Source organism: Solanum lycopersicum, chromosome 3, assembly GCF_036512215.1.
Source record: "Solanum lycopersicum chromosome 3, SLM_r2.1".
In the NCBI taxonomy this organism is placed as follows: Eukaryota; Viridiplantae; Streptophyta; class Magnoliopsida; order Solanales; family Solanaceae; genus Solanum; species Solanum lycopersicum.
Window position 1 is genome coordinate 36,508,019 of NC_090802.1, and position 288,358 is coordinate 36,796,376.

At 36.1% G+C, this 288,358-nt stretch overlaps 1 protein-coding gene across 1 annotated transcript; it reads right to left on the reverse strand.

Moving 5' to 3' along the window:
• Positions 1 to 243,506: 243,506 nt before the first annotated feature.
• On the reverse strand, positions 243,507 to 247,906 carry LOC138347555 (uncharacterized). The gene is made up of 2 exons (XM_069295851.1): positions 247,480 to 247,906; positions 243,507 to 243,631 (listed from the first exon to the last, which is right to left on the reverse strand). The coding sequence occupies exons 1-2, from the start codon at positions 247,904 to 247,906 to the stop codon at positions 243,507 to 243,509; spliced, it is 552 nt and encodes a 183-aa protein (XP_069151952.1).
• Positions 247,907 to 288,358: the final 40,452 nt, after the last annotated feature.

A 288,358-nucleotide genomic window follows, 5' to 3' on the forward strand; every position in this document is an offset into this window, starting at 1 on the left:
CAATCGGTATCTGCTATATCCTCCAAAGAAAATATTAAGAAGTACCATGACCTAAAAATTGAAAAACGAGAGTTTATTGTTGGATATTTTGTACTTTTATACAATTCTAGGTTGCGCTTGTTTCCAGGCAAGCTTAAGTCCAAATGGACTGGCCCTTACATGGTTACCCAACTATTCCCTCATGGAGCAGTTGAGTTGGAAAACAAGGAGGGTGTACGTTTAAGAAGAATGGACAACGAATAAAAATTGATTTTGGGTAGGTTGAATCAGCGAATGAAGTGATCGAGGCATACCATCTTGATGAAGTCTGACTAATCAAGTGTCTTTAGTCGTGCCGCGACGTTAAATCAAGCGCTGGTCGGGAGGCAACCCAATAGTTATAGTTTTGTTTCTAGTAATGGTAGCATTTTCTACTAATGTGTTTTAAATTTGCACGCACATCACCAGGAAATTGTGCAGAAAATCACTCTACAACAGTCACTGATGGATACATCGACGGACCATCACGCATGCGATAGACCGTCGCATGAATCCGTCGTGACAGGTATATCTATCATTTACTTTCAAAATTAGGGCACACGCGACGGAACTCATGATGGACCGTCGCATCAACGACGGACTGTTGTCGGGGACTCGTTGTGTTATTAATAAGCATACCCGACCCGACGCGGCTGGGGTATTTTAAAAATTGTCAACATTTAAATACCCCCACCCCTTCATTTCAACCATTTCCTTCCCTCTGTCTCTCATTTCCCTCCTTTTAAAACTTCAACCTTCCTACCTATCTTCTCTACTAACTGATCACTTCCCCAAATCCCCAATTCCGGAAATCTCCTTTCTACTGGTCGGAGTCTGCTGCTGTGGTTCTGCTCTTGATAACTAAGTGCCTTATTTGCTTGTTTTTCTCCTCTTCTCAGGTATGTGTCTTTGATCTCTACCCATTTACATAGAATTTTTGTTTTTTTATTAGTATTAGCCTATTTATATTTGGTGGGTCTTCATTCTTTGATCCAATTTTGTCTGACCTAGGTTGAGAATCCTCGAATTGCCTTGTTAAAACTCGAGAAATAGGTGCTTTAGCATTGCTAGTATACTAGGTATTTGGGATAGAAACATGTAGGTTAACACTAAGTATTCCATTTGAGTCACAGGAGATGATTGTGGCATCCTCAATCTGTCACTAAATGATAGAATGAGACCCCAATGATGGAACGCCGTACCCACGACGGACCGTCATAGGGTCTGTTCCAACACCCCACTATTCGTTATCTCTAAGTGTCCACCAATGGACACATGCGGTGGACCGTCTTTCCCACGACGGTCCGCCCTGCACAACCGTTCTGTTTGTTAGAGACCCTATTCCTAAAGGGTCTCCAACTTTTTCTAAGTGTTCTCTGACGGACATCTAAGACGGACCTTCATACCCACGACGGTCTGTCCTGCACTATCGTCATGACGGTCAGAGACCCCTCTTGTAAGGGTCTCTCCAACTGTTTCTAAGTTTCCTCTGATGGACATCTAAGACGGACCGTCATTAACACGAGGTCTATCCTGCACAACTGTCATAACTCTCAGATACTTTCCTTCAGGGGTCTCCACATAACCATAGTTGAAGTAAGACATGACGGACCCCATGACGGTTTGTCATACTCAGAATGAGCCATCACCTGGTCCATCATGTTACATTGTTACTACAGAGATGTCATTACAACTTTGCTCTTATATTTATTTTGTGTCGTTTTTGCTTGTCTTGTTTGCTCTTTCTAGTACTAATATTGATTCTTTACAGGTTCTATCTCTAATGGCACCAAAACAAGATTGAGTTTAAGAACGTGGGCGTTAGTCTATCGCCCCGTCTTCCCGACTGGTTATAGGTCTGATGATGAGCATGATCCCGAGTATGTGCCCCCAGGCACTGCCAATATCACGAGCTCCACGTGCAACCAAAACTACGCTAAAAAAGGTGTCATCCGGCGTAGTCACTGCCTCCCAGTCTGATGAGGTGAGAACACTGACCGTCACACCTTCTGGGTCAGCTACACATGAAGAAGGAGCATCTTGTTCCCTAGGAGTTTCGTAGTCGGAGGAAGCCTCCGGGTCTGTAAAAGTCCTTGCACCCGCCACAACTGCACAGTCTGCCTCGTCTGATGAGGCTGACAGCCCTGATTCTACTCCAGGCTCATCGACTGGTGCTCTCACCCTGGTTGCCAACCAGCCTAACCGGTGGTGTGTCGATGGGCAATACCAAGTGTATTCAGACGCCAAGTTTCTAAATCATAAAGGAGTCATGATACGGACCCTTACACTGGAGAGGCGGGTCTTTACAGGAAGTCTCCCACTATGCTAGAGATCCATAATGTCTTCACCAAACACCGGTAGAGTGGACAACTCGTTATTTAGGCCGCTATAGTGAGGAGTTGGTCCGAGAGTTTTACGCCTCTTACGTGGCTACTCTCCGATCACAGATAGATATGCGGGCTGCCCTCGCCAAACAGGTCCCACTTGAGCACATCCGAGTACGCAGCCTTCAGGTCGACATCTCGTTGCCCGCCATCCGCCGGTATCTGTACGGCGATGTTGATGCCAACAGGACCCCTCTCACCACCGAGTTCGAACACCAGTGGAAAATTAAAAAGATGGCCAATTCTTGTGTGAGCCATCGCTGAGAGAGACCACCAAGAGGTGGATGGCCCTGCACTTGTCTATTGATGGAGAGGGTGCCGCCTTGGTAACGGAGTTGAAAGGATCCATCAAGAAGGCTAACTTGACCTTCACGACTAAGTTCTTATGGTTGATTGTCCGCTACTGCATTTCCCCCACGTCTGCTAATAATATAGTCACATGGGATCGCAGTTCTGAGGGCGGCGATGATAGCCGGGTTTTAAGGTGGACTTCACTTGGCTTCTACAGGTGGTCATGCACGAGATAGCTTTCAAGGTCACAACTATTTACCCTTTTCCTTGCATGATATTTTCCTTATGCAGGTATGCAGGTGTGCCCATCTGGCACATTGATCAGCTCAAGACTTTGCTGGGCATTGTTGATATTGGCCTCATTAGGGATGAGGCCAATGAGTTGGCTCTACGCAGAGGGCCACGTCCAGAGTTGCCTCCACTAGGTGAAAATCTGGCTGATACGGTAGCACATGCTCGAACGGCTAGGCAGGCTGCTTCCGAAACCACTGACACTATCCCAGTCGAGTCTATCCCAGATAGTAGCACTGCCCCTATCTCCTCTCGCTCAGACCCTTTACCAACTCTAGTCCCGCTTGCTAGGGTCCAGAAACTAGAGGCTAAGATGGCCACACTTCTGCATCATATCCAGCCTTGGCTGCAGAGGTCTATTGCTGAGGCAGAAGAGCGCTTGGAGTGTAAAATGGTCCAGCACACAGAGCGGAAGATTGCTGAGGTTTATGAGCGCTGGGACGTTTTTGAGTTGCGGGTGATAACCCGGCCAGCCCCTCAGGTGGATGTGTCGACCCTTCAGGCTGCGATTGAGAGTCTGTGAGCGGATATTGATATGATCCTATAGGCTAAGGTGCCTGAGTCTGAGGATCCTTCTGCAGATCTTGCTGAGGACACAGTGATGGCTGCCTTATTAGCCACATCTAGGATTCCACCACCTCCCCCTCGAGAGCATGCCAAGAGGCGCAAGTGTCGAGAAGAGGATGAGGCTAGAGCACAGAATAAGGAGCGTCGTGAGATGGAGGCTATGAGAAGAGCCTCACTTGCTGATGAGAAGGTACATCGGATCAGTGCTATAGAGTCAGCTGCTGGGGCATCTAGTTATAGAGATGTGGATACCGCTGGAGGCACTACTGATAGTGCTGTTGCTAATGAGGACACTACTGAGGGTGTCCAGACTACATAGGTAGTGGGTTCTAGGGAATCGGACCCACCAGCTTGCCTATCCTCGGTGCTTTGCGCCCCAGGTTTGCTTCAGCTACCACTCTCGTACTTCAGTTTTTTAAGCATTGGGGACAATTGCATATCTTTTTGTTGGGGTTAGGTAAATGGAAAGTGAGTGCTAGGGTGAAGTCTAAGTAGCCTAATTCACGATCCTGTTTTGGGGTTTTCTTGCCTGTGTTGTTTTTTCCCCAAGAGACTGATTATTTTTATTGTTGAACCGGCATGTCTATATCTTGCGTACATAGTATAACTCTGAAGCATGATGGCTAAAATAAAAATGATATCCTGATGTAATGAAAGTGACGCATGGCTAGGCACAGTAATTGATAAATGTGTGGCTCTAAGCATGACATAGAGATACACTATTGCATGACCCTAAGTCTAAGACTCGAACTAGGTGTCTGATAATCTGGTAGAGTAATTAGATGTAAAGTGAGTATGAAGAAAATTTGAATAGTCTACTATTTGTACTCAGCTAGAACTTGCCTGGTTAGTCCTGCTAGAAGTAAGCTGTAATAGACAATTAGGAAAGGATCATAGGCCCTTGTTCAATATAGCCAATTTTTAGCCTAAAAAAACCCAAATGAAATTAATCCTTCTTTGATCCAAATTATTTGAGCTTAAGATAGACCTTTCTTTTTCACCCTAACTGATCTTTTCTGGGAATAATGTGTTGGCCCTGGTCCATCCTTGGATATGTGCACCTCAGCTTATGCCAAAAGCATTAGTTGAGGGTGGCTAATACAGTAAACAACCTTTTCGTGGCCCTGACCCAATTTTTGATATTGTGTACTTTGACTCATGGCAAATCCATGAGTCGATGGTGGCTATTATGAGAAATTCTTTGGAAAGTGGGGTTGAAAGAACAAAGAGAGAGAAAGAACAAAAGTAAAGTGACTCAAGCACTAGTCGAAAGAAAAGTGAAATATAAAAAAAATACATATATAATAAATACAAACAAGAAAAGAAAAAGAGTCACTTACACAAATGAAGAAAGAAGGGAAAATAGCAAGGTGAAAGAATATGACAAATTGGGCGAAATAAAATCATAAAAAGTGGTATGTTTAGCCGATATGTCAAGGAGGGAAAGAAGTCACTAAAGTTTACCTAAATATACCCTACATGAACCTGAGCCTATATTACAAGCTAAGAAAGTCCAGTCGTGATCTTAAGAAATGTATGGCGAACATAAAGCAGTGAAATAAGGCCAAGCTTATGGCAATATGTATGAATGAGTTGTGAATTTGTTCTGAGAGTGAGCGTTGAAAAGTAATCCTTATACTCAAACTGAAATCATTGTGTGAAAAATGAGGAAGTTGTTTTGAAGTGAGGACACTAGTTGCAATACTAGAAATATTAGCACCTCGGTGAGAAATTGAAGAGGATAGGTGTCAGTGCGTGGTGAGTCTGTGTCATGGTCTGATTCCACATAATTTAAGCCTAATAGTGATCACATGCATAATCATGATGAGATTGATCGGGATGAATAGCCAAATTATTGCCAAAGCTAAAATATGGATACTATTGTACAAAGATTTTGTAGTGAGTCATAGTACGTCGCTTGAGGACAAACAACGAATTTAATTGTAGGGTGTTGATATACCGTGGTTTCACGGTATTTTTAATGCTTTTTCCTTAAGTTTAGTGTGTGTCCAAAAGCCTTTTTGTATTGATTTTTTTTGTAAGTTTCTCCTTATTTGCAGGAAATATGTCCAAAGATGAACACGGAAGTTTTTGAGCGAAGAAATGCAGAAGAGACCACCTACGGAGCTTATGACGGTCTGTCGACGGTCTGTCGAGCCTGTGATGGTCTGTAGGTGGTATCATTGTGTAGTTACTGAAGGAAGATGGGGAACTCTTACTTAGTGTGGGATTACGAAAGTCCATGACGGACCATCATATCCACGATGGTCCGTCATGCTGGTTTGTCGCAATGATCAGAGAGTAGTCCCAGTACCCAAATTCCAAGAAGTTTAAGTATTATAAAACGGAGACCCTCGACGGACTGACGTGCTTGGAACGGTCTGCCATACCTGCCGTTGAGGGTAATGAAGAGAGCAGTAGAAGAATTTGAGAAGTATGGGATGACGGAGGCCATGACGACCCATCGTGACCATGACGGTCCGTCACGAGGTTCGTCGACCCACCACGTTTCGATAGATTTTCAGTAATTAAAATTCTTCTTTTATTAGGTTTTGTTTTTATTATAAATAGTTCTAAAAACCTAGTTTTTGGGGTTAGAATACCACATGATTAGAATAGGCATTAACCGACATAGACCATACTATCTAGGTATGGAATGTGTTGTTTGTTACGACCCATAACGAGTCGTGAGTGGCACTCACATTTAACCCCATAGGTGGGAGAACCAACTAATTTAACCCAACCTTACAAACTACAATCATAATGCGGAAGCTCAATAACTTACTAGATATCTCTTCCCAAAACCTGAAAGTCATCACAACAAGGACACTAATATCCAATTACTAAGTCTAAGAGTATCAAAAACACCAAAATAAATGAAATAAAGTAATTCGTGTCAGAAAACTAAGGACATCAGGTTATGACTGAGAGAATCTAACCCAAGCTCGAATGAATAACTCACCCTTCAACCTGATATGTCGAGACTTGATAGAGCTGAGGGTGATTCGAATTCGTCGGTACACTTGCTACACTCCATATAAGGAAAACAAAGAAAAAACAAGTAGGACTCAGTACGAGGTGATACGCTCAAAATTACTTTTCAAATTAGAAATAAAGCGGTCATATCAAGTAAAGAATCCAACTGATAAGGTTGGGATTGTTCCCACGAGGAAAATAATTCAGACTTAACTTTAATATATTATTACTATTATTTAGTCAATTATTTCCTTAGAAAACAAAAGACAATAAAAGAGGGGTTTTTATTTCTAAATTAATTAAAATAACTAACTAAATTAAAGTAAACAACTAACAGATTCAAATCTTGGAGTTTAATCAATTATAAAAGTAACTAGGGTTTAAGTGTTCCCCACAGGTTCCTAATTTGATAATTCTAATTATAACAATTCTTTCCTAGTATCTTGCATGCAAAGTGATAAGTTATGTATTTCTAAATCCTTGGTCCGACATCTGGAAAACTTCAGTCCGCACCTTGGTCTGGATACGTGTGTTGCTATACTAACCCTTACCTTTACCTCATATTAAGCATTGTATTCGATATTTGACTAAGTTATTACCTCGTACCAATCGACACTAGCCTATTAGATAGTATACACTAAATCTATATTGATAATTCTTTTCCTATTATCTACCTCCTTGGTTCGGCAAGTAGCATTAAGGCGAGTTCTAACATTTGCCATCCGTTAAAAAGACTTCTAAACGAAAGAATTATCAATACATGCAAGACACTATTCTGGAATTGTTATTTTAGTTAGATTTTACCTCATTATTCACCCATGGAGTTTAGTTAATCATAGTCATAATCACAATATTCATATATTTAATATAATAATTCATACACTTACTTTAACGAGAAAGAATAAAATCCACAAATTCACTTGATTAATCAACAAAATCACCAACAATCAATACCAGAAAAAGTGTAACGATTGCTGAAATTAATCCTTCAATACTTGAACAAGAGAACTAAAGATTATCCAAAAGTCTAACGATCAAAAAGTCACAACTAAAAGTCTAACATAAAGCTATAATTATTGATATTTTCTATAACGTGTGGGTAGTGGAATGGGATGCTAACAACACATGGCATGGGTAGGCTTTGAAGATACTAAAGTGAGTTCCCTAGGTGTTCTAAGACCATTATGTGTAGTCCCGTAATTCTATGATTGACTTTTAAATGACTTATGTAATGTATGTTCTCCTATTGATAGTATTTTTAAGTATAAAAGTTCTTATCTAGGGTATCTTTGAGAAACAGTTAGGTTTGCTTGAAGAGGGTGCATTGGGGGGGGGGGGTCTGTTCATTTCTTACTTAGGTGGGTCTTAGAGTAGCCTTAGGTAGAGAGTCTAAATGATGAAGGTTATTTGATGAATATGGCTATGTCTTGTGTTATATGTTGATGTTACTTGAAATGGCTTTGTATGTGAATATGGACATGTTATATGTCTCTTAAACTCTTATAATGAAGGTTCTTATCAAAATGTCATGAAAGCATGAATCTATACTAAATGTCCCTTTTTGCATGGTTCTTGCATGACTTCCATACTTTCACAACCCGAAACCATACCCTAGAAGTTAGGGTACAATCTCAGATTGTAATCGGCGTACTCGAACTCTCAGAGATATTATACAAGCCCTTTCATATCATTCATTGCACAAATATAGTGAAAAGTAGTGCAAAAATTAAAACATTTCACAAAACATAATATAGTTTTCAAAATCTCTTTCATATAAAAGTAATAAGAAATAGTAAGTCTCAATATCATCATCTTAAGACACAAGAATACTTGGGACACGACCCATACTTCAAAATACGAATATAGAAATACTTAGTCTATTACAATGCTTTGAATGAAAACATAAAAGACATAAATGCCCTCAAGTCAAGTGAGAACATACTTCAACTTCTCTTGAATGATCTTCTAAGTCCAAGTCTTCACTTCTCAAAGATCCTCATCTACCAAAAGAACTATATAAATGGATAAAAGCATGAAATTAGTACAACCACATGTACTAAGTATGAATTTATGCATAAAAATCATGAAAAATGGTTATTTATAGAAAATAAGCATCTTTTCATTTAAAACTCATATTATAATCATAAGAACAATATTTAGCAACTTGGAAACATATAAGATAACATTAAAACCAAAATTTATATTTTTTGACTCACTTAACAGTGAGGTGTATTCACTATAGAGTGACTAAATTCACTATTATAGTGAATTGCTTAAACCTCACTTTAGACACCCTTTAGCGTGTAATCTTCTCACTCAAAGCTATACCAAGATTCACTTAAGTCACACAAAGAGAGACCGCCCATGTACCCTCTCTGGATGTGCCTAAACGACCCTTAGGATTACCTATAATGAGTCACACACACTTAAAAAGTATCATGAACATCAAGGTAAGATTCTTCTACCAAAGGTGAACTCTAAGTCTCACTTGAGTGAGTTGTGAAGCGACCGCCTATACAATCCCTTACACACACACTTAAGAGATCTTATAGACTCCTTAAAATAAAATTATGCTCACGTAATACATCAACACATAGGTGGTATGACATTCTCCTTCCAAAGACTATCAAAATACCTACTTAAGTAAATCAAGAAGATAACGTCCATAGTGACCTCTTCGAGATTACCTAAATAGTCCTTAAGACTATCCAAGTCTTAGATCATGTCCACAAAATCAACAAACTTCCCTAACTAGAGTCATCCTCAAGATTTCCAAAGATATGACATGAAGAGATCATCCTTTATGCCCTCTTCACACTTAAGCTAAGATATTATTAAGTCAATTTAGATTAGGTACTCATTTATTTACATACTCCTTAACATAAGTCATTAGTTCATTAAGACTCATACATCACATAAAGGACATTCAAGTAATGGTCTTAAACAAGACCTAGGAACTCCACATAACACCTTCAAAGCCTATTGTACAATTTCTACATAGCGTCCCACACTACCATCTAAACTCCATAAACTCCTCTAATTCTAATAGGTATTCCATATGATGAGAGTAGGCAATAACCGACATAGACCATGATAGCTAGAAAAGGAATCCGGAGTTCTATCCTACTCTAATGAGGTTGTTCTACTTGCCAATGGTAGAACTTAGACACATCCCATGTAGACACATGGTTAAGGAATATGAAGGGCATACTTTGTAATCTTGTCTCATATTTAACTGGAACTACTTTCCCGCACCATACTCACTTGGTTCTATCCTTCTTTCTCATAGAGTAATTCATACATTAGGTTCACATAAAAGGGTTACATAACAAGTTCATAACCCAATCACATTTACCATACCAAGGAAGGTCCACTAAGGATACTTCACAATGGCGACAAGAAGCTCATGATGAATTTCCTAATAATTAATATGATGCCATTCCATCCAACTAACCTTAAGTCCATCATTCCTTTACTTTGAAGGATACCATTACGGCTTACACTTCAACAATCTTAGCCTTACCCTTAAGTCACATAATAGACTCTCATATCATCATTTAAAGGAACATGTCATTCATATATTCAATACTAAGATTTCTAAAATCATAAATCAAGACATCACATATTCATAATCATATATACATCATGCAAGGGACACAAGTCAACCAAGACAAGATACCACACACTTCACTTTTAACTCATAATGCAAGTCATTCTAGAAACACCTAGAAACAATCTAATATCTTCAATTTGATCCTATATATCTTCATAACATCATTAATGTACTTCAAATATTCTCACATAGACAAGTAGGAACAACCAAGACTTAACCCTAAACTATACTCATAATGTCAAAGTCATTGTCTAACATGATCACTTAAGGAAATATAAGTACAAGAACACACATAGGACTTCACATGTAGATGGATAATGTCATGCTTCACATAATCAACTACACAAATAGCCACATTACTTCAAGTAGTTGCCAATAAGGCCATGCTCATCATATTGCATAAAGTAATGCCAACAAGGCCACGCCAATTGCAAGTAAAATACATAACAGGCCACCATAAGTGGACCATACAAATCACAATAGAATTGAAGTATAATTAATATAAAATTTAAGAAAATGTGGTAGAATACCTTCATCCCCTCATCCAAACTTCAATTAAATGCCAAATCAACCAATTCAATATCACAAGGCCATTACCCATGGCCATGAACAATAATTCAAAGCAATAACCATAAAACTCAATGAATCTACATCAATTCAATCTAGGTTTAAAAATATAATATCAATTATATATGAATTGAATACAATTCTTATATCATTAGAAAGCCCGTAAGAAACTACATAACAATTTAACAATATTAGCTTAATATCAAGTAACCCAATAAGTAGTCAAAATTAGGGTTTATCAATTTACATGGGTTCATAAGAAAATTAGATTGAAATAATCAATATAATATCAATTAAATCATAATTCAATGTTTATAAATTATTTATGCAAGAACCCATGGTAGAATCTTGAAATTGAACAATTCACTTTAAGAAACTTTGAAAAACATCACGAGAGTTAGGCTCCATGATGAAACAAGTTTCAAGGATAAAAATACATACCTAAAGGATGATAATTATTCACTTTGAAGAAGAATTTCCACTCAAAACCCCCACACCAAGCTGCTTCATCAATTTGGACTTCAATGGAGTCTTTGGGATTTTTCTAAGAGTTTTGGGTTTTCAATTTGGAAGAATGAAGTCTTCAAGGTGTTTAGACTTTATATACTTAATTAATATACCCAAAATACCATTAATAAACCTCCAATGACTTAATTTATATGTGGGTGAATTTACCAGTTCACCCCTAACTTGGCAGCAGCTTGTGCAGGAAGACAGGTCGCTCGACGCCTGCCCTTGACGGAGCGTCACCACCACGATGGGCAGTCACTGGCCACTGTCGGTGGTTACACTAGCCTTCCAAGGCTTCCCTATTCACCCATGTCCAAGTTCCCTACGATGGAACCCTTTGACGGGGCGTTAAAAGGCCTACGAGCCGTCGACTGCTCTGTCGTTTGGGGCCTGCCTGGGATTGTTTTGGCAACAATTTTGGGTTGTTCCTCAAGGACCCTTAGATGGTCCTTGGGGATAATTTCCCAGACTTTTCAAACCCAATTACAATTTTATATAGTTTTAACGCCTCTCACATTAATTTCATACGAAACAAACACATATAACTCAACGAAACACACCTAGACGTACAAGGTCACTTCAAGGCATATATTTCAAACGTCATGGACGTTCTTAGTCGTTTGACCTCCAAACTTTACGAAACTTTAAATACTTACTATACATGATGTATTAACTCAATTAAGAACCTTAAAACATCATGAAACAAATATAATCACATAGAACCATATAAGAGCCATTTAGGTGACTTAGTTGTCGAACGTCTTAGTCGTCCCTTGACGTTTGACTTCCAACACACCTAATACTTTAGCTACTGCCTCTATACCATATATTGGACATATTTAGGACCTTAGACCTTCAAGTCAAACATTTTAGGCTTTAGTTAACCTAGGTCATCTTCGGGGTCTTACACATACTTAGTGCTTAAATATGCTAACTCCTTCTTTTTCCTTTTTGACTAAAGTGTAGGGATTGGAAGTTTGGTATGTTATGAACGATGTCATGTTTCTAAGGGTTAAAATATGAATTTTTGGTGAGTCCTGATAGATTCTGGGACAAGAAGCACATGTTCCTTTATGTCTTTTTAGTATTTATTTCAAGTCTTATATGGGCTTAGTCCCAAATGTTGTACTCTAAAGTATTAGGTACTTTATGAGACACACATGTTGTAAAGTTATAGGTTTTAAAAGTGTTTCTCTTGCATATATGAAAGTATTCTTCATGTGTGAATAAATTTATAAATTCTTACTTATTTTTGAGTATCCTATGCAATAAAAGATCCATGTGGCTTGTATGAGAGCTCCGAGAGGTCGAATATGCTGATTATGACTAAGGGTTACTCCTGGGTCGTTATAAATACAATCAATTGGAAATCAAAATATCTACCATACAAAACCTAAAAAGTGGTGTTATCTCAATATTCAAATGATAACTGTTATTGTATGCAACCTCTGGTAAAGGTGAAAACTGATCTCTATGACCACTAAAGTTGATTCCACACTCCCGCAATATGTCTTCAAGAACCTGAATAGTCCATTTACACTAGCCATTAGTTTGAGGATGAAAGAATGTACTAAGTTTCACTCAAGTACCCAACCTCTTCTTCATAGACCACCAAAAATGAGATGTAAACTCTAAACTATTGAAATGGGCACCTCATATAAGAAAATTATTCCCAAATATAGATCTTGGCTAAATTCTCTTAATTATAAGTAGTTTGAACAAGTATGAAATGTGCAAGCATGATCAATCGATCCACGGTGAGCCATATAGCATAAAACCTACTCAAGGTATGCGGTAACTCTATCATAAGGTCTACAACAATCATTTTCCACTTCCATTCTAGAATGGGTTCCTTTGAGTAACCCCTGAAGGTTTTTGATGTTTATACTTCATTTGTTAATAAATCATACATCTTATTAGACCTCAGATATATTGAATACCTCAACTATATTCCTCCTCCATGATCATTGTAGAAAATCCACCTATTCAAAGAACATAAATATTATATTTCATCTTCAAAAAACCCTTACCATCAGTAATATCCTCCTTGGATTCTCTTATTTACATCTTGTCTCATATCTTAGATAAATTTCTATCATCAAACTGTCGAACCCGAACCTTCTCCAATGAGGATTACCTCACCTCCATATCAGCGAAAAATCTACAAGATTTCAAAGTGTGAAGTCTCACAAAGCTATTTAATAAGAGATGAACATCCATAGCCAATATGTGATCTCCAATATGTAACAAAGATAGAAAATCTATACTCACCACCCTTCAACCTAAGTCTTCTACTATCATATCCGTGTTACCCAAATGATAAACGATAGTCATTGCCTTGTCCTCAAGCAACTCTAACCATCTCTTTTTTCTCAAATTTAGATTCCTTTTATTGAATAATATTAAAAACCTTACTACCATAAATATTGACTCCAAAACATTAATGCAAAAACCAAAACTCCCATGTCCAAGTCATAAAAATAATAGGTTTGCCTCGAAGCATAATCTATCACCTTTCTCTTTTATATCAATACACAACTAAGACCGATCCAAGGAGCATCATAATGTATATTCAAATCATCTGCATCCATGGGTAAAGTAAAACTCCTAGTATTAAATAAAGTCTTAAGCTTTAGGAAGCTCACCTCACAAAGACAATTAAAAAGCCACATAATTCTAGGTCAATCTAGTCAATGCAGATAAAGACAACCCTTTGAGTTTATTCAACTTACTATTATTAACAAATTTGAATTTTAACTCATGCTCCATTAATTAATTGAGATAATAAGGCCTATTGAAAGGCACTAAGCGCAAATTCCAAGCAAGTACGGGTAATAAAACAATAGAGAAGTGTAAGACCAACCCAGTTAGTCCCATTAAGGACCGCAAAAATTACATACTAATAGAACATACCCCAAACTAGAATTAGTATTGTCCCCAATACTTTTACACTCAGTAATAGAGGTGAATAAACTCTACTCATATTCCTCCGTGCATGGTTGAACCTATTCCAAATTCCAGAAATCGATACTCACTTTGCTCTACTTCAATACCACTTTGATATATGGTTCATATTCCATTAGTTTCCCCCCCTTCTTTTGTTACCAAAGTCTGCAAGGTAGTGACTTTGTCCTGTGGGACCTCAACTCTAGTGCTTAATTATTGTTATACCTCGAAAATCTAATGACCTAGACTAGAGACTCATGTATTAAATAATGTTTAAAATGATGTTTACAGACCTAGAATAGTTTAACTAACTTGATTTAAAAGTATTAGATCCTAAACATCAAGTGACGACCACAACATTCAAAAACTAGTGAAATTGAACTAGTAGATGTCCTTAGGTCTTGTTAAGGTTTGGAAGTGCAGTATTAAGTCTAAAACCTTGTAAAAATAGTTTAAATTAGGTAATATAATGTTTATAGGGTCAAAAGTTCCTTGTATGACCCCCCAACGATCACCCTAGGGGTCCTTGAGGAGGACCAAACTATTGGCCAACAAGCTGCCCAAGGTAGCAGGCGATTACACAAGCATGAAACCAGTACACGTTGCGTATTTGGTTCACCAAGGACCAAAAATTTTGGTCCACATTGCAGAAACATCACAGACTATAGTGTTTAAATAATTAATTTTAGAAATCTTGTGGGAACAGCTCCGCAATGCGACTTATTCTCCGACAATAAATCTGAAATTTAAAGTCAAGTTTGATTTCAAAAAAAGGTCTTATTAGGTGAGAGGTCTTTTGTATATTTTAAGGGAGGGGTATATATTGATTTTACATCAGTTTATACCATATTTACCAACCCAAATTTAATTCTTGAATTGAAATCTAAATCACTCGCACTTCTCTCTGAAATTCTCTCTCTATCCAACCTCATTGAAGACCATTGGATCTTGAATAAGAAGAACAATACCCTAAATTCCATAAATCTTGGATCTTATTTGGTGAATTGCTTGAAGATGGTGAATTTATACATTGATATATTGGTGTTAATTGCATTGTTACTTCATTGAATGCCTTGTATCATGTTTTGATTAGGCTTTGATCTAGTCTTTATGATCACTAGATTTGATGTAATTGGGCATGTTATTGTATAATTGAGTATCCTATGATGATGATAATTGATTTGATGGATATATATCATTAGTTTGGGATAAAGTCTTGAATGGGTTTCATGGAAGCCATTGGTAAGATCTTCAAATCATGATAATGTTGTTGTGACATTGTTGGTCTATCTTTGGTAATATTGGTTAATTGAAGTTCGAATGATGAAATTATGAATGTATGAACATGCTATGAGTATGATGGTTGCGAGATGATGATAGGTTTATTATGATGAGGGATTGAAGGTTATTCCTATATCTATCTTATAATTATGCTATGATGTAATGTCGTCACATGATATTGAGTTTATGATGAAAGGACTTTCTCATCCTAAACCTATGAGCTATGAATATGATATATGCGGGGTTAAACTCCTAAGACCTGTGTTATGAATTGATGATTATGAAAGACATAGTGATACTTCAAAAAGGGAATTTATCTTAGCACTAAATGAACTTTACAATAAGAGAGGTTTCTTCACGAGGAATCTTCCCCCGATGTTCTCAGGAGGTTGAAACTACAATGCGAATTAGCATAAAAAAGGTTTCTAGTAATAACCTCCTAGTTTCTTAACTATGTGCCCCCATAGAAAACCCAGCTAGGGGATCCACCTAGATTCTATTATGATGTTGATGTCCTACCTTGGCAAGTAGGATGCCCTCCTTTCCATGTGAATGGTTGACACCGGATTCCATGTTTATCTCACATGATCTAATGTCAGTTATGGTGAAGTTTCCTGAAATTAAAATGAATGAATGAAAGTAAGAAGATGAACACTAACTAGTACTACTTAATAGGTATGACTTATTGTGGGTAAGAGTATGGAACTTTACCTATACATTGAACAAGTGGACTTTGAGGGGAGTTCTAGGGTGGGTTCTTTATGTATGAATGATATATATGATGTTGGTCTTATTTGATGTTGGTTTCACTTGATATTTATGAGGTTGGTCTAAATTGTTATGTATGACGTTGATCACACTGGTTATGATGTTATATGATGTAAAGGTAATGCTTATGGTCTCTTTGCTAGTTTACTTGGTTTATGTGGGGTTATGATTCACATACGCATGCACTAGTGGACTTGGATTGGGGTCATGAGTAAGTTCTTGTGATGTATTGATGAAATAGACTCTAAAACATGAAATATTGATTATGGATATGTTATGATGTCACTCTTGAACATGAATTTGAATATGTCTTATTGTTGTTGTGGTATAGACTTGTATATGTTTTTGGATTGTGCATAAAGGCTTTTAAAGTGAACTTAGCATGTTTGAAATAAAATTTGCCTTTGTGCATGTCTTAAAATGTTTTACTTGCATATATCCATACTTAGTACATGTGGTTTTCAGTAATACATCTCTTCTATTTCTACAAAAATGTAGGTTCGGGCCATTGAGGTGCTTCAAGGTCATTCTCAAAGAAGCTTGGATTGTTCCCAAGTTGGTGAGTCCTCAAGTCCGAGGACGAAGACTATTAACCTAGCTTTTGTTTATTTTGCTATTAAAGACATTGTTCTATATCCTATTCAAGGACTTTAATGTATTATCTTATAAGGCATATTTTAATGTTGTAAGGGCTAAGTCCCATTTCTCTTACTCGTATGTTTTAGATGGTCATGTGAGACAATTATGGATTCTGTTTTGATACATGTGAAGTGAAGTTGAACTTCAAAGAAAAGTTTTTATTTTTTCCATATTTATTCTATAAATGATGTGATGATGTATGCTAAGGTCTTGTCTAAAGCCTCTAAGAGAAAGAAGACGCCGGTTACGACTAGGGGGTGCACCCCTGTTGTGACAATTATCTAGTTTAGAAATAATTTTCCTCATGCATATTTTTCTGTGTAATCCGATATCTTCTTTTCCTTTTGTTCATATATTTCTCTATTATCCATCATGGTGATGAAAGGTATAGATCTAGTACATTCATATATCCCTCCCATGAATGTGCAGTCAGGTTCACAATAGAGATATTTAATAATTGTGGGATAAGGTAAAGTCCCTTTAGAATTTAAAGCAACTTGCTTGATTTACTCACCATGATCCGGTGTTCAAAGATATCCTATCCTGGCATAATTTGAGATACATAGGTAGAAATTTCCATTGAGATGTGAATAACATCCCCTTAAGGCATTAGATTCTTTTGCGTGAAGTCAAACCACACGTGTGCTTGATGGAGTAGGTCTTCGCGGTGAATTTGGCCTCTAGTCTACGCCAATTTTTGGGATTTCGTTGCAATGACATCAACCACCAACTCATGATTATTGTCTCTATATATTGTATGGTTAGCATAGTTGGTTTCTAGGAAAAGTACTCCCCGACGCCAGAAATGAAAGAATGTCACATGTGTGACAACAACTTACTTTCCTCTTACTATAACTGATATTACACTTTTATGAGAGGTGAGCTTATCTTGGTATGCGTGTTCATAATTTATTATTCGATATGAGGTTTAAAATTCCTACAATATTTTAGGAAAATATGAATTGAGAAGGTTGAAAACATTGATTGTAGAGTACTTCCCTTCTAAGCAAATATATTGGGGAATCCTTCTCAAATGATTTATTATCTAAAAACAACTTCATTTTTGTTCTTATGCTTGTTCAAAAGTGATGATAATGAGTTTGCATGCTTGGTATCCCATAGCGCAACTAATTTGTAGGTTGTCGACTTATAGATCGAGCCTTCTACTAGCTGTTTATGTTGCAAGACAAATCTCAACCAATCATTGAAACTATGTCTCTTTGATAATTTAATAATGAAAAAGAAAAGTAAAACATCAAGAAGTTACGAAAGAAAAGTAGAAGAGTGTAAAAGGAATTCAACAATTAGTGCTCACAGTGAGACAACCATTTGGCTGGTGTCACACAGATGGGAGTTTGTAAGCTACCAGCTCAAGCAAATTCTTCAACCAAAAAATTTGTGACCATTTAGGTAGACTGATATTACACTGCATATCTCCAATGGGCACGTGTGACTCAAAAATGAAATGCAGGTTGAAGGTTAAAGAACAGTAAAGTCCCTTAGCTAAAAAACACTGCACCCAAGATACACAAGGCAATAGTTGTAAACTGCAATTGTTTCACTGTCAGCACCATGACCAAATTTTTTCCAAATTCATCTCAAAAACTCATATATCGATTCCAATGGGTACTCAAACTTGCCCAAAAGAATTCACAAGTCAATTTCATAAAAATATTGACAATTTTCCTTAATATGGACATCAACTCGTCTATCATTGTGAATTATCAAGCATAAATAAACCAATTTAGGAAATTTAACAACTCTCGTTTGCAATTTCATCCTCACCACTGACTAAACTCTTTTTAGAGCTTGGTTGAACAACTATTCAATTTGAGAAAAAGTCAAATCACTCAACCTTCCTTGGTTTTGGGGATCATTAGATATTTTGGAGAGGCACATACAAATTTGAACTCCGATTGTTGTATCTATAATCTCCTCTAGCTCTAGATTTCTCCACACCATTATAATTGTCGATCTCTCAATTGACTATCCAGATCTATCCAACCTTTATTCTCTTCCCTAGTACCCAAAGAACCATGGTTGATTACTTGGTATAACAGGAGAAAACCCAACCCTTGGTTTGCCAAGTTCTAAAAATCTTCATCGAATGAGGTGTACACCATCTACTCTTCAAGAAAGGATGTGTAATATGCCCCAATTGTATTTACGCTCTTTGTTCCAATGCCCAACATTTACACTCGTCATTATCTTAGACAGTTGTTTGTATCGCTCCTTGATGAGTCCTCAAATTGGACTCTTCTAGGGCCTTATTTCAATGCAAATAGTATCCTCAATTGTGTATTTATCTCGATATTGGCAAAAAATTCTAATATTCTACTATTTGAGGATTTGGTAGGAGTGTGGGCACTCAGGCTCAAAACGGTAGCAAGATGGAAGAAAAGGGCTAAAGATACAAAGTGCGCTTGGCGATGCGCTGTATAGCAGAATTCTATCTTCTGTTACAACAAGTGAGCCCTGAAGGAAGTAGATCAAAAGGCTACGAATAAAGGAGTCAACGCTTCATCGAATAGATACACGAAGTAGAGTTATTTCACCCAATAATGAATCATGAATGGATGTAAAAGCAAGGCACAAACGATGACAAATTAGAGAAAGAACGGATTGCCGAATCGCTCGACGATTCACGACTAAAAACACCAAATGGATCCACTAGCACTAAATCTGAAGCCTATAAATACTGAACTAATTTATTATTCAGAGGATTTTTTGGAGATAAATTTTAGAGTGTGAAACATTAGACTCATAAAATTTTATATTTAGAAACTTTGTTCTTATATTTTCTCTCATGTTTGAAGAGGGGCTTGAGGAAGCTTGAAGAAAGAAGTTTTTCTTCAAACCTTGTAAGTGGGTCTTCTCTATTTACCTTCCTTTGCCATTTTAAGTTTTAATATCTTATACCCATTTAATTCCTTTATAATTTTAATTATATTTTATTTTTGTTTGTTCTGTGGCTAAAAAGTTTCATTCTTGGGGTGTGATTTAGCAAATACTTATTGATATTATTGTTGGGTCTTGCTTGCTGATAGTATTAGATGCATTTTCATGGTGATTTCACCTAGTAATTTTTGTTTAATTAAATGGGTTTGTAGTTGAAAATACAAAACCACTCATGTGTTTTTGTCTTGCCTGAGAGGGAGGTTGCGAAACTAAGACCACTAGACTCATTGTCTAAGCAGTGGGTCGACATAAGGTTCAACCTGAGAGGGTGAGCCTAATCCCATATCTTAGCACGCTTTATCTAAAGGTAAGGGTGTGGGTAATGCGTAGGCTGGTTAGTTAAGATGAGTGGGTGTCCAAGAGGAACTATTTAATATGGGGTAAGTTGCCCGAGAGGGAACTTACTTTCACCTAATGCTTAGCATAGTCAACATTGTCTTGCGAATTTTCTTATAAAAATCATGTACCCATTAGTTTGTGTCAACATATATTGCGGTCACACCCCAAAAGCTCTCTCCTATACCTTTTTTCTCTTTTATCTTTGCTATTTTACTACTTGTGACAAAACCCTTTCTTGATATTTGACACTTTGGTGTCACAAATTGAATTTTAGTTTTGTTTAAATACTCAAAAATGTATTGAACTATCAATATTTAGAATGGAATTGTAAGTAGATACTACTTTAACTTCCACGTCCTTGGGACACAATCCCAACCCTTAGTTGGGTTACTTTACCATCTTCGATTCATAGACACTCAAACTGTAGGTTAGTGTCATTGATCACGAAATTAAAATATACACACAATGAAGCATCAAAATGGCCAAGCTGTCAGGGAGTGGTGTCATGTGAAAATGTAGTTACTTATAATTTTTATTTCTTTGTAGTATAGTTTCTACTAATTTTACTTCTAGTTTTGTCTTTTCTTTTGTGTTTTGTATTTGTGTTTGCAGATCTTTTAAGAATGAAAAAGGGAGTGGGTGTCAAGCCAGTTGAGGCATATCAAGAAGTCGAGAGTAACTTCATAATAGCTGCACTGGTATCTCAACTGAAAGACTTGACCACCAAAATATCTGAGGTGGAAAACCATTGCGATTGCAAAGGGAAGTATATACCTCGCACGCGAGGAAAAGGTCTAGAGAAAATGAGAATAGTCTTGTTGAGGACACACTTCAAATCATTCTCCAAAATATCATCGATCAAGATTGAGTGTTGGATGAAATGACAGAGAGTATTGAAGCTCTAAATCAACTAATTGGGTCTCACTATAGATTAATTCAGCACATCAGATCACTCTTGATGTTTTCCATGCCTCAACTCCATCCAAAATAAAAATTGGTGTTTTCTAGTGATGGTAGGACTGCCTTCAACATCATAGAGTGAGACAGGATCTACGTCGAGACAAGACGTTAAATAAGACACTTCTTGGGAGGCAACCCAAGATTATAACATAGGATTTTACTTTTAAAAATAATGGTGTGTTATTGTTGCAGGTCAAAATGAGGAAATTGTAGAAAATTTCAATTTAGCGAGCAGAAGGTCTATTTCTTGAGACGCCAAACAAGTAGGTGAGCCCAATTGAATTCTGCCATTTGGCACAATGCAAGAGTATTGTAGAGCCCATAAAACTTGGCGAACTAGAAGAGAAGATTGGCGCATCGCCAACATTTTAGGTGATTTCAAAAAAAACCACCGATCTTGCCCCAGAAAATTGAAGATTTTGAAGAAAGGGCGAGATAGAAGACCGCTCAACACATCACCGACTGGTTAGGCGAAGAGAAATTAACTTCGCCAAATGGACTAGAACTAAATGATTATATAAAGGACAAAGGTAAAATATTTAAATCTCCCAGCTTCCCTCATTTCAAACACTCCAAAATCACACCAAAGGTATTACTCTCTTAGGTTTCTGTCGGTAGTTAGTATTTTAGTTTGATAATAGTGCTTGGGATTGGATTACTTTGCTGCCTAGCATTACAAAAATCATTTGATCGGCACCAAAGGTTAGTCTCTAAAACCCAATTTACCTTTGATGATTTTGTACATGTTTGCAAGTATAGTATTGGGATGATGTGTGTTGAGCCCTTCTGATAGAAATAAACTGCTTAGATGCTAATTTTAAATTGTGAAAATCCTGATATGCCTTCTAGAATCGAAAGCTTGCGTTTGCTTAACTTGAGTATAAACATTTTTGATTTGGGTGTTGCATGTTCGCTGCCAAATTGGTTGGGTGAAGTCTAAGTAACCAAAAGTTGTACTAATCAACAAATATTTCTCTAGGATGGAATGGGTGAAAACTTTCTTGAGGGTAATTGTAGTTGAATGCCCACAATTTGTCAAGACCGGGAGAAGTCTGAGTATTTCGGAGTGATGGGAAGTGCGGGTTTTGCACAAATTTCATATTTGCATGCCTAATTTGTAGTTGTAATAATTGTAAGGGTTAATTTTAGGATCAAATTAAGATGCAGACTCATTTGGTTATTCAGTTGAGTGGGTCGAGTTCCCTGAATGACTCAGCGGTTCACCTAATGGTCATAAATAAGCTCATACCATGTTTCTTTTCACACCCTCACAGTATTGGAAAATATCGCCTTCGAAAAAATATGTCTGTGATACGCTGAATGGAACTTTCACTGCAAAGTTGACTAGATTGTATCTTAGACTCCTCTGGAAGCTGACCTATATCTCCAAGAGGGAGCAATGATTTGTCCAGTAAAAAGGTGAACATTTATATAGTAATTCTTCTTGCATGTAAAATTAACTGCTATGATGACTAATAGGAGTTTATTGCAAATATGGTACGCACCAACAAAAAGACACAACTATCAAGGAGAACAACATCAGGTATACAAATCAATGAAGGAGGAATGGATCCTCCAAAAAGAGAGGAGAGGAGATTGAAAGAGGTAAGGGAAAGAGAAAAAAATAATTAGCAATAAGACGACCAGAGTAACTGGAGTTGAGAAAAATGAGTTGGAAGATGTCCAATCACCAATTCAAAGGTAGACTAGGCTAAGAAGTACGCCTCAGACTTCAACTAGCAGGGATTTGCCAGATGTTGCCACCCAAATCAGAGTGGCCTCAACCACAATGCTTACTGAGCCTACTTCAAACCCTTCACAGACTCTTCTATTGGCCCCCGTGCATGTTCTAAGCCATCTACTGCGGGTATTGAATAGATTAAAGGGTGACCCAGAGTGAACCATTATTGAGGAGAAGCTTACGTCTATGGAGATACTAGAAGAAAAACACCCTGATGTCTTGCAAACACTACACTTCCATGGGTTCGAGCAATTCACAAGGACGCGAGGCTCATTTATTTCCTCCTGGATTAAGGAATTTTACACAGCCTACGGAGCATTGGTGACTAAAAATAAAAAGTAGGCAAGTGAGTTCAGACTAGTAAGATATGTCACTCTTAGAGGCATAGTGGTAGAATGCCACAATGAACATATAGACGCTGTAATGGGAAGGGCACTACATTCTGAACATTCTATGAGGGATTGTCCCAGGACTCATCAGTAGAAGACTTGAAGGAGTGGTTGAATATTCTGATTTATGAAAATACTGAGAGATGGATGAGGGATGGATCTCTTATCAAAAAGAGGGACCTAAACATTGCTACTAGATTTTTTGTTTTGGCTTTATTAGCAGTACTATCATGCCATCCCAAAAAGAGTCTGTCCTGCTCATTCCAAAAGTAGCTTGCCTAAGATCTATCATTCATATGAGGACTATTGATCTTGGATTATTGACATCACAGGAAATGTCCATGAGATCCAAACAAAAGCAGACCTCCCTACCGTTTCTGATATTGATTATTGAATTATGAAGACATGCTGAAGTACCTATGGACACTATAAGGGACTTCAAAGTCATACCATCTTTTTCCACTGACATTCGGTGGATTTAGGCTGAGTAGACTTGTGAGGAAGCTGTTGGGAGAGGAGCAGCCCCAACTAAGACCACTCATGAGATTGATATCGACCTTATCTGTAGATGCAACTGCACCTATTCCGAACTATAGGCCCACAAATACCTCTACTCCATCTTCCTCGTCACAGGATTCAGGTGCTCCCACACCAAGCGAGTAAATACGAATTACTTAAGGGATGATATTGAAAATGGGGCGTCTAGACAAATTAGCTGACATAAGGGCAACTAAGCTGGAGAAGTCAGTCCGAGAGATGTTTTAGAGAGCGATAGCTACTGCACTTACTCCAGTTCAAGACTCAGTCAATGCTTTAGCCTGACGGTTACATCATGCGAGACCAGATAGAAGAGGCCATGTGATATCTCAACTTTACAAGACTATGTTGCAAATCTACGGACAAATGTAGATTATCTGAAGTTAGTTGAATTCAATGACTTGATGAGAACGAAGTTCATGAGGATGCACCTGAAGAGGAGAAAACTACAGATACAAATGCTAAGACTTATGAAGAAATGGTAACAGTATGGAGGATTTACAACATCACAAGAAGAGCATCACATATTTATGAACCTATCAGATCTAGGAGATACAATGGTACAACTAGTGAATCATACATCACATACTGAATCATCTGCAATAACTGCTACTGAACTTGACAATACCACCACTAATGTAAGCATTATTGGCATTGATGCCCAACCATAGGTTGTCACTCAGAGTTTTGATGCCCCAAAAGGAGTAGAGACCATATAGACAGGATTTCCCTTTACCTTCCTCCTTGTTTTGCTTTAATTTTATTTTTGATACTAATACTCGCATTCAAGAACAAACGCTTGTCTATTGTGGGGTGAGACGACCTAACCTTGTTTTGTCGTGTTGAATATTTTGTGTGTTTTGATATATGTTTGAGTTGAATGTTCAATATATGTTTTTAAAATTGCGTTCACAAATGTTTCAGCTTATGGCTCCCTTTTGGGTCCTAATTTCATAATAATTTTTACCCTTTTCAAAAATTTTTTGCTGGTGAAAACTTCACCACCTCTTGTGCTAAAAGTGGTTGTTCTTGTACAAATTTGAGTCTCGGTTTTGATGAATACAAATGACTTGAAAAGTGCTCTCAATAGAACAAACATGAATGTGCATCTACAACGAGAAGAAATAAAGTTACATAGGCAATATGTGAACTCTTTGCGTCTCGTTGTGATTAGCTAATTGTCGAATTGATTCCTATGTAATGACCATCTCAAACTAGGGAAAGTGTAATTTTTTTGCTTGACTTAAGTATCATTGCCTTGTGTGATAAGCTTACCCTGAACCTTGCATGAATAAACCTAGAATTTTCCCGGTTAGTCTAATTAATTTAGAAATGTATCCTCTTGACACGATCTTAGGCAATTCTTAAGAGTGTGACCAACTTGTGGCCTACCTGTGAGTGTGTGAAACTCTTTTGAACACACTTTGAGCGTTACCTCTTTCTTGGGAAAACCTTGATGAAACCTTAACCTTGTATTATCCACTACTTATAACCCTTTTTGATATGTGATATAAGTAAATAGACAACATAGGGCAAAAGCTAAAGTTGCGGCTTGTGGTGAGAAGAAAAAAAGAAGTCAAAAAGTGCAAAAGAAATCTCGCTAACCCATGTTATTGTAGAGAAACGGACCCTCCATAAAAAAAGAGAGAAGAGTAAAAAGAAAAAGAAAAGACAAAAAATAGAATAATAAAAGAAAAGTCATGAAATAAAAGCTTGAAATGTAAAGAAATCGGGTTTTAAAGAAATCCATGAAGAGAAATAAATGATGACCTAGAACACTTGACTAAGGATTCAAAAAGGAACATAGGGGTTAGCTTCAGGAAACCATATCTCATTGGAGAAAAGTCACTAATCCCAAATGACCATACCTTTACACTCAACCCCATTACAAGCTTTAGAAAGACCTTTTGGAGCTTGATTGAACTGAACCGAAAGTCAATTTGAAAATAAGGGAAAACCTATGCGTAAAAACATGTATTCTATTCCTCTTTGTGAGTGTGAGTGTGAGTGTGAGAATTGCATCAGAATCCTGATCCTAAGTTGATAAATCTATGTGTGTGAAAATGGAATAATTTTTTGTGTGAGGGCATGTTGATACTTTTGAGCTTGAACTTGAATTAGTAGCAAGTATTGTGACATCAAAAATCTTTGGTAATGGTGTGTCACAACTTGAATCTTTGAGTATACAATTGAGCTATGCATGAGTAGTTTGAGTCTTGTTGTATACATACATGATTGAGGCTGTTGTAGATGTATTTGTGACATCCTATTTGAACTACTGAACTTGAGGACGAACAAAAGTTTAAGTTAGGGGTGTCGATGATTCCCCAAGTTGGACTCATCTAGGGATTTATTTTTATGCAAATAGTGTCCTCAATTATGTACATTATCTCTATATTTGATAAAAACTTCTAAGTTTCAGGTATTTGAGGATTCGGTAAAAGCATGGACACTTATGTGCAAAACGAAAGCAAAACGGAAGAAAAGAGCTAAAGATGCAAATCGTGCATCAACAAGCACACTTGGCGATGCAACATATAGTAGAATTCTGCCTTCTGTTACAGCAAGTGAGCCATGAAGGAAGTGGATCAAAAGGCGATGAAAAGAAGGAGTCGGTGCTTCGCTGAATAGTTATGCCAAGCAGAGTTATTCGGCCCAACATTATAGCATGCATGGTATAAAGGCAAGGAACAAACGACGATGAATCAGAGAAAGGAGGGATCGCCAAATTACTTGGTGATTCACGACTAAAGACGCCAAATGGATCCACCAACAATAAATGTTATGATCGGGAAGTACCCCCTAGAAGTAACACGGCGTACTTGACCTCTTGTAGGTATTGTACAATCCTCTTAGAATTCATTCATCACACAAATATGAAAAGTAGAGCGGAATTAAAACTTCTTACAATAAATTCTATAAGGAAAATCTTTTATAAAATGTAAGAAAGAAACTAAGTCCCATCATTAGCCATCTCAGACAACAAGTCAATATCATAAGGTCACAACTATTTCATTAATTTTAAAAGAAACTTATAGTCTAATACAAATTCAATAATAAAAGAAAACTAGATCTAAGATCCATGTCCTCGATCATACGAGGACATACCAATCTTGAAGAAATCTACTTCCCAAGATTCAACTTCTAGGTATCCTCACTTGCCACCACGTATAGTTGTAGACATAGAGAAACGTATGAAATTAGTACAATTTATGTAATAAGTATGGTGAACATGCAAGAAAACCATGCAAAAAGGGACATTCACTTAAAGATATGCTTTTCATGCTAATTTGATAAGAAGCTTTCATCATTAGAGTTTAAGAGACATAATATAAGTCAACAATAATATATAAGACATATTAAACTAGCATCACCATGTAGGTTTCAATTTCATATCAACAAGTAAGACCTTTCATCATTTAGACTCCCTACCTAAGGTTACTCTAAGACCTACCTAAGTAAGAAATGAAGAGAAAACCCATACACCCTCTTTAATCACACCTAAGTGATCCCTCATAGAGTAAGTTCATTCACGTAAGAGTATTTGAAAAGCTACTATCTTTAAGCCCTACCAACTAATGATACCACATCCAATAAGGGATCCAAAAGGGTCTACCTATCAAGGTTCATTAGGATAGCTCATTCATAAAATGGGTACCATGCTAGGCCTATCCGATTCACTTTATTACAAACCTTCTTTTCATATTCATGGTTTCATATTAGTATTTCATATAAGGGTTTCTACTTTAGGTCTACCGATCCTAGACTTTCATTCATAAACTCATTCAATGCAATTCAAGTAACAAACATGAAAAACTATGTCTACGAACACAAGATACAACATCATTCTATAAGGACTCTTCTTAGCCCTTGATCATCATATATCAACAATTAGAGAAGAAGAGTTTTTCAATCATATCCTTATAGTTTCTATACAAGATTATATAGACATCACATAATAACCTTTACTTTATACATTCATATATGCCATAACTTGATAGCACCATAATTCACGTAATAATGCCGACAAGGCATTGAACGTAGTATTTACAACAATTAATCCGCCACCATAAGTGGATCATACCAATCAATAACAATTAGATATCAATTCTACATTAAATAAAGAAATTAGGTCAACTCACTACCTTCCAATAGCAACAATCACAATTCCTTAGCCTTTCCAATAATTTCACACAACAAGAGACCTTACTAATGAAAATGTCCATAAGACTAGGCAACAATTTATCCATATCAATGATTAAACAATAACCAATATTGATATCAGTACTACAAGGCAAATTATGAACAATTCCAACAATGTTCAACATATAATTCAATAGCCCATAACAATCTAAACACGAATTCAATCCAATTTGATCATAACCAATACACTCACTTTAGATCCAAAATTAGGATACCAAGGCATGCATGTGTTCTAGTATTTTTTTATCATAAAACCATCAATTAAAATTGATTACTTCATAAATCATCAATTTAAACTTTTTTATGCAAGTTTCCATGCTTAGTATTCGAAATAGGGTTTTTAGGTTTTTGAGATTTTATGAAAAACCTTTGGAATTGGCTCCTTGAATGAGAAAAGAGTGAAGGATGAAATCACCATACCTTGTTAGTAGAAATTCCATGAAAATTGATGAAGAACACACTTTAAATCTTCAATCCTGGCTTCAAGCTCCATGGAGTTTTGAGAGAACTTTATTTGGAAGAGAGGTTTTGATTTTTGTAAAGTGAAATCTAATTCTAGGTCTAGGTATTTAAACTTACTTAAAATACATTAAAACACCTAAAATAACCATATATAATATAATATGAACCTGAAGTGAATTTATAAACTCACCCTTAGGTTGGCTGAGACCCTGCAAAATATTGCAGGTGCCATGCGACGACTACCATTGACGGGGAGTCAACTAAACGAAGGCTCATCCTGTTTCTCTATCATTTTGGTCAAAGGCTCACAAAAGTGGGGACTAAGCTCCCACAACTAAGTGTGTATCCATAACCCATTTTAACGTGGTGTCGATTAGTCTAAGTGGCATCGTTTGGGTTGTCAATGGGGCTTTCTTTGGAAACTTCTTGGTAAACGTTTGTATCAACACTATGGAATACCCCCTAGACATAACTGGAGTTTTCATCTTTGAAGAGGCCTTAGACAATCCCTTAGCATACATAATCACATTTCATAGGTGACACATCCAGGGATCACCCCTAGATGTAAACGACGTCTTCTTCTTCTTTGAGGACTAAGACTACCCTTTAGATTATATCATCACATATCGTAGGTTAAATTCTGGAAAATTTAAATTTTTTTTGTTAACTTCTACGTTGAGGTTTACATAGACCTCTATATACATATAATATATTCATGTCGAGTATGCATAGACCCTTCATATTGGAAGATTAGAGTCTTCTACTTTTATTGCACACACACACACACACACACACACACACACACACATAAATACGAAGTCTAGAATATTTCTCATATAAAACCATCTAAGTTGAATAAAACATCTTGGGTTCAACGCATACTTCATTAAAATAAAGCCCTTATATAAGCATATAAAAAGTCAACAAAGAAATATAATAAACCAAATTGTATTTAAGACTAAACAATATCAAATAGCAAGACAGTGACATCATACTTAGAAGGTGAGGTCTTACTGTACACTTGGGGAATATCCAAATACTCTTTAATGTCCTTCAACTAAGCTCAATGGCCGGATACCACAATTTATAGTAAACATAAACATGGGGTTAGTACACACTTGTACTCAGTATGAGTATATGCATATAAAACAATTGAAGTCATGCTAAAGGGGATATTTTTTCGAAACCATGCTAAAGTACTTAGAAATACCTTATGCACAATCAAGAACTCATATAAGCCAATACTCACATAAGCCATAAGTCAAACCTATGTACAACACAAGACCAACATCAACATGTTATATTCAAGTCAACATATACAAGAGTTCATAACATCATAATATGGGCAAGTCCTTTACTCATAACCCACCATTTAGCCTACAAGTGCAATGACCAAGCAAAACCCCATAACCTTACTCAATCAAGTAAACCAAAAAAAGGATTACAAATAATGCCAAAATCAACATAACATAGAATCAATAATAACCATCATCATATTTAGAAATATAAACCAATAACATGTTCATAATGAACCTAACATCATATAGGATCATCAACATGTAAAGTCAACATAAGCATAACATTTATTTTATAAGATCATTATATCATAAGAACATTCTTCTAGGACTTCCTTCAAAGCCAACTAGTGAAATGCCTAGGTAGAGTCCCATACCCCTACCTAGTCTAAGCCAACCTCTCAAGGCACCATATATAGAGTTCACATAATTACTTGATTTACTTTTTGAAATATTTTCCTTAAATGACATAGACCATAAGATCCAAGTGTGGAATTCATTGTTGTAAAACCTTACGTTGATGGAAGGTTGTTTACCGGCCAAAGTAGAACCAAACATAAAGATAACTTTCTAGGTGGATCCACTAGCTAGTGTTACTATGGTGGAAACATAGTTCTACAACTAGGAGATATGTATGAACCCTCTACATTCCTATAGTATTGGATCCTCATCTCATGGGAATCTATTGGGTGAGTATCCCTCATAGGGTAGTCATCACCTCATATGGAACTATAGGGTAAATCTTCCTCTTTGGGAAGTCAACACCCTACATTGTCAAGTTCACTCGGTGCTAAGCTAAGTCCCTTTTGAAATATCTTTCTTTATTAATCATCACTTAGTTTAGGTCATAGGGTCTAATCCCTTGTATAGTCATTGTCATTAGCTCATTAGTAATTGCATGAGAATACCCTTTCATGGAAACCCTCATATGTGAGTTTAGCACATCATCATCATTATTTCATAACAAGGCACAAAGACAAGTCAACACCAACCTTATATCTTCGTCTTAAGAAAAATCTCATAATCACATAATCAAGACATTTAAATTCAACATCATACCAACAACTATGTAGGCTATTCAAAATGTATACTTCAATTGAACTAAATCACCAATCAAAAGCCATCATACTTGAAGTAAAGGTTAGGATCATGAGGACTTAATGGTCTTACCATCAACCAACCAATTACATCCAATAATAGGTGTAGTAATATCAATCAATGGTAATTAACATAAGAACTAGGTCAACTGCATTATCACTATCGCAACTACATCAATTTATAACCTAGGTTAGGGAAAATAGGGTTCATCATGAATTCATCAAGAATTAGATCTAATCCAAACCATACATTACACTAGTCAATTCTTACATGAATTATAATAGATAAAACAAGTCTAATAATCAATTCATTCTTCAATTCCTATCAATTCATGACTAAGATTCAAGATTTGGGAAATTGGGGAAGGGAACATGGTGAACATAAAAATGCATCAATTAACATTGATTAATCAATAATCTATACTCAATTATTAATAGGAAATCACAGTTCATCATCAATTTGAAGTTTAGAACAAAACCCATTAGAATTGGAAAACCCCATGGAATTGGGTAATTTAGAAATCAACTTTGAGAGGACCTCTTGGGAAAGGAATCCAAAGAGTAAAGAATGCATAACTTAATAAATATTAATCTAAGAAATTGAAGTGAAACCTAGATAAATTGACCTTCTTCTTCAAGCTTTGTTTCTTCTTCAATGGAGGAATTTGGGGAGAGAGAAAGTAGAGAGAGGTGAGAGCTTTTGCGTTTTGTTTTGGGAATTGGGTTTGGGTGAGTGAAAATTGACTTTAGAATGAACCTAAGGCTATATATAATCACCCCCTAAATTACCCAAAATACCCCTCACTTAAATTTGTCATTTTGTGAAGTCTAAATGTTAAAAATACAATTTTATTGAATCTGGGAAGTGCTCCGTCTCAAGGGGTCAACACACATTTTATTTCCCAAAAATAAATTTTGGGACAGTGAGGTCCATGTGGTCTGCGTGTCTTGAAGCAGCCCACTGATTCTTGACTTTTGCAAGCTGCTTCGACAGCCTGCCCACCTATGTTGGAGTCCTCCTCCATGATCCTTCGGGTGGTCCTTAGGGCGTCGTTATTGGACATAGACTCTCTATACTACACTCCACTTAACCAAAGTATTTTTACAAGTTTTAGAATTCATTTGACCCTCCGAAACCATCCCCAAATATAGCTATGTCAACTAGTTCAAATAGGCTAGTTTCCGGACGTCATGGACATCGTTTGACGTCTCCGCTCTAAAAGTTCTGGAATGACTTTTTAGGTGATAAAAAGGTATCTAAACCTTTAGACACTCACGTTAGTTTCTAGATTAGGTCTTTACTTTTTGGAGTGTTATAATAGGTAAATAAAATATGAACGAATTAAAACTTTTCATTTGAGGTTCACATAGATTTCTCATATATAAAAAATAGTCTACAATTGTCTCACACAATCACCTAACATAAGAGTACAAGAATTGGGACATAGCCCTTATAACATTACAATATGTCTAATATAGAAATTAAAAAAGTCTTTAGAATAGAGAATATGAAAACTAGAATTAAGCTTCTTCATCCTCGGACTTGAGGATTCACCAACTTAGGTTATCAATTTAAGTTCTTCAATAAGGAATGAAATATCGTCAAAGGCCCGAACCTACACTTGGTGTAGAAAATAGAAGAGAATATCATTTAGTACAAAACACATGTACTAAAAATAGAAACATATGCAGGTAAACCATTTGAAAATATGCACAAAGGGACATTTTGTTTATAAGCATGCTAAGCTACTTTAAAAGCTTTCATGCACATTCCAAGAATATAGCCATGTCCTTAACATAGTCAAATAAGACATTTTCATATTACATGTTCACTAAAAACATCATAATAAAGCCATAAGCAATATTTCATCAATACCATACAAGATCTTACCCTTAATCCAATTTCAAGTCAACTAGTGCAATGTCTATGGGAAGCACCAAAACCCCACATCAACTATGTAAGCTAACAAATAGACTATAAATATTGCCTTTACATCATATAGCATCATAATAAGTGTATTCAACCTCATACATAACATTCTAGACCAACAACATATATATATCAAGTAAACCCACTTCATATGAGACCAACATTATGCATTTCATTCATAACATATGTATATAAAGAAATCACCCAAGGAATTATCCCCTCAAGGTCCACGTATGAAATGTATAGGTAAAGTTTCTCATTCCCGTACCTACACAAGTACACCTCTCAAGTCATCTTAGTTATTATGTATCTTTTTACTTCCATTCATTCATTTTAATTTCAGGAAACTTTGCCATAACCGACATGAGACCATGTGAGCTAAATAAGGAATCCAGTGTAAACTCCTTATATCGAAAGGAGGGCATCCTACTTGCTAAGGTAGGAAATATACATGATAATAGCGTCTACATTGATCCACTAGCTACTTATCCTATGGGGGCACATAGTTAACGAACAAGGAGATTGTTACTAAAAACTCTATTTATGCTAATACGAATTATATTTTCAACATAATGAGACCTTCGGTGAACCTACCTTCCTCATTGTAAGGGACACCTCTCATTTTCTAGTTCGCTCGATGCTAAGCTAAATTCCTTTTTTGAAGTGTCTTTAAGTCATCCTTAACATTAATATATAACATAGGTATTAGGAGACTAACCCCTTGTATAACATGATCATAGCTCATAGGTTCTAGGAAGAGAAAATCCGTTCATCACAACCCAACATTAAGTGAGAACATTACATTATAATAATAGCAATAAGATGCACAAGAGAATCACTTCTAATCCCTCATAATCATACACCTATCATCATCTTATATACATAATGTTCATAGCCTAATCATATATTAAAAACATCATCATTTATACTTCAATTGAACAACATTATCAAGAATAGACCAACATTAATACAATACAACATTTATGATCTTGAAAATCATACCAATGTCTTCCAAGAATCTAATCAAAGATCTCACCACCAATTCCGTGATATTCACCCAAAAATTCCATCATTATCTTCGTATAATGGAATATTATGCAAGAAAACATTCAATGTCATCTCCCTTAATCATAATTAATCCAATTCACAATTTAGGATTAGGAGAAGAAGAGTGTTCATGTGTCTTTATAGAGATTTAGGGCAAAGCTGTAAGGGATACATCAATCCACACATAAAAATACATAGATCATGACTAATAATAAAATTAATACTACACAATTCTATTTAGAAAGTATAACCTTCTTTTTAGAAAGTAGACCCACGAAATTGGATGAAAATTAGACTTTTCAAAAACATTGAAAACCAAACTTTGAAGAACCTCTTGGGGAAAGGAGTCCCAAGAGTGAATAGCTTCCATACCTTAATAATACTTGAATATAGATGAAGTAAATAATTAATCTTGATGAAGTACAGAAGCTTGACCTTTATTTACAATGGGGTCTTTGGAGTAGTGAGAGAAACTAGAGAGAAATCGGAGCTATTTGGGTTTTATGAGGTGTTAGGTTAGTTTAATGTCTTATGGTATTTAAATAGTCCTAACCTAACTAATTAGAAACTACACTAATTATTAATTAATTAATTTATTAGTTAATTACCTAACCACCCCTACTTAAGCCGTGTGGAGACAGTGAGACAATGGTCTATCGATGAGACCCCGTCGACACACCTTCGTCCCATCCACGGACCGTACTGGTCAAGCGTAGTTTCAAACAGAGGCTGGAATTTTGAGGCCATGAGGGAGGAGTATAATTATAGACTCACGAGCACCATTGACAGGGTGTGAACCCATCGACGGCTCGTCGATCTCCTTGTGGTTGCACTAAGGTGTACCCTTTAGGGTCAATTGTTTTGGTCCTCCTCGAGGGACCTTAGGGTGGCCCTTAGGGAGTCCTAACTGGAAGTTTTTACCCTAAACATGCACTAAGGTGTACCCTAGGTCTTTTTACAAGGTTTAACCCTCATACGACTCTTCAAACACCGTACGAACCTAAAGGCACACTAAGTCACTTTCACTAGTCTCCGGACATCGTGGTTGTTCATTGACAGTTAGCTTTAAAACTGCCTAATTAATGTAATTACCTTTATTTAGGCCTGGAAACACTGAATCATTAGACACTAGGTGAGACTCTAGACTGGGTCCTTGGACTTCCGAGGTATAACAATATCCCCCCTTAGGAATATTCGTCATCGAATGTCACTTTAACCATCATTTTGGATCTATGACTTAAGACCAGCAACCCCACCAACCTATGAGGCATAAGAATAATTTAATAACAAAGAAGGAAACATTTATTAGGTATTTGCTCTGATTTTCTTACCTTATTAAAAGTTTATTTTTTCCTAAAAGAAAAGACAAAACATTACCATAAATGTTTTTACTTTTCCTGAAGGAAAATATGATATTCTTCCATATGTGGTTAATTCTTTTCTTAGAAAAAAAGTTAGAATTCTCTTCTAATATCAATAACTGTAACATCCACTATGTAGTCTCTTAGAGACTTTTGTTTATGGGGAGATTTATTCTCTCTACAATTTTATTGTCTTTTCTCTATATTAGTTTTGGTATAATAGTATTTTTATTTTTAGTATTAGTTTTTGTCTTCTAATTTATCAACAATATGATTTTTAATTTGTAAGCTTTCGGATGATGCCGGAATCACCTCCTTCATATCCCCAACAAGTGTTATCAGAGCATATGTTTTAACGATCCTATGACCCATCAAGTGGTATAAGAGCGCATGGTGCGAAGATCCGATGGTTGAATGATGTAATGCTTGAAGGAGGTTGAAGAGACTCATGTGTTTCAAACCAATTTGCAACAAATTTGATGATAATGAAGATTCTGTCAAGCTACATGTAGAGAAGAAGTTTCAACCATATTTTAAACATTCATGTTGTTGCAATTTTTAAAAACAAAAATAAAATATTTAAAAACCATTTTCAATCATATATTTTAAACCTTATTTTTAACAAATGGAAAGCAACAAGAATGAAGATTTTGTGATGAACAAGATTTATCAAACATAGAAGAAGGTGGATCAAAAGTTGTCAAGAAAATCCAGCTAAAAGGGGAGATTTGTTAGGGTTTTGCCCTGATTTTCTTACCTTATTAGAATTTTATTTTTTCCTCAACGAAAACACAAAACATTACTATAAATGTTTTTACTTTTCCTAAAGGAAAATATAATATTTTTGCATATTTGATTTAGTCTTTCCTTAGAGAAAAAGTTAGGAGATATATAAATTGAAGACTCATCTTCTCATATCAATTACAATAACATCCACAATGTAGTCGCTTAGAGACTTTTGTTTATGGGGAGATTTATTCTCTCTACAATTTCAATGTTTTTTCTTTATATTAGTTTTGATATAATAGTATTTTGATTTTTCGTATTAGTTTTGTCATCTAATTTATCAATAATATGATTTACAATTTGTAAGCTTCTGGATGACACCATAATCACCTCCTTCATATACCCAACAACATTCACTCCTTTCTCAACACAAAAAGCACCATTTATAAGATAGAAATCATGACAACTACCATTTTGTTTTTGTAATTTCACAATTTCACATTATACAAGTTTGAATGTCCTTCTTTCCATATGACTCCACATATTCAACAAGAAGCACTACATGATTTCATAACTTCACATTTGAGAAATTTCACAAGGAGTATCACATAAATAAATATACCAAACATATAATCAAGTGTTATCAAGTATGAAGACACATAGTTCAAGACATATATGAAACATGAATTTTTTTCACAAGATCATGCATAATGAAGGGAAAATCATAGAAGTTTCAAAACCACGTAAGACCCTTCAAAACTAAAAATTTGGAGAAGTTACTAACCTCAACCTTGACTAGAAGAGGAGGTAAAAAGATGAGATATTGGGATTTCATGTCGGTCTCGACATCCCAAGTAACATTCTCCACTAATTGGTTCTTCCATAGAACCTTCACAGAAGCTACTTCTTTATTTCTCAACCTCTTTATTTACCGGTCTAAGATCTCAACCGGGATTTCTTCATAGGAAAGGTTATCATCGACTTCTAAACCTTCTAGACGAAGGATAGACACCTGATCACCTATGCACTTATTGAGCATTGACACATGGAATACTGGATGCACCAAATCCAACTCAATAGGTAATTTCAACTCATAGTAAACTTTTCTAATGCGTTTCACAACCTTATATGCCCCATATACCGGGTACTAAGCTTCCCTCCCTTTTTAGAATGGCTCCAGTGGCTACATTTATGTTAAGTATGGTTGGTCGGGCCGTGTCTTAAATTTCCCCTTTCTTTCTTAGTAACGCGCATCTTTTTACCAAATCTCATCACCCCTCTAAAGGGTGATATATTCAAATAGAACAACTCATCTACCATAAACTCAAGGTCCATTTTTCTCTTGTCGGCATAAGATTTTTGTCGACTATGGGCCACCTTGAAACAATCCCTTATAAGTCAAACTTTCTCCAAAACCCCATAGATTGATTTGGGACATATTAGAGAAAACTCACCTACCTGAAACCACCCAATTGGAGATCTAAGATCTCCTTCCATAAAGGGCATCAAAGGGTGCAATGGAGATACTTGAATGATAACAACTATTGTAGGCAAATTCAACAAATGGGAGATGATCATCCCAATTACCCTTGAAGTCAATAACACATGCCCTCAACATGTCCTCCGAGTTTTGGATGGTTCATTCCGCCAAACCATCTGTGGATGAAATGCGGTACTAAATTTCAACTTGGTACCTATCCCACTTTAGAATGCCTTCCAAAATCTAGAAGCGAATTATGGACCCCTATCGGAGATGATAGACAAGGGAACCCCATGCAAACTCACTATCTCATTATGGTACGACCTAGCATAGTCTTCCACTGAATAAGTAGCTTTAACGGGTATAAAATGGGTAGATTTTGTTAATCTATCAACAACAACCCATATCGAATCCTTTTGCCTTTGCATACAAGGCAAACCTTCAATGAAATCCATGTAAAAATCTTCCCATTTCCAAGTAGGGATAGCTATATCTTGAGTTAATCCTCTTGGTCATTGATGCTCAACCTTCACTTGTTGACAATAAGGACATTTGGACACAAACTCCGCTATATCCTTCTTCAAACCGTTCAACTAATAGACCTTTTGTAGGTCATGATAAATTTTGGTGCCACCCGAATGAATGGAATATCGGGAACCATGAGCTTCTTCCATAATTTTTCTCCTTAGGTCATCCACATCCGGTACACACAACCTTCCTTTGTACCTAAGTACACCATTCCCCCTCCGAAGAATGACTCATCAAACTTAATAAGAACCAATTCCTTCAACTTTATCAATAAAGGATCAAGATGTTGCTTAGACTTCACCTCAACCACTAAAGGAGACTCAGAGTTATGATGAACCATGAAATCCTTTATATGAGAATCTTCTCACCAAACACCCAACTGGGAAAATCTATGCACATCTTTCACTAATTCCTTCTTACCATTGGGAACATGTTCCAAACTACCCATTGGCATTTGACTTAGAGAACCTGCAGCACCATTGGCTTTGTCGAGATTGTAAATGACACTCTTATCATAGTTCTTTAAGAGTTCTAACCATATTCTTTGTCGGAGATTTAACTCGTTTTGAATGAATACATATTGGAGACTCTTATGGTCGGTAAACACATCCACATGAACCCCATATAGATAGTGTCTTCAAAGCAAACACTACGCTCGCTAATTGAAGATCATGAGTTGGATAGTTCTTCTCATGCACCTTGAGTTGTGTAGAGTCATATGCTATCACCTTAATATGTTGCATGAGGACACAACTCATACGTACTCTAGAAGTGTCACAATACACAACAAAGTCTTCGGTACCCTCTGATAAAGTTAAAATTAGAGTGGAGGTAAGCTTATATTCAACATTTAGAAACCACTCTCATAAGCTTCCGACCAATAAAACATAACTTTCTTTTGGGTTAAGGGTGTCAAAAGAAAAGCAGTAGTTGTAAACCCATCAACAAATATCTTATAATACTTGGCTAACCCAAGAATCTTTGAATATCTATGGGAGTCAAAGGTTTAGACCAATTCTTAATCACCTCCGTTTTCTTTTGATCAACCTCTATACCCTCACTTCAAACAATGTGACCAAGAAAAGCAACTAATCTTACAAAAATTCACACTTACTATATAGCAAAGAGTTGATATTCCTTGAGGATTTGCAATACTAACCTCAAATAACTTATATGCTCATCCTCACTTTCAGATTATGCCAAAATATCATCAATAGAGACAATTACAAATGAATCAACATAATTCTGGAACACCCTACTCATAAGGTTCATAAAAGCTCATCGGTGCATTAGTCAGACCAAAAGACATGAGTAGGACCTCATAACAAATGTACCTAGTTTGAAAAGCCGTTTTAGGTATGTCAACTCCTCTAACTCTTAGTCAGTGATAACCTGACGTCAAATCAATTTTTGGAAAGTAACTCTCACCTTGGAGTTGATCAAACAAATAATCAATCCTAGGAAGAGGATACTTATTCTTTATAGTAACCATGTTCAATTGTCGGTAGTCAATACACATTCTAAGAGACCCATCTTTCCTTTTCACAAATAATGCCGGAGTGCCCCATGGAGAAATGATTGGCTGTATAAAACCGTTATCTAGAAAATTCTTGAGTTGAATATTCAATTCTTTTAAATAGGCCAGAGCCATCTGGTAAGGATGAATTGAAATGGGTTTAGTATCTGGTATCAAATCTATGCCGAAATCTATTTCCTATTCAGGAGGAATTCCGGGAACATAATCTTGGAAGACACCCGGAAGGCCCTTCACTACATGGATCGACTCTTAAGGATGAGTCTCGTATTGAAGGTCCTTGACCCTGATAATATGATAGAGAAATCCCTTAGAAATCATATTACAAGCTTTTAGACACGAAAATGATTTGACCTCTAGGGATTGAGTTTCCCCCATTCCATTCTAAAATGGGTTCATTAGGAAATTGGAATTAACTACCGTTATTCTACAATAAATTGAAGAAAAATAAGCATGTAACAAATCCATACCCAATATGACATCAACGTCCAACATATCAGTTCTACCAAATCAACCAATGTAACCCTATTTGACAATAATATGGGACAACCCCTATAGACTCTTTTTGCAACAACGAAGTCACCCACCGGGAAAGCAAAAAAATGTTCCACTAAGACATCAGGAAACATATCAAACTTCATATCCACTAAAGGAGTTACAAAAGACAAAGTCACCAGGATCTAGAAATGCATAAACATTAATTGAAAATACTTGCAACATAACCGTAACAACATTGGAGAAACCTCTTGATCACCCCTAGACTTGAGAGCATAGAAACGGTTCTTGTAGGATAATTGGAAATAACACCACCTTCTTCTGTTTGATTACTCTCCCCTCCTCGCTTCTTGGTCATAAGACAATCCCTAACCATATTCTCACTCTTTCCACAACTAAAGCAATTATCCATTCCAATTAAACATTTAACCACATGCTTTTTACCACATATGGCACATTGTGGGGCCTCACTTGGTGAACTACCACATTTCCCTTTTTGGGACCTAGGAGTAGGAACCCTATCCTTACGGTCCTTTGGAAAATTAGAAGGGACTTGATTGGAGAATCTCTACTTGAACTTTGGTTTGTCTTGTATCTAAAACTTACCTTTAGAAGTACGTCCATCATGGGGCCTTGCCCTCTTGAACTTCCTACTCTTCCTCTTGAGCCTACTTTCCTCAACTTGTTGAGCATGCACCATCAAAAAAGAAATGTCCATGTTGTCATGAGGCATTGCTACACGAAACTCTACCACTAGATCATTGGACACACTCATCATAGAATGACTCATTTCATCTATAGGATTGGACACCAAAGAAGAGGAAGATTTGGAAAACTTAGTGAATTTCAAAGAGTATTCTTGAACACTGATACTTCCTTTATGAAGGTTTATGAACTCTTCAACTTTTGCATTGCTTTTCTACCTTGGGAAGAACCTATCTGAAATGATTTCCTAAAGACTACCCAACTTATGGGACACGATCTCAGAGCCCTATTGTCTTTCAATTGACTGTACCAAGTTTGGGTCATATCCTTGAGTTGATAGGCGGCTAGCTCGGACTTCTCATTTGAACTCACCATTATAGCATACAAAATATTATAAACCTCATCAAGAAAGACTCGGGGATTTTGATTCATCTTTGACCCAAAGAACATGGAAGTGTTAATCCTTGAGAATATAGAAGCCATGGTACTAGCATTTTGATTCACACGGGGTGCAACTTCCCGATTTGATTGAACCGCCATATATTGAGCTTGTGCAGCTACAAATTGAACTTGGTAGTCATGGTTTGAGCAAAGTTGATGAAAGATGTCCTTATATCTCCATCTGTCATAGCCGGAGGATTGACCAGAGCTTGGTCATAGAGGATCTTTTTACTATGAAGAGGAACTTGGTTACCTAGGTGAGCTTGTTCTTGAGGAGGAGCTTGGTTACCTAGGAAAGAAACTCCCACATTCACAATCTCCTCTTCAACTCTTCTTGTGGCTTCCCTTCTAGTAGTCATAGACTATAATTATAAGAAAAGGATTAGAAGAAAATGACACAAAGAGTTAAGATTCTTGAGGCATGACTTAAGAATACCAAAGAAGTGAGAATTTCCTAAGCATCACATAGCCTCTTATTCATAAGTGTGGTGCACTTCACAATTATGAGCAAGAATCACGTAGACGTGGTTTTGTGAGACATTCTATGATTATTTAACCTCATACTGTGATACCAAGTTTGTCATGAACGGGGAGCACCCCCTAGACATAACTGGCATCTTCATCCTCGAAGAGGCCTTAGACAATCCCTTACCATACATCATCACATTTCATAGGTAAACAAAAATACGAAAGAATTAAAACTTTACATTTGAATTTCACACAGACTTCTCATATATCTACAATAGTCTACAATCGTCTCACATAACTATATAACATAAGATAATATGATTTGGGACATATACCTTACAACATTACAATATGTCTCATATAGAAATAAAATGAAGTCTTTAAAATACAAAACATGAAAATTAGAGTTAAGATTCTTCATCCTTCGGACTTGAGGACTCACCAACTTGGGGTTATCAATCCAAGTTCTTAAATAAGGAGTGAAATACCTTCAATAGCCCGAACATATACTTGGTGAAGAAAAGTGAAGAGAATATGGGTTACAAACCACATGTACTAAGTACGAAAACAAATGCAAGTAAATCTTTTGAAAATATAAACAAATGGACATTTTGCTTATAAGAATGCTAAGTTAATTTAAAAGATTTCATGCACATTCAAAGAATATAGTCAAGTACTTAACATAGTCAAGTTAGACATTTTCATATTACATGTTCACTAACAACATCATAATAAATCCATAAGCAACATTTCATCAATACCTTACATGAACTTACCCATAATCCAAATTCGAGTCAGCTAGTGTATTGTCTATGTGAAGCCCCATAACCCCACATAAAATTAGTATTCTAGCAAAGAGACCATAAGAATTTCCCTTAAATTATATAATATCATAATAAGTGTATTCAACCTCATACAACATTGTAGACAAAAAACATACATATCACGTGAAATCAACTTTATATGAGACCAACATTATAGAGAATCAACATTATGAATTTCATTCATAACATATGTATATAAAGAAATAACCATAGGAATTATTCCCTCAAGGTCTACATGAGAAATATATTGGTAAAGTCTCATTCCCTTACCTACACTAGTACACCACTAAAGTCATCCTAGTTATTAGGCATCTACTTACCTTCATTCATTCATATTACTTTTGGGAAACTTTGACATAACCGACATCAGACAATGTGAGCTAAAAATGGAATCCGGTTTCAACCCCTCACACTGAATGAAGGGCATCCAACTTGTCAAGGTAGGCTATATACATCATAATAACGTCTACATGGATCTACTAGCTAGTTTTCCGATGGGGGCACATAGTCGAGGAACTAGGATATTGTTACTAGAAACTCTATTTATGGTAATCCCCATTGTAGTTTCCACCTCATGAGACCTTTGGTGAACCTACATTCCTCATGGAAAGGGACACCTCTCATTGGCTAGTTCGCTTGGTGCTAAGATAAATTTGTTTTTTGAAGTGTCTTTTTAAGTCATCCTTAACATTAGTGTATAACGTAGTTATTAGGAGACTAAGCCCTTGTGTAACATGATCATATATCCTAGGTTCTAGATTGAGAAAATCCTATCATAACAACCCAAAATTTAGTGAAACATTACATCATAATCATAGTAATAAGTTGCACTAGAGAATAACTTCCAATCCTCATAATCATTCAACTATCATCAACTCATATCCATCATGTTCATATCTCATCATACATTCACAAATTCATCATTTGTACTTCAATTGAACAACATTATCAAGAATATACCAACATTAATACAATAGAGTATTCATGATCTTGAGTCTTACCAATGGCTTCAAAAAATCTCATCAAAGATCTCACCCCCAATTCAATGATATTCACCAAAATATTCCATCATTATCATCATATAATGATAAATTATGCAAGAACACATTCATAAAAATCTCCGTTAACCATAATCAATCCAATTAACAAGTTAGGGTTAGGAGAAGAAGAGAATTCATGGGTTTTTATAGAGATTTAGGAAAAAGATTTAAGGGATACATCAATCCACACATAAATATACATAAATCATCACAATAATTTAATTCATACTACACAATTCAATGTACAAAATAGACCCACAAAATTGGATGAAAAATAGATTTTTCAAGAAAATTGAAAACCAAACTTTGAAGAACCTCTTGGGGAAAGAAGTCCCAAGAGTGAATAACTTCTATACCTTTAGAATCCTTGAATATTGGTGAATTAAAGACTTGATATTTAATCCCTATAGAAGATTGACCTTGAACTTCAATGTGGGTCTTTGGAGTAGTGAGAGAAACTAGAGAGAAGTGGGAGCTATTTCTATTTTGGGATTTATGAGGTGTTAAGTTATTTTAATGACTTAGGGTGCTTAAATAGTCATAAACTAACTAATTATTACTGAACATTATAATTTATTACTTAATTACCTAACAACCTACGCATAAGGCATGTAGAGGCAGTGAGATAGGGGTCCATCGACGAGACTCCGTCGACGCCCTCTTATCCCAACCACAAACCGTACTTGTCAAACGTGGTTTGGGACAGACGATGCATTTTGTAGGCCGTGAGAAAGGATTAAGTATATACTAATGAGCACCATATATGGGGCGTGAATCCATCGACGGCTCGTCGATCCCCTCATGGTTGCACATTATTTTTTGACAACTTTTAGGGTCAATTGTTTGGGTCCTCTTCAAGGGTCCTTAAGGTGGTCCTTGGGTAGTAGTCCCTAACCATTTTTACCCTAAAAATGCATTAAGTTTTACCTAGGTCTTTTTACAAAGTTTGACCCTCATACGACTCTTCAAACCCCGTACAAACCTAAAGGCACACTAAGTCACTTTCACTAGTCTCCAGACGTCGTGGCCGTTCTTTGAATTTTAGGCCTTAACACTTCCTAATAAAGTTAATCAATTTTATTAAGTCTTGAAACATTGTTTTAAAGCATTTGATACTTGGTGAGACTCTACCCTAGGTCCTTGAATATTCGAGATATAACAGTTTGGGTCCTCTTCAAGGACCCTGGAGGTGGTCCTTGGGGAGTCGTACACAGAAGTTTTGACTTTAAACATGAACATATACATGCTAAGGGTATCTCTAACTCATTTTAGGACTCCAAAAGGCACATCAAAATGCATGAAACATGGAAAGGCCCACTAGCACACACAAGACTAGTTTCCAGACGTCTTGGTCGTCCTTTGATGTTTGACTTCTAATCTCTTCAAACCAACTAGTACAAGCTTCGTTCACACCTTATATTAAATATATTAACTCTTAAAACACGTTTGAGGCTCTAGTTTATCCTAGTTTGTTTTGAGGGGTGCAACATTAAATCTGAAGCTTATAAATACTAACCTCTTTTTATTATTTAGAGGATTTTTGAAGATAAATTTTAAAATGTGAAATGCTAAACACTTATTATTTTATTTTAGATACTTTGTTCTTAAGTTTTGTCTCAAGTTTGGAGAGGGTGTTGAGTAAGCTTGAAGAAAGAAGTTTATCTTCCAATCTTGGAAGTGTGTCTTCTCCATTTACCTTTCTTCGCCATTTTAAGGTTTGATCTCTTATACCTATTTGACTCCTTTATCATTTGAAGTATATTTTCTTATTGATTTATTTGTAGCTAAAACCCCCATTCTTGGGATGTGATTTAGAAAATATGCGTTAATATTATTTTTGGGTCTTTCTTGTTGATACGATAAGATGCATTTCAATATTGATTTCACCTACTAGTTGTGGTTTAATTTAATGGTCTTGTAGTTGAAAATACAAAACCGCCCATGTGTTTTTGGCTTGCCAGAGAGAGATCAAGAAACCAAGACCACTAGACTCATGCCTAAGGAGTGGGTGGACAAGAGGTTTAACCCGAGAGAGTGAGCCGTAGTCCCATATCCAATCATTCTCTATCAAAAGGTCAGGGTGTGGATAAGACATAGGCTGGTTAATCTAGACGAGTGTGTGTCCGAGAGGAACCCATTTGATATGGGGTAAGTTGCCTAAGAGGGAACTTACTTTTACCTAAAGCTTAGTCTAGACACCACTGTCTTGCTAATTTTCTTATCAAAATGACGTACCCATTAGTTTGTGTCAACATATATTGTGGTCATAGCTTAAAACACTCTCCTATACTTGTTTTTTCCTTTATTTTTGCTATTTTACTACTTGACAAAACTCTGTATTAATATATGACACTTTGGTGTCACAAATTTACTTTAAATTTGTTTTAATACTCGAAATGTCTTGAGTTATCACTATTTTGAACAAAATTCTAATTACCTACTACTTTCACTACGACTTCATTGAGACACGACCCAACCTTTGGTTGGGTTAATTTAATAGATTCGATTTGTAGACACTCAATCTGTAGGATAGTTTTGTTGATTACAAAATCTAAAACATACACATATTGAAACATCACTCCTCTTGTTTCGTTCTCGTCTTATTTTTCATTGTTGATGCATGTCAAATAACTTAGACATAACATGGCGTATTGAACCCCAAAAAGCCCTACAAAAGCCACTTAACATACATCATACAAGATAATAATGAGAAAGTTTACAAAGTTAGAGTTTTAGTTATTCCAAACACCATAATTCTCAAGAAACACCTTAAAAACTTATTACAAAAGCGAGAACATCCATCACTAGTAATTGACCTTGGTGTACAAAATCTAGAGAAGATATTCTTTTACATGAATACAGTGATAGTATCTCCTCCATTGTTTGAAAGAGCAACAATATCCGTCAATTAAAACGCATAGTAAACAACTACAAGGATGTACTTCATTTTATTTGTAATGTCAGGACATGAGCCTATACCCTGAACATGACCGACACCCGAGAACCATTCCTGGCCCTCAAGCAAACCTTCATCCTGAATGACTAAAAGCGTAAGAATAACTCAAGCATATATAATCATCAAATTAAAAGAAGTGTTTAAAAATAATTTACTGAATCACAAAACTAAGCTAGATATAATGACTATGAAACATAAGTTTTAAATAAACTAAAGACTCTCCAAAACAATTTATATATGTAACCTCTACTATATATAGACGAGTGTCGGGATGAAAAACACGAAGACTCAAAATGCTACTAAGACCAACAACTCATAAAATTGAAGTCCTCCAGAAGCAAGGAGATCTCACTTAAATGCTGACGAGCGGATAGAGTGATCTCAACAAACTTTAAAGAGTTAAATATTTAAAGCTTTCCAAAATACTTTCTCATCTTTGAACTCATCATAATAAGTTATATATAATAGTAAACTTCAACTCTATTGGAAAATTCTCTAATAAAAAACAATCACTATGAGCTAAATGATGATGCAACGTCTCACTCACACTAACCAGAATTGTCCTATATTTTGCCAGGATGTTGGACACCTTGACTAAGTGTCTCCTCTAAGCAATAAGGATTCATTTAAAAAGTATGACCCCTTAACCATTTTAGATACATGGTTTATCAGGACTTTGATTTGTCTGAACTCGTCTCCATATCGATGCTGAATACTACTCCCAATACTCTATACTAATGCTCATATGTTTGTAAACATAAATCTTCCTATTGTTTGAGATAATTGCTCAAACTGCCCTCTTAAAAGAATGAATACTCTTAAAATATCTTTTGAAATCATAAATTATTTAGGAATTTTTATCAATGTAAAAATTAATACCTAGGAATATCTAGACCACTTTACTCTTACTCAGCTCATACTTGAAAATTCATTCTCAAAAACATATCAAAATCATATTTTAATACGATCATTGATGACTCAGAAATTCATACTGCATAAACATTGATGGTATATCTAGATACCGTACTACTTATACATTGATTGCATACTCGAACATCATACTTATCATCATTCTTTTCTCAAAACTCATCTTCACTTTCTCAAAACTTAGTTTAAAACTAAAGTGTTGGCTTTAAAAACTTCTCAAGATTTATAACTCAATTCATAGGGTTTATGTAGAATTATGGACATGAACAACTCAACTCAGGGATCTTAATAGCAATATGGAAACTCAGTATTCAAAACTCAACAATGCTACTAATCTAAAAAATACTCAATCCATAGGGTTCATGCTGAAATATAGACATGAATGAATCAATTCAAGAATCTTATTGCATAACACATGTCAGTTCAATAATTAACTTTATAATTTGAAAAAGAAACATGAACTCAAGAACTCAAATCAACTTATCTCAATAATACTCAAATCTAGGAGTAGAATCCTACATTTCTCTTTTAATTATTTTGGAAGTAGGTGTAGGGTGTGAGGAACAACTATTCCAACACTACAAGAAAAAAATTCTCTAAGGAAGGGAAATCTAGTCTCTAAAAGTTTAATTCTGGTCTCAATTGAGCAATTGAGACCAGAAGAAATTGGTCGCTGCTCGTCCTAGATACTTCCGTCGCTAGTGGTCAATAAGGACGAGGTAAGAGATTTGGTCCCTTAAATATTTTAGGACGGGATAAACTCAAGTCGTGAACTCATTTTAGTTACTGCAAATCTTGTCTCAAATAGAGCACTTATATCTTGGTATTCCACTCGTTAAACCTCTTTTGGTGACCTTCCGCAACCACGTCTTAGAAAATTTGCAGAGACAGTGTACCAACTGGTCCTAGAATACAATTAGGTCTTTAGAGACCATTAGGAAACTGGTCCTAGAGTAGTTTTAAAGACGAACAACAACTTGGTCGTAAAATAGTTTTACCGGTTAGCATGATTAATAGTCGTAGCTTATAAATTAGAGACGAGCATTAATTCTACTCCTACATTGATTAGAGACAATCAATAAGTGTGGTCTCTAACGGAGCACCATAGATCCTAGAGCCATTAACAATTCAAAGACTCTATATTTATCCACAAATGTCACATTAGAGAGGGGTCAAGAATGGAGATAAGATTATGATTGTTACAATAAATTAGTTAACATCCCATTATGTTCAATATTTGCGAAACTAAAAAACATAGATAACATCCACAGTATTGAAAAACATTCATAGAAAACTAACAATGAGTTAGTGTATATTTTAAACTTCTAATTCACTAAAGAAAGATCAAAAGTCTGGCAGAAAACTTAAAACTTCAATCTTTGTCAAGTGATATCCAAAACATCAACAAAGCCTACAAGAAATAAGAAAAATCCATTAGAGAACTTAGATACATTAACAAAAAAATGTAACATATTTTTTGAAGAAGCACAACTATTAACATTTGGTAGAAAATGGAAATAAATGGACGGAATGAATAACATAAAAGAGAAGCTGAATTAATGACGCAGTTGAGAACAAACAGTAAAACAAAGTAGTTAGAAGCAAACTGTAAAAGATACAAAAGCTACTGATTGCAGTGTTGCAGCAGTGAGGATTTTTAAAACAAAAATTTATGCAATGCAACTTTGCAGAAAATAATTAAAAAAAGAGGCATTATAAAAAAAATAAACAGTTGCGAAAATTTCTACAGTCGCCTCACCTCAGCTTGTCTCCTCGCCTAACCTACTTCGTTTAACCAAATTGAGAGTTCAGATTGAGAGAACTTTAAGATAAATTAAAATAGAATTCAACATGTTTTATGATGATTCACAACTAAATAACATATGTTAGAAAACAGAAATAAATGGACTGAATTAATAACATAAGAGACAAGTTTGATTAGCAACGCAACTGCAACAAATAGTAAAAAAGAGTAGCTGGAAGCAAACTATAAAACAACGGAGCTGCTGGTTGCAGTGTTACAAAAGTGAGGAATTTTAAAATCAAAATTTATAGGGATAATGCACAAGTACACCCTCAACCTATGCCCGAAATCCCAGAGACACACTTATACTATACTAAGGTCTTATTACCCCCCTGAACTTATTTTATAAGTAATTTTCTACCCCTTTTTAGCCTACGTGGCACTAGTTTGAAAAAAAAGTCAACCATCGTTGGACCCACAAGATAGTGCCACGTAGGTCGAAAATGGGTAAAAAATTATTAATAAAATAAGTTCAGGGAGGTAATAGGACCTTAGTATAGTATAAGTGTATCTCTGAGATTTCGGGCATAGATTGAGGGGGTACTTGGGCATTATCCCAAATTTATACCATTATGCAACTTTGCATAAAATAAAAAGAAGATCTTGCATAAAAAAATTGAACAGTTGTGAAAAAGATATAAAGTTGCCTCCTGTTAGCTCGTTTCCTAGCCTAATCTTCTTCGTTTTTCAAATTTAGATAATTTTGAGATACATTAACCAAGAATAAAACATCTTTTATGATGAATCATAACTAAATAATATTTGGTAGAAAATTTTAATAGGAGTTCACTTCAACTTAAAAATGAATTTAAATGATAAATGCAGGCGGTAGGCACTCAAAAAATTTATAAAGACTTAAGAATATCCAAAGGAAATGAGTTTAAAGACTCAAAAATATTAAAGAGGACTTGGGTTGAAAAAATTGAGAACTCAAGTACGCACTAATAAGAAATTATAAAGATTTACCATAAAGATTATTTAGGGAGGGTTGTGATCACACAAATGTCTACTTGAGTTGTGTACATCATAGCCTTAGCTTCTCTACAAAGCTGACTAGAGCTTGATATCAGTTCTGATGGTAGTTTTATTCTTTGCTAATTATGTTTTACCGAAGCTTACAAAAGCCTCGAAGCATGATGTGTTTCCTATTTTCTATGTTCAAAGCTATACAAATGGTATGGCGGCAGAATTGGTTTTTATCTTTTTTTGGATCACAAATGATTGGAGAAAACATCTTGATCGTTTTATACAACCTATGTAGAGTATTGAGCGAGAAGAATGATTGTAGTGATTAGAAATGTAGGACACCTGATGGGTGAGTATAATTGTATCTTATGCTCACAAGAACCTACAAGGTTGAGATGTGTACAAATTCCAACAGAAATACTCTAAACGTAGAACGTAACATATTGTAGCCAACACTCATCAAGTGGGGTTTGTATTCATTTACCTATTAGCTATTCTAATGCAATAAAATAAAATAAAATAGAGGAAGTATTGTTACATGTTGTACATTGAAGTGTGTGAAAATCGAGCAATAACAAGATGTGCGAAAATGAAAATAATTCTAAAAAAATTATGAATCCTCTGTAAAAATATGATGTTTTTAAGATTGGATGTCCGAGAAACAACAACATTATGCCTGGCAGTTATGTCGAGAAATGTGAATATAAAGAAAGAAGATATTGTGAAGCAGTGTAAAGAAGTTAAGTTAGCTAATGGTTCCTCCATTAAGCAACTGCTGCTTGTAAAATTACAAGTGAATGAATAAATAAACATTTCCCATATTTGTGTAGAGACATGTGTCGAAAACAGAACAAGATGAAGATGTGGAATAGCGACTATACTAGGTAAAAAACGAGGAAATTTGAAAGTGACTACAAAATCAACATATTAATTAAACATGTCTAATAAATTCATAACTATTCTCTTTAGAAAAAGAAAACAAATTAAAGGCAGAAAACTAAAAATTATGAAGTGAAAGAATAGTTACCAACAATGGTGCTTGAAATGGAAAGCACAAAAGAAGGGTAAGAAAGTAAAATTGAGACATAGACAATTGATTCTTTCTACTACATTTTCAACTCTAAATGACTTATTACAATAGAGACAAGAAACATAGTTTTTTGTAGTGCATGTTGATATATAATTTCTCAGATAGGCTATAGCTACCAATATGATAAGGAATTGCCAACTTTATTTGATATGTTTATTTTCTTTCTCTTCTTGCGTATATTCTTAGACCGTAAGATTTAAATGATAATTAAATGCATATTCTCTACGAAATTAGGGTTCAATAAACTGAAATAACATCCAAACTCTAGATACTCTTAGACATAAAGAAATTCTCCAGCGTTGTAATGTAATGTTCTAATGACCATCAAAGCATGACTTGTGAGTATCCTTTTAAAGGACAAGCTTCAAATACACATGGAAACTAGCCTCTATCGATTTGAGAATATCCTTGGGAAAACAAGGCTTAATTGTCCCCTTCCTAACATAAGGAGAAATAAGGAGATTCTAAGGGAGAGGTTGCAAAATATTTGAAGTTCTTGCAATAAAAATCATGTTCTTAAAGAAAAAGGTTGAAGTGCAATTTTGTAAATTAAAAGTTTCATATTATTACTCGAAATTCCTGAAAACTTTTGGGACAAAAATATACCTTATCTTACCACTTCATTTCTTCCTTCTTGTCAACACTCCCAAAGTTATTCTACAATAGTGAAAATATTTGTAAAGTTAATAACCATAACATTAACAATGATTAACTCTTATTTTGTAACAAAGACGATGAAAAATGAAAGTGATTTTAGAAGCTATTTAATGTGATGTTGTAGAAATTAGAAGGCAGTTAAGAACCAAGACAAAAGGTCTAAATGCCTAGTCATAAAATAGGCTGCATTGTTAACTCGAATAATTTCTTATATGTGATCCAATTTTTGCTGATTAACATGACTTAACAAATACATTTTAAATGAACACATATCATGGTCAGGAATTATTTACTCCAAATGTCTCATTAACAGATTATTACATATTCCAATAGTCTGATTATTGTAAAAATTTACTTTTAGGAGCAGATGCCTGAATATCTGAGCTTTGTAAAAGACATTATAGAATAACATTCTCTTAACAAATCCATAACATGTTGTTGCAGAACTATATCCTTAATGTTATTTTCAAGAAATTTGTGAAGAATTATGCTGGACTATTCCTTGAAATTGCAGTGAACAAACAGGATTATAAAAAGTTTTATGATATTTTCTCTAAGAACATCAAGATATTGTTAGACCTTAACAACTCTCAAAAAAGTAAGTAGAGAAAGAAGAATTAGATTGGTTCTCATAGGAAGAATTTGTTCAAATGGTAGTGAAAATATCTTATGATGAAGATGACATATGAAAAAGTTGTGTTCTTATTACTAGTTACTGCTCTCTTCACTTAGGCATTAGGTAACTCTATGCATCATTGTCAATCTACAATACAATAAGAAAATTTCATGCCACAAACTTGCATATACATCAAAAACAAGATTATGAACTAGGAATCCCAACACTTCTCTAGTTATACACCTATAGAAAACCACCAGTTGGTGAAGAAATATATTAAGAGTAACTCAAAAAAAACTAACGCTAAGAGAATTAACAAAAAAAATCAACGCTTAAAAGAACACATACCTCTGAATGAATTTGATGAAAATCAACTCATAGACGAAGTTCTCTTGATGAGCTGCAACCCGTGCTTTATTTTGGGAAAGAGCGGATGAAATCAAGGAGTATTAGCACAGCTTTCCCAGAGAGATGCGATTTGCACAGCTGCTGCAGATATTTTTGATGAAATCAATTTAGGGCTTTTGTGTTCTGTAAAATATGAAGTGACTTAATTGTCTTGTACTTATAAAATAGAGAGTTTTCATGAATTATATTTCATGATGTAATCTCTTAGCGCCTGATGAGTTTCTATTAAGATTTAAAAAATTCTTTTTTCCCGCTTCTCACAACCATATTTAGAACTTGAGACCAGATTGTAATTTCTTTAAGGACTAGATATTTTATCTTCACAATAGCATATAGAATTAGGGACGAAAATATAATCTCTTCCCAATACATGTATCTTTTCAGACGATATTATTAACTCGTCCCTAAATGTTGGTCTTAAATAACGGTTTTTCTTGTAGTGAGTACAATAGCCATACATACCTGGAAACAAGGTTTTTGAAGAATTCTGAAGAATATTTAAAAAGAACTTTGTTAGAAGCCTTGAAACCTTAGCTTGAAGGAGAAACCTTTCTTGGGATTCTTGAATTAATTTCTTTGAAATCTCTATAGCTTAGAATTATGAATTTCATTAGTGATTAATAATTTTGTGGAGGAATTTGAGTTGGAAAGATTGAAAAATTTAGATAAGGACTTACCTTGAAGAAGAATATTGGAAAAGATTAAAAGAATATTGAATGTAGTCTTCTACTTTTATTTTTTTCTTAGGGTTTTGCCCTAGGGCTTGAAAGAGAAGAGAATGATGGATTAAATGATGAAAATTGAATTGTTTCGAGCCTTGGCTTAGTCAAGAAATTCTTTTAGGGTTTCTTAGAGAAAAAAAGACAAAAATGACCTTTTTAAATATTTTCTCGTAGGCTAATTTGTAACAACACTCTATCGGGTTATTAAAATGGTCATAAATTTTTACTCAAAACTTTTATTGTTAATAAATAGGTGGCGTTTGAAAGAAGAATAAAATACCTTTAATCTGATATGGTATGGGCAACATAACTCTTTATATTCTAAGAGATATGGTCATTTGATGTTGACTTAAGTAAATATCTTACATCAAAACTTAATCAATAAGGAAACTTTCAAATCTACTTTATGCTTAGAGTTTCTAGTTACCTTAATTGATATCCTAAATCATCCCATACTAAAGAATTTAACCATACACATATGGGCAATTTAAGAATTACCCGATATAACCCTACAAGTAATTGATGAATGATTCAAGTCTTAACGTAGAAATTTATGGGGTGTTACATCAAACTAATAAACTTACCCATAATATCAAGATCTCACATATGGGAGTTATTGTTTGCTTCAAATACCTCATTCTCTTTGACAACGATCATATAATTTTGAAAAAATCTTGACCATCTTCATGAATTGTAGGCCAATAATACCTAGACTGCAAGATCTTGTGAGCACTCTAGATACCACTATGATGACCATCAACAAGAGATGAATGATAAGATTCTAATATAGTCATAATCTCTATCTCCGAAAGACAACAACGAATAATTCCATCAGCGCAGAAATGAAATAAATATGGATCTTCAAAAAAAGACTTTTTAAAATCAAGACAAAAAATTCTCCTTTGGTGAAATGACAAATATGAAGGTATCAAATCGCTCACCAAACAATTATCTAAATTCAGGAACCAAGGGATAATAACATATGAGATACACAAAACATGTTCGTCTGGATAAATACCATCTATTTCAACTGTATCATCCAACTTCAACATTGCTTCTTTTTCTAATCTGGGAAAGTGACCAACAACTTGGTTTTATGTCTCTTTTAAAATTTCCACCTCAAAATTGAACTGTTGCATCAATAACACCAAACAAATCAGCCTTGGTTTTGCATCCCTTTATTCCATAAGATACCTCAAAGATGCATGGTTAGTGAGCATAATGAATTTAGTATCAAGAAAATAGGATAAAAATTTCTAGTGAAGAAAGATTACAACAAACGATTTTTTTTTCAGTAACAATATAATTCTTTTGAGCAACATTCAAGTCTTTGCTCGCAGAGTATATGGGATAGAGCACTTTCTCACATCTTTTCACTTATACTATGCTAAGAGCCACCCCACTCGCATCAGAAATCACTTCCAACAATTGTCCACAATCTGGTGAAGTAATGATTAGAGTAGAAATCAATTTTTCTTTCAATCTGTCAAATGATTTCTAACAATAATCATTAAACTCGAACTTTGTCTACATTTTAAGTAACTTGCATAATGGGTGCACTATCTGAGACAAATCTTGAAGAATATCCGATAAAAACTATAATGTCTTAGAAAGCTAGTCACACCCTTTACAGAGATAGGTGGGGGTGACTTTTCCATCACCTCGATTCCAACTTTATTAACCTCAATGTCTTTTTGGGAGATCCAATGAACCAAAACTATGCCCTTTTTCACTAATAAGTGAAACTTCGCCTAATCTAGCTCAAGATTACATAGAAAAATATCCATAAATACCTAGATATTATCTTTCACCATGTTTGAGAAGATGAACATCACGCAATGCTAAAATGTCATTGGTGCATTACACAACTTAAATGTCAACCTCTTGAACCTAAAAGTTCCATATGGGCAAGTTAAATTAGTCTTCTCTTGGTCTTTTGGTGCTATAAATATCTGATTATAACCCGAATATCTATAAAAAAAAGTAGTACTAACTCTTACCAGCAAGATGATCAAACATGTGGTCAATAAATTGTATAGGGAAGTGATATTTCTATGTCCATACATTCAACTTGTGGTAATCCATGCAAAATATATTATTTTAATCGACCTCAATGGTACAAGTTTATTCTTCGCATTCGAAACCACAATATTTCCTTTCTTCTTAGTTACACATTGAAAAGGGATGACCCAATTATTGTCAACGACAGGGTAAACCACCAAAGAATCCAACCAATTGATGATTTATTTCTTTATACCTTCTTGCATTTATGGATTTGATCTATTTTGGTGATGAATGCTCAGTTTACACTATGGCATCAGTTGAATCTTATGAGAACATAGGCCTGGTGTAATACCTATATTTTCAATAATTTTCCACCCAATCTCTGTCTTAAAATGCTTCAACACTGATATCATAGTCTATACGTTATCTTCATTCAAACCAGCAACAATCATGACCTTTAAAGTATAATTTTTAATCTGAAAAACATATCTCAAGTGAGATGGGAGAGCTTTAAGTTCCAACTTTTGGGGCTCAATAATTGATTGTTTTGTAGGCAGAGTCTCTATATTTTTCATATCTAAATCTATATTCTTTGGTGTATGACGTTCCAAGACTAGAAAGTGTAGCCACCATATCATTGTACTCCTCAATGTGATCTCTATCAAAATTTATGAACAAAGTCGCGAGGGCTCCAACACCTAATATATCTTCAACTAGTACTTATCGTTTCTCCTCAATATTTAAATTCACTACGGACATCATCTTAAGATCACGTTGATGCTTCATTGATTTTTATACATTAAATGTTACCTCTTCCTTTTCAGTCTATATTACATATGCCCTCTCTCCATTTTGGTTAAAGCACACGTAATAGGAAGGGATGGTTTTCCTAAGATGATGGACACATCTAGGTCAAGTGTTTAGTCTAAGACTGTGAAATCCACAAGAAATATTATTGCCTCAACTTTGACTAAAATATTTTGCACAACCCCAAATGGTTTCTTTACAGTGTGATCAACCATAAGTAACCGCAATTAGCTGGTTTATTGGCTATCAAGCCTAACTTTTTGAACATTGATAAAAACATCAAATTAATTCTAGCACCCTAATCACATAGGTTTAGCAAAGTATAATGTGACAATCGTACATGGATAGTGAATGATCCATGATTTTTTATATTTTGCACTAATGATCTAGTAGCATTGGTATAAAAATGTGTCAATTCTTCATCCCCTTCAAAACCACGGTCTTGTTTTTAGTTACTAGATCTTTCATAAGATTATCACAACAGGACCTATGTTCTAGTATTTAAATTAGGGAATGTTATTTAAGAGTTTCTTGAGATGAACTTGTGATATTTTTGCTTCTACATTTTCTTGGCCAATCATTGAGGAAAATGAGGAAGTGGATGAGGCATCAGGATTATATTTTCAACAACTTTCTCTTCTTTCACAAGTTTATCTTTAGGTTGTTCCGCTTCTTCAACTTTAAACTCTTTTTTTTCTCTATTACTTTCAACTTTGGTCGACATAGGAGGGTTCGAAGTTTGTTTTTCACCTCGAGTAGTAACTGTCATGCATTGGCCTTCATTTTTTTAATTCTTGATAGTGATGTTGGGAAGTGTTCCTTGTAGGAGAGGATTCACAATTGAAGATAGTTGACTCACCTACTACTCAAAGTGTTAGATGAATTTTGCATATGTTACGACCTAGAGGTACCCCCGGTTTGTAACATGACAAGATTAAAAATAATCCAAGTCCAAAACATTTATTCTATAACAAAAAGCGGATGTCTAAAGTAATGTCTCAACATAGCCATCTAATACAATAAAATGGAATTGGGCCTAGCCCATACATCATGTTCAAAAGAGAAAATACATCAAATAGTTGTCTCATCTCATAACCATCTAATAAGAGTATTTGAAATTGGTCCTAGTCCATACATCAATATAACAAGACAACATATAGGTCATACAGTATCTAATATCCAAACAAAAAGGAATGAAACATAAGAGTCTTAAAACTAAAGTAACATGAGAGGCTTGATAGTGGCATTGCCTTCAGAAAGTGAGGACCTATTAACTTGGATGATCAAGAATTCCAAGTCTTCTTCAAAGTTGTCTCCAAAAGAACTTCAACGATCGAAACCTAAAATGATAGGGAAAAGGAAGAAATAGGGTTAGTACACCACTTGTACTAAGTATGAGACCATATGCACACATATCATGAAAACATGCTCAAAGAGGACATTTAATTAAGTATGCAAGTTACTTTGAAAACCTTTATGCACATTCAACAAGATCATACCAAATCAAAATTAGTAAAGTCAACATGCATATCATGTAATTCTATCATCAAGTCATAAAAAACCACAAGCTAGCAAAGCCCCATAACTTTACTCAATCAAGTAACCCAACAAGAATCATGACCAACCTCCTACTTCACATAACATAGCATTCAACAATACATATCATCATACTTTAACAATGTAGACCAACACATTCATAAGTGACACAAATGAACATATAAGCAAGTTCAATATATACATATCTTCTACCATTATAATCATAAACATACAAAATAACAATCTCCTAAAGTTCCCTTCAAGGCAAACTAGGGCAACACATAGGTAGACTCCCATACCCCTACCTAAGCTAGGTCAACCTCTCAAGTCACCCTAGTTAGTTTGTATTTCATAACTTCATTTTATTTTAGGGAACACTTTTCTTAACTGACATAGACCACAAGAGCTAAGATTGGAATCCGGTATTGTACAACCTTACACCAAAGGAAGGTGGTCTACTGGCCAAAGTAAAACAAAACATAAACGTAGCTTTCTAGGTGGATCCACTAGCTAGTCTTCCTACGGGGGCAACATAGTTTACGAACTAAGAGATAGGTATAATCCCTATGCATACCACTTGGCAATTGGGGCCTCCTCTCATGGGAATCCAATGGATGAGTATCTATAGGGGAGTGAACGCCTCATATGGAACTATAGGATGAATCTTCCTCTATAGAAAGCCATCATCTTCCATTGTCAAGTTCACTCGGTGCTAAGCTAAGTCCATTTTGAAATGTCTTTACTAATCATCACAACTTAATGTAGGTCATAGGGTCTAACCCTTGTATAAACATCATCATCATCATAGATCAATAAGAATTGCATGAGTATAATCCTTTCATTACAGTTCATATAAGTGAGGTTAGCACATTATGTATCACTTCATACTAAAGCACATTTGTAAATCATTCACCATACTTATAACATTTACATCTTAGCCAACATCTCACAAACCATAGCCAAGACATTTAAATCAAACATTATTCCAAACCTATAAATCCTAATACAAGTTATAATCCAATACAACATCATGACTAAATCACGATTAAGAACAACTAAAGTAAAGAATAGGAATCACAAGACTTACCAAGTCTCCTTCATAATTCATAATCAAGGTCTTACCATAAACCCTTTAACGTAACCCAATTAGGGTGTAGTATCATCATCTAACCCTAACAACATGATAACAAGACTAATTGAATCACTACATCACAATCTAACACTAGTTTACAGCTTAAGACAAGAGACATAAATCAAAGTTATAATCTAATTCAATTACATATGAACTAGCACGATCGGATTATAATTCACCCTAATATATTCATGATTTATACAATAACATCACCTAGCAATAATTCAACCAATAACAAAGTCAATTGAACCAAGATAACACAATTCATATCAAGATCACAACCTATGGTTTAGGGATAAAAGTCATCTTCTACAAACTAGACCAATTTATCAAGATATAACATAATTAAGTTAGAATAAATGTTAATCTATTCATAATATCCATAAAATAAATCATAAAAAATTAATTCACAACAACAATTTCTTATTGGATGAAAATCCACTAGAAAACCTAACTTCTAAAATCAATTTGATGGAACCCTTTGAGGAACGAGGTATCAAATGTGAAAGAGACCCCATAACTTACTAATTTATGAATATTGATGGAGAAACTTGAATCTTTGCAGCCCTTAAACCCACATCTATCTTCATCTTCAATGGGGGTTTCTTTGGGAGAGAGAAAGAAGAGAGAAGGAAGAGAGTTTTGGGTTAATGAATTATGAGAGTTTAGGTTAGGTTAATTAGGTTAGGGCTTTATATAGGGGGTTAACTAACTTAATTAGACCTCTACTAACCCCTAATTAACTTCATAAATAAGCCAATTAATTAACTAATCTTAGTGAAAACGTGCAGTGGAAGCTAGTCCCCGCAAACGACACCACGATCGATGGATCGTATGTCAATCGACGACCAGTCCCTTCTTTTCGTGCTGCACATCCATTGGTAAGTTTAGAGACTGTGAAAAATGACGTCTCTAGGATTTTTTCCAAGTGACCATCTATGGTTTCCATCGATGCCCCGTTGATTAGCACACGCCCCGTCGATGGCACTTGTTTGTGCACAATGCTTTGGGTAGTCCCCGGACCACCAAATGCAAGGTTCCTCCTCAAGAGCCCTCGAATTGTCCTTGGGGAGTCGTGCTCAAAAGTTTCAACAATTAACTAACTCTAATACGTATTAGACACCCTTCCACCAATTTTTATCATTTTATGACTACTAAAACCTAGTCAAATAGGTTAAGGCACACTAGTACCTCCTTGAACTAGTTTCCAAACGTCATAGACGTTTTCGTTTCTAGACTTCCTAAATGACTTATATTCATTTTAATAGACCTTAAAAGAGTTTCTAAACCTTATGACACTCATTTTAGGCTATAGAACACGTCTTGGATTTTTTGAAGTGTTACATTATACCCCCCCCCCCTTAGGAACATTCGTCCCAGAATGACACTAAAATCTTTTGAAGAAAACAGTAGACTCAAGATTAGCATCCCAACCAACAACAATACATTATAATATTATTTATACAAGGTAATTCAAAACTTCAATTACCACACATGAGGCTTAACATAACATTATGAGGCATATCTTTCTCACAACAACCATATGAGCTCAACATATCATATATGAGTCAATTATGCCAAATCTTAACTTATCAACATGCTACATATCATTCATAAAGACTCACCACATCAAAATACACAACATGACTCAAAACAAGAAGAATTGCAAATTTTCAAGCCAAAATGCACATTTCGCTGTAATTCACTGCAATGACATTAAAAATGCACATTTTTGCACAACTTCACCAAAAATAAAAAAGCTTCAATTTTTAGTCATTATTTTTACTATTAGTAAGAACTACTAACCTTAATTATCAAATAGATGAGGGTAATGTGACTTCATGTTGGCCTGGGCCTCCCAAGTTGCACCCTCAACTAGGTGATTCTTCCATAACACCTCTACGGAAGCCAACTCTTTATTCCTTAACTTCTTTCCTTTTCTATCAAGGATTTGAATCGGAACCTCCTCATAAAATAGGTTATCCTTCACACGAAGACCCTTAATTGGAAGAATAGACTTGAGATCACTGATACACATTATAATCATAGAAACAAGGAAAATTGGATAAACCAAAGCCAAATTCACTACGCAACCTTAACTCGCAGGAAACCTTACCAACCCTTTGCAAGATTTCATAGGGACCAACATAAAGAGGACTCAACTCCCTTTTTTGCATAATCTAACCACCCCTTTCATAGGAGAAGTTATACACTTTATCACCTTCTTCAAACTCTAATTCCCTTCTCCTATGATTGGAATAAGTCCTTGCCGACTATAGGCCATTTGCAAATGGTTCCCTATGATATGAATCTTCTCCCAAGTCTTATAAATCAAATCGGGACCTAAAAGTGAGGACTCACCCACTTCAAACCAGCTAATAAAAGACCTACATCTCCTACCATAGAAGGATTCATAAGGAACCATGGATATGGATGAAGGGAAACTATTATTGTAATCAAACCCCACCAAAGGGAAATTCTTATCCCAATTTTCCATGAATTCAATAATACAAGCTCAAAGCATATCCTAAAGGGTTTGAATAGTAACCTCCACTTGACATCCGTTTGGGGATGAAAAGTAGTGCTTAAATTCACCTTGGTACCCAAACCTTCTTGGAATGATCTCCAAAACCTAGATGTGAATTGTGAACCCCGATCCGATATGATGGATAAAGGAATACCATGGCAACACACGATCTTATCCATGAAGATCCTTGCATAATCTTCCGCCAAATAAGTAAACTTGACGAGAATGAAATGGGAGGATTTAGTCAACCTATCAACAACCACCCATTTAGAGTCATATTGCTTTTCTGTCCTAGGAAAACCTACCACAAAATCCATATTGATGTCTTCACACTTCCAAGTAGGATCTTGGATTTCTTGTAGTAAACCACACGACTTTTGATGTTCAGCTTTCACTTGTTGGAAATTTGGATACTTAGAAACAAATGACTCTATGTCCTTTTTCAAACCGTCCCACCAAAACACTTTCCTAAGGTCATGGTACATCTTTGTCAGACCTGGATAAATGGAGTAACGGGATCCATGAGCTTCCTCAAGAATCCTGTTCCTCAAACCATCTACATTGGGAAAAAATGACATTCCTTTATACCTAAAGACACCATACCCCCTAAGGAGAATGACTCATTAAGCTTACCAAGAATTGAACCCTTCAACTTCATCAATGGTTGATCAAGGTGTTTTTTGGAATTCACCTAAACTATCAAAGATGACTCGGACTTACGGGGGACCATAAAACCACCATTCGTAGAATCTTCAAACTCACACCCAATCTAGCCAACCTATGAACATCTTTCACTAGGTATATCTTAGCTTCGTTTACATGAGACACACTATCCATGGATAAATGACTTAGAGCATCCGCAGCCACATTGTCCTTGTTGGGGTGATAGAGAACACTCATGTTGTAATCCTTCAACAATTCGAACCACCTTTATTGTGAGAGATTCAAATCCTTTTGAGTAAAAATATATTGGAGACTCTTGTGGTCGTTATACACATCAACATGACCACTATTCAAGTAATGCCTTCAGATTTTCAAGGCAAATACCACGACCCCTAATTCAAGATCATTAGTTGGATAGTTTCTCTCATACACCTTAAGTTTTTTGGAAGCATAGGCTACCACTTTCCCATGTTGAATAAGCAAACACCCTAAACCCACTTGGGATGCATCATAATATACAAGAAGACCTTTGTACCGTCTAGTAAAGTCAACACTACAGGGAAATTAAGCCTATCTTGCAAGATTTGAAAGCTTCTCTCACAAGCCTTCAACCACTAAAATTTGTTACTCTTTTTGGTCAAAGTAGTCAAAGGAGATGCAATGGATGCAAAACCATCCACAAACCTCCGATAACAACCCGCTAAACCCAAGAAACTTCTAATGTCTGTTGGAGTCATTGGCCTTGGCCGATTCTTAACCACCTCGGTTTTCCTTGGATCAATCTCAACTCCCTCACTAGAGATGATATAACCAAGAGATGCCACCAACCTCAACCAAAACTCACATTCTCTATACTTGGCAAATAATTTGTTCTCTTTATGTACATGTAACACCACCCTCAATTGATTCATGTGACCACCCTCATTTTTTGAATATACCAAGATGTCGTCAATGAAGACAATGACAAATGAATCTAGGTAACTTCAAAACACCCTATTCATGAGATCCATAAATTCCACCGAGGCATTAGTGAGACCAAAGAACATTACCTAAAACTAATAGTGACCATATCTAGTCCGAACTGCCATTTTTTATATATCCTCACTTCTCACCCTATGTTGGTGATACCCCGAACTCAAGTCAATCTTAGAAAAGTAGCTTTCTCCTTCGAATTGATCAAACAAGTCATCAATCCGAGGGAGAGGATACTTTTTCTTAATAGTGACTTTATTGAGTTGCGGTAATCAATGCACATCTTAAGTAACTATCCTTTTTCTTCACAAATAAAACCGGAGCACCCCATGGAGAAATACTATGTCTAATGAAGTCATTGACTATTAAATCCTTGGGTTGAGCCTTGAACTCTTTAAATTCGACCGGAGCCATCCGATAAGGAGGAATTCAAATGGGATTTATATCCGATAACAGTTTGATACCAAAATCAATTTCACATTCGAGAAATACCGGGAAGATCATTAGGAAAGACCTCCGAAAATTCCCTCACCATGGGGGCCAACTATATGGGAGACATTTTGGAGTCTAAATCTTGGATTCTTACTATATAGTATAAACACCCTTTATAGGTAATATTACAAGCTTTAAAACTAAAGATGATACGACTTCTAGGAATAGAATTTCCCCCCTTCCACTATAAAACAGGCTCATTTGGAATGTTAAAGTTCACCAATCTTGTTCTACAATCTATAGAGGAAAAGTATGCATGCAACCAATCCATACCCAATATGACATCAAAATCAAACATATCAAGTTCTACAATTTAAACATAAGTAACTTTATTGGGAAACATTATGAGACATTAACTAAACACCCTCTTTGCAACAATCAACTTACCCACCGGGGTAGACACCATAATAGGTTCATTTAGAATGTCGGGTAAGATATAAAAATTCTTAGCTATGAAGGAAGTAACAAAAGATAAAGTAGCGACCATATCAAGGTAAAATATATACATCAATGGAAAAGACTTTCAACATACCGGTGACCACGTCGGGAGAAGTCTCTTGCTCAACTTTAGAGTGGAGAGAATAAAAGTGATTCTTCTTCGGAGCATCAATTAAACCACTTGCTTGATCTTGACCACTACCCCTGTCTTGTCCCTTAACATTAGGGCAATACATAACCTTGTATCCACTCTTGCCACAAGAAAAGCAAATTCCCGTTCCAACTAGACATTCACCAAGATGACCCTTTCCATACTTGGCACAAGTAGGCTTCTTGTTCAGTGAACTACTATCTCTTCTCTTTTTTGGCCTAGGGTTAGACACCCTATCATAACGAGCCTTAGGGAACTTGGAATGAACTTTATTGGACACCCTTTTCTTGAACCTAAGCTTGTCTTGAATCTCAAGCCTACCCTTTGAAGAAACACTATAAAAAGATCTTTCCCTCTTGGCATTTATACTCATCCTCTTAGACCTTGCCTCTTCCACTTGTTGAGCATGAACAATGAGACAAGAAATATTTATATTGTCATGTATCATAGCAAAATGATACTCTTCATTTAAGTCATCCGACACGCCCGTCACAAAGCGGTTCATTTCAATTTTAGGGTCGGAAACAGAAAAAGGAGCATATTTTGACAATTTAGTGAATTTCAAAGAGTATGCAAGAACACTCATACCTCTTTGACGAAGGTTGGTGAACTCCACTACCTTGGCTTCCGTTTTCTCCCTAGGAAATAATCTATCAAGAAAAGCCTTCTTCATACCTCTCAAGTCATGGTCTACCCCGTAACGACATATTGTCCCTCCATTGGACATCCCATGTTTGAGCCACGTCTTTGAGTTGGTAAGTGGCTTACTCGGCCTTTTCACTAGTAGAATACCTCATAGCATAAAGGATCTTGTAGATTTCATCAATGAACTCTTGGAGGTCTTCTTAAACCATGGACCCATAGAATGTAGAGGGAATTCATCCTAGTGAAATACCTTAGATTAGAGGTCGTGCTAGCAACTTTTTGATTGCTCAGGGTACAACCTCCCGATTACCTTTGGTCTTCATGGATTGAGATTGACTAGTGGAGGCTTGTGCTTGGTTTGTAATGGATTGAGACATTTTGAAGAGAGCAGACCTTACGGAGCCATCCGTTAAAGGAGGATCGACTGGATCTTGGTCATCATTCATATCTCCATTAAGAGGAGGGACTTGATCACCACGAGGAGGAACTTCCACATTGGCAATCTCTTCCTCTAGTCTTTGTGTCGCATTTCTTAGAGTATTTCATTTCCCATAACCACAATAAGAGGAGTAGATGCTAAAACCACATAAAGGTAGCACTCTAGATGCAGGATATTGGACTTCCAAGAAATTAAGAGTTTCCAAAGCATCACATTGATTCCAATTCATAAGTGTGGAGCGCTTAACTATTATGAATACAAACCTACGTAGACATGGTTGAGAGAGACGTTCACTCAATGATATTTAACCTCATGATCTGATACAAGGTTTGCCACATCCCGGAATACCCCCTAGACGTAACTGATTACTCTCAAATTTCACTTCCCTAAAGAAGGATAAGTGGTCCTATCAAGTAAATAATCCAACTATTAGGTTCGGGTCGATCCTATGAGGAAAATGATTTAGACTTAACTTTAATGTATGCTTACCTCGATTTAGTCAAGTCATATCCAAAAACTAGTAATTAAAGGATGGATTTTGTAAAACAAATACGTTAAAATGTTGTGAACTTAAACAAGTAACAAGAGTGAGTCAATAATGTTTATCAAGTTGTGAGAGAATACTAGGGTGTAAGTGTTTCCCATAGGTTCATAACGCCATAATCCTAGATATAACAATTGTTTCCTAATGTTTTGCATGCAAAGTGATAAGTTGTGTATCTCTAAATCCTTCGTTCGACATTAAGAGAACTTCACCTCGTAAGTTGATTCGGCTATGTGTGTTTAAGTTACTAGTCCTTACCTTTACTTTATATTAAGCATCATATTGAATGTTTGTCTTAGTTATTACCTCGTACCAATCAAAATTAGCCTCTTAGATAGTATCCACTAAATATATTTTAAAAATTCTTTTCCAATTAACTACCCCCTTGGTCTGGAAAATAGCAATAAGGCGAGTTCTAACGTGTGCACTTGTTAAAAGACTTCTAGATGAAAGAATTATCGATGCATGCAATAACCTTTTTAAGAGTTGTTATTTAGCTAGGTTTATTTTGTGAATCACCTATGGTTCCCTTAACCCTAGTTGTGGATTTAGTTACCCATTCTTGGAAGAACATAGTTCATAATTGATGAAAAATAAATCATGAACTTACTTTAACAAATTCGAAGGAAATCTTGAAATTAAACTTGAAATTACACAATTATCCTCAACACCAAATCCATAAATATGAATTAATTGTAAAAACAAATCTCCAAGAACAAAAGTATGAAATTGGTAAAAGAAGCCAAACCCGAAAATGAGGTTTTTCACCCTATTTATGATAAAAAGAGACCTAAATTAAAATGGATTCAAAATAAGAAAAGTTTTGACCAAAATGAGGCTTCAATCTACGACCCCGCAGACGATTCATCGATCAAACGACGGACCATCGACTGCCTCCATCGGTCCATTCTTTGAATCTTTTCAAAGCCTGCATTTTTCATCTTCTCTGATACAATCGACATACCGGCATCACGGTCCATCGATGTACTTACGGTCCATCGATGCTTATCGTTGTTCTATACTTAGATTTTCTTCAACATCGGGTACTTGGGAAGTCTCTGATCAGATCAATGATTTTCCAAGACGGTTCGTCGATCAGCCGATGGACCGTCGATCCTTCCGTAGACCCCCACTTTGTTAGAATTCCCCAAGTTGATTCCAAATTCTTCAACCTCTAATTGACGATCACCACTTATGGTCTGTCGATGATACGACGAGACGTCAATGGCTTCATGGGTCAAATCTGCACTTAATTTCAACAGCCTTCTGCGTTTCAATTTTGTAAAACTTTCCTGCAAAACAAAGAAAAAATCATATTAAAATTACTACAAAAAGGCTCTAGACATACACCAATCTTAAGGAAAAAGCATTGAAAGTACCATGAAACTAAGGTACATCAACACCCTCAACTTAAAATTAGTTGTTTGTCCTCAAGAGACGCACTATGACTCAACACAACACTTTGTACATTAGTATCCGTTTTTAAGCTTCCATAATCATATGGCTATCAATCCCAACTTTTTTGTTAATTTAGTGCATGCTTATTCTCTTAGGTTTGATGGGCTTACTCCTATGGATCAGACCATAAAACAGACTCACTATGCACTGATGCTTCTACTCTTTATGTCTCTCGCCGAGGTACCGACTTTCTGATATTGCAACTAGTGCCCTCACTTCGAAAGATATCCTCGTTTTTTCACACAGTGATTCCATCTTTGAGTATACGGATCATTTTTCAACACTCACGATAAAAATAATTTCACACCTAGTTGGTACTTGTCGCCATAGGCTTACCCTTATTTTCATTTCTTAAGTTTACCTTATTAGACTCTTAGGATCACGATAGGACTTTCTTGGCTTTTAATGTAGGCTTAGGGTCAGGTATGGTACATATGGATACATTTTACTGACTTGTTGCGCTACTTGACATTACGTTTAAGCGTCCTACCTCTTTCATTATTTATTATGCCCTACTATTCTTGTCATCCTTTTCTTGTTTCTTTCTGTTTTGTGGAAGTGACTCTTATTTTTTTTCATTCAACGCTCTTTTTCTCTTTATTTCTTTTTTTCTTTTTTTATTCAACTAACAATTTTGACCGAGTCACTTCTCTTATTCACTGTCCCTTTTATTTTCCACATTACTTTTTGTCATACCCACTTTTAGGGTCATCACTCATAACACTACACCATTTTAGGCCTACAACAACACCACGTAAGTGTAGCCTAAACTTGCAAAAAGTGTGGCCTTTGATAAAAGGCTACACTTTTGGACATTCAGCAACACTTTTTAGGGGCTGCCCAAAAGAAGAGTAACCTTTGACATTAGGCAACACTTTTTAAATGTTGCCATCTTTGGCTACACATAAAAGCGTTGACTTTTCATATTTATTGGTCACACTTAAAAAGTGTTGCCTTTTATTGGTCATCTATTGCAACACTTTCAAAGTGTAACTTTTTATCTACCTAGAGCAACACTTACAAAGTGTAACTTCAACATTTATAAGCCTACATGTAGCCCAAATATATATAATATATTTACATACATACAAGTGACCTAAAACACAAAATGAACTAATTAATCATTAAATTGAAGCTATATATTTCAAATAAACTTCAAGAACTATTTCATGTACAACCAAAAGATAGTATGTTTGTGTACATACCCATACTTATACATCAATATTCTAAATGTGTACACAATAAATCAAATATGTATTTAAACTTTTACAATAGTTCAAAAACTCTTCATCATCCACATCAAATTTGATCACCTCCATTTCCCTACACAAATAAGATATTGCATTAGGGTTCAAACTTCATAAGAAATAATATAAAATATTTGGTGTTATACAATAACCATGATGCACGCAAACTAACGCAAACAACGTTAACTGCTTGAATATCAATTCCTCTAGTAAACAAATCTTTTCCATCAAGAGAGAACACAAAATTAAGAAATTTAACAATTAATCAATTTGAAATTTCAGCTGTAACGGAAAGCGTGACGGACCGTCATAGCCATGGCGGTCTGTCCTGCATGTTCGTCATGAAGATCAAAAAATTAGCAGAAGAAACTTGTTCAGCTGTAATGGAAAGTGTGATGGACCATCGTAGCCATGACGGTACGTCATGCCTGTTTGTCATGAAGATCAAAGAAGTAGCAGAAGAAACTTGCAAGTATGGGACGACGGACTCCACGACGGCCCGTCATGACCACGACGAATGACCAGGACGGCCCGTCATGACCACAACGGATGACCATGACGGCCCGTCATGACCACGACGGATGACCACGATGGCCCGTCATGACCATGACGGTCCATACTCCATGATAGAATTCACTAAAGGAAATCACTCAAGTATCACAGTTACAAGGTACTTTATGTAGAATGGTTCAAATATAAGTAGATTTTCATAGATAAGGTTATTCTCAACGTCCTATCTAGATTTAGCAGAAGTAGTATTTCATTAGATATAAGATATAGAAGATGAACAGAACAAATGATAATGGTGTTACCTTTCTTAAGATGTGATCTCGAAGGGGATAAAGCTTTCTCTTTATGCACTTTTACTTCATAAAGTAAACTTGATAGCTACATCAGAAAGACACATCCTTCTCTAACTGCATCAACAAGAGGAGTTAGTAACTAATAAACCCTATTTAAACAAAATCATTTCAATGTGATGAAGTTTCTGTGAGAATATCAAGGAACAACTCAATGTGGGAATGATTAAACGAAAATATGATGGAAGAACCTCTTCATTGCGGAGGGAGGAAAACAAGAGGCACCGACGATCGAGGTGGATTTCGCAAAATGCGATTGTTGTTGATTGATGGAGGAATGTACTCTGGCTTACATAGAGACAATCCGCGAGCGGTATCAAGGAAAATGGATATGCGGACTGTGTGCGGAAGAAGTGAAGGATGAGATGATGCGATGTGAGAGGTTGATTAACGCGGAAGAAGCCTTAACTCATCATCTCTATTTCTGTAAGAAGTTCAGTTCTTCCACTCCTTGTCCAGATCCGACCATTCACTTGATCGCTGCAATGAGGCAGCTTCTGAGGAGGACCTATGGAGACCGTGTTCTTCTATTTGGGGAAAAGAGTTTTAATGTTTTATTAATAATTTTTTCAAATAGAAATGGGAGGGGGAGTTAAAAATGTTTGGAGGGAATATAATATTTTAGTGAAAATTTTAAGGCCACACTTATAATGTGTTGTATTTTCAATTGTAAAAATAAAACACTTTAGAAGTGTGGCCATATATATAAATAGGTGTTGTCAATTATATCATTTTTAACAACACTTATAAAGTGTAGTTTATCCCATTAAAGAGTACACTTTAGAAGTGTTGCTAAAATTAATGTAGCTAAAAGTCAAAATCATTGGCTACACTTTAAAAGTGTTGCCAAAAGTATTTTAGGCAACACTTTATAAGCGTTGTCAATATTTAGTGTTGTCGTAGACCTAAAATGGTGTAGTGTAATAGCAACCCTCAACTTATGAATTTTCCATAAGTCGACATACACATTTCCCAAGGTTGGGTCAAGGCAAAGACGAGGTTAGTTTCTACATTAGCCATCCTCAACTTATGTTTTTGGCCTAAGTTGAGGTGCACATGGCCAAGGAGGGACTAGGGCCAACACATTACACCCAGGGAAGTTGAGTTGGTGAAGAAAAGAAACGTCTATTACAGGCTCAAATTATTTGGATAAAAGAGGGATAACAATTTCATTCAGATCACTTTAGTTTAGGCTAAATGTTAGCTAATTTGAACAAGGGCCTACATCCTTTCCTAATTATCCAACACAAATTCATTTTGCAGGACCAACAGGGCAAGTTCTAGCTAGGTACCAACAGGGGAACAATCAAATATCCTCACACTCTTGGCACCTCATTACACTATCAAATTATCGGTAACTTAGTTTGAGTGTTAGAGTGACCATCATGCAGTGGGTGCATCTCTATTTCATGATTAGAGCCAACATTTAACATTCGTTTAACCTATTCATGCAAGCAATTTCTTAGAACGGGATATCATTCAAGTTTAGCCATCATGCTTTATTTTTTAATACTTTGTACAAGTTAGGAGACATGCTAGTTCAACAGTAAAACAATCAGTCTCTTGGTGCAAAAGAACACAGGCAAGAAAACCACCAAGAGAGGATATGAGTTGGGCTACTCAGACTTCGCCCTAGCACTCACTTTCCATTTACCCCACCCGCAGCAAAAAGAACATGCAATTGTCCCCAATGCATAAGAAAATAAAAAAGGGTGGTAGGTGAAGCAAACCTAAGGCGCATAGCGCTAAAATGCAACAAATAGGCGGGTACGGTTTCTTGGAACCCGCACCCTCAGTAGGGACAACCTCATTAGTGTCAACAATAGTATATGCACCCTAAGTGGTGCTCCTCTCAAATCACTCTACTCTAGAGCAAGACATCCCAGCAGCCAACTCTCTAGTTCTCATGTGACGGGCCTCCTCATCAAGAAACGAAACACTCATCGCAGCCTCCAAATATGTCCGCTTGTTCTTTTGAGAACGAGCATTCTCACTCTCACTTGTATGGTTGGAACGGTTCCTCTTGACACGCTCACGAGGCTCAGGTGGTGGTGCACTGGGAGCGATGAACAGCGCAACAAGAAATGTGTCCTCTATTGTCTCGAACTATGAATATGTTAATAGTGGAATCATGGTAAGGATATGATAAATAAATTGATGTTTATCTTGTATGCCTTACACACTATGATTAGGGAATTTTAATCTCACAAATGAAGGTTTTGATGAAAGGAAATTCTCATCCAAAACCTAAAGATCTCATGGTCATGCTTATATAATGATTTAACTACCTATAACCTATGATAGAATTTTTGACTAAGTGATGACTTAATGATCATTCACAAAGGTCATCTTGCTTATAAGTTATTAACTAGATATGATAGGTGTCCCCTACCCAGTTGGAAGATAGGTTAACAATGACTCTCATGAGATAGAGGTTGTAATGGAACTGTGGGTCTCTAATATATCTCATAGTTCTTGATGTTGTAACCATAGGAATACTAGATAGTCGATCCACCAAGAAAGTTATGTTCATGTTTGGGTCTACTTTATCTGGTATACCACCTTATTTCGGCGTGCTGTTTAATTAAACCGGATTCCATGATTAGATCATGTGGTCTATGTCGATTAAGGAAACTGTTCCCTCAAGTAAAAATAAAAGACAATAAATGGACATTTACTAGGGCGACTCGAGGAGTCTACTTAGTATATGTATGGGTAAGGGACTCTACCTAGACATTGCACAAGTAGACTCTAAAGGAAGTTTCATGTCACAACACGCAAACACACCCTGCAACTTAGAGCATCCTTGTGTTGTTACACGAATAATGAGACTTCTAGAAGTCTCATGTAAGCCTCTCCTATCTTTTATTGCATAATAAACATACTAAAATAGTTAAAAATTCAAAACTTTATTCACACATGAAGAACTCTTTCATAAATATTACTCAAGCGGAAGACTTTCAATTAAAACATTAAATCATTAAAATATCTACTTGAACTATCTAAAATTTAGAGTATACAATACTTGGAACTAATCCCATACAAGACAATAAATCAAAGACTATGACATATTGGACATGTTGATATTGTCCTCGAATCAATGAGGGCTGACCAATACTTCATCTTCAAGCCTTACAAATCTATCCTTTCTCCATGGCACGTCAAGATATCTAATTCCGTACACATTAGTCTAAAAGGGAACAGAAGGGGTTAGCACATTCGATGTACTAAGTATGGAAGCCATGCAAAAACCATGAAAAACAAAAATTTAGTAAATAATATGCTTTTCATGAATTTCGATAAAACCGTCATACTATAGGCATAATAACAACATTTAACAACTTAAAAACACATAAGAAATCATATAGGGAAAAATTCACATTTTAGGAACACTTTCTATTGAACTCACTTCACTGTATAGTGAACTGAATTCATTGTTACAATGAAGTTCTTCTACTTAACTTTAGACATATTCTAGCATGAAATTTTCCCATATAAACCTATACTAAGACTCATTTAATTCACACAAAGAGAGACAATCCATAAAACCTCTCTAGGGATGCCTAAATGATCCTCAAGAATACTTATAATGAGTCACAAACACACTTACAAGACACGAACATAAGAACTTAAGATTCTCCTACCAAAGGTGATTCTAAGTCTCACTTATGTAATTTATGAAGAAATCACCCATACAATCCCTTACACACACTTAAGAGATTCTATAGACTTCCTACTATAGAATTACGCTCACATAATACATCAACGCATAGATGATATGACATTCTCCTTCGATAGCCTATCAAAAGAATTACTTAACTAAATCATGAAGATAATGTCCATGATTAACCTCTTACAGATTACCTAAGTAATCCTGAAGACTACCTAAGGCTTAGATAATGTCCACATAATAACCAATTCCCTAACTAGAGTAATTCTTAAGACTTATCTAGGTAAGACAAGAGGTGACCAGGCCTATGCCCCCATCACACCTTAAGTAGAAAACCCTTAATTACTCTAGATAAGTTATACTTCATTTAACATACTTTATTTGCTTAAGTCATTAAATTCATTATTTCATTTAAGAATCATATATCACATTAAGGACATTCAAGTAATAGTCATGGACAAGACCTAGGGACTCAAACCAAAACCTTCAAAGTCTATTGTGCAATGTCTAGATAGCGTCTCATACCACAACCTAAACTTCACAGAACATCTCTAACTCTAGTAAGTATCCCACATGATGCGAATAGGAAATCACCGACATTGGCTACGATAGATAGACATGGAATCCGGTGTTCTAAAATACTCTGATGAGGGTGTTCTACTTGCAAAGGGTAGAACAAGGGAACATCCCATGTAGTCACATGGTTAAGGAATTTGAAGGGGTTTTGTGCACTCTAGTCTAATTCTCAAGTAGAGCTACATTGTACTCTAGTGTAATTCTGAAGTACAGATACTTTCCTTAACATAATCACTCGGTGCTAGCCCTTGTTCTTGTAAAGTAATTCATATTAAAGCATCACATGAGGAGGGTTGCTTATCTAGTTGATACATTAAACACTATTACCCTACTAAAGAGGTCCACTACGGATACCTTTTAATGGCGACTAATATGGATCATTATGACTTTTTTAAGGATAATATGATGTCGTTACAGGCAATCAACCCTTACTCAATCATTCCTTTACATGAAAGATACCATTACGACTCTCAAGTCAAACATTCATAATATAAACTTTACCGCATACATGACCTTCTTAACATCCTCTAACGTATCACATATCATTCATCCATAGATAACAAGGGTGAACTAAGCCTACCTAGTCAAGACATCTCATAGTCACATATCATTCATACAAGTATCAAGTAAGGGAAAAAAGTCTACCAAACAAGACACAATGTTCCTTTCCCTTATCACATATATCATATCATTCTTTTATGCACTTAGGAATGACCCATATCATCTTTATGTGTTCTTATACATTATTATATCATCAATATAACCATCACTACTCATATAGTTAAGTAGGAACAATTATGTATCAAAATCTAAATACTATACATATAAGAACATAGTCTTAGTCTATATGATCTCCTAATATACATTAAAAAAACACATACTTTAACATTACTTCATTTATAGATAAATATGCTCATACTTCACATAAAAAAATTACACAAATAATCATAAGACATCAAGTAGTGCCTACAAGTCCATGACCATCATATTGAATAAAGTAATGTCGACAAGGCCACATCTATTCACATAGCACTGCCACTATGAGTGGACCGTACCAATCACGACATAATTAAATGTAACACATTTAAAATCCATGACTCATGGTAAAGTCTAAAATGGGTGTCATAAAATTTAATTATTGTTTCTTAGTCCAGTCATAATGAATATAGGTCATTTAGGAAGTGTAAGACACTAAACATCCAAAAATTCTCTAGGAAGTTGGTTCGAAGGGATGTTAGAAACTTAATCTTTTTACTATCTTTTATTAGTAGGACATGTACGAAACATGGGTTGAAAGGTATCTAATGGGTGTTTGAGTTATTTAACGAATGAAACATCGGGGTACGACTCTCCGAATACCAATAAATGGCCCTTGAGATGGACCCCTATAATTTGATGAGCACTGCCTGGTAGCATGCATCGACTGGACACACAACGGTTTGTGCGTGGCTCAACGGGTTGTCAAGGCAATATTCGTACCATACTTAGGAAGATTTGTGAAGGCTCTTGCTTACCCATCTAGTGTTACACGCGACAACAGGGTGTTTATGGGGTGTCAGTGGCTCGACGGGACGTCGAGTCCACTGTCATCAAACACTTTGAAAAATTGGAGGAAGCCCTCGCCTGTAAATTCTCTTACCGATATGAAGGAGTGCTGGCTGGAAGAGGGTTATAAGTCAACTCACCGATGGACCGTCAATCATGGTCTCGTCGGTGAGGGTCGAGTTTCACTAATAAATTTAAAATGATTTCTTTAACAAATTAAGTTCTTTAAGGTTACATTGGAATTAAAGGGAGACTAATTGATTAATTAAGTCCCTCTATAAATACCCTTAACCCTCATTAACCTAAAGAGAACTCTGAAAATAAACTATCTTCCATTATCTCTCTACATGCACTCACCATTGAATGCTTGCAAGAACTATAGTTTGGGGGCTGGAAAAACGGGGGATTCTTCATAAAATTATTGAGAAACATTAAGGTATAGGTTCTATTCACTTTTAATATTCTTTCCTCCATAGTTTCCTTAGAAGTAAATTTCAAAAAGTTGAGTTTTCTTTTTTGGTTTCATTCAATTTCTAATTTGAAGTCATGGATTAAAATGTTACTAAATTCTTAGGGTTATATTGAGTAGATTAACATGTAATTCATCTTTTTTAAGATAAATTTTTATTCTTTGTTCTAAATTCTAGAATATGATCCTCTATGCCTAACCTTAGGTAGTGATCTTGTCCTATGTTTTGTGGTGATCATTAAATTGAGTTGGTTATTGATTAGATTTATATCCTATGGTGCTATTAGGATTAAATTAAGATGAACTATAGTCCTATCATGCTAGTTTTCGAGATGTGATTTAGGCTATAAATTATAATGTAAAATTAGCCTATGTACCTTGTTTCAATTTGTGATCTAAATATGAATTGTGTTATACAGAAGCAATTGGCCTTGTTATTCTATTAGTTATCATTGTGCGATGATTTTACTCCCCAAGTAGGGTTGAGTTATGGGTTGATGGTAAGACTCTGATGCCAGACTATGAGAAAGATTTGGTAATTCTTAGAATCTCTATATTTACTTCCAATTGTGAATAATTTTTGTTAAGTCATGATATTACATTTGTAGTATGCCTTGTACTAGGACGTTAGGGTGGTATAATTTTTAATTGAAATTTCTTGACTTTGTGGTGAGTTTTATTAAAGTGTATGTGCTACAAGGATGGTGAAAATTATCAATGTGCCTTAACATGTTATAAAATGCTAAAGTGTAAAACTCACTTATATTAATTGTGGTGAAAGGACTTATACTCATACAATACTTATTGAGCAATTGATGTTGATTATTATACAAGGGTAGACCCTATGGCATGAATTATGTTATGACTGTTAATTAAAGGGTTCAATACATTTTAATAAAGTGACTTAGATTATCACCAAGTGAACTTGATAATGGGAGGTGATGGAATACTATAAAGCCAGTGTTAACCTATAGGTCTATAAGTGATGTTGACTCCCCTTTGACTGAAACTCATGCAATGATTCCCATGAGAATAGGCCCCAATTACTAAATTGTTTGTAGAGGGGATATCTACCTCTTAGTTACTTAAGATATTCTGCAACCATACGATACAAGCGAGAGGATCCACCTAGAAATCTATGTTTTTATTATGTTTTACCTTAGCAGGTAGACCACCTTCCATCGGCGTAAGGTCTTATTACATCGGATTCAACATTTAGCTATGTGGTCTATGACGGTTAAAGCGAGTGTTCCCTAAACAAAAATAAAGGAATTAAGTAAATACTATCTAAAGTGACATAAGGGGATTGACTTAGCTTAGGTAGGGTATGGGACTCTACCTATCCCTTGCACTAGTTTGCCTCGATGGGACCTTTGGGAAGTTAATATTATGTATATGGATGGTGCTAAATGTAAATGTTTTTATATGATGATAATGATGCTTATGGACATGCAAACGGTCTTATTAGTAAAGATATGAAATTACGAATATATGGTTATATTGTATGAAGTATAATACTAATTATAGTTCTTGCTGAATATATGGGAATTTATAATTAGTTGCCTTACTTTGCTATTTAAGTGATAACTCTTAGTCATGCTAGGGATGATATTACTTGGTGATAAATTATATGATATTATGAGTTCAAGCATGATGATATACATTTGACTCTCTTAACTATTGGTTTTTCAAATGTCTTTAAAGGAGTAAAATGGCATGATTTAACTAAATGACCCTTTTTGACATATTTTTGTGTTATATGTTCATATGGTCTCATACTTAGTACATGTGGAGTACTAACCACATTTTCTTCCCTTTTCCCCCAAACATTTTAGGTTGTGGTTGTTAAAGAGTTTTGAAGGCGATATTGTTGAAGGCTTGGATTCTTCGTTTCATCCATGTGGGGCAGGTCCTCAACTTTCTACGGCAATGCCTTCTTCTAGCTTTGTATTTTGTTATGAGATTACTTACTCTATCATTTCATTCCTTGTTATTTGAATATTGTAATTTCTTATGACCTATACAAGGTCTTGTTAAATTAATTTAATGGTTATGTACATATTGTGATATCCGTTTATATTGTATGAAATGAGACAATCGTTAGTATATTTCTATATTTTTATACATATATTTGCCATAAAAGTAGAAGGCTATGTAACCTTCCTATATGAAAAGTCTATGTATACTCGATATGAATATATAATATGTGTGTGTAGAGGTCTATGTAACGGGCAAGTAGAGAAAATAAATGTTTTATATTTTTCCTCACTCTGTCAACCAATAAATGTGATTATATGAAACTAAGAGGCTAGTCTTAGTCCATAAAGAGGATGACGAGGCCAGTTAAATCTGGAGGGTAAACCTGAAGGTGACAAACTTGGTACCAGAGAATGAGGTTGAATACAGTTGAATTATGTCTCTCTCTACCACATCTATGTAGGTTTGTATTGATATTTGTGAAGCACGCCACACTTATGAGTAGAAACATATATGATGCTTAGGAATCACACTCTTTCATGGAAATCTTATATCGTTCCAATAAAGTATACTTATGGTGTTGTTTTGCATCTAATCATATCATTGTGATTATAGGAAGCATGAACACTCGAAGAAATGCGGCTTGAATACTTGAGGAGGAAATTACTAATGTGGGAGCTCCTCCCCATGATGAGAAAGTTCCTTCTCTTGAAAACAATACTTACCTTGATCAAGCCCCAGCTAACCCTCCATCTATGACGGAGGTGTAGATGAGGGCCATTCTTGCTCAAATATCTCAATCCATGACTACTAAAGCACAATCCGCGAAGGTTCAAGCCCAAGCTATGACGACCCAACCCAATTGGGAGGTTTTACGTAGGGTTCATCAACAAGTTTCTACTATGTCTTCCCGACTTAAGGACTTCACTCAAATGAATCCTCCTAACCTTCTTTAAGTCTAAGGTTGATGCAGATTGGCAAGAATTTATCGATGACGTATACAAGATACTTTATGCTATGGGGGTGTCTACAAGTGATAATTCGAGTTGGACACATACCAACTCAAGGATGTTGCCCAAACTTGGCATGTGCAATGGAGAGATAATAGACTGCTTCGAGGAGGGCCGGTGAATTGGTCGATATTCAAGAAGGCATTTCTTGACCGACTTTTACCGAAAAAGATGAGAGAAGCTAAAGTGATAGATTTCATTAACCTCCACCAAAGGGGTATGAGTGTTTATGATTACTCCTAGAAGTTCATCCAACTAACTAAATATGCTCCTTCTTTGGTCTCCGATCTTTGAGATGAGATGACTCGATTTTTGATGGGTTTATCCAATGGCTTATAAGAAGAATGCAATTTTACGATGCTACATCACAATATGAACATTTCCCGTCTTATGGTGCATCCTAGGAGGGTGGAGGAGGCGAGAGATAAGAGCAAGGATAGCCTTGAGATTCAAGCCAAGCCTAAATTCAAGAAGAGATTATTAAATAAACTTCCATCAATGTTTTCTAAGGCTATGAATGACAAGGCCCATAGGCTGAAAGTTCAAAAGTGTAGGATTGGGAGTTCTTTTAATAAGAAACCTACTTGTGCCAAATGTGGAAAGGGTCATTTTTGTGAATGCTTAGTAAGGATTGGCATTTGCTTTGGTTTTTGCAAAAATGGCCACAAGGCGAGAGACTGTCCTAATTCTAAGTGGAAAGAGAAGATAAGGCAACCAAGTGGTTCTAGTGATGCTCCAAATAAGAACCATTTCTATTGTCTTCTTTCTAAAGGTGAGCAAGAGACCTCTCCCAATGTGGTGACCGGTATGTTAAAAGTCTTTTCTCATGATGTATATAATTTACATGATCCAGGTGCTACTTTGTCGTTTGTTACACCTCTAGTAGCTAAAACGTTTGATGCTTTACCTGATATATTGCATGAGCCATTTCTAGTATCTACTCTGGTGGGAGAGTCGATGTTGCTAAAATAGTCTATTAGAATTGTCCTATTTCACTGGCCAATAGAGTTTCTTATGTTGATCTATTGGAACACGATATGCTCTATTTTGATAGTATATTGGGTATAAATTGGTTGCGTGCATGTTTTCCATCCATTGATTTTAGGACATGAGTGGTGAGGTTTAACTTTCCAAATGAACTCGTTGTAGAGTTGAAAGGGGAATTTATATTCCTAGAGGTCTCATCATATCTTGTCTAAACCATGTAAAATGATCACAAAGGGTTGTTTCTATCACATAGTAAGAGTGAAAGATTTTGATTCTCCGAATTCCTCCTATTGAGTCGGTCGCGGTAATAAGTGAATTTCCTAAGGTTTTTCCTAATAACCTTCACGGAATTCCTCCCGAATGGGAAATTGATTTTGGTATTGATTTGCTACTGGAAACAAATCTATTTCAATCCCTTCATAATGGATGGCTCCAGCCGAATTGAATGAGTTGAAGTCTAAACTGAAGGATTTACTTGACAAAGGCTTTATAAGGCCTAGTATATCTCCATGAGGTGCTCCCGTTTTATTTTTCAAAAAGAAAAATGGGTCTTTGAGAATGTCTATTGACTACCGCCAACTCAACAAGGTCACCATTATGAATAAGTACCATTTCCCTTGGATTCATGACTTATTTGTCCAACTCCAAGGGGCAAGTTACTTTTAAAAGATAGATTTAGGGTAAGGGTATCAACAACTGAAGGTGAGAGAGGAGGACATACCAAAGACAGAATTTTGGACTAGGTATGTGCATTATCTATTCTTGTTCATGTATTTTCCGTCTTACTAATGATCCGGTGACATTTATGGACCTAATGAATTGAGTATTTCAAAATTACCTAGATAAATTTGTCATTGTCTTCATTGAAGATATCTTGGTATATTCGAAGAATAAGGATGATCATATGGAGCTGTTGAAGGTAGTATTGCAAACTATTAAAGAACATCAATTGTATGCCAAATCTAGTAATTGTGAATTTTTCGAATGATCGGTGACTTTTTTGGCACATCATTTTAGGTCAGAGAGTTTAAGGAGACCCAAGGAAAACGGAAGCGGTGAAAAATTTTCCTAGACCATTGACTGCTTCTAACATCAACAGTTTCTTGGGTTTGGCAGGTTACTATCGGAGGTTCATGGATGGTTTCAAATCCATTGCTTTTCTTTTGACTACATCGACAAAAGAAGGATAAAATTTGAGTCGTCGGAGGCATGTGAGAATATTTTAAAATAGTTTAAAGATAGGCTTACTTCCGCTCCAGTGTTGACCTTACCATAGGGTACAAAGGGTTTTGTGGTGTATCGTGACGCATACCGAGTGGGTTTGTGGTGTGTACTTATGCCAAACGGGAAGGTTTGATAGCTTATTCCTCTAGGCAACTAAAGGTACATAAGAGGAATTACTCAGATCATGACCTTGAGTTAGCGGTCGTGGTGTTTGCTTTAAAAATTTGTAGGCATTATTTATATGGGGTTCATGTGGATGATTTAACCAATCATAAAAGTCTCCAATATGTGTTTACTCAAAAGGAGTTAAATCTCCGACAAAGAAGGTGGCTTGAGTTATTGAAAGATTATGATATGAGTGTCCTTTATCACCCCAACAAGGTAATGTAGTTGCAGATTCCCTGAGTCGATTGACTATGGGTAGTGATATAATCTTGATGAAGCCAAAAACGACCTACCAAAGGAAGTGCATAGGTTGGCTAGGTTGGGGGTGAGGTTGGAGTTTGCTCCAGATGGAGGTGCCATAGTTCATCCTAACTCCGAGTCATATTTAGTGGTTGAGGTGAAATCCAAACAAAACCTTGATTTAGCCTTGATGTATTTGTAAGAATCACATCTTGGAATATTGTATTAATCATTCTCCTTGGGGGGGATGGTGTGTTAAATTACAAGGGAGATTATGTTTTCTCGATGTATATGGGTTGAGGGTTCGGATCTTAGAAGAAGCACATGTGTCCCGCTACTCAATTCATATAGGGTCGACAATAATATACCATGACCTAAAAGAAATATATTTGTTGTAAGCTCTAAAAAGAGACATAGAGGAATTTGTCACTAATTGTCCGAATTGCCAACAAGTAAAGGCCGAACACCTAAAAATGGATGACATACTACAAGAGATCCAAGTTCCAAATTTGAAGTGGGAAGACATCAATATGGACTTTGTAGTAGGTTTAACCTGGACCCAAAAGTCCTATTATTCCATATGGGTGGTTTTGGATCTATTGACTAAATGATCTCGATTTATTCCCCTCGAGTCTTCATATTCAGTGAAGGATTATGCAAGAATCTTCCTAGATGACATTATATTCCTCAATGGAATTCCCTTATACATCATATCTGATCGGGGCAAACAATTCACATCAAGACTTAGGAGGTTGTTCCAAAGAGGGATAGGTATTACGGTGAAGTTGAGCATCACTTTTCATCCCCAAAACGGTTGTCAATTGGAGCGTACGATACAAACCCTTGAAGATATGCTTAGAGCATGAATTATTTATTTTAAAGGGAGTCAGGATAAACATTTACCTTTAGTGGAGTTTCCCTACAACACTAGTTTTCATTCATTCATTTCCATGGCTCCCTATGAAGTCTTGTATAGTAGAAGGCGTAGGTCTCCTATTGGATGGTCTAAAGTGGATGAGCTATAACTTCTTTGTCCTGAGTTGATTTATAAGACTTTGGAAAAAGGTTTATATCATAAGGAACCGATTGCAAATGGCCTATAGTCAGCAAAGGTCTTATGCCGATAATAAGAAAAGGGATTTGGAGTTTCAAGAAGGTGATAAGGTGCATTAAGGTTGTGGTTTTATCGGTTTTCCATGTTTCTATGTTGAAAACGTGTATCAGTGACCCCGAGTCCATTCTTTATATTGAGGTCCTTGGTGTCAAGGATAATCTCTCTAGTGAGAAAGTCCTGGTTCAAATTCTATTAAGGTAAGTCAAAGAGTTGAGGAATAAAGAGGTGGTATCCTTGACAGTGTTATGCAAAAATCAAATAGTTGACGATGAGACATGGCAGGCCAAGGTCGATATGAAGTCCCATTATACTCATTTTTGTGAGAATAAAAGATATCCATTCTTTTTAATAAAATTATGACCAAGATTTGTGGTTTCTTCGTTTTTGGGTGAAGTGTTACAAAAATGGATTTTTTGAAAACCTTACCGTAAGTTTTACACTGAAGCCACAGTAGTATTGTTATTAAAAGCATCAAATTTTTCTTTTTGCTTTCATTGAATTATATTTTTCATTTTGATATGGTTACTCTTCATGAAATTATAGGTAGCATGTTGTTATGTTTAACTTTGTGCTAATTTACTCCTGTGATGTATGTTGAGCTCATTTGTGTTGTGAGCAGGAAATGCCTTATGAAGAAGTGTGTTGAGCCTTAAATGCAGTAATTTGAGTTTTGATATTAGGATTATTGAAGTGACATGATTTATGTTTAATGGATATTGTTAATTGGTTGTGCTGCTAGTCTTGGGTCTATTCCTTCCTTCAAAGAGAATTTTTGTGTCATTCGTGGATGAGTGTTTCTAAAGGGGGGATAATGTAACACATTTAAAATCCAAGACTCATGGTAAAGCCTAACATGAGTGTCATAAAGTCTAAAATTTGTTTCTAAGTCCATTAATAATGAATATAGGTCATTTAGGAGGTTTAAGAACCAAAACGTCCTAAAAGCGTCCGACAAATTAGTTTAAAGGGTTGTTAGTGTGCCTTAGACTTTATACTAACTATTAGGAGTAAAAAATATACGAAAAAATAGGTGGAACGGTAGATAATGGGTGCTTGAGTTGTTTCCTGACTTAAACCTCTGGGTACGACCCCACAAGGACTAAGCCTACAGTTTGATGCAACACTTCTTTGAAGTGTGCATTGACGTGATATATAATGGTCCGTGTGTGAGGTGTGGAGGCTACCATCGTCCCACACTTACAAAGATTCGTCCAGTATCTTGCTTAACTAGTAACTTTTACAGGCAACACAAGGGGGTTGACGGCGCATCAATGGCTAGACGGGGCGTCCAAGCCACCATCATTCCACACAGAAAAATTGGCGGAAACCCTCGCCTGCAAAGTTTCTGACTGAGACAACTTAGTGAAGGACGGAGGGCCGGGGGTTGTATGATGACTCACTGATGGACCGTTAATCGAGGTCTCATTGGTGAGGGTCGAGTTTTAGTAATAAATTTTAAATGATTTCATTAATTAATTAATATATTTAGGAGTTAGGATTAAAACAAGACTAATCAAGTTGATTAAGCCCCTCTATAAATACCCTTAACCCTCCTTAACCTAAAGACAACTCTCATAATAAACTCTCTTCCTTCTCTCTTATTTCATTATCTACATGAACTCACCATTTAAGTCTAGAAAGAACTAGGGTTTGGTAGGTGGAAAAAAAGTTGTATTATTAATCAAATTGTTGAGAAAAATTAAGGTATGAGATCTATTCACCTTTGAGAGTCTTTCCTCAAATGGTTCCTACAAAATAGATTTCAAAAAGTTTTTTTTTTGTGGGTTTCATTCGATTTAGAAATTTAAGTCATGGAGTGAGTTGGTAATGAATTCTTAGTGTTATATTGAGTATTTTAAATGAAATTTAACTTTTTTATGATAAATGTTGATGATTTGGTCTAAATTAATGAATATTAGCCTCTATCCTTAACTCTATATAGTGATCTTGACCTATGTTGTATGGTGATCACTCAATTGAGTTTGTTGTTGATTATATTAATATAATAGTGTGATATTAAGATTAAATTAATATGAACTATATTGCTATAATTCTAGTTCATGAGATGTATTTAGGCTATGAAATATAATGTGAAATTAATCTATGTACCTTGTCTCAAGTTGTGATATAAAGATGAGTTGTGTTATATATATGCAATTGGCCTTGTTATTCTAATTTTTATCATTGTGTGATGAATGATGTTACTCCCCAAGTTGGGTCCAGGTATGGGTTACTGGTAATACCTTGACGCTGGACTATGAGAAAGAATTGGTAAGTCTTAGAATCTCTATCTTTACTTTAAATTGTAAATAATTGGTTTTAAATCATGATGTTACATTTGGAGTATGCTTTCTACTAGTACTTTACGGTGGTACGATGTTAAAAGGAAATGTCTTGACTATGTGGTGAGGTTGATTAAGGTGTATATTCTATGAGGATGGTGAAAAATATCAACGTGCCTTAATATGTTATAACATAGTAAATTGTTAACCTTACTTATATGAATTGTGATGAAAGGAGTTTCTCATACAATTCTTATTGAGCTATTGATGATGATGATTATACAAGGGGTAGACCCTATGGTATAAATTATGTTATGATTGATAATTAATGGCTTCATGAAATTTCAATAAAGGGTCTTAGATTAGCACCGAGTGAACTTGACAATGGGAGGTGATGGCTTTCTATAGAAGAAGAATTACCCTATAGGTCTATAAAAGATGTTCACTCCCCTTTAAGTGATACTCATCCAATAATTTCCATGAGAATAGGCCCCAATTACGAAATTGTATTTAGAGGGAATAGCTATCTTTTTATATGATGATTATGATGCTTATGAACATGCGAACGGTCTTAATTGCTAAGGATATGAAATTATGAATCCATGAGGTTATATTGTGTGATGTATGATACTTATTATAGTTCTTGTTGAATCTATGGGAATTTATGATATGTTGCCTTACTTTTCTATTTAAGTGATAACTTTTATTCATTCTTGGGATTATATTACTTGGTGATAGATTATATGAGATTATGAGTTTAAGCATGATGATATACATTTGATTTCGTTAAATATCTGTTGTGCATAAGTACTCAAATGGGTAAAATGGCATGATTTAACTAAATGTCCCTTTTTGACATATTTTGGTGTTACATGTGCATATGGTCTCATACTTAGTACATGTGGAGTACTAACCCCATTTTCTTCCCTTTTTCCTCAAAAATTTATGTTTCGATCTTTGAAGAGTTTGGAAGGTGATGTTTTTTAAGGCTTGGATTCATACTTTCATCCAAGTAAGGTAGGTCCTTTACTTTCGAGGGCATTGCCATCTTCTAGCTCGGGATATTATTATGCCATCCAAGTGGGGTAAACCTTGATGTGACCTAAAAGTCTAACTAACATAAAATAAAAGGAATTAGGGCTGCATACCCCACTCCATCTTAACACTTTTGTTTCAAGGCTGAATCATCCAATTTGATACCATAAGTCCCTAATCAATGGCCATGACTAATTCAATACATAAACCATAATGCTCAATTATTCTAAGTCAATTCAATATAGATTTATCAATATAAGACCAATTACACATCAATGAAATAAAACCCTTACTTTATTCATTAGCCCGTAGAAAACTACATTATAATCATAAGCATTAAGTCAATACCTATTCAATAGGTTTATTAGTCAAATTATATAACACTATTCAATACTCAATTGATCAATTTAAAAAAAGCCTATAAACTGATGAACCATAATCTACACATGAAACAAAATCCCTTAAATATCTATACATGAATTCATCAATCTCAAAGCATGATTACATAACCCATATATTATTCAAACTGAGAGACTCGTGAAGGACAAAGGTTCATGGAGAATTTCATTAGAAAACATAAATTACACATCAATAATGTAATATCTTAACATTTGAAAACCATTTATTCAAGAACATAAGACTTAGAGTAGGAATTGGACTTTTCATCTTTTTGAAAACTTTGAAAATCATCTTTAAATTTGTCTCTAAACTGATAGCAAGCCTTATATAAAGAACTCCCATACCTTATTGATGAAACCAATGAAAATTGAAGAAGAAACTCCATTGAAGAACCATCTTCAAGATTCATCTCCATGTTGAAGTGACAGAGGTTTTTGGAGGATCTTTTGGAGGGAATATGTTTTGATTTAGGTATTATGGTTATAATAAGAGTTTAATGACTTATATACTTTTAAAATAACCATAAACACTAAAAACAACCGTCCTCACACTTTATAAGACTTGGGGTGAATTTACACGTTAACCCCTTAACACAGTAAAATTGGCTTTGGGGTCTTACAATCTCCTCCACTTGGACAACATTAGTCCTTGAATGACTTTGCCACTCTCCTAACACTTCCAAAAATAGACTAAATTACCAACTCATGAACATATAATATAGAACATAATTAATTAAAAATAATCAATGTCAAAATAGTCAAGAGATTCACAACACAACAAAAAAACTAAAAGACCTTCTATAACTCATAATGCTACAAATCTCACATGCTTCATTCTAAATAGCGAAAAATCATTTTATATTCAATATAATGATTATATACATAATTTATAACAACAATAGAAAAATTTTAGACCAATTAAACAATTAGTTAAATTTTGGAAATATTCATAATGAAGATATCAGTGCTTAACAGTGAATTTGTGAAACTTTTCAAAAATACAACCTTTAGGAAATTCATTATAGAAACAAGCTAATATGCAGGTTAACATCATATAAACACATCTTACAACATAATCATGTATGCACAAACTAAAAGTGAAACACTTAAGAAATTTCATATCAGTGTTGCCCAAATCTTTCTCATATAACAACTTAAGCATGCTGAACCTTCAATTATATGAAACAATTAGCAACCTACAGTAGATGCACATGAATCATGAGTAAGATACCATACATCAAAAATCATGTTCACATTCAAGAAAACATCAATCAAACATGCATATCATATGAGAATGTTTGGAACAAACCTTCAACAAAAGACTCCTACAAATACAAGTTACTAAGAACTCTTTGTTTTATGCTTGAATTAAACAAATAAAAAAAAGTTAAGGGTAATTCACTCCAAAAAACCATGCTCTTCACCATACTCCCCAACTTAAAAGAAACCCATTCCAAGGTCAACATTATGTACACTACAAGGAACTCCCTCAAGACACCTTAAACCATACTAACACTTTCTAACCAAGGTCTACATCATAGAGACTAAAGACTCTTAAAAGTCTCATCATCTAACAACTAAATCCCCCTTACTGGAGGAACTCACCTTTACACTTTCAAGTATCATCACCTGCCTTCCTATGGTTGGAGTCCTAAGCAACTTCACATATTTCAACAACCAATCCCTCACCTTGTAAATAATATATTTTACAGTTTTTCCCACCTAACTACCCTTCAAAAGGTCACAAAACTATTCTAAGGTCAACACCACATTCTATCATACCTCATCTATCAAGTAACATCTCATTTTTTCCCACTATCAACAAAAACATCAAAAAATCACCTTCAAGGGACAACACACAAGGGAAAAAAATGGAAAGACAAAACATACAAAGATCTTAGGAATGATTAGATGACTGAAGAAGTGAAACTTTCCTAGAACCCAATAGACTCCTATTTATAATGTGGCGTGCTTCACATTATAAACAAGACTCTACTAGATGTGGTTCATAAGACAAATAAGACACTCCCTAAACCATATACTCTAATACCAACTTTTTCACGACTTTCAAGTACACCCTAAAAGTTAAAGCATCCTTGTGTCGTCACACGGCAAATGATACTTCAAGAAATCTCATCTAAGCCTCTCGTATCATTCATTTCACAATAAACATACTAAAATAGGTAAAAATTTAGAACTTTCTTCACATATGAAGAACTCTTTCATAAATTTTACACAAGCGGAAGACTTTCATTTTAAAAATTAAATCTTTACAACATCTACTTGGACTATCTAAATATAAGAATATACGATACTTGGGACTAATCCCATGCAAGACAACTAATCAAAGACTATGACATAAGGGACATGTGGATATTGTAATCAAATCAATGAGGACTCAACAATAATTTATCTTCAAGACTTATAAAACTATCCATTCTTCATGTTATGTCAAGATATCCAATTCCCTAAACTTTTGTTAAAAGGGGAAAAGAAAGGGTTAGCACATAAGATGTATTAAGTATGTAACCCATGCAAAAACCATAAAAAAGGAACATTTAGTAAATAACATGTTTTTCATTAATTTTGATTAAAACATCATACTATAAGCATAAGAACAGCAATAACAACTTTGAAACACACAAGATATCATTTAAGCAAAAAGACACATTTTAGGAACACTTTCCTGTGAACACTGTTCACCGTACAATGAACTCAATTCACTGTTACAATGGAGTTCTTCCCCTTCACTTTAGTCATCTTCTATTATGTAGTTTTTCATTTAAAGTTATCCTAAGACTCACTTAAGTCATACAAAAAGAGACTGCCAATACAACTTCTTTAGGCATGCCTGAATGATCCTCAAGACTTCTTATGATGAGTCAAATACACACTTACAAGACAGCAACATAAGAACATTATAATTTCCTACCAAAGGCGATTCTAAGTCTCACTTTAGTGAGTTCTGAAGTGTCACCCATACAATCACTTACACACACACTCAAGAGATCTTATAGACTTGCTAGAATAGAATCATGCTCACACAATACATCAACACGTATATAATATGACATTCTCCTTCCAAATGCTATAAAAAGAATTACTTAAATAAATCATGAAGATAATATCCATGATTAACCTCTTCAAGATTACCTATGTAATCCTTAAGACTACCTAAGGCTTAGATCATGTCCATACACACTTACAAGACAGCAACATAAGAACATTATAATTTCCTACCAAAGGTGATTCTAAGTTTCACTTTAGTGAGTTCTGAAGTGTCGCCCATACAATCACTTACACACACACTCAAGAGATCTTATAGACTTGCTAGAATAGAATCATGCTCACAAAATACATCAACACGTATATAATATGACATTCTCCTTCCAAATGCTATAAAAAGAATTACTTAAATAAATCATGAAGATAATATCCATGATTAACCTCTTCAAGATTACCTATGTAATCCTTAAGACTACGTAAGGCTTAGATCATGTCCATATAATCAACTACTTCCCTACCAAGAGTCATTCTTAAGACTTATCTAGGTAAGATAAGAAGTGAACATTCCTATGCCCCCTCAACTCCTTAACTAGAAAACACTTAATTACTCTACATATGTACTTCTTTATTTAATATACTTTCTTAGAGTAAGTCATCACATTCATTACTTCATTTAAGAATCATTAATCACATAAAGGACATTCATGTAATGGTCTTGGACAAGACCTAGGGACTCCAACTAACACCTTCAAAGCCTATTGTGCAATGTCTAGACAGCGTCCCATACAATCACCTCAACTTCAAAAGAACATATCTACTGCTAGAAAGTATCCCACATTATGAGAATAGGCAATAACTGACATAGACCATGATAGATAGACATGGAATCCGGAGTTCTAACATACTATGATAAGGGTGTTTTACTTGCCTAGCATAGAACTAGCACACATCCCATGTAGGCACATGGTTAAGGAATATAAAGTGCTTTTATGAAGTGTAGTCTCATTTTCAAGTAGAGTTACATTGTATTGTAGTCTCATTATCCATTAGAGCTACTTCCCTTAACATAATAACTCGGTGGTAGCATTGTTTCTGATATAGTAATGTACATTAAAGAATCACATAAAGAGGGTTCCTTGTCTAGTTCATAACCCTATAACATTAAACATACCAAAGAGGTACACTATGGCTACCTTTCAATGGCAACTAAGATAGCTCATTATGACTTTCCTAAGTATGATATATTGTGGTTCCATCCAATCAACCCTAATTCCACCATTCCTTTACACGAAAAATACCACTACGGCTCCAAACATCAACATTTATAACATAACCTCTACCAGGTATATGACTTTCTTAAAATCGTCACATACAATTTCATTCAAACATGACAAGGGTTCACTAATCCTACCTATTCAAGACATCTCATATTCACATTTAATTCAAATACGTATCAAGTAAGGGACACAAGTCTAGTAAAAAAGACACAACATTCGTTTCCCTTATCACATATAGCATATCATTCTTTTAAGAAATTAGGGATTAACCTTACAATCTATATGTCATCATATACATTACTATATCATCATCAATAAAACCATCGAAACTTATATAGTATAGTAGGAACAATCATGTATTAACATCTAAGACTACACATATAAGAACATAGTCATAAACAACTGATCTCCTAACATACATAGTAAGGACACATACTTTAACATTACTTCACATGTATATAGATATGCTCATAAATCACATAATTCAACTACACAAATCATCATAGTACTTCAACTAGTGCCAACAAGACCATGATTATCATATTGGATAAAGTAATGCCTTCAACGAAACATCAATTCACATAGCACTGCAATCATAAGTGGATCATATCAATAACAACATAATTAAAGTCAAATTACCATATAATAAAATTAATTAGGGTAGCATACCCTACTCCATCTTACCACTTCGGTTTCAAGGCTAAATTATCCAATTAGATATTATAAGGCCCTTACCCATGTCCATGAACATCAATTCAATACATAAACCATAATTTTCTATAAATATAAGTAAATTCAATATAGATTTATCAATATAAGACCCATTCGACATCAATTTAATACAATCCTTTATTTATTCATTCGGTCATAGAAAACTACATTATAATCAAAAGCATTAAATCAATACCAATTCAATAGGATTAATAGAAAAAACATATAAGAATATTCAATACTCAATTCAGAAAATTTAAATATCCTATAAAACAATTAACCATAATCTACACATTTGTCAAAAGCATATAACAATCTAAACATGAATTCATCAATCTCAACGCATGATCACATAACCCATATTTTAGTCAATTTGAGAGATTAATGAATTTCAAGGTTTCATGGAGACTTTTCATTAGAAAACATCAATAACATCATATCTTAACATTTAAAAAAATATGTATGGAAGAATGCAAGACTTAGAGTAAAAATTGGACTTTCCATCTTTTGGAAAACTTTGTAAATCATCTTTGAAATTGGGCTCTATGGAGAGTGCAAGACCTAGATTAAAAGCTCCCATATCTTATTTGAAGAAAAAATTAAAATTTAATAAGAAAATCCATTGAAGAGCTATCTTCAAGCTCACTCTTCATCTTGAATTCACATTGAGTTTTGTGGAGGAACTTTTGGAGGGAATATGTTTTGATTTAGGTACTTGGGTTTAATTAGAGTTTAAAGAATTATATAACCTTCTAATAACCATAACAACTCAAAACAACCGTCCTCACAGTTTATAAGACTTGGGGTGAATTCACAAGTTCATCCCTTATCTTGACAATAAAAATGGCAGGAAACACAAGCACCATCGACACCCACATAAACGGTCTATGGTCTCAACAGAGATCCATCGATGGGGTCTCGTGGTTGGTCCCTCTGTTCACTGAACTCCCATTCTTTTAGGCTCCATCGACGCCACCTAAACGATGGTCCATCACTATCACGAACCGGATTATGGAATACCAATCGCAACCGGCGTTGTTGACCTCTCAAGGATTGCAGACAAGCCTCTTCTTGCATTCATCACATTCATATAGTTAAATTTACGGATAATTTAAAAAAATTTAAACATATGAAGTTTAAATTTACTTCATGTATTTATTTCATGAATTCATTATATACTAAGCTCAATATAAAGAAACAACCATCTAACAATCGTTGAATAAATTCAAATCCGAGAATAACATATCATAATAGTTTGCGAAAATTGCCTTATTACAAATCATCGAATATATGTATGAAAGAGACGATATACAAAATATCCACCAGCTATTTATAAATACTAATGCTAGAACAAAACTGTAGCATCCTCGAAATCAAGAGGAACTGCCAAATGGTCAGGGGAATGCTTAGTCCAAACTGGTGCAAAGAGTCTTCAATCTGTCCTATGACCTCCACCTATAGAAATAGTAAATTATATAGGGTTATTACACTAGTTGTACTATGTATGGGTGTTTGCACACATACACATAAGTCTATGCATGATTAAGGAAAATACTTCGTAAAAAACATGTCATTTTTGAAATGTCTAGTGACTAGACTTTCGTAATTCGTTAGTTGAGAATTGTGGCATGAATATGATGTATTTTAATACATTCAAAGCACAAACTCATTTTCGATACGATTAAAAGAAATTAGTATCATCAAAATAATTTTAAAACAACTCAGGCGAAGATTTGAAAAATTGCTCTTCCTAACCTGAGAGCTCACCTCTCTAAACTTGGTTTTATTTTAAATATTTTTTCTTCTTGTTGTGTAGTTCAATAATTCTTTTAGTGTATGTTTTACTTACAAGTGCAATTATTAATTTAGTCCCATACCCACAATGTATCTCTGTAAGTAATTCAAGGACGAAGGAATGATTCCCTATCTTATAATGAGTCATTCTTTACAATATGTATTCATTAACATTTCATAAGCCATTACCTATTGTCAATGCTATCTATTTCATTACTTTCATGTTAGGTAAGTTATGAGGTATTTAGTAAACATTATATTTCTACTTTCCTTTATTTGCATCAAATAAGAAGTCATTATAGGTCAATCTTATTATTCTTTGCCCGTTATTTGCTGAAACTTCATGAGTGTAATATTGAAAAATGATATTCTTAAGATCGTCTTCATTGCTCACTTTGAACATACGTTCAATTAGGAATAAGATCATGCAAGCTAAACATGAAATCCTTTGTCTTCCCCACAATTAAAAGAGTTGATTCGTCGTTTAAAATTAATATAGATCATGTGAGCTACTCATGAAATCCATTTTCTGCCCAACACCAAAAAGGGGTGATTCCTTGCACAGGAGAATCCATATCAAGTGTTCACTCGACACCGAAAAAAGTGGCTGACGGCTACAGTGAACCAAGATGATGTTGTGAGCATGAACCGGCATAGATCATGTGGGCTAAAAATCAAATCAAGTGTCTGCCACACATCGAAAATGAGTGGAATTACTTGCCAAAGTGAAACGGAAAATACCAAGCTTGCTTAGGCAAAAACCAATGTCTAATTCCTATTTTCGCTAGACATAGTTCGAAGATTAGGGACTTAATGAGAGTACTTATCCACCACGGTTGTAGCCTCATCTCATGAGAACTACACGTGCAAGCACATGCTCATAACTATTGTATGGATGTTGTGCTCACTTTCATTATATTCTAAATCTTTTAAAGTTTAATAAATTATCATGGAAGCTTACTTACTGATTGACATTTACTTACACTTTTGATGACTTGTTATCCTTACTTTACATTGGTCAAATGTTAATTTTCCATACATAACTTCCTTAGTTTACATTGATGATATGTGAATTGTCCTCAGATATCATCCTTACTTTATATTCATGAAATGTGAATTGTCTTCCATATTATCCTTACTCTACATTGAGTAAATGTTAATTGTCCTTATATATCATCTATAGGTTTTAATTAGACTAGTCTCACACATTCTAACACCTTTATTCATGAGTATTCTTTTAACATAGTAGCTTAGGTGTAAGTTAGACTTGTCTCACATCCTCTAACACCCCATTCTGGTCACTTACTTCATTTAGACCCCTTTAATTAAGTTATAACTCAAGTTATTTCTTTACTTTAGTGTAGTATCTTCATTTCATCTTTTATGGACGATGAACACTTCTTTAAATTAGTTACATGTGTTCATAGTTCATTCATGTAGATCATGATGGGTGTTGTCCCAATGTATGGCATGCCCTTGTTTATGGATTCATTGAATTACATTAGAAATGCTTATAATATATTTGATACTCTTACTACACAAGATTGGCATATGATTAGAATTTGCATAAAATATTGGGAATAACTTCATAGTCAATTTATTGGCACAAGCCAACCATTCATTCAAATATAATCTCATGTATTTATTAGCCAATTGTATTACATATTTTTGAGATAATGTTGTAGGTTAAATTGTTGGCATAATCCAAACATTCACTACACTTGAACTTTTAACCTTTGATTTTTACGTTCACAAATTCATGTGGATAGGGTATGTTGGGACTTGTCCCATTGATTGGCCCTATCTTATTAGTTCATTAATGTAGAGATTGGTATGAATTTTCATGTTTTCGAAGTAATATGATTAGACATATGTTGTACCAGCCAATTTGTTGGCACAAATCATAATTTCACTAGTTACTGGTCATGAGAATATCATTAGCAAACTTAAATAACTTCACGTATATACCATAGCTAATCTCATCATTTTAGTAAGTCAATATTCCCATCATTATTTCAAATCAAACTTGTAGACAATTCTATTAAACAACATATTTATTGCCCAAATTATTGCCATAAGATAGGAAATTCATCCAAATGTTATTTCATGGAGATGTTTTAAGCAAATCATAGTTCATGACTTTACGCACAATGTTTTTAAGCATCTTGGACAGCATCATATTAACATTTTATGAATATAACATCTTCATAAAATCACCTTAAACGTATGTATTCGAACATATGTTAGTTATACATCATTCTTTAATTCACGTAAGGAACCCTTAGCATCAAGCTAGTTTAATTCATAGTTCATTCGACATTTAACTATCAAGAACCCTACACATATGAATATTGAAAATAACATACAAATAACATGATCAAGAATAATCTATAAAACATTAAAAACATAAAAAGGATACTAGGAAAAGGGATGTTCGACGAGAATAATGATAAATAACCCTAGTTTTCAAGATCTTTGAATTGTTGAAACAAAGTTCTATTAGAGAAAGAAGTAAAGGATATAAACCCATATATTATTTACAACTTAATATATGAATACCACCTTGAAAAATAACCTTCAAATCGCCCTAGCGAAATGGATAAATTTTATGTCTTTTTCTTTCGTTCGTTGCTTACTGTTTTTGAATCCCTTTTCAATCAATTTTAACGTGATTATAAGTTTTAAAAACTGAATTTAAATCATTAAACTTATGTTTTAATGAGTAAATTAAATAAATTAATTAACTAATTTCGAATAATCCCTTCCTAGATTGACTAGAACTAGGAAAACACAATACTTGGTAAAATCAAAAATTTTCCTAAAAATTTTGTCTTTCCCCTTTAAATTAATTTATTAAATGTCTTAATTTAATTAATTAAGGTACATATGGTAATTTATTAGAAGGATAATTTAATGAATTAAGTTACCTATTATAATTAATAAAGTACCCTTAACTATTTATAACTATAACTAATTCTTTGGACAATCCTAGGTTAGGTACTAGGTTTTCTTTTTCTTGTCTTAATCGAAATATGGAAATACCTTTTTTATTTCGGTTGTCCTTTTATATTAATTAATTAAGCTGATAAATTAATTAATTAAGTAGCCTAGTGTAATTAATAAAGTATTCTTATGTTTTTGGGAACATAACCAACCTCTTAGATAATCCTAGGTTATGTACTAGGTTGTCTCTTTAACTAGTAACAAGGTTAGTGCCACCCGCTTAAGTCTTCGGTTGTCGGGTGCACTTATTAGTTTATTTATTTTGTTCCTAGGCTAGTTAGATTATAGGGAATCATGTTATATTCTCCATGTTTTTAGGAAGTTAGGTGTAACAACCCTAAAAATGGATATGCTAAGTAATGCTTAATGCGTCTAGAATGTCAATGATTAGACCGGGTTCATACGGATTGATGCGCGTAGAACAAGATCTCGAAACACTTGATACATACAAGCCAACTAACTTTGGAATTAATTTTATCTACAAAAGGTTGGTTCCAACCATGAAAGACTCTCGATTACTAAGATTTACTTGAAGGAGTCTTTACCAGAATTAAAAAGCGGAATTCTTCGGTTTGGAGGGTGTACGGTTAAAATTGTCTTTTTCAAATCTATGTATAGTATATTAATTAAACTAAATATATAATCAATTATTTAATTAATAAGGGGGAGGGACATTTTGGGGAGAGCGGTCGGAATTGGGCTCTTCAAGTGAAGTCTTTCTCCACCCGGATTCAAACCTATGACGAAGCAATGAATTAAATTGTTTTTAATATTTGTTGGTCAAATAATGTAATTATTATATATCACTCTCTCAAACATCTCTATAACTCTCACTCACGATTTTCTCAGCAAAAAAATGTACAAAACATTAGGTAAACCAAAGTTCTTCACACTAAAAGAACTCACAACTAAAATTATAAACAAAAAACTAATCAAAAACGTTAGGCAAAGAGAGGGTTTATCCATCAAGTTGGCCTTGAAGCTCTTGAATTTGGACGTGTGTTTGGAGGGGTTCTTTGGGCAGCATGTCAACGTTTGAATGTAAAAAAGGTATGGTTTCTCTTATATCTTTGTACCATCCCAAGAGACCCCTTAAGATTCAGAATATAAATTACGAAAACTAGGATTGTTCTCCATTGCATGTCCGTGTCACTAGCTCCCATTGAATGATATGTTGGTTATATTTGCTGGTACAAAACTAGGGATGAAACGTGTTTCTGTGATGATTATGTTTTTATATATATATGTTTGGGATTATGTGACTTATGTTGATGTTTCAAAAATATAACTATGTGTGTATGTGTATGTTGCCGTGGCTATTGTTCATGGTTAAGGACTTGAAATGGCATGATAGTTCTTTATATTTCATGTACAAATGTTGATGTAAATGTGATGTTCATATGAGTTCAAATGTGGCTGATTTGAGGGATAATGTCTTGGATAAATGAATACAGGAAGACGCTCCTAAAATGTTCTAAATGCACTACAAAAGTCACCTAAGAACTACGGTGTAACTTGATGAAATGATTCTGCAAAATTAAATGAAAATTTCCAGCTTCTAGTGATATATTTCGGTTAGTAAAGAGGGTTCAAAATGTTGAAAAAAAATAATTAAAACCAGTGAGGTCATGGAGGATTGAACCTGTGACCTAAGCGTGTTAAAAACCACAAAAATAAAGAAGTAAAAAGGAATATGGTCAAGGGGATTCGACCATAGTATTGGGTGGAAAATATAACATAAAAGAAAAAAATAAGAAATGAGAGGAGTGGGATTCGAACCCACCACCCCTCAATAATATTTATTATGGAGAATAAAATTAAAATAAAGGGGAAGGCGTGTGGGAATCAAACCCACGACCTCTTAGGATGATTAAGGAGGAGAATAAAAGAAAACTAAAGAGGGAGGCGTGTGGGAATTGAACCCACGACCTCTTTGGCAGATTAAGGAGGTGAATAAAAGAAAAATAAAGGGGGAGGCATGTGGGGATCGAACCCATGACGTCTTAAGCAGATTTAAGGAGGAGAATAAAAGAAAAATAAAGGGAAAGGCTTGTGGGTATCGAACACAGGCCTCTTAGGAAGATTAAAAGAGAAGGATAAAAAAAACAAAGAGGGGATGCGGGGGTTTGATCCCACAACCTCGTATTCAACTCAAAATACACAAGGAGAAAAAGAAAAAACCAATAATACAACGCGTTGTTGGGGTTTGATCCCACAACCCTTGGCCAAGGAAGAGGTAATTCAAAGAAGAAAAATAAAGAGGAAACATTGATATTAGGGCTCGATATAGGGTCCCAATGTTATTTGGGCTAAAATATAATAAATAAGAAAATGTATGTGTTGTTTAAGGGATTCAAAATTGGTTCCCTTGCCCAGATTCTGGTAGATGCATAAGTCATACGTGAATTAAATCTTCAAGAATAATGCAGCCTACTTAGATCGAAATTGAGATCTTTGCATAAATACATGATGCATAAGTCTTGTACTGCAAAATCATAGGAAGATATGAATCACTTAAACGAACTATGAATGAAGCCTCATGGATTCTATCGATAGACCCATAATTCTGGCATACATTTAAAAATAAGTGAACCTAAGGTGTATCTAATGAAATTATGTAGCCCTAGAAGGGTTAGTACGAGTGTAAAACATACTAAATGGCCATGTGCATTGGCAAATGATGAAATGATTATTATGTAGTGAAATGATGAAACCCTAAAAGGGTTAAGTAAGAATTTGAAACGCACAAATGGCCATGTGCATTGGCATATGATGAAATGAATATTCTCGCAAAAAGGAGTGAGTTATTATGAAGAGCAAATGTTTTAATGTTTATCAATATGGTGGCATATTGATATAAGTCTAATGTAAAAGATGAGAGCAATCTCAAATGATCCTAAGTAAATGTTACCAAATGAGAGTGTCAAGTTAATGAATAGACCAGTCTCTATGAATACTAATGCAATTATTGAGATTAAAACACTTAATGCTAATGATAAGAACATAAATCATATATTGAGATATGATGTCCTAATACTAGAAGGAAGCTTCCATGACGTATGAGTTGAATGTATTGGAACTTTATACAGAGCACCGATAGACTATCTATGAGAAGTTATTTCTTCTTTTGGGAAGGCGGAAGGTTCACGTAACTCTCATTGAGATGAGACTACCCGGTATGCGGGGTTTAAGTCTCCTTATATCTCCTAGTATTCGAACCTATAATGCCAATATAGGGATCTGGCAGGGTTCAACCCATTTAAGGTAGCATGTTTTAAGTTACTTTGTCCGCTGATTCCACCTCTTTTTGATGTGGGTTTCATGACACTGGATTTCATGATGCTCACATGAACTATGTCGGTCAAAGTTAAAGTACCCAATAAATGAATGAGGTCAGCCTCAAATGAGTCACATAATGAAACGAATGATACCAAAGGTATTAGTATAGGATAATCAAGAGGTGATTTCAACTCAAGTAATGACATTAGGTTATTCTTGGTCATTGAACAACGAACCCGATGAAAGTCTTGAACTATATTGAAGGTATGGCTGGTGCTTACACTGGCCCATGAATGAAATGAAATAAAGTACGTACGAATAAAAGAAGAAGACTTTGTGTTTGATAAAGTAGACTCTCTAGTTTAGGTCCCATATGTTGAGCCCTTATTTTTAGAAGTCTTAATGTCAAGTCCATGATTGCAAGATCTCATGGAACACGAATAAAACATATGAACAATGTTATATGTTATATGAATTATGATTATGTGCTATGTGTTTGTTGTTGTGTGATGTGTGCAAAATGTTAAGTATGATGGTTCATGTTACTCTCATGGCATAACTTTCCTAATCCAAATTTTAAAAGCTCATAAACTTTCCCAATGCAAATTTTTAAAGTTCATTCACTTTCTTAATCTCAAATTTGGCAAGTCCACTAATTTGACCTATTATAATTATGTTGCTAGTAAAGAGCTATTCTTACTCATGCATTTCCTTTGTGTGTGCTTGAATATACCCATACTTATTACAAGTGTGTGCTAACCCTATAAAAATCTAAGCTTTTAGGTGCAAGCATAGGCAGAAGTGAGCTACAAGATCAACGCTGCAGCTGTCCGGACGTCAAGAATTGACCCGAACATGGAAGGCGCTCATCATTTCGAGGATGCTGGCCCTTTTACATTGTATCTTAGTTGTAGGATTGAACTAGTGAAGTATGTTCCACTAGCTTTTATTTCCTTTTTTTGTTCAGACATTGTATTGATGCCATTTTTGCAATTACATCAATATCATTATAATAAACTGCTTCTTTCATTTAATGATCTTAATGTTAGATGGTTAATGTGAACAATTGTATATATAATTGAATGTTTAGTAATAATGTTACGAACAGAAAATTTCAAATTTTCTGCTAAAATAAACGTAGATTAAGTAAAAATGACGTATGTAGATTTGTCTGCGACCTCTGAAAGGTCAACAACCCCGGTCTCATCTGGGGTTTAGATTCTAGTCGTGACAAAGTTGGTATCAGATCCCTAGGTTAAATTTCAAAAATAATAATCTCACATCAACTACATTGAGTAGTTTCTAAGTCATGGTAGTGAAGTACACCACTATCCGTAGTTAGAAACATCATGGTTCGTTGGAAAATTTCCCTTCTTTTGATCTTATTGTGCCTTCTATAATGTTTGTTTCTGGGTGTTAATCTCGTATATAAAATCAACTTTTGAGATTCATAAAGATAAATACAATGAGAAACAAAGGCAGAGCAATAAGGTGCTACAAGGGTGAACTCACCTACCAACACCATGGCTAGCAGGTTAAGTTACTTTACGAGGATGAATCCTCGTATTCACACTAGATCTAATATTGCTGAGAATCTTGAGGAGGAGTGTAGGGAAGCTATGTTGCATGACAGCATGAGCCTTTCCAGGCTTATGCTCCATGTCCAAAAAATGGAGGAAAACAGGAATAGGAAGCACACTCGGGCAGAGAAAAGGTCAAGACAAGCTGAGAAGAATTTTTCAACGAAGAGTAGTACTGAATTCAGGGATAAGACCATGTTTAAAAAGGGACTCTCCCACCAAGGAGAGTCAAGTTCATCGAAGGATCGCTATCATAGGGATTCCAAGCCCAGGTTAAGAGTTATAAGTCCATCATATTTCATGGAGGAGAGTGTACGAGGGTCTCTAATGCTTGTTAGATTTGTATCAAACCGGGTCACATGGTGAAGGATTCTCCGAATAGGAGAAGTGAACAACAAGGGAAGGAGAGAGTTCAACTTAATGGTCCAAGTGAAGAGTCTCCAAGGAGGCAACGGTTCTTTGCACTCAAGTCTAGGGTTGCAGGGGAAGGCACCTCTGATGATGTCCTGGATATGAAGACTTAATTAGTCTTTCAGGTATTTGACTATGTATGGTGTTTATTCACTAGTATGATGTTAATATGTTTTAGTCCTCATGTTGGTGGATGATTTGTATGAAATTACATGTTTACTTATGTTGTATTCTTCGATGCGACTAGTTTAGGAAAGAGTTCCTTTGTCTATTAATGTGAAGCTACTAGTAGGTTTCAAGGATGTGCTCCATCATGTTAAAATGTGAATTGATATTCACCAATGGGGAGTATTGAATTACCTATGTATTCATACATTATATAGATGACTTACTTATTGTTAGTAAAGAGTAGTGTCATTCGGGGACGAATGTTACGAATGTCGGTATAATGTAACAACCTTAAAAATTGATATGATAAGTAATGCATAATGTGTCTAGAATGCCAAAGATTAGGCCGGGTTCACACGGTTTGATGCGCGTAAAACCAGAACTTGTAACCCTTGATACATCCTATACAACTAACTTGGGGGATTATTTGATCTAGGAAAGGTTGGGTCCAACCATGTAGGACTCTCGAATACGAAGATTTACTCAAATGACTCTTTACCGGACATATAAAGAGAAAATCTTAAGTATGGAGTGTCTAAGGTTAAAATGGTATTTTTACAGGGTTTGGGTAGTATCTTAATTACACTAAATAATAATTAATTATTTAATTAATAATGTGGAGGGACATTTTGGGGAGAGAGGGCCGAAATTGGGCTTTTGAAGTGAAGTGTTGCTCGTGGAAGCAATGAATTAAATTGTTTTTAATATATGTTGGTAAATTACTGTAATTAGTTTATATTTATTAGTTATTATATGATTTAAAATAAAAGTAAATAGAATTTTTAATTTTAAAATAAAACCTTATTTGACTAAATCCTAAACTAGACTTCTATGTCTTAGAAAACTCTTCTCTCCCACGTTCATCTCTCTCACGTATCTATCACTCCCAATCACGTTTTTCTCTGCCAAATAATCTTCAAAATCACTAGGTAAACCAAAGGTCTTCAAACATGAAGAACTGACATTGAAAATTATAAAAAAATAACTAATTAAACACATTAGGCAAAGGGAGGGTTATTCCGTCAACTTGGAGTTGAAGCTTTTTGATTTGGACGTGTGCTTGGAGGGGTTGTTTGGACATAAAGTCATGGTATTAATGTCAAAATTGTTTGGGTTAGATTATATCTTGGTCCCTTTTTCATGTGACCCCTTAATGTTTAGAATATTCAATCCGAAAACAAGGATCGTTCCCCGTTGCATGTTCCTGTCACTGACTCCCGTTTATTCATATGTTGGTTACATTCACTTCTAGAAAATTAGTGATGAAACGTGTTTTCATGATTATTAGATGTTTATACGTATGTTTGGAATTATGTGACTTATGTTGATGTTTCCGAAAATGTAACTACGTGTGTATGCGTATGTTGCTTTGGCCATTAGTCATGGTTTAGGACTTGAAATGGCATGATAGTTCTTTATATTTCATGTGCGCATGTTGATGTAAATGTGATGTTCATATGAGTTGAAATGTATCTGATTTGAGGGATAATATCTTCGCTAAATAAGTTCTTGAAGACGCTCCTATAACGTTCTAAATGCACTACAAAAGTCCCCCAAGAAATAAGGTGTAACTTGACAAAAGGATGTTGAAAAATTAAAAGAAAATTTCCAGCTTCTAGTGATAAATTTCAGTCAACAAAGAGGGTTCACCATGTTGAAAAAAATGAATTAAAACAAGTGAGGTCATGGAGGATTGAACCCGTGACCTCACCATGTGTAAAACCATGAAAATAAAGAAGTAAAACGAAACGTGGTGAAGGGGATTCGAACAATGTTATTGGTTGGAAAATGTAATTTAACAGAAAAAAATAAGAAATGAGAGCAGTGGGGTTCAAACCGACAACCTCTTAATCAGGTTTAAGGAGGAGAATAAAATAAAAATAAAGGGGGAGGCGTGTGGGAATCGAACCCACAACCTCTTACACTGATTAAGGAGGATAATAAAAGAAAACTAAAGGGGAAGGGGTGTGGGAATCGAACTCACGACCTCTTAGGCAGATTAAGGATATTAATTAAAGAAAAATAAAGTGGGAGGTGTGTGGGACTCGAACCCACGACCACTTAGGAAGTTTTAAGTATGAGAATAAACAAAAAATAAAGTGGGAGGCTTGTTGGAATCGAACCCACGACCTCTTCGGAAGATTTAAGGAGGAGAATAGAAGAAAAATATAGATGGTGTGTGGGGGTTTGATCCCACAACTTTATAGTCAACTCGAAACAGGCGAGGAGAAATAGAAAAAATAATAATAAAAGGGGTTGTGGGGGTTTGATCCTACAACCCCCTCGTCCAAGTAAGAGGTAGTTTAAAGGAGAAAAATAAAGAGGACACGTTGATGTTGGGGCTCAATCTAGGGTCCCAATGTCATGTGGACAAAAATACAATAAATTAAAAATCTAAGTTTTGTTTAAGGGATTCGAAATTGGGTTCCCTTGCCCAAATTCCATATAGATGCCTAAGTCATATGTAAATTCAATATTCAAAAATAATATTTCCTACTTAGATCAAAATCGAGAACTCAGCATAAATACAAGATGCATAAGACTTGTACTACATAATCTTAGGAAGATATCAATCACTTAAACAAATGATGAATGAATCCCAATGGTTTGTATGTATAGATCAACAAGCCTAGCATACATTCAAAAATAAGTGAACCTAAGATGTGTGTAATGAAAGGATGTAACCCTAGAAGGGTTAAGTACGGGTGTAAAACACATTCAATGTCAAAGTGCATTAGCATATGATGAAATTATTATTATGTAATCAAATTTTGAAACACTAGAAGGGTTATGTAAGTGTGTGAAACACACAAATGACCAAGTCTATTCGCATATGATGAAATGAACATTCACGTAAAAAGGGGTGAATAATTAATAATAGAAAATATGCTAATATTGATGAGTGTGCTGACAACATGATATGAGACTTATGTAAAAAATGAGACCAATCTCAAGCGGCATAAGCAAATGTTACCAAAACGTACTCACCTATGAGAGTATAAAGTTTATGAAGTGACTAGTCTCTATGAACAATCTTATGAAAGTATTGAGATTAACACACTTAATACTAATGATGATATGAGAAATCATCTATTCAGCTATGATGTACTCATACTAGAAGCCAGCTTCCATGACATATGAGTTGAATGTTATGGAACTTTTTACTGAGCATCGATAGACTAGATATCAGTTGTGATGCCTTCTTTTGGAAAGGGCGGAGGTGCACATAATTTTCATAATATTAGACTCTCCGGCATGCCGGGTATTGTCTCATTATATCTCCTAATCTTTGAACCTAAACTGCAAATATAGGGATCTGGCAGGGTTCAATTCTCATTTACGCTAGCATGTTTTGGGTATCTTTTGCTGGTAAATTTACCTCTTTTCGATGTGGTGTTTCATGACATTGTATTTCATGATACTCATATGATATATGTCAGTTAAATTTAAAATTCCCAATGAATGAATGTGGCCATCGTCAAATGAGGCACATAATAAAACGAACGATACTAAAGGTGTTAGGATAGGACAATCAAGAGGTGAGTTAGACTCAAGTAATGACATTAGGTTATTATTGGTCATAACACAATGAACCCGATGAAAGTCTTAAACTACATCTTAGGTATAAGTGGTGTTTATATTGGCCCATGAATGAATTGAAATAAAGTATGTATAAATTAAAGAAGAACACTCTGTGCTTGCTACAGCAGACTCCCTCGTAAAGGACTCATATGTTGAGCCCTCATTTTTGTAATTCTTAATGTCAAGTCCATTATTCCAAAATCTCATGGCATACAAATAATTCATATGAACAGTGTTATGTGTTATATGAGTTATAATATTTGTTATGTGTACGGTGTTGTGTGCTGTGTGCAAAATGTTAAGTAAGATGGTTAATGTTTCTCTTATGTCATAACTTTCCTAGTCCAGATTTTGAAAACTCATAAACTTTCCCACTCCAAATTTTGAAAGTTCACTCACTTTCTTAATCTCAATTTGGCAAGTCCACCGACTTGACCTACTATAATCATGTTGCTAGGAAAGAGCTATTCTTACTGCTGATTATCCTTGGTGTGTGCTTTCATATACCCATACATAGTACAAGTGTGTACTAACCCTATACAACTCTAAACTTTTAGGTGCAAGCACCCGTAGACGCGATCTATAGGATCAATGTTGTAGTTATCCGAACGTCTAGCATACATCCGGACTTGTTAGGCATGCTTTTGATTATTCTTAACCATTTACATTCTATCTAAGTTGTAGGAATGAGCTATTGGAGTATTTTCCCAGAACCTTTCTTTCCTGTTTTTGTTCAGACATTGTATTGGTTCTATTTTGGCAAGTACATCAATATCGTTTTAATAAATTGCTTCTTTCATTTGGTGATCTTAATGTTAGATGGTTTAATGGTGAACAATTATATATATAATAAATTATATAGTAAGCATGTTAAGAAAAAATGTTTCAAATTTTCCGCTAAAATTAACCTAATGATGTAAGAATAACCTATGTAGGTTTGTCAGCAACCTCTCAGAGGTCAACAACGTCGGTATCATCTGTGATTAGATTCCGGTCTAGACATTAGTCCACACATGAACAAACTAATCCACACATATTTTCCCTTAACTATCCTAACCAAATTCGTTTAGGGTGGTCCCCTCCTATGGACAACTGCCAGATGCTTTGTAGATACATTCCTAACTAACTATTCTTGATATCCTATTAGGAATAAATTCTTATTGTCCCAAGGACTCTCAACATGTCCTTGCGCAGTGCTTAATTTATATGATGATTTTAAATGATCATGTGCTATGGTACAAGACTTGACATTTGGATGCCTAGCACCTATTGTATTAGTATTACGAAACATGATTTTTACCTTAAGATCTTCCTTGTACGTACATTTCTTAAACAAGATCAGTAATACTTAGAAAATTTTGCTAACGCCTTTTTAAGCCAATATTTTATACTATTCCAAATATTTTGCTTCTTTGAGTATTATATAGAAACTAGCTAATACTCCTTAGCCAATTTTCTATATTATGCCCAAAGATTCACAATATTGGTCATTGAAATGTCTATATATCCCCCATACACATTCTTAAAGACATGTTGGGCTCTTCACTAGACGTGTAATTTTTAAGAATATTACATTATCCCAACCATAGGAACATTCGTCCCCTTATGCCAGCAAACATCGTTTAAAACAAAGGGGGTGATTCTTGAAAGTTACTTTATCATGCTTAAATTTTTCGCTTTTGTGAACATATTATTCACACTTATTTGGATGATGTATAACATTTAAGATTAAGTGCATCTTCATAAGTGAGATCGAGGAACTTCCTTCTCATTCACACTTAACTTTATGCACATCACAACTCATGCAACACATAAAATTGGATATATGCTACACAAAAACAACAACATAATGCATGCATGAAATTATTTTAACTCATTTAATGCAAGTATAAGACGCACGATTATTGACTTATAATACCAAATCAACTAATGCACTAAAATGTCAGAGTTCCTGAAACAAAATCAGATCTAGGAAGAGTATATCTATCCTCAAGAACTGCACAAGTGAGGGTAACAGGATCTCATACCGGCCTCAGTTTTCCATCTTTCACCCTCAACAAGGGTGTTCCTCCGTAAAACCTTCATGGTGAGAACATCCCTATTCTTCAGTCTCTTCAATTGACGATCTAAAAATGCAATAGGAACCTCTTCATAAAGAAACATTCCTATCGACTCCTAACCCAAGAACGGGTGGGATGGACGTTGGATCACCTAGACACTTCTCATGCATCGAAAGGTGAAACACTTAATGAATAGAACCAAAATTGTTTGGTAATTTTACCTACTTAATGTAAGATATCATAATGACCTATAAACATCAGACTCAACTTTTACCACAGACGTAGAGTCTATGGATAAGGCTTTTTGTTCTAAGTCATTGACTCTAATTAAGTTGATTAAGTATCCCTAAGAGAACATCTTATTGTCTATAACATTGGAAATTATTTGGCCTGTTTGATTTGAACCACACCGTTCAAATTTTAATCCAACTTATTTGGAAACTGAAGCCTTACTACCCTATTTCGACAGTCTATGGTATCATAAAATTTATGGATTCAATCCAAACCTGAGCCATATCCTTGAGCTGATATACAGCTAACTAAACCTCCTCTCATTCATTAACACCCTTAGAATGCATTTACAATCTACCACGTACTCACCTCTTTGCCAACAACGTCAGATACTACATTACTTTTGATCATACTGGGCATTTCCATCATTGCCCATTCATGGGAAGGCCAGATCTTTGGTCTAGCGCCTCAGACCTGTTGTACATCCTAATTATTGTGTGTATTCTTGTGTATGTTCACACAAGAAGGAACAGAGATACATAGAATGACATAAAGTGTCAAATCTCTAGATAGCAGGATAAAGAGTAGAAGAAGGGAAGATTTCCTATCATCTCGTAGTCTATAAATCATGATTGTGGCGCACTTCACAACCATAGGTCAGAAATTATGGAAAGTGGTTGTGTTAAGCTTTATTTCATAGGTAATTTAATGTCATGCTCTGATACAAAGTTTGTTAGAATCCGAATTATGGAATTTAAGTCATAATTGGTGTTATTGACCTCTCAAAGGTCAAAGACAAGCCTCTTCTTACATTTATCACATTCATATAGTTAAATTTGTGGAAAATTTATAATTTTTAAACGTATGAAGTATACATATAATTCATATAGTTATTTTATGAATTCATCACATACTAAGATTAACATAATGAAACGACCATCTAACAATTGCGGAATATATTCAAATCAAAGAATAATATATCATAGTAGTCTGCAAAAATGACATTGATACAAAGCTTCGAATAAATATATGAATGGAACAGTATGGAAAACATCCACCATCTATGTGTAAATATTAATTCTAGACTAAAATCGTAGCATCCTCAAAATCCAGATAACCTACAAAATTATTTTGAGAACGCTGAGTCCAAAAAACAAAAAAGATTCTTCAATCTTTCCTCTGACCTGCACCTATAAAAGTAGTAAATTATATAGGGTTAAAACACCACTTGTACTACGTATGTGTGTATTAACACATACAAATAAGGCAATGCATGATCAAGGAAAGCTCTTCCTAAACAACATGCAATTTTTGGAATATCTAGTGACTACACTTTCCTAATTCTTTGGTTCTAAATTATGGTATGAATATGATGTATTTTATTGCATTCAAATCACACAACACATTTTATATATGATTCGAAGACATTATTATCATCAACATAATTTTGGAATCACTCGGCCGAAGATTTGAAAAAATGCCCTTCCTAACCCGAGAGCTCACCTCTCTATACTTTGTTTTATTTTCATTATTTTTTTGTTTTCTTGATGTGTAGTTAAATAATTCTTTTAGTCTATGTTTTACTTATATGTGCAATGAATCAGTGTAGTCTCATACCCACAATGAATCAATGTAAGTAATCCAAGGATTAAGGAATGTTTTCTCTACGTTATAATGAGTCATTCTTTACAGTATGTATTCATTAACATTTAATAAGCGATTCTTTGTTAGCTATTCCATATATTTCATTAGTTTGATCTTAGGGAAGTTATGAGGTATTTAGTTAATATTAAGTTTCTAATTCCCTTTATGAGAATCATATACGAAGTCATTATAGGTAAATATTATTTGGCTTTGCCTGTTGTTTATTTAAACTTCATGAGTATGATATTGGAAATTAACATTCTTAAGCTCTTCTTCATTTCTCACTTTGTACATACATTCAACCATCAACATTCGTTCACACTCTTATAGTGACATCATTAGGAATAAAATGATTCAAGCTTAACATTAAAACTAGTGTCTTCCCCACATAGAAAAGAGGTGATTCACCGGCTAAAATGACTATAGAGAATGGGAGATACTCATCAAAACCATTGTCTTCTCCACACTGAAAGGGGTGATTCCTGGCTAACGCGAATCCATTGAAAGTCTTCACTCCACACCGAAAGTAGTGAATCACGGCTATAGTGAACAAAGAACATGTCTTTAGCATTAATCATCATATATCATGTCATCTAAACATGAAATCCAGTGTCTACCCCACACCGAGAAGTGGTGGAATCCTTGGCTAAAGTGAAACCTACCATACCTATCTTTCATAGGTGGAAACCAATGGCTAGTTCCTATGTTGTATAGACATAGTTCGAAGAGTAGGAACTTAATGAGACTAATTATCCACCTTGGTGGTAGTATCGTCTCATGAGACTTATACGTGCAAGCACATGCTAATAACTAGTCTATCGGTGTTCTGCTCACTTTCATTATCTTCTTAATCTTTTAGAGTTGACTCAAGTATTATGGAATCTTACTTCTATATTGAGATATACTTACTCTTTGAGGACTTGTAATCCTTACTTTATATTGATGTAATGTGAATTATCCTTACATAACATCCTTACTTTAGATTGATGAAATGTGAATTGTCTTTACATATTATCCTTACTTTTCATTGATGAAATGTGGATTTTACGTACATACCATCCTTTCTTTACATTGATAAAATGTGAATTGTCCTTGCATATCATCCTTAGGTGTTAGTGAGACTAGTCTCGCACATTCTAAAACCTTCATTCGTGAGTATTATTTAAACATAGTAGCCTAGGTGTAAGTAAGACTTGTCTGACTTCCTTTAACAACTAATTCTTGTCACTTACTTCATTTGGGCCCCTTTAATTATGTTATAACTCATGTTATTTCTTTACTTTAGTTTAGTAGCTTCATTTCATCATTTATGGATGATGAGCACTCCTTTCAATGAGTTACATATGTTCATATTACATTCTTATAGAGCATGTTGGGAGTTTTCCAAATGGATGTAATGCCCTTGGTTATGGATTCATTGAATTACAGAAGAAGTTCTTATAATGTATTTGATACTCTTACTACACAAGATTGACATATGATTGGTATTGGCATAAACAATTGGGAATAAATTCATAGTCGATTTATTAGCACAAGTCAAATATTCATTCAAATATAATTTCTTGTAATCATTAGCAAATTCTATTACATATTTTTGAGATAATGTTGTAGACCAATTTTTTGGGATAAGCCAAACATTCACTACACTTGAACTTTTATCATTTGATTAACTTACAAGAACAATTCAATGTTTTTACATTCACAAGCTCGTAAGGATAGGGTATGTCACATGGATTGGCATATCTTATGGTATGAGTTCATTAATGTAGAGATTGGTATGATTTTAATGTTTTGGAAGTAATATGTTTAGACATATGTTTTACTAACCAATTTGTTGGCACAAATCATAATTTGACTAGACACTGGTCATGAGAATATCATTAGCAAATTTAATTAAGTTCATATATATACCATATATAATCTCATCATTTTAGTAAGTCAATATTCCCATCACTCTTTGAAATAAATGTTGTAGCCAATTCTATAAAAAAAACCAATTTATTGCCCAAATTATTGGCATAATATAGGCTATTTATCCAAATGTGATTTCATGGAAATCTTTTAAGCTTATCAAAGTTCATGACTTTAGGCATAACATTTATAAAATATCTTCGATAGTGTCATATAAAAATTTGATGATTATAACATATTCATGAAGTCATCTTAACATTATGTGTGCATTAAGACGTCACACATCACACTTAACATTTCGAGAATATCTTAGTAATACATCGTTCTTTAATTCACGTAACTAATTCTTACCATCAAACAAGTTTAATTCACTGTTCATTCGACATTTATCTATGAAGAACCCTACACAATAATATAGGCCATAATCACATACCATCAATCATAATCTATACAACAATAAAAATGTAACATGGATACTAGTGAAAGGGAAGTTCGGCGAGAACGACGAGAAATAACCCTAGTTTTCAAGATCTTTGAATCGTTGAAAGAAATTTATCATGGAGAAAGAAGTTAACGAGATAAACCCATAACTTTTTTACAACTTAATATATCAATACCACCTTGAACTAAGACATGAAATTTCCCTAAAGAAATCGATAAATTTTCTGCCTTTTTCTTTCTTTCGTTGCTTACTGTTTTTGAATTGCCTTTTCCATGAGTTTTATCTTTATTATATGTTTTATAAACTGATTTTTACTCATAAAAACTAATGGTTTAATGAGTTAATAAAATAAATTAATTAACTAATTACCCCCTAGATTGATTAGAACTAGGAAAATGCAATACTTGGTCAAATCTGATATTTATCTAAGAATTTGGTTTTGCCCCTTTAAATTAATTAATTATATATATAATTTAATTAATTAAGGGACACATGGTAATTTATTAAAGTTCCCCTCAATCATTGGAACCATAATTAACACTTTTGGACTATCCTAGGTTATGTACTAGGATGTTTCTTGAGTTCTACTAGGTTAAGGTATGATTTTCGGTTTAAACCTATAATTTATTTAATTAAATGGATAATTTAATTAATTAAGTTAATAAGGATAATTAATAAATTACCCTAAAATCTGGAAATTGCTTTGTGATTTCGGTTTTGTCCCTTTAAATTAATTAATTAAGCTGATAATGTAAGTAATTAATTAGCCTAGGGTAATTAATAAAGTGTTACTAAGTTTTTGGTACCATAACCAACCTTTTGGACAATCAAATATTAGGTACTAGGTGGTTTCTTTAACTATTTACTAGGTTAGTGCCACCAGTTTAAGTCTTAGGTTGTCGGGTGCACTAATTAGTTTATTATGTTTGGTCATAGGTTAGTTAGATATTTAGGGAACGATATTATAGTATACAATTTTTTGTAATTTAGGCCCCATATGGAGGGACCCGTCCACACATGATTCCCCTAATGTACCCTAACCAAATTTGGTTAGGGTTGTCCCATCCTATGGCCGATTCCCACATGCTTTGTAAATGTGCTTGCACATGGATTAACTATTCTTTATGTCCTATTTGGAATAGTTACTTATTGTCCCAAGGAACCTCACCATGTCCTTCGGCACTACTTAATTTACATGATAAATTTTAATGATCATTTGCTATGGTACTAGGCTTGACACTTGGATGCCTAGAACCTATTGTGTTAGTATTACAAAACATGATTATTAGATAAGGCTCTTCCTTGCAGGTACATTTCTTAAACAAGATCATTAATACTTAGAAAAATTGTCTAACATCCTTTATTCAAATAGTTTTTAATATACACAATTTTTTCTTATTTGGCTAATATATAGAAATTAGCTAATACTCCTTACAAAATTTTCTATACTATGCCCAATATTTCTCAATATTGGGCATTGGAATGCCTATGTATCCCAAATGTGCATTTATAATGACCTATTGGGCTATTAATTAGATATGTAAATTTACGGAATGTTATAATCAGAGGGTTTATTGGCTATCACTGGGTCGTCGATTGGAACAGCCTTGAAGTGTTGAGCTCCAAGTTGGGGTCCTCATTTAGGGCCTCTTTTGGGTCCTATGTGGAGTCGTACCCTAATGTTTACAACCCAAATATGATTGCAAATGAGTTTAGGACGTACCACATGAGTTTTATCCAAAACTAACACGTAAAACTCGATGAAACATACATAGGCACGCAAGTTATTCTCAATGCAAGCCTTTTGAATGTCGTGGACGTTCTTGGACGTTTGACCTCCAAACTTTATGAAACATGAAATAATATATATATATATATATATATATATATATATATATATATACAGACACACTATATTCAATCATTTAAGAAGCTTATAACTTTATGAATCACACATAAAAATGTAAAACCACATATGAGGAATATAGGTCACTTAGTCATGGAACGTCTTGGTCGTCCCTTGATGTTTGACTTCTAATGCACCTTAACTCTTAGACACTGCCTAAAACCCACAATATAAAATTTTTTAGGGACTTAGTCTATCACAAAAACCGGGTTAGGCTCTAGCTTCACCTATATCATTTTTGGGGTCTTACATTCTCGGAGATTGTTCTCATGTATTACGAATAGAAAATGTATAATTCTTATGATATATGATGTTGCTCTTATATAATTTTAGCTAAGTTAATGAACATGAAATTGTCTATGTTGCTATATGTGGTAATGACTACTTTTGATGTAAGTTGTATGAAGCAAAGCATTTCTTATGGTCTGCTATCTTATTAACTTGATTATGTGGGATTATGGAACTTGACATGATAATTGCACCAATAGGCTTGAGATGGGATCATTGGTTAGTGTTTTTTATGTTATGTTTATCTGAACTATTGAACATGAAAATGTTAATATGAATTTATGATGAATATGTCTTTAGTTATGACCATACTTTATGTTGTTGTGATTCTAATGTTAATATGATCTATTATATGTGCATCGAAGGTTTTAAAATTATAATTCTACAAGTGTTAGGTCCGATCATTGAAGATTAAGAAGGTTGATATAAAAAGCTTTCAACTCTTTTGGCAAGTGTTTCTAGGTCCTCATGTTTGGGAATTATATCTTTTCTTTATTCTTGCTTCTGAAAATATTAATAGTTTTAGGAGGTACTCTTTATTTACTTTAATCATTTGGATTTTATTGTAGTAACGCGTATATGGCATAGTAACTTTGTATTAGCTTAGTCCCAGGCTCGTACTCTTTTGATGGATTTTATGTGAGACAACTTTTAGACATTCATACTTTTTATTCATGTTGTTATAATAAAAGCCTAAGTAAGCTTCTATCTTAGATGTCCAAGTATATCTCACTTTATATATGCAAAAGTTTTAATTTTCTGCATTTTAATTGATGACAAATTATGACAAACACTAAAGGCTTGTTTGAGTCCTATGAGAGAATAATGCCACCAATCGCGACAGAGGGGTGATCTCTGGTCGTGATGGATGTGCTAAAAATGTTTTAAGATTTCCGATTAATTTACCTATGAAAGTTTGATAAATGTTAGCTAGGGCTTGTATAAGACCTCTGAGAAGTCAAGTACGCCATATTACTTCTAGTGGGGTACTCCCTGTCATGTCAAGCGTGGTATAAAGGCATTAAGTTTATAAAAGAGGTTTTAGAGTCTAAACGATAACTATGGGATTGTATAAGACCTCCGAAAAGTCAACTACTCCATATTACTTCTAGTGGGGTGCTCCCCGGTCGTGTCAAATGTGGTATCAAGGCATTAGGTTTATAAAAGAGGTTTTAGAGTCTAAAGTTTCATATTGCCATGTCTAGTGTAGTCACGTTCATTGGTGGTGAGTCACGACACATATATGAGAGAGAGGATATAGGACGATAGAATTTCCCTTTTTGACTATTTTCTTCTTCAGTGATTTTTTAGATGTGATTTCTTGAATGAGATGGTATCTCTATGCTTGAGAACGAAGAGGTGAGTTTTGATGTTTATCTTTGTTTTATGGTCTAATGAGTATGTATGAAGGTGATCCTTAATATATATAGATGTGATGTTATTTAAGGCTATATATGTGGTTTAGGTGAAACTATATGTTATGTGAAGATTTATACGATGATATGGTTATAACTTGTTAAAGAATTGTTATAGTTTAATTGATGTCCCTTTAGGAATGGCATGTTGCTAAATGGTTTTTATATGATGATAGCCTAATGTTTTTGGTTGAGCATGAAATACTATGAGAATGTTGATAAATAGCTAGAGAAGTAGGTTGCCTTTATATGTGTTTAATGATTCAAATGTTTCCCTTTATATATGTGTGATGCCTCATAGTTACCTTGTACGGATTGGATTGTTGTGTATACACATGATCCTAAAAGTAAAGGTAGTATGCTTACATTTTAGGGTGATAATGTGGGTTGGAATTACCTTAAAGTAACCTTACCCTAGTATTGAAAGAAAACAAAGATGCCTTCTGTCTAAGTCCGTTCTATTTTTTCCCTAAGTTTGTCATGACCCTTGGTGTTCATGGTATAGTTGATACCTTATGTGGTTTGCTAGCATAACCTAACTTAATTGTTATGGATTTCCTTTGGGTGTTAGTCCTAGAAAAATGTTGATGATAGAGTTAGTAGACTCCTTAATAAGAGATTAGGCGTGAAAATCCTCAATAAATGTTAAATATTCTATTGTGAGGAGTATATAGGGTGGTTTTGACTTGTCTTGACCTTAGTGTTTAGGGTCATGATATGAATAGGCCTACCCTATGTACGGGATAGTGTGCCTAGATTGAAAGATTTTGTTACCCTTGATGTTCCTATGTTGAATTCCTTTGGACTTCTTTATTTATGAAATCACTTTTAGGTGGTGTTGATAAAGGGTTTAAATAAACCTTATATCTTAAAAGTGGGAGATGCGCTTAGATTATAAGGTTTGTAAACTAAAGTTCTCCTAAGGTGAATTTAAGTTGTTCTTAAGTTGTTTGACCGTAAGTGGGGGAAGATGATGTTAGTAGTAAAGCGGTAGATATTCCTATATTGTTCTTTTATTCTTATTTGAGCTTGAACTAAAGAGTTTTTAGTAGCTTGTTTATGAAATGAGTCTTGCATAAATGTTTGAGTTGCATGTTATGCATATGTTGAGTATGTCTTAATTAATACTATGTTAAGCATGTTTTGAAGATTCTAAATTGCATGGAAAAGGATTTTTGATTCAAATTCATATTTTTTCGTGTTGATTGTGCATCTTGATATGTTAGTTCTGCATTTAACTTCATTAGATAAGATAAGAAGCAGTTGATGTCTCTTATAATATTTGGTGTTCTAAACGACTAGTCAGAAAAATTGAGTTCCATATAAATGTAAAAAAGATGAACCTCTTTAAAATTGTATGAATTATATGGTTTTGTAAGAATGATTGGAGGGTCACTCTTTAGAAGTGATAGTATGTGTACATAATATTCTTGATATGTGTCAAAATAAAATGCAAAAATTTCCTTAATCGATGCATGCTAAGGAAGAATATTGTCATGATATAAATTGATACTATGTGAAATGACTTCCTATTTTTGTAATGTGTGTGGTGTGAATTATCATTTGTACTTAATAAGGAAGAAAGTATGAGTATGCTTGGGTTTAAATTTGAGAATCTCTAATTAAAAAAAATCAATTGACCTTTATGCATTGCTTGTGTATGAACTCATGAGACATGTAAGTGTGTTGAGAAGAAGAACATTACTCCTTAAACTTAACTAAGTATTATATGGTTGAGTATTACCCTCATAGAACCGTGCCTAAAGAATAAGTACATTTGTTGACTTACTTGACTCAAGTTTATGTGCATTGAAGTGGAGGTGCTTATTTGCTTCTTAGACTGATGTTGAACTTGACTATGTGTGTCTAAAGGGTTGTTACCTAATGAACTCTAAATTAAATTAAATGTAAAGACCATGTTATGATTCGGTAAAGGATGTTACTCTAAGATCCTATGTGTTTGGTGGATTCTGAATGTAAGTGAATAAAGGTTTTGCTTGCTTGTATTGCATTGATTGCTATATGGTTTGAAGTTTGTGCTCCTTTTAAGTTTGGTGCATTGAGTTCTATATGATTAATTTATGAATGTGGTGAGATTTTCTATGGGTCATTGAAGTCGTTTTTATGTTTAAAGGTGTTCCAAGTGTCATTCGAGGACGAATGTTCCCAGGTTGGGATATTATAAGGACCCTCAAAATAAATTAAGGTGCTTAGAGACTCACATGTGTCTAAGAAGGATTATAATTTTTAAGTTATGTGTTTTACAGTATGCTTCTTTACTTTCAAATCATTTGATGTTTAAATATCAAAGAACGTCTTATAACATTTGAAACTTAGCCTTGAGACGTGCATATGTTTAATGAAATTTTTTAAGTGTTAGTTTTTATTGAAACTTTAGTTGAAGGTACCTAGCATGGTAATGAGTCTATTTATATTTGAAACTATAACACCTCTTATCCAAAATATACCAAAAATCACCTTTTCCAAATTTGCATATACAATCGACATTCACCATTGACCGACCGTAGCCTGATATACAACCCATAAAACAAATGAAAAAAAACACGGATGTTTCAAGTTTCTAATTATTGAACGTACAACGAAAAAAGATGAAAAAAAAGAATCTAAAATAAATAAAACTTCAACGAAGTTTAAAATAAATCTGAGGTTAAATAACAACTAATAAGCTAATAATATACTATCAAAAAAAAATATGTCAAGTTAAACTAAAGGTAATAAAGTGACCGTGCTAAAACTACGAGACTCGAGAGGTCTCTAACACCTTCCTTTCAGCCAACTAAATTCCTTATTAGAATTTCCAGTTCGCAGACCATAAGAATATAGAGTTAAATTTATTTTGATTAGATATTTAAATAAGGTGACTTGGAATATGAAAACTCAATTTTAAATGGTGAGTCAGAAAAGTAAATAATCTCTTTAAAAATGTCAGTTTAAATGGAAAAACTCTTAACTCATTTTCTTTTAAAATAATAAATTAGAATTTTTAGAGAAAAAAAAAAGAGGGATGTGATAGAATTTTCTGTAGGTTTCCCGCGTACACGGAAGCAGATTGATTCCATATAGGTTATTGTTGATTTTTTGATGAAATGTTCACATTTTATCCTTCTCAAATCTACTTATTCAACAGAGGAATTTGCTAGATTGTACCTTCATGAGATTGTATGTTTTCATGGGATCTCTTTGTCTATCAGCTCGAATAGAAGTGTCCAATTCACATCTCGTTTCTGGAGGTCATTCAAAAAGGAACTAGGTACTAAAGTTAAACTTATTACTATTTTTCATCCTCAAATGAATGGCCAAGCGGAACACACCACCCAAACCATAAAAGATATTTTATGATCTTGTGTTATTAACTTAATGGGAAATTGGAACGATCACCTATCAATCATGGAGTTCTCCAACAATAATATCTATCATTCTAGTATTTTCATGAAACATTTTAACACACTCTATGGTAAGAGATGTAGGTATTCCGTTTGGTGGTTTGAGGTTGATGAGTTTACACTTCTTGGTCCCGAGATAGTTTATGAGGCTATGGAAAAAGTTCGAATGATAAGGGATAGGTTTAAAAAAGCCTATAGTCGGGCAAAAATGTTATGCTGAAAATACTAGAAGAGACTTTTTGTTTGAAATAGGTGATTGGGTCTACTTGAAAACTTCACCTGGAAAACATAGTCCACAACTTGTGTGTCCTTATGAGATATTGAAATAGGTCGGGAAAGTTTATTAAGAGTTAAAATTACCAAGTGAATAAGACCTAGTTCCCCGGTATTTCATGTCTCGATGATCAAGAAAATTATAGGCGACCAGGTGTCTATTCTCCCTATGGAAGGGTTAGGGGTGAATAAGAACCTTTCTTATGAAGTGGTTTTGATCAACATCCTAGATCTTCAAGTAAAAAAGTTGAGGAACAAACATGTGGCCTCTGTAAAATTCCTATGGAGGAACCATCAAGTTGATGGTGCAACATTGGAGGCCTAGACCGAAATGAAGACCTGACACCCTTATATCTTCCCTCTTACTCCTAGACAAAGTTAAGATTAGTAATTCCTCTTAAAAAAAATTATGAATAAGTTGGAAATTTGTCTTTTTCTTAAAGTATGTGCATATCATGGTAAAGGCTCATGCTAAAATGAGTCTTCATGAAAATGGCTCATATATTCTACTTGGACTTACATGAAGTGTGTATATATTTTTTCATGAGATTCAAGTGAGCATACATTGATTTTGTCTTGAAAGAAGGTATCCATGGTAACTCTTGATGTCTTAGTTGAGCAAATTTTGATATTGAGAAGGTAGTTCCTCATTATGTGATATGAAATTTTGGGCTCTTATATGTGGTGCATTTTTAATTGAGTTTCTATGTGTAATGCCATGATTTAGTGTTAAATGGAGTTGGAAAGTACTCCAATGAACTGTGATTCATGATGATTATGTGTTGTGTCTGTTTGGTCTGCTAGTATTGAGTCTCTTTTCTCTCACTATAAAAAGATTTAGGTGTCGGGGACGAATGTTTCTAAGGGGGATAATGTAACATTATGGAAATTCCATGAGATAGTATAGAGCCTCATTTGATAAACTAAGACATAAAACAGTGTTTCTAAGCTTAAAAAATGTAATGAACTTAATAAGGAAGCATTAGAATTAAAACGTCAAGAAATGACCACGACGTCCGGTGATCTAGTAACTTAAACAAGTGTAGTGCTAGTGGTGCTAGAATAGTTTCAAAGAGGTTTCTAAAGGTTTTTCCACGGAAAGGTGATAGGAGTGGGCATAGGTACCTAAATTGGTTTAAGTAATTAAGTCCAATGGAGGAGTGCCAACCTTAAGGGCCAAAGGCCAAGGCTGCCCCCTAAAGGGATACGACATCCTCAACCTTCACGAGCATTGGCCACGACCAAGTGGGGAGCTCGTAATGATACCTTGTACATGGAGGGGAAATGACATCTTGTTCTAGAAATAGTCCAAGGCACCGCGAGCCACTTTAACACTCGTGGTGCACATGACAGAAGTAGAGGATTGTTGTGATCTTGCCTTATGCGTTTGGGGAAAAGGGTAGAATTTTGAGGGGCTACTACTTAGAGCACTACGAGACACTTGAAGGGTCGTGCTGCATTTTCACATAATTTTTAGTGTGGCACATTTGGGTGGAAACTGGATTACCATTCACAACCACAACCACAAAACATTAACCACTCCATGACTCGTGAAATGGTGTGTAAAGAGGGGCAGGCTTTCACTGCCCAAGGTAAAGTTGGCCTTCACCTTTTTAATTCCTACTTAATGAATGGTACTTTGGGTATTTTCAGGGTTAACTATCTTTTTGTTTTAGGTGAATTATAAAACATTTCCCATTTCATAATTCAAACACAAATTGAAACCCATTTTCTCCCACTTCTCTCTACATTATATTTCTGCCTCACCCTCCATTGAAGAAACAAAGAAGCTTGAAGAAGAAGACATAATCTACAAAGTTCTAAATCAAATTTTTTGACAATGATTTCCAAGTTATGATTTTTTTTCACTCTTGGGATTCTTTCTTCAGGAAGTCCACTCAATGTTGATTTCAAAAATCACACAATTATAAGGGTTTTATCTACAAGTGGGTTTCCTTCTAATTTCAAAATTGATATTTTATTATGACAAATAGTGATTTCTTATGGATAATAAAGTGTATGTTGATAAGTAATTGATATTTATTATGTGGAATTTCATTTGAATTCTTCCCAAATATCCCCCAAATATTTGTCCTTGCTCAAGCATTGTTAGAAGTGATGAATGTATTGATTGATAGACTTGTATTAACTATGTTGTTTTATTCCTTGACTACGTATTTTCATGTATTGTTGGATTTCAATCTACTTTTTAAAGAGTTCATGGTTGTGAACCTAACCCTGAATCTTACTATCATGCTATTATTGAATTATCCTTAGATAGGTTGGTTTATTTGATATGCATGATGAATTTATGAAAGTATGAACATGATATGAATATATTGATTTGAGTGATTATTATAGGGGTTTTGATATATGTAATTGAATGTAATTTCTTGTATTCCTTATGACTATGAAATAAAGTAATGTTCTGACACGATGTTGGTTTGATGAAAGGACATCCTCAACACATAACCTAGGAGTTATGAGCTTGCATATATCAGGGATTAATTTTCTAGGATGTCACGACCCAAAGAGGGCCGCGAGTGGCACCCACACTTACCCTCCTGTGTGAGCAAACCAACCAATCTAAACCCCAACATTTCAACCATAAATAACATAATATAATGCGGATGACTTAAACTCATTAATGAAAATCGATTAAATAACTTCTAAAAACTCAATACTACTATCCCCAAAATCTGGAAGTCATCATCACAAGAACATCTATCCTCAAATTACTAAATCTATGAATGTCTAGGAAACTAAAACAAATACAAGAGATAAACCATGTCCGAACTTCAAGGACATCAAGACATGAATGAGAGAGAATCCAGTCCGAGCTAGGAACAATAGCTCACCCTGAAAACTGACGCGGTGAAGACTGGCTAGAGTTGTTGTTGAGTTGAGGACGACGGCACGTTTACTGTACTCCACAAATAACAAAGAAAGAAACATACAAGTAGGGGTCAGTACATACACCACTACTGAGTAGATATCATCGGCCAACTCAAAATAGAAAACAGTATATATCAGATAATATCCTAAATCAACTACAATACTCAACATGCGGCATTTAAAATTACCATAACCCTCGGTCACAACACCAAGCACATCAATGAGGACTCACGCCTTCCCATCATACTCATTTGGGAATTAGGTTCATTAAATTGAGTATATTAACATATTTCAAGATTCATTCCCGGTACTAATCGTGGTGCCAGAACGTGACACTCCGATCCTCATATACTATCATGGTGTCGGAACATGACACTCCAATCCTCATCATACTATCCTGGTGTCGGAGCGTGACACCCGATCCATATTCTATCCTGGTGTCGGAACGTGACACCTGATCCATATTCTATCCTGATGTCGGAACGTGACACTCCGATCCTCATCATACTATCCTGGTGTCGGAATGTGACACCTGATCCATATTCTATCCTGGTGTTGGAACGTGACACTCCGATCCTCATATACTATCCTGGTACCGGAACGTGGCACTCGATCCATATACTATCCTGGTTTCAGAACATGACAGTCCGATCCTCATATACTATCCTGGTACCAGAACGTGGCACCCGATTCCCTAATCTCACTACTTTTATTCATCAAGCTTTCTTTTATACCAAGACATCATCATTAACACAGTAGATTAGGGTTTTTCAAGATATAGGATTCAATAGCTTCATCATGCTTACTTTATCACAAATATATAATTAATTAAGCATATAGAAGGGTTTACAACACTACCCAATACATATCATTCGCTATTAAGAGTTTACTACGAATAGCATAAACCATAACCTACCTCCACCGAAGAGTTCGTGATCCAGCAATCTGCTTTCCCAAAGTTTTGCTTTCCTCTTCGTTCTCTCCTCTTGATCGATCGTTTCTCCCTCTCTCTGTTCTTTCTATTTTTCTTATTCCAACCCTTTTTCTTTTACCCTAATTAGCATATAATTAAGTATAAAAGATGACAAAAGTAACCCACTAATTAATTCAAGGTTATCTCCTTTAACCCCCAAGTAATTAAATTATTAACATTAAACAACTAACTTTATAATTATAAGCAGGCATAGTGCAAAACGCCCCTTAAAGTATTCAATAAAATTCTGACCTAGTCAGGGTCACGCAGCTTGTGACGGCTTGTCGTGCCTGCGACGGTCCATCTGGCTGAGTCGTCACAGAGTTCAGAGACTGAAATTTACTGAAGGGCCTGTGACGGTTTGTCGTGCCCACGACGGTCTGTCCTGCCATGTCGTCGCGAAGTTCGGAGAGTTGTTCTCAGCACCTAATTTTTCAGAATTATAAGTGTTTTGGAACGACACACCCTCGACGGTCTGTCGTGCCCATGACGGTCCGTCATGGGATCCATCGACTCAGACTGTAATTACCAGTAATAAACTCTTCTGCTCAAAATGACTAACAGGTCGTTAAAATAGATACCAATTTACCCATCGTTCGTCCCCGAACGATCACAAGAAGAAGAACAATGGCGAAAAGGAGTACCTGAATCTGTAAACAGGTATGGGTATCTTTCTCGCATATCAGCCTCCTTCTCCCAAGTGGACTCTTCAACTAGTTGATTCTTCCATTGAACTTTGATGGATGCAATCTCCCTTAATCTCAACTTGTGAATTTCTCTATCTAGAATGGCAACAGGCTCCTCCTCATAAGTCAAATTCTCATCAAGAAGAACTGAATCCCAACGAATGATGTAGTTTCCATCCCCATGGTATCTTTTCAACATACACACATGAAATACCGGATGCACTCCTGATAGTCCTGGGGGCAAGGCTAATTCATAAGCCACCTCCCCTACTCGCTTAAGTACTTAGAATGATCCAATATACCTTGGGCTTAGCTTACCTCTTTTTCGAAACCGCATCACCCCTTTTATGGGTGAAACCTTCAGCAAGACTAGCTCACCCTCCATGAACTCAAAGTCTCTAACCTTTCGATCTGCATATTCCTTTTGCCTGCTTTGAGCCGCTAAAAGCTTTTCTTGAATAGATTTCACCTTCTCTAATAAATCCCTCAAAAGATCAGTACCCCACGGTCTAACCTCAAATGCATCAAACCAACCAATGGGAGACCTACATCTCCTCCCATACAATGCTTCGAAATGAGCCATATCAATACTTGAGTGATAGCTATTATTGTATGAAAACTCCTCTAAGGGTAAGAAGTTATCCAAATGACCCCCAAATTCTATCACACATGCACGAAGCATATCTTCCAACACCTGAATTGTTCGCTCAGACTGACCATCGGTATGAGGGTGGAATGTAGTACTAAGGTCCAACCTAGTAGCTAATTCAGCATGCAATGTTCTCCAAAACTTAGAAGTAAACTGCGTACCTCTATCTGATATGATGGAAAGTGGAACTCCATGCAATCGAAAAATTTCTGAGATGTAGAGCCTGGCTAACTTCTCTGCATTGTAGGTCACCTTGACCGGGATGAAGTGAGCAGACTTAGTTAATCTGTCCACAATTACCCAAATAGAGTCAAACTTCCCCAATGTCTTTGTAAGACCAACCACGAAGTCCATTGCAATTCTCTCCCACTTCCATTCAGGAATGGGCATTCTCTGAAGTGTTCCTCCGGGCCTCTGGTGTTCATACTTTACTTGCTGACAATTTGGACATTTGGCAACAAAATCAACAATGTCGCTCTTCATTCTACTCAACCAAAACTGTTGCTTTAGGTCACAGTACATCTTGGTTGCACCAGGATGTATAGAATATCCAGAACTATGAGCCTCTGTAAGAATAGTGTGGATCAATTCAACAACACGGGGCACACATGCCCTTCCCTTAATTCTCAAAACACCTTCCTCATCCATTATTGCTTCTTTAGCCTCTCCTCGTAACACCATATCCCGAATTCGGCTTAGTTTCTCAACATCAAACTGTTTTCCCATGATCTTGTCAAGAAAAGAAGATCTCGCCTCCACACTGGCCAAAAATCAACCCTCTTATTTACTTCTAACCTCATAAAGTCGTTAGCCATAGTCTTGACCTCTCTAGCCAATGGGCGTCTAGAAGCTTGTAAGTGGGCTAAACTACCCATGCTCCCTGCTTTTCTACTTCAGGCATCTACCACAACATTACCCTTTCCTGGGTGATACAAGATGGTAACATCATAATCCTTAAGTAGTTCCATGAATCTCCTCTGTCTCAAGTTCAAATCTTTCTGAGTAAAGACATACTGTAAACTACGATTATCTGTATAGACTTCACACTTGACCCCATATAGATAATGTCTACATTGCTTTAATGCAAACACAACTGCGGCCAATTCCAAATCTTGGGTCGGATAGTTACGTTCATGCACCTTTAATTGCCTCAAAGCATAAGCAATTACACTCTTCTCTTGCATCGGCACTGCACCCAAATCAGAATAGGATGCATCACAATAAACAACGAAGTTCTTTCGTTCCACTAGCAAGGTGAGAATTGCTGCAGTAGTCAACAAAGTCTTGAGTTTCTGAAAGACTTCTTCGCATTCATCCGACCATACAAATGGACCATTCTGCTTAGTCAAGTTTGTCAATTGGGAAGCAATAGAATAAAATCCCTTGACAAATCGACGGTAGTAGCTGGCTAAACCAACAAAGCTCCTTATTTATGACACATTAGTAGGTCTTACCCAATTTCTCACTGTTTCAATCTTAGAAGGATCAACCATCACTCCGTCCTTAGAAACCACGTGCCCCAAAAAGGACACAAAATCTAGCCAACACTCACACTTGTAGAATTTTGCATAAAGCTTTTTCTCCCTCAACATTTCCAATACCATTCTCAAGTGTTCCTCATGTTCTTTCTTGCTCTTCGAGTATACCAGTATGTCATCTATGAATACAATGACAAAGAGATCCAGATATGGCTTGAAAATCCCATTCATCAAGCTCATGAAAGCAGCAGGGGCATTTGTAAGCCCAAAAGACATTAATAAGAACTCATAATGCCCGTATCTGGTCCGAAAAGCAGTCTTGGACACATCCGTTGCCCGTATTTTCAATTGATGGTAACCAGATCTCAAATCGATTTTTGAGAAGGTACAAGCACCTTGTAACTGATCGAACAAATCATCGATACGAGGAAGAGGATACTTGTTCTTAACAGTTACCTTATTTAGTTGTCTGTAGTCAATGAACATCCGAAAACTCCCATCGTTTTTCTTCACAAACAAAACAGGAGCACCCCAAGGGGGTGCACTTGGTCTAATAAAGCCTTTGCTTAGCAACACTTGAAGTTGGGCCTTTAACTCTCTTAACTCAGCCGGAGCCATCCTATAAGGGGGTATGGAAATGGGGCGAGTGCCCAGCTCCAGATCGATACAGAAATCAATATCCCTATCCGTTGGCATACCAGGAAGATCTGCCGGAAACACATCCAGAAACTCACGGACTATTGAAACCGTCTCAATTGAAGGTACTTGGGTAGTATCATCCATGAGGTGTGCCAAGAAAGCTAAACAACCCTTTCTAACCGTTTTCTTAGCGCGAAGGAAGGAGGTGATACTAACTAGACTGGATGTGTAGTCACCCTCCCACTCTAACGGCTCTGTCCCAGGCTTGGCCAACGTTACAGTTTTAGCATTACAATCTAAGATTGCAAAATTTGGAGAAAGCCAAGTCATACCCAGAATTATTTCGAAATTAACCATTTCTAAGATAACCAAGTCTACATGAGTATTGCCCTCCATAAAAGTCACAGGACAAGACATATACACCTTCTTAACTATCACAGACTCACCCACCGGAGTAGAAACACAATTAGGCATGTCAAGCAATTCACAATTTAAATTAAGACAAGTAGCAAATGAGGAAGATACATATGAAAATGTGGATCCAGGATGAAATAATAAAAAAGCCATGCAATCATAAACCAAAAGATTACCTGTGATGACAGCATCAGATGTCTCTAATTCAGATCTCCCAGGGAAAGCATAACAATAGGCCCTATCACCTGTCTGCCCGTTGCCTCTAACAGGTTGCACTGCAGTAGTTCCCATTTGTCTGTCACCCCGGCCGTTTTGGTGACCACCATTACCTCAGCCACCACGCCCTCCAGAATGGCGGCCTCTTCCATGACCACCTCTACCTCTGACTATTTGAGGTCTGTCACTTTGTTTTTGACAATACCTCTTGATGTGTCCAGTCTCCCCACATCCATAACACTCTCTGGGTTCAAGCATAGGTCTCTGTGATAATGACGAAGTCTGGGGATAACCTCCAAACTCAGAGAAGTGTTGACCGGTCTGCGCTGGACCCCCAACTACAGTCTGCAGTGAAGACTGAATAGGTCTAGCTGGAAAACCTCCTTAACCCTGCCCTCTGGAGTAAGAACCATTAAACTCACCTCCCTTATGAAACCTTTTGGATGTCGATGCCATGGTGAAGTCATCTGGCTTCACTCCCTCCAGCTCTACCACGAAGTCTACCACTTCCTGAAAGGATTTCGCTGTAGCCGCTACCTGTAAGGCTGAAATCCTAAAATCTGACCTTAACCCCTTCACAAAACGGCGAGTCCGCTCTTGTGGACTGAAGCAAAGCTGGGTGGCATACATGGATAATGCACGGAACATAGCCTCATACACAATCGCCGATATCTTGCCTTTTTCTAGGCTCAAGAAATCATCTCTCCTCCTATCCCTCAAGGTCCGAGGGATATACTTCTCCATAAATAAGCTAGAGAATGACGCCCAAGTCATAGGTGGTGCCTGTGCGGGTTGACACTCAACATGTGACCGCCACCACATTTTGGCACTTCCCTGGAACTGATAGGTTACAAACTCAACGCCAAATCGTTCCACTATGCCCATTTTATGTAGTAACTCATGACAGTCAACCATAAAATCGTAGGCATCCTCAGATTCAACACCCTTGAAGACTTGAGCTTTCAATTTCAAGAACTTACTGAAAAGTTCATGCTGATCACTTGTCATTATAGGCCATGTAGTCAAACGAGGAAACGTGCCTATTTCCAATGAGGCATCCATGCGGGGAGCCTCAGCAGCGGCTTGTAGTACTTCCGGAACCTGACGTGCTAGCGCAGAAAACACTGGAGGTGTCTAGCCTTGATCAGTTAACCCGCTAAGATAAGCAAGAACCTTATTAATCATCTCTAGGGTAAGTTGGGGTGGTAATTCCTCATTCTGCACTTGCTCACTTTCCGCTTCCTCACCCCTCTCTTACTACTTCCTCAGTCGGTGGAGGAGTCACCGCCCTAGTACTAGATGGGACAGTTGCTTGTCTTCTTCCTCTAGAGGACGTCCTCCCACGACCTCTACCATGACCCCTTGTCACTACTCCTCTTCGAGCTACAGCCCCAGTGGCTGGTTCAGACGCACCCTGTCCTGCCGATGCTAGTGTTGGCGTAGTTGTTGCTCTAGTTCTAACCATCTGCGAAATAGAGTGAAGATGGTCATATACCAATTTGTATCACCTAGATACCAATTGGATCCAAGTAATAGCACGAAAGAAAGAAAGAATGGAATTTTCCTAAAGTCTTATAGCCTCTCAAAGAAAAGTAAAGGCGTCACCCTACCATTCCTTAAGACTCTACTATACTCGTTCTTGTGTGATGAGACCAATGAACCTAATGCTCTGATACCAAGTTTGTCACGACCCAAAGCGGGCCGTGAGTGGCACCCACACTTACCCCTATGTGAGCAAACCAACCAATCTAAACCCCAACAGTTCAACAATAAATAACATAATATAATGCGGAAGACTTAAACTCATTAATGAAAATCGATTAAATAACTTCTAAAAACTCAATACTACTATCCCCAAAATCTGGAAGTCATCATCACAAGAACATCTATCCTCAAATTAGTAAATCTAAGAATGTCTAGGAAACTAAAACAAATACAAGAAATAGTCCATGTCCGAACTTCAACGACATCAAGACATGAATGAGAGAGAATCCAGTCTGAGCTAGGAACAATAGCTCACCTTGAAAACTGACACGGTGAAGACTGGCTAGAGTTGCTGTTGAGTTGAAGACGACAACATGTTTGCTACACTCCACAAATAACAAAGCAAGAAACATACAAGTAGGGGTCAGTACAAACATAAGTACTTAGTAGATATCATCAGCCAACTAAAAATAGATAATAGTATATATATCAAATAATATCTTAAATCAACTACAATACTCAAGTTGTGGCATTTACAATAACCATAACCCTTGGTCACAACACCAAGCACATCAATGAGGACTCACGCCTCCCCATCATACTCATTTGGGAATTAGGTTCATTAAATTGAGTATATTAACATATTTCAAGATTCATTCCCTTTAATAATCATGGTGCCGAAACGTGACACTCCGATCCTCATATACTATCATGGTATCGGAACGTGACACTCTGATCCTCATCATACTATCCTGGTGTCGGAACGTGACACCCGATCCATATTCTATCCTGGTGTCAGAACGTGACACTCCGATCCTCATCATACTATCCTGGTGTCGGAACGTGACACCCGATCCATATTCTATCCTGCTGTCGGAACGTGACACTCCGATCCTCATATACTATCCTGGTACCGGAATGTGGCACCCGATCCATATATTATCCTGGTGTCGGAACATGAAACTTTGATCCTCATATACTATACTAGTACCGGAACGTCGCACCCGATCCCCTAATATCACTACATTCGTTCATCAAGCCTTCTTTTATACCAAGGCATCATCATTAAACAAGTAGATTAGGGGTTTTCAAGATTTAGGATTCAATAGCTTCATCATGCTTAATTTTTCACAAATATATAATAACATTCATGCAAGCATACAATAAAGTATATAGAAGGGTTTACAACACTACCCAATACATATCATTCGCTATTAAGAGTTTACTACGAATAGCATAAACCATAACCTACCTCCACCGAAGAATTCGTGATACAGCAATCTACTTTCCCAAACCTTTGCTTTCCTCTTCGTTCTCTCCACTTAATCGATCGTTTCTCCCCCTCTCTGTTCTTTCTATTTTTCGTATTCCAACCATTTTTCTATTACACTAATTAGCATATAATTAAGTATAAAAGATGAAAAAAGTAACCCATTAATTCATTCAAGGTTATCTCCTTTAACCCCCAAGTAATTAAATTATTAACATTAAACCACTAACATTATAATTATAAGCAGGAATAGTCCAAAACGCCCCTTAAAATATTCAACAGCATTTCGACCCAGTCAAGGTCACGCAGCCTATGATGGCTCATCGTGCCTGCGACCGTCGTCCTGCTGAATCGTGACAGAGTTCAGAGACTGAAATTTACTGAAGGGTCTGTGAAGGTCCGTCATGTCCACGACGGTCTGTCCTGCCATGTCATCGCGAAGTTCGGAGAGTTGTTCTCAGCACCAAATTTTTTAGAATTCTAAGTGTTAAGGAACGACGCACCCTCGATTGTCCGTCCTGCCCATGATGGTCCGTCGTGGGATCCATCGACTCAGACTGTAATTACAAGAAATAAACTCTACTGCTCAAAACGACTAACAGGTCGTTACATAGGACCTACCTTATGAACTAATATTTAAGAAAGACTCCAAGTTTCTTAAGAAAGTAGAGTCTCTTGATGAGAACCCTTCCCACGATGTTCTTACGAGGTAGAGACTACAACACTACTAATCATAAAGTTGTTTTCTAGTCACAACCTTTTAGTTACTTAAGTATGTACCCTCATAGGAAGAGTAGCTATTGGATCCAGCTAGATGCTATGAGAATATTGATGTCTTAACATGGAAAATATGATGCCCTCCTTTCGGTGTGACGGGATAACAACAGATCCATGTTTAGTTCACATGGTCTATTGTCGGTTATGTCAAATGCTCCCTAAAGTAAATGAATTAATGAACGAAATAAAGATGGAACTAACTAGGTTGACTCAAAGGGTACTACTTTGTGTAGGTAGGGGCTTGGTACTTTACCCATGCATTTCATAAGTTTTACTAGAGGGAAATCATAGGAGGAGTTCTTATGCATTTATGTTATGAATGAAAGGTAACATGTTGATTCTATATAATGTGGCTCTTATATGATGATTGTTTCATTTAATTAACATGATATTTGTCTTAATTTCTTTGTATGATTATGACTATCCATAATGGTATGATATATGAGGTGAAGGCATTTACTTATGATCTATTTTCAAGTTTACTTGATTGTGTTGGGTTATGGGGCACCACATGAGTATTGGACTTATAGGCTTGGGGTGGAATTGTGTGTAACGGTCTTTCCTTATATTTAAAACATTCTTGTAAGCTTATATGAGGTATATGTTAATAATGTAATGGCTAATTTCCAAATATTATTATTCTCTAATAGATGGTTATGTGTGAGACAATATAAGACTACATTAATCGATTTGGGTATGTCGCTACGCGAGAAGTCTATTCAAACTTCACATATGATAAGTGAGAATTCTAAGCATACTTCATGTTTAAATTTTTTTCGTATTCATCATTTTCTGTATCTACGATATGTAATGATGTATGCTAGGACCTTGTCTAAGGTTTCTTCGAGGACGAAGACGCCGGTTACATCTAGGTTGTGCTCCCCGGTAGCTATAAATGTTAATTATGTAAGTGCTTCTTGAATTACTTTTTTTTTCTATATTTATTATGCATTCTTAGGTGATTTAAGTATGAGGTCCCATGAAAAGGGCAAGAAGGTATGAATGTTTGTTCTTTCTTGAACTCAATTGTGTAAGATGAATTACTGGGAAAGTAATGATGTTGTAGCTAATATGTTGTTGTGGTTTTGATGTCAAATCTCCATCATCCTTTACCCTATATTCTTGTTTTAGATATGAAGTATGAGTGCATGTTATATTAAGTTGGTTATATTATTGAAGGGTAGTTCTCATGATAATTATGATATGGTAAATTTAAAGGTTTACTCACTTGCTAGTGTGTCTAAAGTGAAACGATTGTTCTCACTAATGATCCCCTATGAGCTACTGTGGTAAGATGTTTACATAAGGGTCTAGTAAAGGATAATGCTAAATTATGTGATTACTAAAGATGACTACTATAGTTAATAGATGCTTAGCATCAAAATGGCATGTAAATGAGATGGAGTCTCATGTTTTTAGTAAGTCCGGCTCCACACATGGGTTCCTCATATTTAGTATGTCCAAATGGCCAATATATGGGTCATATCATGAGATGGAAGCCGCCAAATTTAGAAATTAGGTTTTTTTTAAAAAAAATCCTTGATCCATGACTCTACCTTAGTGAATCCAACTAGATAACTCTATATAAAAAGTAACATTTTAGGCAAGTGCTAAATGTCTCTTTTCGGTACGCGAGTAGAACACCAGATTCCAAGTGGCTAACATAGTCTAATGTTGTATATTGCAATGACTTTCTATTATAAAAAAAAGTAACTGAACAAATTAAATAAATGAATTCTTTTTAGGGCTTTTCTTGAGGGGTTTTCAACATTGTGTGAGGGAGTGTATGAGACTTCTCTTACACATTGCATATGTGGGATCCTAAGAGATGATTCTGGTAGTGTTCTTTATGATTATGTTTATTATGACTCATGTATTTCAATTAATTTATAATACCTATGAATATAGAAAATTATGATGAAATATATATTGAGAATATATGTACAACGTAGGTTGCGTAATGTGATGCGTATCTTTGACTAGGAATATGAGGTTCTATTATTTGCATTGCACAAATATTGCTTGGGTTATTTACATGTTGGGATTATATTATATTGGGTTGTGTATTTACTTGATAAAAAGTATTTTTTGACCTCATTTTTTCTCGAAACCTAAGATATTACCTTACCTCAATCTATAAACACACAACCTTGGTTGACCCTATATACGTAACAACGCATTATATAACCATCTGAACCATCTTGTAGAGTAAGACTGAAGTTGTAGTAAACCTAGTCTTCAGTTTTGAGATATTTTTCTCACACTCATCTGACCATGAGAATTTGATATTTTTCAAAGTCAACTTCATCAATGGGGAAGATATGAATAAAAAACCTTCAACAAATGTCCTATAATTACCATCTAAAGCAAATACACTCTTGATACCTATTGTAGATGTTGGTCAGGTCATTTCTCTCCACTTAGATCCTTTTTCTTAATACCACATGACCATGGAAAGTAATAGACTGTAAAAAAATTCTCAATTCCCTAAATTTAGCAACAAGTAGTGTTCTTTATGTGTTTGAACAACCATTATAAGATGAGTTGGATGCACCTCCTCAAATTGAGAATAAATGAGGATTCAATTGATAAAACGATGATGAACATGTCCACATAATATTTGAATACCATGTTTCTAATGTCCATGAGTATTTGGTAGTCGAAAATACAAACATACAAATTTATAATGTCCATGCTGAGTCCTGAATGATATCTTAAGAATGAACATAACATGTAATGTTGTTATGAATGTAACTCTAGAAGGATCTTACTATCTACAACATAGATCTGATAATCCAAGGATATTAGGTCTATTTTAGATAATCAACAAGAACCAAAAAGTTTCTTGAATAAATCATCAATCCTGGGGATTGGATACTTATTCATGAGTGTGACTTTGTTGAAAAATCAATCGTCAATGCACATTCTAAGAGATCCGTATTTCTATTTAACGACAATATTGGAGCACCGCATAGAGATATAACATGTCTTATGAAGTACATTTGTACAAGGTTTTTCAACTTCTCTATGAATTCCTTTATCTCGGAATAAGATATTTTGTAAGGAGGAACCGAAATATGTTGTATATCTAGAAGTATATCTACTTCAAAGTTGATTTCCCGCTCGTGGGGAACTTAAGGAAGATCTTATAGAAAGTCATTTTTTATTTGATTGGCTCCAGATTTTAGGATCGTAGTTTGAATCCTTAACCCAAAAAAAATTATATATATATGCTTTAGACATAATTTTTCTGGCGCTAAGGTAATAAATAAATCAACCCTAGGAAGTGAGTTCCTACCCTTAAATTTTAATTTTAAATTATTTTACGAACTGAAAAATGAACGATCCTAGTTCTATTGTTAACTAAGGCATACAAGAATGTAACTAATCCATGACTAGAATGATATCGAGATCTACAATTTCTAATTCTACAAGGTCTTGAGAGGTGACTATCTAAGAGACTGTTATATGTTCATTTTTTGGCATACCTTTCTAGCAATTAATTGGTCACCAGTTGGAGTGGAGACAAAGAAGGGTTCTGAAAGATTTTCTTGACAAACACCAAAGTTGACTACAGTATTTAGATTTACAAATAGTCAATGAAGCCCATAGATAAAATGTAGACACTGTTTTATGGTCAGTATTAATGATTATAAGTCATTTAATAAGTCTAGAAATCAAAACGTCCAAGAACATCCATGACGTCCGTAAAGTAGTTCAATGAGGTATGAACGTGCCTTAGCCTATTATACGAGCTTTTAGAAGTTGGAAAATGATGAAAATTTGTGGAAGAGTGTCTAATATGTCCTTAAGTTGATTTATGGTGGAAACGTCCAAGCACTACTCCCCAAGGACCAACAAAGGTCCCTTGAGGACGACTCTTGCAAATCTTGTCAAAAGTTGTCAAGAGAAAGTGTCACCAATGGATGCCACAGACGGACCATTGGTAAATCGACGGGGCATCGATGCCACTCGCCGATGTAAACTTCAAAAAAATCTTTGAAGGTTCATTTTCCATAGTCTCTTAACTCATCGATGGATGATCAACACTGAAGGAGGGACATGTCGTCGACTCATAGATGGACAGTTGATCGAGGTCTCTTCTATGAGGGACTAACTTTTCTACACCTTTTTAGTTGGTTCCAATTAATTAATTAATTGGTTAGGTCACTAGTTGGAGATTAAAGTAAGTCTAATTAATTTAATTAACACCCCATATGATGACCTCAACCATATAAAACTAATCTAAACTCTTGTAACTCACAAAACCCAAACTCTCTTTCTTCTCTCTCTCTTTCTCTGTCTAGTGAAGAACACCATTGAAGACCAAGATATGGGCGTTTATAAGATCTTAAAAATTTAAAGTTTCACCATAATTTTTAATCAATTAACAAGGTATGGCATCTCTTTCACCTTTGAGACCTCTTTCCTCAAAGGGTTCTATCAATTGGATTTCAAAAATTGGGTTTTCAAGTGGGTCTTTTCCAATTTCAAAATTTATATTATGAATTGATTTTTAATGATTAATTTTTGATATTCTGAATATATTTATATTTATTCTAACATTATTATGTAATACCCTTATGGTTTGGTCTAGTTTGTAGACGATGATATTGAACCCTTATCACTAGGCTATTATCTTTATATGAAGAACATTGTATTGGTTTAATTAACTTGGATATTTGTTGAATTACTACTAGATGATGTTTTTATACTAATCATGAATGAATTGGGGTTATTTATAGTTTTCTCATGCTAGTTCTTGACAATTGATCGAGGTTAGGACTTATTATGTGAGTTTAACCTAAGTATCATGTCTTAAGCTATGAACAAGTATTGAATTATTATGTAGTGATTCTTTTACCGTTACTATCATGTTGGTCAATGAATTATGATAATTTTATACCCTAATTGGGTTGAATTAAGGGTTGATGGTAATACCTTGATGATAAATTAAGAAGGAGACTTCCTAATCTTGTGATCCTTATTTATTAGTTCAAATTATGATTAATCGTGATTAAGTCATGATGTTGTATTAAAGTATGCCTTGTATTAGGATTTATAGAGTTTCTATGATGTTGAATTTAAATTTCTTTACCATAATATGTGATGTGTTAGCTGAATAAGTAAAAATGTTATAAGGATGGTGAATGATTTACCAATGTGCCTTATCATGAAACGATAAGTAAATATGCTAACTTCACTTATATGAATTGTATTTAAAGGATTACTACTAATGCAATTCTTATTTATCAATGATTATGATTATGATGCTTATATAAGTGTTAGGCCCTATGACCTAAATTAAGCTATGATTTTTAATAAATACATTAAATACATTTCAAAAATGGACTCTAGAATAGCACCGAGTGAACTAGAGTGAGGAATCTCCTTTCCCACATAGGGAAGGTAGGATCAGTAATGTACTCTTGAGATTGGAGACTAAAATGCATGTATCATGAAAAGGGTCCCAACAATATCTCCTATTTCTTGAACTATGTTGCCCCCATACGAATACTAACTACTACATTCACGTAGTTACTATGTTCATGTTTTGGTACTACAATGGCAAGTAGTCCTCCTTTCGGTGTAGGGTTTCATGAAAAAATATTCCACATTAGCTCATGTGGTTTATAACGGTTAGATAAAGATGTATGCAAAAGGTAAAACGAACTAAAGGATTGAACTCTAACTAAGATGACCAATGGGGTTTAGCTTAGTCTAGGTAGGGATATGGGACTCTACCCATTCATTGACTAGTTAGCATTAAGGGAAGTCTTAGGATGATGTTCTTAGTTATGTATATGCTTATAAATGTAAAGGCTATGTATATGATGATTTTACATGTTAATGACCCTATTTGACTATAATTACTCTTATGAATATATATTTGGTCTATAATGGTAAAGTATGATGTTTTGCACTTTTAACATTATGTTAGGTGAGGTTAGACATTGGTTATGGTTCTTGATAGGTTTACTTGATTAAGTAAGGTTATGGGTCATTGCTTAGTTATTGCAGAAGTGGACTTAAAGAGGGTCATGATTGATGGTCTTACATTTTTTATGTTATAATGAACTCTTATTCATGTTTCTTGAAGTTATGACTTGATGGTAGAGTTGCTTTGACATGTCTAATTACATGGTATGCCTGTTGACTTGAGTAGTTTTTATCTTGTTGGTCTAGTGATGTACATGCCTAGGACATAATGAATATGTCTTATTGTTTAGTATGGTCTTGTTGAATGTGCATAGAGGTTCTTAATAAAAAGTGCATACTTATTGAAATGTCCCTTTTCTTAGCATGATTCCAAAATATGTTTATATAGTCTCATACTTAGTACAAGTGGTGTGCTAACCCCATTTATTCCTTTTCTCCAACATTTTAGGTTTCACTCGTTTAAGGGCTTTTGTAGATGACTTGAAGAAGACTTGGTCTTTTATACTTCCAATTAGTGTAGGTCCTCAATTTCTGATGGCGATGCCACTATCTAGCAATAGATTTGTTTTTAGTTTAAGACTGCTAAGGTTCTTTATTTTTCATTTAGTATACACATTGTATAGCCCATTTAAGACGTTCCTATTTTGATGTATGGGCTAGGATCATAATAGTCTTATTAGATGTTTATTAAATGGGATGACTATTATGAATATGTTATGTTTTACATATATATATCTAAGTGGAATATATGAAAAAGACTATGAAATTTTTCTATACGAAGGATCTATCTATACTCGATAGATATATCTATTACTTGTAAGTAGAGGTCTATGTAAATTTCAATGTAGAAGTAGTAAAAAAAATTTCATTTTCCGCTCAATTTGACCTATAAATTTAATGATGTAATCTAAGACACTAGTATTAGTCCTCAAAGTTGATGACGACGCAGGTTACATCTAGGGGGTATTCTCGGAAGTTACAAACTTTGTATCAGAGCATCAGGTTTCTTATCTTTGAGTCGATGTCTCACTAAACAACATCTATACAGATTTGTACACAATTATGAATAGGGATCTAGGAGATGCTTATGAAACTCTAACTTTCTGGGAAGTCAAATATCATGCCTTTAGAGAGTAGCTATATGTGCTTTTGCAACTAATCCTCTTTTTTTTTATTACAGGCAATGAATACTCAAAGGGATGCGACATGAAGACTTGAAGAAGACATTTCCAATGTGGGAGTTCTTCCCTGTGGTGATCAAGTTCCTCCTCTTGAGCAAGATGTGAATGATGCCCAAACACCGGTCAGTCCTCCTTTTTTGATAAATGGTAACATAAGGGATGCTATTTTCCAAATGGCCCAATCCATTACTACACATGAACAACTCACCACTACTGAAGTCTAAACCATGAAGGCCCAAACTAATCGGGAGGTTGTATCTTGAGCAAACCAAAAAGTTGCTACCATTGACTCTCGTTAAAATTATTCTACTAGGATGAATGCCCTATCTTCTATGGGTCAAATGTTGAAGAGGACCACTATGAGTTCATCGGTTAAATCTAAAAGATCCTTTATGCTATAGGGTTGTCCACTAGCGAGAAGGCCGCTTTAGGCAATAAAGAACTCAAAGATGTACCCCAAACATTGTATGTCATATGGAAGGACAATAGGCTGTTAAGTGGTGGATCGGTGCCTTGGAAAGATTCAAGAAGGCTTTTCTTAATACATTCTTTCATATGGAGAAGAGGGAATCCAAGGTGGCGGAGTTCATCAACCTTCGCCACTGAGGTATGAGTGTTCTTGAATACTCTTTGAAATTCATGAAATAGTCAAACTATGCTCCTTCTTTGGTCTTTAACTCTAGGGACAAAATGAACCGCTCTATGTTGGGAGTTTCGGATGGCTTGCAAAAAGAGTGTCATTCGTCTATGCTACATGACAATACTCTTATCATTGTTTATTATCAACAAGAGGAAGAGGCAACGACTAAAAGTAAGAGTAAAGATCCTAAGAGGGCAAGATCTTTTTATGGTGTTTCTTCAAAGAGAAGGCTTGACACTCAAGACAAACCTAGGTTCAAGGGTTTCTAATCGAATTTCTTCTATGTTTCCTAAGTCTAGGGGTGATAAGGTGTATAACCCGAAGCCTAAAAAGGGAAAAAGTAGTAGTTCACCAATAGAGAAGCCAACTCGTGGAAAGTGTAGCAAGAAGAATTATGGTGATCGTATTAAAGGAAAGGATAATTGGTTTTGATGTGGTAAAAGTTGTCACAATGTTCGGTATTTCCCTAATGAGAGGGCTCAATACAAGGTTAATGGTCAAGCTCAAGCAAGTGGTTCAAATGACACTCCAAAAAATAATCTCTTCTGTGCTCTCCGCTCTAGGGGTGAGCAAGATACTTCTCCTGATATGGTGAACGGTATGTTGAAAGTCTTCTCTATTGATTTATATGCTTTAGTTGATACAAGTGCTACATTATCTTTCGTTACTCCCTAATTAGCTAGGAAGTTTGGGGTTTTATCAAATATTTTAATTTAACCTTTTATGGTGTCTTCCCCACTAGGTGAGTTAGTTGTTGCAAAAAGGGTGTATCGAAATTATCATATAATGTTACCCAATAGAGTTATTTATATTGATCTAGTAGAACTTGATATGTTTGGTTTTATGTCATATTGGGTATGGATTGGCTGCATGCTTGCTTTTATTTTGTAGTATGTAGAACGAGGGTGGAGATGCTTAATTTTCCAATGAGCCTGTTTTAGATGTAGGTGAGGGAAATTTTATTCCTAGAGGTCATATAATCTATTTTTTGAAAGATTGTAAAATGATCTATAATGAGTGTTTATACCTTGTAGTAAGAGTCCAAGATTTAGACACCGAAATTCCTTTTATTGAGTCGATACCGTAGTGAGGAAATTTCTGGAGGTCTTTCCTAATGATCTTCCATGTATTCCTCCTCAAAGAGAAAATCATTTTGGTTTTAACTTGTTACAAGATGCCAATCCCATTTCAATTTCTCCTTATCAGATGTCTTCAGCCAAATTGAAAGAGTTGAAAGCTGAACTCAAAGATTTACTAGTCAAATGCTTCATTTGACCTACTATTTCTCCATGAGGTGCTCCGGTATGTTTGTGAAGAAGAAGGATGGGTCCCTTAGAATGTGCATTAATTCTCGCCAACTCAATAAAGTCATTATAAAGAATAAGTATCCTCTTCCTTAGATTGATGAATTGTTTGATAAACTTTAAGGGAAAAGCTACTTTTCTAAGATTGACTTGAAATTGGGTACCATCAACATAGGATGATAGGCGAAGATATACAAATGATGGCATTTGGTACTAGATATGGTGATTACGAGTTCTTAGTAATGTCCTTTGGTCTCAGCAATGCCCCAACGACGTTTATGGATCTCATGAATAGGGTGTTTTGAAGTTACCTAGAATCATTTGTCTTTGTCTTCAACCACGACATCTTGGTATATTCAAAAAATGAGGGAGACCACATGAACCATTTAAGGGTGGAGAAGACAGTGCTTAAGAAGAACAAATTATTTTCCAACCATAGAAAGTGTGAGTTTTGGTTGAGATCGGTGGCATTTCTTGGTCATCATCTATAGTGATGAAGTTGAGGTTAATCCAAGTAGAACCAAACCGATCAAAAATTGCCCTAGACCATTGACTCCAACTGATATTAGGAGTTTCTTGGATGTAGTTTGTTATAATCAGAGGTTTGTGGATGGCTTTGCGTCCATTGCATCTCCCTTGACTATGTTTATCCAAAAAAGTATGAAATTTTAGTGATCAGAGGCATGTGAGAGAAGCTAAAAGATTTAAACAGATAGGCTTTTTCTGCTCCATGGTTGACTCTAACGGAAGGTACAAAGGACTTCATTTTATATTATGATACATCCTGAGTGGGTTTTGGGTGTGTGCTTATACAACACGGGAAAGTGGTAGCCTATTCTTCTAGGTAACATAAGGTGCATTAGAGGAACTATCAAACTCGTGATCTTAAGTTAGTGGACGTGGTATTTTTCTTGAAAATATGGAGGCATTACTTGTTTTGTGTCAATTTTGATTTATATACCGATCACAAAAGTTTCCAATATGTGTTTAATCAAAAAAAGTTAAAACTCCAACAATGAAGGTGGTTGGAACAGTTGAAGTATTAGGACATGAGAGTTCTCTATCACGCCGGCAAGGCCAATGTGGTTACGGATTCTCTATGTCATTTATCCATGGGAGTGTGTCTCATGTATATGATACCTAGAAAGACCGACTGAAAGATGTTCATATGTTTGCTAGATCAGGTGTAAGGTTGGAAGATTCTCGTAAAGGTTGTTTAATGGTCCATCAAATCTTTGAGTTATCATTGGTAGATAAGGTGAAGTCCAAACAACACATTGATCAATCATTGATGGAGTTGAACGAATCGGTTCTTGGCAAGCTTACTAAGTTGTTCTCCTTAGTGGGAGATGGTGTCTTTATGTATCAAGGACGGTTATCTGTTCTTAATGTCGATAGTTTCAGAAACCTGATTTTTGAGGAAGCTCATGGGTCCCGTTACTCTATTCATTCGGGTTTAACTTAGATGTATTATGATTTTAGGGAAGTATTTTTGTTAGCAATGTTTGAAATGGGATATAGAGAAATATGTTGCAAGGTATCCGAATTGCCAACAAGTGAAAGTCGAACGTCAAAAGCGTGGTGGTTAACTACAATAAATCCTAGTTCATACTTGGAAGTGGGAAGATTTTAATATGGGTTGTAGTAGGATCGCCTCAAACTCAAAGGCAATATGACTCTATATCGGTGGTTGTGAATAGGTTGAAAAAATCCGCTCATTTTATTCCCGTCATGTCTACCTATACCGCGGAAGATTATGCAAGGATCTTCATAAATGAGATTGTGTGTCTCTATGGTATTCTATTATCCATCAAATCGGATCGGGGTAAACAATTCACATCTAGGTATTGGAGTTCATTTCAAGAAGGCTTGGGTACCAAGGTGAAGCTAAGCACCAATTTTTATCCCAAAACGGATGGCCAAGCAGAGCATACTATTCAAACCGTTGAAGATATTCTTAGAGATTGTATTATTGATTTCAAAGGCAACTGGGATAATCATTTGCCTTTGGTAGAGTTGCCTCATCCATATCCATGGCTTCTTATGAAGCCTTGTATGGTAGGAGTTGTAGGTCTCCTATTGGATTTTTTGAAGTGGTTGAGTGTTTTCTTCTTTGTCCCGATTTAATTTATAACACACTGGAGAAGGTTCATATCATAAAAAACTGGTTGCAAATGGCCTATAGTCGAGAAAATTCTTATGCCACTCATAGGAGAAGGGATTTAGAGATTGAAGAAGGTGATAGGGTGTATTTGAAAATTTCACCTATGGAAGGAATGGTTAGATTTGGCAAAAAAGGGGAATTGAGTCATTATTATGTGGCTTTTTATGAAATCTTGCAAAATGGTTGGTAAGGTTTCCTATGCATTGAAACTTCCTAGTGAATTGGCTTCTGTTCATACGTTTTCCATGTTTCTATGATTAAAAAGTGTATCTGTGATCCTGAATCTAGTTTTCCTATTGAGGTTCTTGGTGTGAAGGATAACCTCTCTTATGAGGATGATCTTGTTCAAATCCTTGACAGGCATGTAAAGAAATTGATGAAGTAAGAGGTGGCTTCCGTAAATGTGTTATGGAAGAATCACCTAGTTGGTGGTGCAACATGGGAGGTTGAGGCCTACATGAATTCCCGTTTCCCTCAACGATCTCATAAATAAGTTTAGTTGTTCTTACTTATAATGAAAATAATAACTAAAAAAAGAAGCTTCTTGATTTTTTGTGAGGTTTTGCAAAATGTAAATTTTTTGATGTGGTATTAATTTCTTGTGAAATGTGCATTTAGACTTAAATTTTTTCAATTATTCTTGTTTTGAATAATGTTGTGCAATTCGATATGGTGAGTCTTTATGAACTGATATGTAGCAGGTTGGTAAGTTGAACATTGGCATAATTGCCTCATAAATGCCAAGTTGAGCTCTTCTTGTAACAAAAAGATATTACTCATAATGTAATGTTGAGCCTTGTGTGGTAATTAAAGCTTTTTTAATTGCCTTGTGTAAATGATATGGTTGATGATATTTTGTGTTGTTTTTGGTTGGGATGCTAGTCTTGAGTCTATTCCTTCCTTCAAAAGATTTATTTTGTAACATTTGGGGACGAATGTTCCTAAAGGGGGGATAATGTAACACTTTGAAACTCCAATACGTGTTATACAACCTAACATAAGTTACAGAAAGTGTAGAAATTGTTTTAATGTTTATTTTAATGATTTTAAGTCATTTAGGGATTCTAGAAACCAAAACGTCAAATGACATCCATGACGTCCGGAAACTAGTTCAATGAGATATTAGTATGCCTTAGACAATTTAACTAGGTTTCGGAAGTTGGAATATGATGAAAATTTTTGAAGGGTGTCTAACATGTGTTTATGTTTATTCACGGTTGAAACTTCTAGGAACGAATCTCCAAGCACCAACAAAGTTCACTTGAAAAGGACCCTTGCCAAAGTTTTCAAAAGCTGTCAAGAGACAGTATCACACAATAGATTCCACAGACGAGCCGGTTGTAAAACGATGGGGAATCATTGCCACTCGTTGATGTACAATTAGGAAAAAAATTGGAAGGGTAATTTTTCATCATATCTGAACTCATCGACAGATAAGCAGCATAGAAGGAGGGATAGCTCGTCGACTCATAGACGGACCGTTGGTCGAGGTCTCGTCTGTGAGGGCCTGACTTTGCAGTACTTTTTTAGTTTGTTCCAATTATGTAATTAAAGGCTTAGGCTATTATTTGGGGGTTAAAGGAAGTCTAATAATATAAATAATACCCCATATTAAGATCCAAACCAATTAAGCTAATCTAAACTCTCATAACACACAAAACCCAAATTATTTTCTTTCTGTCTTCTTTCTCTCTCTATTCAAGAAAACCATTGAAGTCCAACCTAGGGGAGGATATAAGGGATTAAAATATTCAATTTTCATAATCAATATTAATAAATTAACAAGGTATTGGATCTCATTCACCTTTGAGACCTCTTTCCTCAAAGCGTTCCATAAAATTGATTTAAAAAGTTTGATTATCAAGTGCGTCTTTTCCAATCTCGAAATTTATGTTATTAATTGATTTTTAATGATTTATTATTGATAGTATGAATATATTAACATGTATTCTAACTTAATTATGATATATCTTTATCTTTTTTCCTAGTCGGTAGAAGATTATCTATACACCTTAACCTATGTTATGATCTTGAAATGAAGTATAATGTATTTGTTCAATTGACATGGTTATTGAATTAGTACAAGATAATGTTTTTATACTGATTATGAATTAATTAGGGTGATTTTTAGTCTTGTCATGCTAGTTTTGAAAATTGATCTAGGTTAGGAACTATGATGTGAGTTTGACCCAATTATCTTGTCTTAAGCAATAAACTAGTGTTGAATTGTGACGTAGTGATTCTTTTAGCGTTACTACAATGTTTCTAATTGAATTATGAGGATTTTATACAATCATTTGGTTTAATTAAGGGTTGATGGTAAGACCTTGATGATGACTTTTGAAGGAGAATTGGTAAGTCTTGTGATCCCTATTCTTTACTTCAAATTATGGTTAATTGTGATTAAAACATGATGTTTTATTGAAGTATGCCTTGTATTAAGATTTATAGGGTTGATATTCCCATGACCTTAAAGAAACCCCTAAAAGTTAGGGAGAACCCTTGGGTCATGACCGGGCTTACTTGACCCTTTAGAGTCTTGCACAACCCCTCTATTATCATTCATTATATAAGACATGAAAAGGAATGCGGAAGTGAAACTTTTAAAGAAATTTAATATAAAATGGAAAGGGTTCATAACTACATAGATAATCTCATCGTCACAAGCCAAGATAAAGACATGGCATGATATATTAGGGACACGGCCCTTTACATTGAAAGAAAATACATAATAAATATTAATATTAAAAGTAATGAAAACATTAACTATGTCCTCAAATATATGAGTAAATACCAAATATTTAGAGAATAGATTTCCCATGTTTCGCCTTCAAATCTTCCGAAAGCTTCCAACCTATAGTTATATAGTATAGAAAATTATGGGGTTAGTACAATAATGTAATAAGTATGGCATATGCAAAACATGCAAAAAGGGACATTTTAGTAATGTAACCTTCCATGCAAAGTAAGTAAAACATTCATGAATTTAGAAGCAAAACATCATAAGAAACATCATTTAACACCTAGAGAAGGATTTCAATAATTTCAAACCAAAGGACCTATTTACATAAAGTAACCAAAATGTTACAGTGAACTCTTACAGCTTTGTAGTGAATAACTTTTTACTCTAAAAATAGTGAACTTCCAAGGTATTTCCAATGAGGAAGTGAACTCACTTCCGTAGGAGTTTCCCTACCAAGGATATCATAAGACTCACCAAGCTATGACATGAAGTAAGTACGCATATACATCCTTCTATATACACCAATGATCTTCTAGATTACCCCTCTTTTGTCATAATCACATCGGGAGAACAAGCCCCCACTCATTTGCAAGACAATAGAAGAACACCCAAATAACACAACAAGACTTTCCATTAGGAAATCCTTCTAATTACAATGACTAGATGGCATCCCATACCACCATCTAGCCTATGTTGTACACTCTTTTAGAAGGCTTGGCTCCAAGACTCCCCTTCAGAAGTCCCTAACTAGTGCAATAGATAAATAGCGTCTCATACCACCACCTACCCTAAGTAGTACATTCTTTTAGGAGACTTGGTTTATTGAATTCATACAAGACTCACCAATAATTACCTATTGAAATTCCTACTTTGTTCAATGGATAAATAGCATCCCATTGCACTACCTACCCTAAGTAGCACACTCTTTTAGATGACTTAGCACATTCATTTGTTTTGTGGAAGGTTAAATTGACCTACATATACTATGAGAGCTATACATGGAATCCCGATATTAACCCCTATCGTGTGAAGGATCCTTACATGTCTAAAGTAAGACCATTCTCTTAGTTTTTACATGACTCGCCCAATAGTTACACCTATTGTGGTGCATAGTTTGGGGATAAGGAGATTGGTCATTAATAACTCATTCTCTATTAACGCTGATTATTAATCGCAAGAGGTACATTGGGATACAACATCTAAACTTACAAAGTGTAACCACCTCTTGTTTATATCCTTCCAGTGCTAGACATAACCCCCACGGATTCTAAACATTATAAACTATTTATTAAGGATAACTAGTGAACACCACATCTCAACTCACGAAGGTCATACATCCTCTTACCTATCTTATAAATCTCATAGGATGTTATGAGGTTGCTACAAAACATTTCATCTCAACTAAAGCAGAGTGTAAACTCCTCTATTTACTTAGCTTTGCTTCATTCATTCATTCATTTAAGTGTTTGTGTGTGTGTATGTGAACAAACCTTGCATATAAGTATCATTTCATTTACATTATTTTCTATACATTCGTAGAGAGTCATTCATCAGATCACACACATTACATGCTTCACATAGTTGTATACTTCATTTAGGCATATTCTAAGTCAAACATGCAATTCAAGCTTCACAAAACACAATAAAAGAACTATCTTCATTATCACATCATTTCACATACTATGCTTTCTAATCCACACTCTCCATATGTACTAAGTATAATAAAATTCATCAAGTAATTACCGCCACAACAAAGTGGACCATACCACTCAAAATTAATTTATAATAAGAACTATACACTATAAGTAACTCACCATTTATAAATGTAATCACTAAATATGATTAAATTTCTCAATATTTTATCATACTAAGTCCCTTAGGTTAGTAGCTAAATCATAATAACGACAGGAGAAAAAATGTTCATATCCTAAACAAACATAGTCATTTAATCCATTTATTAAACTGAAAGTTGGAGATATTCATAAACATGAGCTTATTAGGGTTTTTACATTAAAATCATCAATTAATAGTTTAAAAAAACATTTGAATCAATGAAACACTTTTACAATAAGACTCGTGCTTAAAACAAAGATAGAAGAAAGTAGAGTTTGAAAACCCTTTTTTAATTCTTTTGGAAATGACTCCTTGAATTGAAGAGGGTTCAAGGGTCGATACCATTCCTCAATGATTAAAAAAACACTAATTTTGGTGAAGAAAATCGTCCAAACGAGCCCTCCTAGTTCTCATTGAGTTTTAGTTCCAGTAGAGACTTTTATAGAGTTTTCGTTAGAGACGGACTTTGAAAATTTCAAGTGAGGGTCTTGTCTAGATATAAGACTTAAAATTAATATAATAAAAATTTATAATGCTAAAGACATAATCCTAGGGTCATAAAATACTTTGGGTGAATTTACAAAAAACCCCAAGTCAAGGCAGCAGGCAAGACAGGTAACATCGACGACCCTCGACCAATGCACCGTATGTAAAATGATGCTCAGTTGGTGAGGTTTCATTGGTTGAGTATGCAATCCTCAACAACAAAAAACCTGCAGGTCCAATCGACACAAAAAGTCAATGATCTATCGAACTGTCGGCTGGACGTTCAATGGTCCCGTTGGGGGACATTGCCATGTAGTTTTCGACTTAAGTCTTGGGCCCTTCTCTAGGGTCCCTTTGTGGATCATAGGTGGGGTTGTTCCTGGATGTTAAACCCATACATAAATTCATATAGGTCTTAAGAACATCCTATGCTAACTTTGAGAAAAACAAACAGGTAAATCACACAAATAAATCAAGACACACAAGTACTTTGTAAGGCGTATCTTTCGAACGTCACAAATGTTCTTGGACGTTTGACCTCAAAAAATCACCAAACTTCACACACCGACTAACAAAACTAATTTAAATCATTTCAAATTATAATAAACTAAAGAAATAATCACAAATATCTAGTTCACATGAGTTCATTTTAGGGCGTTACATGTATGGTGTTGAAATGAAATGTGTTGACTATGGTATGTGAGGTGTATTCACTTTATCATCCCTTTTGTTCTCTAGGTTTATTATCTTTATCAGCAGGAGCCTCAGGGAACTTTGATAGAACTTTATTTGAGACCGTCGTGGTAAATCTATCCTTGTATTGTATCTCAAGACTATTCTTTGAAGAACCTCCGTCAAAAGATCTTGCCCTCTAACAATCTCTTATATTCCTCTTAGCTCTTGAATCTTCCACATATTTCGGATGAACGAAAGGAGGGAAACTATTCATGCTATCTTGTAGCATAGCCTAATGACACTCCTCTTGCAATTGTGGCTCATTTCATCTCTAGGATCGAAACCAATGAAGGAGCATATTTTGACAATTTAGTGAATTTCAAAGAGTAGAAATGAACACTCATACCTCAACTTTAGTTTCCCTCATCTCCCTAGGAAAGAACAGATCAAGAAAATCGTTCATGAGGATCTGCCAATTCACCAGACCACCCCTTAATGGACTATTATCCCTCCATTTGATATACCACACTTGAGCCACATCCTTGAGTATAAAGGTGGCTAAATCGGCCTTCTCACCAATTCATAAAGTTATACCTAGGAGTATCCTCTTGATTTCATCAATGAACTCTTGGGGGTCTTCTAAAACCTTGGAACCATAAAACGTAAAAAGATTCATCTGAGTGAAGTTCCTTAAATGGATGGCATAGTAACAACTTGTTAATAAGAACGAGATACAACGTCAAGGTTAGCTTGGGCCATCATAGATTGGGACTATGCGGTCGCATCTTGGGTCACTGGATAAGGGAAGCCATTCTGTAACCATCCATCAAATGTAGGGGATTAGCCAGAGATTGGTCATCATTCAAACCTTCCTCAAGAGGAGGAATTTGATCACCACGAAAGGAAGTCCCTCATCAGCAATCTCCTTTTCATGCCTTCGTGCCACATTCCTTTGGGTGTTAAATTCCTAGAAGCACAACGACAGGATTAGATGCAAAATCATACCATAAGTATACTCTAGTGGCATTATATTACATTTCCAAAAAAGTTATAGTTTTCTAGGAATCACTTAGGTTACTATCTATGAGTGTCGCACGCATTACAATGATGAATACAAACAAACATAAACATGGTTGAGAGAGATATCGACACTAAGATAATTCAAGCTGATTCTTTGATACAAAGTTTGTCACATTCTGATTTACCCCATACACATAACGACGTTGTCATCCTCTTTAAGGAATAAGTCTAGACTCTTAGTGTACATCATTACATTCATAGGTAAAGTTTAGTTGAAAATTTAAAACCTGTCTTTAATTCTACTTAGAGGTTTACATAGACCTCTACATACACATAACATATATATATCGAGTGTTCATAGACCCTTAGTATAGGAAGGTTACATAGCCTTAAACTTTCATTGCAGATAAATATAAATACAAGCTAAAAAATAGTCTTCAAATATTGTCTCATATCATTACGATCTAACACGATTAGCAATTTGGGCATATCCCATACATCAATTTAAAGAGAGCCACATAAAGCCTTTATACAATTAGTACTCAAATAAAAGGATATAGAATAAAAGAGTCTTAAAAGTAAAATAACGTAAGCTCTATATTGGAATCGCCATCAGATAATGAGGACCTACCCCTACTCGGATGATCGATGATCCAAGCCTTATTTAAGTTTTATTTTAAAACACTTCAACGACCAGAACCTAAAATTTTTAAGAAAAGGTAAGAAATTGGGTTAGTACACCAGTTACACTAATATGCACACATACTTTAAAATCATGCCAATGAAGAAGGAAATTAATCAGAACATGCTATTGTATGCTTTGAAAAGACTTATGCATAATCAATGAAATCATACAAATAAAAATGGCATATTCATCAAGTAAAAGAAAATTACATACTAGTGAACATACTTTAACCCATAATCCAATATAACCCTCCCATCAAGTAATTACATCACAAGCATGTATAAGAGTTCATCATATAATAATAATGTAAGACTACTACATGTGAATACTCATAAATCCAACAAGTGCAATAACCAAGAAAAGCTCCATAACTTTACTCAATCAAGTTAGCCAACAATAATCATGGCTAATATTAAACTTCACTTTACATAACCTTTTAAGGATATACAATATCATACTTTTAACATCATAGACCAATTATATTTTCATAAGAGTATCAATTATCATATAGTATCATTTACTTGTAAAGTTATCATACTATCATATTTTTCATTCATTATCATATACATACATAATATCAACCTTCTAGAGCTTCCATCAAGGACAACTAGTACAAGGCATAGGTAGAGTTCCATACCCCTACATAGGCTAAGTCAAACCTCTCAAGTCACCTTAGCTAGTTGATCTTCATTTATTCATTTTAATTTAGGGAATACTTTCGTTAACCGACATAGACCACATGAGCTAATATGGAAGCCAATGTTGTAAAACCTTAAGCCGATGGAAGGTGGTCCGACCAAAGTAAAAACTAAAAATAAACATAGCTTTCTAGATGGATCCTCTATCTAGTATTCCTATTGGGAAAACAAAGTTCAAGAACTAAGAGGTAGGTATTCTCCTTCTACATACTACTTGGAAATTTGGGCCTCCTCTCATGGGAATCCATTGGATGATTATCCCTCTTGGGGGAGTCAACACCACTTTTACAACTATAGGTGAATCTTGCTCTATGGGAAGACGTCACCTCCCATTTACAATTTCACTAGGTGCTAAGCTAAGTCCCTTTATTGAAATTTTTTAAGCCTTTATTCTCAATCATAGGTTAGTTTAGGTCATAGGTCCTAACCATTGAATAACATCATCATCATAAATAAATAAGAATTGCATGAGTATAGGTCATTTCATTACAATTAGTATATGTGAGGATAGCATATTAGCATTAAATATCATAATAAGGCACATTGGTAGTCATTACCCTCATAACTTATACACCATAATCAACCTCACAACATAGTCAAGACATTTAAATTCAACATCATACAACCCTATAAATGCTAATACAAAGAATACTCCTATATTACATCATGACTTTATCATAATTAACAACAATTTGAAGTAAAATATAAAGATCATAAGACATACTAGGTCGTCTTTATAATTCATCACCATGGTCTAACTATACACTCTCATTCAACCCAATTCTTAGGTATACATAATCGTAGGGCATTTATAAAGGTGATAACAAGGCTAGGAGAATTACTACATCATAATTTGATACTAGATTATAACTTAAGAAAATATACTTATGTCACATCCTAACATAGGTCATCTTCTCCGGAAAAAGAATGAAAGTCTAAAATTCAGTCTTACTGGTTATTATTAATATAACAACATACTTAAATAGTAATTCAATCCATAACAAAGTTAATTGAACCAAATACAACCTACTTTATATCAAAATCAAACCTAGGGTTAAGGGTCGTGGTTTATCTTCTACATCCAAGGCTAAACAATTAAGATATATCAATATTAGGTGAGAATATATGTTAATTAATTCATATTATACAATAGAAAAAAAAAACCATTTCATAACATCATTTTTGAGATTGAGAAAGACCCACATGACAACTCTCAACTTTTGAATTTTTTTTGAAGGAACTCTTTGATGAAAGATGTCTCAAAGGTGAATTAGATCTCATACCTCAATGTTTGATGAATATTTGATGGTGAATTTGTCCCTTTAAATCCCCTAACTACCTCCCAAGATAGTCTTCAATGATATATTCTAATAGAGAGAGAAAGAAGAGACAAGGAAGAGAGTTCGTTTTTAGAGTTGTAATTAGTTTAATGGGGTTGGGGTATTTATATGGGGGGGGTGAATTATTTTAATTAGGATTCCCTATACCTAATTAACAACAAAACCCTATAATTAATTAATTAAAACTAACTTAAGCATGTGTAGGAAAATGGACCGTCATAGACGTGACCCTTATTGATGGGTCGTCTGTCATTCAACGATCACTGTGCCCTTTTGTGCTGCAAATCTGTTGATGATTTTACACAGTGTGAAAATGATACTCCTCAACAAGATGGATAATTTTAGGTCTAAAGTTGGAATCGACGTCTCGTCGATCAACACACGCCCCGTCGATTGACCCTTGATGGGTGCACACTGCCAAAGTTGTGTTGACACCAATGTACAAGGGTCCTCTTCAAGGGACCTTGAAAGGTCCTTGGAGATTCATAACCATACATTTAAACAATGTATTAACTTAAAAACCTATTTACTACCCTTCCACAAATTTTTATGGATTTTGGACCCCTAAAAGTTTGTCAAATAGTCTTAGGCACGCTAGCACCTCAATAGAACTAGTTTTCTTATTCATGGAGATTCTTGGATGTTTTGGTTTCTTGACATACTAAATGGCATATAAACATTAAAAAAGGCCTTAAAACAGTATCGACACCTTATTACACCTTTGTTAGTTATTAAGATACGTCTTGGATGTTTGAAGTGTTATAATTGAGTACTCGTTATCTAGGTCCCTAAAAGATTTTGCAAAGGGTTGTAAAGATTTCATATGAGCTGAGGTTTCCTATTAATTGTCATTGGTTCATCCGGTGTACCATGTACCATGTTTAATAAGTGCATTGGTGATCCCGAATATAATCTTCCTATATAGGGTCTAGGTGAGGAAGACAATGTCTCCTATGAGGTGGTTCCTATTGAAATTTTTGATAGACAAGTGAAATTGTTGAAGAAAAAGGAGGTGTCTTCCTTGAAGGTGTTATGGAAGAATCACCTAGTTGAGGGTGAAATATCGAAGACCGAGGCTGATATGAAGTCCTGATATCCTGACCTCTTTGCTAATTAAAGCCAGTTGTTCCTATTAATAATTAAAATAATGAATGAATTGAGTTTGCATTGTTTTTTAAATATGTGCATATTTTTACAATAGGTAGTTTCAAAACGAGTTTCATGAAAGAAGCCTTTTGTTTTAACTTACACTCATATGAAATATTTGTTTTTGCCTTCTTAAGATTTTTGGTCCTTTGATGTTGTCTTGAAAAGAATAGCATGGTAACTCTTTGGTGTCGTTTTGATCTTACGATTTGTGTTTAGAAGGTATTTCCTCAATATTTGTTATGAAATTTGAGCTCTTATGTGAAATAACAAGTGATTTGACTTGCCATGTGTAATGCCATGATTATGTGTTTAAGGGAGTTGTGAAGTACTCCTACGAGCTGTGACCCATGATTATTGTATGCATATTCTTGATTGGGCTGCTAATATTTATTTTTGCTTTTCCCTATAAAAGATTTTAGTGTCATTCGGGGACGTATGTTCCTAAGGGGGGCATAATGTAATAGTCTGAAAGTCCATGAACTAAGATAGAGCCTTACATGATGAAATAAACTGTAACACACAGTTTCCAAGACTATAAAAATTATTGTAACCATTAAGGAAGTTTTAGAGTCAAGGCGTGAAGAAACGTCCATCACATCCTGAAACTAGCGAAATTGAACTAGTTTACGTACCTATGTTTGATAAATGATTAGGGTCAAATGAAATATAAAACTAGTAAAAACACTTTAAATAGGTAAAATATAGTACTGAGGGTCCGATTTTGTAGTAACGACTCCCCAAGGACCGCCTTAGGGGTCCTTGGGGAGGACCCAAATCTTGGCAAGCAAGCTGCCAAAGAAGCTTGCGGCTGCCTAGGATTCAAGGTCACTGCGCGATGTGCAGAAAACAGGTTGGGTGGAAAATTTTCCACCAAACATATGCACTCCATGAGTCTCACTTCCTCAACCCGAATTTCAAAAAATAAAATATGTAATCAGCCCCGCGACGCGCAGCCAATTCCCAGCTACGTTGAAACCTATTTTATGCATTTTGACTTTACAAAAGACCCATTAAAGTGAGGGGTCTTTTCGGTAATTTAGGGGGTGACTATACTTTGCCTAAGGGTCAGTTTTTTAGTAATTTTCCACTCACCTAAACCAAACTTCCAAAACAAAACCAAAAACCTCTAACCTATTTCTACATTCTCTCTTCCTATATCCTCCATTTGAGAAGAAAGAAATCTTGGGATTCCTTTACCCAAGAGGTCCTTTCAAAGTTCATTTCTAAATCACCTAATTCCAAGGGTTTTTCTATTCTAATGGGTTTTCTTCTAATACTCAATTGATGATAAATTATGATTGGCTATGACTATTTAAGTGTAGATTGATGGTTAATTCATGCAATTTCATGTATATCAAGTCCTCTTCCCCAATTTCCCCAAATTTTGGATCTTTCATATAATGTGATGGGAATTGATGAATGTATCGATTTTTAGACTTGTGTCATATAATCTATTTGATCAATGTACTTCCTAGGGTAACATATTGTTGGGATTTGATCTATTTCTTTAACAATTCAAGATGAACACTTTCTCAAAAACCCAAGGTTATAAGGTAAATTTTATAGTGATGATAGAATTGACTTAGTTGTTGTATTTATTACTATTGATGATGTTACTACACCTATTATTTGATGAAATTGGTCAATTGATGGTAATACCATGATGATGGCTTTTCAAGGATATTGGGTAAGTCTTTATGCTCCTAACCTTTACTTCAATTATAATGAGTTGTGAGTGATAATTTAGTTCAATTGAAACATGCCTTGTGATTAGCCTAAGTAGGTGTTTGTATGATGTTGAATTGAAATGTCTTGAATATGTTATTTAGATATAATGCTTTAGATGTAATGATATAAGGTTGGCTATGAAGTACCTATGTGCCTTATTGTGATGTAATTAGGTTAATGTGCTAATATCACACAAAAAGGTTGTATTGAAAGGATGTTCTCATAAATTTCCTATTGATCTCAGGTCAATGATTATACAAGGGTTTAGACCTCTATGACCTATACAAAGTTACGATTACTTACAAAAGATATTTCAAAATGGTCTCTATCTTACAACCGAGAGAACATGACGATGAGGGGCGGCACCTTCCCAATTATATCCCATACATAATTTTTGATGAATATTTCATGGTGAAATCTTCCCTTTCCAGCCCCAAAAGACACCTCTTAGCCTTCTTCAATGGTGTCTTCCAATAGTGAGAGAAAGAACAGAGAAAGAAGAGGATTTGTTTTTAGAGTTGTGTTTAATATAATGAGGTTTGGGGTATTTATGTGGGGGTTTCATTAAATTAATTAAACTCCCTTAAACCTCTAATTAATTATCTAACCCCCTAACTAATTAAATTAAACTAACATAAAATGTATAGACAAATTCGATCCTCACAGATGACACCCTGATTGACGGTCTGTCTGTAAGTCGACAGTCAATATGACATTCTGTGCTACACATTCGTCGATGACTGCACAGACTATGAAAATTGAGCCTATTTAATTAAATTTCTATGTGTTGTTGACGGTTGGCATCAAAGCTGTGTCGATCAACACACGAGCCATCGTTTTAGTTTCGTTGGTGCACACCGCCCAGGTAGTGTTGCCTCCTACGTGCAAGGGTCCTTCTCAATATACTTTTGTTTTTCCTTGCGGTGTCATACTTGGATATTTTGACTACAAATCCTCTAAAATACATGTTGTACACCCTTCCACCTAACTTCATTAATTTTTGACTCCTAAAAGCTAGTCAAATAGGCTAAGGCATGCTAGTTTTTCCTTGAACCAAATTTCCAAAAGTCATGGACGTTCTTAGACGTTTTGGTTTCTAAACCTCCTAAATAACTTATATTTATTAATATAGGTTTTAAATCAGTGTTTAGACCCATATCACTTACGCTAGGCTTTAAGACTCGTCTTGGAATTTTTAAACGTTACATTATCCCCCATTAGGAACATTAATCCCCGAACTACACTAAAATCCTTTGAAGGAAGGAATAGACTCAAGACTAGCAGCCCAACCAATAAACAATATCTAAATAACATAAATCATATTATTTTCAACAAGGCAATTAAAAATTTGCAATAACCACACACAAGGCTTAACGATTTCATAATGAGGTATTTTCCTCTCATAACACACATGAGATCAACATACTTAACATGAGTTAATTAGCAAAAAATTCAACTTATCAACATAATACATAACTTTTCACTAAGAATTACCATGTAAAAATGCACAAAATAATAGTATGCTCCATTTGACAATCCATTTGGGGATGAAAGGGGGTCTCAACTTCACCCTAGTACCCAACCCTTTTTGGAAGGACCGTTAAAACTTGAATGTGAATTGTGCACTCTTATCCAATATGATGGATAAAGGAATACTATGGCGACAAACAATATCATTTATGAAGATCCTAGCATAATCTTCTGTTGAATAAGTAGAATTGATGGGAAAAAAGTGAGCGGACTTGGTCAACCTATACACAACCACCAATATAGAGTAATATTGCCATTGATTCCGAGGCAAACCCACTACAAAATTCATATTGAAGTCTACCCACATCCAACTAGGAACATGGATTTTTTTATAGTACTGCACCTACATTTTGATTTCCGTCTTGTACTTTTTAGAAATTTTGACACTTAAAGATGATCTCTAGTTTGTCCTTCTTCATACCTTCACACAAATATATTTCCCTAATGTACTGGTACATTTTTGTCGAACCCGGATGAATCGAGTAGAGGGACCCATGGGCTTCTTCTATGATCATGTCCCTCAACCCATCTATATCAGGAAAAAACAATCTCCCTAGGTACCTTAACACACTACCCTCCCCTAAGGACAATGACTCATATAACTTGCCGAGAACCGATTCGTTAAAATCCATTAATGCTTCATTATGGTTTTGATTTGACTTTACAACCACCACTAATGATTACTCATAGATGTAATGAACCATGAAAATGCCATTCGAAGAATCTTCCAATCCACCCCCAACGTAGCCAACCTATGTAAATCCTTCACTAGGTCTTTCTTGGCTTTATCAATGTGAGATACATTACCCACTGTCTTAAGACTTTGGGCATCCGCAACCACATTAGCATTGCGGGGGTGATAGAGGACACTCATGTCATAATGTTTCAACTATTCCAACCACCTTATTTGTCGGAGAGTCAACTCCTTTTGGATAGTATTTTCCCTCTTTATACCACTTGGTAATTGGTGTATCCTCTCATGGGAATCTATTGGATGATTATTCCTCTTGGGAAGTCAACATCTCATGTAAAACGAAACGGTGAATCTTCCTCTTTAGGAAGTAATCACCAACCGTCGTCATGTCCACTCGTTGCTAAGTTATATCCCTTTAAAGAAATTTGTTTAGACTTGTAATTATCAATCATAGATTAGTTGAAGTCATAGGGTCTACCACTTGTATAATCATTATCATCAATAGCTCATTAAAATTTGTACGAGCAGAAGAACTTGTATTACAATTCATATAAGTGAGGCTAACACATTAGCATTTCATATCCTAACAAGGAACATTGATAGTCGTCACCATCCTGATGCCACATACACCGTAATTAACCTCACAACATAGTCAAGACATTTCAATTCAACATCATACCATCCTAGAAATCCTAATACAAGGCAAACTCTAATATTACATCATGACATAACCACAATTAATCACAATTGGAAGTTAAAATAGAGATCATAAGACCTATTAGATCCATTTTAGATTTTCAACATCATAATACAATATACTTCATGATAACAAGAATATAAGAGTCACTACACCATAATTCAATAGTAAATCAAATCTTAAGACAAGATATTTAAGTCAATTGTCATAACCTATATTACTTCTCAAGAACTAGTATGAAAGACTACAAATCCTCTTGATTTGTTCATGATTAGTGTAACAACATCATCTAATAGTGTTAAGCAATAATCAAGTCAATTAAATCATTCACAACCAAATTTACCTCAAGATCAAACCTAGGGTTAAAGGCCAAAGATCATGCTCTTCAATTAAGACAAAACCTTCACATATTACCATAATAAAGTTAAAATAAATGTTCATTATATCCTAAAGAAACCATAAACAACTCAGTTCATAGCATGAAATTCATAATTTAATGAAACCCACTTGAAAACCAAACTTTTTAGAAATGCTTTCAAGGTGCCTTTTGAAGAAAGAAGTCTTAAAGGTGAATTAGATCACATTAATAAATGTTTGATATAGATTTGATGGTGAAATACTCCTTTTGAAGCCCTTAAATTTTCCCGATAGTTTGTCTTCAATGGTGTTTTCCAATATAAAGGGAAAGAAGGGAGAAGGAAAAGGATTTTTTTAGAGTTGTCTTTAATCTAATGAGATTTGGGGTCTTTATATGTGGTATTACTTAACATAATTATGCTCCTTAAACCCCTAATTAATCTAAACCCCCTAACTAATTAAATAAAACTAACTTAAAATATGCAGGGAAATTTGACCTTCTAAGATGAGACCCCGATCGACTGTCCGTTAGTGATTTGATGGTCCCGTGACTTTCCAAGATACACATTTGTCGATGATTTAAGAGACTATGAAAATTGAGTCTCTTAAATTTAATGTCTATGTGTTGTTCGATGGTTGACATCGACTCCCCGTCGATCCACACACAAGACGTGGTTTGTGCTTCGTTTGTGCACACTGCCCAGACACTGTTGCCTTCTATGTTCGAAGGTCCTCCTCAAGGGCCCTTAGTTGATCTTTCGGAGGTCGTACCTGGACGTTTCAACATTGAATAACCTTAAATACATGCTATACACCTTTCCACTAAAATTCATGAATTTGCGACTCCTAAAAGTAGTCAAACAGGCTAAGGCACTCTAGTACGTCCTTGAACCAAATTTCAAAATGTCATGGACTTTCTTGGACGTTTTGGTGTCTTAACCTCCTAAATGACTTATATATATCATAATAGGTTTTAACACAATGTTTAGAATCTATGGCAACTATCTTAGGCTTTAATACTTGTCTTGGATATTCGAAATGTTTTATTATCCCCCCATAGAAATATTCGTCCACGAACGACACTAAAATTATTTTGAAGGAAGGAATAGACTCAACACTAGAAACCCATTATATCAACAATTTCTAAACAAGATAAATTATATAATTTTCAACAAGGCAATTACAAAATTTCAATTACCACACACAAGGATCAACAACTTCATCATGAGGAATTTCCTTCTGACAACACACATTAGCTCAACATACATTACATGAGTAAATCAGAAAAAAGTTCAACTTATCAACATGACATAATTTTTTACTACGACTTACCATGTAATAATTCACAATATAACTCAAACAAACCATACAAAGCTTCATAGGGAGCCATGAAAATGGATGAAAGAAAACTATTATTATCCTAAGGCAAATACTTATCCCAATATCCCTTGAAATCAATAATACAAGACCTAAGAATATCTTCAAGGATATGAACAGTACGCTCCATTAGATCATCTCTTTGGGGATGAAAAGGAGTACTCTACTTCACCTTGGTACCCAACCCTCTTTTAAAAGACCTCGAAAACCAAGATTTGAATTGTGCACCCCGATCCGATATGATGGATAATGGAATACCATGGCGACACACAATCTCAGTTATGAAGATCCAAGCATAATGTTCCTCTGAATACTTGATTTGAATAAAGTGACAGACTTGGTCAACGTATCCATAACCACCCATATATAGTCATATTGCCTTCGATTCCAAGGCAATCCCACAATAATATCCATATTTCTGTCTTACCACTATCAAGTAGGAACTTTGATTTCTTGTAGTAAGACACCCAACTTTTTATTTTTTAATTATATTTGGTAGAAATTTGGACACTTTGCGATGAAGTCCTCTATGTCCTTCTTCATTTCTTCACACCAATATATTTCCCTAAGGTCATGGTACATTTTTATCAAACATGGATGAATGAGTGGCAGGACCCATGGGCTTCTTCAAACAATCTATATAGGGAACATACAATTTCCCTCAAACCATCTATATAGGGAACACACAATTTCCATTGGTACCTTAATACACAATCCCCCCTAAGGATAATGACTCATTCAACATGCCAATAACCGATTCATTCAACTCCGTTAATGGTTCATCAAGGTGTTGTTTGGACTTAACCTCCACCACCAAAGATTACTGGAATTGTTATTAACTATAAAACCACAATCAGAAAAGTCTTCCAACCACACCCCAACCTATCCAACATATGTACTTCCATAATTAGGACTTTCTTTTCATAATAAATGTTAGATACACTATCCATCTTACAACTTAGGGCATCCGCAAAGATATTAGCTTTGCCAGGGTGATAGAGGACACTCATCTCATAATGTTTCAACAATTCCAACTTTTGTCGAAGATTCAACTTCTTTTGGGTAAACATATATTGGAGATTCTTACGGTCAGTAAAGACATCAGCATGAACACCATACAAGTAATGCCTCCATATTTTCAAGGCAAACACCACAAAATCTAAATGAAGGTGATGAGTTTGATAGATTCGTTCATGTACCTTAAGTTTCCTTGAATCATAGACTATCACTTTCCCATGTTAAATAATCACACACCCCAAACCCACACGGGATGCGTCACAATACACAATAAAACCTTTTGTGCCCTTCGGTACGGTCAACACCAGAGCAGAAGTAAGCCTATCTTTTAATACGTTAAAACTTCTCTCACGTGCCTCTAACCACTGAAATTTCATAATATTCTGGGTCAAAGTACTCAAAGGATAAACAATGGATGCTAAACCATCAACGAACCTCCAATAATAACCAGCTAAACAAAAGAAACTCCTATTATCAGTTTGAGACAAAGGTCTAGGCCCATATTTCACCACCTTCTTTTTTCATTGGATTAACCAACTCCTTCACCAGATATGATATTACCAAGAAATGTCGCCGACATCAACAAAAACTCACACTTGCTGTATTTGGCAAACAATTGATGTTCTTTAAGGGTTTGCTATATCTCCCTCAAATGATCCATATGATCATCCTCATTCTTGGAACATACAAAGATGTCGTCAATGAAGACAATGAAAATTAATCTAGGAAATTTGAAGACACTATTATTTAGGCGATAAACGCCACTGGAGAATTAGTGATACCAAAAGATATTACTAAGAACACATAATGACCAAGTCTATTACCGAATTCCTTCTTTGGTATATCCTCACCTCTCACCTTATGTTTGTGATACCCTTACCTTAAGTCAATTTATGAAAAATAACTTTACCCTTGGAGTTTGTCAAACAAGTTGTCAATCCAAGGAAGAGGATACTTGTTCTAGAGTGTGACCCTATTTAGTTGGTAGTAATCGATACACATTCTAATGGACCATTCCTTATTCTTCAAAAATAAAACCAAAGCACCCCATTGAAAAAATACTAGGTCTAATGAAGCCTTTGTCATTTAATTTTTTTAGTTGAGCTTTCAAATCTTTCAATTCGGTGGGATTCATACAATAAGGAGGAATTAAAATGGTACTTTAGACTAATAGCAAATCGATAATTGGGAAGGTCATTAGGAAAAACTTCTGGAAACTCACTCACTACGGGGACCTACTCAATTCGAAGAATTTCAGAGTCTAGATCTTGGACTCCTACAATATGGTATAGACAATATTTAGAGATCATTTTGCATGCTTTCAGACAAGAGATGGTATGACATTTAGGAATATAGTGTCCCCCTACCACACAACAACGGGTTAATTTGGAAAGTTAAACTTCACCAACCTTTTCCTACAATCAATTGAAGCAAATCTAGCATGCAACCAATCTATTCCCAATATAATAACCAAATCTTGCATATCTAGTTCTACTAGATCAACAATAGAAACACTATTGGGAAACAATATAGGATAATTTCTATACACCCTTGTTGCAACAACCGACTCATCCACTGGTGTAGACACAATAAAAGGTTCATGCAAAGTATTGATAAAATGTCAAACTTTATAGCTACAAGAGGTGTAACAAATGACAAGGCAACACCCGGATCATGTAAAGCATATAAATCTATGGTAAAAAACTCTTAATATACTGGTCACCACGTCGGTAGAAGTCTCTTGCTCACCCCTTTAGTTGAGAGAGCCTTATTTGAAACACTCCCTTTAGCTTGACCACCCTTCTCTTTACCCTTCCAATTTTGACAATATCTCACCTGGAGACAACTCTTACCACAACTAAAACAATTTCCCGTTCCTACCAAGCACTCAATAAGATGACCCTTTCCACACTTGGAACATGTAGGCTTCTCATATGGATATTCCCCACTCCATCACCTTTGGGATCTAGGCACATGTATCTTATCATCTCGAGCCTTAGGAAATTTGGAAAGAACTTGATTAGAAGTCCGCTTCTTATATCTAGGCTTGTCTTTTATTTCCAGCATATTAATTGAAGAACCACCCTCAAATGATCTTTCCCTCTTAGCATCTGTAGTCTTTGTCTTAGTCGTTGCCTTCTGAACCCTTCTAACATGCACCATAAGACGGGAAATGTTAAATTTTTCATTTAACATGGCTGAATGACACTCCTCCTTTATGTCCTCCGATACCCCCGTCACAAATCATATCATTTGGTTTGTAGAATCGAAAACAAATTAAAAAGAATATTTGGACAATTCAATGAGTTTCAAGGAGAATTCGTGAACACTCCTTAATCCTTGGCGAAGGTTGATGAACTTGACCACTTTTTCCTCCCTCATCTCCCTAGGAAAGAACTGATCTATCAAAGCCTTCTTACAGATTTACCAAGTAAACGGACAACCCCTCAATGACCTATTTTCTCTCCATTGCACATATCATCCTTGAGCCACGTCATTGAGTTGATAGGTGGTTAACTCTGACTTTCACATGTGGTTAACCCCGTAGCTAAAATTATTTTAGAGAATTCATTGATAAATTCATCGAGTTATTCATCAACCTTAGACACGTAAAAGGTAGGAGGATTATTTAGAATGAAGTCCCTTAAGCCATAGTAGTGACTTGTTGATGAGGACGGGGTACAACCTCCCTGTTGGCTTGGGCCGTCATTGCTTTGTCTTGATTGATGGAGGCTTTGGACAATTGAATAAAGGAAGCCCTTATATATCTATCCGTCAAGGAGGGGGGGATGGACCTGATCTTGGTAAAAATTCGAATCTTCATCAAGTGGAGGAACTTGCTCACCACGTGGAGGAGCTCCCACATTGGAATTTTCCTCTTCAAGTCTTCCTGCGCATTCTTCGAATGTTCATTATTTAATAAGCACAATAATAGGATTAGATGCAAAAGCACACCACATGTATACTCTAATCAAACAATATATGATTTCCAAGAAGTGAGGGTGCTTAAAAGTCATGTATGTTCCCATTCATAAGTTTGGCACGCTTCACAATTATAAACACCAACTTACATAGACGTGGTAGAGAGACATCGACTATAAGATAACTCGACTTCATTCTCTGGAATGAATTTTTTCACATCTGGGGTTACCCCCTAAACGTTACCCCCTAAACGTAAACGGCGTCGTCATCCTATTTGAGGGCTTGGACTAGCCTCGTAGCTTACATCATCACATTCATAAGTTCAAATTAGCAGAATGTTTTGAACTTTTTATTATTTAAACTTTGGAGGTTTACATAGACCTCTACTTACACATAATTTATATATATAAATATATTGAGTATACATACACCCAATGTATAGAAAGGTTACATAGCCTTATACTTTTATTGCAAATAAGTATATATATAAGCTAGAAAATAGCCTTCAAAGATTGTCCCATCTCATAACCATATAACAAGATTAAAAATATTGGCATAACCCATGCATCAATGTTAACGTAGCACCATATATGCTTTATATAATCCCTTCTCAAATAAATGGAGATAGAAATAAGAGTATTAAAGCTAAAAAAACAACATAAGCTTGATATTTTCATCACCCTTTGACAATGAGGACATATCCCTACTGGAATGATAAATGATCCAAGCCTTCTTCAAGTCTCCTTCTAAAACACTTCAAAGATAGGAACCTTAAATTATTAAGAAAAGGAAGAAACGGTGTTAGTACGCCACCTGTACTAAGTATGACACTAGATGAACACATACTTGAAGTCATGCCAACAAAGAGGGACATTTATTAAAACATGTAACTTTTCTCTTAGAAAAGCCTTATGCATATTAAAGGAAAATCACACAAATAAAAAAGTCATATAAATCAGGTCCAAAAAAATAACATAATTTTAAAGATACTTTAACCCATAAACCAATATAATCCTACCTTTAAGTAATTCCATTACAAGCATGGATAAGAGTTCATCATATCATAGTAAAGCAAGACTACTACCCATGAATCCTTATAAAGACAACAAGTTCAATAACAAAGCAAAGCTCCATAACCTTACTCAATCAAGTTACCAAAAAAAAACAATGGCTAATATTCAACGTCACATTACATAACCCTTTTAAGAATATGCAACATCATACTTATAACAACATATACTAATTACATGTTTAAAAGAGTATCTATTACCATGCAATATCATTTATATGTAATGTCATCAAACTATTGCCATTTGCATTCTTTATCATATGCATACATAATATAGGTCTTCTAAAGTTCCCATCAAGGCAAACTATTGCAAGGCATAGGTAGAGTTCCATACGCCTAATAAGGCTAAGTAAAACCTCTCAAGTCACCTTAGGTAGTTCATCTTCATTTGTTCATTTTAATTTAGGAAACACTTGCCTTAACAAACATAGACCACCTGATCTAAGTGTGGAATCCGGTGTTGTAAAACCTTACACTGACGGAAGGTTGTCAACCAGCCAAAGTAAAACCAAATATAAACATAGCTTTCTAGGTGGGTCCACTATCTAGTCTTCCTATAGGCCAACATAGTTCAAGAACTAAGAGATAGTATATACCCTCTGCATACCACCTGATAATTGGGGTATGCTGTCAGGGGAATATATTGGATAAGTATTCCTCTTTGAGAAGTTAACATCTCATGTAAAACTACAGGGTGAATCTTCCACTTTGGGATGTCATCACCTCCCATTGTCAAGTTCACTCGGTGCTAAGTTAATTGTCTTTATTTAAATGTCTTTAAGCCTTTAATTATTAGTCATAGCTTACTATAGGTTATAGGGTATACCCCTTATATAATCATCATCTCAATCTTATTAATAATTAATTGTGTACAAGTTCTTTCATTACAATTCATATAAGTGAGGTTATCATAAGCTTAACATATCATAACAAAGCACATTGATAGTCATCATAATACTTATAAAACATACACCTTAATAAACCTCACAAAATAAAAAACACACTTTAATTCAACATCATATCATCCTATCAATCCTATTAAAAGGTATACTCCAATATAACATGATGACTTAACAACAATTAATCACAATTGAAGTAAAGATAGAGATCATAAGATTTACTAAGTCTTCCTTATTGTTCATCATTTAGGGCATACCATAAAACCTCAATTCAATCCAATTTATATGTTCAACATCATAATTCAATATTCAACATGATACCAAAACTAGAAGAGTTACTACACCATAATTCAATACTAAATCAAAGCTTTAGACAAGATACTTAAGTCAATTCTCATAAACTAGATCACTTCTCAAGAACTAGTATGAAAGTCAACAAATCATATTTATTTGGTCATTATTAGTGTAAAAACATGATCCTATAGTGATTTTACCGATAATACAGTCAATTGAATCAATCACAACCTAATTTACATAAAGATAAAACCTAGGGTTAAGGGTTAAGGATAATGCTCTTTAGTTGAAACCAAACCATCAAAAATTACAATAATCAAGTTAAAGTAAATGTTTATATGTTAATTATATCATAAAGAAACCATAAACAACTCAGTTCATAATATCAAATTCGTAATTGAGTGAATCCCAACTTTTTTTGAAATATTTTGAAAGACACCTTTGAGGAAAGAAGTCTCAAAGGTAAAACAGATTCCGTATTTTAATGTTTGATGAAGATTATATGGTGAAATCATCCTTTTCCATCCCCCAACGCCTCCCCATAGCTTGTCTTCAATGTCGTCTTCCAATAGAGGGAGAAAGAAGAGAGAAGGAGGAGGATTTGTTTTTAGAGTTGTGTTTAATGTAATGAGTATTACGGTGTTTATATGGGGGCTTAATTAACTTAATTAAACGCCCTTAAACCACTCATTATTTACCTAAACCCTCTAACAAATTAAATGAAACTAACTTAAAATGTACAGGGAAATTCGACCCTCACAAACGAGGCCCAAATCAATAGTCTGTTTCTGAGTTGACGTTCACTGTGCCGTTCTGTGCTACACATCCTCGAATGATTTTAGAGACTATGAAAACTGAGACTCTTCAACTTTATGTCTATCTATTGGACGACGGTTGTCATTGACTCACCCATCGATCAGCACACAAGACGTTTTTTGTGTTTCGTTGGTGCACACTGCCGAGGATGTGTTGCCTTCTATGTTCTATGGTCCTCCTCAAGGGCCCTTTGTTTATCTTTGGGAGGTTGTACGTAGATGTTTTGACAAATAATCACCTTAAACACATGTTGTACCCCCTTCCACCTAACTTTGTGAATTTGAAACTCCTAAAAGCTAGTCGAATAGGCTAAGGCACGCTAGTATGTCCTTGAACAAAATTTCAAAACGTCATTGACGTTCTTTGATGTTTTGGTTTCTAAACCTCCTAAATCACTTAGATCAATCAAAATAGGTCATAAACAATATTTAGACCCCATAGAACCTATGTTAGCTTTAAGAATTATCTAGGATTTTTCAAATGTTATTGAAACACATAACATAACATTTAAACGAATAATCACATTTTTAATGTCACGTTATAGTGAACCCATTTCCTGTACAATGAAATTCTGCACTATTATTGTAAAGCGCTTTCTTTCCCATTTCAACACATCCTATGAATGTAGTCTTCTCAGTACAAGAAATACTAATACTCACTTAAGAAACACAAAGAGATACCGCCCATACAACCACCCAAAGCATATCTAAATGACCCTTAAGAATACTAATAATGAGACCCATACAAAATTAAAAGACATAAAAGTATCACCACATAGATAATATGACATTCTTCTTCCAAAGGATATCAAAAATACTTAATTAACTAATTCGAGAAGATAACGTCCATGCTTGACCTTTTCAAGACTAGCTAAATAATTGTTAAGAGTACCTAAGGCTACATCATGCCCACATAATAAAAAATTTCCTTAACTAGACAACCCTTAACTAATCTAGATAAGTATTTATTCAATTAACATACTTCATAACATAAGTCATTAGTTCATTAGTTTATTGAGACACATACATCACATAAAGGACATTCGAGTAGTGGTGTTGGACAAGACCTAGGGACTATGTCTAACACCTTCAAAGCCTATTGTCAAATGTCTAGATAGCATCCCATAGTACAACCTAAACTTCATAGAACTTTTCTAATGCTTCTAAGTATCCCATATTGATGAGAATAGATAATAACCGAAAAAGATGGTGATAGGTAGACATGGAATTTGGAGTTTTAACCTACTTCGATGAGGGTGTTCTACTTGCCAAAGGTAGAACAAGGACACATCCCATGCATGCACGTGGTTAAGGAATATGAAGGGCTTTTATGCACTCTAGTCTCATTCTCATGTACAGGTTTATTGTTCTCTAGTCTCATTATGAATTAGAGCTACTTCCCATAACATAATCACTTGGTGCTAGCCTTGGTTCTCATAGAGTAATTGACATTAAACGATCACATGAAGAGGTTCCTTATCTCGATCATAACCCAATCACATTCACACTACCAAAGAGGTTTAGTAGGGTATCTTTCAATGGAGAATAATATAGTTCATTATGACTTTGCTAAGGATTAATATCATGTCGTTCCAAACAATTAACCTTAATTCAATCATTCTATTATATGAAGGATACCATTATGTATCTCGACTTCAAAATTTATAACCTTACCACTAGGTTTTAAGGTTACGCGTACATGACCTTCTTAACATCCTCTAACATCTAACATATCTTTCATACAAACATGGATAATATGCACTAAGCCTACCTAGTCGATACATATCATGTTATCATAAACTTCACATTACATAAAGTAATGTTCACAAGTCTACAAAATAATATATAATATTCATAAAACTTATCACATATAACATATCATCTTTAAAGCACTTAGGATGACCTTTATAATCTTTATGTCACCCTATATATTACTACAACATCAGCAATATAACCATTATAGACTTATGTACTCAAGTATGAGCAATCATGCATCAACTCTAAGACAACACATATAACCACATAGTCATAGTTTAAGATGATCTACTAATATACATAAAACTTTCACGTTACTAGCATATAGGGAGATATGATAATACTTCACATAATTAACTAAACAACTCATCATAATACTTCAAGTAGTTTGCCAACAAGGCCATGATCATCATAATAAATGAAGTAATGTCCGCAAGGCCACATCAATTGCAAGTAAGGAACATAACACGACCACCATAAATGGATGATGTACCGTGGTTTTTCTGTAAATTTAGTGTGTGCCTATGGACTTTTTGTATTAGTTCTAATGTATTTTTATTTGTTTTTGCAAGGAAATTGTCAAAAATGGAAACGCAGAAGACAGTGTTGAAATCAATGTATAAGTGAGGATATACATCAATGGACCATAATACCAATGACAATGTTATTGGTCCGTCGATTGTAAAAGAAAGGATGCAAAAGTGGAGAATGAAAAAGATTTTAGTATAAACTATCTAATGGGATAGTTTCAATTGGTGTAATGTAGGAACTTAGCCATACATTGAGTATGATACTTAATATAAGGTAAAGGTAAGGTTTACTAAAGTAGAAACACGTAGCAAGACCAAGGTACGAAGTAAAATTCTCTAGGGTCGAACCAAGGAATTAGGGATACGTAACTTACCACTTTGCATGCAAGACACTTAGAAGGAATTGTTATCATTAGGATTACCACGCTATGAATCTATGGGGAACAGTTACACCCTTGTTTTTCTAATCACTTGATAAACACCAAATTTATAAACTTTATATTTCTCTTACTTAGGAATAATGAAAAAATTTTGTTATACAAAGACCCACCTTTAATTAATTGTTTTTTGAAAGGACATTACTAAATAGACGTAATCATAAATAAAAGTTAAGTCTAAACGATTTTCCTCGTGGGATCGACACAAACCTAACAATTGGGTACTTTACTTGATTCGACTGCTTATACATCTATCAAACTTTAGTCAATAATTTCTTAATTTATTATTTTTGTATTAATGTATTTTGGGTCTAGATCTAGTGTATGCCATATACACAGAGTCGAGGTTAAACAGTGCTTCCATTTTATCCAGAATTGAACCATACACTCCAAAGAATTTGTGAGCCACACAACCCTAATAATATTGGTGATGGTATAAAATGTAAAGTTCCTCCATCGATTGATTCTCATAACCGGGTGATCCAGGAAAACCCTAATGAGGGTGCTTGGAGTAGACAACCTCCTACCCCATGCCCCCGAGAGTATTATAGGGGCAATGTAAACATCTATGATTAGGATGTACCTCTTTTCCTACCTCCTCTACCACAAGGTAATTTATTCATGGTAAGAAGTAGCTTTATGCAGATACTCACCACTAGAGGTTTGTTTTTGGGGCTACCATCTGAGGATCCACATGCTCACATCACCAAACTGAGGTTGATTTGTAAGAGTTGTGTATGGAGGTCGGACATGAATTTGGATACAATTGGATTATCGGTATTCCCTCTCTCCCTGACCGGAGAGACCACAATTTTGTTTAATTAGTTACCTTATAATTCGATCTATACTTGTGAGCACTTGAGTGATGTGTTACTTGAAAATTAATACCCAGTTTCTAAAAACCATAAAGATAGAGTGAAAAAATTTGTGGCATTTCCTGGGGAGTCAGTAAGTAGTTCTTGGGATAGGTTCACCTCATTTCTTAGAAGTGCCCCAAAAAACTTCATTGATGATTAGTCGTTCAAAGAGTAGTTCTATAGGGGGCAAGATGGTAACAATAAGGCGGTACTCGATACTATTGTGGGTGGTTCTTATGGTGAGTGCACTTATGAAGAGATCACTGAAAACATAGAGAAAATTTCCCAAAACAACAACGCTTTGAGTAGTAGGAAGTCGGACACTGGGATAAATACCTTTGCAGCGCAACATACACACAACCCGGCTACAGATGAGATTCTTGAAGAGATGGGTCAAATGAGAATAAATCTTTGGATGGTTTCGAATCATGTCACAGGGGGTGCAGAGAAAGTGTATGCATTAAATTATTTTACTAAGCCACTACCACCGCTAGATGAATTTTATCATGAGGAAGACTCTTATGACATGAATGAGCAGACGGGGGTTCCTGACCGAAAGTCCAACGCTCCAATCAGCTGAATTGGCACCAAGGTAAAGTAAATCAACGTTAGAACTATGGGAATTACAACCGAGAGGATCACTATGTTCGAGATGGAAACTATAACCACGACAAAATGTTCAACCTGGTTTACTATAGTAATAGAAACGATCAATTAGTCCCTATGTTACACCTCAAAATTGGGAAGTTTTCCAAGGGATGGCAAAGGTAGAACGTCGCAAGTTTGATATGTTCAAGAAAATTATGAGGAGGTTTGAAGCTATTGATGAGCACGCCAAAGAGTTGAGAGGTGATTTAGCGAATATTGGGCAAAAGGTGGATGCACATGCAATCTCAATCAATTATCTTGAGTTGCAAATGGCCCAATTATATTCTACTGTGAAACAGTACTAATCGGGTACTGTTCCTAGAAATACTGTTCATAATTCAAAAAATGATGGACATTTTATGGCATTCACTACTCGAAGGGGTAAGAAACCCATTTACCTACCTATGCCATCCGGCTTAGAAGATGAGATGAGCAGACGATGTGGTAGACGAAGTTATTGGTGAGTTGGTAGATGAATCGGGGAAAGATGCTAAGATACCCCAAAAGATGACTCCCATTCTAGTCCACCCCCTTAATTCTCACAAAGATTGGTCAAAAAGTCCGAGTATGGTAAATACTAGCTTTTAATTACTATGTTTAAAAAACGTTCCATTAATGTCCCTTTGATAGAATCTCTTGAACAAATGCCCGGTTAGTCCAAGATAATGAAAGATATGGTCACTAAGAAGATATCGCTCAGTTTTGAGGATGATAATCAGATGCAACATAATACTGTTATTGCTAAAAGGTCTCTTGTGCAAAAGAAAGAAGATCCAGGCACTTTCACTATTCCTTGTACAATCAGGTTGTTACACGTTGCTAAAGCATTATGTGATCTTGGGGTAAGTATAAATCTCATGCCTTTATTTATATATAAGAAGTTGGGTTTGGGTGACCAAAATACCATTGTGATGCGGCTAATAATGGCCGATGGAACGGTGAAGAGGCCTATTGGTAAACTGCAGCATAAGTGATAAACTCAAACTTACTTCTCAAATGAGAAGTAAAGCGGTCGCGTCAAGTAAAAAACCCAACTAATGAGGCTGGGATCGTTCCCACGAGGAAAATAGTCTAGACTTAACTTCAACTTGTTATTACTATTGTTCGGTTGATGACTTCCTTAGAAAGTAAAAGCATAAAAGGGGGGTTTGTATTTCCTAATGAGCAAAAATAACTAACGAACTTGAAAGAGACACTAAACAGCTTTTAATGTTGAGTTTTAATCAAGTAATCAAAGTAACTAGGGTTTACGTGTTCCCCACAGGTTCATAACTTGATAATTCTAAATATAACAATTCTTTCCTAGTATCTTTCATGCAAAGTGATAAGTTATGTATTTCTAAATCCTTGGTCCGTCATCTAAAAAATCTCACTCCGCACCTTGGTCCGGCTACGTGTGTTGCTTTCCTAACCGTTATCCTTACCTCATATTAAGCATCGTATTCGATATTTGACTAAGTTATTACCTCGTACCGATCAATACTAGCCTATTAGATAGTATACACTAAATCTATGTTAATAATTCTTTTCCTATTATCTACCTCCTTGGTCCGGCAAGTAGCATTTAGGCAAGTTCTAACGTTGATCATCCGTTAAAAAGACTTCTAAGCAAAAGAATTATTCATACATGCAAGACACAATTCTAGAATTGTTATTTTAGCTAGGGTTTATCTCATTATTTGCGTATGGTTCCCACAACCCTACTTATGGAGTTAAGTTCCTCATAGCCATAAACACAATATTCAAATATGTTAAACAAGAATTCATGTACTTACTTCAATGAGAAAGAATAATGTCCGAAAATTTGCTTGATTAATCACCAAAAATCACTTGTAAGAATCTCTAACAATCAAACACTCAAAACACAAAGTCTAACAATATAATGTTTAATATCACAGAGTCTAACCTCAAAAATGAGGTTTTTTGAACTATTTATAAAAAAAAACCTAATTAAACAAGGATTCTAATTACTAGAAATCTGCCAAAATGTGGCTAGGTCGATGGACCACGCGACGGATCGTCGTGGTCATGACGGACCGTCGTGAACTCCGTCGTCCCATACTTGGTGCAATTCTTCAACTGCTTTCTTCATTCCCCTCGACGGCAAGTGTGACGGACCGTCGTAGGCACAACGGTCCATCGAGGGTCTCGTTTCAAAATACTTCAACTCTTGGAATCTGGGTACTGGGATCACTTCTCTAATCTTCACGACGAACCTGCAGGACGGACCGTCATAGCCATGAAGGAGAGTCACAAGCTTCGTAATCCCACACTTGGTCAGACTTCCACATCTTCACTTCAGCAGCTTCTCTACGCTACCACCTACGGACCGTCACAGGCACGACGGACCGTCATAAGCTCCGTAGGTGGTCTCTTCTGCATTTTTTGCTCAAAATCTCCGCCTTCAGCTTTGGACAGATTTCCTGCAAGACAAAGAGTAACTTATATCAAAATTAGCACAAAAAGGGCTTTCGGACAAACTAAACTTAAGGAAAAAGTATTAATTATACCGTAAAACAACGGTATATCAACACCCTCAACTTAAATTCGTTGTTGGTCCTCAAGCGACGCTATATGACTCACTACACAATCATTGTACAATAGTATTCATGTTTTTATCCTTTACAATCATTTGGCTATCAATCCCTATTAATCTCATCAAATCTATGCGTGCTATCACTATTAGGCTTGAATTTTGTGGGATTCGAACATGACACAGACTCACCACGCACTAACACCTATCCTCTTCATTTTCTCACCAAGGGGCTAACAATTTCGGTATAGCAACTAGTGTCCTCACTTTAGAACAAAATCCTCATTTTTCACACAATGATTTCAGTTTGAGTATAAGTATTACATTTCAACACTCGCTCTCAGATCAAAGTCACACTCATTCATACCTATTGCCATAAGCTTGCCCTTATTTTCACTGTCTTAAGTTCGCTATACAACCCTTAGGATCACGATATGTTTTTTTTAGCTAGTAACGTAGGCTCAGAGTCAGATAGGGTATATTTAGGTATACTTTAGTGACTTTTTGCCCTCTTTTCTTGTTTGTAATTCTTGAATATTTCTCTTTTTTTTTCAACGAGTTCTTGAGTCACTTTACTTTTGTTCTTTCTCTCTCTTTGTTCTTTCAACCCCAGTTTCCAGAGCATTCCTCAAAACAGCCACCCTCAACTCATGGCTTTGCCATGAGTCAAGGTACACAATACCCAAAGTCGGGTCAGCGCCATAATGAAGGTTATTTATTAATTAGACACCCTCAACTTATGCTTTTGGCATAAGCTGAGGTGCACATGTCCAAGGAGGGACCAGGGCCAACATATTGTTCCCAGAAAAGATCAGTTGGGGTGAAAAAGAAAGGTCTAATTTTAAGCTCAACTTATTTGGATCAAAGAAGGATATCTTTCATTTGGTTTCATTTATTTTGGCTAGAAATGGGCTATATTGAATAAGGGCCTATGATCCTTTCCTAATTTTCTGTTACAGCTTACTTTTAGGAGGACTAACCAGGCAAGTTCTAGCTCAGTACCAATAGTTGACTATTCAACTTTCCTCACACTCACTTGACATCTCATCACTATACCAGATTATCAGACACCTAGTTTGACTTGAAGATTTAGGGTAATGCAATGGTGTAACTCTATTTCATGTTTAGAGCCACAAAATTATCAGTTACTACGCCTAGTCATGCAACATTATCCAGTTTTATCGGGATATCATTTTAGCCATCATGCTTCAGAGTTACACTATGTACAAAATATATAACGTGCCTGTTCAACAGAAAAAATAATCAGTCTTTTGGGGGAAAAAGAACACAGGCAAGAAAACCACACAAGAGGATAGTGAGTTGGGCTACTCAGACTTCACCCTAACACTCACTTTCATTTACCCCACCCCAACAAAAAAGCATGCAATTGTCGCCAATGCATAAAAAAATCTAAAGATTAGAGGGGTCGGGGAAGCAAACCTGTGGCGCATAGCGCCGTCGATCAACAAGCTGGTGGGTCTGAAATCCCAGAACCCACATCCTCTGCAATCTGGACACCCTCAATGGTGTCTTCAGCAATCTGGACACCCTCAGTGATGTCCTCAGTAACAACCGCACCCTCAGTAGTGCCTCTTGTTATCTCTACAGTGCGGGAGCTAGACGCCCCAGCCACTATCTGCAATGCTATGATGTGGTGTGCCTCCGCCTCAGCAAGTGAGGCTCTCCTCGCGACCTCCATCTCTTGGCGCTCTTTCTTCCTTGCTCGCGCCTCATCCTCTGATCGACCCCTCCGCCTCTTGGCACTCTCTCTCGGGGAAGGTGGGGGAAGTTCTGACGTAGCAAACAGGGCCGCCAATACAATTGCCTCAACAGACTCGACAGGCTCCGACACTCTCGACTCTAGGATCGTGTCGATGCCTGCACGAAGACTGTCGACTGCAGCCTGGAGAGTCGACACATCTACCGGAGGGGCTGGACGCGCTAACACTCTCAACTCAAATGCATCGAGGCGCTGGTGAACCTCAGTAATCTTGCGCTGCATCTTCCTCTCCATACGCGCTTCAGACTCAGTAATAGCCTTTTGCATCCACGGGTGGATATGATTCAGAAGGGTGGCCATTTGTGCCTCCAATTTTTGGACCCTATCAAGCGGGGCCGGTAACGGTAGAGGAGCTGTGCGAGATGAGCTCGGCGCTGGGCTACTACCCGGGATAGACTCGACCGGGGTAGTGTCAGTGGACGCCTATGTAACGGTGCGGGCCTGGGCCACCGTGTCCGCAAGATTATCAGCAAGTGGTGGCAGCTCATGACGGGGCCCTCGACGTGGGGCCAACTCATTGGCCTCGTCTCTGATAAGTCCGACATCAACGGTGCCCTGTGGGGTCTTCAACTGATCTATGTGCCATATGGGCACACCTGCGATCCTGCAAAGAGCAAAAATCATACACGGGAATGGGTAGGTGGTAGTGACCTTGAATGTCCTCTCGTGCATGACTGCCTGGAGAAGCCATGAGAAGTCGACCTCGAATCCGGCTAGCATCCCCGCTATCAACACTGCTCGATCCCAAGTGACGATGTTATCAGCCGTTGTGGGGGAAAGGCAGTGACGGACGAGCAGCCACAAGAACTTCCTAACGAATGTGAGGTTGGCCTTCTTGATGGCCCCCTTCGGCTCAGTGACCCAATCTGCACCCTCTCCGTCGACTGATAGATGCAGGGCCATCCACCTCTTAGTGGTCTCTCTCAGTGCCTACTCGCGCAAGAACTGGCCATCGTTCACCTCTGCCAGCGGTAGTCAAACTCGGCTGTGTGGGAGGTCCGCGTAGCATCTGCACTCTCGCCGTATAGGAACCGGCGGATGGCTGGCAGGGAAATGTCAACCTGCACGCCCCGGACTCGAACCTGCTCCAGTGGGGCCTGTTTAGCGGGAGTAGCCCGCCTATCGATCTCTGATCGAAAAGTCGCTACGTAGGATGCGTAGAACTCTCGGACCACTTCCTCGCTGTATCGTCCCAACGGACGGGCTGTCTACTCTAAGCGATGCCTGGCGAATATGTTGTGGATATCCGACATCGATGGGAGACACCCTGTAAGTACCCGCCGCTCCAAGGTGAGTGTCCGAGTCATTACCCCTTTATCAGTAAGGAATTTTGCGTCGGAGTAAACTTGAAACTGGCCTTCGACGCACCACCGCTTTGGCTGGTCAGAGGCTGGGGTAGGGACCTGGGCTGGTGCGCCGGATGTGGAGTCTAAACTGTCAGCCTCATCAGACGAGGCCGATGATGCAGCAGCGGCGGGTGCGGGAACCTTAGCAGATCCTGAAGCTTTCTCGAACCAGGATACTCCTAAGGAGCCAGACGCTCCTTCCTCGTTTGTGGCTGACCTAGAGGGTGTGCTGGTCAGTGTGCGCTCCTCATCAGACTGGGAGTCAGTGACTACGCCGAACGCCACCATCTTGGGTGTGGCTCTAGGGGCACGTGCAGCATGGGAAGGTGTGGAAGTGCCTGGGGGCAGATATTCAGGGTCTCGCTCATCATCAGACCCGATGATCAAGCGTGCAGACGGGGCAACAAACTTGGATCACCCGCGTGCGTAGGCTCGGTCTTTCTTGGGTGCCATAGTAGATAGTACCTGAAAAGGATAACTATTAGTACGAGTAATGTCAAACAAGACAAGCAAGCCCATACAACATAAAACATTTAATATAGTGTGTTAGTGATAGTGAAACTGTATCACACGACGGGCTGAATGACGGCTCGTCGTGGATACGACGGACCATCATGAGATCCGTCGTGTGGTACTTTAGTCAATGCATGTAGAAAGAACCCTGAAAGATGGTTCCCTGACCATCATGACGGTCAAGCAGGACGGACTGTCGTTGGGATGACGGTCCATCGTAAGAGTCAGTCGTAGGACACTTAGAAAATTTTTAGAGACCCTTAGAAACAGTGTCTCTGACAACCATGACGGTCGTGCATGACGGACCATCGTGGGTATGACGGTCCGTCGTAAGAGCCCGTCGTAGGACACTTAGAAAATTTTGAGAGACCCTTAGAAACAGGGTATCTGACAACCATGATGGTCGTGCAGGACGGACCTTCGTGGGTATGACGGTCCGTCGTAAGAGTCTGTCGTAGGACACTTAGAAAATTTTGAGAGACCCTTAGAAACAGGGTCTCTGACAACCATGACGGTCGTGCAGGACGGACCGTCGTGAAGACAACGGTTCGTCACAGGCATCGTTGGGTAGGGGTGCTAGGGCTTGTGCAACGGACCCTATGACGGTCCATCGTGTGTGCGACAGGCCGTCATCGGGGTCTCGTTGTGAGTAGCAGTTTTAGAATTGGGGGTACCCTACGCATCCCCGATGAACCAACATGGTTGTGTAGTGTTGTGGACCTATATGTGTCTATCCCAACGACCTAAGAAACTACCAAAGCAAAATCACCTATGCCTAGGGTTATCAACATGGCACATACGAACATTTTGAACCTAGGTTTAGACATAAGCAAATAAAAGAAACAGTATACGACTAAGAACTAAGCTAATACTAACTACAAAACAAAATGCAAGATAAATAAGTATAAATGTAGAGACACATACCTTGGAAATGGAGAAGAAGACAAACGGAGAAGGATTCTGGAAAGGTAGACACCGACAATAGCAGCACCGACAAGTAGATGATAATGATAAGGCTTAGGTGGTTTTTTTGGGAGCAATGATCAGTGAGGGGAAGTGTGGAAGTTGAAAAGAGAGGGGAGAAGAGGGGAATAAGGAAGTAATGGGGTGGAATATGGAGGGGGAAGTATAAACGGTCAGATTTTGAAAAGGGTCCAGCCGGGTCGGGTTGTGTAGATTTCATTAATCGCGTGACGGTTCCCCGTCGACGGTCCGTCGCACTTGCGATGCCCCGTCGTAGGTTCCTTCGTGTGTGCCCAAATTTCAAAAATGACAGAAATACATACCTAGTGTGACTGGTGCATACGACGGTCCGTTGCATTCGCAACGGTCCGTCGTTGTATCCGTCAGTGGCTATTGTGGAGTAGTTTTCTGTAGAATTTCCTGGTGATGTGCCTGCAAATTTAAAACCCATTTATAAAAAAAATGCTACCATTATTAAAAACATGATAAGTATTGGGTTGCCTCCCAACAAGCGCCTGATTTAACATCGCGGCATGACAGGGGCCAATTGATTACTCAGACTTCATCAAGATGTTATGCCTCGATCACTTCATTCGCCGATTCAGCATGCCCGAGATAGATTTTTATGCGCTGTCCATTCCCCTTGAACCGCACACCCTCCTTCGTTTCCAACTCAACTGCTCCATGAGGGAATAGTTGGGTAACTGTGTAAGGACCAGTCCATTTGGACTTGAGTTTGCCTGGAAACAAGCGCAATCTGGAATTGAATAGAAGCAGTAAATCCCCGACCATAAACTCTCGTTTTTAAATTTTCTTGTCATGATACTTCTTAATCTTTTCTTTATATAGGGCTGAGCTTTCATAGGCTTTTAAGAGAAATTCATCAAGTTCATTCCACCCATTTAACCGTTGCTCTACAGCTTCTCTCCAATCCAATTTTAACTTCTTCATAGCCCACATGGCTTTATGCTCTAACTCAACCGGAAGATGACAAGCTTTCCCATTTACAAGTTGGTATGGAGACATACCTATGGGAGTCTTATAAGCTTTCCGGTAGGCCCAAAGAGCATCATCAAGCCTCCTTGACCAATCTGTTCTACTAGCATTCACTGTTTTGAACAATATCTGTTTGATCTCCCGATTCGATACCTCAACTTGGCCTCTAGTTTGGGGGTGGTAAGGAGTGGCCACATTATGGCGAACACTGTATTTCTCCAATAACCCCTTGAACAATCTGTTGCACAAGTGGGAGCCCCCATAACTAATAATGGCCCTTGGAGTGCCAAAACGGGAGAATATATTCTTTTTCAAGAATGCAGTGACACTCTTCCCTTAATTGTTTGCGAGGGCTATGGCTTCGAACCATTTAGATACATAATCAACTTCTACAAGAATGTACTTCATCGCATGAGAAATCACGAAAGAGCCCATAAAGTCAATACCCCACACATCGAATAAATCAATCACAAGAATGGGGTTTAGAGGGAGCTCTTTCTTTCTTGAAATACCACCATCTCGTTTACATTTGTCACATGATTTAGCAAACCCATGAGCATCTTCATGAAGAGTTGGCCAATAGTAACCACATTGCAATATCTTGTGAGCGGTTCGGATACCACTATGATGTCCGCCAACAGGTGAAGAATGGCATGCCTCCAATACACTAAACATTTCACATTCTGGCACACAACGCCGAATAAGCCCATAGGCACAACTCCTATACAAGTATGGTTCATCCCAAAAGAACTTCTTCACATCGTACATGAACTTTTTCCTTTGATGAAAGGACAAGTCTGATGGAACAATATGACTAGCCAGATAGTTAGCAAAATCTGCGAACCATGGAATCAAGTCTTGTGAAGCAGCCAATACATGTTCATCGGGGAAAGTATCATCAATGTCAGTCTTATCCCCTAACTCTCTCATAGCTTCATCCTCTAGACGAGACAAATGATCAGCAACTTGATTTTCAGTTCCTTTTCTATCCAACATTTCAAAGTCAAATTCTTGCAGCAGTAATACCCAACGAATCAGCCTTGGTTTCGCATCCTTTTTCGCCATCAAATATCTCAATGATGAATGGTCTGTATGCACTATAACTCTAGTACCTAGAAAATAGGACCAAAATTTCTTAAAAGCAAAGACTACTGCGAAGAGTTCTTGCTTAGTCACTGTGTTGTTCTTCTGGGCTTCATTTAGGGATTTACTAGCATAGTAAATTGGGTGAAGGATTTTGTTTCTTCTCTGTCCCAATACTACACCAACAGCCACCCCACTAGCATCGCACATTACCTCAAATGGACTGTTCCAATCCGGAGAAATAATGATAGGCGCAGACACTAACTTCTCTTTTAGCTCACCAAATGCTTTAAGACCGGATTCATCAAAACAAAATTTACATTCTTTCTCCAGCAATTTGCATAATGGGTGTGCAATCTTTGAAAAGTCTTTGATGAATCTCTGATAAAAACCTGCATGCCCAAGAAAGCTTCTCACACCTTTCACAGAGATCGGCGGGGGAAGTCTCTCTATTACCTCAACTTTAGCTCGATCAACCTCTATGCCTTTTTCTGAAATGCGATGACCCAACACAATACCCTCTTTCACCATGAAATGACACTTTTCCCAGTTTAGTACCAAATTGCAGTCTTCACATCTCTTAAGAACCTCAGATAAATTGGTCAAACACCGCTCGAATGAATCACCAACCACGGAGAAATCATCCATAAAAACCTCTATAGTATCCTCCACCATGTCAGAATATATTGACATCATACATCTCTGAAAGGTTGCTGGTGCATTGCACAACCCAAACGGCATTCTTCTGAACGCAAAAGTCCCATATGGACAAGTGAAAGTGGTTTTCTCTTGATCTTCTGGTGCGATAGAAATCTGATTATACCCCGAATACCCATCAAGAAAACTATACCACCCTTTTCCGGCAAGTCTATCCAATATCTGATCCATGAAGGGCATAGGAAAATGGTCTTTTTCAGTCCATGAGTTCAGTTTACGGTAATCCATGCACACCCTCCAGCCAGTAATCGGTCTCATTGGAACAAGTTCATTATTTTCATTGGGGACCACAGTCATTCCCCCTTTCTTAGGTACACACTGAATTGGGCATACCCAACTACTATCAGCGTCTGGATAGATTACTCCAGCATCCAACCACTTGATAATTTCCTTCTTCACAACCTCGTGCATAGGAGGATTCAAGCCTCTCAGGTGCTCAATACTAGGCTTATGATCAGGCATGAGTTGGATTTTATGAGAGCAAATACCAGGAGGGATCCCAATAATGTCCGAAATGGTCCACCCAATAGCTCTTTTGAACCTTTTTAGTACCTTCACCAAACTCTGAACCTGTTGTTCATCTAGGTCTAATGCAATGATTACTGGCAAAGTGTCACCATTTCCTAAGAATTCATACCTTAGATGACGTGGGAGAGCTTTTAATTCAACTTTTGGAGCTTCCTCTATAGATGGTTTAGCGGGTGGGGACTCGCGATTCTTCATATCAAGCTCATATTTCTTCAGTTTAAACCGAACATCACCTCGGTCAAGAGCCGCGACTAATGACTCATACTCTTCAATGCAATGGCTATCAAAGTTCCTTATCGCTGCCGCTAATGCTTCGACACCTAGACGTTCTTCTATTTGTGTCTCAAAGGTCTCACCCATGTTGTAGGATATAGCTGATGCCGATTGGAGCTCACCACTCTGCCTCATGGACCTACAAATATTCAAGGTCACTTCCTCACTGTTCAACCGAAATTTCATCTGCCCCTTTTCCATGTCTACTAAGGCTCTTCCCGTAGCAAGGAATGGCCTCCCAAGGATAATAGGCACTTCAAAATCAACCTCACAATCAAGAATAACAAAATCGGCCAGAAAGATGAATGACTCCACTTTTACTAGCACATCATGAAGTATCCCTATGGGCCGTTTTACTGTTCGATCAGACATCAGTAGCCGCATCGCAATGGTCTTTGGGTCACCCAAACACGACTTCTTGTAAATCGAGAGGGGCGTGAGATTTATGCTTGCCCCCAGATCACATAATGCTTTCGCAAAATTTAATAGCCCGATTGTACAAGGAATAGTGAACGCACCCAGATCTTCTTTCTTTTGGACCAGAGATCTTGTAGCAATAACACTACAATGCTGCATTCTATCATCATCCTCAAAAGTAACCGATCTTTTCATTGTGACCAAATCTTTCATAAACATGGCGTAACCGGGCATTTGTTCTAAAGCTTCTACCAAAGGGACATTGATAGAAAGTTGCTTCAACATTGTGATAAAATGCCGATATTTTCCATCCTTAGTCTTTTTCACTAATCTTTAAGGAAATGGGGGTGGTGGCCTAGGCATGGGAGTTACCTTTTTAGGCACTTCAGCATCTTCTGCAATGTTATCCTCTAAGTTAGTATCAACATTTACCACTTTATCATTGTCTTTTGTCACCTCATTCTCATTAGATGGCAAAGGTGGGTCAATGGTTTGCTTGCCACCGCGAGTAGTAATTTCCATACAATGTCCATCATTTTTTAGATTTTGGACAGTGTTGCTGGGAAGAGTGCTCGGTTGCCGCGTGTTCACAGTTGCAGATAATTGGGCCAATTGTAACTCAAATTGCTTAATTGATATTGCATGTGTATAAACTTTTTGCCCAATACCCGCTAAATCATTCCTCAACTCTTTATTGTGCTCATCACTAGCATCGAACGTCCTCATCATTTTATGCAACATATCCTCAACTCGCGACATACTACCTCCACCATCCCTAGGAGTAACTTCAAGATTTTGAGGAGGAACATAGGGTCTATTCCTGTCGTTTCTATTACCATAGTTACCCCTGTTGAAGTTGTTGTCGCGATTGTAGTTTCCTTCTCGGACATAATGACTCTCACGATTGTAGTTACCATAGTTCCGACCTTTGTTCCCTTGACCTTGGCGCCAATTCTCCTGATTAGAGCCTTGGGCACTTGGTCGGAAACCCCCCATCTGTTCATTTACTGAATTGAAATCCTTCTCATAATAACACTCATCGATTGGAGGTGGTGGTTTAGCCAAGTAATTGAGTGCATTAATCTTTTCTGCACCCCCAATGACATGTTTTAGTACCAACCAAAGCTCAGTTCTCATCTGAGCCATTTCTTCACGAATATCATCTGTGGCTGGGTTGTGAGTGGACTGCACTGCGAAAGTGTTTCTCCCAGTATCAGACTTCCTAGTACTCCAAGCTTTGTTGTTATGGGAGATTTTCTCTAATTTTTCAGCGATCTCAACATAAGTGTCCAACACCGCTTTATTGTTATCATCCTGTCCCCGATAGAAGTATTCCTTCAGTGACTCATCATCAATACGGTGATTTGGAACACTTCTCAAGAATGAGGTGAATCTATCCCAAACTACTAACTGACTCTCCTGGTAGTGCCACAATGTTATTCACCCTGTCTTTGTGGTTTAATTTCTTTGAGACCGGATAGTAGCGTGCTAAGAAGACATCTCGTAGTTTGTTCCATGTGAAGATGGAGTTTTATGGGAGCTCAGTAAACCACATAGCAGCCTCTCCCATCAGTGAGAGAGGAAACACTCTGAGACCTATTACATCTAGGTCCAAATTAGGCCTCCCCACATAACTTTTACACACTGCCCTTACCTTAGCTATATGGGCATGTGGATCCTCAGAAGGTAGCCCTGAAAAAAAACCTCTGGCAGTGAGCATTTGCATCAGACTACTAGTTACCACAAAAGTGTGGCCTGTGGGTAGAGGAGGCAAAACCAGTGGCCCATCCGAATCTGCTATGTTATCATAGCCTGTGTAGTATGCTTGGGGCCGTGGAGTGGGATTCTGTCCCCTCTGTTGATGTTCACCCAGAGCATCGGGTAACATCTGACCATGAACATCAGCCGGAGCTGGGATGTTCTGGTTTTGATCGTCATCATCGATTCCCAAAGTACGATTCATGTTTCGTAGTGTACACTCTAGCTCGTGATCGTAAAGAAACAACGGTTCTCTTCCTCTCCGTGTATTTGGCATACATGGAGGATAGTGCTGAAAACAAATTAAAAACAATAAAAGAAAGTAAAATCAAGAAAATATCAACTAAACTATAGTAAGAAGTACAAGTTAATCTAAAAGCTAAATTCCCCGGCAGCGGCGCCAAAATTTGATACGCTCAAACTTACTTCCCAAATGAGAAGAAAAGCGGTCGCGTCAAGTAAATAACCAAACTAATGAGGTTGAGATCGTTCCCACGAGGAAAATAGTCTAGACTTAACTTCAACTTGTTATTACTATTGTTCGGTTGATGACTTCCTTAGAAAGTAAAAGCATAAAAGGGGGGTTTGTATTTCCTAATGAGCAAAAATAACTAACAAACTTGAAAGAGACACTAAACAGCTTTTAATGTTGAGTTTTAATCAAGTAATCAAAGTAACTAGGTTTACGTGTTCCCCACAGGTTCATAACTTGATAATTCTAACTAGAACAATTCTTTCCTAGTATCTTGCATGCAAAGTGATAAGTTATGTATTACTAAATCCTTGGTCCGGCATCTAGAAAATCTCACTCCGCACCTTGGTCCGGCTACGTGTGTTGCTTCCCTAACCCTTATCCTTACCTCATACTAAGCATCGTATTTGATATTTGACTAAGTTATTACCTCTTACGAATCAAAACTAGCCTATTAAATAGTATACACTAAATATATGTTAATAATTCTTTACCTATTATCTACCAACTTGGTCCGACAAGTAGCACTAAGGCGAGTTCTAACGTTGATCATCTGTTAAAAAGACTTCTAAGCGAAAGAATTATTAATACATGCAAGACACGATTCTAGAATTGTTATTTTAGCTAGGGTTTATCTCATTATTTGCCTATGGTTCCCACAACACTAGTTATGGAGTTTAGTTCCTCTTAGACATAAACACAATATTCAAATATGTTAAACAAGAATTCATGTACTTACTTCAATGTGAAAGAATAAAGTCCGAAAATTTGCTTGATTAATCACCAAAAATCACTTGTAAGAATGTCTAACAATCAAACACTCAAAACACAAAGTCTAACAATATAATGTTTAATATCATAGAGTCTAACCTCAAAAACGAGGTTTTTCGAACTATTTATAAAAAATAAAAACCTAATTAAACAAGGATTCTAATTACTGGAAATCTGCCAAAACGCGGCTGGGTCGACGGACCACGCGACAATCCTTCGTGGTCATGACGGACCTTTGTGAACTCCGTCGTCCCATACTTGGTGCAATTCATTAGCTGCTTTCTTCATTCCCCTCGACGGCAAGTGTGACAGACCGTCGTAGGCACAACGGTCCGTCGAAAGTCTCATTTCAAAATACTTCAACTCTTGGAATCTGGGTACTGGGATCACTTCTCTGATCTTCCTTCAGCAGCTTCTCTACGCTGCCACCTACGGACCATCATAAGCACCATAGGTGGTCTCTTCTGCATTTTTCACTCAAAATCTCCGCCTTCAGCTTTGGACAGATTTCCTGCAAGACAAAGAGAAACTTTTATCAAAATTAGCACAAAAAGGGCTTTCAGACACACTAAACTTAAGGAAAAAGTATTAATTATCCGTGAAACCATGGTATATCAATAAGCTAGTGAAAGTGGAGTGTTTTATTTTTCCGGCCGATTTTGTGATTCTTGATTTTGTGGAGGACTTTGAGGTGCCTATTATTCTTGTGAAGTCGTTCGTTCCTGTCGGTTGTGCCTTAGTTGATATGGAGAAAGGGCGGATGAAGTTTTGGCTGAACAATGAAGAAGAGATTTTTAACATTTGTAGGTCCGTGAGGAACAGTTGTGAGCTCCAATATCTAACGAAGATATGCTACTAGGTCAAAAGTTTTTCCGAGATACAAATAGAAGAGTGTCTTTGTGTTGACGCACAAGCGACTGTGATCACGCATTTTGAGAGTGATTGTATCAAAGAGTATGGGTCATTAGTTGGGTCACTTTATAGAGGTGATGTTCAGTTCAAACCAAAAAAAGTGGGATTAGATATGAAATATCACAAATCTCCACCTGCGAAACCATCAATTGAGGAGGAACCAAAATTTGATCTTAAGGCTCTACCACCTTAAACTGAGCAATGTATTCTATGGGAAAGGTGACACTTTACCGGTAATCATTGCATCATATTAGAATGGGAAGCAAGTGGAGTGTCTTATAGAGGTGTTCATGTGGTTTAAACAAGTCATTCGGTGGACTATTGCTAACATTATTGGGATTCCAGCCGGTATTTGTTCACACAAAATCTAACTAATGCCGTATCATAAAACAAATATAGAGCATCAAACACAATTAAATCAACCTATATAAGAGGTTGTTATGAAGGAGATTATTATGTGGTTGGATGTTGAAGTCATATATCCTATCACTATAACTAGTTTGGTTTGCCCTGTTCAATGTGTGCCTAAGAAAGGGGGAATGATTGTGGTCTCTAATGAGAAAAACGATCTTGTTCTGATGAGGCCGATGAGTGGATGGAATGTGTGTATGGATTACAGAAAATTGAAAACATGGAATTAAAAGGACAATTTTTCTATGACGCTCATGGACAAGATGTTGGATATGCTTATAGGAAATGGGTGGTATTTTTTTCTTGATGGTTATTCGGGGTACAACCAAATCACTATTGCACCGGAAGATAATGAGAAAACGACCTTTACTTGTCTTTATGGATCTTTCGTGTTCAAGAGGATGCCTTTCTGGTTGTGTAGTGCACCGGCTACTTGTCAGAGATGTATGATGTCTATATTATCCGATATGGTAAAGTACTCCATTAAGGCGTTTATCGATGATATTTCCCTTATTGGTGACTCGTTTGATCATTATTTGAGTCACTTCGCTGAAGTTCTCAAGTGGTTTGAAGATTTGAACCTTGTTCTAAATTTGGAAAAATGTCACTTCATGGTTAAATAGGGTGTTGTATTTGGCCATCTCATCTCATAGAACGGTATAGATGTTGATCGAGTTAAAGTTGAGGTGATAGAGAGACTTCCTCCACCCATCTCTGTAAAAGGTGTGAGTAGTTCTCTTGGCCATGCGCGATTCTAGCATAGGTTCATCAAGGATTTTTCAAAACATGCACATCCTCTTTGAAATTTACTTGAGACAAAGTGTAAATTTTATTTGATGAATCTTGAGTGAAGGCGTTTGGAGAGTTGAAGAAGAAGTTGGTGTTTGCGCCCATCATTATTTCTTTGATTGGACCAAACCATTTGAGGTGATGTGTGATGCTAGTGGGGTTGTTATTTGTGTAGTATTAGTACAAAGAAGGAATCAAATCCTTCACCACATTTATTATTCTTGTAAGGCCCTTAATTAAGCTAAAAAGAATAATATTGTATTTGAAGAAGAGATCTTTTCGATGGTTTTTGCGTTTGAAAAATTTATCTTCTTTGACATATTTGATGGAAATGAATGACGCGAATCCAAAGTTGATAAGGTGGGTATTAGTGTTGCAAGTGTTTTCCTTTTAAGTGAAAGATAGAAAAAGGATTGAAAATCAAGTTGCAGATTACTTGTCCCGATTAGAGGATTATGCTATGTGAGAATGGGGTGAAAAGGCTGAAATTGAGGATACTTTCCCTGATGAGCATGTTTTTGCCACTTATCATGAATTGATTCCTTGGTTCGCTAATTTAATATGTTATTTGGCTTGTGATATAGTACTATCGGACTTGTCCTTTCGGCAAAGAAAAAAGTTCATCTTTATAGGAGTTGTGCTTATTGTATTATTCGTCGTTGTGTGCCGGAAGTTGAGATGTTAAATGTTTAGAGGCATGTCACTCCTCGACGTTGGGTACGCATCATACTGTATTGCCCATAAAATCTTGCAATGGGGATACTATGGACCAACCATCCACAAAGATGCTCATGAGTTTTCCAAGGCATGTGATAGGTGTAAAAAAGATGGAGGTATTTCTAGAAGGCAAGAGCTCCCTTTAAATCCCATTCTTGTAAATGAGTAGTTTAATATGTGGGGTATTGACTTTATGGGCCCTTTTTTGAGTTCTCATTGGATGAAGTACATTCTTTTGGCGGTTGATTATGTGTAAAAATCGTTGGAAGCCATAGCACTTGAAAATATTTAAGGGAAGAGTGTCACCGCGTTCTTGAAAAAGAACTTATTTTCCAGATTTGTCACCCCAAGGGCAATTATTAGTGATGGGGGAACCATGTTCTGAAACAAGCTGTTCAAAGGGTTATTGGAGAAATATAGGATTCGCGACAATGTAGACACTCCTTATCATCCTCAGATTAGTGTGCAAGTTGAAGTGTCAAACAATGAAATCAAGTAGATTCTAGCTAAAACGCTGAATGCTAGTAGAACGGATTGGTCAAAGAGACTTGTTTATGCTCTTTGGGACTATTGGACTGCATAAAAGACTGCCATAGGTACGTCTCCATAAAAACTTGAATATGGGAAGGCTTGTCATGTGCCGGTTGAGTTACATCATAAGGCCATGTGGGAAATGAGGAAACATAAAATGGATTGGAATATAGCTGCAGAACAGAGATTAAATGGGTTGAATGAGCTTGATATGTTTCTCTTGAAAGCATATGAAAGTTCAGCCCTCTACAAAGAAAAATTGAAGATGTACCATGAACAAAGGATTGAGAAGCGCAACTTTGTGGTTGGGGATTCGGTGCTTTTGTTCAACTCTAGGTTGCGCATGTTTTCGGTCAAACTCAAGTCCAAATGGACTAGTCCATTCTTGATCACTAAAGTGTTCCCTCATGGTGCGGTTGAGTTGGAGAACAAGGAGGATGCACGGTTCACAGTAAATGGGCAACAGATTTAAATCTACCTTGGGCATGCAAAAAATGCAAATGAAGCGGTTGAGGCATACAATTTTGATGAAGTCTGAGTAATCAAGTGTCTTGCATCATGCCGAGATGTAAAATCAAGCGTTGATTGGGCGGCCACCCAAAATGTATCCTCTAGCCAACAATAGGTTTTTCTTGCCTTTATACGAGTAGTTTCACTATAATTATTTTTACTTAATGTCATGTGTGGATTTTCTTTTATTTTCTTTTACAAGTGTTGGATAGAGACTGGAGTAATTTCTGTGTCTAAAAAGTGTCAAGAAAAGACAAATATAATGGATTATTGGGTGCTAAATATGTAGGGATCAAATCAACAAAAATCTACAGAAATTCGTCTGGTGCAATGATCGACGGGCCGTTGTCCTGTCTATGGACTGTCTATCGGGTATGTGGATTCCAAGTTTGTTTTTCAATATTGTCTAAGTTAGCACAATAGATGGAGCAGTCAAAAGACCATTGATGTACTTACAGTCCATCGACGGGGAATCGTAACTTCCCCAGATTCGAGGACCCGACAGACTATAAAATGATTTCAAGATCTCTAGTTACTTCCAAACATTAAAAATTCCCCTTAACCACTTTTATATCCACATTCACTTACATGTACACTCACTCACACACTAATTCACCCAATAATCGTCATTAATTTTATGATTCTCTCACAATCACCATATTCCCAAAACCCTCTCTCCCCAAATATTTTAGTTTGGTGTTCAAATGCGGGCACGGTGTTGTTCTTTCTAAATTCATCCTCGCATTTACTCCACGATAGTATATAGTTACAAATAGCTCCCAAGCCCAATATTGACTACTCCCGAGGACGTTTCAAGTCAATCTCCCCTTCACCCCAGATGGTGATTGGCTCGGATGATGAGATTGATCCTGAATATGTGCTATGAGGCACCCAGACACAGACACCTTACCTAGGACCATTGGCGTCCGGCGTACTGACTGTCTCCCTGTATTAAAAGGAGAACACACTAACTGCCACACCATCTGGGTCTGCCTCAGGTTCTGAGCGATTATTTGGCTCTAAGGAGGCTTCCGGGTCTGAGGGAGCGTCAGGAACGCATGGTGGCACTGCTCCTACTTTACATGTCCATTTTTCCTCATCTTATAAGGAGTAATATGTGGATTCTACTCCAGCTCCCCTGTTTGACGTTCCTGCACCAGTTTCTGATTAGTCAAACTGGTGGTGCATAGTAAGCCAATAAAAGGAGTACACGGATGTGAAACTGCTCAACGATATGGGGGTCATAACGCAGACTCTGACTGTTTAGCGGTGAGTTCTTACAAGGAGTTTTCACATTATGTCATCTATACATGACCACTTTACCACCATCATCTTAAGTGGATAGCTAGGAGCGTGGGACGCTATAGTGAGGAGTTGGTGCGAGAGTTGTACTCTTAATATATACAAAATCTCAGGCCTTCTTTGGATAGGTGGTCTAATCCTTTTAAACAGGCACACTTACACATGTTCGGGTCCTTGGGTACAGTGTGGACATATTTACCCACTATTTGTTATTTCCTATTCTATGCTTATTCAGATCCTACAAGGGAGTCCCTTACCCCATGTTTAACTATCGGTGGATGCTTATTAAGGAGTGTTAGTTTCAATGTGATACTAGTGTGAGAGACACCAATAGATTGCCCAGCACATTTCCATGGATCGTGAGGGTGGATATTAGGTATTAGAGCCTAGAGGTCATATTAAGAAGGACAACCTCACATTTTCTTCCAAGTTCATCCGCCTATAGGTACGTCATTCCCTATCCCCCACTGCTTCTTAGAACATTCTTACATGGAATACAGAAGTATTGGTAGTTTCTATGGTTGCGGGGTTCGAGGTGGATTTTCTAAGGTTGTTGCTAGAAGTCATGCATGAGAGGACTTTGCAGGACTCGACCACTTACCCTTTTCCCTGTATGATTTTTGAGTTGTGCAAGTCTGTTGGAGTGCCCATTTGGCACATTCATGTTCTCAAGACTCTTATTGGGACAGGTTATATCGGTCTCATTCGCGATAAAGGTCTATGAGGAGTAATATAATAAAGGGCCTAGAGTAGTGGTGTACCTGATAGGTGAGAACTTGGCGGCACGATAGAGAATTAGCAGAGTTTTGAGTTCCTTCTGTTAAACACAATAAGCAACACTGGTCCCAATTTTTATGATATAAAAGCTAAAGGGCCAGATTGCCACACTACTTCATTATATCCAACCGTAGATGCAGAGGTCCATTCCTAAGGCGGCGGATCGAATTGAGAAGAATATTACCGAGAAAACTGAGAGGTTGATTATGGTTGTCCACCAGCGCCTTAATACATTCGTTTTTACAGTTCTCTCTTGGACAATCGCTACTATTGTTTGTATGAATCTCTAGGCTATTATGTTTAGTGTAAGGGCTGATGTGTATGTCAATCTTGACGTACGGGGGAGGGATTTTGAGGCCACATCTTCAGAGCTTGCTGAGAATCCGTTGCTACATTCACTAGTCACTTCCTCCACTGTACCACCGCCTCTACCATGTGAGCATGCCAAGAGGCACTGGTCCAGAGAGAGAGAGAGAGGAGGAGGTTAGGGAAACAAAGAAGGAGCACCTGAGTTGGAGGCCGCGAGAAGAGCCTCTTTTGTAGATGAAGAGGCCTGGCAGATGAGGGCGCGTGAGTTGGCTGCGGGTCCATCTCCGTCCTGATTAGAGATTTTTGAGAGGATCACCACTAACGGTGTTGACATTACTTTCGACACTACGTATGGTGTTTCTACTACTAATGGAGAGGTTTCCGTGCAACCATACCCGCCATATTGTTTATCATCGGCGTTTTGCGCTTCTTGTTTGCTTTACCTACCACCTTGGTTTATTATTTTTATGGATTAAGGAAAATTGCATGCTTTCTTTTTGGGTTGAAGGTTAATGGAAAGTGAGTGGTAGGGTGAAGTATGAGTAACCAAATCACGATCCTGTTTTGTGGTTTTCTTGCATGCGTTCTTTTTCCCTAAGAGACTGAGTATTTCTCTGTTGAACCGGCTCTGTTAGTACCATGTAAAAATATGAATGTTAAATTTGAAGCATGATGGCTAAATGCATTGACATCCCGTTATAAAGAGAATGCTTGCATGAATAGGCATAGTGAATGTTTAATGTGTTGGCTCTAAGCATGACATAGAGATAAACCATTGTATGACACTCAATCTAACACTCAAACTAAAGTGTCGGAAAATCTGGTAGGTCAATGAGGCGTTAAGAGAGTGTGAGGAAATTTGATTAGCTTACAGTTGGTACCTAGATAGATATTACCCGGTTAGTCCTGGAAAAAGTAATCTGTGTTAGACAATTAAGAATGTATTATAGGACCTTGTTACAATTATCCAATCTTTAGCCCATATTAAAGAAAACCAAATGAAATGAATCCCTTTTTTATTCAAATTATTGTAGCTTACAATGGTCCTTTCTTTTTTAAAGGTGGACATTTGCACCTTTACTTAGGCCAAAAACCTAAGTTAATGGTGGCTAACGCGGAAACCAATCTCGTCTTGTGACTGAACCAACCTTGGGTATTGTGTACCTCGACTAATGGCAAATCCATGAGTTCAGGGTGGCTATAATGAGTAATGTTCCGAAAATTAGGATTGAAAAGATTTCTTATAAAAAAACTTAAACATCAAAGAAGAGTCATTTGCACAAAATAATAAAGAAATGAGAAAACTAACGCAAAGAATATAAGAAGATTAAGAGTAGGGAATAAAAGACGATAAAAGAGGTAGTACACTTACCCGTAATGTCATGGAGGGCAACAAGTCACTAAAATGTATCCATATGTGTCATACCTAACCCTGAGTCTATGTTAAAAGGCATGAAATCCCTATCGTGATCATGAGAGTCTAATATTGTACACTTAAAGTACTTAAAATAAGGAAAAGCCCATGGCGACAAATATCAATTAGGTATGAAGTTGTTCTGAGAGTGAGTGTTGAATAATAATACTTATAGTCAAATTCCAAATCACTTTGTGAAAAAGGAGAATATTGTTTTTAAAGTGAAGAGACTAGTTCCAATATTGTAAAGTTGGTACCTTGGAGAGAGATAAAATAAGGAGGTGACGGTGCGTTGTGAGTCTGTGTCATGGTCCGATCAACATAAATGAGCGTAGTGAGCCTAAGAGTTATGTCATGCGTAATGTCAATGAAAATAAAAGGGATTGATAGACAGAATATTGCAAAAGCTTAAAAAAGGATACTTTTGTAAAAAGGTGTTGTGGTTAGTCATACTACGTCGTTTGAGGACAAACAACAAATTTAAGTTGAGAGTGTTGACGTACCATGGTTTCACGGTACTTTAAATGCTTTTTCATTAATTTTAGTGTCTGTCTAAGGCCTTTTTGTAGTAATTCTAATGTATTTTTGTCTGTGTTTGTAGGAAAGCTGTCCAATTAGAAACAAAAAAAAATATGCTAAAATATGTGCAGATGTGAAGACTTATGGAGCCATCGACGGCCCATCAACCCATCGATGGTCCATAGGTAGTGATCTTCGACTAGAGGTTCAAAATTCTGAAATTAAATCGGGAAATTTTGAGAAAGTGTGGAGCTATTGAAGGATAGACGGTGCGTAAACTAATCGACATATTGTCTTGGCAAACCTTTGATTGTAGAAGAAAGTAGCTCTATTACACGACTTTAAGAAATCGCTAAGTATGGAGGAACCGAGGCATCAAATCACTAAGTATGAAGATGATGAATGTTTTATTTTTTTTTATTGTGATTCATTGATTGTTAGATTCTTGATGAAGACCATCGAGGCTATTTGGTAAGACTTTGTGATCTTGAACACTTAACTTTAATAATGATGGATTATATCAGGTGATGATGTTGTGAAATTGAAGTTATATATGTGATTATATTAAGAAAATGATGATATGATGATTATGATGACATGTTTTGATTTTGTGAATGTTGAGATCATTTTTAAGGGTATGATAATATATGTTTTGTTGTGAATCACTTGTGTGCGTCACTATGATATGATTATGATGTGTTGATGTCACAAATAATGGTTTGTTATGAATGGACATTATCATGCAATAACCAATGAGATTATGACAGGATATACAAGTGATTAGTCTCCGATGTCCTAAATTAAGTTATAACAATTAAGAATGACTTAAAGACATTTCAATAGAGATTTTAGCTTAGAATCGAGTGAACTAGTTATGAGAGGTGTCCCTTCAAAATATGGGAAGGTAGGTTTAAAATTTTTCACATGAGATGGAGATAAGAGATAATAGGGTTTCTAGCATGTCTCCTAGTTCTTGAAATATGTTGCCTTAATAGGAATACTAGCTAGCGGATCCACATAGAAATATATGTTTATCTTTTGGTAGTACCATGGAAAATTGATGACCTTCTTCTATGTAGGGCTTCATGACACCATATTACATGTTTAGCTCACATGGTCTATGATAATTAAGTTGATTATACTCGAAAGTAAAATGGAAGTAATAAAGTGAACACTAACTAGTGTGACTTAAGGGGTTATACTTAGTGTAGGTAGGGGTATGGGACTCTACTAATGCATGGAACAAGTTGACCTTTAGAGATGTCCTAGGAGGTTATTCTTATGTACTTTTGATATGAATCGAAGGTATATGATGACATTATATGTTGATAATCCTATAGGATGTTACTTTCATTAATGTACAGGTTTTTTATCTAAATTCATGTATATGATGAAGAACATGTATTATGTGAAGATATATGAAATATTGACATTGTTCATGATACTTATGTGGGGTAATGGGACTACACATAAGCATTGCACTTGTAGGATTTGGAAGGGGTTTTGAGTGAGGGTCTTATACATGTTGTCATGTTATGAACTCTTGTATGTGAATTTTCATTATAATGTTATGTTGGAGTAATTCATACCTATATGATCTTACTATGCGATATTCATGTTGAAATGACTTATGATGATAATATCCATGATGACTTGATATTATGATTATGTTGGTCTTGTGATTGAAAACGGACTTGCCTAAATGATGTTATGCCTATTGGCTTATATTTTTTCTTTCTTGTGCATAAATCCTTTTGAAAGTGACTTAGTATGGTTTTTAACTTAATGTCCCTTTAATCGTGATTTCAATGGTTTGTGTGCATATGTTTCCATACTTAGTACATATGGTTTTACCAACCCATATTATTTCCCTTTTCCCAAACAATGTAGGTTTGGACCATTTAGGTATCAAGGTCATTTTGCAAAAATACTTGGACTTCTCCACATATTTTTGTAGGTCCTCTAGTTCGAGGTGGTGCAACATACTCCACCTTTGTAGTATTGTTATCGTATAAATACATTCTTTTATTTCTTATTGTTGAATACATTATTATAAGCCTTGTAATACCTCGAAAATAACATAGCAGAAGCTAGTTTCTAACTAGTTTTTCATGAGGGTCTAACGTTTTAAATGATTTATAATGTGGTATTGAGGCAGTGTCTAAATATTTAGGTGAATTTAAAGTCAAACGTCAAGGGACGACTAAGTCACTTATGTGCCTTATGCGTTGTTATGTACTTTTTATGTGTTTCATGAGCTTATGAGGTTCTTGTAAGAGTTATTATAGATTTCAGTTAGTTTTTTTAGTTTCATGTAGTTTGAAGGTTAAACGTCCATGACGTTCGAAAAGTTTACCTTGAACTGACCTTGTGTGTCTTAGCATGGTTAGTCGAGTTTTACATGTTCGTTTTTGGTGAAATTTTAATGGGAGATCCTAGAATTGTATACAAACATATTCGGGTTGAAAACATCCGGGAAAACATTCCCAAGAAAACTCCAAGGGTCCGTGATATAGGACCCAATAAGGTGGCCAAATCTTCCAAAAAGCAATAAAACCTACCGATGGCAAATGACGGCAAGTGGCTTGGTCATTGTACTTGTTGGCTTGATAAGAACTTGTGAGTAGTTGTCTTGCTTATTATGAAATGACTTACTTGATTTTGTATTAAGTTCCTAAAGGGGTAAAATGATATGTTTTGACTAAAAAGTTCTTTTTACCATGTTTTTCTTGTGTAAGTGCATGAGATCTCATACATAGTACATGTGGAGTACTAACCCCATGTTCTTCCCTTTCACCAAATATTTTAGGTTCCGGTCATTGAAGAACTTGGAAGGCGACAATGTTGAAGGCTTGGGTTTTTCCTTTCATCCATGTAGGGTAGGTCCTCATCTTTCGAGGGAAATGTAATCCTCTAGCTTTTGATTTTGTTATAAATTTATTGAGTCTATAATTCCTTTCCTTATTATTTGAATATTGTACTTTTGAATGACCTATGCACGGTGATGTTTAATTGATGTAAGGGCTATGACTATATTGTGATATTCCTTTAGATACTATGAGTCGGGACAATCATTGAGACTATTTCTATATTTTTATAAATGTATGTGGAATAAAAGTAGAAAGTCTACGTAACCTTCCTCGATAAAGGGTCTGTGTATACTCGATATGAATATATATTATGTGTATCTAGAGTTCTATTTAAAGCTCCAAATAATGATAATATTTTTTTAATATTTCGTTTTTGTATTTGTCAACCTATGAATGTAATGATATGAGACTAAGATGCTAGTCTTAGTACTTTAAAAGGATGACGATGCTCATTACGTCTAGGGGGTAAACTCGGATATGACAAACATGGAATTAGATCATCAGGTTGAATATAGTTGAGTTATGTCTCTCTTTACCACGTCTATGTAGTTTTGTATTCATCATTGTGAAGCGCACCACATATATTAGTAGGAACCTATATGATTCTTAGGAATCTCTCTCGTTCCTGTAAATCTTATATCATGCAAATTGAGTATATCTATGGTGTGATTTTGCATCTAATACTATTTTTGTGCTTATAGAAAGCATGAACAGTCAAAGGAATGTGGCTCGAAGACTTGAGGACAAAGTTTCTAATGTGGAATCTCCTCCCCATGATGAGCAAGTTCCTTTACTTGAGGAAAATTCTAATATTGATCAAGCCCCGGCTAACCCTTCACCTATGATGGAGATGAAGAAGAGGTCTATTCTTAATAAAATGGCCCAAGCCATGACTACTCAAGCACAAGACGCGACAGTTCAAGACCAAACTATGACGGCCTAAGACAATTGGGATATTGCTCCTCTTCCTCATCAACAAGTCACTACTATGGTTTACCATTTAAGGGACTTCTCCTGAATTAACCCTCGTATTTTTTATTGGTCTTAAGTTTTATGAAGACTAGCAAGAAATCATTGATGAGGTATAAAAGATATTATATGCTATGGGGGTGCCTTCAAGTGAGAAGGTTGACTTGGCCACATACCAATTCAAAGAAGTGCTCAAACTTGGTACGTCTATTGGAGTGATAATAGGTAGCTGAGGTGTGGTCCGGTGACTTGGGAGATTTTTAAGACAATTTTTCTAGATCGGTTCATCCCTAGAGAAATGACGGAGGAGAAAGTGATGTAGTTCATCAATATTCACCAAGGAGGTAAGAGTGTCCACGAGTACTCTTTGGAATTCATTAAGTTGTCAATATATTCTCCTTCTTTGGACTTCGGTCGTAGACACCAAATGAGCCGTTTTTTGACGGGGGTGTCCGAGGGCTAATAAGAGCAGTGCCGATAAGCCATGCTACATGTGAACATGAACATTTCCCGTCTTATTTTTTATGCAGGATATGTTGAGGAGGCCAGGGCTAAGTGAAAAAGTAGAGATGCTAAGAGGGGAGGGTCATTTGATGGAGGTTCTACAACGAATAGGCTTGAAATACAAGACAAGCCTTAATTTAAGAAGTGAATTTCTAATCAAGTCCCTTCACAATTCCCAAGAGATAGTGGTGATTGGATGTCCAACTCTAAATTCAAGAAGGGAAAATGTACTAATTAACCAAATGAGAAAAAAACTTGTGGAAAGTGTGGTAAAAAGCACTATGCTGATTGCCTTAAGGGGATTGATCCTTTCTTTAGTTTTGGAAATAGTCTTGACAAGATAAGAGATTGTCCAAACATGAAGAGTAAAGACAAGTGTAGTTGACAAGCTCTAGAATGTGGTTCTAGTGATGCTCCAAAGAAGAACCGCTTCTATGCTCTCCCCTCTTAGGGTAAACAAGAGACCTCTACCAATGGTCTTACCACTATGTTGAACATTTATCTCTTTATTTACATGCCTTACATGATCCCGACACAACTTCATCATTTGTGATTCCTCTAGTAGCTAAAGAGTTTGAAATTTCACCCTTTTGTTTTGTCTGAACCTTTTATAGTGTCTACTCCAGTGGATAAATCGGTTGTTGCAAAAAGGGTGTATAAAAGTTTTCCTATTATGTTGCCCAATATAGTTTCTGTTGTTGATCTAGTAGAACTTGATATGCTTGATTTTTATATTATAGTGGGTATGGATTGATTGCATGCAGTTTTTGCATCTATTAATTGTAGGACAAGAGAGGTGAGGTTTAACTTCCAAAAATGTTCCCTATGCTGAGTGGAAAAGGGGGAAACTCTATTCCTAGAGGTCGTATTATTTATTTTCTAAAAGCATGCAAAATGATCTTAAAAAGATGCCTTTATCATATAGTAAGAGTCCAAGATCTAGACTCTGAAGTTCCTCCTATAGATTTGGTACCTGTAGTGAGTCTATTTCCGGAGGTGTTCCCTAATGATTTTCTCGGTATTCCTCCCAAATGGGATATTAACTTTTGCATTGATTTGATACCGAATAAAAATCCTAAAGCAATTCCTCCCTATCGTATGGCTCCAGCCGAGTTTAATGAGTTGAAGGCTCAACTCGTTGATTTACTAGATAAGTATTTTATAAGGCCTAGTTTTTCTCGGTGGGGTGATCTAGTTTTTTTTGCGAAGAAGAAAGATGGATCCTCGAGAATATGCATCAATTAACACAAACTCAACAAGGTCACTATTAAGAATAAGTAACCTCTCCCTCTGAATGATGACTTATTTGACAAACTCCAAGGAGTGACTTACTTTTCGAAGATAGACTTGAGGTTTGGTTATCATCATCATAGGGTGAGAGGGGAGGATATACCAAAGACGGACTTTCGGACTAGGTATGGACATTATGAGTTCATGGTCATGTCTTTCGGTCTTACTAATGCTCTAAAGGCATTTATGGACCTAATGAATAGAGTGTTTTGAAATTACCTAAATTCATTTGTCATTATCTTCATTGAGAATATCTTGGTATATTCGAGGAATGAGAATGATCACAGGGGTCATTTGAGGGTCGTATTGCAAACCCATAAAAAAATAAATAGTATGACAAATATAGTAAATGTGAGTTTTGGTTGAGGTCGGTGACTTTTGTTGGGAACATAATCTCTTGTAAAAGAGTTGAGGTAGACGCAAAGAAAATGGAAGCAGTATCAGTAGCCTAGACCATTGACTCCAACTGACATAAGGACTTTCTTGGGTTTAGCGGGTTACCGTCGGAGGTTCATGGATGCTTTCGCGACCATTGCACTCCTTTGACAACTTTGACACAAAAGACTACAAAGTTTGACTGGTCAGGGGCATGTGAGAAGAGTTTTAATTGGTTAAAGATAGGCTTACTTCCGCTCAAGTGTTGACCTTTCCAGAGGGTACAAAGGATTTTGTGGTGAATTGTGACGCATCTCGAGTGGGTTTGGGGTTAGTGCGTGTGCAACACGGGAAGGTAATAGCTTATGCCTCTAGGAAACTAAAGATACATGAGAGAAACTACCCCACTCAATACCTTTAATTAGCGTCCATGGTGTTTGCTTTAAAATTTTTGAGTCATTACTTGTATGGGATTCGTGTTGATCTGTTCACCGATCGTAAGAGCCTCCAGTATGTGTTTTCCCCAAAGGAGTTGAATCTCTGACACAGAAGGTTGCTAGAGTTGTTGAAACATTATGATATAAGTATACTTTATCACTACGACAAGGCTAATGTTGTTGGGGATTCCCTATGTCCGATGACTTTGGGTAGTGTATCCCATCTTGACGAATTCAAGAAGGACCTAGCAAGGGAAGTTCATAGGATTTCTAGGTTGGGGGCGAGGTTTGAGAGTTCTCTGGGGTGGGGGTGCGATAGTTCATAATAACTCCGAGTTATCTTTAATTTATGAGGTGAAGTGCAAACAACACCTTGATTTAGCCTTAATGGAGTTGAAAGAATCATTTTTCGGCAAGTTGAATAAATCATTATCCTTAGTTGGGATGGTGTGTTAAGTTACAAAAGGAGATTATATGTTACAAATGTAGATGGTATGAGGGATCGGATCTTAGAAAAAGCACATGGGTCCTGCTACTAAATTCATCCAGGGTCGACAAAAATGTACCATGACCATGACATTGCAAAGTTTGTCGCTAAATGTCAAAATTACATACATGTAAAGCCGCACACCTAAAGTCGAGTAGCTTACTACAAGAGATCCTAATTGCTACTTTGAAGTGGGAAGACATCAATGACTTTGTAGTAGGTTTACCTCAGACGCAAAAGTCCTGGATTTCGTATGGGTGGTAATGGATTTATTGACTAAGTCCGCTCTCTTCATTCCCAGCAAGTGTTCGTATTCGGCGGAGGATTACGCCAGAATCTTCCTAGATGAGATTGTATGCCGTCTTCCATTATAAATCATATCTGATCGGGGCGCATAGTTCACATCTAGATTTTGGAAGTCCTTCAAAAAAGGGTTAGGTACTATAATGAAGTTGGGCACCGCTTTCATCCCCAAATGGATAGTTTAGCGAAGCGTACGATATAAACCCTTAAAGATATGCTTAAGGAGTGCATCATTGATTTTAAAGGAAGTTGGGATAGACACTTACCTTTTGTGGAGTTTACCTAAAACAATAATTTTTTTTCATCCATTTTCCATGGCTCGCTATAAATCCTTGTATGGTAGGAGGTGTAGTTCTCCTATTGGCTGGTATGAAGTGGGTGACCCGTCACTTATTGGTCCTGAGTATATTTGTAAGACTTAAGAAAAGGTTCTTATCATAAGGAACCAGTTTTAAACGGCCTATAGTCGGCAAAAGTCTTATAACGAACATATGAGGAGGGATTTGGAATTTTAAGAAGGTGATAAGGTGTATTTGAAAATTTCACCAATTAAAGGGGTGGCTAAATTTGGCAAGAAAGTGAAATTGAGTCCTTGTTATGTGGGTCCCTATGAAATCTTGCAAAGGATTTGTAAGGTTTCCTAAGAACTGAAACTTCAAAAAAGGCAAAAATACATGGAGACACTAGCACATAGAAGACTAGTTTCGAACATCTTGGTCATCCTTTGTTGTTTGACTTCCAACCTCATCAAGCAAAATATTTCAATTTGTTTCATACATTATTAATGTTTCATTAAGTCTTAAAACACACAAGAGGCTCTAGGTATTCCTATTTCATTTTGAGGGTTCTTACACCGAGAAGTCGTGGGATTGCCAATAGGGCATAAGAATTGCACGCCGAAATTCTCTAGACTAACTGAAATTCTAGTCTCAAACTTGATGTCTTGAGTATAGTCTAATGAGCTTACAAAGATTGATTCTTTGTAGGAACGGTTTTTTCAAAATTTTGTTAGATGTTATGTTTCTTGTATATGAATCTAGAGGTTGACAAACATAGACCATAGAGTTATACATATGTTTTTAAATAGGGCCATTTGGTATTTTTATATGTAGTCATTTTAATCACGGGCATAAAGTACAATGATTTTGTGAATACAGTTTTTGACCTATTAGGCATTGATCCTTCATGTACAATTTTGCATTCATAATGAAGTTGGATTTGTCCGACTTAATATGGATGAGGAACAAAAAAGTTATTGATACCCTGTTATAATTAAATAATGGTTTTGTTCATGTTTATGTACAAAGTTTCAAGAAATAACCTTATTCTATACTTCCATCAAGTCTTTTCGATAAAAGTTTACTTGTTAATTATGTTTGTCCAGAAGACATAGAACTCCGGCATGTGATAATTAAAATTAATTGGACAGCCCTCTTAATACGTATGGGTTCCACTATTCTAGAGACAGTAAGTCTCTTAATAAAGCATTCCATAATAAGTCAGTTGAAGATGGAGAGTGTAAACCTTATTAGGAGTAAGAGGGGTAATTTACCTTCTCAAGCTAAGGCTAACCGATTACGGTGTCTTTCGTCATAAGCTTTTATCTCAAGCATACTTGAACCGTAATTTTTGAGAGGGCTTGTCTATTTAGTTTTGTTATCACAAGTCGAAGTGTTATCTACTTCTAAATTTGAATAACCGACAAGTATAACCTTTTTTTCATGAACTCATGGCGGCCGAGAATTATATTCCTCCTCAAAACATTAGATATAAACATAACAAAAATAATTAGTAAATTTAAACAGGGTACCAATGCCTTTTTTGTTCCTCAGTCGTATCAAGTTAGACATATAGATGTTTACGTAAAATGCTAGATCCTACCTGAAGGATCAATGCCCAATCGGTCAAAAATTCTAGTCATAAAATCATTGTACTTTATGCCCTTCTTTAGAATAACATGCTCAATAAACTCTACAGTATGTTATTTTGAACGAATAAGTAAAACTCCAACTAATTTAAAGCTTCAAAAATACATCATTTAATCATATATACTCAAATCCTAAAATTCCCTCCATGTTCATCCACACCAATTCTATCTAAAGCTCCTAGGTGAAATGTAGGGTTTGAATCTTAAGATTGACAATCAAAATTTCATTCTTAGGATTTTTTTATTAGGTTTTTGGGACTCCATAATGTATCTCTTCCATCCATATATTAAGTAAGAAAAGAACTTCGATCTCCAATAAAATTTCACCCAATTCAATTATGATTTATGCAATATCCATGGGTCCTTTTTATTACGTTCAATCAGTGAAATTATATGTTATCATACATAATTTAACCTAGTTACATCATTAAAATTTCTCTTCACATACACCCATGATTTGTTCTTAGATTTTTAATTATGAGGTACGAACTACGATCATGAATTGATAAGGTGTTATATAAAATAAAGAAGTTGTGATTTAAGGATACTTGCTAAAGTATAAATTGTTTGTAAAAAAATTTCTCCTACCTTGGATGGAAATCATGACTTTATATTCTAAGAAGGGTAAGTGTCTATGCTAATAATGTTTATGAAAACATTGTTTTAAAAGGAGTTAATTTTATACTATTTTATGACTTATATTAGTATTTTGGTTATTGAATTTCCTAATGTTATGCTTTATTAATTGAATCTTTCTATTCCGTTGGGATTTAACTTAGACCTAAATAACATTGACGTCTAAACACAAATAGGATAGTTTCTAGTAGCAAACTCTAGTTCAAAAGGACATGACCCCATAGGATGTCTTAAACAACTTAGCTAGTTGATTCACATATCATTAATAAATGTATGGAGTTCTACCTTTGAAATTAGATTCCCTCATTTTGTGTTGTTACACAAATTTAATGTGAGAGTTCACATAGTTTATTGTTAGTCAAGGATAATATCACACAAAATAAACCATTATTTCTTAAAGCTTCCTTTATACTTTTTATTAACGCATGAATTATCAAATTTCTATAATTACTATGTTTTATGTGATTTTAAATGACTTAATTGGTAATGTATTACATATGCAAAGCCTATTATAGATCATGTCTACATTTATGCATTTCCCCACACATAATACATTTAATCTACTAATGCATACTTGTACTTTATTATCTTAGAGTATAGGGTCCGACACTCCATCTCCTTCCAGTCATGTCTCTCTTAGATTAGTAATAGCTATTGGATTGGTGAGTGCTAATACTCTAAGGGAAAGCCTAGGAATACGATTTGTTACTTTTTTACTTATAACATGAGACTTTTTCTGTTAGGTATGGGTTACGTCCCACCATTCCTTTTTTATTTTAGAAGGTCTTGTCAAATAATAATGATTTTGCACTTATGTCCAGGCTCTCTATTATGATGTGTCTACTTACATAAACCCTCTCATTTAAATTGTATTTTGTTGCATGTATGTTAGATGGCTTGTGTGGGACCTCTGGGGGCCCTATACACCATCTGTTATCCAAAGTTTGCTCAAGACCGTGATAGTATTAACTACCATTCTATGAGAGTTACCAATTTGTTATTCCTCTAAGGAACACAAAAGCTATCAATTATATTACAACCTAAAATGCTTTTGAATAATCTAAAATTAAAGATCTACTTCCTTTCATCACCAAAAAATAAGGATTATTGAAATCATCTAAGCTACTAGGAATTGCCTCAATATAGCAGTATAAATTCCTCCACATCTTGGGCTTTGATACTTCACCATTTGGGCTCTTGGACATGAACACTATTTATTCTCATCTTTTTAGAATACTTCACTAGCTTTATGGAGTTTTCTGTTAGTGATCCAATGATCCATATTATTTACCTTCAGCTCAGAAAACTTCATAATAAGCTACCACTACTTTCCCCTACACCTGCCCTCAACCGAAGAAATGATATAACGCACCATCGCTAACCAAAGCAACAAGGGATATGTATTTAATTAAGATGTAACCGAAACAAAAATATACTTGAACTACTTAAAAAAGCTTAGACTCTAGGACTAAATTACTCTACTAAAAATCCTTGAAAAGCAAGAAATAATATAATGAATGAACTTAAGAAATCATAGAATATGAACACACACAGTATACTAATACAAGATAACCCACAAGATTTTTTCAAGATATGACACTATGGATCCTATGAGAGTGAGATATGAAATAGTGTACTAACACGAGAGATCAAATATTAGACAAGAAAGATACATTTGAACACTAGCTCACAAAAAGAACTCCAAATTTGCATAGAACAATGGAAAAAAACTAAAACAAAAATACAAGCTGATATATTTTAAATAAATCAAATATTAGAGAAATATTGAACGTAGGGGTTTTGAAAACGGGTTTCATACTAGTATAATATAAATCATTGAATCTAAAATAAAATCATTAATTTTAGCTGATCAAATGTAATAATAGAAACACAACATTAAAGGAATATGTTAGGTCGACAATGTTATGTAAGAAATTGAATATTAGAATATCTTAATGAGAACATTTTTTGTGTGGAAACTGTTGAAGAAACAAGAAACCTGATACTTTGTTTTTTCCAAAAGTCATGTGAGGTTTTGTAGATGTCTCCAAAGGCCTTTATTTCACTTTTACTAGGTTCTTTGTCACTTGTGTATAGATAAAATGACTACATAAAATTTAATGACACGAGAGTACGCCCTAGAAATTAGGGCACTCTCGAATCGGAACACGGCTTACTTGAACTCTCTAAGGTCTTATAAAAGCTCTTTGACATAATTCATTGCAAACATAAATGAAAACTAGTGCGAAATTAAAAACTTTTCACACAAAATAGTAATACTTCAATTATCTGTATTATAGAAAAACATAACAAAAGTCTCAAAGTCGCAATCTTAGATATACAAAAATATTGGGACATGATCCATACTTCAATGTATTTGAAGTAGCTATGTCTATGACAATACATTCAATAGGAAAATCTAAACATCAGGATTTCCTCGAATCCAGTAATGACATACAAACTTTTGCTTGAATGAATGCTAATCCAAGATTCACTTTGACACTCCTCTCAAATGTCACCTACACTTTTGAGATATATAAAAAGTATTGAATTAGTACAAATATTTGTACTAAGTATGACATAATGCAGAAAATCACGATAAATGAACATTTTTATAAAACATGCTCTTTTTGAGTAAAACTTCATAACACAAGTATAAGAAAGCACATATAACTTCAAGAACTCTTCAACTTATAAACATGAGATCCTTCTACCAAAGGTTATCCTTAGATTTAATTAAGTAAGACAAGAAGAGACCGCTCATACACCCTCCTCAAGCACATCTAAATAACCCTTAAGACTGCCGAGATAAGATTATTCCCTTTTCAACATATACTCACCACCTAAGATTACTCTAAGGTTTACTTGAGTAAAACATGAAGAAACCGTCCACACCCTCTTTAACTCCACCTAGCAACCCTTAAAGCTACCCTAGATAACTACCTTTTCATTAACATGCATTTACTTAAGTCATTATAATTATTTAACCCTTCAAGAGAAATTAATCAATAAAGTACTTTCACATAATAGTCTAAGAGAAGACCTACGAACTCTTACATTAACATCATTAAAGCCTACGGTGAAATGTCTGGATAACATCCCATTCCAAAACATAAAGTTTCTAGTGCTTATCAAAAACTAGCATGTATCACACATAATAAGAATAGGCAATAACCGAGATAGACCAGACTATCTAGGCATTGATATCCAGAGTCAACCATACTCTGATGGAGGGTGTTCTACTTGCCAAGGGTAGAATTAGGACGCATCCCATGTAGGCACGTGGTTAAGGAATATCAAGGTCTTTTATGCACTCTAGTCTCCTTTTCAAGTAGAGATACATTGCACTCTTCTCTCCTTCTCAAGTAGAGCTACAAACCATAACATATTCACTCGGTGCTAGCATTTGTTTTCATAGAGTAATGTTCATTCACATTAGGTCATATGAAAAGGTACAATCTCTTAGTCGTTACCTATTGATAATGCACTTACCAAAGATGAGTCCACTCAGGCTTCCATTCAATGGTCTATTAGTATAGCTCATTCTTAACCTTCTTTTCTTTAGAAAAGGTTCAAGATATTACTCATATTTACAAAGGTGCCATCTTAGGTCTAGCGATCTTAGACTTTCATTCAACATTCATTCATACATATACATGACAAAGGTGCATAAACCTACTACATAAAGATGTTCACATTCATATTCTTCACGAATCAAGTAAGGGACATAGTCTACCTATCAAGACACACACATCTTCTCCATATGACATATACAATTGCGTTCAAGTATCACGTCCGGATAATCAAGTTAGCATATAAGACATACTACGAACACAACCATATACGTTACCCTAGTATATTATAATCACATATCATAAATTAGGATAGTTCGATCTCAAACATACACATATATCACATAGTCCTTCACATTGATCATAATCAAGTCTTAACATGATAATATCACTATTCATATATTAATGCCGACGAGGTCTCATAATTCACAAGTAAATCACATAGCACCGAAACCATAAGTAGACCATAACTATCACAACATAATTCAAGACCTAAATTACATAATGTAAAGAAAATTAGGGCATCATTCCACCAAAAAAATATCACCACTTCAATCCATAGCTGAATAATCCAACACAATACCAAGAGGACCTAAGACATGTCCATGATCATAAATTCAATACAGAGATCATGATACTTTATGAATCTAGGTCAATTCAATAAAGATTTATCAATATAAGATGGCGTATAAATTAATCGAATATAATTCTTATATCATTCAATAGACCAAAGAAAACTACAGTAGAATTCATAAGAATTGAGACATGACCGCTTCACCCATAAAATAATCAAACCTGGAAGTTGATGGTTTGAAGGAATTCATAGAGATTTTAGGTTAAAATCATCAAATTAAAATCAATTCAATCATATTACAATGTTTCAAAAACCTTTTATGCAACAACCCATGGATAGATTAAAAAATTGGACAATTCATGGTTTTGACCATCTTTAAAAAATTATTGGAATTGACTCGTTGAAGAAAAAGATTTCAAGAACGAAGAACCATACATTAATTGTGATAAAAATGCCACAAAACTGATGGAGAAAACATGAGAAAATCAGTCTTCTTTCTTGGAGCTTCAAACCTTCATCAATGGAAATTATGGAGAGAAGAATGGGGAGGTTTTATTTTGAGTTGAGGGCTTTTCTTTGATTGGTGAGTCTAAGGGTTTAAATAGGTCCTATAACATTCCATAATTAACCCCTAAATTACACAAAATACCCCTACACTTTTTGTACACATTAACCTACTCAAATTTGTCTTAAAAACGATAAAACAAAATCAGGGACGTTACTGTGCATCGCTCATATACCGTGGTTTCACGGTACTTTTAATACTTTTTCCTTAAGTTTATTGTGTTCAAAAGCCTTTTTGTACAAATTTTTATGTAATTTTCTCTTTATTTGTAGGAAATCTTTCTAATAGATGAAAGCAGTGGTTTTTGAGCAAGAAATACAGAAAGTACCACATTCGAAGCTTGTGACGGGTCGTCGTGCTCGTGACGGTCCGTATGTGGCATTGTAGTGAAGTTGCTGAAGAAAGATGGGGAATTCTGACAAAGTGTGGGGTTACGGAGTGTGTGACGGACCGTAGTTGCCATGACAATTCGTCCTGCTTGTTCATAATGACGATTCGAGAAGTAGTCCCAGTACCCAAATTCCAAGAGTTCATGTATTTTGGAATGGATACCCTCGATGGACCGTTGTGCCTGTGACGATCTTTCATACCTGCCGTCGAGGGTAATAAAGACATCACAAGAAGAAATTGCACAAATATGGGACGACGGAATCCATGACGGTCCGTCGTGAGGTCCGCCGACCCAGCCGCGTTTTGACTGATTCCCAGCAAATAGAGTCCTTATTTAATTAGGTTTTCATTTTTGTATAAATACTTCAAGAAAACCTTGTTTTTGAGGTTATACTCTTGATTATTTTTTTAGACTCTTTATTAGAGTCTTGGTTATTAGACACTTTTATGTTATATTCTTTGTGAGCAGATAATTTTAATTATTACACTCTGTATAGTTACACTTTTCTCTGAAGTTGATTGTTGGTGATTTTTTCGATTAATAACGTAAATTTCTGGATTATATTCATTCTCATTTAAGTAAGTGCATGAATTCTAATATCATATATATGAATATTGTGATAATAACTATCGGTAGCTAAACTTTATAACTAGGGTTGTGGGAACCATAGGCGAATAATGACTTAAAACCTATCTAATATAACAATTCTAGAATAGTGTCTAGCATGTATTGATAATTCTTTCGCTTAGATGTCTTTTTAATGGATGGACAACGTTAGAACTCGCCTTAATGCTACTTGCAAGACAAAGAAGGTAGATAATAGGAAAAGAATTATCAACATAGATTTAATGTATACTATCTAATAGACTAGTATTGATTGGTACGAGGTAATAACTTTGTCAAATATCGAATATGATGCGTAATATGAGGTAAAGGTAAGGGTTAGTATAGCAAAACACGTAGCCAAACCAAGGTGCACAGTGAAATTTTCTAGATGCCGGACCAAGGATTTAGAAATACATAACTTATCACTTTTCATACAAGATACTAGTAAAGAATTGTTATAGTTAGAATTATCAAGGTATGAACCTGTGGGGAACACGTAAATCCTAGTTAGTTTGATTAATTGATTAAACTCCAACATTTGAAGCTGTTAGTTGTCTCCTTTAATTTAGCTAGTTATTTTCATTCATTTAGAAGTAAAAAAGCCCTTTTTATTGCTTTTCCTTTCCAAGGAAAGAAATGAATAAATAGTAGTAATAATATATTCATGTTAAGTCTGAACTATTTTCCTCGTGGGAACGATCCCAACCTCATTAGTTGAGTTCTTTACTTGATACGAGTGCTTTATATCTTATTTGAGAAGTAAGTTTGAGCGTATCAAATTTTGGCGCCGCTGCCGGGGAAAACTAGCTTTTAGATTAACGTAAACTTATTACTATAGTTTAGTTGATATTTTCTTAATCTTACTTTGTTTATTGTTTTTTATTTTTGCAAAACCATCATCCTTGTATGCCAAATACACTAAGAGAAAGAAAACCCTTGTTTCCCTAAGATCACAAATTGGAGCGTACACTATGCAACATGAATCGTTACTTGGGAATTGATGATGATGATCAAAACCAGAACATCCCAGCTCTGATTGATGTTCATGGTCAGTTGTTACCTAATGCTCTGGGTATAAACCAACAGAGAGGACAAAATCAAGCTCCACGGACTCCGATAGGCCACTTGTCTTGCTCCCTTTACCACCACGCCACACCGTTGTGGTAACTAGTAGACTGATGCAAATACTCACTGCCATAGGTTTGTTTTCAAGGCTACCTTCTAAGGATCCACATGCCCATATAGAAAAGGTAAGGGAAGTGTGTAAAAACTATATAGGGAGGCTTGACTTGCACTTTGATGTAATAGGGATAAGAGTGTTTCCTCTCTCACTGATGGGAGAGGCTGCTATTTGGTTCACTGAGCACCATTACAACTCAATTTCCACTGGGAACCAACTAAGGAACGTTTTCTTTAGCACGCTACTACCCGGTCTCCAAGAAACTAAACTACAAAGGCAGAGTAAACAACTTTGTGGCACTACAAGGAGAGTCAGTTAATAGTTCATGGGATAGATTCACCTCATTTTTGAGAAGTGTCCCAAATCACCGCATAGATGATGAGTGACTGAAGGAATATTTCTATCGGGGAAAAGAAATACTAATAAAGAGGTGTTAGCTACTATAGCGGGTGGTTCTTATGGGGAGTGTCCTTATGCTGAGATTGCAGAGAAGTTAGAGAAAATCTCTCAGAACAATAAAGTTTGGAGTAATAGGAAGTGAGATACAGGGAGAAACACCTTTGCAGTGCATTCAACTCACAACCCGGCCACAGATGAGATTCCCGAAGAGATGGCTTAGATGAGAACTGAGCATGGGTTGGTATTAAAACATGTCACTGGGGTGCAGAAAAGATAAATGTAGACAACTACTTGTCGAAACCACCGCCACAAAATGATGAGTTCTGTTACGAAGAGAATTGGTATGCGGTAAATGCGCATACGGGGGGGTTTCTGACCGAGTGCCCAAGGCTCTAATCAAGAGAATTGGCGACAAGGTCAAGGGAAACAAGGTCGGATATATGGTGAATATAACTGTGAGGGTCATTATGTCCGATATGGAAACTACAACCGCGACAACAACTTCTACAGGGGGTAACTCTGGTAACAGAAATGATAGGAATGGGCCCTATGTTTCTCCTAAAAATCGTGAAGTTACTCCTAGGGATGGTGGAGGTAGTATGGCGCGAATTGAGGATATGTTTCCTAAAATGATAAGGAAGTTCGATGCTAGTGATGAGCACAATAATGAGTTGAGGGTGGCTATTATGAAGAATGCTCTAGAATGTGGGGTTGAAAGAACAAAGAGAGATAAAAAACAAAAGTAAAGTTACTCAAGAAACAGTTGAAAGAAAAGTGAAAAAAGTTTAATAATAATAAAAAATTTTTAAAAAAAAGTAAATACAAGCAAGAAAACAAGAGAGTCACATACACAAATTAAGAATAAAGGGAAAATAACTATGTGAAAGAATATGAGAAACTGGGCGAAATAAATGATTAAAAAATGGTATATATAGCCGATATGTCAAGGAGGGAAAAAAGTCACTAAAGTATATCTGAATATACCCTACCTGATCCTGAGCCTATGTTACAAGCTAATAAAGTCCTATCATGATCCTAAGAGTTGTATAGCGAACTTAAAGCAGTGAAAATAAGGGCAAGCTTATGGAATATGTATGAATAAGTGTGAATCTATTCTGAGAGTGTGTGTTGAAAAGTAATCATTATACTCAAACTGAAATTATTGTGTGAAAAATGAGGATTTTGTTTTGAAGTGAGGACACTAGTTGCAATACCCTAAATATTAGCACCTCAGCGAGAAATTGAAGAGGATAGGTGTTAGTGCATGGTAAGTCTGTGTCATGGTCTGATTCCACATAATTAGAGCCTAATAGTGATAGCATTCATAAACATGTTGAGTATGATCGGGATTGATTGCCAAATGATTGCGAAAGATAAAACATGGACACTATTGTACAAAGATTTTTTATTGAGTCATAGTGTGTCTCTTGAGGACAAACAACGAATTAAAGTTGAGGGTATTGATATACTATGGTTTCGTGGTATTTTTAATATTATATCCTTATGTTTAGTGTGTCGAAAAGCCTTTTTGTACTAATTTTTTGTGTAAGTTTCTCTTTATTTGAAGGAAATATGTCCAAAAGATGAATGTAGAGGTTTTTGAGCACGAAATACAGAAAAGTACCACCTACAGAGCTTGTGACGGTTTGTCGTGCTCGTGACGGTTCGTAGGTGGTATCGTAGTGCAGCTGCTGAAGGAAGATAAGGAATTCTGACCATGTGTGGTGTTACAAAGAGCGTGATGGACCATCGTAGCCATGACGGTTCATCCTGATGGTTCGTCATAAAGATCAGAAAGTAGTTCCAATACCAAAATTTCAAGAGTTCAAGTCTTTTGGAACGACGACCCTCGACGGACTGTTGTGCTTGTGATGATCCGTCAGACTTGCCGTCGAGGGTAATGAAGAGAGCAGCAGAAGAAATTGCACAAGTATGGGTCAATGGAATACATGACGGTCCGTCGTGACCGCTCTCTTCATTACCCTCGACGGCAGGTATTACAGATCGTCACAGGCACAACGGTCCGTCAATAGTCCCCACGACGATCCGTCGCGAGGTCCATCGACCAAGCCGCGTTTTGAAAGATTTCCAACAAATAGACTCCATATTTAATTAGGTTTTTATTTTTTATAAGTAGTTCGTAAAACCTCGCTTTTAAGGTTAGACTCTTGATAATTTTTTTACGCTCTTTGTTATTAGACACTTTTATGTTATATTCTTTGTTAGCATATTATTTTGATTATTACACTTTGGATTGTTACACTTTTCTCTAGATTTGGTGATTTTGTCGATTAATCAAGTAAATTTCTGGATTTAATTCTTTCTCATTGAAGTAAGTGCATGAATTCTTATATCATATATATGAATATTGTGATTATGACTATGGGTAACTAAACTCCATAACTAGGGTTGTGGGAACCATAAGCGAATAATGAGGTAAAACCTATCTAAAATAGAAATTCTAGAAGAGTGTCTTGCATGTATGTCACGACCCAAATCCGGGCCGCGACTGGCACCCACACTTACCCTCCTATGTGAGCGAACCAACCAATCTAAACCTTAACATTTCAATATAATATAAACAGAAAGTAATGCGGAAGACTTAAACTCATTAGTAAAATCAATAATCAACTTCTATAACTCAAAAACTTATCATTATCCCCAGAATCTGGAAGTCATCATCACAAGAACATCTATAATCAAATTACTAAACTAAGAGTATTCTAAGAAGCTAAAAATACATAAGAAGCTAGTCCATGCCGGAAGTTCAAGGCATCATGACTTGAAGAAGAAGATCCAGTCCAAGCTAGAAGCGTTAGCTCACCCTGAATTTCTGATGTAGTAAGACTGGCTTGAATTACTGTTGAGTCGAAGATGACGGCACGTTTGCTACACTCCAGAAATAAATAAGAAGAAAATAATAAAAGTAGGGGTCAGTACAAAACACGGGTACTGAGTAGATATCATCGGTCAACTCAAAATAGAGAACAGTATGTATCAAGTAATGTCATAAATCAACTATAAAACTCAACATGTAGCAACAACAAGTACTATAATCATCAATAAGTACCATCAATTTCATCCATGAAGGCTCAAGCCTCAATACCATACTCGTTTGGTAATTAAGTTTATTAGATTGAGTATATTAATATCCTTTAAGATTCTTTATCTTTATTCCCCTCGTGTTGGTACGTGACACTCCGATCCTCATATAATATCCTGGTACCGGAACGTGGAACCCGATCCATATTCTATCCTGGTGTCGGAACGTGACACTCCGATCCTCATATTCTATCCTGGTACCGGAACGTGGCACCCGATCCATATTCTATCCTGGTGTCGGAACGTGACACTCCGATCCTCATATTCTATCCTGGTACCGGAACGTGGCGCCCGATCCATATTCTATCCTGGTGTCAGAACCTGACACTCCGATCCTCATATACTATCCTGGTACCGGAACGTGGCACCCGATCCCCTAATCTCACTACTTTCATTCATCAAGCCTTCTTTTATACCAAGGCATCATCATTAACAAAGTAGATTAGGGTTTCTTTTCAAGATTTGGGATTCAATAGCTTCATCATGCTCATTTATTCATAATTACATAATCACATCATTCATGCAAGCATACAATTAAGCATATAGAAGGGTTTACAATATTACTAACACATATCATTCACTATTAAGAGTTTACTACGAATAGCATGAAAACCATAACCTACCTCTACCGAAGAATTGAGATCGAGCAAGTTAAACCTCAAAGCTTGGTGTTTTACTCTTGTTCTCGATCGTTTCTCTCTCCCTTCTTGTTCTTTCTATTTTCTTTATTCAAACCCCCTTTCTTTTACCCTAATTAGTATTTAATTAAGAATAAAAGATGGCAATAATACCCCACTAATTAACTTAGGGTTACCTCTTTTAACCCCTCAAGAATTTTAGTTATTAATATAACCCCACGAAATCTATAATTAAGGAAAGAATAGTCCAAAAACGTCCCTTAAAACTTCACCAGAAATCTGACTCTGCCTGGGATTTACGCAACCTATGACGGGCCGTCGTGCCTGCGACGTTCCGTCCTGCAGGTCGTCGCAAAGTTCAGAGAATGGATTTTCACTGAAGTCTCCGTTACGGTCCGTCACGCCTGTGACGGTCCGTTCTGCCATTACGTCACGAAGTTCAGAGAGTCAATTTTCAGTACCCAATTTCAGATTTTCTAAGTGTTTTGAAACGAGACCTTGCGACAGTCTGTCGTGCCCTTGACGGTCCGTCGTGGGGTCCGTCGCTTCTGCCAGTTTTTCCAGATTTGAAGTCTGTTGCTCAAAACGACTAAACAGGTCGTTACAATAGATACCAATTTACCCATCCTTCTTCCCCGAACGATCAAAAGAAGGAAAACAAGGGCAAAAAGGAGTACCTGAATCTGTAAATAGATGTGGGTATTTTTCTCGCATATCCGCCTCCTTCTCCCAAGTGGCTTCTTCAACGGGTCGATTCTTCCATTGCACCTTGATGGATGCAATCTCTCTTGACCTCAACTTGCGAACTTTTCTATCTAAAATCGCAACAGGCTCCTCCTCATAAGACAAGTTCTCATCAAGCAAAATTGAATCCCAACGGATGATGTAGTTTCCATCCCCATGGTATCTTTTCAACATAGACACATGGAATACCGGATGCACTCCGGACAGCCCTGGAGGCAAGGCTAACTCATAAGCCGCCTCTCCTACTCGCTTAAGTACTTCAAATGGTCTAATGTACCTTGGACTTAGTTTACCCCTTTTACCAAACCGCATCACCCCTTTTGATGGGTGAAACTTCCAACAAGACTTGTTCACCCTCCATGAACTCTAAGTCTCTAACCTTTCGATCTGCATATTCTTTTTGTCTACTTTGCGCCGCTAGAAGCTTTTCTTGAATAGACTTCACCTTATCAATCGAATCCCTCAAGAGATCAGTACCCCAAGGTCTAACCTCGAACGCATCAAACCAACCGATGGGAGACCTACATGTCCTACCATACAATGCTTCAAATGGAGCCATATCAATGCCTGAGTGATAGCTATTATTGTATGAAAACTCCGCTAAGGGTAAGAAGCTATCCCAATGGCCACCAAATTCTATTACACACGCACGAAGCATAACCTCCAACACTTGAATCGTTCGCTCAGACTGACCATCGGTCTGGGGATGGAACGCAGTACTAAGGTCAAACCTAGTACCCAATTCAGCATGCAATGTTTTCCAAAACTTAGAAGTAAACTGCGTACCTCTATCTGATATGATGGATAGTGGAACCCCATGCAATCGCACCACTTCCGATATGTAAAGTTTGGCTAACTTTTCTGCATTGTAAGTCACCTTGACCGGAATGAAATGAGCAGATTTAGTTAACCTATCAACAATCACCCAAATGGAGTCATACTTACCCATTGTCTTCGGAAGAACAACCACAAAATCCATTGCAATCCTTTCCCACTTCTATTCCGGACTGGGCATTCTCTGAAGTGTTCCTCCGGGCCTTTGGTGTTCATACTTTACTTATTGACAGTTTGGACATTTGGCAATAAAATCCACAATGTCACGCTTCATTCTACTCCACCAAAAATGTTGTTTTAGGTCACGATACATCTTGGTTGCACCCGGATGTATAGAATACCTTGAACTATGAGCCTCTGTCAGAATAGTGTTAATCAAATCATCGACGCGGGGTACACATACCCTTCCCTTGATTCTCAAAACACCTTCCTCATCGATTTGTGCTTCCTTAGCCTCCCCTCGCAATACTTTATCTTGGATTCGCCTTAGTTTCTCATCATCAAACTGTTTTCCCTTAATTTTGTCAAGAAAAGAAGATCTTGACTCCACACTAGCCAACAATCCTCCCTTCTCATTTACTTCTAATCTAATCAACTCATTAGCTAGAGTCTGAACCTCTCTAGCCAATGGGCGTCTAGAAGCTTCCAAGTGAGCTAGACTCCCCATGCTTCCCGCCTTCCTACTTAAAGCATCCGCCACAACATTCGCCTTCCCCGAATGATACAAGATAGTGATATCGTAGTCCTTTAGTAACTCCATCAATCTCCTCTACCTTAAGTTCAAATATTTCTGAGTAAAGACATACTGTAGGCTACGATGATCCGTATAGGTCTCACACTTAACCCCATATAAATAGTGTCTCCATTGTTTTAATGCAAACACTACCGCAGCCAATTCCAAATCCTGGGTCGGATAGTTACGTTCATGCACCTTTAATTGCCTTGAAGCATAAGCAATCACACTCTTCTCTTGCATTAGTATTGCACCCAAACCAGAATAGGATGCATCACAATAAACAATGAAGTTCTTACCCTCTACTGGCAAGGTAAGGATAGGTGCGGTAGTCAACAAAGTCTTGAGCTTCTGAAAGCTTTCCTCACATTCATCCGACCATACAAATGGGACATTCTGCTTAGTCAAGTTCGTCAATTGGGAGGCGATAGAAGAGAATCCCTTGACGAATCGGTGGTAGTAGCTAGCTAACCCAACAAAGCTCCTTATTTCTGACACATTAGTAGGTCTTACCCAATTCTTCATTGTCTCAATCTTAGAAGGATCCACCATCACTCCATCCTTAGAAACCACGTGTCCCAAGAAGGACACTGCATCTATCCAAAACTTACACTTAGAGAACTTGGCATAAAGCTTTTTCTCCCTTAGCATTTCCAATACCATTCTCAAATGCTCTTCATGTTCCTTCTTGGTCTTTGAGTATACCAAGATATCATCAATAAATACGATTACAAAGAGATCCAAATATGGCTTAAAAATCCCGTTCATCAAGATCATGAACGCAGCAGGGGCATTCGTAAGACCAAAGGACATCACTACAAATTCGTAATGCCCATACCTCGTTCGAAAAGCAGTCTTTGGCACATCTGTTGCCCTTATTTTCAATTGATGATAACCGGATCTCAAGTCAATCTTAAAGAAGACACAAGCACCTTGTAACTGATCGAACAAGTCATCAATGCGAGGAAGAGGATACTTGTTCTTTATGGTTACCTTATTCAGTTGTTTGTAGTCTATGCACATTCGAAAACTGCCATCCTTTTTCTTTACAAACAAAACCGGAGAACCCCAAGGAGATGCACTTGGTCTAATGAAGCCTTTGTTCAATAACTCTTGAAGTTGTGCTTTTAACTCTCTTAACTCCGCGGGAGCCATTCTATAAGGGGGTATAGAAATGGGGCGAGTACCGGGTTCAAGATCAATACAGAAGTCAATATCCCTATCCGGTAACATACCAGGAAGATCTGCAGGGAACACATCCAGAAACTCACGAACTACTGAAACCGACTCAATCGAAGGTACTTGGGTAATGTCATCCTTGAGATGTGCCAAGAAAGCTAAACACTCTTTACTAATCATTTTCTTAGCACGAAGAAAGGAGACGATGCGGACCGGATTGGAAGTGTAGTCACCCTCCCACACTAACGGGTCTGTCCCAGGCTTGGCTAATGTCACCGTTTTAGCATTACAATCTAAGATTGCAAATTGCGGAGAAAGCCAAGTCATACCTAGAATCACGTCAAAATCATCCATTTCTAAGATAACCAAATCTACATAAGTGTTGCTCCCCACAAAGTTTACCAAACAAGACCTATATACCTTTTCAACTACCACAGACTCACCCACCGGAGTAGAGACACGAATAGGCATATCAAGTAATTCACAATGTAAATTTAGACCATTAGAAAATGAGGAAGATACATAAGAAAATGTGGATCCAGGATCAAACAATACAGAAGCCATGCAATCATAAACAAAAAGATTACCTGTGATGACAGCATCAGATGCCTCCTCTTCAGACCGCCCAGGGAAAGCGTAACAATGGGCCCTATCGTTCATCTGTCCGTTGCCCCTACCTTGTGGTGATGTAGTGGCTCCAGTTTGCCCATCTTCTTGGCTGTTTTGGTGACCACCATTTCCTCGACCACCACGTCCTCCAGAATAACGGCCTCTGCCATGACCACCTCTACCTCTAACATTTGGAGGTCTGTAACTCTGTTTTGGACAATATCTCTTAATATGTCCAATCTCCCCACATCCATAGCACTCTCTTGGTTCATGCATAGGTCTCTCAGAGAAGTGTTGACCGGTCGGAGGTGGACCCCCAACTACAGTCTGTAGTGAAGACTGAATGGGTCGAACGGCGTAACTTCCCGAACCCTGTCCTTTAGTGTAAGAACCACTAAACTCACCTCCCTTTCGAAACCTTTTTGATGTCGATGTTGTGGTGAAGTCGTCTGGCTTCACTCCTTCCACTTCTATCACAAAGTCTACCACTTCTTGGAAGGATTTTGCCGTTGCCGCTATCTGTAAGGCCGAAATCCGTAATTCTGACCTCAACCCCTTCACAAACCGGCGAATCCGCTCTTGAGGACTGAAACAGAGTTGAGTGGCATATCTTGATAGTGCACGAAACTTAGTCTCATAAGCATTAACCGACATCCTACCTTGCTCTAGGCTCAAGAACTCATCCCTTTTCCTATCCCTCAAAGTCCGGGGGATATACTTCTCCATAAACAAACTAGAGAATGAGGCCCAAGTCAAAGGTGGTGCCTCTATTGGTTGACACTCGATATGTGACCGCCACCACATTTTGGCGTTCCCTTGAAACTGATAACTCACGAACTCAACACCAAACCGTTCTACTATACCCATCTTGTGTAGTAGCTCATGACAGTCAACCAGAAAATCGTAAGCATCCTCAGATTCCGCACCCTTGAAGACTGGAGGTTTCAATTTCAAGAACTTACTGAAAAGTTCATGTTGATCATTTGTCATTATAGGCCCAGTAGTCAGACGTGGAAATGTGCCTATGTCCAATGGAACATCCATGCGGGGAGCCATAGTAGCCGTATGTTGTACTTCTGAAACCGGAGGTGTTGGCGCAGAAAACACTGGAGGTGCCTGACCTTCATCAGATAACCCGCTAATATAAGCCAGAACCTGATTGATCATCTCTGGGGTAGGTTGGGGTGGCATTTCCTCATTTTGCACTTGTTCAGTTTCCCCATCCTCCCCTTCTCTTATTACTTCCTCAGTCGGTGGAGGAGTCATTGCCCTAGTATCAGATGGGCTAGGTGTTCGTCCTCTTCCCCTAGAGGACGTCCTCCCACGACCTCTTCCACGGCCCCTCGCCGCTGTTCTTCCTCGAGCCACAGCCCCAGTGGCTGGCTCAGTTGTTTCTTGTCTGGCCGGTGTTGGTGTTGACGTAGTCGTTGCTCTAGTTCTAACCATCTGCGAAAGAGAGTTAAGATGGTCAGATACCAATTCGTATCGCCTAGATACCAATTGGACTCAAGTAGTAGCACGAAAGAAAGAATGAAAGAGTGAAATTTTCCTAAAGGCTTATAGCCTCTTAAGGAAAAGTAAAGGCGTCCCCCTACCATTCCTTAAGACTCTACTAGACCTGTTCTTGTGTAATGAGACCAACAAACCTAAGGCTCTGATACCAAGTTTGTCACGACCCAAATCCAGGCCGCGACTAGCACCCACACTTACCCTCCTATGTGAGCGAACCAACCAATCTAAACCTTAATATTTCAATATAATATAAACAGAAAGTAATGAGAAAGACTTAAACTCATAAGTAAAATCAATAATCAACTTCTATAACTCAAAAACTTATCATTATCCCCAGAATTTGGAAGTCATCATCACAAGAACATCTATAATCAAATTACTAAACTAAGAGTATTCGAAGAAGCTAAAAATACATAAGAAGCTAGTCCATGCCGGAAGTTCAAGGCATCATGACTTGAAGAAGAAGATCAAGTCCAAGCTAGAAGTGTTAGCTCACTCTGAATTTCCGATGTAGTAAGACTGGCTTGAATTACTGTTGAGTCGAAGATGACGGCACGTTTGCTACATTCGACAAATAAATAAGAAGAAAACAATAAAAGTAGGGGTCAGTACAAAACACGGGTACTGAGTAGATATCATCGGTCAACACAAAATAGAGAACAGTATGTATCAAGTAATGTCATAAATCAACTATAAAACTCAACATGTAGCAACAACAAGTAATATAATCATCAATAAGTACCATCAAGTTCATCCACGAGGGCTCAAGCCTCAATACCAAACTCGTTTGGGAATTAAGTTTATTAGATTGAGTATATTAATATCCTTCAAGATTCATTATCTTTATTCCCCTCGTGTCGGTACGTGACACTCCGATCCTCATATACTATCCTAGTACCGGAACGTGGCACCCGATCCATATTCTATCCTGGTGTCGAAACGTGACACTCCGATCCTCATATTCTATCCTGGTACCGGAACGTGGCACCCGATCCGTATTGTATCCTGCAGTCGGAACGTGACACTCCGATCCTCATATTCTATCCTTGTACCGGAACGTGGCACCCGATCCATATTCTATCCTGGTGTCGGAACGTGACACTCCGATCCTCATATACTATCCTGGTACTGGAACGTGGCACCCGATCCCTTAATCTCACTACTTTCATTCATCAAGCCTTCTTTTATACCAAGGCATCATCATTAACAAAGTAGATTAGGGTTTCTTTTCAAGATTTGGGATTCAATAGCTTCATCATGCTAATTTATTCATAATTACATAATCACATCATTCATGCAAGCATACAATTAAGCATATAGAAGGGTTTACAATACTACTAACACATATCATTCACTATTAATAGTTTACTACGAATAGCATGAAAACCATAATCTACCTCTACCGAAGAATTGAGATCAAGCAAGTTAATCCTCAAAGCTTGGTGTTTTCCTCTTCTTCTCGATCGTTTCTCTCTCCCTTCTTGTTCTTTCTATTTTCTTTATTCAAACCCCCTTTCTTTTACCCTAATTAGTATATAATTAAGAATAAAAGATGGCAATAATACCCCACTAATTAACTTTGGGTTACCTCTTTTAACCCCTCAAGAATTTTAGTTATTAATATAACCCCACGAAATCTATAATTAAGGAAAGAATAGTCCAAAAACGTCCCTTAAAACTTCACCAGAAATCCGACTCTGCCTGGGATTTGCGCAACCTGTCACGTTTCGTCGTGCCTGCGACGGTCTGTCCTGCAGGTCGTCGCAAAGTTCAGAGAATGGATTTTCACTGAAGTCTCCGTGACGGTCCGTCACGCCTGTGACGGTCCGTTTTGCCATTCCGTCACGAAGTTCAGAGAGTCGATTTTCAGTACCCAATTTCAGATTTTCTAAGTGTTTTGAAACGAGACCTTGCGACGGTCCATCGTGCCCTTGACGGTCCGTCGTGGGGTGCGTCGCTTCTGCCAGTTATTCCAGAATTGAAGTCTGTTGCTCAAAACGACAAAACAGGTCGTTACAATGTATTGATAATTATTATGCTTAGAAGTCTTTTTAACGGATGACCAATGTCACAACTCGCGTTAATACTACTTGTCGGATCAAGGAGGTAGATAATAGGAAAAGAATTATAAACATAGATTTAGTGTATACTCTCTAAGAGGCTAGTATTGATTCGTACGAGGTAATAACTTAGTCAAATATCGAATACGATCCTTAATATGAGGTAAAGGTAAGGGTTACTATAGCAAAACACGTAGCCGGACCAAGGTGTGGAGTGAAATTTTCTAGATGTCGGAACAAGGATTTAGAAAAACATAACTTATCACTTTGCATGCAAGATACTAGGCAAGAATTGTTATTGCTAGAATTATCAAGTTATGAACCTGTGGGGAACATGTAAACCCTAGTTACTTTGATTAATTCATTAAACTCCAATATTTGAAGTTATTGATTGTCTCCTTTAATTTGGCTACTTATTTTCATTCATTTAAATGTAAAAAAAAACCCTTTTTTTATTAATTTTGCCTTACAAGGAAATAATTGACTAAATAGTAGTACTAATAGATTGAAATTAAGTCTGAACTATTTTCCTCGTGGGAACGATCCCAACCTCATTAGTTGGGTTCTTCACTTGATACGACAGCTTTACTTCTTATTAGAGAAGTAAGTTTGAGTGTATAACTCGCGAAGGCACTTCCAAATCTTATTTTTAAGAAAAATTCTTGGACATAATGGATCGTGACATCCCCACATCAGAGTGAAAGATTTTGCCCCACTGCGTGATAACTGCGCGACGTGCAGCCACTGCCTAAAAAAGCTGGTGCAGCAGCTTGGCAATCCATGTTTAGGTCCTCCTTGGGGACCCTTTTGATGGTACTTGGGGTGTCGTTCTCGAACCCCTTTGACCCTTTGTATGTAAGGATATGCATAGAAATACTTGGTATTGAATTTTACCCTCAAAACAGCACCAAAAATATCACTACAAAATACTTCGAAACACTAGTTCAACTTCGACTAGTTTTTCCGAACTTCTTGGAAGTTTTGGATGTTTGACCTCCTAACACTTCAAATCTTTATATACTTATTTATTACACTGTTGTTAACATATTAGAACTTTAAAGCATCATTACACACATTTTAGTCTCTAGATTAACCTACCTCATTTTTAGGGGTGTTACAATCTCCCCTACTTGGACAACATTCGTCCTCTAATGGAACTAGCTACTCTTTAGGCATTTTAAAGAGATAAAAAACTCAAGACTATCATAGCATAACCATAACACATCATATTCAATGACTTAAATAGAGGAGAACAATCAACTCCCAATATCAGGAGACTCAAACAAAAATAGAAGGTCGAACTAATCTATGACTCATCATGCAATAGGATTCCCATTCTCCATTTATGACAATGCTCATATAAATAAATTATATACACGTTACAATAATGTTCAACTAAATAATAATTTAGTCATATTTTAAAAAAATTTAACAGTAAGCCGCCATGTTTTATAGTGGATATGCTTCAAAATTTAAAAAATGCAACTTTTAAGGACTTAATGATGAAACCATGATAATATAAGAGATATAACCATATAAACTCAATTTGAAATAATAATTATAAATTCATGATATAATAAATGCATGGAAATACTGAAATTAAATTTTAACAAGACTCCTATGCAAAATGCAACAATGCAACAAGGTACTATGACATTTTATCTCTCAGGCTTGAAAAGAATAGAAGGAAGAGACAACAATCTACAACCCAACTACTCACCATAATCCCCCACTTAGAAGAAACACTTAACAAATAAAAGAGAAGCTAAAACATACTGGCATCATCACCTAAATTTTCTCCCTTAGATTTGAGAGCATATAAATGATTCCTCTTTGCTGCACTACCGTCCGGAGCATTAGGAGGAATTTGCTTGGCCTCTCTTTTTCAAGATGCAATAGTAAGATAATCTCTCAGCTTTTTATCATTCTTACCACAACTAAAGCATCCACTAGTACCGGCTAGACACTTCCAACTGTCATTCTTCCCACAAGTAGAAAAAGTAGGCTTAACCATTTGGGAACCAGCACCTCTCTTATTGTTAGCCTTAGGAGAACTAAAACCATCTTGAATTGGAGCCCTCTTCTTAAACTTGGGTTGAACTTGCTCATCAGTTCTTCCGTCTTAACCTCTCTACTTCTCCTCCGTAATTTACTCTCTTCAATGGATTAAGAATACACCATAATCTTAGATAGAATCATGTAACCATGTAGTATAGTCGTACGACACTCTTCCTTCACAATATCCGAAACACCGGTTACGAATCTACTCATCTTATCCTTATGGTTAAACACTCATGTCACCTTGCCTAAGGTTTATGAACTCCTCGACCATAAAATCCCTTTTCTCAAGTGTAAAGTACCTTCCTAAGAATGATTCCTTAGATTCTTCTCAATCTAAGGAACCAGATAACAAGCCTACTATCCTTCCATTGAGTAAATCAAACTTGAGAAACATCTTTCAATTGGTACGAAGCTAACTCTGCCTTCTCTCTAGAAGTCACTCCCATTGCATGTACTATCTTATACACTTTAACGCAGAAGTCTTGGGGATCTTCTCCCATCATAGAACCAAGAAAGATTGGAGGTATCCTCACAAAGTTCCCTAATCTAGAGGTCATATTAATCTCTAAAGAATTCACCCTAGGCCTAATTTATCTATTTATTTATATAATCATAGCTTAGGCTAGAGTAAAGAAAGCCTCTCTAATCTCTCCATTAGCCACAACCGGGGAACCACGAAACCAAAACCGAGGAACCACGAAATTTCATTGCCCTCACATTAAATATGGACATGATAATCTTGGGGAGGCACTTGGGAATCATGAGGAACTTGAACTACTTTTGAAGGTAGTCCACCTTGAGGAAAATCCTCTTATGTTATCCTTTTTCAAACCTTCTTGGCGCCATTCTTCTTGTAGGCACACTCCTATAAACACAAGATAATAAATTTGGAGTAAAAACATATAACCTTAACTCTATAGGCAAGACACAACATTGATGAAGAAAGTGAAACTCTGTCGTTATATAGCTCTCGCAAATAGATGTGTCACGACTCACATCAATGGTTAAGACTCTATCAGACGTAGATTTTGAGATTTTTGGATTCGTAAGTACCACTTCATAACCTACGATCTGATACCAAGTTTGTTACGACTCGAGATTACCCCCTAGAAGTTAGGGCGTTCTTGAATTGGAACACACCATACTTGACATTTTGGGGGTCTTGTATAAGCCCTTTGACATCGTTCAATGAATACATGTTTAAAAAGTAGTGTGAAATTAAAAACATTTCACATGAAATAGTTAAACATCAATTATCTCTTTCATAAAAAAACATAACGAAAGACTAAGTCTCAAAGTCACCATCTTAGACATACGAATATAATAGGACACGATCCATATTTCACTGTATAGAAAATAACTATGTCTACTATAATACGATCAATATGGAAATCTATAAGTAATGATGGATTCGAATATAGTAAAAACATACAAACTCTTGCTTGAATGAAATGCTAATCCAAGTTTCACTTTGAGACTCCTCTCAAATTCCACCTAAACCTTTAGAGATAGATAAAAAGTATGGAATTACTACAAACACTTGTACTGAGTACTGCATAATGCATAAAATCATCATAAACGAACATTTGTATAAAACATGCTCTTTATGAGTAAAACATAATAAAAAAAGTATAAGAAAACACATATAACATCAAGAACACTCCAACACATAAGCATAAGACCCTCCTACTAATGGTTATCCTACAAAGAAAAGAAGAGACCGCCCATACAACCTCTTCAAGAAAACCTAAATAACCCTTAAAACTACATAAGATAAGGTTATTCCCTTGTAGACATATACTCACAACCTAAGGTTACTCTAAGGTTCACTTGAGTAAAACATGAAGAGACCCCCTATACACCCTCTTCAAGTCTACCTAGCAACCCATATCCTAGATAGCAAACTTTTCGTTAACATACCTTTACTTAAGTTATTATATTCATTTGGCCCTTCTAGAGACATTCATGAATCAAGGGTTTCACATAATGGTCTTGGAGAAGACCTAGGAAATCACATACTAAAATCATCAAAGCCTAGTCGTGCAATGTCTAGATATCGTCCCATTCAAATACCCAAACTTTCTAGTACTTATCTAACCTAGCATGTATCCCACATTATGAGAATAGCCAATAGCTTACATAGACCATAACATATAGTCATGGAATTCGGAATCTACTCTTCTCTGATAGAGGGTGTTCTACTTACCTATGGCTTAACTAGGAAACATCCTATGTAGGGACATGTTTAAGGAATATCAATATCTTTTATTCACTCTACTCTCTTTCTAAAGAAGAGATATATTGTACTTTATTCTCTTTCTCAACTAGATCTACAAACGATAACATATTCACTCAATGCTAGACTTTGTTCTCATAGTGTAATGTTCATTCACATAAGGGCATATCAGAAGGTACCATGTTTAGTCATTACCTACTCATAATGCACTGACCAAAGATGGGTCCACTAGTGCTGCCATTAAATGGTATATAAGGATAGCTCACTGTTAACCATTTTTTCTATATAGAAGGTTCAAAATATTGGTCATACTTAAAAAGGCACAATCTAAGAACTACCGATCCTAGACTTTCATTCAAAATTCATTCATTCACATACAAGGTAAAGGTGCATAAATCTACTAAGTGAAAATGTTCATGTTCATATTCTTCATTATCATGTATGGTACATAGTCTACCTATCACAAAGTATCTCCATATCAAATATACAATAGTGTTCAAGTATCATGTTCGAATAATGAAATTAATCTATCAAGACACACTAGTAACACTACTAGAGACATCAACCTAGTCTATTATATTCACATATCATCAATTAGGAGAGATCAATCTAAAACAAACCCATATCTCACATAGTCCTTCACATTGATCATAAACAAACCCATATATCACATAGTCCTTCACATTAATCAATACCAAGTCTTAACATGACAATGTCACTATTCATAAAGTAATTACGTGGCCACATATTAATTCACAAGTAAATAACATTGCACCGCCACCAAAAGTGGACCATACAAATCACAACATAATTGAAGACCTACATTACATAAAATAAAGAGAATTAGATCAGCGTACCACCAATCCATTATCAACAGTTCAATCCATAGCTAAATCATCTAATACAATACGAAGAGGCACTTAGACATGGACATGATCATCAATTCAATCTAAAATCCTAATATTCCATGAATATAAGTCAATTCAATATATATTTATCAATCTAAGATGGAAAATACATTAATCCAATACAATTCAAACATCATTGAATAGCCGAAAGAAAACTACACTAGATTGAATTCATAAGTATTCAGACATGATCATTTCACCCATAAAATAGTCAAAACTAGAAATGCATTATTTGCATGGTGTCATAGAGTTTTTAGGTGAAAATTATCAAATTAACATCAATTGAATGATTTTACAATGTTTCAAAAACTATTAATACAAGAACCCATGGATAGATTACAATACTGGACCTTTCATGTTTTTGATCATCTTTGAAAAATTATTTGAATAGACTCCTTGAAGAAAGAAATTTCACTGATGAATAACCATACCTTAATTGTGATGAAAATCCCACAAAATTGATGGAGAAAACCTATGAAAATTAGTCTTCTTCCTTGGAGCTTCAAACCTTCATCAATGGAGATTTTGGAGAGAAGAATGTAGAGGTTTTATTTTTGAGTTGAGGGTTTTTCTTTGATTGGTGAGTTTACGGTTTTAAATATGACGTATAACCGTCCATAATTCACTCCTAAATTAGACAAAACATCCCTACACTTTTTGGACAAATTAACAACCTCAAATTTCACTTAAAATGACGCAATAAAATATTGGACAATACTGCACATCATGGAGGCCCTTCCAAATCTTATTTTTTGAAAATTCGTATATAGAATAGTTCAAGAAAGCCTCGCGTCGCAGGGAAAGACATCTTCCCACTGTATGACAGCTGCGCAAAGCACTGTCACTGCCTAAAACAAGCTGGCGCGGCAGCTTGGCAGTCCATGTTTGTGTCCTATTTGGGGACCCTTTTGATAGTCTACACGGAGTCGTTCTCGGACGGTTCAACCCGTTGTTGTCAGGATATGTGTAGTAACCCTCAGTATTTAATTTCACCCAAAAATAATCACCCAAAACATTACTACAAAAAATTTTAACACACTAGTTCAACATCGACTGATTTTTCTAAACGTCTTGGACGTTTGACCTCCAACCACTCCAAACTCTGTATACTGACTAATGACACTATTACTATACATTTTATGACTTTAAAACATCAAGACACACATGTTAGGCTCTAGATTAACCTACCTCGTTTTTAGGGGTGTAATATATATAAGAGTAGAAATAGAAAGAAAATACACTAAGTAATAAGGAAACGGAATTCCAAAAAGTGTGATTCATGGGAGATGCAATGAAATGTGTTGAAGTATGGAAACATCCTGTCATAGTTTTCATCTTGAAAGGTAGTCGAAATAAGAATAAAATACATTAGATAAAATAAAAATTATGAGATATCTAGGTTTCTAGGAAATTGGAGTCGCCAATGGTAGCATATTTTGCAACTACAGGAACAAACAACCTTAAAAAATATTGATAGAGAATTCGGAATCACCGGTGAGAGTAGTATGACAGAGAGTGTATGAGATTGTGGTCACAGTACGGTTTGGTTCAAGATATAAAATTAATTCTTGAACCCTGAAGAAAAACAAGAAAGCTAAATTTCTTTTATACTTCTATGCGAAAAATAAAAATTAAAAGTTAAAATATTTGTTGTTATAACTTACAAGTAAAAGTAAACGGTGATAATACTTAGATTATACTAGTGTAAATAGTACTCTCCTAGATACCAATAAAAGGATGAAGATTTAGAATAAGGGAAGAATTTTTTTATGAAATATTAGTTTCGAAGTATACATTTATATTATTTTTATTGAAATAATTTTATGCATATAGTTAATGGGATACACCTTTCCCCATTTTAATTTTAATGAGGTATAAATTACAGTAGAAAATTAAAATTGCAATATTTTTTTTCTAATGAGAGTGGTTTCTTTTTTAAAAGAAAAATATATTTTAGTATGAATTATACTAATATAATATATTAAATTTGAGGACAAACAAAGATAAAGTTAGTTATTTTAAATTTACCCATTAAAAGTTTAGATACTAGAGTACCATATAAAATATTTTTTTGTACAATGCCGAAATTGTATCAATTAAGCGAATAGAATATACCAAAATCTCTTCAACAGAATGGGAAAAAAATGAATTCACGACTCGTGATCTTCATCCCATTAGTTTTTACCAAAAACAAATCTAGCGTTCTCCTTCCATGTTCATCGGAAAGGAGGGATAAAGACGAGAAGAAACATAAATAGATAGAAATTTTTATTCTCTTAACTTTGATTCTTAAAGAACTATAATTTTGAAGGGAATACCTATTATTTGGAAAATATTTAAATTGTACTTATTAACAAAAGATGTGATTCTTTAACACTTAAATGTATATTAATCTCTTTAATATTGCATCTAGATATTTACTTTAAAAAAAATTCTATGATAAGAAGTCAATGAGTAGGAGGAATATATTCCTCACTTGTCACTTTATATTCATCTTGAATAACTTTTTAAAAGTTGAGTGTTCTTTACTCATATCGTTATGTGTATTTTTAGTTTTATATTGTTAGTAGCTAAAACGAAAATAATGTTCATATCCAAAGAAAATAATGAATTTTTTTTGAAAAAACATAACATTATCACCTGAACTTATACGAATACCACATAACATTATAACCTTAACTAGCGCAAAACAGATGGAACCAGGAGTCTATGAACTCAATTCCCAGAATTTCACTAAAGATACATCTCTAACCCTTCCAATCAAAGTAAATTTCCTAGTTATCTCCTCGCTGAAAAAGTTAAACTACATATTACACTAATTATTTCCATTATATCTCTAACTCCTTTCAATTCTATTTGAGTGGTGCCTCGACATCTTATAAAACTTTGCATAAAATCACACTACTAACGAAATAGTAGTAAATCATGACTTTAGATACTCAGAACTCACCATAACAATACAAATTCATTTATCCAAAAATCCTTATCATATAGTTACATCTCAATTATAATTTATTGAACTCTTATTATCATTATGCTTGGTAATAACTATCTTCATCACAAGTAAGCCTTATCATCGATGTGACACTTAAAACCTAATCATATGAGCAAATTCCAAAGGATTAGTTCCATTTTATACACACTTTCTTACTAAAATCTCCTATTGTATAATTCACATAAGTATACTCATTAAAACATTCTTCAGCCATAAGCTTTTAACTTCAATATTGATCCACCCCCTTGGATGAAATCACTAGTCCATATTAGAAACTAGGGGATACAGTTCAGAACGTAAATATATTTATATTATACCAGAGATCCATCACTAAAATTTCCCTTATAAATAATACTTCTAGTAACAAACTCGTTGATTTCTAAAATATAAAGGCAACATCAAATCTTATTATTTGAGTATGTGACATAATTGATAACTCCTTCAGTAGTTAGTATTCACGCTTAACAATCAATTTATCCATTTTTAATATACCACTAGTATCTCATCATGGATGTTCGTTAGATCCACCACTAGAACATGTCATGGCTACAAAGAAGATCGTACCAAATAATCAGCAAATTTGTAACTATTTAAAAGCTCTAAAATATTGACAAATTCATTTCATTTCTAGCCTAATCTATATGTATTCTTTCGTAGGTTGGCTCAATAACAAAAGTAACACCCTCCAAAATTCTAACAAACTAACTATCAGTACCATTGTATTAGTTGTATCATGACCCTCTTTGATATTTACGCAATTTATGAAAGATCAAATCCTTAATTGTCTCAACTTTATTCTCACCATTTTCTAAGAAACTCATTCACTTAATGATAACTTTAGTAATTGTAGTTTTAAATGTAACATTTTTCGTTACCTACACATAATCTTAATCATTCAACTTCAAATTATCAAACTAATCGAGAGATTGCCTTTACCACATAAGTATTATTCTCTTCTTTTGGGTAACTAACAAAAAAATTTAAAATAAACACATTCATAAAATATCTCAAATTATTGTTCAACCTTATCTTTCGGATGTCCTCAAAATGTTTCATCACCTAACTCAATCTATTCGAACTTTTGAACATTCTGAATCTAACAACACATCCTTTTTATAAGTATATTACTTCTACCTTAATATCAAATTTAACATCCATACCATACACGACATCAACTACTCTAATAAGGAACTACGCACACATCATCACTATAAATTAGAGTGAATGGACTAAATTGATAAGAACAAAAAATGAACCAAGTACGTACGTAGAGATTCCAGAAGTTAATTATTTCCCTAAAAGTTTCTATAGCCGATCGAAGATAAGTATAGACATTGTCGTACCAATCCTCGAGACTCTATTACAGTCGGTTTGTAGACAGGTGAGACCTATGAACCTAGGACTCTGATACCATGTTGTCATGACTAAAAAATAGACGTGACGACACTCGTTTAATCCCACAAAGATAAGTTTGCCTAAAACACGACAATCAAAATAAAATGAAGAAATTTCATAAGTTACTCAAAGTACCCCAAAACTCTAGTTGTCACGTGTACAAGCCTCAAAAGTATTACAATTGATCCAAGAAAAAAATATGTCACAAATGAAATTATTTCTCGAATACAACATGATCATAAATAGATGTAAGAAGGTCTTTTGAGATAACAAGCAATTGATTCACAATTCTTCACAAAAAGCCTATGACAAGGAGAAGAGAAAAGATCACAAAGTCCGGGCTAGTAACCTTAAAATACCCAGCAAGTAAAGGTCTAAACTCAAGCTAAGGAAAAATATTATGAGTACTCCTTACACACCAACTGAACCTCCACAACGATAATTTGCATAAAAATTCAGCTCAACCTAATACTTCACAGTTTTCATAGCACCTTGGTCATCAAAATCATTTTTAATATATTTGCTCATCCTCAACTACAAACTAAAAATTCAACAATCACAACTTTCACAAAAGACACTCATAATGTCACCAAAACACAAGATCATGTTCGTCAAATAGAGGTAATCAAATATCCTGTACTTTTCAGCCAGCAATAAAACACATAATCATCAAGAATGAAGGATGTCATGGGATGTAATGCAATATGACATTATGAAGTTTTATGACTCAAATACCAATTTCTTTCTTAACCGTATATACATGATATTCCTCAAAAATACATCGAGAGTTCATGACACAGGGGTGACTAGCGAGGTCCATATACCGACACAGACGGTGTCCACGTGTCTGTGCGCACGATCTTGACGCACTATCATAAATCAGAAAAAAATTTGCACTAACAATATCCATGTTGCCAAATAATAATCATTATTTTTTTTATCGCATGGACGATCTCCACGTGCCCAAATAATCATAACTTGATCTCAATATCGACGATCTCCACGTGTCAGACCTTTACTCATACTCGATCTTATGTCAATGCATGTATAGAATATGTTGCCAAATAAAAGAGATGATGCAACATCTTAATAAATCAAATGTCGCTACGACATATAATCACCTTAATCATTACAATCATACGCGTTTAGTAAGAACATAATCACACTTAATAAATCACATCAACAAATATATTAGTTAATCATATGTTTTAGCATTCTCGAATTACAACCCGCATTCGACATTAAAAAACCTTCCCATTATAATAGCGATACTGCTATCATTCTCAACATACCATATAAGAACAATTAATAACATTGTATTTTGTTACCCTTCTTTTTTATCATTAAAATTAATCAAGGTGTACAAGTCAACCCTTCCAAATCCCATTACTCACAAACACATGCCACAAGGAAATTCACGCATTTCATACACTTTACAAGAGTTTAGAAATACACTTGCCTGAATAAAATGAGAATTTACTACGGAACATGAGCCTTCTACATTGTGTTGAACTTCAAAATTAAAGAAATCTATTCAAATAAATAATTACAATAAGATTTTAAGACTAACAACACCGATATTACTATATGTCTAACTTAAACCCATTAACTCGCCTAAATCTATAAAATATGCATTAGATCTTAAATAAATTACCCTATAGACAACCACATTGATATACTTCTACCTCGTACTCCAAAAATCACTTAAAACCCCTAGAGTCCACATTTATAATCAAGTTCTTACTCTAGATACTAGTGAATGTACCAACTCTCAATATTACGAACAAGCCTAGGGTTAAGTCTCAATTCATTGAAAATTAAAAGACAATCGATATTCATGAACTACAATGCACTTACTATTTTATTATGTATCTTATTATGTAAAACCTTTCATTTAAAGCGATAGCCATATGAAAACTTTGATAACCGAAGATAAAAACATTCCTAGTAATTTAAGACACAATACAACACCTAAATTAAATCTACTCCACTTATATAAAATAAAATCTAGCTACCTTACCAATGACAATCTAACTAATGTGAATAGTTAGTTAAGTATGTGAAATACTCCAACATCGAAAAGGGATCTCATTCATCTTTTACTATTATAGACAAATTACAATACCATAAAATTCTCTAATTTGAATATATTCATACCAAATATAAATTATACCACTTTCATGAAATTGGAATAGATTGTTCCTTAAAGTTCTGGTAAGAGAAAATTGAATAAGACATTAATAAAACTAACACATGGAATATCATCATTGTACCTACACATATATCACATGTACTTTATTCCAAAACCCCTTTTTCTAATAAATTATAATATAATAATATTATATATATATATATATATATATATATATGCATCAATTATGATAGAATATGGACTATGAGGAACAATTGATGCATGCCTAAGAGAACTTGAAAAAGAATTGTCCTTACAATGATGCAGTATGTCCTCCTTTCATTCATATTCGCATCGCTGGAAGGTTAGTTTTCTGCTCCCCTCTATTTTCTTTTCTAAATAAATTAGGTATTAAAAGTGACAAAATGTTTTAGCTTATTTTGTCAAATAATTGGTCAAAAGATTTAGGGGTTAAAATAAATTATTTAATAAAAATCCTTCATTTGATTAACTCTAGTTAAAATTTTTCAAAGCAACTTAAATGAGTATTTAAAATGACTCGCGGCATATATCGGGATGGGTAAAATAGTAATTTTGTAATAGTTTCAAAAATTACCTTGCGGGTTAATAAATTTACCTTGTATAGAGATTGAAGGACCCACCATCCATAATCTCACAAAATATAGATACTTGTTGTCGTGGGATTTAACATATTAAATAATTTATCTTTGCTCATAAACTCTGTTAAATAATATCAGTGTTGTAATATATTGAGGGCATAAAAATTTGAATAAAATGTTACATCAACTGCAAATTTTTCTAGTATCAAATTATATTTAACCCTTAAAAATCATAGGTAATTTTCAGCAATTGTAATGCAATATAAAATTGTAGTATCTATTTGTGATCTAAGTAACATAATATGAGTTGAAGAATGAAAATTATATCCTCTATATTGAGTAATTGGCACATATGTATGAACTAAATATTATTTATTCTTCAAACCTACAAAAATAAATCAAACTGAAGCCTTCTTCATTATTTGAGAAGGTAGGAAAAATATTCTCATATTAGATGTATTTTAAAAATATAAATCACATAATAACACAAATTTTATCTTTCATCATTGAATAAAATATGTTTCAATCTGATATGCACCAAATATAAATTTATTTTATGGATTTAGAAAAATTAATTATTTAGCAAATTATTTTAACAACTTTACTCAAGAAAATAAAAGCGTATGTCAATATATAATTTTAAGGAACACCTAAGTATGTAGGAAAATTATAGTAGGAGAAAGAAGACACTCTAAAATCTTTGTAGGGGATGTATACTTACTATGAGATAAATTAGATCATAAATCTTCTGACGGGTTACGGGCCGTACTGTTGGTCATGTGAGTTAAGCCTCCCCAGTCAATGTTTTGTCCTGCATAAATCTTATCTTCCAGCCCAAAGGAGGATAATCTCTTTTGGCAGCTCAATCCTCACGGTAATAATTATGCTAATTCTGCCTAAAAATCCCCACTTATTCGAGCACGCGATGTGTATTACAATGACCTTCAGTCGACTAAGAAGGTGCATCATATTCGCAGCAAGCCAGCCTCTCTTGCCTACCCCAACATGGGCAATGATAGACAGACCAAAGATTTACGCAGTCCTTGTGTGCTTGCTTTGTGCAGCGGCGCAGCAGAATTCGAAGCTTCTCATCAACTTATTGAGGCTTGGGGTTTAAACTTAGGTTCGTCCTCAAGGACCTTTAGCGTAGTCCATGGGCACTCATACACGGACATTTTATCTCTAATAATTTCATTCTAGATGGTAGGGTCCCCCCTAAAAATTTTATACCTCAAAAGCACACCAATTGCAATGACAACACATTAAAATACACTAGCACCAAAAGACTAGTTTCCGCACGTGTTGGACGTTCCTCAACGTTTCACCTTAAAACTCTTCAAACCATACTTTAAATCTATTTCTCATCATTTTAACAAGTTACCAACTTAAAAAATACATGTGAAGCTCTAGTTCATTGTATTTAATTTTTTGGGTCCTTACAATATCCCTACTTGGAAACATTCACCCTCTTATGATACTTAAAACCTGTTTAAGTGGCAAAACTAATGACTAGCTTCCCACAATCATGCATTCAATGTTACATAAGATTTACATAGCTAGGTGGCACATCTACTCCACATAAAAAGGTTCAAACAACATCAAGTAATTCAAGAAAGTAGGATTACATCTACCAACTGCTTATACATCAAACTTTACCATTTCTCATTTCATCGGAGGAACAACTTTCTTCATGTCACATAATTATCATATCAACAACGTTATGCAATATAACTTCTCATAAAAGAACAAATTTTGTAATATTTTTCAAGAAAACATTCAAGCATGCTCAACGTTTCCACTCATGCAACACTTAGGCATGCGCACAATTTAACCTCATAATGAAAATATACAACTCATACTCTATGGATATTGCCATGATTTACATAAGGAATATCTAAAATGGGAAATAATTTAATAATTTAACAAGAATTCAATTCAAACATGTACAAAATAAGGACAACATGCAAATTCATAACTTCCTCAAGACTCCAAAATATAATAGAAGATACTAGGAAATTTCCCTTTAAGGATTTAATAGACACATAATAAAGAGGTAATGATATAACACTCTCAACAACTATACTACTCAACAAGCCATCAGTCACTTGCGGGCTAACCCAACTATGGTCAACATGTCACGACATAGGGATATCTTTCTAGAAATCATCAACAAATTGGAGCCTTTAAACTAGGAATTTCGTCATTAAATAACTCTTGCAAACATAAATCTTACTTAAAGAACTCCATGTTCATATTTGAGTCTTCCATACCGCGTGTTAACTCCTCAACTCACCACACAATTTGGAATGGAAACATAAATAAGCCCTAACTCATGAATAGAAAAGACTCTCAAAAGCCTTACTATCTAGCCATAATATCCCCCACTTAGGAGAAAACTCATACTAGCTCTTTCTAACTTCACTCCTTCCTTTTCTATGGTCAGATCAAAAGGACATTAAACCTTCATACTCATCAAACCTTTACATTTCTAAAACACCTCATTCCATCATCTCTTTCAATTTACATCAAATCTAAAAAAATATAAGCCGGATTCTACCAACTATACACATAACCATAAGGAAATCATTCAATATAAAGTCATCATAAAAAGATTGCACCTCACATCTTTAATGCCGCAAATTCATATTTTGTGTTGCAACCAACCTTTTCTCTCGCTTAACCCTTACAACAAAATCTATCAAGAAGAGGGGGAGGGGGTCACACTCTAAGGTCCATCACATAAGGAATAAGGATAAGTCATTATAGAGGGAAATTCTATCAATCAACTGGATGAATGAATAAGTGAAAATTTCATAGAACCCAATATCCTCCTATTAATAATGTGTGTTGTGTCACATTATTAAAAAGAGCATACTACATGTTCTTTGAGACAAACTACGACCATTCCAACCACCTTATTCTCTGATACCAAATTTGTCAAGACCTGAGAGCACCCCCCCCTCCCAAGTCGAGACGCGGCGTACTCGACCTTTAATAGGTCTTATACAAGACTCATAGACCATTCACTTCATAAGATACAAAAAAAAATAAGAATTAAAATCTTTCTTCACACACAGAGAAACTTTCATGAAATATCAAGCAAAATGCTTCAAACTTTATACACTTATAACTCAAAATCAATCTAATACTTTATAGAATAACATTTGGAACTATGTTCATACAAAACTAAATAACAATACTAAAAGACATAACATAAAACATAATTGGTGTTGTATTTGAATCTAGGAGGACTTACCAAGTCTTCATCTTCAAGCACCGTAGAAACCTATCCATCTAACATAAGTATGGAATCTATGCAAAAATATGCAAAACGGGACATTTATTGGAGAAACATGCTTTTATGCCATTTAGTAAAGCTTCATAACAAAACAAGTATAAGATCCATAACATCCATACATAGCCAACATACAAGTCATAAAACAATTTAAAACATAGATCACTTGTAAACCATTCCTTTACCTTCTCTTTAATCCTTCACTTCAAGTAAGCCCTTAATATATTCCTTGTTCAACATAAGGATAGTGTCCCATCCATTATCCACTCCAAGGCACCACCTTAGGATCATCCAAGTGTATTTAACATCAAACCCTTCATATTTACATAACAAAGCATTGAGAGGTATGAACATCACATAAATCAAACTAGAACATCACATAAATCAAACTATCACATTAAGACCAACATCTAAGACAACCCAAAGTCACACTTGTGATATGTGCAAGTGCATCCCATAAAACTACCCACAACAAGAACTACATTGAAGTCACCCTAGAAAAGGGCCATTTATTTACATTAAGACATGACATAAAAGTAACTCATAATAAAATCCAAGTACACAATGCATCTTTACATTAAGTACATGTTAACATTCTTCATTAGCTTAAATTACATTACAAACACCTTCATTCATAAGTGATAAGATCACATTCTCATTAAGGTCAATATAAGAGCCCATTAATTTTATTACTATCATATGGAACACAACAAGATGTCGCTTGAATATCAACTTGAGTAATGCATAGTTGGTGTAGCATTTAACCACCCATACTAAGTATAACACCCTTAAAAGGACCTAGATAATTACATTCTTATGTGGGGGTATGCCTTAACCGACATAGACAATGAGAGGTTAACACAGAATCTCGGATGCCTTACCAGATGAAGGTGAAGGATCTGTACTTGCCTAACGTAGGGTAATTCTTCCTAGATTAAGCGGATTCACTAGTTATAGACTTAGGAGGGAACATAGTTATAGGATAGGGAGATTGCTACAAGTCACCCCAGCTCTACTCACCGCTGGGCATCAACTTCAAAAGATTTCTACAAGGTACCCACCTCAACTCATGGGAGAGAACTCATCTATATCATATCATATGGATGATTAATCCCCATAAAGTATTTTATATTAGTTCGTTTTTGGATATGGAATTTATACTAGATACTCTGTCTCAACTAACGAGAGAGCATCCATCCCAACATACCGTTCATTTATTTATTGGAAAGATCTTAGTAATATTGAGATTTCTACAAGACACTCTGCCCCTACTAACGTGAAAACATGCATATCAAATCCGTCAGTTATTCATTAGAGTAAAATTTAGAAGACCTTTTAATAGATTCCCATTCATTACATCATCAATAAGTTTTATTCATTTATTTATTAACGTGTGTGTACATATTTGAGAATATCCTTTCACATAATAACCAAACTTCAAACGATTATCTTTTAAATATAGTCACATTTCATTCATTGAATTCCACACAAAATATACTTCACATAAGCATTGCATATTAATCCTTCTCATTTAATTATAAGACATAATAATAAAAATTTTATTCTTCCCAATGTTCTTACATGGACATGATCACCATACATATATAATAAGTCTCCAAAGCCCTCTATTCGATTTCTATCAAAAACCATGCACTTGTGAATGGCTCAAATGTTTAACTAATAACAAGTAGAAATAGAAAGACAGACAGTAAATAATAAGAAAAGGAATCCAAAAAGTTTGAGTCATGAGATATAACAGAAGTTGTTGAACTAGGACAAGATCCTATAATAGTTACAATCTCGAAAGGTAGCAGAAAGAAAACTAAAAGATACATTTTTTCTTTTTCTATGCTAAAAATAAACAATCAAACTGAATATATTTTTATTATAATGGACAAGTAAAAGTTAACGTTTAAAATATTTATATTGAACTAGTGTAGTAGTGCTTTCGTAGTTACCAATAAAGGAACGAAGATTTAGAATAAGGGAAGAAATTTTTTATTAAACTCGTGGTTCAAAGTATACGCCAATATTTTCTTAATTGAAATAATATTATGTAATATCATTAATGAGATACACCATGCCCCATCTTAATTTGAATGCGATATCAAGTACATTAGATAATTCAAGTAGTAACTTTTTTCCTGTAATGTGAGGGGTTTCTTTTTTACAAAATAAACATATTTTGGTAAGAATAATATCCTACTATAGTATATTATATGTGAGTTAAATCAAAGATAAAAGTTAAATATTTTATATTTACCCATTAAAAATTGTTTAACTAGTTAACCATATAAAATACTTTTTTGTCCAAAGGTGAAATTCTATCAATTTACCGAATAGAAAATCCCCAAATCTCTATGATACAATGGGAACAATGTGAAATCATCCCTTTTTATCAACATCCCGTTAGTTTTTACTAAAACAAATCAAAAAAATTTCATCCATGTTCATCGTAAAGGAAGGACGAAGAGGGCAATAACATGACCTTACATAGATGTAGATCTTTATTTGATTATCTTTGATTATTAAAGAATTAAGTTGTTCAAGGGAGTGCCTCTAATTTGAAAAATGTTAAATTATAGTTAGTAAAAAAGTTTGTTCTTCTTTAACACTTCTATATGTATTTATATCTGTAATATTTCATGAACATATTTTCTTAATAACTCTTTTCTATGATAAGAGGTAAATGTGTAAGAGACATATATTTCTGACTTGCCACTTCTTATTCATCTAGAATAACCCTATTAAAGTTGAGTATTCTTTACTCATATTGTAACATGTATTTTAAATTTTATATGTTAAGTATCTATAATAAAGTAAATGTTCCTCTGCAAAAATAAATAATGTGAAATTTTTTTAAAAGAACATGGTTATGAAAAAAATTACAAATAGTTCACATATTTCCTTCCAAGTAATATATCCAAGGATGTTAATAAAAATTCATCCTAATTATTTGAAAAAGAATATCAGTTAATATAATTTTTTGAGGTAAAGTTATGAATTCTTACCTTGTATAGAGATTGAAGGAACCACCATCCATAATCTCACGAAATATAGGTACTTGTTGTCGTTGGATTTAACAACTCAAATAATTTAGCTTCGCTCGTAAACTCTACTAAATAATGTCAATGTTGTATTATTTTTAGGTAATAAAAATTTGAATAAAATGGTATATCAATTGAAGATTTTTTTTGTATGGAATTATATTTGTCACTCATAAACCATATATAATTTTTTTGGCAATTGTAAATAAATATTAAAGTATAGTATCTAGTAGTGAACTAAGTATCATAACATGATATAAAGAATAAAAATTTTATCCTTTACATTGAAAAATTAGCATATTTAAATTTATGTAATAAAAATTAAAAACTCATCATATTTATAAAAATGAATCAAGCTAAAGTCTTCTTCATTAAGTGAGAGAGAATGTACCCAAAAAAATAAACTTATATATTCTCATATTAGATTTATTTTAAAAATAAAAATCACATACTAACACAAATTTCATCTTTCATCATTCAATAAACTATGTTTTTCAATCAATGACACACAAAATATAAATTAATCATATAAATTCAGAAAAAGTAATTATTTTGCCAACACAGATTTAGAAAATAAAAGCATATTCCAATATATAATTTTAAAGAGCACCTAAGTACAAAGAGAATAAATTTTAACATGTACAAAAGCATACATACCACTAATCTAATTATAAACATAGAATATCTAAAAGAAACCTATCGCATGCAGAAAATAACTATAGAAAATATAGGTAAATAAAAGTATAATGTCATACAACACACACCTAGGGATTTGAAGTAGAACGAGAAACAAAACAATGAAAAGACATCCTGATATCTCAAGTTATTACATACAAAACAAATGCCTCAAGAAGAAAATCTCTCCAGAAGAATTTCAAATTCCATAACCTAATCTTTACGAGCATCGCTTGAACTTCTTAGTGGTCATTATCACAAAAAATAAATAAATACCAAGACGATCGATAGTAGGAGAAAGAATAAACTCTCAAATATTTGTTGGAGATCGTTACATTCAATAAGATGGATTATATCAGACATTCGTACATGTAATAATTGAAGAAGGTATCAAAGATAACAAATCTGGGAGAAATCACGTTGGGAGGTTTAATCGAAACAAAAAATTTGAAGACCAACGCAACATAAATAGGGTTTCATAGATCTTTAAAGATACTTTAGGGTGTGTTTTTAAAATATATACTTGCATTCTTTTGGACTAGGTCTTTTTTGGGCCTTGCAACTATATTATGCTCTACTATAATTGTGGATCATAATTTTCGGGCCCATTTTTTGTTACTTTCTTTTGTTTTTTTCTTTGATCTTTGATTTTAATGCATATAAAGATGGTCCATGGACCAAATTTAATTTTAAAATCGTTTCAAATAGATGTTGCGACATGATTTTAAGATATTCTATATATTCTTTTTTCTACAATAGAGTATTCACATATTACAAACACAATTGAATGTATAGATATTATTTATGTACTACCACTAGTATACGATAATTCATATGGCTAATAATGAATTGCAAGAAATAGTTACATTAGTAGAGATAGATCATATCGTCAATGTAAAAACTATTTTTAAAAAAGTGAAAATTTATGTTTATCGATTTTTCGATAGATAAAAGATTCAGAAGTATTATCACCTTACGATTGTGATCACCATAACAAAATCAAGCAGTCCAACATATATTTTTAAACTGTATCTTTCAGAAAATATTAGTACCCTTCAATATCAACTCCATATATTTAAACATTTTATAGAGAATCCTTTAGTACTGTAATTTGTCCTTCTTGGTATAGTTTTACATGTTTGCTAAAATAAGTAGCTACTTGTAACGACTTGTTTAGTCGTTTTGAGCAGCAGACTTCAATTCTGGAAAAACTGGCAGAAGCGACGGACCCCACGACGGACCGTCGCAGGGTCTCGTTTCAAAACACTTAGAAAATCTGAAATTGGGTACAGAAAATCGACTCTCTGAACTTCGTGACGGAATGGCAGGACGGACCGTCACAGGTGTGACGGACCGTCACAGACTCTTCAGAGAAATTCAGTCTCTGAACTCTGTGACAGGTAGCAAAATGGACCGTCGCAGGCGCAACGGGCCGTCACAGACTACGAAATCCCAGTCTGGGTCTTATTTCCTCACACGTTTTAAGGGACGTTTTGGACTATTCCTACTTTAATTATAAAGTTAGAGGGTTGATGTTAATAAGTCTAATTACTTGGGGGTTAAAAGAGGTAACCTTAAGTTAATTAGTGGGTTATTATTGCCATCTTTTATTCTTAATTATATACTAATTAGGGTAAAAGAAAGAGGGTTGGAATAAGGAAATGAAAAGAACAGAAAAAAAGAGAAGGGAATCGATAGAGAGAGAGAGACCATCGAGAAGGGGAAAACACAAAGCTTTGGGAAAATTTGCTTGCTTGATCACGAATCTTCGGTGGAGGTAGGTTATGGTTTCCATGCTATTCGTAGTAAACTCTTAATAGTGAATGATATGTGTTAGTAGTATTGTAAACCCTTCTATATGCTTAATTGTATGCTTGCATGAATGATGTGATTATGTAATTATGAATAAATAAGCATGATGAACCTATTGAATCCCAAATCTTAAAAAGAAACCCTAATCTACTTTGTTAATGATGATGCCTTGGTATAAAAGAAGGCTTGATGAACGAAAGTGGTGAGATTAGGGGATCGGGTGCCACGTTCCGGTACCAGGATAGTATATGAGGATCGGAGTGTCACGTTCCGACACCAGGATAGCATATGGATCGGGTGCCATGTTCCGGTACCAGGATAGTATATGAGGATCCGAGTGTCACGTTACGACACCAGGATAGTATATGGATCGGGTGCCACGTTCTGGTACCAGGATAGTATATGAGGATCGGGTGCCACGTTCCGGTACCAGGATAGAATATGGATCTAGTGTCACGTTCCGACTCCAGGATAGAATGAGGATCTGAGTGTCACGTTCCGACCCCAGGATCGTATACGAGGAGCGGGGTGTCACGTACCGACACAAGAGGAATAAAGATAATGAATCTTGAAAGATGTTAATATACTCAATCTAATGAACCTAATTCCCAAATGAGTATGATGGGGAGGCGTGAGTCCTCATTGATGAGCTTCGTATTGTAAACAAGGGTTATGGTAATTGTAAATGCTGCATGCTAAGGATATTAGTCGATTTTATGATATTGCTTAATATATATTGTTTTATATTTTGAGTTGGCCGATGATACCTACTCAGTACTTGTATTTGTACTGACCCCCCTACTTTTATGTTTTCTTCTTTGTTATTTGTGGAGTGCAGCAAACGTGCCGTCGTCTTCAACTCAACAGTAATTCTAGCCAGTCTTCGTCACACCGTATCTTCAGAGTGAGCTAACGCTTCTAGCTTGGACTGGATCTTCTTCCTCATGTCTTGATGCCTTGAAGTTCCGGCATGGACTAGCTTTTATTTGTTTTAGCTTCTTAGAATACTCTTAGTTTAGTAATTTGATCATAGATGTTCTTGTGGTGATGACTTCCAGATTTTGGGGATAATAATAGTTATTGATTTTGTTAATGAGTTAAGTCTTCCGCATTACTTTATGTTGATATTACATTGAAATGTTAAGGTTTAGATTGGTTGGTTCGCTCACATAGGAGGGTAAGTGTAGGTGCCAGTCGCGGCCCGGATTTGGGTCGTGACAAACTTGGTATCAGAGCATTAGGTTCGTTGGTGTCATCACACAAGTACGAGTCTAGTAGAGTCTTAAGGAACGGTAGGGGGACGCCTTTACTTTTCTTTGAGAGGCTATAAGACTTTAGGAACTTTCCATTCTTCTTTCTTTCTTTCGTGCTATTACTTAGGTCCAATTGGTATCTAGGTGATACAAATTGGTATCTGACCATCTTCACTCTATTTCACAGATGGTTAGAACTAGAGCAACGACAACGCCAACACCAACACTAGCACCGGCGGGACAGGGTGCGTCTGAGCCAGCCACTGGGGCTATAGCTTGAGGAAGAGCAGCGGCAAGAGGTCGTGGGAGGACGTCCTCTAGAGGAAGAGGACGAGCACCTAGTCCATCTGATACTAGGGCAGTGACTCCTCCACCGACTGAGGAAGTAGTAAGAGAGGGTGAGAAAGGGGAAAATGAACAAGTGCAGAATGAGGGATTGCCACCCCAACCTACCCCAGAGATGATCAATCAGGTTCTCGCCTATTTCAGTGGGTTGTCTGATCAAGGTCAGGCACCTGCAGTGTTTTCTGCACCAACACCTCTGGTTTCAGCGATACAACATGCAACCACTATGGTTCCTCGTATGGATGCCTCATTGGACATAGGCACGTTTCCACGTCTGACTACTGGGCCTATAATGACAAATGATCAACATGAACTTTTCAGTAAATTCTTGAAATTGAAACCTCCAGTCTTCAAGGGTGCAGAATCTGAGGATGCTTACGATTTTCTAGTTAACTGTCATGAGCTACTACACAAGATGGGTATAGTAGAACGGTTTGGTGTTGAGTTCGTGAGTTATCAGTTTCAAGGGAATGCAAAAATTAGGTGGCGGTTGCATGTTTAGTGTCAACCAACAGAGGCACCACCTATGACTTGGGCCTCATTCTCTAGCTTGTTTATGGAGAAGTATATCCCCCGAACTTTGAGGGATAGGAAAAGGGATGAGTTCTTGAGCCTAGAGCAAGGTAGGATGTCGGTCAATGCATATGAGGCTAAGTTTCGTGCACTATCCCTGTATGCCACCCAACTATGTTTAAGTCCACAAGAGCGGATTCGCCGTTTTATGATGGGGTTGAGATCAGAGTTGCGGATTTCAGCTTTACAGGTAGCGTCTACAGCGAAATCTTTTCAAGAAGTGGTAGACTTCGTAATAGAGGTAGAGGGAGTGAAGCCAGATGACTTCACCATGGCAACTACATCAAAAAGGTTTCGAAAGGGAGGTGAGTTTAATGGTTCTTACTCTAGAGGACAAGGTTCCGGAGGCTACTCAGTCCGACCAATTCAGTCTTCACTACAGACTGTAGTTGGGGGTCCACCTCCGACCGATCAACACTTCTCTGAGAGACCTATGCATGAACCCAGAGAGTGCTATGGATGTAGGGAGATTGAACATATTAAGAGATATTGTCCAAAACAGAGTTACAGACCTCCAAATGTTAGAGATAGAGGTGGTCATGGTAGAGGCTGTTATTCTGGAGGACGTGGTAGTCGAGGAAATGGTGGTCACCAGAACGGCCGAGGTGATGGGCAACCTGTAGCCACTACATCACAACATGGTAGGGGCAACGGACAGACGGGTGAGAGGGCCCATTGCTACGCTTTCCCTGGGCGGTCTGAAGCGTAGGCATCTGATGCTGTCATCACAGGTAATCTTCTGGTTTGTGATTGCATGGCTTCTGTATTGTTTGATCCTGGATCCACATTTTTTTATGTATCTTCCTCATTTGCTAGTGGTCTAAATTTGCATTGTGAATTACTTGATATGCCTATTCGTGTTTCTACTCCGGTGGGTGACTCTGTGGTAGTTGAAAAGGTATATAGGTCTTGTTTGGTGAACATTGTGGGGAGCAACACTTATGTAGATTTGGTTATCTTAGAAATGGATGATTTTGATGTAATTCTGGGTATGACTTGGCTTTCTCCGCAATTTGCGATCTTAGATTGTAATGCTAAAACGGTGACGTTAGCCAAGCCTGGGACAGATCCGTTAGTGTGGGAGGGTCACTACACTTCTAATCCGGTGCATATCATCTCCTTTCTTCGTGCAAAGAAAATGGTTAGTAAAGGGTGTTTAGCTTTCTTGGCACATCTCAAGGATGACACTACCCAAGTACCTTCGATTGAGTCGGTTTCGGTGGTCCGTGAGTTTCTGGATGTGTTCCCTGCAGATCTTCCTAGTATGCCACCAGATAGGGATATTGACTTCTGTATTTACCTTGAACCGGGTACTCGCCCCATTTCTATACCCCCTTATAGAATGGCTCCCGCGGAGTTACGAGAGTTAAAATCCCAACTTCAAGAGTTGTTAAACAAAGGCTTTATTAGACCAAGTGAATCTCCTTGGGGTGCTCCAGTTTTGTTTGGGAAGAAGAAGGATGGGAGTTTTCGGATGTGCATAGACTACCGACAACTAAACTGTCACGACCCAAAAATGGGTGTGATGGCACTCGTCTTATCCCACCAAGACAAGTCAGACTAAAACCAAATATCTAACAAAGTGCGGAAGTAAATGACAATCCAACAACAATTCCTATTATGAAAACAAGTCATATTAATCCAATCCCTAAAATCAGGTTGTCACGTGCACAAGCCTCTAATGTAAATATTAGAATTGAAATAAAATAGAAGTCTAACATGAAGTTGTCTTTCAAGTAAAAAAAAAGTCATAAACTGGAGTAGGAAAGTTCGCTGAGATGACAAGCAACTACCTCACAATCCTCCACAAGATGCCTCGGAAACGAAAAGAATGATAGGTATCATGAAGATCCAGGCTCGTATCCTACAAAAATTTGTAGAAGCAAGGGGTGAGTACCAAACCACGCGGTACCCAACAAGCAAACCTCTAAACACAAGTTAAGTGAAAAAAATACGGGCACTTCTTACACCATATTTAAACCTCCGCGCTACAGTCTAATAGTTTACAATTTACCAAACACACAACTCAATAACCAAACTCTATCAGTTTACACATTCTCAATAACAACTCAATATTCAACAGTCACAAGCTTCACAGAGAAACACTCACAAGATCAACAAAACACGTGTTCAAGTTCATCAATAATCATATGTGTAATGCCATGAGATGCAATGTCAAGTATAGTGATGCATGTCTTTCCTAGCGATACACACCCGCTGTCTCTCAGTCCGGGACCCATGGGGGACATATCTGTCCATGCATCTATCGCGGCGCACGACACGACCCTCAATAATAGTAACCTTCGTGGTGCGCGATACGTCCCTCAAAATATAATATCCATCACGGCGCGCGATACGACCCTCGAAAATAGTACATTCTCTTACCACAACCATGTCTCAGATACAATGCAAATGACATGCTCAAATGAAAAGGAGGAGATAATCATTTGATAACAAAGCACAATTTGAAACAAGAAATACAACACCAACAATTAAGCAACAAGTCTCCAAATCATTCTCAACATCACACAAGGAAATACACGAATTTCGTACGCTTAACAAGGGTTTAGAAATCCACTTGCCTCAAATAGTAGAACAATCACTTCAGAACGTGAGTCTTCCCTTTTTGTTGAACTTCCAACTTAAAACAATCTATTCAAATAAATAACCATGATAAGATTTTTGAAACTAACAATACCTATATGTCTATCAAAGATCCGAAACTCACTCAAGTGCGTAACAAAGTTCCCAAATCTTGATTCCGGTCAATAGGTCAAATCTTATATTTTCTAAATTTTAAGTATGACATTAAGTTATAACTTCTCCAAATAATACAATCATACAAATTTTCTATAATATAATATACCAATATTTAACACCTTGACTAACTACATTAAAATTTCTATATATATTAAAAATTGTAAAAATTAAACTAAGCCCTAATAATTTTTTTTTACGGACGACCATTGCACTCAAAATATAAATGAATGCCTTTAGTTATTATGATGATTACATAGCCATCAGTTGGCTATAATGATAAAAAAAAATGCACGAAAGTCAATTTGCTACAATTCTAAGTCACTGCAAACAAAAATATAATATATAGTAAATTGAATTCTGAATGTTGTTACCTTCTTACCTTTTCCTCTCATTATTATAATAATTATAACAACCATTTGAATTTGACCCATATTTCAATTGCATAAAGAAGAAATTATTTTTGTTACCTGATCGTGAAGTGGGTAGTCTCCGCGCCAGCCACCACTCGATGCAGGTTAATTTCTTTCCGTTTTTCTCTTATCTCCTTTTTGTTTTTAATTAAAGTAATTAATTATTTAAGTGATAAATTTTTCTAACTTAATTTTACTATATGGAACAAATGGTAGAAGATCTTAAATAAAAGATACTTTAGTCCATTAACTATCAATTAAGTCAATTGTCCACAAATAATTAACTAAAGTCAATGAATAGTTCAAAATTATCAAAAATGACCTCTGGGGTCATTACATTTTCCACCACTAAAAATCATTTTCGTCCTCGAACATAGAGTGAAAGTAATTACCTGAAGCTTCAAAAAGTTGAGGATATCTGGCACGCATGTAAGACTCAGTCTCCCAAGTTGCCTCTCCCACTGTTCGGTGCGTCCAATGCACCTTCACTGAAGCAACCTCCTTGGTCCTAAGCTTTCGAACCTGCTTATCAAAAATAGCTATAGGCTCCTCCTCAAATGTCAAGTCTGGACCTAACTCCACAGAATCAAGTGAAATCACATGAGATTCATCCGGAATATACTTTCGAAGCATAGAGATATGGAAAATAGGATGAACTGCTGACAAGCTAGGTGGCAACACAAACTTATAAGCCACCTCTACCACTCGGCTCAAAATCTCAAAAGGTCCAATGAACCTAGGGCTAAGCTTTCCCTTCTTTCCAAACCTCATCACACCCTTCACGGGTGATACCCGGAGCCAAACATGATCACCCTCCATAAACACCAAGGCTCTAACTCTCCGGTCTGCATAACTCTTCTGTCGACTCTGAGCTGTCAATAATCTATACTGAATCATACGGACTTGCTCCATAGCATCTCTAAGCAAGTCTGTATCCAAAGAGTCCATCTCCGCCGAATCAAACCAACCAATCGGAGACCTACACCGTCTTCCATACAACGCCTCAAATGGGGCCATCCGGATACTAGAGTGATAACTGTTATAATAGGCAAACTCTGCTAAGGGTAAATGTCAATCCCATCTATCTCCAAAATCGATCACACACGCTCGAAGCATATCTTCCAACACCTGAATCGTCCGCTCAGACTTACCATCAGTCTGAGGGTGAAAGGCTGTACTCATATCTAATTGAGTACCCAGACCATGCTGTAATGCCTTCTAGAAGTGAGAAGTAAATAGTGAACCTCGATCTGATAGGACAGAAATAGGAACTCCATGTAGTCGAACAATGTGACTGATATATAGCTCGGCTAACTTTTCTGCCGTATACTTCACCCGAACCGGAATGAAGTGGGCAGACTTGGTCAGCCTATCAACAAAAACCCAAATAGAGTCATAACCACCCACTGTGGTAGGCAAACCCACAACAAAGTCCATAGTAATCCGCTCCCACTTCCAAGTAGGAATAGGCATCCTTTGAGATACACCCCCAGGCCGCTGGTGCTCACACTTGACCTGCTGGCAAGTCAAACACCTCAAAACAAAGTCTGTAATATCTCTCTTCATCCCACACCACCAGTAATGCTGACTCAGATCATGATACATCTTCGCCGCTCCCGGATGGATAGAGTACCGAGTACAATGGGCCTCTTCAAGAATCAATCTAATCAAATCTCCTGTCCTGGGCACACAAATTCTGCCTCTGATCCGCAAGACACCATCAGAATCAAGGACAGCCTACTTAGCTTCCCCTCTCAATACTTTGTCTCGAATGAGACATAATTTTTCATCATCAAATTGGTGTGCACGGATTTGCTCGACTAAAGAAGATTGAGCCTCAATAAAAGCAATCATCCCATCACTCTCCTCTAAGATCTATAATCGGACAAGACTGTTAGCTAACAATTGAACATCTCTAGCCAATGGTCTCTCCTCAACACTAAGAGATGCAAGACTGCCCATGCTATGAGTCTTCCTACTCAAAGCATCGGCCACAACATTGGCCTTCCCCGGATGATACGGAATGGTCACATCATAGTCCTTCATCAACTCAAGCCATCTCCGCTGCCTCAAGTTCAAATCTCTCTGACAAAAGATATACTAGAGACTCCGATGATCAGTGAAGATCTCACAATGCACTCCATACAAATAATGACGCCATAACTTAAGTACAAATACCACAGCCGCCAATTCTAAATCATGAGTAGGGTAGTTCTTCTCATGGGATTTCAGTTGCCTAGAAGCATATGCAATCACTTTCCCCTTCTGCATCAACACACAACCCAAACAAACTCCTGAAGCATCACAATACACAGTAAAGTCTGCACCCTCCTCAGGTAGAGTCAACACAGCAGCAGAAGCCAACAAAGTCTTGAGCTTTTGAAAGCTCTCCTCACACTCATCAGACCACTGAAAACTCACATTCTGTCAATTCAATCTAGACAATGGAGCTGCAATAGTAGAGAAACTCTGAACAAATCATCGATAATAGCCTGTCAATCCCACAAAACTCCTAATCTCAATAGGTGAAGTAGGTCGCGTCCAGCCTCTAACTGCCTCAATCTTGGCCGGATCTTCTCTAATACCCTCCTTGGACACCACGAGTCCCAAGAATGTCACAGAAGTAAGCCAGAACTCACACTTTGAGAACATGGCATACAACTTCTCTTCTCTTAACCTCTGAAGTACAATCCTCAAGTGTCGGACATGGTCCTCCTTAGTCTTGGAGTAAACCAAGATGTCATCAATGAAAACAATCACAAAAGAATCAAGGTATGGCCGAAACACCCCATTCATCAACTCCATAAATGCTGCAGGGGCATTAGTCAATCCGAAGGACATCACTAGGAACTCATAATGCCCATACCAAGTCCGAAAAGTTTTCTTAGGGATATCTGATGCCCTAATCTTCAACTGATGATACCCAGACCTCAAATCAATCTTAGAGAACAATGATGCTCCCTGTAACTGATCAAATAAGTCATCAATACGCGGAAGAGGATACTTATTCTTAACTGTTACCTTGTTCAACTGTCTATAATCAATACACATTCTCATAGTCCCATCCTTCTTCTTCACAAACAATACAGGGGCACCCCAAGGTGATACACTAGGGCTAATAAAACCCTTACTCAATAAATCTTGCAACTGATCCTTCAATTCTTTCAACTCTACTGGGGCCATACGATATGGAGGTATAGAAATAGGCTTAGTGCCCGGCTCTAAATCAATAGCAAAGTCGATATCCCTATCGGGAGAAACACCTGGATGATCAGAAGGAAATACATCGAGAAACTCCTGAACCACGGGAACAGAGTCCATGGAAGGTGGTTCAACACTAGTATCCCAAATAAAAGCTAAGTAAGACAAACACCCCCTCTCCACCAATCTCTGAGCACGGATAAAAAAGATGACCTTTCTAGGATAAGAACCACTAACACTCTTCCACTCAACCCTCGGAACACCAGGCATAGCTAAAGTCACAGTCTTAGCATTACAATCAAGGACAACATGATAATGAGAAAGCCAATCCATACCCAAGATAACATCAAAGTCCACCATCCCCAGAATGATTAAGTCTACCGAAGTGTCATACCCAGCCAAAGAAACAAGACAGGATCGATACACTCGATCCACCACTAAGGGCTTACCCACGGGTGTAGAAACACGAATAGGTACAGTCATGCTATCACATATCATATCAAATTTAGCAGAAAAGTACGTAGACACATAAGAGAATGTAGAACCTGGATCAAACAATACAGATGCAGGTCGATGGCATACTGGGATAATACATGTAATAACAGCATCAGAGGTCTCTGCCTCAGGTCTCCCGGGGAAAGCATAGCAGTGGCCTCCTCGTCCACCTCCATCCTGGGTGGTACCTCTACCCTCACTCTGTTGAGCTGCAACACCACTACTAGAAACTCTATCACCTCTACCTGACTGAACTTTGCCACGACCTCTACCCTGTGGTGCTGGTGGTCTAGTCTGGAATGAAGAATTAGGTCGAGGCCCACCACGACCCCTTTCTGAAGTACACTGCCGCATTAGATGATCTGGATCTCCACAAGTAAAACAAAATCTCTGACCTGGGAACTGTTGTGTGGACCCTGAAAACCCACTATAATTTCCTCGCCCTATAGGTCGCAGCTGTGAACCGTATGAGCTCTTACCCGAGCTATAAGAACCCCTAGATGTCTGGCCACCCTCAAATGTCGGCATATATGCATGAATAGGTCCCCGCTGCTGAAAAGAACCACTCACTTTCTGTGATCCCCTACCTCCAAATGAGGCATCATGAAACTGTCCTGATATACGGGCCCTTTTAGGGTCCCCAAACTCCTCTCTCTCCATCAATTCTGCCTCTTTGGCGGCGCTCACAGTGGACTGAAAAGAAGTCCCCTCCCTAGATGTCCGAAACACAGCTTACCTGATAGAGAAAGTCAATCCCCTCACAAATCTGCGGATCCTCTCTGTCTCATTTGGAATAATGGCCAACGCATGCCTAGACAACTGGCAAAAACGCGCCTCATACTCTGTAACCGATAAACCATCCTGTCTTAGACTCTCAAACCTCAAGCGACTCTCCTCTCTCACGCTCCATGGGATAAAACGATCTTGGAATGCACTAGCAAACTGCTCCCAAGTCACTGGAGGAGATCCAACTGGTAAAACCCCCGAATAAGTCCTCCACCAGTATCTCGCTGGTCCACGAAGCTGGAGTGTAGCATATCTAACCCCATGTGACTCAGCTAATCCAACCACCTCTAGTAACTCTCGGCAGGTAGTTAGAAACTCATGAGCGTCCTCGCTCTTCCCACCCTGAAACTGAGGTGGGTCCATCTTTCGAAATCTTTCATACCTACGCTGCTCATCCTCTGTCAAAACAGCCATCGATGCAACTTGACCCCCAACTGCTGGTGCAATATCATTATGAACCGCGGGATCTACTAGTAGTTGCCCCACCGCATCCTGAGCAACCGGAGCATGTTGCTGCTCTTGGGTCTGAGCCCCCTCTCTAGTACGAGAGTCATGTGGTGTGGTAGTTGCACCACCACCCTGAGAAAAGCCCTCTAGCACACTTAACACCCTCAATAGCGTATCCTGATGCAAAGGTGTGACTACGGGATCTGGAAGAACCTGGTCCTCTCTGTCATCAATCTGAGGTTCGGTAGAGACATCTCTAGCACTACCTCTCAATGGTGCTGCTCCACTTCCACGACCTCTGGCTACTATCGTACTACTAGCACGACCTCTAGCTCGAGATCTACCCCTACCCCTAGCTGGGGCCTCAACAACTGCCTCGGGAAGTGCCTCTCCTCTACCACCAGTAACATTAGTTCTAGTCCTCGTCATCTGTCAAAAGAGTATACAACAACTCAGTACTAAAGAAGGTGGCTACGCACGATGAGAAAAAATGAACAAAAAGAAGTTTCCTAGTAAACCTCGTAGTCTCTCAGAGATAAGTACAGACGTCTCCTTTTTGATCCTTGAGACTCTACGTACACTCGGCTTGTATACACGTGAGACCTATGAACCAGAGGCTCTGATACCATTTAGTCACGACCCAAAAATGGGTGTGATGGCACTCGTCTTATCCCACCAAGACAAGTGAGCCTAAAACCAAATATCTAACAAAGTGCGAAAGTAAATGACAATCCAACAACAATTCCTATTATGAAAACAAGTCATATTAATACAATCCCCAAAATCAGGTTGTCACGTGCACAAGCCTCTAATGTAAATATTAGAATTGAAATAAAATAGAAGTCTAACATGAAGTTGTCTTTCAAGTAAAAACAAAGTCATAAACTGGAGTAAGAAAGTTCGCTGAGATGACAAGCAGCTACCTCACAATCCTCCACAAGATGCCTCGGAAACGAAAAGAATGACAGGTATCACGAAGATCCAGGCTCGTATCCTACAAAAATTTATAGAAGCAAGGGGTGAGTACCAAACCATGCGGTACCCAACAAGCAAACCTCTAAACACAAGTTAAGTGAACAAAATACGGGCACTTCTTACACCATATCTAAACCTCCGCGCTACAGTCTAATAGTTTACAGTTTACCAAACACACAACTCAATAACCACACTCTATCAGTTTACACATTCTCAATAACAACTCAATATTCAACAGTCACAAGCTTCACAGAGAAACACTCACAAGATCAACAAAACACGTGTTCAAGTTCATCAATAATCAAATGTGTAATGCCATGAGATGCAATGTCAAGTATAGTGATACATGTCTTCCCTAACGATACACACCCGTTGTCTCCCAGTCCGGGACCCATGGGAGACATATCTGTCCATGCATCTGTCGCGGCGCACGACCCGACCCTCGGTAATAGTAACCTTTGCGGTGCGCGATACGTCCCTCGAAATATAATATCCATCATGGCGCGCGATACGACCCTCGAAAATAGTACATCGTCTTACCACAACCATGTCTCAGATACAATGCAAATGACATGCTCAAATGAAAAGGAGGAGATAACCATTTGATAACAAAGCACAATTTGCAACAAGAAATACAACACCAACAATTAAGCAACAAGTCTCCAAATCATTCTCAACATCACACAAGGAAATACACGAATTTCGTACGCTTAACAAGGGTTTAGAAATTCACTTGCCTCAAATAGTAGAACAATCACTTCGGAACTTGAGTCTTCCCTTTTTGTTGAACTTCCAACTCAAAACAATCTATTCAAATAAATTACCACGATAAGATTTTTGAAACTAACAATACCTATATGTCTATCTGAGATCTGAAACTCACTCAAGTGCGTAACAAAGTTCCCAAATCTTGATTCCGGTCAATAGGTCAAATCTTATATTTTCTAAATTTCAAGTATGACATTAAGTTAAAACTTTTCCAAATAATACAATCATACAAATTTTATATAATATAATATACCAATATTTAACACCTTGACTCACTACATTAAAATTTCTATATATATTAAAAATTGTAAAAGTTAAACTTAGCCCTAAGAATTTTTTTTACGGACGACCACTGCATTCAAAATATAAATGAATGCCTTTAGTTATTAGGATGATTACATAGCCATCAATTGGCTATAATGATAAAAAAATGCACGAAAGTCAATTTGCTCCAATTCTAAGTCACTGCAAACAAAAATAAAATATATAGTAAATTGAATTCTGAATGTTGTTACCTTCTTACCTTTTCCTCTCATTATTATAATAATTATAACTACCATTTGAATTTGACCCATATTTCAATTACATAAAGAAGAAATTATTTTTTTTACCTGATCGTGAAGTGGGTAGTCTCCCCGCCAGCCACCACTCGATGCAGGTTAATTTCTTTCCCTTTTTCTCTTATCTTCTTTTTGTTTTTAATTAAAGTAATTAGGTATTTAAGTGATAAATTTTACTAAATTAATTTTACTATATGGAACAAATGCTATAAGATCTTAAATAAAAGATACTTTAGTCCATTAACTATCAATTAAGTCAATTGTCACAAATAATTAACTAAAGTCAATGAATAGTTCAAAATTATCAAAAATGACCTCTTAGGTCATTACATAAACAAGGTAACCATAAAGAACAAGTATCCTCTTCCTCGCATTGATGACTTGTTCGATCAGTTACAAGGTGCTTGTGTCTTCTCTAAGATTGACTTGAGATCCGGTCATCATCAATTGAAAATACGGGCAACGGATGTGCCAAAGACTGCTTTTCGAACGAGGTATGGGCATTACAAATTTATAGTGATGTCTTTTGGTCTTATGAATGCCCCTGCTGCGTTCATGAGCTTGATGAATGGGATTTTTAAGCCATATTTGGACCTCTTTGTGATCGTATTTATTGATGATATACTGATATACTCAAAGAGCAAGAAAGAACATGAGGAGCATTTGAGAATGGTATTGGAAATGTTGAGGGAGAAAAAGTTTTATGCCAAGTTCTCTAAGTGTGAGTTTTGGCTAGATGCAGTGTCCTTCTTGGGGCACGTGGTTTCTAAGGATGGACTGATGGTGGATCCTTCTAAGATTGAGACAGTAAAGAATTGGGTAAGACCTACTAATGTGTCAGAAATAAAGAGCTTTGGTTGGTTAGCTAGCTACTACCGCCGATTTGTCAAGGGATTCTCTTCCATTGCTTCCCAACTGACAAACTTGACTAAGTAGAATGTGTCTTTTATATGGTTGGACGAGTGCGAAGAAAGCTTTCAGAAGCTCAAGACTTTCTTGACTACCGCACCCATTCTCACCTTGCTAGTGGAAGGTAAGAATTTCATTGTCTATTGTGATGCATCTTATTCGGGTTTGGGTGAAGTGATAATGCAAGAGAAGAATGTGATTGCTTATGCTTCAAGACAATTAAAAGTGCATGAACATAACTATCCAACTCATGATTTGGAATTGGCCGCGGTAGTGTTTGCATTAAAGCAATGGAGACACTATTTATATGGGGTGGAGTGTGAGGTCTACACGGATCATCGTAGCCTACAGTATGTATTTACTTAGAAAGATTTGAACTTGAGACAGAGGAGATGGATGGAACTACTGAAGGACTACGACATCACTATTTTGTATCATCCGGGGAAGGCGAATGTTGTAGCGGATGCTTTAAGTAGAAAAGCGGGAAGCATGGGAAGTCTAGCGCACTTGCAAGCTTCTAGACGCCCATTGGCTAGAGAAGTTCAGATTCTGGCTAACGACCTTATAAGGTTAGAAGTAAATGAGAAGGGAGGATTGTTAGCTTGTGTGGAGGCAAGATCCTCCTTCCCTGACAAGATTAAGGGAAAGTAGTTTAATGATGAAAAATTGATCCGGATCCGAGATAATGTTTTGCGAGGAGAGGCTATAGAAGCGACGATCGATGAGGAAGGTATTTTTAGGATTAAGGGAAGGGTGTGTGTACCCCGTGTCGATGATTTGATCAACACCATTCTTACAGAGGCTCATAGTTCCGGATATTTTATAAATCCTGGTTCAACCAAGATGTACCGTGACCTAAAGCAACACTTTTGGTGGAGTAGAATGAAGCGCAATATTGTGGATTTTATTGCTAAATGTCCAAACTGTCAACAAGTTAAGTATGAACACCAAAGGCCCGGAGTAACACTTCAGAGGATGCCCATTCCTGAATGGAAGTGGGAGAGGATTGCAATGGATTTTGTGGTTGGTCTTCCAAAGACATTGGGAAAGTTTGATTCCATTTGGGTAATTGTTGACAGGTTAACTAAGTCTGCTCACTTCATTCCGGTCAAGGTGACTTAAAATATAGAGAAGTTAGTCAAAGTCTATATCTCAGAAATTGTTCGGTCGCATGGGGTTCCACTATCCATCATATCAGATAGAGGTACTCAGTTTACTTCTAAGTTTTGGAATACATTGAATGCGGAATTGGGTACTAGGTTGGACCTTAGTACCGTGTTCCATCCTCAGACCGATGGTCAGTCTGAGCGAACGATTCAAGTGTTGGAGGATATGCTTCGCGCATGTGTGATAGAGTTTGGTGGCCATTGGGATAGCTTCTTACCCTTAGCGGAATTTTCATACAATATTAGCTATCACTCAAACATTGATATGGCCCCATTTGAGGCACTATATGGGAGAAGATGTAGGTCTCCCATTGGGTGGTTTGATGCATTTGAAGTTAGACGTTGGGGTACTGACCTTCTGAGGGAATCGTTAGATAAAGTGAAATCTATTCAAGAAAAGCTTCTAGCGGCGCAATGTAGACAGAAGAAGTATGCAGATCGGAAGGTTAGAGACTTGGAGTTTATGGAGGGTGAACAAGTCTTGTTGAAGGCTTCGCCAATGAAAGGGGTGATGCGGTTTGGTAAGCGAGGTAAACTTAGCCCAAGGTATATCCATTTGAAGTACTTAAGCGAGTAGGGGAGGTGGCTTATGAGTTAGCCTTGCCTCCAGGGCTGTCTGGAGTACATCCGGTATTCCATGTGTCGATGTTGAAAAGATACCATGGGGATGGAAACTACATTATCCGTTGGGATTCAGTTCTGCTTAACGAGAATTTGTCTTATGAGGAGGACCTGTTGCCATTCTAGCTAGGGAAATTCGCAAGTTGAAATCAAGGGAGATTGCATCCATCAAGGTGCAATGGAAGAATCGTCCGGTTGAAGAAGCAACTTGGGAGAAGGAGGTCGATATGCGAGAAAGATACCCACACCTGTTTACAGATTCAGGTACTCCTTTTCGCCCTTGTTTTCCTTCTTGTGATCGTTAGGGGACGAACGATGGGTATATTGGTATCTATTGTAACGACCTGTTTAATCGTTTTGAGCAGCAGACTTCAATTATGGAAAAACTGGCAGAAGCGACGGACCCCACAACGGACTGTCATGGGCACGACGGACCGTCGCAGGGTCTCGTTTCAAAACACTTACAAAATCTGAAATTGGGTACTGAAAATTGACTCTTTGAACTTCATGATGGAATAGCAGGACGGACCGTCACAGGTGTGACGGACCGTCATAGACTCTTCAGAAAAATTGAGTCTCTAAACTCTGTGACGGGCAGAAGGACGGACCGTCGCAGGCGCGACGGGCCGTCACAGACTGCGAAATCCCAGTCTGGGTCGGATTTCTTTACACGTTTTAAGGGACGTTTTGGACTATTCCTACTTTAATTATAAAGTTAGAGGGTTGATGTTAATAAGTCTAATTACTTGGGGGTTAAAAGAGGTAACCTTAAGTTAATTAGTGAGTTATTATTGCCATCTTTTATTCTTAATTATATACTAATTAGGGTAAAAGAAAGAGGGTTGGAATAAGGAAAAGAAAAGAACAGAAAGAAAGAGAAGGGAATCGATAGAGAGAGAGAGACGATCGAGAAGGGGAAAAATACAAAGCTTTGGAAAAATTTGCTTGCTTGATCACGAATGTATGGTTTTCATGCTATTCGTAGTAAACTCTTAATAGCGAATGATATGTGTTAGTAGTATTGTAAACCCTTCTATATGCTTAATTGTATGCTTGTATGAATGATGTGATTATGTAATTATGAATAACTAAGCATGATGAAGCTATTGAATCCCAAATCTTGAAAAGAAACCCTAATCTACTTTGTTAATGATGATGCCTTTGTATAAAAGAAGGCTTGATGAACGAAAGTGGTGAGATTAGGGGATCGCGTGCCACGTTCCGGTAACAGGATAGTATATGAGGATCGGAGTGTCACGTTTCGACACCAGGATAGTATATGGATCGGGTGCCACGTTCTGGTACCAGGATAGTATATGAGGATCGGAGTGTCACATTCCGACACAAGGATAGTATATGGATCGGGTGCCACGTTTCGGTACCAGGATAGTAATATAAGGATCGGCTGCCACGTTCCGGTACAAGGATAGAATATGGATCGGGTTTCACGTTCCGACACCAGGATAGAATGAGGATCAGAGTGTCACGTTCCGACACCAGGATAGTATATGAGGAGCGGGGTGTCACGTACCGACACAAGAGGAATAAAGATAATGAATCTTGAAAGATGTTAATATACTCAATCTAATGAACCTAATTCCTAAATGAGTATGATGAGGAGGCGTGAGTCCTCATTGATGAGCTTGGTGTTGTAACCAAGGGTTATGGTAATTGTAAATGCTGCATGCTAAGGATATTAGTCGATTTTATGATATTGCTTAATATATACTGCTTTCTATTTTGAGTTGGCCGATGATACCTACTCAGTACTTGTATTTGTACTGACCCCCCTACTTTTATGTTTTCTTCTTTGTTATTTGTGGAGTGCAGCAAACGTGCCGTCATCTTCAACTCAACAGTAATTCTAGCCAGTCTTCGTCACACCGGATCTTCAGGGTGAGCTAACGCTTCTAGCTTGGACTGGATCTTCTTCCTCTTGTCTTGATGCCTTGAAGTTCCGGCATGGACAAGCTTTTATTTGTTTTAGCTTCTTAGAATACTCTTAGTTTAGTAATTTGATCATAGATGTTCTTGTGGTGATGACTCCAGATTTTGGGGATAATAATACTTATTGATTTTGTTAATGAGTAAAGTCTTCCGCATTACTTTATGTTGATATTATATTGAAATGTTAAGGTTTAGATTGGTTGGTTTGCTCACATAGGAGGGTAAGTGTGGGTGCCAGTCGTGGCCCGGATTTGGGTCGTGACACTACTTATTTGAAATGACTTAAATTACTTAATATATTCTACAAGGGGATGTTCCCATTTACTTTATTATTTTTTTCTTGCATTGTGGATCACTAAAATATTAGGTAACTCATTAATTTAATATTACCTTGACAAACAAGTGAAAGAAAAGGACGTAACACACAATTTTAAAATTTTATGTTATAGTCTGTACGTCAAAAGTAATGTGGTTAAATATATATTTAAAAAAATCTCGAATAAGATGTAGTTTTTTTTAAAAGTTAGAGAATTAATGCAATTATTGGTGAATATCATTGGAAAATTCTTTTTTAAAAATGAATTCATTTTTTCTATGGGAAGGACTAGGTGGAATGAATCCAATACTATTATAAATGAAAAGATTAAAAGTAACTTTTTATTTATATTCATAATAATATTAAGAAATTTAAAATTATATATAATTTGTAAATCGGTAATCCCTTCATATGAATCATATGAAAACTAATTTTTTTAATAATTAAAACAGATATCAATTCTCAAGTTCCAATTTATTTGATTTTTAAGTTTATTTCAATTTATCGTTCAGGTAAAACCATACATCTCTTTCAATATTTGTGTTTCTCTTTGTTCGTCATTTTTTTAATTTTTCCTCAACCATTCACTTTTTTCAAGAAAATATCATTTTTTTCTTTATTTTTCAAATATTAAAAATAAACGAAGAGAGTCAAAATCATTGAAGATGTGTGTAAACAATGAATCTTAAATCATTAATGAGGTGATACAATTTATGAAATTGATTGACACTAAGCTTTTTGAATTACTAACACAAAATATTTTTGATTATACATATTCCGGTCATAAATAATGAAAAGTTTAAATTGTACGACAAATAGAAAAATGTCGTTAGGCGAAAATTGAAGGAAGTTTTTCCCCACATCAAGCTATATAGTATATTCCAACTGTATAATTATTGTTAAATAAATTATGAACATATTGTTGACACCCAGTTTTGGCCTAACATTTTAAAAATTCGTGATTTTGAAACTTTATTTATTTAATAGCAAATTTTGGTCCGATGATTTTAAAATTCATACATTTTTAGTCAAATACAAAAAAAAATTTAAAAAATCTGCCTTTCCCACATTGTCTCTCAAACAATTTTGAATTTTGCAATAGTCCCATATCGGTATTTCATCCTTTTTGAGGATTTTTGGGTTTCTATATAAGCCCACTTCATTAACTATTTTTAAGAGAGGATTTTTGAGGGGAAGACCAAAGAGTACCCATAAAAATTTCAGAATTCTTGGTTTCATAGCTCAAAATTTTAAAGTATTTTTTTTGTGGTTTTTCCAGTTGAGGAGGTGGAGTCGTCTCCTTCAAACTTGTAGTTTCGGTTCGCTGCCCAGAACCAGTTTATTTTTTTTCTTAGCCTTGTTTTATTTAATTCCCAGCTGTATTATGTTTTCTGTTTATTATATGTAGCTTGTTTTGTTTTTCAGTTTAAGGTAATTCTAAATGTTAATTAACATTCATGTTTATTGTAGTTTTAATATTAGCATTATTTTACGATTTGATGTTTATTTTTTTATTATAATTATTATTTTAAAATTGTTAGTCAACTGTTTGATATCTTAACTTTTCAGGGTTTTGTTATTATTATATTTTAATGTTATTTTTATTTTTATATATTACGTTATTGTGTTTTTCATTTCTAATTATATCGTTTTAGTTTGGTTGTAGTTTTCCATATTCTCTTGGGATAAATTTGTTATGTTTTGTTGATGTTCAAGTTTATACATAATTTTAGTTGTTGGATTTGGCCGATGAAATAATTATCACCAATTTCCAAGGCATCCCATTTTAAAAAGACATATTTTTATTTTTTGAGTTATTCATTATTATTTATATTTATTTGGTACTAACTCTTTTACTAAGTGTTTACAAATACCCGGAGGTGATTCTCCTTGAAATTATTCGAATGATGTTCGAATCATACTTTTAATTTCATTATCTTGTGAATATTGACATTAGGCAAACTTTAGTCCGATAATTATTTTATTTTATTGTGTATATTGCATGTTTATTATATTTGTACATTATTTTATTTTCCTCCTCAATTTTAAAAAAATGAACTTAGTCGGGAACCACAATTGTGGATTTTGAAGGGTGCCTAACCCCTTCTCTTCGAAATAACTTGAACCCCTTACCTAGAATGAATTTAGTTTCATAGATTAATAATTGGTTTCCTAGTTTTCCTAAAATTAGGTGGCGACTCTTTTTAAAACTCTTTTATTTCTAAAACTTTGTTAAAATTGAAACAATTAATTATTTTCCAATTGCCACGAGTTTCGCACCATCTTGATAGAGTAGGGATGTAAACAGAGTGGCGACTCCGCTGGGGAGTTTAGAGGTTTTAACTAATACGACTTTATTTTTTTTTCAAATTGAGGAAATTTTTGTTGTATTGTTATGTTATAGCTTGTATTTTATATCTTGCTAATTTGTATATTGTATTTATTCATTATTCATTTTATTGTGTGTATATTATCATTGCATTTCATGGCATAATTTCCGTCAACTGACAAATAGTTTGCATTAGGACAAAGGAAGTTAGGTGGCTTACGACGACTTTCTTCAGAAAAACAAGTCTAATCTTTGGACGTAATAAACGAATAGTTGGCTGGCGGTCATCCAACGTCGTTTATTAGCTTCACCCTGTTGTCTGTCCGACTCGGGTATCCATCACTTCTATACCAATTCTAGTCACCCTAGGATAGAGCAAAACCAAATCCAAATTTAAGCATCAGCCTAAGATGACCAACACCCAAGGCGTGTTGTGTCCATTAGAAAGACCACCTTGAGTCCATAATGGCTTCTAGCCTAAAAGGACGATCATAATTGTGTGTAATTTGAAGGATTTATACGTTGTTTGAGAAAATCATTGTCTCATATGGTAAGGATTAGATTATAGTTTGCTTAGGTTAAAGAAAGAGCTTCACCAGCTAGTAGTCAATTCGAAGATATTGGCACCCGGAGATGACAACAAATCAAGAAAGCAGAAGGATCTTTCATGGAGGCATAGTTTAGGGTCGTACCCCTGTGTGGGACAGATTATTTTGTATACATTTCTCCTACTATGCATTCCCATTAAGTTTTATTTATAAAGTTTGTATAAATTTGAGTTTTGGGGCAATAAAATATTTCAAATGACGTATACATCCTTCGAATCGATAGGCCTACCCTAGGCATAAAAGGGTCACATATTTGTATAGGACGCGCAATAATTGTTTGTATGCTATGTGATATATTCAGTTTTTCATTAATTAAAACAGTATTTATGTGTTTTATTCATTATTTGTGTGATATTTCACATTATCCATTATGTACAGGGACTAAAACTTTTACATTTTTGAGTTGTTCTTCTTCAAAGCGAAATGTTGATTTATGTCAGAATTCAAAAATCATTATTTGTCTAAAGTTGCAAGATACAAGAGGATTAGCGAAATTAGAGTCCTTGCATTTCTCAATTATATCAAGTGAAAAAGATAAATCAGGGGAGTATTTGACTACGAGGTGACACCTACTTATTTATATTATTATTTTGCATGATGGTCTTGCTCTCACATATTTCTCATATTTTTGTAGGGATACCATCCCCGACATCAGTCGGGGATGGTCATAACAGTGTCTGGATCTCGTGAAAATTGAAAGGAGACAAAGGTCCAAGAAAACATCCAAAAAAGTACAACAAATCATTACTGTAGAAATTCGTAGGTTACATTCAACAGACAGTATAAATATTTACGATTAAGAGGTTATAAAACATATTATTGAAAAAAAATCAACTTCATGACTACAAATTTCAGTAGCGTTAGAACTATGAATTTCTTTGAGTTGTCTAAATCTTTAAATTATTAAATGTCTTATTTGCACGAACTACGCGTACCTGATTCTCATTTTAATGAGATACGTAGGCAACCCTTCTTGGGTCAGGTATCATCTTTATAAAAATAATTGTTTGTCCATTTTTTCAAGTCAAATCTGGCCGAACTACGCATACCTGATTCTCATTTCGGTGAGATACGTAGGCAACCCTTCTTGGGTTCGGTATTATCTTCTAAAAAAAATATTATACAATAGTTTGTTAATATTTTCCAACTCATATTTGCATGAACTACGCACACCTGATTCTCATTTTAATGAGATACGTAGGCAACCCTTCTTAGGTTCGGTATTATCTTATAAATAAAAATTATAAAATAGTTTGTTCATATTTTCAACTCATATCTGCATGAACTACGCACGCCTGATTCTCATTTTAATGAGATACGTAGGCAACCCTTCTTGGGTTCGGTATTATCTTCTAAAAAAATAATAAAAAATAAAATAAAAAAAATAGTTTGTTAATATTTTCCAACACATATCTGCATGAACTAAGCGTACCTGATTCTCATTTTGATGAGATACGTATGCAACCCTTCTTGGGTTCGATATTAACCTTTTCTAAAAAAAAGTAAGAAAAAATAGTTTGTGCATATTTCCAGGTCATATCTGCACGAACTACGCGTACCTGATTCTCATGTTAATGAGATACGTAGGCAGCCCTTCTCGGGTTCGGTAACCATTTTTCAAAAAAAAAATTTATTTGTAGATACTGTTAGAGTCATGTCTTCAGCTCAGTCGGGACCTATGTAGTTAAGAGCATATAAATATATTTGATATGATTGAAAATACTGACTTTGCGGTAAACCATAGATTTTCGTGGTACCTCTTATCTGTACTTTTTGATGCTTCAAAATTCTCTTGCATGCAATCAAGATTACAATAAAACTAACCTTATGTTTCATGTGCATTGTGTGGTGAGATTTTGATCAAAGTTCAATTGTGTTACACTGTTGATCTAGAACTTAACCTGAATGTTTTTCGAGGAGAAATCATGAGTAATGTTTGATTTGAGAAAGGATTGTAGGCCTTTTTTGACCCGATTGTGCCTTGCAAAGCCTACCAAATTACATTAATTCCTAGTTTTTCCATTTTGAGCCTGAAACCTTTCTTTGGACAACCACATCTTAACCACTACCCTTTTGGGTGTTTACAAGAACTATCCTCTCTTGGCCCAACCTTCTTGAGTGCACAAAGAATGTGCAAATTATAAGAGGAGATCCATGTTTGAAATTTCCAAAATCAACGATATTGAGTCTCCCAAAATCAAGAAAGCAAAGAATCTAGAGGAAAAATAAGAGAAAGAAAAAAAAAGTGGAAGAATTAAAGAAAGAAAAAAATTTCCTTTACAGGATTATTATAATAAAGAAGTGAACAAAGAAAAGCTCCAACAAATAAGGACTCAAAAGAAGAAAAAGAAGAGAAGAAGAGAAAAGCTCAAAAAAAAAGAAATAAAAAGACAGAGCTCAAAAATAAAGAAGGGAAAAGTGTTAAAAATGAGAATTCAAAAAAAAGAAGATGAAAGGTGGGAGAACAATGAAGAGGATCTGACGTCAAAGGCATACAAATTATTAAGAGCACAAATTTTGTGTAACGCTCAAAAAGGAATTCAGTCACTTTTACCTCAAATAAATATCCTACCCATCCCTAAGCCTACATTACAAGCCAATGACAAGCCCTACATGATCTCATTCCAAATGTTCTAACATTAGTGGAGATCTACATAAGGGTCAAGCATATGGTGTCACAGTTGTGTGCATTGAACATTCTTGTGAGTGTGAGTGCATTTTGAAAAAGTCCTATAATTAAATATTTCAAATATGTGTGAAATAGGACTAGCCTTTATCGTGAGGGCACTTGAAACATGAGGATTGATACAATTCAAAACCTTTATTTGAAATAAGATGAACGGATCTTGTCAATCCTTAAGTATATTTGAGGTACCAGTTGAAGCTGTAAAAATTACCTTAATTCAATCTTTTAAAAAAATAAAGATATTTACCTGCAATCCTACCTGTTGGTACCAATCGTGGTGAAGATTTGACTATCTCATCACATTTTTTTTATTTTGAAAAAAAAGAGAAAAAAGTTGTCTTTTGAGTTATTAATTATAAAAAGTGTTATTAAGTTAGTTTTATATGTGTGAGACGCCTATTTTACTTCATTGGATTGTCCATCCCCAAAATGTCATATGTCTTGTTTTAAGCTTTGAATATAGCAAAGGATACCATCTGCATATTCCATCATGTTCATATTGTGCATTTTCTACTAATAATCTTTCAGATTCTTTGCAGCACTCATCATCAACAAGATTGGAATTACATTTGACCTGATTCCTGCCTCAAGAGGGTATATAGGCGCCACGATGGCTCGGTCATATACCTTGTGTGATTATTACTTGTCATTAAAATAAAAGCTGGGACCGAATTTTTGAAGATATTTCAAAAAATCACAATAGAGATAGCAAACAAGTCAATATTGAAGATCATTTTGAGATTTGCCAAAATTCTCACTGGGACAGAATTTTGAGGAAGACCTTAAAATTCTGATAAGTGCTGCGAGAAGCTTGGTAGTAGCTACAAAGATCATGCATTGCGAGTTAATTCGTGCATCATTAGTTAATATTCATTCATCGCGAGTTGATATTCATGCATTGCGAGTAAATATTCATGCATCACTAGTTAATATTCATGCATCACGGTTAATTAATGCATTGCGAGTTAATATTCATGTATTGCGAGTTAATATTCATGCATCGCGAGAAGATTTCATATCTCACAGAAAATTCATACATCGCGCGAAGATTTCATACCTCGCAGAAAATTCATGCATCGCGGGAAGATTTCATGCCTCGCTGAAATGTATGCATCGCAGGAAAATTTCATACCTTGCAGAATTCATGCATCACTAGTTAATTTTCATGCATCGCGAGAAGATTTCATACCTCGCAGAAAATTCATGCGTCGCGAGAGGATTTCATACATCGCAAAAATTTCATGCATCGCGAGAAGATTTCGTACCTCGCAGAAATGTATGCATCGCAAGAAGATTTCATACATTACGGAATTTATGCATTGTTGGAAGATATTCATGCCCTGCAGAAAATCATGCATCGAGAGTCAATTCATGCATTGCAAGTTAATATTCATGCATCGAGTGTCAATTCATGCATCACTAATTAATGTTCATGCATCTCGAGAAGATTTCATACCTCGCAGAAAATTAATGCGTCGCGAGAAGATTTCATACCTCGTAGAAAATTCATGCATCGCAAGAAGATTTCATACCTCGCGGAATTTATGCATTGCGGGAAGATATTCATGCCCCATAGAAGATCATGCATCGAGAGTCAATTCATGCATTGCAAGTTAATATTCATGCATCGAGAGTCAATTCATGCATTACTAGTTAATATTCTTGCATCGAGAGTTAATTTTCATGCATCGCGAGAAGATTCCATACCTTGCGGAATTTATGTAGTGCGGGAAGATATTCATGCCCCACAGAAGATCTTGCATCGAGAGTCAATTCATGCATCTCTAGTTAATTCATGCATCGAGAGTCAATTCATGCATCACCAGTTAATTCATGCATCGCGAGTCAATACTCATGCATAGCAGAAGATCATGCATCGCTAATTAAAGTTCATGCATCCTGAGTTAATATTCATGCATCGCTAATTAATATTCATGCATTGTGAGTTAATATTCATGCATCGCGGATTAATATTCATGCATTGCGAGTTAATATTTATGCATCACGAGAAGATTCAATTCCTTGCAAAATTTTACATATCACAAGAAGATTTCATACCTTGCGAAAGTTATGCATCGCGAGAACATTTCATCCCTCCCAAAATTTTATGCATCGCGAGAAGAGTCCATCCCTCGCAAAAGTTTACATATCGCAAGAAGATATCATACCTTGCGGAATTCATGCATCGTGAGAAGATTTCATCCCTCGCAAAATTTTATGCATCGCAAAAAGATTCAATTTTCCTCGCAAAATTTTACTTATCCCAAGAAGATTTCATACTTTGCGGAATTTATGCATTGCGAGAAGATTCTATCCCTCGCAAAATTTTATGCATTGTGCGAGAAGATCGCATCCCTCGAAAAATTTTCACATCGCGGGAAGATATTCATGCTCCGCAAGCAATCACGCATCACCAGAAAAGGAATCGTGCGTCTCAAAGAAAATATTTATCCCTCAACGTCAACTGACGTTAAATGCCGAGGAGAGAAATTGAGTGTCGACACGGTGGAAGAAATTGTCTCCCATTCAAATTGCATTATTAAGCTGACGAGTTTTATCTCAGTCTTTGTCAAGATCATTAGAAAGGATGAATTTCTTCAACAAAAAAAAAATAATCAAAAAAAGATTTAAAAAAAAACAGGTGCAAACTACTTCAACAAGGACGCAACGCATCACAGAACCTTTTGGACACATGTCTGGTATTGACTTCCACTACATGCAACCGCACTTCTCTACAAAGGTCATGTGTTCAGTCAAAATTGGGTTTGTCAATTTTCGTTGTCCACGATTTCTTTCATCAATCATACACAACGAAAGGGACAGTTGTTGACACTCAATTTTGGCCTAACATTTTAAAAATTCGTGATTTTGAAGCTTTATTTATTTAATAGCAAATTTTGGTCCGATGATTTTAAAATTCATATATTTTGAGTCAAATACAAAAAAAAATATATGTCTTTCCCACATTGTCTCTCAAACAATTTTAAATTTTGCAATAGTCCCACATCGGTATTTAATCCTTTTTGACGATTTTTTTTGGGTTTCAATATAAGCTCACTTCATTCACTATTTTTAGGAGAGGATTTTGGAGGGGAAGACCAAAGAGTACCCATAAAAATTTGACAGTTCTTGGTTTCATAGTTCAAAAATTTAAAGTGTTTTTTTGTGGTTTTTTGAGTTGAGGAGGTGGAGTCGTCTCCTTCAAACTCGTAGTTTTGGTTCGCTGCCCAGAACCAGGTAATTTTTTTTCTTAGACTTGTTTCATTTAATTCCCAACTCTTTTATGCTTTCTGTTTATTATATGTAGCTTGTTTTGTTTTTTAGTATAATGTAGTTCTAAATGTCAATTAACATTCGTGTTTATTGTAGTTTTAATATTAGCATTATTTTATGATTTGATGTTTATTTATTTATTATTATTATTATTTTAAAATTTTTAGTCAACTATTTGCTATCTTAACTTTTTATTGTTTTGTTATTATTCTATTTTAATGTTATTTTATTTTTATATAATACGTTATTGTTTTTTTTCATTTCTAATTATGTTGTTTTAGTTTGGTTATTGTTTTCCATATTCTCTTGGGATAAATTTGTTATGTTTTGTTGAAGTTCAAGTTTATATATAATATTAGTTGTTGAATTTGGCCGATGAAGAAGTTACCGTCGATTTCCAAGGCCTCCCATGTTATAAGATGGATTTTTTTTGAGTTATTCATTTTTATTTATATTTATTTGGTACTAACTCTTTTACTTAGTGCTTGCAGGTACCCGTAGGTGCTTCTCCTTGAAATTATTCGGATGAAGTTCGAATCATACTTTTAATTTCATTATCTTGTAAATATTGACGTTAGGAAAATATTAGGCCGATTATTTTTTTTTATTGTGTATATTGCATGTTTGTTATATTTGTACTTTATTTTAATTTCCTCCTCAATTTGAAAAAATGAACTCAGTCGGGAACCACAATTGTGGATTTCGAAGGGTGCCTAACCCCTTTCCTTCGAAATAACATGAACCCCTTACCTAGAATGAATTTGTTTTCGTAGATTAATAATTGGTTTCCTAGTTTTCCTAAAATTAGGTGGAAACTCTTTTTAAAACTCGTTTATTTTTATAACTTTGTTAAAATTGAAACAATTAATAATTTTAAAGTTGCCTCGAGTTTCGCCCTATATTGATAGAGTATGGATGTAAACGCATATGTATTAGAAACTAATGTACAAAAATAAGAATATCTTTTGATGGTTCCCAATCTATTTATAAGTTTTTAACATAATCTAAAGCAATCTTTCAAATGTTTACATGCAATGCAAGAAAAAATAAAAGTAGAAAGAAGGAATCAAAAGTACAATTTTAAATTGAAATGCTTTATCAATAAAGTTGAGATGCATCCTTCATTACATTAAAGTTGAGAATGTTGTATCGTTATTGGTCATAATGGACTTGAAACATTCCTCAAATTCTATCTGCCTTTGACATGATGTTTTTTAAAATTTGAAGGGAAGTGTAGTGACTTTTGCAAAGAGATGCGACTTTAATTAAAAATTGTGTCTTTTATGATGAGTTGATACTTGTATAAGAAGTTATAATAATATATCAAATTCGAGAAGATGGAAATATTAAGCTTTCCATGATCTAGTGTCAAAACCAATGGGAGCACCGACTGATAAGATATCAGATAGTGCATTCTAGGTTGTGGCGTCATTGGGTTTCAGACTTAAGGGTCTCTGATCTAACCCACAACTGACAAAAATAATCCTTGGTTTGACGTACAGGTCATAGGTAAGGGTCAACAACTATTTGGAGGAAATTGGATTTTGGGTTTGTCATGACCCAAGTCTATTGTCACGACTAGGTTCTAGACCTTAGCCGAATCCAGCGTCGTTGACCTCTTGAAGGTTGCAGACAAGTCTACTCACATCATCATTACATTCGTTAGGTTAATTTTAGCGGAAAAATTAAAAAAAAAATTATTTGAAGTGTACGTAGACTTCGTAGTTATAACATGTATATGCGTATACAGAAGTTCATTGCTCAAGTGTTTCAATGATCTAATAAAGAATCATTCGATCTTGAAATAAATAAACTTATAATATATGTAACAATTGCCAAAATGGAACCATCACATAAGTCTAAACAAAATAGGAAAGAATACAAGTGGAACATACTCCACTAGCCTAAACCTTTAAAAAGGGTCGAAACATGACCGAAGGCATCCTCAAATGCATGAGGAACTAGCAAGCCCGAATGAAAAGCTCTGATGTCCGAACAGTTGCAATCAATGTCTTCAACACCCTCTTGAACCAGCACCTAAAATAGTAAAATGTATGGGATTAGTACACACCTGTACAAAGTATGGTTTATGCAACTACACACGAATGACATGCATGATTAAGAAGAGGTCTCTCCTAGCGATATGAGTTACGGAAACCAAGTCAGCTAGACTTGCCAAATCAGATAAGAAAAGTCATGCTATGAGAGTAACATGCATAATCATTCTTTTCATATTGTACACAACACATAACATATTTCATATATCAAAAACATTTATTACATATCATTCGTTCATATGCCGTGAGACTTCAAAAAAATAAGAGCTCAACATATGGGACCTGAACTAAGGAGCCTTCTTAAGCAAAGACAAAGTCTACTTCATTCATTCATACGTACTTCATTTTCATTTGTTCGAAGGCCGGTGGGAACACAACCTATACCTAAGATGTTGTTTAATGCTCTCTTCGGGTTCACTGTGCAATGACTAAGAATGACCTAGTCTCATTTGTTGCGTCTAGTTCACTTATTGATTATACTATCCAAACACATTTTGTATCATTCAGTTCATTATCTTTAATATTTTGATGAACTTCAACTTTATACACTTAAATAATGTGATAATCATGAAATCCGATGTCTTCCCCACAGCGGAAGGAGGTTGAGTCACTGGCCAAGGTGAAACCAAAAACATCCTCCCTAACTCGCTAAGGTGGAATATCACTTGCTTGTTCCTTATGTTGGCAACATTGTTCAAAAACTAGGAGATTTAAGGAGACCCACACCTACCTTGGTAGAAAGTCTCATCTCATGAGAATTATGTGAACCTCTGTCTTTCCCAAAATAAGGCAACACCACTCATTCTAGCCTATCGGTTCTAGATTTACAGTTCCTATTTACATTCAACTCATACATCGTCGAAGCTTGTTTCTAGTATGAGGTAGTCATATCTCATTTTATAATTTTTCATCTCTTCTTTACGTACTAAGTGTGAAATCTCCTTCTCTTACATATAAAGTGTGATTGAGACTTGTCCGTTAATATTCAATACTCACTTAGGGGAGTTATTTTGGTGACCTTATATTGGCGTAGGTACAGCTTGTGTCACTTGTACTAGCCTCATATTGTGGTATCACCCAATACTTTCTTAACATATTTTCATTTCACTTTACTCACCATTCCTATTTTTTTAGACTTATGTAATGGTGGTATTTTGGAAATTGTTACTTATGCTATAAGACTATTTATTTCAAGATTGAATAATCCATTATTCGATGGTTCATACACATAAGTACTGAAATTTTTTATACGTGCATGCATGCTATAACTATGAAATCTATGTACACTTCAAACAAAAGTTTCAAATTTTCTGCTAAAATTGACTAAACGAATGTTATGATGACGGAAGTAGGCTTGTCTGCGATCTCCAAGAGGTCAATGATGCCATTTTTCTAGGCTCTAGACCCCTGTCATGAGATCTACAACCTAGATGTGGCCGACACTCGTGAACTATTGAATTCTCTTAAGAGAACCATTATCCTTGTTGACTTTAAGCGAAATACTAACTCAAACATAAAAAATCTTAAAGCTTAAATAAATTTCACTGATCTCAATTACGTAGCCCTTTTAAATGTCTGTATAATACTGTAAACTCGTCAAATCTCTCTATATATGAAACTCTAATATTACTAAAACACATATAGGTATAAGAACCACGACATCCTAACAAACTAAAATACAATTTTAACCCTCTGAAAGTAAGGACGCTTATAATAGAGACCTGGGAGTGCAAGTGGTATCAACGAATCCTCTATTAATGACCCTAAATACCTGTATTGACATTGTAAAATATGCAGACCAAATGACTTCAGTACATGGAATGCATGAGCATGTAATGGGAATTGTAAAACATAAACATAAGCATGAACAGATGGAAAAGAAACATACTTACCTCTTCTCAACTCACTCAACTGAAGTGAACTGAACTGAACCAAATGAAATAGGTCTAAAATTAACAAGGTGGTACTCAATTATGCGAAACATAGGTCAACTCAACTTATACAAATACATCTCAACTCAATCAATAATAAGATACTCAACTTATTGGAACATAGTTAAACTCAACTTATAGAAATAGGGCTCAACATAATAATAATATACTCAACACGGTGGAGTAAACAACTACGGAACTCAAGGACATAAGAATAATACAAATAAAAGGAACTGCTCAACTCACTGGGTCCATGTAAAATTATGGGCATGATAAACTCTACCCAAGGACCTCCATGTATAATATATGGTAATCCATAATTATGAAATTTAGTATTAATAAGTCTTAGGAATTCCTCTAAAATATACCCAATTTGTGGTGTTGATCTGGATCTATGGACATGACAAACTCGACTCAAGTGTCTCAATGAAAATATAGAACTCGTGGATACAACCATCATAATCTCATACTTACTTCCTCAATAACAGCTCAAATTGATTGTTGATATCAAATATTCGACAATTTAACTCAAAGACATTGTTGAACTCTACTTTTCACTTTTTCTTGAATTTTAATTATGAATTAAAGAGTTATATCTTTGATAGGAATGATCTCTCAAGGGTTAGATGAAGATTTTAATTGTGAATATCATTTGGAAAGGATAGGCATGATTCGAGGGGACTCACACTGAAACAACGGTGAAGGTGGTGACGTAGAAACCCTGGAGCAAAGAGGTGTACTGGGTGCAAGATCCTATATGACAAACAAATTGTTGGGGCGCACTGAGTTTTGTTACAAACAATCTCCCAGCCTTGAAAATTGATGGATTTTCTATCTCAAATTTATGCCCTAACTAATCTTAAATCTAATGGTATCCGACAACCTTTTTTAAATCCTTAATCCTAACATAAATAAAGAGAATTCTAAAAAAAAATCCATCAAGAACAATCACAACTCGAACCTTAATATCTAAACAACAACTTGATTATCAAAAAACAAAGCACAAAACCTCAAGAACTCAGCAAGATTATCAATATACTCAATCTAATGGAAGAAATTCATAAAATAAACTAATGATTGGCGTGTGGGTGAATAACTCAAATCCAATCAAATCTTACAAACCTCAAAGAACTATGTTATTGGCAAAATTTTGAATTTCTTGAACGATGCTTGAAACATTTAAACTTTTCTCCCCTTTGAATCTTCTCTCTAAAACACTGAACAATTTTGAGGTTAAGAGATTGATTCTAACAATTTTATACCTTTTATTATATTTAATTCACGATTAGACTAAGTGGGGTAAGTAATATTCTAAAATATCTTTCCATACTTTAGTTAGAAATACCCTATCTAATGAGGTTATATTCAATCCTTATATCTCCTTTATACCAGCTTGAAATTTAGAATACTCAGTACCATTGAAAATAAGAGTTAGAGGTATTTTTTCAATCTATAATGGGCCTCCTAACTCATCTTATGCTAAAATTTATGGTTATTTGAAGTTCACATAAGACATAGAAGAACTTAGGGATAACTTGAATGAACTTTATTAAGGTTTTTTTCAACTAAAGGTGATACACCTAGAGACCTTATTGCCTAAAAGAATTTTAAATTACTTGGTAAAGTCCTATTCACTATATAGAATGGTGTGAGTCTTAGCTAAAAAAATTTTTACGATGAAACATTATGTTCCGATTGGTATTATTTGTCCTTTTATGTTGTAGGTTAAAGTTTTTAGAATTCATATCGTGCTTATATCGATCCTTGTTCCACATTCAATAGATTCAGTGGTGAGTTCTCATACTCAGAGGACAGTCGACATGCTTTCATTTCAAACTATTTTAGTTTTATTTTTGTCAAGAGTTAGCTAGAGAAAAATGTCCCAACAACTTAAATAAGATAAAGGCTTTTCAGACATTGTAGTAGCATCATGTTGGTTTGATAAGTTCATCATAAAGTTATCACTTAACTATTATTATGTTTGATATACTCATATTAGTTGGATTGCTCTTTATTTCAAATATCCCGTGTTTTAGCTTTCGTACTGTTCATGTCTATTTTGTTATCTTTCGACGTGATTATAATATGCCAGACAAAGGGTTAGCTTGGGGTCACTTTTGATCTTAGGTTTTGTGTAATGTCAAGGGGATAGCCTTGGGGCGTGAAAAAATTGGTATCATACCATTATGTATGATCTCCTTCGTAATCTGTCGTTATGCATTTTAGATCATGACTCCACGTAGAGCTAACTCATGGAATGCTAATCTAATACCTTATTAGTTTCTCCAGTCCTAGACAAGAGGTTTTGAATGCAGAAGTTGTCAAATGAATTCGAGCTATTGGCTTAGAGCATGTGAAACCATAAAAATAAACATACCTTAGATACTAAAAATACTAACGCTGGATAAGCTGCAGCTAGAGGGAAAGAATTCATTCATATGAATCCCCTTTGGTTGCAAGGGTCACAAGTTGGTGAGTACGCACAAACTTCATCTATCGTGTTAAGAAAATCTTTAAACTTGTGCAAGTGACTAGTAGTGATAGGGTGGAGTTTTAATCCTACCACCTTAAGGCTATAGCTCACATTTGGTTCACTTTGTTTAAGAGATATTGCGATGTGGATGAAACTCTTATCACATAGGAGTGTTTTAGTGAAGCATTTCTTGATCGGTTCTTCCATGAGAGCTTAGTGAAGATAAGAAACAAGAGTTTATTAATTTGAAGAAGGGTACCGTGTCATTCAAGGAATACAAACTTACGTTCACCCAACTCTCTAGGTATGCTTTACATATGGTTTTCTATATAAGGGGCTAAATGATAAAGTTTCTGCTAGGGGTATCTGACTATTGGTAGACAAAGTGCAAGAATGCTATACTGTTAAAGGATATGTGTCACGACCCAAATCGAGCCGCGAGTGGCACCCACACTTATCCTACTATGTGGGCGAACCAACCGATCTAACCCCAACATTTTCAAACATAGTAAACAGAATAAAATGCGGAAGACTTAAAACTCAATAATAACTTCTCAAACTCAAAACTTATCATTATCCCCAAAATCTGGAAGTCATCATCACAAGAACATCTATCCTCAAATTACTAATTCTAAAAGTATCTAGAAAGCTTAGAATAAATAAAAAGCTAGTCCATGCCGGAACTTCAAGGAATCAAGACATGAAGAAGAAGATCAAGTCCAAGCTAGAAGCGTTAGCTCACCCTAAAATCCGGTGTAATAAAGACTGGCTAGAGTTGCGATTGAGTTGAAGACGATGGTACGTTTTCTGTACTCCACAATAACAAAGGAAGAAACATACAAGTAGGGGTCAATACAAAACACAGGTACTAAGTAGATATCATCGGCCAACTCAAAACAGAAAACAATATATATTAGATAATATCATAAAATCAACTACAATACTCAACATGTGGCATTTACAATTACCATAACCCTTTGTCACAACACCAAGCACATCAATGAGGACGCACGCCTCCCCATCATACTCAATTGGGAATTAGGTTCATTATATTGAGTATATTAACATATTTCAAGATTCATTCTCTTTACTAATCCTAGTGCCGGAACGTGACACCCGATCCATATTCTATCCTGGTGTCGGAACGTGACATTCCGATCCTCATATACTATCCTGGTACCGGAACGTGGCACCCGATCCATATACTATCCTGGTGTCAGAACGTGACACTCCGATCCTCATATACTATCCTGGTACCGGAACGTGGCACTCCGATCCTCATATACTACGTGTCGGTTCGTCACACTCGATCCCCTAATTCTATGTGTCGGTTTATGACACCCGATCCCCTAATTCTACGTGTCGGTTCGTGACACCCGCTCCACTAATTCTCATTCTATTAATTCATCGAGCCTTCTTTTATACCAAGGCATTATCAATCTCATTACTTTAGTTCATCAAGCCTTCTCTTATACCAATGCATTATCAATCTCATTACTTTAGTTTATCAAGCCTTCTCTTATACCAAGGCATCATCATTAACAAGGTAAATTTAGGATTAGAGATTCAAAAGACTCATCAAGCTTATTCATCACAATTATATAATTACATCATGTAAGCATACAATTAAGCATATAGAAGGTTTTATAATACTACCCAACACATATCATTCGCTATTAAGAGTTTACTAGGAATAGCATAAAAACCATAACCTACCTCCACCGATGACTTGAAGTCAAGAAATCTACTTTTCCAATGCTTTGCTTTCCTCTTCGTTCTATTCTCTTGATCGATCGTTTCTCCCTCTCTCTGTTATTTCTATTTTTCTTATTCCAACCCTTTTTCTTTTACCCTAATTAGCATATAATTAAGTATCAAAGATGGTAAAAGTAGCACACTAATTAATTCAAGGTTATGTCATTTAACCCCCAAGTAATTGAATTATTAACTTTCAACCAGTAACTTTATAATTATAGCAGGAATATTCCAAAACGCCCCTTAAAAACTTTTAATAGAAATTCGACCCAGCCTGGGTTACGCAACCTGTGACGGTCCGTCATGGCTGTGACGGTCCATCCTGCAGGTCCGTCGCAAAGTTCAGAGAGTTAATTTCTGTGGAAGATATGTGACGGTCCGTCGTGCCCACGACGGTCCATCCTACCATTCCATTACGAAGTTCAAAGAGGCGATTTCAGTGCCCAAATATCTGAATTCTAAGTGTTTTGGAACGAGACCCCCTCGACGGTCCGTCGTGCCCATGACGGTCCATCGCGGTGTCCGTCGTCTCAGCCAGGTTTTCCAGAAATAAAATCTGCTGCTCAAAACGACTAAAAAGTTCGTTACAATAGATACCAATTTACCCATCATTCGTCCCCGAACGATCACAAGAAGAAAAACAAGGGCGAAAAGGAGTACCAGAATCTGTAAACAGGTGTGGGTATCTTTCTCACATATCAGCCTCGTTCTCCCAAGTGGACTCTTCAACTGGTCGATTCTTCCATTGAACTTTGATGGATGAAATCTCCCTTGGTCTCAACTTGCGAATTTCTCTATCTAGAATGGCAATAGGCTCCTCCTCATAAGTCAAATTCTCATTAAGAAGAACCGAATCCCAACGAATGATGTAGTTTCCATCCCCATGGTATCTTTTAAACATAGAAACATGAAATACCGGATGCACTCTTGACAGTCCTGGGGGCAAGGCTAATTCATAAGCCACCTCCCCTACTCGCTTAAGTACTTCAAATGGTCCAATATACCTTGGGCTTAGCTTACCTCTTTTTCCAAACCGCATCACCCCTTTCATGTGCGAAACCTTCAGCAAGACTTGCTCACCCTCCATGAACTCCAAGTCTCTAACCTTTCGATCTGCATATTCCTTTTGCCTTCTTTGAGCCGCTAAGAGCTTTTCTTAAATACATTTCACATGAATCCCTCAAAAGATCAGTACCTCAAGGTCTAACCTCAAATGCATCAAACCAACCAATGGGAGACCTACATCTCCCCCATACAATGCTTCAAAAGGAGCCATATCAATACTTGAGTGATAGCTATTATTGTATGAAAACTCCGCTAAGGGTAACAAGTTATCCCAATGAACCCCAAATTCTATCACACATGCACGAAGCATATCTTCAAACACCTGAATTGTTCGCTTAGACTGACCATCGGTCTGAGGGTGAAATGCAGTACTAAGGTCCAACCTAGTACCTAATTCAGCGTGCAATGTTCTCAGAAACTTAGAAGTAAACTGCGTACCTCTATCTGATATGATGCAAAGTGGAACTCCATGCAATCGAACAATTTCTGAGATGTAAATTTTGGCTAACTTCTCTGAATTATAAGTCACCTTGACCGGAATGAAATGAGAAGACTTAGTTAATCTATCGACGATTATCCAAATGGAGTCATACTTACTCATTGTCTTTGGAAGACCCACTATGAAGTCCATTGCAATTCTCTCCCACTTCCATTCAGGAATGGGCATTCTCTGATGTGTTCCTCCGGGCCTCTGGTGTTCATACTTTACTTGCTGACAATTTGGACATTTGGCAACAAAATCAACAATGTCGCGCTTCATTCTACCCCACAAAAATTGTTGCTTTAGGTCACGGTACATCTTGGTTGCATCAGGATGTATAGAATTCCCGGAGCTATGAGCCTCTGTAAGAATGGTGTGGATCAAATCATCAACACGGGGCACACATACCCTTCCCTTAATTCTCAAAACACCTTCCTCATCCATTATTGCTTCTTTAGCCTCTCCTCGCAACACCATATCCCGAATTCGTCTTAGTTTCTCATCATCAAACTGTTTTCCCTTGATCTTGTCAAGAAAAGAAGATATTTCCTCCACACAAGCCAATAATCCACCCTTCTCATTTACTTCTAACCTCATAAAGTCGTTAGCCAAAGTCTGAACCTCTCTAGCCAATGGACGTCTAGAAACTTGCAAGTGAGCTAGACTTCCCATGCTCCCTGCCTTTCTACTTAAGGCGTCTGCCACAACATTAGCCTTTCCTGAATGATACAAGATAGCGATATCGTAGTGCTTCAGTAGTTCCATCCATCTCCTCTCTCTCCAATTCAAATCTTTTTGAGTAAAGACATACTGTAGGCTACGATGATCCGTGTATACTTCACACTTAACTCCATATAGATAGTGTTTCCATTGCTTTAAGGAAAATACTACCGCAGCCAATTTCAAATCATGGGTTGGATAATTACGTTCGTGCACCTTTAATTGCCTTGAAGCATAAGCAATTACATTCTTCTCTTGCATTAGCACTGCACCCAAACCCGAATAGGATGCATCACAGTAGACAATGAAATTCTTACCTTCCACTGGCAGGGTAAGGATTGGTGCATTAGTCAACAAGGTCTTGAGTTTCTGAAAGCTTTCCTCACATTCGCCCGACCATACAAATGGAATATTCTGCTTAGTCATGTTCGTCAATTGGGAAGCAATGGAAGAGAATCCCTTGACAAATCGACGGTAATAGCTAGCTAAACCAACAAAGCTCCTTATTTCTGACACATTAGTAGGTCTTACCCAATTCTTCACTGTCTCAATCTTAGAAGGATCCACCATCACCCCATCCTTAGAAACCACATGCCCCAAGAATGACACTGCATCTAGCCAAAACTCACACTTGGAGAATTTGGCATAAATCTTTTTCTCCCTCAACATTTCCAATACAATTATCAAGTGCTCCTCATGTTCCTTCTTGCTCTTTGAGTATACCAATATATTATCAATAAATATGATCACAAAGAGATCCAGATATGGCTTAAAAATCCCATTCATCAAGCTCATGAAAGCAGCAGGGGCATTCGTAAGCCCAAAACACATTACTAAGAAGTCATAATGCCCATACCTGGTCCGAAAAACAGTCTTGGGCACAACTGTTGCCCGTATTTTCAATTGATGATAACCAGATCTCAAGTCGACTTTTGAGAAGGTACAAGCACCTTGTAACTGATCGAACAAATCATCAATGCGAGGAATGGGATACTTGTTCTTAATAGTTACCTTGTTCAACTGCCGGTAGTCTATGCACATCTGAAAACTCCATTCCTTCTTCTTCACAAATAACACCAGAGCACCCCAAGGAGATGCACTTGGTCTAATGAAGACCTTGCTCAACAACTCTTGAAGTTGGGCATTTAACTCTCTTAACTCCGCGGGAGCCATTCTATAAGGGGGTATAGAAATGGGGCGAGTACCCTGTTCAAGATCAATGGAGAAGTCAATATCCCTATCTGGTGGCATACAAGGAAGATCTGCAGCGAACACATCCAGAAACTTACGGATTACCAAAATCGACTCAATTGAAGGTACTTGGGTAGTGTTATCCCTGGTGTGCCAAGAAAGCTAAACACCCTTTACTAAGCATTCTCTTAGCACGAAGAAAGGAGATGATACGAACCAGATTGGAAGTGTAGTCACCCTCCCACACTAACGGATCTGTCCCAGGCTTGGCTAACATCACAGTTTTAGCATTACAATCCAAGATTGCAAAATTTGGAGAAAGCCAAGTCATACCCAGAATTACATCGAAGTCAACCATTTCTAAGATAACCAAATCTACATGAGTATTGCTCCCCACAAAAGTCACAAGACAGGACCTATACACCTTTTCAACTATCACAGACTCACCCACCAGAGTAGAAACACGAATAGGCATGTAAAGCAATTCACAATGTAAATTAAGACCATTAGCAAACGAGGAAGATACATATGAAAATGTGGATCCATGATCAAATAATACAAAAGCCATGCAATCACAAACCAAAAGATTAACTGTGATGACAGCATCAGATGTCTCCGCTTCAGATCTTCCAGGAAAAGCATAACAATGGGCCCTATCACCTGTCTGCCCGTTGCCTCTACTAGGTTGCGCTGCAGTAGTTCCCATTTGTCCGTCACCCCGATTACCTCGACCACCACGCCCTCCAGAATGATGGCCTCTTCCATGACCACCTCTACCTATTACTATTTGAGGTCTGTAACTCTGTTTTGGACAATACCTCTTCATGTGTCCAGTCTCTCCACATCCATAACATTCTCTTGATTCAAGCATAGGTCTCTCAGAGAAGTGTTGACCGGTCTGAGGTGGACCTCCAAATACAGTCTGTTGTGAAGACTGAATTGGTCGGACTGACTAACCTCCTGAACCCTGTCCTCTAGAGTAAGAACCATTAAACTCACCTCCCCTTCGAAACCTTTTTGATGTCGATGCCATGGTGAAGTCATCTGGCTTCACTCCTTCCACCTCTATCACAAAGTCTACCACTTCTTGAAAGGATTTTGCCGTAGCCGCTACCTGTAAGGATGAAATCCGCAATTCTGACCTCAACCCGTTAGACAACGGCGAATCCGCTGTTGTAGACTGAAACAAAGTTGGTTGACATACCTGGATAATGCACGAAACATAGCCTCATATGCAGTAACCGACATCCTACCTTGCTCTAGGCTCAAGAACTCATCTATTTTCCTATCCCACAAAGTCCGGGGGATATACTTCTCCATAAACAAACTAGAGAGAATGATGCCCAAGTCATAGGTGGTGCCTCTGTTGGTTGACACTCCACATATGACCGCCACCACATTTTGGCGTTCCCTTGAAACTGATAAGTCACAAACACAACACCAACCCATTCTACTATACCCATCTTGTGTAGTAGCTCATGACAGTCAACCAGAAAATCATAAGCATCCTCAGATTCAGCACCATTGAAGACTGGAGGTTTCAATTTCAAGAACTTACTGAAAAGTTCATGCTGATCATTTGTCATTATAGGCTCTCTAGTCAGACGATGAAACATGCCTATTTCAAATGAGGCATCCATGCGGGGAGCCACAATAGCTGCATGTTGTACCTCCAGAACCTGAGATGCTGGTGCAGAAAACACTGGAGGTGTCTGGCCTTGATCAGATAACCCGCTAAGATAAGCAAGAACCTGATTAATCATCTCTGGGGTAGGTTGGGGTGGCAATCCCTCATTTTGTACTTGTTCATTCTCCCCTTCCTCACCCTCTCTTACAACTTCCTCACTCGGTGGAGGAGTCACCGCCCTAATATCATATGGGCTAGGTGCTTGTCCTCTTCCTTCAGAGGACGTCCTCCCACGACCTCTTCCATGACCTCTTGCCACTACTCCTCTTCGAGCTACAGCCCCAGTGGCTGGCTCAGACGCTTCTTGTCTTGCCGGTGTTGGTGTTGGCGCAGTCGTTTCTCTAGTTCTAACCATCTGCGAAATAGAGTGAAGATGGTCAGATACCAATTTATATCACCTAGTTACCTATTGGACCCAAGTAATAGCACGAAAGAAAGAAAGAAAGAATGGAATTTTCCTAAAGTCTTATAGCCTCTCAAAGAAAAGTAAAGGCGTCCCCCTACCGTTCCTTAAGACTCTACTAGACTCGTTCTTGTGTGATGAGACCAACGAACTTAATGCTCTGATACCAAGTTTGTCACGACCAAAATCGAGCCGCGAGTGGCACCAACACTTATCCTACTATGTGAGCGAACCAACCGATCTAACCCCAACATTTTCAAACATAGTAAACAGAATAAAATGCGGAAGACTTAAAACTCAATAATAACTTCTAAAACTCAAAACTTATCATTATCCCCAATATCTGGAAGTCATCATCACAAGAACATCTATCCTCAAATTACTAATTCTAAAAGTATCTTGAAAGCTTAGAATAAATAAAAATCTAGTCCATGCCGGAACTTCAAGGCATCGAGACATGGTGAAGAAGATCCAGTCCAAGCTAGAAGCGTTAGCTCACCCTGAAATCTGGTGTAATGAAGACTGGCTAGAGTTGCGATTGAGTTGAAGACGATGGTACGTTTGCTGTACTCCACAATAACAAAGGAAGAAACATACAAGTAGGGGTCAGTACAAAACACGGATACTGAGTAGATATCATCGGCCAACTCAAAATAGAAAACAGTATATATCAGATAATATCATAAAATAAACTACAATACTCAACATGCGGCATTTATAATTACTATAACCCTTGGTCACAACACCAAGCACATCAATGAGGACTCACGCCTCCCCATCATACACATTAGGGAATTAGGTTTATTAAATTGAGTATATTAACATATTTCAAGATTCATTCTCTTTACTAATCCTGGTGCCGGAAAGTGACACCCGATCCATATTCTATCCTGGTGTCGGAACGTGACACTCCGATCCTCATTTACTATCCTGGTACCAGAATGTGGCACCCGATCCATATACTATCCTGGTGTCGGAACGTGACACTCCGATCATCATATAGTATCCTGGTACCGGAACGTGGCACTCAGATCCTCATATACTACGTGTCGGTTCGTGACACCCGATCCCCTAATTCTACATGTCGGTTCGTGACTCCTGATCCCCTAAATCTACGTGTCGGTTCGTGACACCCGCTCCACTAATTCTCATTCTATTAATTCATCGAGCCTTCTTTTATACCAAGACATCATCAATTTCATTACCTTAGTTCATCAAGCCTTCTCTTATACAAAGGCATCATCAATCTCATTACTTTAGTTTATCAAGCCTTCTTTTATACCAAGGCATCATCATTAACAAGGTAAATTTAGGATTAGAGATTCAAAATACTCATCATGCTTATTCATCACAATTATATAATCACATCATGTAAGCACATAATTAAGCATATAGAAGGTTTTATAATACTACCCAACACATATCATTCGCTATTAAGAGTTTACTACGAATAGCATAAAAACCATAACCTACCTACTTCGAAGAATTGAAGTCAAGAAATCTACTTTTCCAATGCTTTGTTTCCTCTTCGTTCTCTTCTCTTGATCGATCGTTTCTCCCTCTCTCTATTCTTTCTATTTTTCTTATTCCAACCCTTTTTCTTTTACCCTAATTAGCATATAATTAAGTATCAAAGATGGTAAAAGTAGCCCAGTAATTAATTCAAGGTTATCTCCTTTAACCCCCAAGTAATTGAATTATTAACATTCAACTACTAACTTGATAATTATAGCAGGAATAGTCCAAAACGCCCCTTAAAAACTTTTAATAGAAATCTGACCCAGCCTGGGTTACGCAACCTATGGCGGTCCGTCATGGCTGTGACGATTCATCCTGCAGGTCCGTCACAAAGTTCAGAGAGTTAATTTCTGTGGAAGATGTGTGACGGTCCGTCGTGCCCACGACGGTCCGTCCTGCCACTCCCTTATGAAGTTCAGAGAGTCGATTTCAGTACCCAAATTTTAGAATTCTAAGTGTTTTGGAATGAGACCCCCTCGACGGTCCGTCGTGCCCATGACGGTCCGTCGCGGGGTCCGTCGTCTCAGCCAATTTTTCCAGAAATAAAATCTGCTGCTCAAAATGGCTAAATAGGTCGTTACAGTATGAATATCTGTAGGCTTTGAAGGTTGAGGGAGTCAAGCTTAGAAAAATATTTAAGTAAGACAAGAAGGATAAAGTAGGTTACTATGAACACACTACAAAAAAAATTCAGGCAATGAGAATCACTCATAGTTTTAGGAGTTTAATATAACCCCACAAACCTTCATCATCTAGTGTTTTGTCCCCCTAATTTAGATAGGAACTGGAAGGTAGGGATGCGGGCTCTAAGTCTTAGAGGAGTTCTTCAGGTAACAGACTTTACCAACTTACACAATGTGTCTTAAGAACCATATTAGGGAGTATCTCACATGCAAGGAAGGGTGTTTATGGTGTGGTCAGTCCGGCCATAGGTTGAAGGATTTCCCTTATATCAGGCAGGGTCAAGAGGTATCAACAATATGGCTCAATATGCAGCAGTAGAAACACTTGCACGTCGCCCAACTCAGCAGGCTACTTCATCTTGTATAGGTGGCGGTTAGCGCAAGAACAAGTTGTATGCTCTCTAGGCTCGCTATGAAAAGGAAGATTTTCCTAATGTGGTTGTTGGTAATTAACGAGCCTTTCTTTAGATATTTATGTATTGTAAGACTGGGGGGCTACACTCTCTTTTGTAAATCCATATATTGTAGTAAATTTTTGTGTTTGTCCATAAAATCTTTCTAAACCCGTGTTAGTCTCTACTCCAGTTTGTGACAAAATTATTGCTTGACCGGTATGCAAAAATAAACCTATCACAGTCTCTTAGATAATCACCTTTGCAGGCGTTGTACAGTTTTAAATGGTAGATCTCGATATCATTCTAGTCATGAATTATTTACATTCTTTTTATGCCTTAGTTGATTGTAGAGCTAGGCTAGTTTGTTTTTAGTTTGTAAATAAGAGAGTATTCAAATAGAAGGATAGGAACTCTCTTCCTAGTGGTCGATTCATTTCGTACCTTATGGCCAGAAAAATTATGTCGAAAGGGTATATCTATCATCTTTTATGGGTTAAGGATCAAAACTCCAAACCCAAACTCTTGAGCCAATTCCATTAGTAAATGAGTTTCAAGAAGATCTTCCTTGAGTTCCTCACGAGAGGGAAATCGAGCAGTTGGAAAATCTTTTTAGATATGCACTTCATTAGACCTAGTATCTCTCTATGGGGTGCACAATTCAACAAAGTCACCATCAGGAATAAGTATCCAATCCCCAGGATTGATGACTTATTCAAGCAACTTTTGGGTGCTAATTTCTTTTCTAAGATAGACCTAAGATCTATGTATCATCATCTCTAAGTCAGAAATAATGCTATTCCAAATATATTATTCGGGACTCGAAATGGATAATATGAATTTGTAATTTTGTTTTTTGGGCTAAAAAATACTCATGAAAATAATGAACATGGTGTTAACATTGAATGAATTTAGTCTCTGTTAGAGCAGATGGCTTGAAATCCTTAAAAACTATGACATGGATGTGCTTTATAATCTTGGTAAGGCTATGTAGTATTTGATTCTCTTGGCATGTTATCGATGGGTAGTGTAGCACATATTGAGGATGAAAGGAAAGAGTCAGCCTAAGATGTTTACTGACATAATTTCTTAGGAGGTTGTCTTACTGAAACATCGTATAGGGGGTGATAGTTCATAATGGATTAGAATCTCCATTGGAAGAGGATATTAAGAATAACTAGGACACTGAAACTAAATTACTTTTATTGAAAGAGGTATTTTAATAACAATCTATGAGAACCCCCTAGATGTTACCGGTGTCTTTGTCCTCGAAGAGGACTTAGACAAGCCCTTAGCATTCATTATAATATGTATCATAAATAAAATGTGTAAAAATCAAAAAAATTACTCTGGAAGTTCAACTTTTCTTAATATATGAAAAAAATAAAAAATTATGACTTCACACCATCTAAAAATAGGAATATAGAAAATTGGGACTTAGCCCATATATCAATGAGAACACCTTGAATTAGATGTTACAATATTGTCTTTAAAACATAACAGAACTAGAAAGGTGGAATATGGGGTTCCGTTCTCCAACTTGAGGACTCAACAATTTGGAGAATCAAGTTCCAAATATCCGTGACAATCAACCTTGATATCTCGATGGCCAGAACCTTAATTGTCTGGGAAAAAGGAAAGAAAATATGGGTTAGTAAATCACACGTACTACGTATGACTCTTATGCGTAAAAATCATCAATGCATGAATAAAAGGAAATTTTAGTCAAAACATGCTTTCCACCAATTAAATACAATATAAACCAACAAGCATGATATCAACACAACATGTAGACAACCCAAGAAATACTTGTGCAATGCAAAGAATAAAACTCCATAATCCTAGTAAAAGCTAAGTATCACATTAAGCAACCTACTTCATACATACATTCATAATCTCATATTTCATCATAACTTTATATATTCAAAAAGATCATATATCACATGACATACATGAGTCATAACAATAAATTCATAAAGAACACTAGCAGAACTGCCGTGAGGATCCCACATGTGCAATGTGTAAGAGAAGTCACATACCCTCCCTCACACTCTTAAGAAAACCTCACAAGAAAAGACATAGTAAGAGTTCATACATTAAACTTGTTTGTTTACTTCTACATTTGTGAAAGAGGCTTCAATATACGATATTGGACTATGTGAGCTACATGAAATCCAGTGTTCCTAAGATGTAACCTTTCGTTTATTACTATCTAGGTAGATCCACTAAGCTAGAGTCCTATGTGGGAACATTGTTAAGGGTAAAGGAGATTGTTACTAGAAACCTTAACTTTATAAATGTGGGGATATCCATCTCATGAGACAACACATATATTGGGCATCTTGACTTACACAACATATTAGCTACAACAACATTACTGTCCAAGTAATTCATCTTCAACAATTGAGTTCAAAAAAGAGACAACTTCCACACCCCGAGCTACCCCCGAGACACGGACACAAAACCTAGGACAACAAGTGATACCAAGATAACCCTTCTAGCCTGATGATGAGCTTGCTAAAGATAATAAACTAATGGAGAAACTAAATCATAATTATATCTTAAAATATAGGGAATACCGAAATTCTATAACTGAGATATTTGAAAACAATAGGTTTAATGCAAATGAGATATCAACTCAATACTAATCTTAATATAACTATGTCTGAAATTAGTCTCTAAACTGGACAAGAAATATGGGACGAGCCCCAGCTAAATCTAGTAAAAAACTGAAACTAAATGATTAAAGACTAAAAGGAAACTCATAATTGTTGTCCTCGGAGAATGAGGACTCACTACTGGATCTGCTGAACTGAAGATCAAAAATTTATCTATGCGTGATATGGATATTGAGAACCTTAACCTACATCATGAGAAGATGTAGCGGACGTATGCGTCAGTACATTAAAGGTACTAAGCATGTAGGATAGAGTAAAGCTAAAATAAAACATAACTTAACAAGCATAAAAGCAAGTATAATAATCTTCTCATAATATGCTGATTTCTGAGCTAACTGGATGCAATGACCAATTTATAACATGATGAAATTAAATACTGAATACACTATAAATGGTCATTGTAGAGAATCTCAATGAACGTTTGGAGCTACTAATAACTGATAATAAAACCACATGAGGTAAATATGGAGTCTGATGTATACGCCTCATCGAGAGGACCCAATATACCCTGCTAATGGAATAAAGGCTTGCTGGCGTGATAACTAAACTTATTTCCCAAAGAGGGGACTTACAACTTACTTGGCTAGTAGTTTTGGAACTAATTGGGTACGCTGAACCCTAGTCCAACTTGGTATTATATTACTCACTTGGATTTATATAGTAAACTGATTTTGTCTAAATTTTCTGTAAATACTGAATAACTCAAAACTGAACATGCAAACTAAGAATGCAATATAAAATCTGATAATGATGCATTAAAAAATGAGGCATGTATAATTGAATAACTTAAATATCTTATCTAGCATGAGTAATTCAAGGACTAAAGAAATATATAGCTAGAGTTCTCAAATTCATGCGATAATTTGAGTGATAACATGATAATCTGATTTGGAACATATATTGTAACTAAATCATGAAGTTCTGTTGTAATTCTTGAAACCCTACGTCTAATCATGATATGGGAATCAAGAATCTGGTTGAGAACTAGGGACCCAATGGGTAAAAGGAATCCACTAGTGAAACCCCCATACTTGGTGATGAAATCCACGGAAAAATACTTAAACTTTCGAGGCTGGAACTTGTTGCATTCTTGAATTAGGATTCATGAGCCTTTTCTCCTCTCTTGCTTCTAATTTTCTATGTTTTGATT

Excerpts from the sequence above, each read along its gene's own strand:
- LOC138347555 (XM_069295851.1), bottom strand. The coding sequence starts at position 247,906 with ATGGAGGGTGATCATGTTTGGCTCCGGGTATCACCCGTGAAGGGTGTG. Across the intron at positions 243,632-247,479 it reads TCAACTTTTTGAAGCTTCAG|GCCCAGTAGTCAGACGTGGA; the intron begins GTAATTACTTTC and ends TTGTCATTATAG.